Source organism: Diabrotica virgifera, chromosome 1, assembly GCF_917563875.1.
Source record: "Diabrotica virgifera virgifera chromosome 1, PGI_DIABVI_V3a".
Classification (NCBI taxonomy): Eukaryota; Metazoa; Arthropoda; class Insecta; order Coleoptera; family Chrysomelidae; genus Diabrotica; species Diabrotica virgifera.
Genome location: NC_065443.1, coordinates 160,853,883 through 161,142,240, shown reverse-complemented (window position 1 = coordinate 161,142,240; position 288,358 = coordinate 160,853,883). Strand labels below are relative to the sequence as shown.

At 32.5% G+C, this 288,358-nt stretch overlaps 1 protein-coding gene across 2 annotated transcripts; it reads right to left on the bottom strand.

Moving 5' to 3' along the window:
* Window positions 1–68,088: 68,088 nt before the first annotated feature.
* LOC114338630 (cytochrome P450 4C1-like) lies at window positions 68,089–266,222 on the bottom strand. 2 transcript variants are annotated; one of them, XM_050645596.1, is made up of 10 exons: window positions 266,055–266,222; window positions 236,978–237,147; window positions 221,211–221,411; window positions 208,381–208,566; window positions 171,613–171,983; window positions 166,833–166,901; window positions 166,609–166,698; window positions 97,735–97,906; window positions 95,127–95,300; window positions 68,089–68,325 (listed from the first exon to the last, which is right to left on the bottom strand). In XM_050645596.1, exons 2-10 carry the CDS (start codon window positions 237,132–237,134, stop codon window positions 68,165–68,167), a joined length of 1,581 nt encoding a protein of 526 aa, XP_050501553.1. In that variant the 5' UTR covers window positions 237,135–237,147; window positions 266,055–266,222; the 3' UTR covers window positions 68,089–68,164. The 2 variants fall into 2 exon arrangements, with proteins under 2 accessions (XP_050501553.1, XP_050501561.1); XM_050645604.1 differs by lacking the exon at window positions 166,609–166,698.
* Between the last annotated feature and the right edge of the window lie 22,136 nt (window positions 266,223–288,358).

The window sequence follows — 288,358 nt, the reverse complement described above, 5'->3', positions numbered from 1 at the left end:
CAATCTACATACTAAAGATGCTTAAACATGAATCTGAGGAAGGCGGTTTAAAAATGAATTTAAATAAAACAAAAGTGATGACAAATCAAAATATCAGAATCGACTTAGTTGGAAGTGAGATCGAAAGTGTCGAAGAGTCACATGATCAAACTAGACAATCAAAATCAAACGGACGAGATAGCTATAAGAATCTGAATTACTTGGGCAGCAGTTGCAAGACTCAGTGATGTGTTGAAAAACAAAAAGATACCAATAAATCTAGAAAAAAGGGTACTCAACAGTTGTATTCTACCAGATAAGACTTATGGAGTGGAGACCGTGACACTTACAGGGTTATCAGCCAATATATTAAGAACAACACAGAGGGCCATCGAACGAGCCATCTTAAGAGTATCTCTGAGAGAACATATTCGAAATGGGACGTACGAAACAGGACGAAGGTGGAATATGTTATTGGAAGAATTGCGCAAATGAAATGGAGCTGGATAGGACAGTACACGTGCCACGGCAAAACAACGAAAGGTGGACGAGAAACATTTTACATTGGAGACCACGCGAGCATAGTCGTAGCAGAGGAAGACCACAAAGACGATGGCTAGATGACTTCAAAGCAAAAGTGGGGAGAAACTGGTACCAAATAGCACAAAACAGAGAAGAGTGGAGAACTCATGGGAGGCCTTTGTATAGGAGTGGATGCAACCAGGCTAAAGAAGAAGTTATTGTTTTCTTTAGGGACATTCACTTAACAAGCTACATGTTTTTATGGATTCGGCTGCCTCTAGAGATGTATATTCTCGGGATGAATACAGTCACTTAACTTCCACAATATTATTGTCACTTACTGACCCGTCCGGACAAGGTCGTAAAAACCCATAACCTTTTTCAAACACAGAAACAATCCACACTGCTTTACTATATTTTTTATTTTGATAGCAATTTCTGGCTGTTCTTCGTTTCTTATCAGATAAAACAATTGTTCCAGATATCGTTATCGCGTTTCCTCTTTTTACTTCTTTATCGATGATTATTCTGCCGCGCCGTTTTCATTTTCTAATATTCCATAATCTTTATATTCCTGCTCTTAAAGAAACTGTTTATTAGATTTTTTTCTTTCTCATTTAATTTATACCGATCCAGATTAGCTCCATATAACAGTTTTAAGTTCTACTTCCATCAGACTAATCAATACGTTTATTTAACATACATATTATTTAGTGACAACACATTTTTCTTTTGTCTTATTTATTTCTGTTGTTTTCGTACAGAGAAGAAATCAATATAGATGTAAGATTTTTAAAATTGATTGTTACCTATTATTCCTTGTATATTGATCCTTTTTTATTTTTAATATGAAGGTGAAAATATTTTTAACCTCTCCTCAATTAATTTTAGAAGTGGTTATTTACTGCTCTTACTCCATATCTATTTACATATCGTCCAATTGTTTTCCCTTAAATTTAGCTCACCACAAATGCAAAAAGTAATGGACAATGAAAATTTTAAAGATAAAGTAATAATTTCAATTAAAATCTTTAATAAACATAAAAGTGCGACAAAAGAGAAATACCATGGATGGTATTATTAGAAACACTATGTGACAAATGAAGACTATGCTCCAATTCCAATTCAAAATATAGTCAAATACAAAGCTTCAGAGATACATGAAAAAATGCAAATAAAAAAAGACAACTTTATGGTACTTAAAAACATTAAAATGCCAATTGCCAACTAGGGTTTATATATCAAAATCTAATACGGCCAAGGGGACTGAAAATATTTCAACAAAAGTAGTTAAATTAATTTCAGAAGGTCACGTTGATGCGTTATAAATAGACGTTATAGTAGTAGGCTTATATTACCTACTAACATTAAAACATTTTGTTGTACAAAGTAATTGATATGGCAACGCTGTTAGGATAAAGTTCTGTGTGACGCGATTGAAGCAGAAGGCACTGCTATCTATCGAACATAAATATTACCGATGGTGTAGATGGCGCAATGTCATGGCGGCACAAATTCTTAGCGGCAATTCAAGATATAATTCTTGTTTAACGAGATTTTTCATATGTTTAGGAAAAAATATTCAACATTTTATTGGAAATATTTTCCATTGTTACAGTTTTATATATGTTGTTATTGAAATTTTATCCAATTTCTTACCGGTAGCTTTATTATAAGCCGAAACATATTATTTTTTCCTACTGTGGCAAAACTGTACATTCAAAAATTTTAAAAAAATTCATAAGTATTTCCTAGGATTATATCTTTATGCTGTAAGAAAATTAACAAAATTGTATGTTTAGTTTTCCCGCTTTATACTTGAAAAAAATGAGTTTTTTTGAGTTTTTTCGAAAACGAAAACATGAAGTTTGCTCAAAATTTGTCAAAATACTTCTAGTGATCACATATACCTTCTCAATTTTTTTCAAATTTTTTGAATATGTAGTTTATTTTTGGGGGGGTTCAGATCAACCTTAATACGTTTGTATAATACCTACCATTTATTTCGTAAGAATTATTTATTGTTTAAAAATTACATAATGGAGATTCCTAATCGTATTTCGGTATTCACATTATACAAGAGTCTCAAGTCTCAAGTAGGTACTCAACTATAAACAATTTTTTAGCTGATGATGGTTGGAATATCGATTTCAAGCAGATCACATACTTTTATGTAAATATTATCATCACATGCACCATTTCACCAGTCTTTGAAATATTTATTAATCTAAATAACTATTCTCAAAATTGTTTCATAAAAGCTGATGTGACACTTTCGTCCAGTTCTCTATTAATAAATAAAAGTTGAATTATGGTTGTTTAGGTTAATTACTTCGCATTTATTATTTATAATATTATATGATTAAGATCGAAAATATATAGAAATTTCTTAATTTTTCTCTAAATTAATTTTTTTCCACAGGCAACTTATTCGGTTTTTCAATGGTTATTACTTTAAAAAGAAAAAAACTGGTTATAACCGGGACAAAAAAACAACCGGTAAAACCGGTTGTTTCGAATTAAAAAAACTGGGTTTAGGTTATAACCGGTAGGTTTTTTCCATCCCTTAGTCGATTAATTTAGTTTGCAGTCAATACTAACAAAGTTATTCAAATTGTTTATAAGCCAAAAATGACTCTACTTTACTAAAATATCTTCGGAATGATAAAAATGAGTTTTTATTATTTTTTTAATCACATTGAAAACATAAGTATTCTTCTTTCATGTAGTTTCCACAAAATTGCTGTATCATTATTATTTTATGAAGAAAAGCATGCTTTATCATTGCAAAGAAAAGGATTTTTTATTAAACAAATTGAATAAAATGTAAACTAATTGACGAATCACCTTGAAATTTTTTGTTATATCTGGACTGAACATGGACTGTTTGACCCAATTTTTCATGTAATATCAGTCTTAAGTTTATTTTTGCAAAAGTTTATTTTTGCAACTTCCGAAGCAACAAATAATCGTACCAAAATTCAAAAACTGACATTTTAAACCTTTGTTCATCTACTAAAAATGAATACTCTATCTGATATAAGATATTTAATTACTTATTTTTACCTGTAGCGACTTAAGACTGTAATTTTCAGGGCCGTGCCGTTCTATGATGCGGTGAGGCAGCCGCATCAGGCGGCATCACAAGGGGGCGGCATAATCAGTAAAATCTAATATCTTCTTCTTCTTCAAGTGCCGTCTCCTAATCGGAGGTTGGATATCATCATCACTATCTTTAATCTATCCACCTCTGCTCTAAAGAGTTCTATAGAACTGCATCTAAACCAGTCCCTTAAATTCTTTAACCGTGACATTCTCCTTCTTCCAATGGACACGCGCCAACTCGTAACTCTTAATGACAAACTTTTTCAAATCAAAATGTACACCGGCCAATTCGTAACTTTTTTACTACCTGACCCTCCCAACTTGCAACTTATACAGGTGAATTCGAAACCATTGTTTAATTCTAATTATATTTACACATAAACATTACATCTACTGGTAATGCAGCAGAGTTATGCTCCACGTAACGTAGAGCCACACCCAGAGCTTTAGTGGCATCTGCGTGTGACACTCAATATGACAGGGAAACTTCTTTCTCGCTTTCTTCATCTTCATTAGTCATTAGGATTGCCTTGAGGTTGAACCAAGTCTACAATGTATTCATCCGTAAATTCTTCGCTCCCTTTGTCGTCAGCATCAATCCATTCTGTAATTACACTTTCTTCTTAGTTTTCTGATCCATCTTGTATAGGGGAACGGGGAAAAATGGAGCTTATTCAAATTAGAAATCAAGCCATGGAGTTAACGACTAAGCACAAATGATGACACTGGCTCTGCATCAGTGACATCAATCTGAGATGGGTGGAAGAGGGAGAGAGACAGGCACAGCGACTCAAAATCAACGACAAAGTAAACTTTCAATTATTAGTTAGGCTAACTTTCGGATAATCCGACCTTTTCGGAATCCGAACAGGCTGTCCCCCCAATTAGTTAGGATTTGCGGGGTTTTACTGTATATAGGTACCTACTATAATATCTGCGTTCCAATCGGCTGGTAGTCTGTTTTGTTCATATTTTTTGTTGTATTAGCTGGTTTATTTCCTTATGTAATTCTCTTCCTCTGTATTTTTTTCCACTGTTATTTCATTTTCTTCTGCTGCTTTTCCGTTTTCTATGTTTTTAATATTTGTTTTTGTACGTTTTCTTCTGTGAAAATTTCTACTTCGTTGTGATCTTGTTCTTCTTCATCTGTTTCCTTCATACCGAATAGCATTTTTTCGTAATATTCTTCTCATATTCTGCTGATCTGTTTGTCTTCAAACAGGGTTTCTTTTTTTTTTGTTTTTTAGTACTCTTGTTTTAATGCTGGACGTATTTTTTTATCTGGCTTTTTTGTAAAATTGTTATATTTGATGGTTTTCTGTCTTTTTTAATGTCCTCCAACGAAACCCGTCATTTTTCTTCTTTTTATTTGTTGAGTTTGCTGTGTTTCTCGCTATTTTTTATTCTTCCATGTTTTGTTTTGACGGATTGGTTGTTTATCCACGTCATTCTAGCGTAGTTTTTTAGTTTTCTGCGTTTCGCAGTCTTGATCGTACGTAAATTACACATTTAAAATTGAAAAGGATTTATAGGTTCCAAATTAGCTAAAAGACGGTGTTTCAATCCCTGTTTGTGTATTATCGCTCCAAACCCTTCTTGGCAGTAGCGCATCCAGGGGGGGGGTTTGGGAGTTAAACCCCCTTTCCCCCAGGGCATATGAAAAATATATAAATAATAGCAGGAAATGTAACTTGTCTTTCACAAAATATAGAAAAAAATTTCGACGCCCAAGCCAACCCCCTTCCCCCCAGAGAAAAATGATAGGTGCGCTACTGCTGCTTGGATGTGTCCCGTTTTTTTCAAATTTATGATATGGTCACCCTACAGTAGAAACGCTTCTTAATTCACGAGAGTATTCTACACACTTGTTCTTAATCCAGGATACAGTTTTTTGTGTCAAATTAGAATTTCATAATGGTAGATAATTTTATTTTAATTTTCTAATCTATTTCAACAGTAGGGCCCCCGCATATTGCAGACTTTTTACCTGCCGATAGTTTAGTCGGGTTGGGCAAAATTAAAGATTTTTCTTTTTAAAATATGTAAGAATGTAGTTCGTTTGGTATGGCATGAGTGCTTTAATTTTTTTTAAGTATGTATTCTATTTGTTTTTAATTTTGTAGACTAGCAGACTTAACTACTTTATGTAATGTGAAATTTAAGACTTACTACTATATTTTAAATATTTTTCAAAATATTATTTTCTATATCCTTACATAAAAAAATACATTGAGTGTATGAAATAAGTAAGCAATGTTTTAAACATTTTTATTATTTTCCAGACACCTTTGCACCTATTAGTTGAACAAATTATATTATTAAAAATTTTGTACTTACTTTACTTAAGCCGTCCTCTTGTACCCTACGCTGTCGAGGTAAAAGTTTTGTAATAAAAAATTAAGAATTCAATTTTAACACTTCTATAATATGTTACAATTGAGCAATTAGACCAGCAGATTCGGCAACTGGTTATGATAAATTCATCAATTTTAATGAACGTACTTTTTAATTTTTTATTTTTGCAGTGAAAAAAAAAATACATTGTTAATTATACAAAAAAATATCATTAATATATCACAACAATATTTTTTTCAACATACTACAATAATCAATTATAAAAATATCCGAAGTCTAAATTCCAACATTTGAGATGACAACAGCGCAGTGGAAGCCATGAGGACATAAACTCAAATATACGGAGACCACTACAACCGCAAACTGAATAAATATATATTTGGATGCCATCAAAACCGTTAAAGTGATTTTAGATATACAGCAAGCGAACATGGCGCGCCTGACGGCAATTGCTCCAAGTAATGTGTATATTATTATACAGATAACGTGACTGAGGACGTCCGGCCAATATTTTGTGTAAGCATTGTAGGAAGTGGTACCTTTCATTTGCGATACATTTTAGGGAAAGTCCTCGTGGCAACCGTATATCGGAGTTCACGAAGACCTGGAAGCCACGAGAGACTACGGTTTAACATGGGGGAACGTCATAAGATGCTAAAAATATATATATATATATATATATATATATATATATATATATATATATATATATATATATATTATATAAAATTTATTCTATAAAAAAATAAAAGGTTTGTAAGGAAAGATTGATGATACTTTTGCATAATTAATTATCACTAATAAATGCATTTTTTATTTACTTTTTTTAAACCAAGTTGAAAATATAGCTCATGTTCTTTAATTATGGATTGGTTCTAACATCATTTTTTTTCTGACATGTTATTGCAAAAAATGCTCTCTGGGATAAACAATTTGAATAAAATTTAAACAATTTAATGAATCGCTTTGAAATTTTTGTCACATATTAAGCATTAAAGAACCCTCATTTGAAAATAATTTCAAAGCTGTACATTCATTTTTACAATATTTATGCGAAATTAATTTTTTTGCAATTTTGACCTTTTTCGCAATTATATTAACCTTTGTAATAATCTATTAGTATATCAAACTTTGAGTATCAATTGAGTGTATCAAACTTTGTAATAATCCATTTTAAAGCTTTTTCCATACTCTCGAAGATGTTTGTACTAAAAACCCATAAGTTTCACTGTTTTCAATTAAAAGGAAAAATGCCGTTTTTACAAAAAAAAAAGGAAAAATGCCGTTTTTTGACACTAAATTCTTTATAAATAAAAATGGCCGCCAGATCCTACGCAGGAAATAGTTACAATTTGCTCTTATAGGCATTACTTGTCGAAAAATCGCTTCAGTGTCCTTGCTCTTGAAGTGTCATGGAAAGAACCTTAGGTATTACCCTGGACTATATACATTTATAATACTGGGCGGCTCCACAGAGCTGTAAATTGTCGCTCAATATCGGGAAAAGACGCGTGGTCAAGGTCATGTCGCAGACGGATATTTCAATATCTCTAGATATTATAGTTTTGTCCTTGAATATAAGGGTAAATATATATATATATATATATATATATATATATATATATATATATATATATATTGCATTTGCGTCCCTCGTGGCTTCTGTATAGTTTTGACTCTTCGTGACTTCCGATCAATATACAGCGTGTATATTAACAAGAATTATTTCATACAGTTAGCGCTCGCTTTGGCATCCGTTATACTGGCAACAATGTACTTATGGTATGAAGTAAAATATTTAACCTTGGTCGTGTTTATGTGAGAATTTAGTTGAAGAACCCAGACAAATTCTATTTATAACTTTTGCCAACTAGGTGGTTTTGCTCGGATATACGATAAGGATTTGCTGTAAATTGTTTGTTTTCGTTTTTATACTCTTAAATCAGGTTCGAAAAACTTATTTCTTGGGTGTAGTTATGGATAATGTATTTTCTAAACTTTTAAATTTTCTATTTTATTTCGATGGAAGAAGATTATGGATCTCGGAAGATTCGATGGAATAAGTTATAATGTAATATACCTATATACCCTTGACAAATGTTTATTTTTTAAAGTTAATAGGTAATTGTTTGATGAGCCTTTCGATAGGTTAGGTTTATTATTAAATTTTATTTTTTTATTTTGATAAATAATCGGTATTGTTTCTCTCTCTCTCTCTCTCTCTCTCTCTCTCTCTCTCTCTCTCTCTCTCTCTCTCTCTCTCTCTCTCTCTCCTCAGCGCATCCTTTTCTGTTTTATTCTTTCGAAATTTGCTATACAAGTATTTTCCATTGCTCTCTGTTTCTCGCTCTCTGTTTGACTTCTCTCCATCTCAACGCCAATTCTTTCATGATCTCTTGTTACAGTTCTTCTCCAACTATTATCAGGTCTTCCTCTTCTTCTTCTTTCGTCTGGTTGGTATTCGAGTGCTTGTTTGGTTATATTATTTCGATCCTTCCTCAGAGTATGTATAATCCATTTTCATTTCCTTCTTTTAATCGTGACTGTTATTTTCTCTTGTTTTGTTTTTCTCCGTAGATCTATGTTTTTTATTTTATCTGGCCAGTATATTTTTAGGATTTTCCTCAACTATTTATTTATAAAGGTTTGTAATTTTTTGCTAGTTGTCTCTTCCTCTCTCTAAGATTCTGCGCCATACAACAATATAGTCTTAAAACAGCTGTTAAAGATTTTGATTTTGGTTAATTCTGATATATCGCGTGTGTTCCAGATTTTCCTTAATGCATTATATGATTATATAATGAGTGCATATTGTGCCTTTACTATCCTTTTTTCTACATCTGATCTACTAGCGCCTTTTTTTCCATAATTGATCCCAGATATGTAAAGTTATCTACCTCCCGTATTTGTCTTCCTTTTATTTTAATTTTAGTTTATTGGTTACTGTTTTTTTAAGTTTTGTTTTTTTGTCTTTATCTTCAAGCCCATTATCTTGGAGTATTTTGCAAGCGTGTCGATCTATTTTTGCTTATGGCTGCTATGTTCGGTTAGGGGACAAATGTCATCTGCGAACTACAAATCCTCCAACTAGTTATGCAATTGCCATCTAATACCTGTTTTATTATCGCTTACTTTCTGCATGATCCAGTCCGTTATTATTAGAAATAATGTCGGGGATAGCACACATCCTTGTTTAACTCCGCTTTGTATAGCTATATCTACATACTACCATTTTTCCGGCATGTTCTAATCTGGCTCTATATTTCTTGTAAAGTAGTCTGATTAAGTTGATGTATTTTATCGGTACTCCATATAGTTTTACAATCTTCCACATTTGTTCTCTGTTTATACTATCGAAGACCTTTTCAAACTCAAAGTCAAAGTAAACATGTTTATATTTTTTTGCCATTCACTAGCTTGTTCCAAGATAATTGTAGAGTACAAGAGATACAGCGGTACAGGTACAAGATACAGAGGTACAGATAGAGAACAAATGTGGTCGATAGTGGAGCGTTTTGCGCGAAAACCTTCTTGGTTGTTTCTTAGTCTTAGTTTCTTGTCTAGTTCTGGCTTCAGTCTATTCAATATGATATTTGACATTATTTTGAATGTGGCACTTAGCAGTGTTATTGCTCGCCAATTCTAGCATTTATTTAAATCGCCCTTTTTTGGTATCTTAATGGTTACACCCTCGTTCCATTTCTGTGGGAGCTCCTGGTCGGTCCATATCTTGTTAAAGAGTTTGTGTAATATTTTTACTGATTCGTTTGCGTCCGCCTTTATTAAATCTATCGGTAGGTTGTAGCTTTCAGCGGCTTTGCCATTTTTTAGTTGATTCAGTGTGTTTTGTATTTCTTCTTTCGTAATTTCAACTGTTCTAATGTTTATTTCCTGTATTACATTTTCTTCGTTTATATCTGATGTTTGGAGTATATTTCCTCGCAGTGTTCTTTTCAGCTTTGTATTATTTTATGTTCTGATGTAATTATATTTCCTTGTTTATCTTTGATTTGTTTATTAATGTTTAGTGTTTTTGCACTGTCAAATTTCGGTTGATATTGTACTGTATTTGATATTGTACTGTATTTTCAGGTCGTTTTCTTGCGCAGCTTTTTCTGACGTTTTTACCATATGATTTACATAGTATCTTGTCTTTTCTGGGTCGCTTTTTAACCGCTATATATTTTCTTTGTATTTCCTTTGTACTGCTTTTCCTTCTTCGGTTGCTTCTTTTTGTAACATTTCTTCTTTAAGTTTCTTTCTTTCTTCTCTTAGTTAGTTATAACATTATAACATTACTACTATTACAATATAAATACAACAATGCCCGTCAGAGTTCGGACGAGAATTTTAGTTATTAACAAATAAGGGTCAAATATGACAGTTTTTTCGTTTAAATCGCTACAGGTAAAAATAAGGTAATTAAATATCTTATTTAGATTATTCATCTCTTAGTAGATAAGCAAAGATTTAAAATGGAAGTTTTCAAATTTTGATCCGATTATTTGTTACTTGGGAAATTGCAAAATAAAACTAAATTTCGAAAATAAAAAATTGCTATAACTTTTGCAAAAATGAACTTAAGACTTTGATATTGCATGAAATGTTGAGTCAAATGGTCCACATAATGCACAAAAAATTTCCAGACGATTTGTCAATTAGTTTAAATTTCATTCGATTTGTTTATCACAAAGAGCTTTTTTGCAATGATTGTTGTTCATAAAATAATAATGATACAGCAATTCTGTGAAAACCACAGGAAAGAAGAATACTTATATTTTCAACTTATTTAAAAAATCAATAAGAAGTCATTTTTACCATTCTGAAAACATTTTACGAAAGGAGAATCATTTTTGGCTTATAAACAATTTGAATAACCATATTAACATATTGACTAAATCTGCGTTGGGATTTGAAAAGCTGATATTTTTACACGAATTTTCAAAAAAAACCTTTCGCCTAGGTTAATTACGAGCAAAGTTAGCCACGTTATTTTTAACGATATATTAAACACTATGTTCAAGTTTACTCAAACTTTTACACATAAACTATATACATACCTTGAACTTCAAAATAGCGATAGTTAGGTTACTTAATTGTTATGAACAAACTAGCTGTGAATTAAATAAAAAAAAGTGGCTAACTTTGACCGTAATTAACCAAGGTAAAATTTTTTTTAACTTTTATGTAAAAGTACACATCGAAAACAATGTGATAACTACAGGGGTATTTCCGTTACACCAACAATCAGCAAAATATACCGAAGGATCTTAAAAAACCGAATAGACGACGAATACAAGGAAATGGAAGCAGAAGAACAAGCAGGATTTAGAGCCGGAAGATTTACAATTGATCACCTTTTTGAAATCGCACAAGTCATGGAACAGGAAACAGCGATTAACCAAGAGATTTATTTCGTATATTATATTGATCTGAAAAAGGCATACGACAGTCTACCTTTGTTAAAGTTGTGGGAGGCAATGGTGAATACAAATATTAACATAGAAACGTGAAAAGTGAAAACTACCCATAATTGTAAAAAATTATAAAACAACATTTTAAACTTTAATATTGTCAACATTTGGTTTTTATTAGGTACATAATGATTGTTTTATGCTTTAAGATATACTATCATAATATTTCAACCCTTAAAACCACCCTTCTTGGAGCTATATATAAAAAATTTACTTATCCTAAAAGAATCATTTCGGCTTGCATCGATTTACATAAAAATTTGGGATTAGGCCATCTCACCCTGTACTTCATATTCTATATCATGCTTAAGGACGTTAATTATTTTAGGGGTGTAACCTACCCCTTATTAACAAAAATTATATAAAAACATTGTAAATTTTAATATGGGTAAAATTTGGTTTTGATTGGTTAAATAATTATTGTTTTATACTTTAGAATAAAATATCTTCTTTCTTCTTTCTCATAATCCTTAGTGCCCTTCAGGGCGTCGGATGTCGGGTTCCGCCTTTTATCCACTTCTTCCAATTGCTTCTATTGGTGGCCAGGTTCTTCATATCCCTCATACTGATGTGTCTCCTTTCACCTATATCTTGGATCTGGTCCATCCATGTCTTCCTCGGCCTTCCCTTTTTTCTTTTGTTTCCCATTTTGGCTTCATGTACCTTCTTTGTAAGTCTATTTTGCTCCATTCGTTGTATGTGTCCAAACCAGCTTAATTGTTTGTTTTCGATCTTCCTAATTATCGGTTCTTGTTCCAACTCTCTTCTTATATCTTCATTTCTGAATCTGTCAAACTTCGTAACTCCGGCTATTTTTCTCATGTATTTCATCTCCGTCGCGTTTATCATTGATTCATGTTTCTTTTGGACAATCCATGTTTCCGCCCCATATATCATTATCGGATTTACTATGCTGTTATATACTCTGAGTTTAGTTTTGTTGCTTATTTCTGACTTTCCAAAAATTGTATTATTTAAAGAGTAATACACGCTAGTTGCCTTCTTCAGTTTATTACTTATTGCCAAGTCCGTTTTCCCATCATCTGTTATTATATTTCCCAGATATTCAAAAGTAGATACATGTTCTATTACTTTTTCCCTTACTATTATATTAGTATTCCTTTCTCTTTTCTCATCTTCATTTATTATCATAAGTTTTGTTTTGTTGAGGTTCATTTCCATTTTTAATTTATGTATCTCTTTTTGCCAAATATCTATTAGTTTCTGCATTTTCTCTACTGTGTCTGTGATTAGAACTATATCATCAGCGTATAGAAGGGAGTTGATCTTTATTGCATTTAAGTTTTTATATCCTACTATGTATTGAAGGTTTCTTGTTTGATCTTTGGTATTTTTGATTAAAGTATCCATGACTATTATAAACAAGAGGGGGCTTAGTCCATCTCCTTGTTTAATTCCCTTATCCCATTTAAAAGTGCCTGATCTTTCTCCATTTATTTGTACTTGGCCTTCTACTTCCATATATATAGATTTTATGACTTTTATCATCTTTTTTGGTATATTATAGCTCTCCAATATTTTCCACAATATTTCTCTGTTTATCGTATCAAATGCCGCCTTCAGATCGACGAACATGAGAAATAGTTCATTCCCTTTACGGCATTGTCTCTCTATTATATTTCTTATGATGTAGACGTTATCGTTTGTTTGACGGTTTGATCTGAATGCAGCCTGTTCGTCTTCCAATTCTTTCTCTATCACTGATCTTAGGCGCTTCTCTATAATTCTCGTGTATACCTTGAAGGCGACCGATGACAAGCATATTGCTCTATAATTCTCGCATTCATTATGTTGTCCTTTTTTGTATATTGGTAGAACTATGTTCTTCTTCCAGTCATCTGGGATTTTCTCTGTACTCCATGCTTCCTTGCATATCTGTAATAGCCAGTCCTCTCCTTTTTCACCCATCCATTTTATCATTTCTGGATCTAGTTGGTCCTCTCCTGCCGCTTTTCCAAGTTTAATATTGTTTATAGCTTCTTCCAGTTCTTCCTTCCTTATACTCTCTGGTTCCTCTTCCTCCTCCAGTTCTGGTCTATTTCTTCCTGCTTCATATATTTCTACTTCTTCGTGTTTGAATTTATCTTCGTAGTATTGTTTCCATACTTCTACTATTTCTGTAGTCTCTATTTTCAATTGGTTATTTTTATCTTTGATTCCATACTGTTCCCTACCTTTTTTCCCTCTTAGACCCTTTATACGGTTCCAGAATTTTCTGTTATCTGTTTTGTAATTTGCTTCCAATTCTTTTCCGAATTCTTCCCAGCTCATATTTTTCGCTTTCCTTACTGCTATCTTTGCTCTATTACGTTTCTCCATGTATTCTACTTTGTTATTTTCATTTCTACATTGTTGATATTTTTTCCAGGCTTGCTTCTTTTCCTTTATTATTTTCTTTAGTTCTTGACTCCACCATTCTGTTCTCTTATGATATTTATTTATTGACTTTTTTCCACAAATTTTCTCTGCTGTTTTATATAATGTGTCTTTTAGTATTTTCCATCTTTCTTCCATATCCAATTGCTCTCTTTCCAGCTCCATTCTTTGCAATTCCTCATATATTTCTTGTTTATAGTCACTTTTCTCTTTCTCTGTTTTCAGCTTCTTAATATTTATCTTAGTGTATGACTTATCGACTATATATTGCTTTTTCTTTGTAGTCATTTCGGCTACGAGTAGCTTGTGTTGAGTATTAAGTTCTGCAAATTTTTCTGTTTTTATATTTTTGATAATATTCATTTCTGCAGGAATCACGATGTAATCTATTAGACTTTTGGCATTTCTTTCCTGTGCTTCAAAAGTGTATCTGTCCTCCATATTTTGATACCAGAATGTATTTCCAATTTTTAAGTCGTTATTTACACAAAATTGTATCATCTTCTTCCCATTTCTGTTCTCAGCTTTTTCTCCATACCGCCCAAGGCTTCCAAGTCCCTTGTTGATGTCATTTCCAACTCTAGCATTCCAGTCTCCCATAATAATTATGTTCTCAGTATCTTCTCTCACTTCGTCTAAAGCTGTTTGGAGTTCGCTATAGAATTGAGACATTTTCTGTTCTTCTGTGCCCTCGACTGGTGCATATATTTGTATTATGCTAACTAACTCGTCTAGTTTTATACTTACGGTAATTATTCTAGAGTTTATTGCTTGGTATTTTACAACTCTCCCACTCAGATCATCCGTGATTATAAAACCGACTCCCTCTTTTGCTCTTTCCATTTCTTGTACACCTGAGTAGAAGAGCTTGTAACCATCGCCACATCTCATATTTCCTCTTCCCTTCTTCTTCGTTTCACTCAGACCTAGGATGTCAATGCCGTATGTTTTCATTTCCTCTGTCAATTCGAATTCTTTACCATAAAGACTTGTGATATTCCAAGTACCTATTATTGTTGTTTCCTTTCCATTATTTTCGTTGTCCTTTTCCATTTGCGTTGTCTTTTTTACTAGTATCTTTGCAGTTTTTGGTGCCTGTGTTTTCAGTTTTTTGAGTTATATGCTCCCCCTTCTGCTGTTCTTATTGATTTTGGTATTTGCTGTATTTCGTTTCCTGGGGATCTTTCACTCGCTTTTCTCCCCTTTGTTTTTTGTTCCTCTGCTCCATTTTCAGGTTGAATTTCTCCATTGTTATCATTTTTGTAGCCCAACTGCTCCGGGGTATATATTTCTCCATCTATTTTGAGCCCGTTATAGTTTAGGAACGCTCTGTAACCTTTATCTCTAGCCAATTTCAGTTGGTGGATTAGAAATTTCCTTTTCTGTTGGTATTCTTTTGAGTAGTCTTCCGTAATGAATATTTTGCTGCCCTTGAGTCTGCGTGTTTGGCTTAGTATCTCTATTTTTTTCGACACATGTTTAAGTTCTATTTTAATAGGCCTGCTTTTATTATTTTGGTTTCCTACTCTATAGATATCTTGTATCTCCTCGTTTTCGTCTATTGAAATGTTCATTTTATTAGTTATTTCTTTGAATTTATTTTTTAGGATTGCTCTATTTTCATTTGTTGTTTCGTCTACACCATGTATCACAATGTTTTTCTTTCTTACTTCTTTTTCTAGAGCCTCGATTCTTCTTTCTTGCAATTTCATCTCCTCTTTGATTTCCAGGTTTTCCTTTTTGATCAGTTCATTTTCTAATTTTAGCTTATTGAGTTCGATTGATATAGCATCTATTTTATTTTCTACCCTAATCTCTCTCTCTTCCATTTTATTAAGTTTTTCTATTATTTCTTCCATTATTTTTTCCATGAGGATAAAATATCATAATATTTTTAGCCCTTAAAAACCACCCTTAATAACATCACAATTTTTATAAGTAGATAATTTAATAGAACTGTAGAGAAAAAAAGTAGAATTAAAGAATTACAAAAACATTTATTTACACAAAAATACGAATTTACAAATATGTACAAATACAAATACAAATAGTTTTTTAGTCATCTTCTAGTAGACGAACCGGTTCTGTGGTATTATACATACATTGAAAATGATCCATAAGTGGACTATTCCAATTTTTCAAAAAAATATTGGTTTTCTAGCTCCTTCATTTTTGGCGATAAAAAGTTTTTTCAAAAATAATTTTGTAGGATTTTTAAAGAGTTATAAGACTGTGAAAACTAAATTCTGTAAGAGCCCTTAGTTTTAATTGGGGTGGGTTTAAAAGAATAAGGGGGTGTTTGCTCGAAAATAGAGGTTTTAAATAGCTATAGTATCTCGCTAACTGTTCACTATAATGAAAATCTATGCAGAAGGGAATTTTACTTATTAAATAATAAGCTACAATTTAGTAGTCCATAATTTTTTTCGTATCTCCAGTATTCGTAACTCCAATTTTTCTAAAATTAGGCCTTTTAAATAGGTCAAACTTCTTGGGTGTATTGATAATACGAATATAAAGGGAATGACAGAAAGGTGAAGACCAATTTTTAATTAGTAGGGTAGTTAGGGGGTTGTTTTCACTGATTTTTTCATAGAGAATAGCAGATACCGACTGTTTTCATCATAAGTCGCTTAATTTTCATACTAGAGGAGCTTCATATTATTATTTTTGAAAGGTCTAACAGTGTACTTGAAAAAAGATTATTTAAGTTTAATTTAATTTGTGTTACTAAAAGATACATTTTTGATATCTACAGTTTTTTTGATTAAATGCATATTTTTCGAGGTATTCTCAAAAAACCCTCTAAAAAAGGCGATTTTTTAAAATTTAAAAAACATTTTTTTCTTAGAATTACTTTTTACATCGATTTACATGGTTAAAATGCAATAAAAAATTCCCGTCCCCGAGATAGGGTGGCAACCACCCCAAGTTTTTAGCGTACAGCGGCATGATATAGAAAATGATTCTTGTACTATTCCCTACCTTCTGTGAAAATTTCAAGTAAATCCATGTTGGACGAAAAAATTGCGAGCCAAAATGCTTCACTACCTCGACTATAGAAGGAGGAGAAACAATCAGTAAATGTTACGAATATAAATACCTCGGTATAAAAATCACGAATGATGGAACACTGGACGGAGCCATTAAAGAACGAAATACTCAGGCCAGGAAAGCAATTAGGCTCCTAAACTAAGTACTCTGGGACAAGCAGGTAAACAACCAAAACAAGAAAAAGATCTATAACGCCGTAGTAAAAAGCATTATAACATAGAGCTGAGAAGTATGGCATATGAAGGAAAAATCAAAACGAATGTTAGATGTCACCGAAATGGACTTCTAAAGAAGAGCTGCAGGAAGATCAAGAAGAGAACATGTCACCAATGAACGGATACGAGAAATAATGAAGGTTACACATACAATAAATGACGAAATCAACGAAATACAACTACGATGGTTTGGTCACGTACAAAGAATGCATGAAGACAGAATCACAAAACAAGTGCAAAACTAGAAACCGCAAGATAGAAGAAGAAGAGGTAGAAAGAGGAAAAGTTGACAGGCAGGAATAAACAAAGTCATGGATGAAAGAGGTCTGAAAGTAGATCAATGTGCGGACGGAGAGGAGTGGCGAACGGGTGTCGGAAGACGGAGAACGTTATAAACCGATAATACAATAATAATGTAAAAGTACCAGCCTTTTAAATCCTAAAGTCTAGGGATGGCGGCTGTTGAACAAAAAACCGGTTTTCGGTTATACCGTTTTTTTTACTTACGGCTTAACCTGGCGGTTAAAACCGGTCAAAAACCCGGTGGTTCCAAAAACCGGTTTTCGTTTTTTTCATCAAAAGCAAATACTCAATAGGTTATAATGTTACATTTATATTGCACTTTAGTTTGCTCAATTTTCCTCTCGAAAAATTCCCCAACCAATTCAACCTATAAAAATTTTCCCAGGCGCTTTCAAATTACCCTAAAAATGGGCGAAAGTACCCCAATCTCTGATTCGTCGCTCGTTGTAGACGGCGTCGGCGTATATTGCGTTGTCAATAATTGGGATATTCCCAAAAGTGATGATCCTACCGATCTACCGAAATGTCCCTTGGATCTATCAGGTTTAAAAAATATCCAAATGACATATTTTACTTAAAAATAAATTCGATAAACCAATTTATTATTTACTTCTCTATTGCCATCAAAAAATTTCAGTAGGTAATATTTTTTAATACGTTCGTATAATACCTACCTTTTATATCCTAAGAATTATTTATTGTTTAAAAATTACATAATGGAGGTTCCTAATCGGTTTTCGGTATTCAAATTTCTTACAAACAAGAGTCTCAAGTCTCAAGTACTCAAGTATAAACAATTTTTTAGATGATGGTTGGAATATCAATTTCAAGCAGATCACTTACTTTTTTATGTAAATATATTATCATCTAAATCTAAAAATAACTATTCCCAAAATTGTTTCATAAAAGCTGATGTGACACTTTCGTCCAGTTCTCTATTAGTAAATAAAAGTTGAATTATGGTTGTTTGGGTTAATTACTTCGCATATTATTTATAATGATTGAGATCGAAAATAGATAGAAATTTTTTCATTTTTCTCTAAATAAATTTTTTTTCCACAGGTAACTTTTTCGGTTTTTCACCGGTAATTACTTTAAAAAGAAAAAACCGGTTATAACCGGGACAAAAAACAACCGGTAAAACCGGTTGTTTCGAATTAAAAAAACCGGTTTTAGGTTATAACCGGTAGGTCTTTAGCATCCTTAAGTCGATTAATTTAGTTTGCAGTTAATACTAACAAAGTTATTCAAATTGTTTATAAGCCAAAAATGACTCTATCTTACTAAAATATTTTCGGAATGATAAAAATGACTGTTTATTATTTTTTTAAAAACTTTGAAAACATAAGTATTCTGTTTTCATGTGGTTTCCACAAAATTGCTGTGTCATTATTATTTTATGAAGAAAAGCATGCTTCATCATTGCAAAGAAAAGGCTTTTTTTTATAAACAAATTGAATAAAATGTAAACTAATTGACGAATCGCCTTGAAATTTTTTGTATATTATCTGGACTGGACATGGACTGTTCGACCCAATATTTCATGTAATATCAGTCTTAAGTTTATTTTTGCAAAAGCTATAGCAAATTTTTTATTTTCGAAATTTAAGTTTTATTTTGCAATTACCGAAGCAACAAATAATCGTACGAAAATTCAAAAACTGCCATTTTAAACCTTTGTTCATCTACTAAAAATGAATACTTACTCTATCTGATATAAGATATTTATGCCTGGTTGCACCAACATATCTTAGGCTTAAGCCGAGAATATCATAAGAATTAATGTAATATAATTACAATAAAATATAATAGGAATATCATAATATAATAATAGATATACTTGATAACAAGGTAAGAATCCAAAATTATGGTGCAACGTAAGTGATACTTCCGGTGGTCCTATCTATAAGCAGAGCTTAGCTAAGCTGGAGCTTAAGGTCTGTTGGTGCAACCAGGCATTAATTACTTATTTTTACCTGTAGCGATTTAAACGAAAAATCTGCCATTTTTGACCCTTATTTGTTAATAACTAAAATTATCGTCCGAACTGTAACGGACATTTTTGTAATTATAATGTAATATGTATATAGTGTCCAAAAAATCCATTTGAAACCTGGCCGGTCAAGTGTTCCGAACGTATATTTTTGATATATTTCTCTGGATTACAATGTGTTTCCGGTTATCCATTTCTTTTCTCTTTTTTTCATCCCTATAATTTCGTTTGCAGTTTTTGCATAATGTCCTTGAAGTTCTTCCATATTTCTTCCACTGTTTCCTCATGTTGGGACAGTACTGTTCGGTTTAATTTCAGTCTTTTTGTGAATTCGATTCTTGTGTTTTCTTGTTTAAGAGCTTCGACATTGTATCTTCTTCTTGTGTTTACTTTCCAGTTTTTGTCTTTGACTAATTTCATCTTTATTTTGGCCTTTACTCGCATGTAATATTTAGTATTCGCCATAAGTGTCTCCACTTGACCTTTGTCGAACGCTTTACGATAATCTATAAAGCATATATACAGTGGAATATTGAATTCCCTAGATTTTTCGATTATCTGTCTTATATTCAACAGGTGTTTTCGAGTACCTCTACCTTTGGTAAATCCAGTTTGCTCTTGTGGAATTTCTCTTTGAAAAAATGTTTTTATTCTCTCATTGATTATATGTAGCATTATTTTAATTTTAATGGCATGTGATATAAGAGAAATACTTCTATAATTGTCGCATTTATGGAAGCTGCCTTTTTTATGAATCGTTGTTATTGTAGATTTTGTCCAGTCTTTAAGCCATTGTTTAGAATGCCATATTTGGTTACAGAGTCGATGAAGTAATTTTACGCCAGTTTCTTCTGTGGCTTTGAGTATTTCTGGTGTTATCATATCTGGACCTGGTGCTTTATTATATTTGAGATAAATGATCGCTAGTCTTACTTCATTTTCAAGTATATCAGGTTCTTCTTCTACCTCGTCAAAGATTTGGTTAACAGGTTCTTGGCGTTGATCATCTTTATATAGGTCCCTGCAATACGATCTCCATGTCTCTGCTATATCTTCTCTGATTGTTCTCAGAGTTCCAGTGTTGTCTTCAATGGCCCAAGTTCTGGCTTTGAAGTATCTTGTTAAGATAATAAATAGATCTCTCGGCTGATTATTCTGATCATGTCTCTCAATTTCTTTGCATATATTTTGATAGTAGAGTTTTTTATCTGCCTTGAATCTTCGCTTTACTTCTTTATTGAGGTTTCTTAAACTAGCTTTTTCCCTTTCACTATGCATACCACTTTGACAAAAATTTCTTCTATTCTCAATGATTTGAAAGGTTTCATCTGTTATCCAGTGTTTCCGTTGCACAGGATTATTTATCTTTGGATGATCAATTGGTGTTGTTACACAATGTTTAAAAGTCTACCATATTTCTTGTGATGTTCCGTGACGAATAGAGGGTATTATTTTATGTACTTCCTGGAGAAGGTCGTCCTGCTTTCTTAGTTGTATCTAATGATCTATCTGATTCTATCTATGATGAAGGTGGTGACATCATAATTGATATATTATTATTATAGTATGAGAATAGAAAAATTATATAATTAAAAATATTGTAATAAAGAATTATATCTATATATCTATAAGCGAGGTTCCTATAGCCTCTGCTACTTCTCGCATTTCGACCGCCATCTTTTTCTGTCCATCCACTCGTCTTCTTTGATGGCTCTATCTCTCATGATGTGCTGTACATGTTCTTCCCAGGTAACTCAAGGCTTTCCCTTCTTCTTCTTCTTTGTTGTGGTATATAATTTAAAGCTTTCTTTGGCCATCTATCTTCATTCATTGGTTTGACGTGACTATAACACACTAGTTGTCTCGTTTCAATTCTATCTACTCTGGAATATACAGTTTTTGTCCTCCTAATATCTTCATTCCTGATGCGATCTATTTTGGATATACCACACGCTCTCCTTAGATAATCCATTTCTACTACCTACTTCTATTCTCTTACTATCTTTTTTCGTGATCTGCCAAACTTCTGCCCCATAAGTCATAATAGGCTCTACCAAGGTACTATAGATTGTCGTTTTTTGTCTTATCTTTTTAGACCATAGCTGAGAGCTTAGAATGTTTACCGCTATTTTGCCCTGCTGTGTTCTGTTTTCGATGTCTCTTTTGCCTTCTTTAGATATTATAGATCCGAGATATTTATATTCTTTAAATGTGTTTGTGGTTCTAATTTCTAAATCTGGATTTTCTAATCAAGAATTAAGAACTAAATTCTAACACTTCTATAATATGTTACAATTATGCAATTAGACCACCAGTTTCGGCAACTGGTTATGATAAATTCATCAATTTTAATGAACATACTTTTTAATTTTTTTTATTTTTGTAATAAAAAAATACATTGTTAATTATACAAAGAGAACATCATTAATCTGTCACAACAATAATTGTTTTAACATACTACAATAATCATTTATAAAAAATATCCGAAGTCTAAATACCAACATTTGAGGTGGCAACAGCGTAGTAGAAGCCATGAGGACATAAACTGAAATATACGGATTCCGCGACAACCTTAAACTGAATAAATATATATTTGGACGTCACCAAAACCGTTAAAGTGATTTTAGATATACAGCAAGCGAACGTGGCGCGCCTGATGGCAACTGCTCCAAGTAATGTGTATATTATTATACAGATAACGTGTCTGAGGACATCCGGCCAATATTTTGTTCAGGCATTGTAGGAAGTGGTACCTTTCACCTACGATAAATTTTAGAGAAAATCCTCGTGGCAACCGTATATCGGAGTCCACGAAGACCTGGACGCCACGAGAGACTACAGTTTAACATGGGGGGACGTCATGAGAGGCTAAAAATAAATATATATATATATATATATATATATATATATATATATATATATATATATATATATATATATATATATATATATATATATATATATTTATATATATATACATCCTACTATCAATTTGGCATCGATACATTATGCATTTACCATCGATTTGGCATCGTCTTGCAAAGTGGCATCTGTATATCGATGCCACTTTACACTACCTTAATAACTTTATTCCTGTACTTGCTACCAGAAGTCTGATCAGCTCGGTAGTTAGAGATTTGATTCCTTGATGTTACTTTAATATATCAGCTTTCTTTGTTTACCTCTTACTAAGTTATATAAGTTTATTCCATAAAATGTTTGAGGCCAAAACGATAGTACAGTGAAAATATTATATACATTTAGTTCAGTGTTTTACCGTTTTGTCGCTGCCGTTATATACATGAAAACGTATATCCCACTTTCATTATCAATCATTTTGGCATCAGAAATTTGGCATCACTGTTGAATACAATATTATTCGCAACGAAAAATAGACAATTTGAGAATGTATATATTATTTTCATAAAGAAATCATTCTGGCATCATGTTTTATTTAAAAATAGGGCATATCAGAGATATGCCTTAGGCATCATAAAAGACAATGACACAGAAAAATCAAACAAGCAGTATGTCAAAAGGGCCTTAGTTATGTATCTTCGGTCCTGTTGGTCCAATCGTGATGTATAGCACCTCAAATGATAGGATTTGACAAACAAAATACAATGAGAGAAAAATCAAATACAACAGCATGTCAAAAGGGCCTTAGTCGCGTATCTTCGGTCCTATTAGACCAATCGTGACGTACGGCATCTCAAATAATAGGACTTGACAAATAGAATACAATGACACAGAAAAATCAAATACATGTTTAATGTTTAATGAACATCAATGTTTAATGTTTAATCAATGTTTAATGAACAGAATACAATGATACAGAAAAATCAAATACAGCAATATGTCAAAAGGGCCTTATTTACGTATCTTCGCTCCTATTGGTCCAATCGTGGCGTACAGCACCTAAAATAACTGGAGTTGACTAATATAATACAATGACGTATGAAAATCAATTACAGCAGCATGTCAAAAGGGACTTAGTCTTGTATCTACGGTGCTATTGGTCCAATCGTGACGTACAGCGTCTGAAACGATGGGATTTACCTGGCAGAATAAGAGGGTGTAGACAAATGAAAGTGACGGCATGTAATAACACTTTAAAATTGTAGAAATAAAATGGATTAACGCACATGGTATGACATATTATGTGAGAGTATTTAACAAATAGAATACGATTACATACGTCCAGTTTTTGACAAGCGACTTCTCTACATATGATAAACGCGAAAGGGCCCCAACGTTCACTGCTCGACATAGGCCTCCCGTTCACTGCATATACCCGCTGCTTTCTGACGCTGTGACTTGAGAGGATAGGATTTAACGAATAGAACGACAAAGAAGACTAAACAAGGCAGCTCACGGGAAAAACACAACTGTCCGTTTTATACTCTACAGGGAAGCATCAAATATTCAACGTAAGAATATATTATAGTATAATGGTATGATAAATATTTTTCTTTTTTTTTTCATTTAGTGCATTCCGTACGTTTTTCAAACATAATCAGAAAAAGTTGTTGAATTTCTGAAGTCTATAAAAGAATTTCTTAACAAACCTTTTTTTAATTGTGTTATGGATTATTTTTAAGAATGTGTTTAAAAGGTAGCTCGCAGGCTTATTGTTCAATGGTCTTATCACTTTCAAGCGCCTGTCTTTTTTGTAGAACTATTAATTGTTAATTGTGATTTCAACCATTCTAGCGGGGCAATGCCTTTTCTGTAACTGAAATGAATATTGTTATCCATTTAATTTTTTTCCTCAATTAATTGAATGCCTCCTACTGGTGTTTGGTCTAAGCTTACCGCTTTTCCCCATTTAAGCTAAAGTGCTCGTCAAAAGTTAGGGATATAGAAAATTATGCTCATTTTCATAGCTAATTTTTTCGAGAACACATTAACGGATTCCACTATTTTTTTTAATATTTTAGATTTTTCTTTAGTATTTACACAGTTGTGCAAAGGTTTACACAAACTTCTTTTTTGTACTTATACCGAGTGGTAGGTATAAGTACAGAAAAGAAGTTTGAGTAAACCTCTTGTTAGGTATTAGTTACGTATCTTCACTCCCATTGGTCCAAACGTGTCGTACGGCGGCTCAAATCATTGGAACCAGCCAATAGAATACAATGACTAGGGAGCGGATTTATATGCGATCAATTTTGATGAAATATGCGCATATATATGCGGTAAAAAATTACGAAATATGCGCAAGATATGCACAAAAATTCAAAAAATGCGCATTTCGGGAAACCACAAATTTTCTGTCTTATTTAGCAACCTTATTTATTATCTTTCAAATAAAATCTTTTTTTATAAATGCAATTTATTCACAGTTTTTACAAAAACTGCTACCAATAGTTACCTATTTAAAATGAAACAACAATATCACTATAAATATATCTTCGATTATAATTCACTACAATGTGTTTTTCCAAATTCTTTACGAGGAAACATATTCTTTGATCAGATAAAATATTTTTATAACTTGAAAAACTCCTTTCAACATCAATAATTGGTGCGTATTTAAAATAACTTGTTAATTTCCGTTAGAAAATCGTAAATGTATGGCAAGGTGTAAATTCTCTTAACAATAGAGGATTTAAAAGAATCACCAGAATTATAGCTACCTACTAAATATAACAAAAGTAAATAAAATTCGTATTTCCGGATAAACCATCCTTCGTCATTTTAACATCCTACAATCATTTCATAACGGCGTACTATCCTATAAGTACTTTGTGTAAAGATCGGGTATTTTCTAAGAAAAAGTGAAAGGCAGTGAATGAGCTGTCTCTCTTGGTTCTCGAATTAATAGAGACGACAGCCTGTGCGGGGAAATATTTTATCGAATTAAAAAATTTAAATTTTGTTTTGGACAAATGAAATAAAAAATTTTAGTAGTTCCAAAATGACACAAAATCTAGGCATCGGATAAAGAAGTTTATTTGAAGAAAGTGTATTTTTTTGTTCTTCTTAATGGCGGTACAGGCTCGTTTTTTTAATATTGTATTTAATTACAGAATAATTTTCACATATTAATATATTTTTCAAATTGGGCTCTGTACCGCCATTCTTTATTATATTACGGATACGTGTACCAAATATCTCGAAAAAATATTCAAAATTACAGCCGCAATCTTGGAACGCGTTTTGGCTACCTGTTGATGGCTACTGTATCACCTTAAACAATTTTTTAAACAAATTCACAAAAATAATTTTTTCATTACGAACGATTTTTTTAGATAAGTTGGGTTATTCTGAGCAAGAAAGGTATCTTGTGATTTTTCTCTAAAATTGATTGTTGTCGAGTTATATGGCCATTTTCACATTTTTCAGGTATTAAATCGCGTATAACTCGACAACAATCAATTTTAGAGAAAATTGACAAGAGACCTTTTTTGTTCAGAATGTCCAAAGTTATCTAAAAAATTTGTTCAAAGTGAAAAAATTATTTTTGTGGATTTGTTTAAAAAATTGTTTAAACAATTTACCACGGCACCTTGTGAATATGTTATAAGGACCTCTTTTTGAGTAAGTTTGTGCAAAAAAATCGAATCGGAATAATTTCACTAACGGGGGCGACGATAAACCCGGGACTATAGCGCTAATTATTAATAATTAAAAATAACAGCTTTGTAATAAAATAATGACAAAAATCTCTTCAGGACCTTGAAGCGGGGGTTTGAAACTTGATCTGTTCACTTTTTTAATTTCATAATAATAACTTTTAATCGAGTTATTAAGACATGAAAATGGCCATTTTCGCATTTTTCAAATTTTTAATCGCATATAACTCGACAACAATCAATTTTAGACAAAAATGGCAAGAGACCTTTTTTGCCCAGAATGACACAAGTTATCTAAAAAAAAAAATGCTCGAAATGAAAAAATTATTTTTGTGAATTTGTTTAAAAAAAAATTGTTTAACCAATTTTTCGACCAAGGCACCGCCCGGCACCCTGTGGATATGTTATAAGGACCTCTTTTTGAGTAAGTTTGTGCAAAAAAATCGAATCGGAATAATTTCGCTAGCGGGGGCGACGATACTGCCCGGTCTACTTTTGATGCTGATGGTGATAGAATAGATACTTTTTAAATAACAAAAATAAAACTTTTTTTAAAAACTTTAAAAAATTTGTGGCGGGTTTTCCCCGAAAAGTGCGTTATTTTTTGGATATTTTACGTTGAACTAGTCGATTTGGAATTTGACGAATAAGAACCAACTTTTGATCAGCTCCAACTCTGTTTTTATTGTGTGTCCAGACTTCATACATACATAATTTTTTTTACTGTTTTATAAGCTTTATATTTGCTAAGAATAGTTTTTCGATCAAATACTTACTTATAGATTTATTTGCGAAAAACCATCTAAAAACAAAAGTTACAAGGAATTTAATTAGTTTATCCACTTACGGACTTATTTGGACCTATATTTTTTCACACTCGACAAGGGGGTGGTACTCATCCCCAGAAAAAAGCACACACTGGCACAATATCACTTTTTTCTTTGACATGTTAGCTATGCTTATGCCAAATTTCATGCCAATCCAAGCGATTTTGTAAAATCCAAAAAAAAAAACAGTGAGTAAATTGTCCAATGATATCTTTAAAAAAAGACTAGTGCATTTTACAAAAATTTAGGTCAATAAATACACACACCGGCAAAATTAGCCGAACACCTTAAAAATGGGACATGTTTGATGTCTCGAATTATTATAGATATAGCCTTATTATTTAAGAATATCGTTGTAATAATATTATTCCTAGACAGGTAAATATCATTTTATACAGGGTGTACCAATCATACCGTGTTTTTTTCTTAAAGTTTGGGTCACCCTGTGGAATATTCTAGCATATGGAAAGTATTAATATTAACGCTCAATTGTAGATTTAGGTGTTCTTAACATTTTCCTTTTTGATTCATTTATTTATGTGGGATACTAAAAAAGTTATGTGCGTTAAGATCTATCCATGATTTTCATCAATAAATCCTCATAGTAGTAAGAAGGAGGTATGCTAAATTTGCAGTTACTCGAGCGTGATGGGGACCTATTGCATTGTGAAGAGTATGTAATAAAACCAGAAAAAGGTTTAGTTAAGTTTTCCATAAAGTGGGGGTTTTAATTTAATTTTGCATTTGAAACAATCGCTTTTTTCCGATTATCCATAATTCGAAAAAATGTGTCGAATAAAAGTTGCTTATTTTTACGTAAAGAATTCAAATCTGCAATAAAAATTGGGGGCTCCTATTTAAGATTTTAAATTAAATCCCCCACCCCACCTCCGCGGGGGCTCGTGTTTGGTGCCATTCGATAGATTTTTCAAAAATATTGAATACGTGTATTTTGCAGTTTTTCGATCTGATGTTCATTTCGCGAAATATCGCAGGGTTCGTATTTAAAATTTTTAATTTACCCCTCACCCCTTTCCGTGGGGGTTCGTTTTTGGTATCATTCGATAGACTTAACGAACTCCCCTATATCAAGAACCAATCTCTTCACAATCCAATAGGTCCCCATAACGCTCGAGTAACTGCAAATTTAGCATACCTTCCTCCCTACTATGAGGATTTATTGATGAAAAACATGGCTAGCTGTTAAAGCACATAACTTTTTTATTTTCCAACTTAAGCAAATGTATCAAAAAGGAAAATGTTAAGAAAGCCTAAGTCTATAATTGAGTTTTAATTTTAATATTTTATATATGCTAGAATATTCCACAGGTTGTTCCGAACTTTAAGAAAAAAACACAGTATGATTGATACACCCGGTATAAAATGATATTTACCTGTCTGCAACAATATTATTACAACGATATTCTTAAATAATAAGGCTATAACATACTGAAAGGATCACACAAATTTAACAACAGGTTTAGGAAATTTGAGACATCAAATATGTCCCATTTTTAAGGTGTTCGGCTAATAATTTTGCCGATGTGTGTAATATGAAAACAGCCGAATATGAACCAATGTTGAATGTTTTTACAAAGTATTGTTTATTTTTCGCTACTCGAAGTGAACTATTAAACTGGTTTAACAAAATACATGACCAGCTCGAAAAGCCGACCGATCGTTAAATGATACAATCCGACATTGTAACACAAAAGTTACTTGACCACCTCAACTAATTTAGAATTTTGTTTATATATTTTCTTCAGACATTCCTTAAGGCCGGCCATTGGTAATGTTACAAGTATAGGCGATCCCATCACCTTTATAAAGTACACCACTCATAATCTAGAGCATATATGTATACCGAAAAATGCTTAACCTACTAACAATATATCTCGCTAATTACAGCCATATTTTTGCTACCCTACCTGTTGTGTATTGTTTATAAAAAAATGTGAAAGTTTTGCTTTTTTCTCAATAAATATAAGAGCGTTTATATCTAAATTACTCAAGTATTTAAATGAATTTCATGATAAAAGTCCGTTTAGCACTAGCCTATATGTAACGGAAGGATGTAACGTTAAAAAAATGTGAATTAATAAAGTACTTTTTGCGTGGTGTACTTTTAAAATAAATTTCTGGAATTAATAGAAATTGGCATGTGAAACGTAAATCTTGTACATATAATACACAAAAAGTATAGGAATCTGTAAGAATCTAAGCTCTGTTAATGTAGCAATTATGTATAAGATGGCGCTACGAAAAAAATTAAATAAACATCAAAAATTCAGGAGAATTTGAAATGAACGATGAAACTTTCCTTAGGAAATTTCGGTACTTGACAAATATGAGTTTATTAGGGGTCCGGACAAATAATCCCGGACAAAAAATCCCCACAAATTATCCCCGGACAAAAAATCCAAGGACAAAAAATCCCCACAAATAATCCTCACAAATAATCCCCACAAATAATCCCCGGACAAATAATCCCCACAAAAAAATCCCGGACAGATAATCCCCACAATTTTTTTTTGACAAAATATCCCCGCAAAAAATCCCGGACAAAAAATCCCCAAGAAATATTTTTGCCGAATAAAGTTGTCAAATGAATGCTTATAATCCAAGGATGGTACTAAAGATGAGAAATTTAGACTGTCTGTCCGTCGGTACGTCCGACCGCGCATATAACTACTCCGTCATTATGCCAGGTAGAATGACACATGAGGGGTCGAATGAACGGTTATAATCCAACAATGGTACTACAGATGAGCAATTTGGTCCGTCGGTCTACTTGACCACGAATATAACTCCTCCATCACTGTACCAGGTAGAATGACAAATAAGGTGTCGAATGAAAGCTTATAATCCAAGGATGGTACTAAAGATGAGAAATTAGACCAAGGCTGTCTGTCCATCGGTCCGTCCGACCGCGAATGTAACTACTCCGTCAATATGCCAGGTAGAATGACAAATGAGGTGTCGAATGAATGGTTATAATCCAACGATGGTACTAAAGATGAGAAATTTGATCCGTCGGTGTGCCTGACCGCGAATATAACTCCTCCGTCACTGTACCAGGTAGAATGACAAATGAGGTGTCAAATGAAAGCTTATAATCCAAGGATGGTACTAAAGATGAGAAATTAGACCAAGGCTGTCTGTCCATCGGTCCGTCCGACCGCGAATGTAACTACCCCGTCATTATGCCAGGCAGAATGACAGATGAGGTGACGAGTGTACAGTGAACGGTTATAATCCAACCATGGTACTAAAGATTCACGCACGCATTTCGTTTCCGAAAGTTCCACTTTCACGCACGACGTGCGGGAAAGTAAAATACCTTGTAATACTGCATTATAATATATTATAATACATGCAATAAACTAATATTGAAAGTTTGTTTTTGACAACCTTGTCAAATAATTGATTTGTGTATTTTCACTTCTAAATAAAAATTGATATAACTCTATTTTTTGTGGCTTTTTCCAAACGTACGGCCCTAGAATAAATATTATTCCTAACTCGTGCGGAAAGTGTGTTCCTCGCACTCGAATGCCTGCCCGAACTCCGCTATCGCGTCGTTCGGGTCAACGGCGTCTCGTGCGTGAAATTATCACTTTCCGCAGTAGTTAGGAAAATAACTATTTTATGATGTCGATATTTTCCAAGTTATGGGGGGAAATAGTGACAGTTAGAGGTTAGAGTTAGAGCATAACTATTGAATTGTCTCGTTAATTATGAGTTTTACGACAAAAATGTAGGTACCTATAATACAAAAATAGAACTTAGTAGATAGAATTAACTTTTACATAATTTTGAATTTTGATCTCTTTCATTTTTTTTACGAATATTTAAAATTGTTTCAAATATGATTTCCTACAATTATTTCTTTTTGACAATTTTTTTCGTGCGGTTGATATTTTCCGAGTTAGCGGCAATATAATAAAAAGGGGTGGGGAGCATAATTATTGAATTGAATCTTGTTTCCGAGCTGCCCCAAATTTTATAATTCTAACCTTTAGGGGAGGTCAATAGTGGTGTAAATTTAAAATTGCGACTGAATTCCGCTGAAGGGTTAGCCGTCATATTGATTTTAAAGGAGAACCGTTGATGCTAAATACCTCCACCATTTTCAACTTTTTTGCTCTACTGCTCATTATTTATAATAGTTCCCGCGCTCTATCTGAATCTGCGTTCCATTAGTGTGCAGATTGGTTATAGGTATAGATAGGGCTATTATAGCAATCGCCATTAAACCGGTTTTTGGTACGAAAATAGTGATTAGCAATTAAATTTAAGCATGAATTGTAATTTCGATTACCAAATATCGAATTCCAATTGTGAGTTCTTTCAAAAATCGTGCATGCAGCACTCTGCTTTGAATAACCCTGTTCAAAACATCCTATTTGTGATGATAATTGCTTGTTCTGAAAACGATAATCTTGATTGTAATACAAAAAAACCTATTCATTTTTGTAATTTCAAAAGTATTTGGTCATCATCATCATCAATGGCGTTATAACTCTTCGAGACTCTGCCACATTTTTTATTATTTAAAATCAATACAGCTGCCCACGATGTGAATTTGATACCGTTCACGTTATCAACACCAGTAATAAAAATTTAATGTGTTTCTCGGTCGATGATCGAAATGCCACATCAGCGACTTGTTAATTATTGTGTTTTGACTGGAATAAGAATGTGAATTTTAACCGAATTTTTAACGTGCATACAAATTGCACATACAATTTTTTTTGTTTATGCTTATTTTTTATTATAATAAATATGTTGATTTCTGAGTAATACCAAAAAGTCAAAAATCGTTATAACTGAAAAAACTCGACAGAGTTATGCTCGATAAACTCATAATACTCATAAAGCTAATAAAATATTTTTGATCTTTTCGTTTCACATGATTCACTGAGCGTTGGCTTATTTTTTAATATTTTTCCTTATTTTTTTTTAATTCATTGAATTATAGCGTTGATTGAGATATTAGAGGCCGTCCAATATATCAATCAACGATTATAGTGAATATGCTTATTTAATTTAAAAATAAAATAATTCTATCCTCTTCTTCTTGCTGTGCCTGTCCGTGACGAATGTTGGCGATCACCATGGCATGACATCTTTATTTTATCTGCAGCAATGCAGGAAAGCTTCACATATGTTGAGTTGAACCAGGTTCTGAGGTTCTTTAACCAGGATGTTCTTCTTCTTCCTGGACCTCGCTTTCCAAATATTTTTCCTTGCAGAATGGCTTGTAGGAGGGCATATCTGGATTCATTTCGCATAATGTGTCCAAAGTATTCCAACTTTTGAGATTTGATGGTGGTTAATACTTCTCGGTTTTTCCCCATTCTTCTGTAAGGACCTCCTCATTTGTGACCCGATCAGTCCATGGAATTTTAAGAATTCTATTATAAGTTCAAAAAAAATTCAAAAAAATATGCTTGAAATATTTATTTCAAACTCTAAGCTCACCCCACCTTAAGGATAGCTATGACACGAATTTGATAGGCAAGCCATGCAAGTCGTTTTTGTCTATGTATGAAATTTAATAAAAAAATGTCTCATCCGGAAAGCAGATGGGTGCAGGTCGACCTATATTCGGATCTTAGACTATAACGTATATATAGTTTCGTAGAGTTTTGCTATCAGCCGTTGATGATTTGCTGATGAACGCTACTCGTGTTATTTCTTTCCGTTCATGTTCACAAGAGCATGTGTTAACAAGTAATTGGACTTCGTAAGTCCTAGGTTTTCATCCAAAGTAATCGAAAGTAGAACTGGAAGTCGATATTTTAACTCTTCGTGTAACTTTGCGTCGATTCATATACGATTTTACTAATTTTGGATCATATTCATTTACATTCATATCATACTTTGAGTCACTTTAAAACAGATACTTGCGGTTGCAATTCTAAAACTGAAGTCCGATGTTAAATTACTCATCTTTAATACCATCCTTGTGTTATAATCTTTTATTCGAAACCTCATTATTTGTCATTATATCTGTATTAATACGGAGGAGTTGTATGTAGGAGGACAGACGGAAAGACACTCATGAAACCGGAAGTATATATTTGTTCTCGCCTTGCGAAGGTTCGTCGAATAATATATCACTTTTACTATTCCGGTGACTTTAAAACAGTATTTCCGGTCCCATTTGTAAAACCGGAAGTCCTTGGTCAAATTTCTCACCTTTAGTACCATCCTTGGATTATAAGCTTTCATTCGACACCTCATTTGTCATTCAACCTGGTATAGTGACGGAAGAGTTATATTCGCGGTCGGACGGACCGACGGACAGACAGCCTTGGTCAAATTGCTCATCTTTAGTACCATCCTTGGATTATAAGCTTTCATTCGACACCTCATTTGTCATTCTACCTGGTACAGTAACGGAGGAGTTATATTCGCGATCAGGCAGACCGACGGACCAAATTGCTCATCTTTAGTACCATCGTTAGATTATAATCGTTCATTCGAAACCTCATTTGTCATTTTCCCTGGCATAATGACGGAGAGAAGTTACATTTGCGGTCGGACGGACAGATTGGACAGGCAACCTTGGTAAAATTTCTCATCTTTAGTACCATCCTTGGTTATAAGCTTTCATTCGACACCTTATTGGTCATTCTACCTGGTACAGTGACGGAGGAGTTATATTCGCGGTCAGGCAGACCGACGGACCAAATTGCTCAACTTTAGTACCATCGTTCGATTATAATCGTTCATTTGAAACCTCATTTGTCATTTTCCTTGGCATAATGACGGAGAAGTTACATTCGCGGTCGGACGGACAAATGGACCGACAGCCTTGGTCAAATTTTTCATCTTTAGTACCATCCTCGGTTATAAGCTTTCATTCGAAACCTTATTTGTCATTCTACCTGGTACAGTGACGGAGGAGTTATATTCGCGGTCAGGCAGACCGACGGACCAAATTGCTTATCTTTAGTACCATCGTTGGATTATAACCATTCATTCGACACCTCACTTGTCATTCTACCTGGCATAATGACGGAGTAGTTACATTCGCGGTCGGGCGGACAGATGGACAGACAGCCTTGGTCAAATTTATCAGCTTTAGTACCATCCTTGGATTATAGGCTTTCATTCGACACCTCATTCGCTATTCTACCTGGTACAGTGACGGAGGAGTTATATTCGCGGTCAGGCAGACCGACGGACCAAATTGCTCATCTTTAGTACCATCCTTGGTTATAAGCTTTCATTAAATGTTCTAAACATTAATTACATTTTCATTCTAAATTAGACAATTAGACAAATTTGAGTGATATAATTGTTCTTCCCTGGTATAATTTTATAATATTGGGACATGAGAAGTAGGTAACAAACTATGATGAACCAATATGCGAAATAGATTTTTCCAATACTTTTGGTTTAGATTTTACCACGAGATACGAGCACAGTATTTAACCGAGTAAAATTTTCAGCGAGACCCCGTCCTTAAACCTCCTAGAAAATGAAAAGTTCGCACCTCATATATAAAACGATTTCGAGTCATCTTAGCGAGACCGCACCTGCATACCAATCTGTACTGAAACTAAACTATCAGTTGACTATAAAGTCTGGAGTCAGCGGCTTCGCTTAGATATCTATTGCGTTATTTCTCCGATAGAGGCAGCATCTCTCGGGAAAGAATCTTTTCTCTCTGTTGCACTGCGACTTGGGGACCTCTCTTTCATACAACGGCCGGCCTTAAGCTAACGCTGTCAAGATATTTTTGTTTTATGCTTATTTTTTGTTTAACAATAATAAATATGTTGAATTTTCACCCTTTTTTACAAAACAATTCTTTGTTTAGACTTCTGATTGATATCAAAAAGTCAAAATTAGATAAAACTAAAAAACTCGACAGCGTTACCTCGAGAAACTCATAACCTAATAAAATTTTTTGAATTTTTGGTTTACCATGATCTAACGATGAGTTTTGATGTCCACCGCAAAATTCATTATATTTTGAGGTGTCTTTTACAAATTTGCCGCCGTTGGCTTATTTTTCAGTAGTACCTACTCTTTGGATTTCTTCTTGAGTAATCTACGAATTATACTGAATATGCCTATTTAATTTAGAAATAAAATAAATCTACCATACTTAAAAAAATGGTGTTTGGAATATTGGTTTCAACCCCTTCGGCCCCCTTAAGGATATCTATGACACGATTTTGATAGGCAACCCATGCTAGAAATATTTGTCTATGTATGAAATTTAATAAAAATGTTTCATCCTGCAAGCAGATGAGTACAGGTCGACCTATATTCGGATCCCGTACTACTAGCTCCACATAACATTTGTAGTTCTGCAGTAACTAATCAATATTTTGACACATTAAGTTTTTGTTTTGTCTTCACTACTCGATTTTAAATCATTTATTATAAAAAATATGCAGTATTTCTCTTGTTTTTATACAAAGAAGAAATTTCTAAATTTAAGACGAAATATTTTTAAATTGATTTATTATTACAGACATTTATTTTCCTTACATTTTCTGGCGCTTTTCCTCGCAATTTTTAATTATCCACATGCAGCAATGATTTTTGCACGAGAGTTTAATGAAAGGGTAACAAATAAATTGGAAGTTCTGTCTGACAAAACACATGGAATATTTTCGTAGTCTTCCGTTTCAAAATTTTAACCTGTTCCACAATTAAAACTTCCCCTGTTCCAGTGTTCCCGTACATCAAAGTTTGTCCCACTAGACACCGTTAAGCTATTAACAAATTTTCAGCTTGCTATTAATCAACTTTTTTTTGGTACTATACCAGGTCTATAAGATTTGACTAATTTTGAGTAAGGTTTGCCCAACTTCCAGACAATTTTTTAACCGCATATGACATCAAAACCAGAATTAAAAATTCGGTTTCGACTTCTTAATACACGTAAATTGATCAAATATATTTTTCTGTGACTATGTGTGTCACTTCCGGGTACACCATTTTAACCGGAAGTGGTAAAAAACTAAAAAAAAAAAGTATTTCTTTTTTCTCATTTTTCTAATGCGCGTTAAATTTCTAATCGCTAGTACCATCTATGGGTTATAATCTTTCATTCGACCTCTGTCATTATATCTGACAGACGGACGGAGACAGGCATAAAACCGGAAGTATATATTTGTTCTCGTCTTTCTAAGGCGTGTCGAATAATACATAGTTTGTACTATTTCTGCGAATTTAGAACAATACTTCGGGTTGCAACTCTTTATCCTGAAGTCGGAGGCCAAATTTCTCACCTTTAGTACCATCTTTGGGTTATAAGCTTTCATTCGACGTCTAATTTGTCACGTTTTAACCCGGCATCCGACAGGTGAACTTTTTTGCCACTAACAGACAGGTGGGGTGTGACAAACCCCAGCAATAAAAGAGTTAAAGAATCTCAAAAAATATCTCTACGTTTAGATTAGTTAACAGAAACAGTAAAGATGCAGTAGAAATAAACAAACCAAGACACGTTAAATGATACTAGGAGCACCCCCGAATCATAATTTACAATGTGTAAACTTTGGAAATCATGACTTGGAATTTACAATGTATATACATTGTAAATAATTATGATTCGGAGGTGCTCCTAGTAGCATTTAACGTGTCTTGGTGTGTTTATTTCTACTGCATCTGGATTTTAAATTTAGTATAAATTTCTACGTATTATGCCTGTTTCTTGTTGAAAATAAAGAAAAAACTTTACCAATTATGGTTTCATTTCGAAAACAACATACGTTCACAAACTTTAAAACATAATATCAAAAAAATACGCAACATTTAGACTTTTTTGGTCTTTCAGATAGATGCATTTATAACCCATAATACTTATATAAAATATAGTATTACTATCAGAATCTTTAACTGCTAATGGAAATATTTTTACGTTTCCTGAAAAATTTACACATTGTAACATATAGTGCGTCCATAAAGTAAAGCATAAATTCATTATTTCGTAAACCCTGTATAAATAATTATATTAACGTTTATATTATTGAATAGAGAATTACATACCCTTTCAAATGAGATATTACATGACCCCTAATCTTATTTAAAAAAATCAACGATTACGTCATCACGCCCAGATGGATGACGTCACTAGTATGATATGTATGCCAAAAAATTGTAATTTAAAAATAAAAATCGTCCTGTTTCGGTATTTTTCCTTAAAGTCTCCGGTTTATGAAATAATGAATTTATGCGTTACTTTATGGACGCACTGTATATTGTTTCGCAATGACCCATTCAATTATTATAAATGTAATTAACCATTCACTATGTCATGAAAATGGCAATATAAAATTAATTTTTCAAATGTCAAACTTTAAAATTTGTTTTTGTTAACAAAAAAATAATTTAAATAGCTATTATGAAATTCGTTACAAACAAAATCTGATATATTTCAACTAAATGAAATAAAATGCCAAGTGAATTATTAAACTCGTTCAGGTACCCGTTCAGACCCAAGAGCCTACAATGGTTTTTTACCTGAGTGCGAGTGGAATACTTGTAACGTGAAACGATCGTTATTATGTATCTAACTAGGTACTGACTTTTCCGTAAAAATATATATTGGCAACATCCTGTTGTTACCAAAATGATGTTTAAGCAATGTTTTTGATCTACGGGAGCCAAATTGTCTGTATAGTGTAAGGAATAAAATATATAAATAAATCGGATTACTCAAAATCCGACAACGGTGCCAAGCCTAAAGCAGTGTATTAAGCGAACATTCACGGTTTATATCTAGAAAATGATAGCATTTCTTGGTGATGCCAAATGACTGCAACGTGAAAAGGTGTCAATATGATAGCGGGATGTATATATATATATATATATATATATTTACAAAGTAACACAAAGATAGCAATTATTATTGATTTCAGTTAGCCTATTTGTTGAATACTGTCTATTTATGATTGTAGTTTCCCTGATGATGAAAATAAACATTTTCGAAAGCTTGGAACTATTATAAAGAGTTTTCTTTGAGATTGCTGCTACCCCAATATTTCAGCCTTGTTTCCTAACTGTTCAGCAAATATTATATACCTGCTATATATATATATATATATATATATATATATATATATATATATATATATATATATATATATATATATATATATATATATATATATATAATTATTAATATGTAGTGACTGTTAATAATACAAAAAGAATAATTTTGGGGAATGCAGTCAATGTGTTTTGGGCTGATTAGAAGTGAAACACTTTGAACTTTTGTCGAGCTTTCGGACAATTTATTTCCTTTATCAAGACAATCTAAAAATACAAATGTTTAAATTTAGATGAAAACTAGAAAAATAAAAACTTACTGCTCGTGGTTTACAAAATAACTAACATAATTATAAAAAACATAAAAATTCTTTCTAAAAAATATAAATTGTAAATATATATAAAATATATAATAGATATCAATAATCTAAGCATTATTTATAATAACATTTTGGCTTTGACTAACTAACTTTGACTGTAATTTTTACTAACTTTGACTTTAATTTTGAGATCTGATATTACTAATTTATGCATTTTATAAACAATTTGGTCTTATTAATTTTTAAAATTTCACTAAATAGTATCAAAAGAAAAATATTTATAACATTCTAAATCAACTTGTTTTACATTACTATCAGTTTTTTTTTTACTAATAATTATAACTTCAAATTTACTTACATCTTTATATCATTATTTTATACACTGTTAACTAACTTCTTTCCCAATCTATCGAGTTATTAAAGTAGTCTAACTACATTTGATTAATGTCTTTTTGACATATTTCAAAATTAATTTACGTTTACAATTTATATTTTTTAGAAAGAATTTTTATGTTTTTTATAATTATGTTAGTTATTTTGTAAACCACGAGCAGTAAGTTTTTATTTTTCTAGTTTTCATCTAAATTTAAACATTTGTATTTTTAGATTGTCTTGATAAAGGAAATAAATTGTCCGAAAGCTCGACAAAAGTTCAAAGTGTTTCACTTCTAATCAGCCCAAAACACATTGACTATATATATATATATATATATATATATATATATATGGGTCAAAACGGCAATGTACTTCTCGAGAATGGTACTTCCGTACCATTCTCTCAGGTTGCGCAGCCACGACATTCTGCGTCTCCCTATGCTTCTCTTTCCTTGAATCTGTCTCTGAATAATGAGTTGTAGCAAGTTGTATCTGTCTCCACATGTAATGTATCCGAGTTATTCCAATTTTGTGGTTTTGATTGTATTTAAGACTTCTATTTCTTTATTCACCTTTCTCAGAACTTCTTGGTTTGTTACATGTTCTGTCCATCTGTCTGATATTTTCAGAATTCTTCTATACATCCACAACTCAAATGATTCCAGTTTTTTCATTGATGCAGCATTCAAGGTCCAAGATTCCATTCCGTAAAACAAAGTCGAGAAAACGTAGCACCTAGCCAACCTCACTCTTAGCTCTAACTTCAAATCTCTTGTACAGAGCACTTTCCTCATGTTGTTAAAATTCGCTATAGCCTTTTCTATTCTAATTTTAACCTCCTGGAGGTAATCATTTGTGGAGTTGATTATTGTTCCAAGATATGCTTATTGGTCTTCTCGTTCGACATTGGTTCCGTTTATGAGGAGGTTCTCGTTATTTGATTGCGTTTTAGATATTCTCATAAATTTTGCATTCTTGATGTTCATTGTTAGACCGTATTCTTGTCTATACATCGCTATTCTCTTCACCAGTCTCTGAAGCTGAAGATCTTCAATATTTTCGGTTAAAATGACAGTGTCATCCGCATATCTAATGTTGTTAATCGGAACTGCGTTCACCTTTATTTCAGCTGTTTCACTCTCAAGTCAAGAGCTCTTTTTACGATCTCTTCCGAGTAGACATTAAAAAGAACTGGCGACAATACGCATCCATGTCTCACCTCACGTCTAATTTCAATTTCCTCTGACAGCTGTTCGTTAACACGTACTTTTGCTCGCTACTTATAGTATAACAACGGTATAACTTAGATATGATCCGGAGGTCATTGTAGTCTACTTTCTTTAATTTCAGGACATTCATTAATTATTCATGTCGTACTTTATCAAAATCTTTATTATAGTCAATAAAACAGACATATTATATCTTGACTGACATCTAGGCATGTTTGTATTAGGATATTAAGCGAGAAAAGATCTTCACGCGTTCCTAGGCCTTTGCGAAACCCGAATTGTGTATCATTAATGTCTATGTTTATCTTATGTCTAATCTTATTACTTAATTCTTTTTAAATATGTCGTTAAAACATTTCTATTTTTATCCCAAAATAAATTATATTTTAAAATTTCCATTTCCCATTCCATCGCCATGCGCCAGTGTTATTAGGCCCTGTCGACTGATATTTTTATATAAAAGAAGAATAATAATAATTATTGATGCGCTATTACTGACGGCACTTGTAACACAATTTTCAATTTCAACGTAAAGACTTATGTAATTGAAATATCCGTAGTCTGAGCAAGAGCAATATGAGTGAGAAACCGTGCCCTAAGAAATTGGAATTCGTAATACGATTTTCATTGGCTGATTAATTCCTTTGTCATTTAGGTGCGACAGCTTGTGTTATGATAGTGTGAACTTGTATGAAATTGTCTAATTTTGAAAGGATATTGATGGGAATATCAGCTGGTAATTTACTACTTTTTAAGTGGTTTCGTGTATAATCCAGGGAAATAAGGAAATAATTAGAGCGTGGCACTTGTGGAGCGCCGATAGAATGAATACTCAAGAGAATATATTATATAGCTCAGATTCACAGGCCTCATGGGCCCAAGGCTTCAATGGTTTTCTTCCATTTCTTTCTATGTTGTGCTAGGTTTTTCCAATGTTGTACCCTCAGCGACTTCAGATCTTCTTTTGCAGACTCCAATCATCTTCTTCGGGGGCATCCTCTTTTTCTTTTAGTATCAGCCTCCTTATTTATTAATTCATTAGAAACTCTTCCTTCTTTCATTTTTGCTATATGCCCGAGCCATCTTAACCTTTAAATTTTGTCAAATCTTGTTAGTTTTGGTTGTCCATATATTTGCATTAGTTCTTTATTCATTCTTCTCCGCCAGATATTCCCCTCCTTTAGACCTCCATATATCCTTCTGAGAATATTTAGTTCCCATCTATATAATTTCACGTCCTTGTCTTTATTTAGTGTCTAGGTCTCGCTAGCATATAGTACTGTAGGTCGGATAACTGTTGTATATATCCGTTTTTTTTTTGCTGTTATGGATATTATCTTCGACATCAATATCTTAGTCAGATTCCCAGCACTCTTACTACCTTTGGCCATTCTTTTTGCGATTTCTTGGTTCTCTTCATTCCTATTTGTTAGTGTTCCTCTCAAGTAATCGAACTGGCCGACCATTTCGAAGTTACATATTCTTAACTTGGGCATCCTATCTTAAAGGACTGTCCCAGATGATTTTCATTTTCCTTCATCGCTATATATTTCGTTTTTTCCTCGTTTATTTCTAAACCATATTCTTTGGCTATTCTTTCTTGTCTTTTAAAGATTTCTCTTAATTCTGCAGGTCTCCTTGTTATTAAAGTAATATCATCTGTGTATGCTACACATTGATGACCGTGATGATATATTGTGCCTCTATAGATGTTGCATTCTCGTAAAATCTTCTCTAAAATCAAATTGAAGAATTCTGTTGATAATTGGTCATCTTGTCGCAGGCCTCTATTGGTGAGAAAGCTATCCGAAACCCGAAACCTGTCCTTCGATCGTAACTTTACTTTTAGACCCCGTTCACATGAGAGGCGCTTAACGCGCGTTTTGTTAACGCGCGATTACAACTACATACATTTTACTTGAGACCTTTCACATGCTAACGCGGGTTTTAAGTCATTAAAATGACTTAATGACTTAAAACGCGTGTTAGCATGTGAATGGTCTCAAGTAAAATGTATGTAGTTATAATCGCGCATTATCAATACGCGCGTTAAGCGCTTCTCTTGAGAACGGGGCTTTATTTGAGACCGTTCACATGCTTACGCGCGTTTCAAGTCATTAAAACGCGCGTTGGCAAGTGAACTGTCTTAAATAAAATGTATAGTCGGAAAAATGAAAGAATACCCATGAACGATCGCATCAATCACTTATTTTGTATAAGCTGTCATTTTCTATAACAAACGTTTGTTATTTATAGAAAAAGACAGCAAATACAAAATAAGTGATTGATATGATCGTTCATGGGTATTCTTTCATTTTTCCGGCTGTATGTAGTTGTAATCGCGCGTTATCAAAACGCGCGTTAAGCGCCTGTCATGTGAACGGGCTCTTAGTGTCACTGAGTATGCATTTAGTCAATCTTACTATTTTTGGTGGAAATTCAAAATATCGTCGGCCTCATATGAAAAGTGCCTAGGTCCCAAAATAAGCAAAAATGAGATTTTTGCGCCATCTGATTAATAATTATGGTACGCATGCATAGCAAGACAAAAAAGTTAAAAAAAGTCAGTAGATGTCGCTAGAACCACAAAAAAGTATTCTACCCAACTCCACGGCGTTCCTGAATCACACGAAGCTTGCCAAAGTCCATCATTGTCATTGAGGTTGGATGTACTTTTGCTGCTCTGCTGTGTTATATCTTCAAGAAAAGTATTATAAGCTAACATTATCTTTAAGGAAATAGTCTAAACTTATTGAAGGTAAGTTCAATTTGATCATATTATTATAGATTTTGTGTCAATTACATTTAAGTAGCATTGCTATCCTCCAAACCCTACATTTGTTTTTCTTGTGGGACTTAAGCATTTTTCGAAGATTATTTTTGGAAACCTTTTTATGGAGTTACGCATATTTCTTCATGATTTTCGCTCTTAAATGTGATTGACTCCAAATTTTTTCCTTATTTGCAAAATGAAAGTTGCCTAACTACATTGTTAAAGTAATAATATTTTAAAAATAGATCTATCTTTATGAGGAGGCTGATGGACACTATTCTAAGTAAGTAACTGTGTCAAATAAGATACAATTTTAAGTCAAAATCAGTCTTTAAATAAGTTTTTTCGTCTCCTGTAAAGTTTGCTAATTTGGACTTAGGCACTTTTCATATGAGGCCGACGATATTCTACTGTTTCATATACTTTACTTTTATTTATGTTATCGTATGCCTGTCTAAAATCAATAAATATCATAGTCGATGCTAGATTGAATTCATAAGAGCTAGATAAAATTTGTCTCATTGCAAAAATTTGGTCTATTACCGATCTAGGGGAGGGGGGTATGATGGGGTAGCTAAGGAAAATAACAAAAATACAACATAATTACTACGTTTATTACTATTTCTAATTGATGGCACGTTACGTCATTAATCTAACTATGATTTGGTACAATCTTTGGAAAATCAACCTATCACATTTTTCAACAATTAGCCATTAATAAGAACATTATGAAAAACCATCTTGCCCCATACTATGGGGTATGATGGGGTAATGGAATTGGGCCATGATGGTGATGCTAATTAATTCTCGCAAAACAAACAAAAATGTGTATTTGCTCCAGATCTTCATTGTCCACCCTAGCACAAGCATTGTGAGCTCAACATCCACAGATCTGGCAGCCTATCCAGGGTTCTGACGATGTCACTTTATCTATGGCTGTTTTCATAGCATCTCTCGACCACTCTCCTCTTTTTGTTTTTTTCTTGTAAGTACGTACCATGGTATTATCTAAAATAATAATCCAATGTTATTTATTAAGAAATTTAAATTAACCCAGACTTACCACCAATGTCCCATCATACCCCGCACCCAATACCCCATCTTGCCTCAAAAGATAACTTTGAACAAAAAAAAATTCACTAATTAAATGTTTAACGTATTCACACAAACAATATGCCATTATCAAAATAAGAATACTAGTAAACAACGATAAAAAAGACATTAATGAGGTGATCATAATTACCTTAAAATAACGATGGTTGTCCTTGCACAAAATTAGATCAACGGATCGCTAAAACAGTTTTCCGTTTGTAAACAAAAAACGCGTGCACTCTTATTCACGGTTTCTCTTGCAGGGACCGTTAATTGAATGACTCTTCCTATTGAGTTACTGCATGCTATTCACCAACGTGTAGTTTCTTGTTTGTGTGCGGTACCCCGTCTTACCTCGAGACCCCGTCATGCCCCCCATTCCCCTACTTACCAATCTAATTCCTTTGGCATTTAGGTGCGCCAGCTTGTATTATGATAGTGTGAACTTGTATGAAATTGTCTAATTTTGAATGGATATTGATCGGAATATCAGCAGCTAATTTACTGGTTTTTAAGTGTTTTCGTGTATGTCCACCAACATAACAGATGGGAATAAGTTCATCAAATAAAATGCGATACCTGAATTTTGAGACCAATACTACAATCACAATAAAGATGTACTATACTAAAATCACAATAAAGATGCAGTAGAAATAAACATACAAGTCACTTAAATGTTACGAGGAACCCTCTCGAATCATCTTTATTGTGGTTTTAGTATAATAATTACAAACACCAGAGCAGGTATGTGATTCACGTTTTAGAAATGATGTGATTTTAGAAATGTGACTAGAAGTACTGTTTTAAAGTAACCGGAATAGTACAAGTGTTATATTATTCGACGCGCCTTCGCAATATGAGAACAACTATTTACCTCCGGTTTCATGACTAGAGATGAATCAAGTTAAACTAGTTTGATTTTATTCAACAAACTTGACTTGACTGACTTGATTTCAATATCTTTAGGTTTGACTTGAAATCAAACTTCTTCAAACAGTTTGAAGTTTGAATATCATATTCCGCAACGTGTTTATTTCCAATTCTAATTGAGAGCGTATCGACTTTTGTTTTGACTTATTTGGATAGGTCTGAATCTGCTACTCCGCAAATTAGTTAATATTATTAAGAAGCATATGCTTGGCTTGTTTATTACGTTCGTTTTGAAGTGTGTGCTTTGTGAAATAATATCTGAACCTGAATATTTTTCGGCTAAGAATAAGTACCAGATCAAATTGAGTCTGATTTTGAAGGTATTCCCAGTGCAAAAATTAATAGAAAAAAATCTGCAAACTTTTAATATATAAAAATAAAGAATAGCCTTATAAAATGACAAATAGTGAACTAATTCTTTAAGACGACATTGCAAAGTCGCAAAAAATTCATTAAACCTACTCTATCAAAAATAAAATATTTTGTTGTTCCTTCATACATTTTTGTTAAAGGGGCCGTTCAAGTATTACGAAACGCAATTTTTGAAGCTCTTACAACCTCTTTATCCCATCTGTATCTTTTCATCTTTTGTTGTGAACGAAGGTCCAGCTATTTATTGCAAACACGTGTTACTGTGCTTGATCTGGTTAATACAAATTTTAAGATTTTTTCACTTGAATACTATTATTGTCCTATTGTAACATGAGCGGAGCGTGAGGGCGCAATATAATACAATCCAGGGGTTCTATGTAAAATATAAACGAAAGTTGAAAAGTTGGGAGATTGTGATTCCGTATTATTTTTTAATTTAAGTTAAAAAACAATGTTACGTAACGCGCTGTTCTAAATCCCCTGCCCCCTGTGTAACGCGCCGTAACGTTTTACATGCCCCCCTCCCCCAACTTGCGTTAAGTAATACTTGAAAGCTTCCAAAGTAGATTAAATTACACTTGGTATGATAAAAAAACTATCAAACGAATTCTTTGTTTTAATCTAGTGACACTCATATAAAAAAGTTATATCGATAAAACGGACACTCATTGTATTATTAATTTTCTTATCTTAATTGGCAACTAACATATCAATCTCGACAAAAAAGTATATCTACTAAATAAATTATTCAAACTCTTTCAAACTAGTTTGACAAACAGTTTGAATTTTCAAACCTGTACGATTGACCAGTTTGACTTGACTTGAATTATTTTTCAGAAGGATTGACTTGAGTTTGACTTGAAATTAAGTCAAACTCAAGTCTAGTTCAAACATTCAAGTCAAACTTGTGCAACTCTAAATATACCAATACACGTTTAACATATAAATTAAAAAAGTACTAGTTTATTCATTTAGTGATTACAAGAGGCATGTCGCAATATCTTGTTTTGCATTAATAGACCAAATGACATAAATGGTAGTTGGTCTAGTAATGTATAACAGCTAAACTTCCTAAAATATATTTAAAGCATAAGTAGACCAAGCTACATTTTATTTTATTTCTAGAATGTGGTAGGTGCGATTATATTGAAACTTTGCAACCAAAAAGAGTTATAGATGATCATTCTTCTGTTAAAATTTTGTGCAATTATGTTAATAAATGCATTTTTAAGAAACGAAAAACTTTGAAGCCATTTATCTCAAACCTATGTTTTGGCGCTTGGTCGAGTTATGCATAACGCCGTCCATGTGAAAAGTGCCTAAAACACACCATTTTAACCCCAATTTTTAAAAATTTTCACCCATGTCCCCGGTTTTCCTCCCAACAAAAGTTCATGTCCCCTTCCGAAAATCTGTCCTGGATCCGCCCTTGGTTTGTTCTGTAATGTTGAAGTTTGTTCTAAAAAAATAAAAGAATTATTGAAAAAAATATGTGGCATTTTAACTTTAGATAATCTTGTATGGCCCACTCGAAAACAAAAAATTTCCGGAATATTCAAACAGATAGCCACTTAGGTTTGTTCTACTTCCAGGCGAAAGCGAGTAGGGGAGAGTTGGATAAAACGGGATAGTCGGATAAAACGGGATTCCTAGCCTAGAGACCCACCTAGTGCTGCTTTCAATCGGACAATTACGGAAACTTGTTACCAGTCGTCATTTTAACATTCTCAGTTCATTTTAACTCGAGGCCACCATTTGATGACAGTTGTTGTGGTTAGAATTGACATTAGTCTATTTTTTTGGCTCTTCTTACTTTTAAGTGCGTTGTTTTCTACAATACATTGCCTACATATATAAAGATATAATTCCGGTGACTATTTAATTTAACAACTCATTAACGAATATTCTCATGTGTAGACTACCTAATTGTACATTCACATTTCGGTAGCAGCCATTTTTTATTTTAAAAATCCCCGGGTTGGACAAAACGGGACACTTATAAGTTGGATAAAATGGGATATAGTTTCATTATGTCCCGTTTTATTCACCTACTATTTGTTGGCCTACTAATTTTTTAAATAAATATATGAAGCGTGTTCTCATACGGCAGAAACTGGTGTTTGGTGTCATTGGATAGATTTTTGAAAATGATTGAAGACGTATTTTCAGTTTTTTGATCCGATGTTTAGTTCGCGAAATACTCAACTGTTCCACTACTTTTGGGACACCTAGTATAATGATTTTTTAACATATTTTCCGTAGTAAAAATAAACAAGAATGGAAACCGTTTTGTCCAACTCTCCCCTAATTAGTTTCCCATAACAAAAAAAAGTTATTCAACATAAAATGTGGCCCTCCAATTTCACGTAAAGCCGTACTGCCCCATATAGAATCCAAACGATCAGAGAAAATCTGAATAAACCAGTGCCATAGGCTAGGCACAAGTTAGTGCTAGGTTTGTTCTGCATTTTTACCAAAGCGTGTATTTTGTTCTGCATAAACGAAAAAGATATACAAGATATAATGTGGCGCTCCAAGTTTACGTAAAGCTGTACTGCCCCATATAGAATCCAAACGATTAGAGAAAATCTGAATAAACCACAAGTTAGTGCTAGGTTTGTTCTGCATTTTTGCCAAAGCGTGTAATTTGTTCTGCATAAACAAACAAGTTATACAAGATAAAATGTGGCGCTCCAATTGTGGCAATATAAAATCCAAATGAATGGCGAAAATCTGAATAAATCACAAGTTCGTTCGTGCTAGGTTTGTTCTGCATTTTTGCTAAAGCGTCTAATTTGTTGTACGTAAAAAAAAGTTACACAGCATATTATAATGTGGCCCTAAAACTGTAGTGCCACACATAAAATTTAAACGTTTACGGAAACGAAATGTTTCGGGCTCTTATAGCACTATATAGTCATTTGACGAAAACTTATTAGAAAAAATTATCTATAATCAAGAATAAAACAAAAGATTTGCTTTTACTTTTGTCTTGTTTGACCCCACCGAAGTTTTAAGATCATCGTATAGTCCATTGAAATGTTACATTTAGGGTTGCATTTCTTAAAAGAGTCAGTTTAATTTTTTTAATGTGTAGGGGGGTTCAGTAGAAGCTTAAGTTCAAGTTTTTGGGGTTCCCCGGTCGCCATCTTGGAAAAAGTGGTGCAAAGGGCTTTCGCGCTGTATCTCCTAAACTGGCAACCATACAGAAAATTTAATTATATATAAAATGTAGCAAATTAAATTTTCTACAATTTCATATCTATTAATTTTTATCGTCAAGTGACCAACAAAAAAGTTATAAACAGAAATAAGAGAAAATTTTGTAAGAACTTTTAGTAAGGTTATGACTTTTTTTTCGTTCATTTTACAATAAAATAACATCATAGCGATTTTCTAGAGGATTTTTCAACGAACACTTTTCAATATAAAGCTGTTTAATTTTATTTATTTATCTAGATTTTATAGCGCTCCAAACTTGACCAGATTCTCGAATTCTGATAGGAATACAATAAAAACAAAACCTTGGGCTTACTTTTCTATCTATATATTTATTTATTATGATTTTAACATTCCTATACTATTATTAAACTATTTTTGACCCTTTTCTGGAGAGTCTGGAGGCGCGTTTTTTGTGTGGTATCCCCAATAGGCCTAATCCACGGACAATTTCTAGAAAAAATAATATTATTTATTATTATATGTTGAGAAAGATCTATCGTAGTTATTTTTTTTCATTTTTTTCGAGGGTCCAGGCTGCGAGACGAGATCTGAATCAGTATCCGAGGTGAATTTTACTGGTATAATGAGAGTTAGAGTTGGCTTCATTGTCGGTAATTCATCTTTCATCTACCAATTCATTTTCTTCAATAATTAATTTTGATATGTCCACGATGTTGCTGCAACTTTCACCACCACAATAGAAGCACACTGTTGAACATTTGTGGTCTGCTTTTCGGCAACCACATGCACTTCGAGTTTCCATTGCATCTGCAAAAGATGAATTTAATATCTAAGCTCGGGGGTACCGGATGCTTGGAAGTTTGGACTGGTATCCAAAATTTTCTATGCTTTTTCCAGCCCCAATTTTCTGGAACAAAATGTTTACCGTGCCATGACTGAATCTAGCGATACACTCGGAGTCTGGGGAAACAGGCTGCATCTTGTGTTGGAGGAAGTGAGAAGAGATTAAACGTATTTTTTGTCACTGTTTTAGCGAATCGTTTGTATCTCAGGGTTTCCAGAGAATCGTCTTTATATTCGCCATATAAAGAGACGAAAAACTTTCGCCGACAACAGGGAGTAAACGTCTCCCACTGACAAATAATTTTCTCCAGACGTTTCTTACAAATAAAATAACCACCCCTCATGATGAGCGCTTACAAAAAACACAAAATGCTTATCTGATCACAAAAATATAAATTTTACCCACAAGACTCTCAAAATACTTTTCACAATTTTTAATACGACTGCACGTGGCCAAATAGGTTCCTAGCACAACTGTTAGAATAAGTTAAGTAGACTGACAGCTGTGCCACCTAGAATAAATTATAATAAGAAAAGTAATAGCAGGCAGATATTCAGTCCGGTATGGAAGAAAAATAACGTAACTGCAAATTTTGTTAATTCCTGTTTATTGCTCAATTAGCTTCTAAAATACTATGTAAAGATGATACAAAAAGACCGAACTGTAAAAATGTGCTGAGCCATTATAGGGTAGTTGCATCGTTACTGAAATACGCGCTATGGTAGACCTTGTTTCAGATGCATAATGACGAAACTGTATAGGGTTGAAAATGGGATCATTAAATTAAGATAAAAAAATTCGAAATAATATCGATGAAAATAAAAGCCATCGTTGTCAAAAAACAAACGCCATACCGATGCTCCTGGACGATTACTCTCCATTTAATCACTATTTTAAATATTTAAAAATCGTTTTTTTTTGCCCTTCTGAACAATTTTGCATTTTGCGGTTGCTTCATTCTTCTTCTGGACCGGCAAATTTGTCCTCAAACAACTTCCTTTTTCTTGGGCCTTTTCTATATTTAGGGTTCTAAGTTTTATAGTGGCGAGAAAGGTGAAAAATAGATTAATAATAGCATTAGAATGTTAAAATCATAATAAATTGTATGAATAAAAAATATTAAGTCAGAAAAGTAAGCCTAACGTTTTGTTTTTATTGTATCCCTATGAGCATTCGAGAATCTGGTCAAGTTTGGAGCGCTGTAAAACCTAGATAAATAAATACAATTAAACATTTTTAGAGTGAAAATTGTTCGCTGAAAAACCCTCTACAAAATGGCTATAATATTATTTGTTGTAAAATGAACTGAAAAAAAGTTATAACCTCCAAAAGGAAACTGGTTAAAAAATTTTTACTTATTTTTGTTTATATCTTTTTTGTTGATCACTTGACGATAATAATCTATAGAAACAAAATTGTAGAAAATTTAATTTTCTACATTTTATGTTTATTAGATTTTCCGTAGGGTTGGTAGTTTACGAGATATACCGCGAAACCCCTTTGCACCCCTTTTCCAAGATGGCGGCGGGAAGACAAGGGTGGCGACCCCAAAACTTAAACTTAAGCTTCAACTGATCCACCCTACACATTAAAAAAACAAAATTGACTCCTCTAACAAATGCAAGGTATGGCATATAAAATGTAAGATTTCAGTGAACTAGTAAGTTTCGCATTTATTTTTATTTCGTCGGCAGTGGGAAAAATAATGTCCTTTTGATATTTCGTTTTCAGGAGGAACAAAGTCAACAATGCCTTTAATTTGGCATGTTTTATTTTTTAAGGTAACTGTTGCTGGAATGTCGGTTAACTCGACTAATGTACAATTTCAAGACAAAAACCTGGATGGGAGCAAAAAAATTGCTTGAAAACGTAGCAACATTAATTAATTATTAATGTCTCTTTCACAAACGAAACACATAGAATTGGTTACATTTATTGCATTTTGCAAATTCTGGATTCCATTCCTTGACAAATACTGTGTGTCACAGATAAACTGAATTTTTATTTATGCTGAAAAAAATGCAAGTTTTGCTGCTGAATTTGAAATGTCTTATTATTTCAGTTGTCATTTTGTTATAACACTTATGGAAAAATGTATCTGTATCCAGAAATTTAGTGTTTCAATATAAAATTTATTTTAATAACAGCTGTAAAGCTGAATAAACCCTTGTAAATACTCTACTGTTGTATTAATTATCAGAGTTACCCAAGTTGCCAGGACCGGCTTATTGCCAAGTCAACTGTAGGTACATAATATCATCAGATCAAATAATAATATGTATTATCATTCAAGCGTAATTTCAAAAAACTCTCATTAGTTTAAGTCTCAAAGAAGAAAATGCGCCCAAAATTTATTAAGATCTATTTCTATTTAGTCAAATTGACTGGACCGGCTGTGGAAATTGTGCAAAAAATGGGAGAAACAATTTGAATTTGGAAAGACCGATCAGGCGCATCTTTAGCGTACATTGTAACAATAAAACTCAAAAATTTAGATAGACTTCAACATATATTAGTCAATATACAGGGCGTTTCAAAAGTCAGGTACACTATTTAAACGGATTCTTTGGTTTATTTTACGAAAAAAGTTTATATGAACGTATGTCCAAAACATCTTAAATTTTTAGATACAAGGTAATAACATAAATAAAAGCTACCTAATGTAATTAATATAATAAATAATCATCATCATCATCAATGGTGCTACAGCCCTATATGAAAGAGCCTCGACCTTCCCAAGTCTATTACTATACGTCAGTGAGTCCTATCCGTTGCCAACCGTTGCCAGTTTGCTGCGACTATTTTTCTCCCATCCTCATCTACACCATCCTTCCATCTGAGGTTTGGCCTATTTCTCACAGGTTGTGATATAAGGGCCCTTCTAGGAGGGTTGTTCTGCTGTGATCTTGCTAGATGTCCTGCCCATCTTAGTCTTCCTATTCTTATAAGAGATACTACGTCTTTACCAACAAACTTTTGTTTATATCTGTGGTACACCTCGTAGTTGTACCTCCTACTTCTTTTGAGACCAAAGAGATGTCTTATTGCTCTTTTTTGCAATTTAAAAATATAATCAGATTGAGCAGCTCTACTGGAATCCCGAAAAAGGAAGAGCATACCGAGCAGTTCTCAGAGCCGTAGAATAGCATTTGAAAAATATAGCAGAGCAGTATCCCTATCCTGTATCTTTAGTTCTTTCTGTGCACAAATGTACAAAAATGTACACTTTTTAAACATAAACATAAATTCATTTCAAGGGTAATTCATGCAAGTCTAGCAAAGTCCATAAGCTTTAGTTTTAATGGAACACCCTGTGTATTTTTATGTTTTTAAAAGTTGCTTAATAACTTGATTTCAACGAACTATATCATGTTGCGTGTATTATGAGTAATACAGGGTGAAATTTTGGAATTATTAAGTATGGAAGCCACTTATGAAATAAAATTGTTTATGTCCTTATTTTAGAAAATTATAAAAAATACTAGGACACGTTAACTTTTAAATTCAAATGGCCGCTTTACAAACATAAATTTAAATGACTAAAAGACTAAGTTTTTACTCTAACGGCATATAAAGCAACACAATGTTACTCTACATCCCACCAGACTGAAAACAATGGGAACCTTCTCTGGTTACACCTCCGAGGCTTCTACAATTTGCAAGCCATACCGATGCTGAGACTAAAGAAGATGAGGGAATTTTACAATTTATAATTCACGTCGCATCTGCTCAACGCGGTAAAGTTCCAACGAGAATGGTTCCCTTCGTACTCCAATCGGAGTAAACATATAAATCAAAAATTAATAACCATTTTCAATTTCGTTGAAAAACGAAAATACAGCTGCAACATATTCCAGTCCAATCAGAGAGTGCATCAAGCCTGACTCCCGATCACTCCGTGCCTCCTGATGAGAGACTAATAAGTTTCGAAACCGGTAGAGGTGCTTGATGCACTCTCTGATTGGACTGGAATATGTTGCGGCTGTAATTTCGTTTTGCAACGAAATTGAAAATGGTTATTCATTTTTGATAAATTTAAATATACAGGGCGATTCACGCAAGTACAGCATAGTCTATGATCTCTAGTTTTAATGGATAACCCTGTATATTTTTATGTTCTTAGTAGCTATTTCACAACTTTATCTCAAAAAAGTGTATTATGTCGTGTATACAAGACCTGCAAAGACTCATGAGTAAAATAGTAAGGTGTAGTAGGGAGTACGGACTCTCTTAATATCAAAAAGACGAAGTTTATAGGTCTGGATCCCGCGTATGAAAAAAAAGTTGATTAACAGCATGCTGAAAATTTGTTAATAGCTTAAGGGTGTCTAGTCGGATAAACTTTGATATATGGGAACACTGGAACAGGGGCAGTTTTAATTGTGGAACAGGTTAAAAATTTGGAACGGTCACACCACGAAAACGGCACATTTATTTTGTCCGACAGAACAGACTTAAACTCTCCGAAGAGAGATTAAACTCTCATGCAAAAATCAGACGGCTATTTATCACCAAATGGGCGTTTTAATGAGTGGAACATGTAGAATATGTCAAATGACAGGAATTATGACAGGTGATAAATAGCAGTCTCATTTTTGCATGAGAGTTTAAGCTCTGTTCGGAGAGTTTAAGTCTGTTCTGTCGGACAAAATAAATGTGCCGTTTTCGTGGTGTGACCGTTCCAAATTTTTAACCTGTTCCACAATTAAAATTGCCCCTGTTCCAGTGTTCCCATATATTAAAGTTTATCCGACTAGACACCCTTAAGCTATTAACAAATTTTCAGCTTGCTATTAATCAACTTTTTTTTCATACGCGGGATCCAGACCTATTATAAAAATTAGTAAAAACAACCATAATACTAACGAAATCTTAATAGTAGAGGGCCAACAGATCGAAAGAGTAAAAAAGTACACTTACCTGGGAACCCTTATAACAGAAAATAATGACTACACGGCAGAAATCAAAGTTAGAATCGAAAAAGCACGTTCTAATTTTATGAAAATGAAAAAGGTCCTATGTAGCAAAGATTTAACATTAGCTCTTAAAGTACGCCTAACAAAATGTTACGTATACAGTGTACTATACTATGGAGTGGAATCAAGGACGTTAAATGTAGAGACAATGAGACGACTTAACGCCTTTGAAATGTGGACATATAGAAGAATTATGAGGGTTTCCTGGGTAGATAGAGTTACGAACAACGAAGTACTGAGAAGAATAGGTAAAGAGAAGGAAGTTGAACAATTATAATTATAGAAAGAAAACTACAGTATCTCGGACATGTGATGCGGGGCGAGAAGTATGGCACCCTGCGACTCATAATGTAAGGAAATATAGATGGCAGAGGAAGCATCGGAAGAAGACGAATTTCATGGCTGAAGAACCTGAGAGAATGGTTTGGATGCAGCTTAAAATACTATTTAGAGCTACTGCCTCAAAAAATAAAATAGCTATGATGATTGCCAACCTCCGTAGCAGAGATGGCACCTGAAGAAGAAGAATTATGAATAATACAACATAAAATTTTTAAATTATTTATAAGTTTCGTCAAGACATTAAATTAATAGAAAACCCAATAGATTTATTGGTACTCAGTTTAGAAAATTTATGTCTTTATTGAGCTAATTTAAAAAATATTACCATTATTTAAAGTATGATAAATTATTAATGTCCGACTGGTATATTATTTGACAAACAATGACATTATTTCGAAGTCTGTTAAGTACGATATAACGCCCTGGGCATCGATTTTTGACCCTTCGCTTGGTTATCGAACGTATTCGCTTTGATCCTTTTTCGACACTTCGAAGCGAAGGGTCAAAAATCGAGGCCCTGGGGCGTTATTTTAAAAAATACCGCCCTTGGGCATTAAATTTAAATAACGACTTAGATACTGTCAAGTTGACAAATATCAACCTATGTAAAACTATGGCTACCACAATTACGTTACTACTGTTACTGGTCAATATACTTATTTGAAAACTAATTAATTCAAAATTCATTGAAATTTTTCGCATGTAAAGAATAATTAAGTCGGACATTAAACGTTGCAGGCACCACGGGTATTATAATAATAACGCTTTCGGTCAACGTATATCCCTCGGGCCGAAAGCCCTAGGTAAATACACCATTGACCTCAAGCGTTATTATCCTTGTAAAGCCCTTGGTACCTTAATGACTATTATTTAAAAATTTTATGTAGGTATTTTAATATTTTGAACAAAATTATACATAATTTTAAAATTTCACCTTGTATTATTCATAATAGGCCATACAAATACACTTTTTTGATGTGAGGTTGTTTAGCAGATTTTCAAAAAAAATAAAAAATACAGGGTGTTTCATTAAAAATAAAGATCATGGACTATACTAGACTTGTGTGAATTACTCTGTGCATTTAAATTTATGTTTACACAATCCATATTTGACTTTAGAGTTGACTTATCCTAGCGTTTTTTATAATTCCCTGAAATAAGGACACAAGAAATTTTATTCCATACGTCATTTCCACACACTCTAATTTCAAAATTTCACCCTGTATTATTCATAATACACTATACACGATACGATATGGTTCGTTGAAATCAGTTTGTTAAGTAGCTTTTGAAAATCTATAAATATATAGGGTGTTCTATTAAAAATAAAGCTTATGGACTATGCTAGGCTTGCGTGAATCACCCTGTGCATTCAAATTTAGGTTTAAAAAGCGTATATTTATATTTAAAAATGGACGGGTCTTAGCGTCTTTTAATTTTTTTAAAACAAGGACAGAAACAATTTTATTCCATAAGTGCCTTCCATCCTATATATTTAAATATTATTGATATTAATTTACTGTTTCATTACCTGATATAATAATTTTTGTTTTGTGGCAAACATGAATTTTGTTTTCCTTAGTTTAATCTGATGCCATATGTGTAAAAGTGTTAAAAATTAGTAAAGCATATGTGTAGACAACCTGGTTAATATCTAGATTTCTTTGCATTAACAGAGAAATTCCAAGTAGAGGCTTTTGATAAGTCACAGCAACTAGTTGTGATGACAAGTTGAAACGCTGTTTAGACGCTGCGATTCAATGCGATACCACCTTCAACCCAACTCCAACTTTGATAAGTTGTGCGATGCACCGTTTACACACAATGATAAGTTACAACAACTCGATTTACCTTGATAAGTTGTTTGATTTATCGCTGTGTTTAAACGACAACTTATCAAGGTAAATCGAGTTGTTGCAACTTATCATTGTGTGTAAACGGTGCATCGCACAACTTATCAAAGTTGGAGTTGGGTTGAAGGTGGTATCGCATTGAATCGCAGCGTCTAAACAGCGTTTCAACTTGTCATCACAACTAGTTGCTGTGACTTATCGTTGTGTTTAAACGACGCTTTAGCCAAGTTGTCGCTAATTTCAATATCGAACATTTTTTTAAATCCTATCATGGATAATTATTCCCAGTAACACCTGCAGTGCACATTTCATCAGTGCAATTATTGGCCGGTGTTCTGAGGAATTCTTAGGATTATGCTTCTTAGAAATATGTTTATGAATACCCTTACTAACTATGCTTTTGGTATGGTGCGTGTCCTAAAATAACATTGCACAGATTTACCAAAATTTAAAAGACTCAATTGGGATGTGATCTGGACTCATCGCTTTGCCTCTTTAGTGTTTTTTGGCACTTTTTATTGTTTTAAATTTTTTTTGGCCCATTGAAGAGCTCTATACAATTCTTTGATGTATTCCTATCATCCGTTTAGTTAATGCTTGGTCTCTACCAGAACAAAGTTGACAAATTAGTATGAGATCGTCATCGAAAAGATAAATAAAAAGATTATCATCCCTCGACAGATAAATATGTGGGGCTCATTTTTTTATCTTTATATTTTTTGTATGATACACTCACGGACAAACATATTGCATATTTTGAAATTAACGTGTGAAATAAAAATTTTTGTACTGCCCCCAGTGTCATAGAAATAGAATTTCTTTTCCGAATGCGATGTTTTATTGTATCATATAAATGGTACGCACGGATTTAAATTTAATTTGCGCTATATGGTGGCCAATATAATTTTGAAATTGAATCTGATCAAGGTAAGTAGTCACTATTCTACCGACATGAAGACCTGTGTCATGGTGCATTAATACGAATTTGTTATCCAATATGGCTGGCAAATGGCAGAACATCAACCCAATCACCTCCACAATTTCGGCCTATCCTTTCCAAGAAACACCACTCCATAGCACTATGCCGTAACCACCAAAATTAACATTCTCTATGAGGTAATATCTGGCATACCGTTCAGCATATGGAAGCAAGATTTACAAAACTTCATCTACAGAAGAGTTGGCGAACAGTATGTCAGTTGTTACCTTATACAGAGCGTTAGTTCTGGTGGTGGCGGCATAGTGCTACAAAGCGGCTAAGAACACGCGGAGGTGATTAGGCGAATGCCAACTGACATTATGTACATAGAAAACATTTGAGAAGATCATGTTTTGTCATTTGAAAGCCATATTGGATATGAGATTTTGGTGCTAATGGACGTCTTCATGCCGTTAGCATAGTGAATACTTACCTTGATGAGATTCAATTTATAACTAATGCTGTCCAGCATATAGCCCCGATGAGATTAAAATTCGATTATAGCATTTATGTGATATTTTAAAACATCGTATTCGGAAAATAAATCCTATTCCTATGATACAGGGAGCTAAGGATAGCAGCATAAAAAATTTCATTCCACATACAGTAGGAAAAATGAAAGAATACCCATGAACGAACATATAAACCACGCTGTATTTTCCTGTCACCGTGTCATACAAAAAATTGGTCAGCGCAAGTACATGTAATAATTATTATTACATGTACTTGCGCTGGGCAATTTTCTTTGTGACACGGTGACAGGAAAATACAGCGTGTTTTATATGTTCGTTCATGGGTATTCTTTCATTTTTCCGACTGTATATATACAGGCTATACACTCCGTGCGGAGTTGGAGCCACTCTTATTGAGCTCATTGACTCATTTATTGTGGTAAGTCACTCCACATTCTTTCTTCTCTCAAGTTAACTAGTCTAATCTAGGGTTCCTTTTTGCGTCCTCTGTTATTTTCCTCCATATATCCCGGTCCTGTATGTTCTGTCTCCATCTTGGCACTTCCAATCTTTTTATGTCCTCCAATACCTGGTCTTCCCACCTGCTTTTTGGTCTTCCTTTCGCCCTTGTTATATTTGGGTTCCACATTGTAACTTTTCTTATATCTTTTTCTTCTCCCATTCTTCTTAGGTGTCCATACCACCGTAGTCGCTGGGTTTTTATAGCTTTCACTATGTCCTCACCTCCTAGTATGTCTCTTATTTCTAAATTCAAGAGCCTTTCATAATCTCCGTGCACTGTTTTCTTTGGTCCATAAATTCTTCTTACCATTGTTCTTTCAAATATTTTTAACATTTCTTCTTCCCTCTTTGTTAGGCTCATGGTTTCTGCCCCACATATAACCACTGTTCGACTTGCTGTTCTGTATACTCGGATTTTCGTAACCCTGCTGATTTTTTTGTTTTTTAAAATACTTTTGTACTTATAATATGCTCTATGACCCGCTTGTATTCTGTTGGTAATTTCTATGTTTCTTTCATTTTTGTTGTTAATTGTGACTCCTAGGTATTGAAAATTACTGACTATTTCAAAATTATAATTCCCGATTTTTATATTTCTTTCCTCTGTATCTTTGTTTTTCCTCTCTACTTTCATGTATTTAGTTTTCTCTTCATTTATTGTTAAGCCTCTTTTCACCGCTTCCTTTTCAATTTGTCTGGTTATGTCATCTAAGGTTCTTTTGCCTCTCGCCAGCACCGCTAGGTCATCAGCATATGCTACTATCTGGACTGAATTTTTGCTGATCGTCCCATTGAGTTTGCACGTCTTAATTATGGCGTCTAAAGTTATGTTAAAGAGCGTAGTTGACAGCCCATCTCCTTGTCTTACTCCTGCATTGTATTCGAATTCTTCTGTTGTTCCTTCCTGCGTTAATACGGATGCCTTTGATTCTTTCATCGTCATTTCCACGAGTCTTATCATCTTTCCAGGCACTTCTATATTCCTCATATCGTTTACTACTTCTGGCCTCTTAATACTGCCAAATGCTTGCTTGAAGTCAATAAAGAGGATATGCAGCCACATGTCATATTCATAGAATTTCTCGACTGTCTGAGTCACTATGTGTATGGCATCTACGCTAGATCTTCCTTTCCTAAAACCATTTTGATAATCCCCCATTTTTATATCTGTATGCTCCATCAATCGTTTATTTATCATTGTGGTCAAGATCTTATAAACCACATTTAGAAGAGTAATGCCTCTGTAGTTTTCACAAACTTTTGGGTTTCCTTTTTTAAATATCGGAATAATTAACCCTTTTTCTTATTCATTAGACATTGATTCTTTTATCCAAATCTGTTTAATCAGGTTATACAATCTTTGCTGTATTGCTTTCCCTCCATGTTTAATCAACTCATTAACTAAACAGTCTGTTCCCCCTGCTTTATTTTGTTTTAGTTGGCTTATCACTTCGTTAAATTCTCCTGCCGTTGGTATGTTTTGTTCAGGCTGTTCTTCTTCTGTTATTTCCAAAACTTCATCTTCATTTGCTTGTATGTTTTCTTGCGTTAAGAGATTTTTGAAATAATTTTGCCACTCTTTCTTTTTTATTGTTGCCATATTAAATTTTTGATTTTGCATGTTAATATATTTATACAGCTTGCCGTTGTTTTTTGTGTCTTTTTCCAGTGCATCCATGGTTTCTTCAATCCACCTCACCTTTTTGTGTTTTATTAGTTTTGTGGTATCACCTCTGATTTTTTGGTATATTCTGTAATCATCTGTTCATCCCGTTCTTAACCATTTGAGTCTTGCTGATTTTTTCTTCTTTAATATTTCTTCGCACTCATTGTCGAACCAGTCACTCCTTTTCTCTACATATTTTCTTCCTAGCACTGTATTTGCTGTGTTTTCTATACTTCTTCGTATATTTTCCCAGTCTGTTTCAATGTTTTCATTTTCTACATTTTCCAATAGTTGTTGTTCCATTTCTTGTTGATATTGCCGTTTCTTTGTTTTTAACTCTTCTATTCTCCATATTTTCCTTTCGTTTTCTTTTTTCTCCATATATATCATTCTTAGCTTAAGCTTTGCTATTACAAGAAAGTGATCAGATCCCACATCCGCGCCTCGATATTACCTTACATCTTGGATCATTCTTGTTCTCTTTCTATTTATTAGAAGATGATCAATTTGGTTTCCTGTATTTCTTCCTGGAATAAGCCATGTTATTTTATGCTCTAGCTTATGCCGAAATTTAGTACTTACTACAAACATATTCATATCTGTTGCTAGATTGTCCATTCTTGTCCCATTTTCATTTGTTGTGTCATGTGCTGTTTCTTTTCCTGCTACCGATCTCCAATGTTCCTCTTTACCCATCTTTGCATTGAAGTCTCCTAGAATTATAAGTGTGTCATGATTTTTAATTTCCTCACAGAGCCTTGCTAGAGCTTCACAAAAAACATCCTTCTCTTGATCATCGGCTTGTTCTGTGGGTGCATAGATATTTATAATTGAGATATTAGCAGCTCTATACTTTATCCTTAAATAAGATATTCTTCCATTTACTTTTTTAAATTCTAATACATATTCTCTCCATCTTCTACTTATCATGAAGCCTGTTCCATTTCTACCTTGTGTATTTTCTCCCCCGTAGTACATTGTGTAATTTTGCTTGTCGATCCTGCCTTCTCCCTTCCACCTCAATTCTTGCAATGCTATTATGTCTATCTTATAATCTCTCATTTCTTTTGCTACTTCTTCCATTTTGCCAATGGCTAGCATAGTTTTTATAATCCACGTTTCTATATTTATTAAACCTTTCAATTTTCTATTTCTATTACTTTTCGGTGCTCTCTTATTCGTTTTCCGTATCCACGCCTGGTCATTATCCTGTACATCCATCCTTTGACCATCACTTGCTAGTTTTTTGGGTCTGTTTTAGTAAATTTCCTTTGTTGTTCATTTAGCCGATCACTCTCTGGGGATCGTTCACTTGTAGAGCGTTTGTAGTATTTTTCTTTTTGTTCTTGTTCTTGTTCATTAAAGTTTTCCACTGTATAGCTCTTGTCATTTACAATTAATTTATTTTGTCTGAGATATGCTCGTTTTCCATTTTCTCTTGCTTCTCTGAGATATGGTAGCAGCATTTTTCTTTCTTCTTGTACCTTTTTTGGGAAGTCATCAGATATCCAAATATCGGTGCCTTTTAGCTTTTTAGATTTTTCGAACACATCTCTTTTCTTTGCCCAGTTTTGCAGCTTTATTAGAATTGGTCTGTTTTTGTTTGCTTTGAATACTCCCAGTCTACATATTTCTGTGGTGTCAGTTTTCACATTGACCTCTGCTCCGATGTTGTTGAAAACTTTCTGTACTTTATCTTCCACCTCTCTCTGTGTTTCGTTATTTATGTCTTCTATGCCAACACATACAATATTATTTCTTCTCATTTCTTTCTCTACTATATCTAGCCTTTTTCTTGATTTTTTATTTCTTTTAATTTTTGATTTTCCCTTTTGAGACCTATTATTATTTCCGAATTTTCATCCATTTTTTCCTCCATCGTTGTTAATTTCGCCTGGATTATCGAAAACATGTCTTTAATCTCTTCCATGTTATCCATTTCTTTGTGCTTTATATCGTCTATTAAAATATTTAAACAAGTATTTATGAAAATATATTTATTTTAATACTTAAACTCGTTCACAATGGTCAAAATTAATCACACACCAACTTATAATACTTTTCGCCACGAACTTAGGATAACAATTCAAAATATCTATCGCCTTCCGCTGTATTTATATATCATCACCGCACCACCAGTCTACCCGTATCGACTCTGTCCCATGCTGTTGACCGTATAAGGAAATGAGTGACTCAAAGCGACTACCGAATTAGGTATTGAGTGTGACTTCTGTCCCAAGCTGTTGACCGTATAAGGAAATGAGTGACTCAAGGCGACTACCGAATTAGGTATTCAGTGTGACTGCATTCGACCATCCTGACGTCACGATCGTCCTCGATCGTACCACACCTATTAAAAAAAATAATATGTCCTTTATTATTAAGAATTGCCAATTTATAGAAAGGCTCCATCATTCTGCAGCATGACATAGTCTAAATCAATTCGTTTCAGATAGCTACAGCTATCCAAACAAGCTTATTATTAAACATTTAAACATATGACTGTCATTTTTCAGAATGACAATGTGAATACATAAATTTGTTTCGAATAGCAACGGGTATTCAAACAGACTCATTCAAGACATTAAAATATTTGGATGTCATTTTGCAGAATGATGAACTGAATAAACTTGATTCGAATAGTTACGGTTATTCAAATAAATCCATTCAGAACATTATAACATTTGGGTGTCATTTTTCAGAATGACGAACTGAAAATCCATTCAGAACATTAGAACATTTGAGTGTCATTTTTTTGAATGACGAACTGAAAATCCATTCAGAACATTAGAACATTTGAATGTCATTTTTCAGAATGACGAACTGAAAATCCATTCAGAACATTAGAACATTTGTGTGTCATTTTTCAGAATGACGAACTGAAAATCCATTCAGAACATTAAAACATTTAATTGTCATTTTTCAGAATGACGACCTGAATATCCATTCAGAACATTAAAACACTTCGTTGTCATTTTCCAGAATGACAATTAAAATAAATTTGCTTCAAATAGTCAGAACTACTCAAACAAACCCATCCAGATCATTAAAACACTTTGTTGTCATTTTTCAGAATGACAATTAAAAAAAATTTTTTTTTTTTTAATAGTTCCAGCTATTTAAACAAATTCCTTTTAAACAATAAAATATCTATACGTCATTCTACAGAATGACTATACTATAATGTCACTAACCTGAATAATTTTAAGAACTTTGAATCTTAAATCGCTTGATGTGTTCTCCACCAACAACTCCTTCATAGGAACGCCTTGTTCTTGATGAATGTACATCTTCTTTTACACGATATCTATCATTTGGTAGAACCTCAACAATCCTGAATGGCCCTCTGTACTTTTCTAAAAGCTTCTTACTTTCATTGTTTGCTGGAAAACTTGTAACTTTTGTCAATACTAGTTCACCAACAGCATATTTCACTGGAGAACATCTTTTTTTATTAAATTCGTTATTCTGTTTGATTCTATTTTCTTCTAATCGTTTAGCTACATCCTTTCTCAATGACGTTACATCAATAATGTCCATGTCATTATCATCTATGTATTTGTCTCCATCAACTCTCAATTTGTATCCGAAAAACACTTCACTTGGAGAAGATTTAGTTATTCGGTGTTTTGTCCCGTTCATTCCTTGTTGAATGTTTTTCAAATTCTTATCCCACATATCGGACTCAAATTTTGCACCCATTGTTGCCATGGTATCCAGTAATGTTTTATTTGCCCTCTCTACTTGGCCGTTGCCTCTTGCCATTCCTACTGCAGTTGTAAATACTCTAATTCCTCTCTCTGCCATATAATTCAAAAATTCTTTTGAAACAAAAGCTGATCCTGCATCTGATATCATTCGTTTGGTGTCACCAAATATTTTAAAAATTTCTTCCAAAGCACGAATAACATGTTTACTTGATGTATCTGGGACAGCTTCAACAAAGACAAATTTAGAAAAGGCATCAATCAACACCAAGACGTATTTATTTTGAGATTTCGTTAACACAAATGGTCCTAAATGATCGGCATGGAGTGTATAAAACGGTCTAGCATATTTTGGAATGGAATGTAGATAGCCAGGCTTTTTTCCTCCAGGTTGTTTATGGTATAAACAAGCAAGACAAGCCGCAATGTATTTCTTAATAAATCTTCGCATTTGTGGAAACCAATACCGTTCTTTTATTCTTTCAATTGTTTTATCCAACGCAAAATGTCCAATATCGTCATGATTCATTTTAACAATTTGCCAACGACAATTTTTAGGCACATACCATCTTCTACCGTATTCTGTTATTTTATAAACTTTGTTTCCTCTTAAATCATATTTCTTGAAAGTATCCTTATGATTTTCCTGACCTCCTGACAAAAGAATATCTTTAATTTTTTTTATTTCCGTATCTGTATCCTGTGCTTCTCTTAAATAGTCGTCTTCTTGAATGAGCATCACTTTAATTTCAAGACTTTCCTCTGCTTCAGTTCTTTCAAAGTTCCTACTTAAGGCATCTACATGTTGTAGTTGTACTCCTGATTTATGTTTTATTTCAAAACAAAAATCTTGTAAACACAAAACCCATCTTGCTATTCTTGGGATTATTGTTTGTTTTACTAATGCACTTTTAACGGAATTGCAGTCTGTTATTACAGTAAAAGATCTTCCTGCTAAATAATATCTATACCTTTCTAAGGTTTTGACAATAGCCAAAAGCTCTAGTTCAAAAGAATGATATTTCTTTTCTTCTTTTGTGGTTTGCTTGCTAAAATAGGCAATTGACTTTTCACGACCATCAACAATTTGTGTTATTATGCCTCCAAATCCTTCTCTACTTGCATCCGTGTAAACTATTATTTCATGTTTCGGATTGAATATTGTTAAAATTGGTTCTGAGACTATAACTTTCTTCATTTCTTTAACAATTTTTGTTTCTTCTTCTGTCCATGTCCAATTTACATCCTTTTTTAGTAATTGCGTCAATTTCGCAGTGCGTCTTGCAAAATTTGGTATGAACTTTCGGAAAAATGATATTAATCCAAGAAATTGCCTTAATTGATGCTGATTATTTGGCAAAGGAAATTTTTTTACTGACTCAATCTTATGTTTACTTGGTGAAATTTTATTGAATGAAATTTCATATCCCAAGTAGGTAATTTTTGTCATTAAAAATTTTGATTTTGACATCTTTACAGTTAGACCATAATCTTCTAATACTTGCAATACTTTATTTAACAGTTCCAGGCCTTCCTCAATACTTTTTGAGGGAATTAAGATATCATCCAAATACGGAGTAATACTGTTTTGTTTAAACGGTTCAAAGATTTCGTTCATCATTTCTTGAAATACAGTCGGTGCATTAGATAACCCAAAGGGACAGCGTAAATATTCATAGTGTCCTTGACTAGTAACGAATGCTGTGTATTTGATCGAGTTATCTTCCATAGGAATTTGATGATATCCTGCTGCCAAGTCCAAGGACGTAAAATATTTATAATTATATAAGCTGTCAATTATCTCTTCAATTATCGGCATTGCTGGAGGTATCTTTTTTGAAATTTTATTTACATGCCTATAATCTACCACCAGACGTTTTTGACCATCTTTTTTATCAATAAGAAAAGAAGGGCTTGCGAAAGATGAATTACTCTTTCGAATAATATTTGCATCCAATAATTCTTGTATCGTTCCTTGTAAAATTTCTTTGTCAGCTGCAGGTGTTCTGTAGGGACGAAACTTAACTACATCTGAACTTGTAATATCGATTCTCATAACAACAGAATGCGATTTTTTTAGAGCTTTCAAATTTGTATAAAAACAGTCCTCGTGATTTAGCAAAATATTTTCCAACATCATTTTCTCGTGTCTAGATATATTTCCTGTAATTATTTCTTTATCTAAGTCTTTCTTATATTTAAATGTTAAACTATTATCTATTCTATAATACATAATATTTACATCTTCTGTAAAATTTCTTCCTATTAGAAGGTCATTAACCCAATGTTTATCCATGACATACAACATAATATTTAATTCTACAAAATCGATTTTAATTTTAGCAAATACATAATATTCAACTGATAAAGAATTTCCCAAAAATCCGGAGAGTTTTACATCTTCAGTTAATGATTTTATTTCTAATTTAAACTTATCCGCCAATTCTTTTGAAATTAGCGAACAATCGCTGCCAAAATCAATGAATGCAGTATGCCTGTGCTCATTTAAGAAAATAATTTTATTAAATTTATTTTCGGAAGAATCAAACTGTATTTGTTTAACAGATTTATTTTTTTCTAAATTTTTGTTCGTTTTATTTACTTTTGTCTCTTGACATTCTTTGTTCTTTTTAAAACAGTGTTGTTCAATATGACCTTTAATATTACAAAACCTGCATATTTGGTTCCTGTGATGACAATTTTTTTTTAAGTGACCCTGAATTCCACAGCACATACAAGGTTTATTCTTGTTAAATTTGTTGTTAACAAATTTGTTAGTATGTACAACTTTTGATTTGGATAGAATAACTTGATTTGTTAAATCAGGCAATTTTTCTGGACTTCTGTGATAAAGCTTATTTCTTAAATAAACTGCCAATAAATTGACATCTTTGATTTGAGCAACTTCAATAGCAGATTTAATATTTTCGTCTCCGATAGCACCAATTATTAAAGAAATCTTATCTGATTCGGAAAAATTTACTTTAAGTTTATTAATTTTTGCTAAATGTTCAAAATAAAATTCATATAATGAAGAACCCTCTGTTGGTTTATGATGGGCTAAGTCCATAAAAAGATCATACGTATTTCGTGTACTTTGAAAAGTATTTTCTAACACTGATCTCCATTCTGCCCAAGAAAAGTGAGACCATGCAACTTTATTTTCAATAAAGCTAGCGTACCATGTTTTAGCGGTACCTCTAAGCTTAGAAATCACTTGAAATATAATGTAATTATCAGACCAACTATACGTCTTAGCATTGTGCTCTATTATTTCAATCCATCGATCTATTTCTCCAATTAATGGATCAAATTCAGGAATAAAACTGACGGATTTAATATTTCTACTCGTAAAATTATAAGATGTAGATGGTGAATTTATCTTTGTGGCATTTTCTTTAATTTGAGGCAAAGGCGAAGGCGTATAGGTTCTATTTATTTGTGAATTTTTAGATTTACTTCTTGACTTACGTGTTCTTTTCGTTTTCGTATACCTTGGCTCTCTTTCCGGCGAAGAATCCGTGGATGAACTAGTTGTGGTTTCACTACTTGAACTACTATTTCGCTTGGACTTTTTCCTTTTCGGCATTTTGGTACACTTTCATTCACTTAACACTAAAATAACAGTTCACTAAACTCTACCGTAGGTCCTTTAACACACTTCTGATATCGTCTATTAAAATATTTAAACAAGTATTTATGAAAATATATTTATTTTAATACTTAAACTCGTTCACAATGGTCAAAATTAATCACACACCAACTTATAATATTTTCGCCACGAACTTAGGATAACAATTCAAAATATCTATCGCCTTCCGCTGTATTTATATATCATCACCGCACCACCAGTCTACCCGTATCGACTCTGTCCCATGCTGTTGACCGTATAAGGAAATGAGTGACTCAAAGCGACTACCGAATTAGGTATTGAGTGTGACTTCTGTCCCAAGCTGTTGACCGTATAAGGAAATGAGTGACTCAAGGCGACTACCGAATTAGGTATTCAGTGTGACTGCATTTACAGCTGGCGCCAGAAAAAACACCCTCGGTTCAACCCCGCGGAAGAGTTCTTTCTACCTACTAAACGTTTTGACTATTATTTTGAATTTTTTAAGCCCTGACCTGTTTAGATCTCAAAAATTTTGAAGTGATTATTTCTACTTTTGTACGACGGCTTTTATCTCTATTATTACTAATCACCTTATCTTTTTATGAATAAATTGGAATTTAATGACATGTAATTTGTATTAATTTCTATTTTTCTACTGTTTACGAATTTTAAAATTGAGAAAAAGCATGCAATAACTTACAGATTCTGGCTGTTGTTTTACACACTAATTCACTGCACTTTATATTTTGTTCTATATTAAATTTCATTAATTTACTGTTCGTTTAAACCACTGAATTTTAATTTTTAACAGGAGCTACTTCTAATTGCGTGTTAACTGTCCATTTTCTTCATTCCACATGCATATGCAATATTTTGTCCGTGAGTATGATCAAACTCAGTGTTTAGCGATTATTCTATTTCTCCTCAGGTGGTCAGCTTTTAACATACTCTACTAAATTTATCCTTACGTATTATCCGTACTGCATAATTTTACATTAATGTTTATGTCTTTCGGTAGGTAGAATGAAGAAAAATATTTGTATTAGGTTTTATTTCAACACATTAATTAAAAACATTCTCTAATTTTTATTTTAAAAAGTGAAGTTCACTCATTAGCTTCTTTCTTTAATGGATATTCGAATCCCATTCTTAGAGACTAATATAGTCTGCGGTGCTAGCTGAAGTTCATGAACGGGCGTAGCTGGCATCAATTCAAAATTTCTTAAAATTTTCGATAGCGTACTTTTTACTTCTAGTATTGCAAATTTTTGACCTAAAAACATAAAAAATATGATTTATTTAGGAAAAATATATTATATTTTCTTCAAATTTCTTCAAAATGTCTTTAAATGTTTGATAATGTACTTTTTACTTTTAGTCTGTAGTCATAAATTTAACAAAATTATAGTTTTGTTTTCATTTTTTGGTAAATAGAGTCGAAACCATGCATTGTTTCGGAAAAATTCAAACAAACTTATATTTTTCTAAAACTTTTTTTGTTAGTTCTAAAGTAAAAAGTTCTACTCACAGATTTAGCCGCTAATTGTTTATTCATTGTTTAAACCATAACAATTGTTTTGTATAAATAATTTTAAAAATATCGTTATATTCATCATTTTACTTTGTAAAATGATAAATATAATATTTTCTATTTTGTTGTTGATTATGCTGAATCCGGCATTATACACTATGGTGCAAATGAAAGGAATAAATTCGTTATTTCGTAAACCAACTACTTCAAGAAAAATCCCGAAAGAGATTGATTTTTATTTTTAAATTATGATATTTTAGCATATATGTCATACTAGTGACGTCATCCGTATGGGCGTGATGACTTAATCGATGATTTTTTTAAATAGGAATAAAGGTAATTCAATTCTCTATTCAGCAATATAAACATTTATATAATTGAAAGACTAAGTTTTCACTCTAATGGCATATAACATATCCCACCAGAATGAAAACAATGGGAACCTTCTCTGGTTACACCTCCGAGGCTTCTACAATTTGCAAGCCATACGGATGCTGAGACTAAGGAAGATGAGGGAATTCTACAATTTACAATTCACGTCACATCTGCTCAGCGCGGTAAAGTTCCAACGAGACTGGTTCCATTCATACTCCACACAGAGTAAATGTAAATCAAAAATGAATAACCGTTTTCAATTTCGTTGCAAAACGAAAATACAGCCGAACCATATTCCAATCCAATCAGAGAGTGCTGCAAGCACCTCTACCGGTTTCGAAATTTATTAGTCTCTCATCAGGAGGCACATATGCTGCTCTCCCTGATCCAACCAAAACAAACCCCAGCGTGCAGTCCCGAATTGCAACGAACGAAATGGCATAGATGCCCTAGCGGCAACTGCTAGCAAAAGACTAAGTTTTCACTCTAATGGCATATAACATATCCCACCAGAATGAAAACAATGGGAACCTTCTCTGGTTACACCTCCGAGGCTTCTACAATTTGCAAGCCATACGGATGCTGAGACTAAGGAAGATGAGGGAATTCTACAATTTACAATTCACGTCACATCTGCTCAGCGCGGTAAAGTTCCAACGAGACTGGTTCCATTCATACTCCACACAGAGTAAATGTAAATCAAAAATGAATAACCATTTTCAATTTCGTTGCAAAACGAAAATACAGCCGAACCATATTCCAGTCCAATCAGAGAGTGCTGCAAGCACCTCTACCGGTTTCGAAACTTATTAGTCTCTCATCAGGAGGCACATATGCTGCTCTTCCTGATCCAACCAAAACAAACCCCAGCGTGCAGTCCCGAATTGCAACGAACGAAATGGCATAGATGCCCAGCGACAACTGCTAGCAAAAGACTAAGTTTTCACTCTAATGGCATATAACATATCCCACCAGAATGAAAACAATGGGAACCTTCTCTGGTTACACCTCCGAGGCTTCTACAATTTGCAAGCCATACGGCTTGCAAATTGAATAATGAATATTGCAAATGAATTATTCATATTGCAAAATGAATAACCATTGAAAATGGTTATTCATTTTTGATTTACATTTACTCTGTGTGGAGTATGAATGGAACCAGTCTCGTTGGAACTTTACCGCGCTGAGCAGATGTGACGTGAATTGTAAATTGTAGAATTCCCTCATCTTCCTTCGTCTCAGCATCCGTATGGCTTGCAAATTGTAGAAGCCTCGGAGGTGTAACCAGAGAAGGTTCCCATTGTTTTCATTCTGGTGGGATATGTTATATGCCATTAGAGTGAAAACTTAGTCTTTTGCTAGCAGTTGCCGCTAGGGCATCTATGCCATTTCGTTCGTTGCAATTCGGGACTGCACGCTGGGGTTTGTTTTGGTTGGATCAGGGAGAGCAGCATATGTGCCTCCTGATGAGAGACTAATAAGTTTCGAAACCGGTAGAGGTGCTTGCAGCACTCTCTGATTGGACTGGAATATGGTTCGGCTGTATTTTCGTTTTGCAACGAAATTGAAAATGGTTATTCATTTTTGATTTACATTTACTCTGTGTGGAGTATGAATGGAACCAGTCTCGTTGGAACTTTACCGCGCTGAGCAGATGTGACGTGAATTGTAAATTGTAGAATTCCCTCATCTTCCTTAGTCTCAGCATCCGTATGGCTTGCAAATTGTAGAAGCCTCGGAGGTGTAACCAGAGAAGGTTCCCATTGTTTTCATTCTGGTGGGATATGTTATATGCCATTAGAGTGAAAACTTAGTCTTTTGCTAGCAGTTGCCGCTAGGGCATCTATGCCATTTCGTTCGTTGCAATTCGGGACTGCACGCTGGGGTTTGTTTTGGTTGGATCAGGGAGAGCAGCATATGTGCCTCCTGATGAGAGACTAATAAGTTTCGAAACCGGTAGAGGTGCTTGCAGCACTCTCTGATTGGACTGGAATATGGTTCGGCTGTATTTTCGTTTTGCAACGAAATTGAAAATGGTTATTCATTTTTGATTTATATAATTATTTGTACAAGGTGTCTAAAAAAAATTTTTTTATTAAATTATTTGACAAAAAAAAGAAGTATGCATGTAATTTATTTAACACAAAATACATTTTAATTTTGCCCTTAAACAGAAAAACATGTTTATTTCAGAAATAAACATTGATTTTCGATTAAATTCAATGTTCAAGCCAGCTCCCGCCAGCCAACTGCCTCTTGGAACTTTAAACATTTACTTTAAGCGAAAAGCAACGTTTATTTGTGATAAACATTGTTGTCTGATTTCTGACAGCAGCTAAGTGTATTTTGAATTAAATAAATGACATACATTTTTCTATTTTTTTGGCAAATAATTTAATTTAAAAAACAATTTTGGACACACTGTATAAATAATTATGTAAATAATATATTGAATTAAATATATATAATTGAATATATAATTAAATAAACTTTCAAATGCGCTAGCACATGACCCCTATTCTCATTTAAAAAATCATCGATCACGTCATCACGCCCAGATGGATGAAGTCACTAGTATGACATATATGCCAAAATATCATAATTTAAAAATAAAAATCAAGCTGTTTCGGGATTTCTCCGTAAAGTCGCCGGTTTACGAAATAACGAATTTATTCCTTTCATTTGCCCCATATTACTGTATTATTGTGTATTTATCAATCAAAGATAGAATAAAAACTTTATTAATTTTATTGATAACGCGGGCACATAAATTTGATACACCCTGTATATTGATTTGTAACTATTTATTATAAGGTAGTTTTTAAGAAATGGGTTTATTTTTAATGAGTTTTTTTTCCTGAAAAATAAAAGACATTAGGAAAGAAAGTGATATGAATATACAATAATTGTTCAGGGTATTTGGAGATTATAACGGTGCTTTGTTATGCATTAGGCCAAAAGCCACAGGTAATGATATCTTTAGAAAATATTGTAAAAGAAAGTTTGGAATTTTAATCTGTTTTTGTTTAACCCCGAGTAAATTTTGTAGAATTTCCCGAAAGTAATTATTATGATGGTAGGAATATTTTTGAAAGTATGAGTGGGTTTTTTCGAACGAAAAAAAGAATGGGAAGAAGAGATGTCTCTGATTGGTTTGGCAATTTGGAATGGAAAGAAGAGAAGGTGGAATTTTCAATAGTTTTGAAAAGAGGGATTATTATGTGATCGGCATCGCGGAAGAGCAGTCAATGTTTTCGTGGATAGTTAATCCTTAACCACAGACATCCCAATATTATCACGTAACTACAGACTCCCGGTATTTTTTACCGGTCATTATAAAATAGAGTCAAAATATAAAGTTAATAATAAAAAACAAAAACGTTTTCCATTATGTGTTTTTATGGAGTCTCTAGATAAGGAAAAATGGTAAAATGAGTGATTTTAATAATATAATTCAAGATTGTTGAAGAATAATCTATTAAACCAGAATTTTGGTAACATTTTTGGTCTATTGAAACAAACGGCCAAAAATGCTATGGACAAAAATTTAAACGTTTTTTTAACAAATAAACGTAACATAGAATCACAAAGGAAATATAAAATAGCATCCACAAAAATTTTTACATCCATGAAAAAAAATCTGCAAGGGGTAAAATTGTAAAAAAATTAAATGGCAATTCCATTTTTGCAAAGTGGCCTCAAAATTTTGATCTTCAAATTTAACCTTCATTGAAGGTCCAGGATGTCCAGGAAGATTTTTGATGTGTACCAGAAAAGAAAATATTGACAATACACAATACACGCTTTGACTAGCATTGTTATACAAACTGCCCGAGAGGTACAGAGACACATGAACTTGTAAGTTGTGAGGTTACCACGAAATCCACATTTTGGGAATGCCCGCCGGTAAAAAACACCGGATGTCTGTAGTTAAGGGTTAAAAAGCAAGTACCAGTGTTTGTTTGATAGTGGAGAGTGGAGCTGAAAAGTGGAACGAGAGACATATCAAATTGAGAAGAAATACATCTTTGATTCTGTATTATTGTAAGAAGGAGAGGAGAGAATTTTGGAGTTGTTTGAATCAAGTACTGGTTAAAAGAGGCCTGGCTCGTTGTTTATTTGGAGATTTAGTGCTGGTATGCTGCTGGACTGAAGCTTGAGAACGGAGAGGGCTTTGATGGGTAGCCTAACATAGTCAACAAAGGAGAGCTGTTTGGGTCAAGAGGAGACATCATTGTGAGTGAAGCAAAAGGTAAGTCAATTTATGTGAAAGATATTTTTATGTTCGGAAACTAAAATTCTAAGTAAAAGCATATGAATTAAGATTCCAATATTTCAAAAATTAAATAGGAAGTATAAGTAATTTTGCGAATACCTAAATTTGTTTGTTTAGCTTGTTTTATCAAAGTCATCGGGAACAAACCGATAAATTTTTATTTGAACTAGAATAAATTTAAGTGGTAAAAATTTCAGTCGGACAGCTATGTCCACAGGTTTTAATTGATCGATTTTTAGAGTATTGATTTTGATAATAATAGTATATTACTTTATGAGGCGGAGAAGCATGACTTTTCTTGACGCGCCCGATATTACGCGCCGAACGAAGTGAGGCGCGTAGTAGAGAGCAAGTCAAGAAAAGTCGCTTCTTTGCCGAATAAAGTATACTATTTTTTCTTCAAACGTAGCAATTTTCAGCCATAAATAGTACAATTCATACGCTATTTTTACTCGAAATTAACTGTGACAACTATCAAAGTCGTCTAGATGTTAGAAATTAAAATAATTAAGTCGTCGGTGGGATAAACCCTCATGATTCGCCAACATCGGGAATGATTGCTGAAAGTTGTGCTCGACCATCAGTATCATCAAAAATTACCAATGCGTATCAAGAGTCGGGAACATTTTTGCACGGTTTCAATTTTGAAAATGCCTCATTAACTAATTGTACTTTTAATATTACTATAAATAAAAATGATGTTTAATTGTTGTTAATGACATTTGTATTGTTGCTTTGTGACATGTTTCATATTGTTGCCATGACAACATTTTTCCCTCCGCCGTAAAGAAATGGGAAAAAAATTGCTGCCGGCGGAGACATCAAACTTTGACAGGATCAGGTTAGATAAGTAATGTCATCATTATTTGACGTTTGAAGAAAAAATATATTTCTGTATGCCTATTTTATAGTTCTATTTATTTCCCTTTCCTATTTTTCTTCCGATAAGGACCAACTAAGAGATACTGAAACCACGAGAGAAGATAAGTGTAACATAAGATAATTTAGATATTTTATTGTATTATAAAAAGGCACCCTGAGATTTTTTCTTAATTTTTTGTATGATTTGCGACAATTGGATAATTGATTAAATAATTAATTGGAGTAATCAAATAAAGATTAATGAATATAAAAGTAATAAAAAGTAGATCACATCATGGCGAACCAACGTGAGGCATAAAAGTATCTCTGGTTATGAATTTGAAAGGATAGGAAAGGGAAAAACAGGTGAAGGAAAATTTATTTGCCCGTCAGAAAAAGTTGATATATTTAAAATTTATGAAATATTTTGTTTGAGTTATTTTTATCTCGGTACAGTTTTTACATATTTATTTTATTTTTGATTGATTTGAATTTTGATAAATAAAAAAAATTGTGTGATTAATAATTGATTATATTTGGGGAGAGAAAACTTTCGTCTCTACAGCATACAAGGTATTTTCGAATTTCGTATCAGGCGGGGATGAATTTTAACTACATGTCGATAACCAGAAGCAAAAGCAAAGAAAACAAAAAACAAGAAGAACATTTGGAACAAGAAGAACATATAGAACAAGAAGACATTTTCGAAACAACAATCATGGCATCAGAAAAACAGGAATTATCAGGAACAGATAAATTATTACAACTGATGCAACTCCAGTCACAAAAAATGGATACAATGCAAGAAAATCAGGAAGAAAATCAAAGGGAAACACAACGAAAAATGGATGAAACACAACAAAAAATGTATGAAACACAACAAAAAATGGGTCAAAAAATGGATGAATCACAACAAAAAATGGATCAAAAATGGATGAATCACAACAAAAAATGGATCAAAAAATGGATAAAACACAACAAAAAATGAAACAAGCAATAGAAGAAAATAATATAAAAATTGGAAAGCGTCTGGACAAATATGAAAAGGAAGTAAAAGTTTGTTTGGAAAATGATAGGAAAGAAATGGCGGAACAAGACAAGAAGATAGAAGAAATGGAAGCAAAATTTGAAAATGCTTTACAAGAAGACAGGCGAGAAATAGAGAGAAAAATGGAGGAAATCAGGAATCAACAAAATTCCGGAGAAAGAAGAGAAACGATTATCCATAGTACAGAGGATGTGAAAATAAGATTTGGCGGGGATGTAAAAAAAATTACACCCAGTAATTTTCATAATTAATTTAAAAAATAAAGTACGATACATTGGTAACTTCGAAACAGCCAAAGAAACAATAAGGAACCGTCTTAAAGATGAGGCGAGTTTATGGTTTGATAGCAAAGAAGAAAAATTGGACAATTGGCATAAATTCGAACAAAAGTTCCTGAGTTATTTCTGGGGAAAAATACAACAGATAGAAATAAACAAGGAGTTGCAAAATGGGAGGAACCATGATAGAATGGGTATTTCAGAAAAAACATATGCACTACAATTATACAACAATGCAAAACACCTACAGTACAATTATTCATCCGAACAGTTAGTAGAACTGATAGCCAGACATTTTGAAGATACCTTAGAAGATCACATAACTTTACAAAACTACAAAGATATCGAGAGTTTGTGCCAATTCTTACAAATACGAGAAACAAAAATGAGAGAAAGAGAAATAAGAAGATCGCAAGAAAATTATAGACAACGCGAAAATCAAGACTATAGAGATAGAAGACAAAAGTTTAGGAGAGATTATACAAGAAGAGATAGGAGGGAAAACGAAAATAGAGACAACGGAAGAGGAAACTATGAACAAAGAAATCGGCAATGGAACGAAGACAGATATCGAGAAAACCAGAATAGAAATAGCACCCGCAAATATCAAGAAGACAGAAATGATAATAGAAGGAATGAACAGAAAAATCGTGGAAACCGATACGGGTCCAAAGAGAAAATAGAAGAACAGTAAACAATACGCAAATAGGTGAATATGAGGATGAGAGACAAAGCGACGGAAGAAGAAGCGGAAAAGAACAGCAAGCGTCTTTTCACGAAGGCGCTCACTAGACACAAAAGAACAAACAGGAATTTTTTGTCACCCGAAGGAATTTATTAAAATAGCAGGAAATAATGATAAAAGAAGTGGAGTAAATTTAAAATTTATAGATGGTTTTATCAATGAGAAACCAATTAAAATTATGATTGATACTGGTTCGGAAATTACATTGATTAACAGGAAATTAATAGAAGAGGTTGACTTAACGAATTTAATTTACAAAATTCCCAGGGTAAATTTAGTGGGCGCAAATAAACGGAATTTGGCAACTATAAATGAAGGAATATGAATAAGGGTACGATTGGGTAAGAAATTTTATGCACTACAATGTGTTATAATGCCGAACATGATGCATGATATGATCGTAGGAGTGGATGAATTGTCAGAAAAACATGTGGTGATAGATTTCAAAAATAACACGATGAAAATAACAGAGGAAAAAAAGAAGAACAGGACATTCTGGAAATGGATAAGGAACATGAGAAACGGAAAAAGGATGACTTAAACAAAAAACAAACGGTGAAAATGAATTTGGCGATGAAGCAAGGAGAGAAAAGAAATAGGAGAAAGCAGCATAAGATAGTTAAAGAAAATGAAGCCTGGGATTCCTCAAAAGAAGAGATGAGTCCAGAAGAAGATAAATAAGAAGGAAGATTGACAAGAGAAAATAAAGTATGGGATTCCTCAAAAGAAGAGATGAGCCCAGAAGAAGAAAGAGAAGAAATGAGATTACCAAAAGATGATAAAACTTGGAATTCCTCAAAAGAAGAGATGAGCCCAGAAGAAGAGAAATAAGAAGAAAGATTGACAAGAGAAAATAAAGTATGGGATTCCTCAAAAGAAGAGATGAGCCCAGAAGACGAAGAGATCAGACTAACAAAAGAAGGCGGAAAAGATACAATTGAAACTGTGATATTTGAAGAAGAACTATGCGAAATGGAGGAGGCAGAATACACAATAAACATGTGTAAAGAATCGGAGGAAAAAGAAAGAAAATTGGTATGTGGAGAAAAAAAGGAGAAGGAGCTGCGTGTAATATTGAGGGAATATGAAAATTTAATAAATGAAGAAAACAGAGTAGCCGAAAAGTATGAACATTCATTTGACGTTAAAGACTTAGAAAATTTTCGATCGAAAACTTACCCTCTCCCATATAAGTACCGACAGGAGGCGAAAGAAGAAATCAATAAAATGTTAAAGGATCAAATCATAGAGAGATGTGACTCGCCGTATATCAACCCAATCGTGATTGTAAAAAAAGCAGTGGAGAATTGAGGCTATGTTTGGATGCCCGGAATATAAATCAACACACGATATCTCAATATGAATCACCTCTCAACATCGAGGCTATTTTTGGAAGAATTACGGGATCACATATTTTTTCTAAAATTGATTTAAAACACAGTTTTTGGTTGATACCTTTAGCAGAAAAATGTAGAAACTACACCGCTTTTTCAATCGATGGTATTGTGTACCGATTTAAAGTAGTGCCCTTTGGGTTACAAAGTGCTTGTGTAGCACTGGTAAGAGCTCTCCATAAAATATTAAACAAATATGAAGATTTCATAGTACACTACATCGACGACTTACTAATTTTTTCACCAGATACATCGAGTCATTTGAAACACATAAAAATTATCTTGGAAGAAGAAGAGACTAAGTTTTCACTCTAATGGCATATAACATATCCCACCAGAATGAAAACAATTTTTTTTATCTTGGAAGAGTTGGACAAGCCCGGATTAAAATTGAATATTGAAAAATGTCAATTTTTTCAAAAAGAAGTGATATATTTGGGTTTTAAATGGAAACAAAAACAGTCAGTTTAGCCGAGGACCGGGTGAAACTCATAGATGAATACCCAAGGCCAACGAATTTGAAAACATTGAGAGGTTTTCTCGGGACAATCAACTATTTCAAAAAACTAATTCCTGATTTGAGCCAGAAGGAGATTACATTGATAAAATTACTGAAGAAAGGTGTTAAATGGAATTGGAAAGAAGAACAAGAGAAGGCTTTCCAAATATTAAAAGAAGAATTCTCCAAAGGAAGGAAAGTATATCATCCCATGTACAATTTACCTTTCATACTACGAACTGATGCATCCATACAAAAATTCGCGGGAGTTTTGTCGCAGATACAAGACAACCAAGAAGTGCCAATTTGTTTTATTTCCCGGGTGACAAAAACACACGAAAGAAAATACAGTGTGACTGAATTAGAGTTTGCTAGCGTACTTTTTTGTGTAAACAAGTTAAGGTTTTATCTATTGGGAGCAAAATTCATCATCGAAACAGATCATGCAGCTTTGGTGCATATCATGAAAAATCGATTGGAACAATCGCATACATCGAGGCATTTTGTTACTGCAGGAGTATGATTTTAAGTTTCGATATATAAAAGGAAAAGACAACATTATAGCCGACGCTCTCACACGGGATGAAGAAAATGGAAAAAAGGAAGTTATTGCTTTTCATGTGGGATTAAATATTTTGACACAAGGGGAAGGTGTGTTTTCGTTAAACGAAATAAGAACAAATCAAGAAGATCTGGAGGAAAGAGAAAAAAGAAGAGCGGAGAGGGAAAATGACATTTTCTTCAAAAGAATCGATGGAAAGGAACTATATTTGGTAATACAGACATTGGCAGTGACGATCATACAGAAATTACACGATGACAATGGACATATCGGTACCAGGAAGGTTTGGTTGGTTTTTCGAGAAAACTATATCTGCCGAAAAGATTACCGGATTGCCAAAGAAGTGACCCAAAAATGCGAAATATGTCAAAGATATAAAAGCAGAAATTTCAGAAATGAAAATAGTACTAAAAATATTGTGTCTTGTCAACAATTGGATATTGTCGCAATAGATATGTTAAGTGACCTGATAGTGACCACGCAAAGGAACAAACATATTTTGGTGATGGTCGATATATTTTCAAAATATGTGAAGTTATACAGTTGCCGTACGACAAAAGGGGAAGAAATAATGAGAAAGATTGACAATTCTATAGCCACCGTAGGAACACCCAGAAGAATTCTCTTAGACAATGCGACGTATTTCCGGAGTGAGCGTTTCAAGGGACAGCTTCAAGACAGGGGAATAGGGACAAATTTTGCCAGTATCCGACATCCCCAAAGTAATCCTTCAGAGCGTTTTATAAAGGAGACTACGAAATTCCTTCGCATTGCTGCAAATGGACAACATCGACGATGGGATAGGAAAGTGGCAGAAATAGAAAACTATTTAAACACCATTCCAAGTACGGTGACAAAAGAGACTCCGGAATATATCATGAAGGGTGTTATGCCAGTACGACCATGGGAAGAACCTGAGCAGAGGGAATACCAACTAGTTTTGGAAACTGTGCAGAGGAGGCTGCAGCGCAGTAATGAGAAATATCTCCAAAGACAAAATCATAATAGAAGACGACGACCAGTGACTTTTCAGAAGGGAGAAAAGGTGCTGGTAAGGGCATTACGAGTATCAAATCTCACAGGGGACGTTTGCGCAAAGCTAATGCCTATTTTCGAGGGCCCATACATCGTACACAATGAAAATGGAATAAACAGTTATGTCCTGAGGCATGTGGACTCAGAAAAGATACGAGGAGTTTACAATATCCATGATGTGTATAAGTACCACGAATAAAGACAAATGCGTAAATTTAAGGTAGGGTAAGAAAATTAGGTTAAAAAAAATTTTTGATAACAAGGGAAAAGTTGTTGTCGAGAGAAAATAATTTTTTGTTGTATTTAAGAAAAAACGATTTTATCTCAAAACAAGGCGGGAATGTTATTGTGTATCAATTTATCAATCAAATATAGAATAAAAACTTTATTAATTTTAATGATAACGCGGGCACATAAATTTGATACACCCTGTATATTGATTTGTAACTATTTATTATAAGGTAGTTTTTAAGAAATAAGTTTATTTTTAATGAGTTTTTTTCCTGAAAATAAAAGACATTAGGAAAGAAAGTGATATGAATATACAATAATTGTTCAGGGTATTTGGAGATTATAACGGTGCTTTGTTATGCACGAGGCCAAAAGCCACAGGTAATGATATCTTTAGAAAATAATGTAAAAAAAAAGTTTGGAATTTTAATCTCTTTTTGTTTAACCCCGAGTAAATTTTGTAGAATTTCCCGAAAGTAATTATTATGATGGTAGGAATATTTTTGAAAGTATGAGTGGGTTTTTTTTCGAATGAAAAAAAGAATGGGGAAGAAGAAATGTCTCTGATTGGTTTGGCAATTTGGAATGGGAAGGAGAGAAGGTGGATTTTTCAAGAGTTTTGGAAAGAGGGATTATTATGTAATCGGCATCGCGAAAGAGCAGTCAATGTTTTCGTGGATAGTTAAAAGCAAGTACCAGTGGTTATTTGATAGTGGAGAGTGGAGCTGAAAAGTGGAACGAGAGACAGATCAAATTGAGAAGAAATACCTCTTTGATTCTGTATTATTGTGAGAAGGAGAGGAGAGAATTTTGGAAGTGTTTGAATCGAGTACTGGTTAAAAGAGGCCTGGCTCGTTGTTTATTTGGAGAATTAGTGCTGGTATGCTGCTGGATTGAAGCTTGAGAACGGAGAGGGCTTTGATGGGTAGCCTAACATAGTCAACAAGGGAGAGCTGTTTGGGTCAAGAGGAGACATCATTGTGAGTGAAGCAAAAGGTCAGTCAATTTATGTGAAAGATATTTTTATGTTCGGAAACTAAAATTCTGAGAAAAAGCATATGAATTAAGATTCCAATATTTCAAAAATTAAATAGGAAGTATAAGTAATTTTGCGAATACCTAAATTTGTTTGTTTAGCTTGTTTTATCAAAGTCATCGGGAACAAACCGATAAATTTTTATTTGAACTAGAATAAAGGGCCTAGCCGGGTAAGATGATGAAAAGTGCCTCCAACTCGATTCGAGTTCCATATAGATCACCGTTTAGCATATATAGTGAAACTAATTTTCTGAAATTTTTAGCCCCCTAGGTGGTCATGTGACCCACCTAAAACCTAATTAGGGATTTTATGTTTTTATTTTTTATCTCAGCCGCATCGAGCACTAGCGAAAAACTTTAAATAAAAAAGTTGTTAGCTTTAATTTTTTTTTATTTTTGGCGGGAAATTTAAATTTTAGAACGATTTTAAAATTTTAAATAAGTATTAAAAAATTACTAAGACATTCGTTTTCACGAAAAAAATATATAACGTGTATTTTTGCACAACGTTTTACCCTGAATTTTTTAAAAATTTTAAAATTGGTGAAACGCACCTTTACAAATAAAAAACCGCATCTTTTCGGTTTTATAGAAACTTAGCTTAGTTATTTTATTATACTCATTTAAAATTTTAAAATCGTTCTAAAATTTAAATTTCCCGCCAAAAATTAACAAAAATTTTTATTCGGACAGAACTTTTTAAAGCTTACAACTTTTTTATTTAAAGTTTTTTGCTAGTTGTCGATGCGGCTGAGATAAAAAATAAAAGCCCAAAAACCCTAATTAGGCTCTAGGTGGGTCACATTACCACCTAGGGGACTAAAAATTTCAGAAAGTTAGTTTCACTATATAAGCTAAACGGTGACCTATATGGAATTCGAATCGAGTTGGGGGCACTTTTCATCATGTTACCCGGCTTGGCCCTTTGATTTTAAAGTTTTATGTTTAATTATTTAAATAAATAGGGGTCAAATTTAACTTAGTAAGTCTTATGTGAAAGACTTACCATTTAACTTTGCAAAAAACAGTCCCAGAGACCTTCATTAGTAACTGAATGACCTCAGAAGTTAAAAAAGTTATTTTTTTTGCAAAAATGACCCCTTTTTAATTATTTAAAAAAATGATTCCCTTGTATGATTTGGATACTTTCTTGAAAATATCTTTTTTGCCCACCTAAACTTTAATATAAAATTTGTTTTAACCTGTACGAATTTACATTTTGATTAAGTATATTCAAATGGGAAATAAGCCACAATTTTACCTACAAATGATTTTATTAACGTTTCGACGCCCAAGTCGGGTGTCGTTGTCAAAATACAAAATAATACTATTTATTTATTTATTTAATCAGTTAAGCCCATTCGTACCTTTCGGTGTTGGGCTGTTTACAACTAGTTCAATATCTACATTTCAATACATTTTAATAATTATACAAAACTTTTATTTTAACAATACAATTTTAATAAATATAAATTACTTATTTGACCCATTTTTCTGTCCATATGTTTTAATCTTGTGGTGCTTCTTTGATACTTCTTTTCCATGCTGTTCTATTTTGAGCCAATTGTTTTACCATACTCCATTGCAGTCCTCTCTTCTCTGCTTCTTGTCTAACTTGTTCTTCCCATCTCATTCTTGGGCGACCTACTTTATTTTTCCCTTGTACTCTGACTTCATATACTTTTTTCGTTATTGTTTATAGTATTATAAATTGTCCCTGCTTTTCCTATTTTATTGTTTATTTCTTTGTCTATTTTACCATCTTCTTCAATAATTGTACCTAAGTAGTTGTAGCTGTTTACTTGTTCCAAAACTTGTCCTTCTACCTTAATTTTTATCACTTTTTTTGTAGTTGCCATAACCATTGTTTTACTTTTATCTATGTTTATTTCCATGTTCATTTTTCTTAGTTCTTTTATATAAATGTTTATTATTTGTTGCAGTTTCTCTTCCGTGTCAGCTAACAATACCATATCATCTGCAAATAGTAATTCTTGTATTTGTACATTGTTCATTTTCCATTTTCCCAATATCATGTCTTTAGATTTCTCCTTGCATTGCTTTATTGCGTCATCTAGTACCATTGAGAAAAGTAATGGACTTAGTACACAGCCTTGTTTTAGTCCTATCTTTGCCTGGAATTCATCCAAAATAATATTTTGCCCATTGCCAAAATAATACTAAATAAAAAAAATGTTGTTGCTTAGTAAAAAATTCTTCTAATAATTTATTTAATCTGACTCATTTATATCGGCAATTCAGACACGTATTATACATTTTAAAGTAGACGACTTTAAAATGATATTGCCAATATTGATGAGGTGCGTTCCTGGGACGACTTTACTAAAAGATAGTTCATTCGATTACATGAAATCAATCCCAACTCAAGAATATCCGCCACAAAAAATCATAGCATGTGATCTGTCTTTAAAAAGACAACCAAATGCAACGGTGGCACTGAAATTCTCGCTTTAGAGATTCCATAGTAAATCACGAGGGAAAACCAGGAAAAACCTCGTGATACTATCCCGACATCGTAAGTATTTGGGTTTACATTTAGTTTACTCTCAAAAATTTATTTTTGAGATTATATAATAAAAATTTACTTTTCCCTCGTGATTTACTATGGAATCTATAACGCGAGAATTTCAGTGCCACCGTTGCATTTGGTTGTCTTTTTAAAGACAGATCACATGCTATGATTTTTTGTGGCGGATATTCTTGAGTTGGGATTGATTTCATGTAATCGAATGAACTATCTTTTAGTAAAGTCGTCCCAGGAACGCACCTCATCAATATTGGCAATATCATTTTAAAGTCGTCTACTTTAAAATGTATAATACGTGTCTAAATTGCCGATATAAATGAGTCAGATTAAATAAATTATTAGAAGAATTTTTTACTAAGCAACAACATTTTTGTTTATTTAGTATTATTTTGTATTTTGACAACGACACCCGACTTGGGCGTCGAAACGTTAATAAAATCATTTTTAGGTAAAATTGTGGCTTATTTCCCATTTGAATATACTTGATTATAAAAATGCCACAAGAAAATAGCTTCAGAACTACATTTTGATTTACATGTAGTGTAATTTAATAGAATTAACAATCGTTTTTGAATTTCTCGTTCAATTTGTGACAAAAAACCTATCTTCCTATTTTTTCATACGACGCGCCATTTTTATTCAAAAAATAAAACACTTAACCCTTACAAAGTATTCGAACTTCTAGTAGTTTCTACATCTGTTACATAAACTCGTACATCCATTATAAAATCTAATTCGAATAGTTTGGAAGCGTTAAGATATTTTATTTTTTGCAGCAAAACGGCGCATCGTATGAAAAAAATGAGAAGATAGTTTTTTTATAGAAAATTGAACGAGGAATTCAAAAATGATTTTTAATTTGAAATATGTCAGTGGCGTACTATCTTTTTTTCTTTGAAAATTTCAAACCATTACCCCTATGCGCGCCTATGATGAATATCAAATCCTTAATTGTATGTCAAAACATGCAAAATAACTGCCTCTTAAAACCCGTTAACTTTTACTACAAGGTTGCCAGTAGTTTCGGCAAAATCGTAAAAAATGTGTAAAATTTTGTTTTCTTCAACGCCCTGTATCTTGAAAATGGATGGCGATACAAAAAATTTTTATTAAGCAAACCTCAATTATTTTTCAGTTCTTTACACATTTTAGTGACGGTGTTAGCTTTTTAAAAAATATGTATAAAATTGTATCAAAAAACGAAAAAAAGCGAAAAAATGCGGTTTTTTATTTGTAAAGGTGCGTTTCACCAATTTTAAAAATTTGAAAAAATTCAGGGTGAAACATTGTGTAAAAATACACGTTATATATTTTTTTCGTGAAAACGAATGTCTTAGTTATTTTATTATACTCATTTAAAATTTTAAAATCGTTCTAAAATTTAAATTTCCCGGCAAAAATTAACAAAAAATTTTTTTCGGACAGAACTTCTTAAAGTTTACAACTTTTTATTTAAATTTTTTTGCTAGTTCTCGTTGCGGCTGAGATAAAAAATAAAAGCCTAAAAACCCTAATTAGGCTCTAGGTGGGTCACATTACCACCTAGGGCACTAAAAATTTCAGAAAGTTAGTTTCACTATATATGCTAAACGGTGACCTATATGGAATTCGAATCGAGTTGGGGGCACTTTTCATCATCTTACCCGGCTACGCCCTTTAATTGGTAAAAATCTCATTCGGACAGCTATGTCCACAGGTTTGAATTGATCGATTTTTAAAGTATTGAATTTGATAATAAAAGATATTTCTGTATGCTTATTTTATATTTCTATTTATTTCCCTTTCCCATTTTTCTTCCGATAAGAACCAACTAAGAGATACTGAAACCACGAGAGAAGATAAGTATAACATAAGATAATTTAGATATTATATTTTTGTATTATAAAAAGGCACCTTGAGATTTTTTCTTAATTTTTTGTATGATTTGCGACAATTGGATAATTGATTAAATAATTAATTGGAGTAATCAAATAAAGACTAATTGATATAAAAGTAATAAAAAGTAGATCACAACAGTATATATGGTATTACAATTTGAAAATTCAAAAAATTTCTTATACCGTATGTCTGCGTAACAATGAACCATAGGGGACTCTGTTTTATTATCAATTTTACGAAACAAAATGTATTTTTTATAAAATGCTCTGCGTATTCTAAAATCTAAAACTCAACCATCAGACATAAAATTTTATTAATTATAATATACGAGTTATGTCAAAAATATGAATTTCGTTAAGAGTAAAATAGCTTTATATGTCAGGATATCAAAGATTGTTATTATAAAAAGTTGTTTGGAATTAAAAACTATGTTTTAATATGCAATTACATCTTTCTAATTGAAAAAAAAAAATTGCAAATTTTTCTCAAATTTCGGATACACAACATCATTTTTTTACAATTAAGATACCTAACTATTTTATTATCAATTTTAAGAAAAAAAGTTATTCCCTGTAAAATACTAGGTATACCTGGTCTAAAATCTAAGATATGACTATCAGATATTAAACTTTTCAATTGTATACGAGATATGTAAAAAATTTGAATTTCGCTTAACAGTTAAATAGTTTTATAGTTCACAATATTTCAATTAGAAATATGTAATTGAATATTGAAACATAGTTTTTAGTTATAAACATCTTTTCTTTTGACATACCTCGTATAAAATTAATAAAATTTGATATCTGATATCTCAGATTATATACGATGTAGAGCATTGTATAAAGAATACCTTTTTTTTCGTATAAGTGAAAATAAAAAAATTATGAATAGTTTCCCAGTTACGCAGACATACTGTATAAGAGCTCCTCAAAATTTTTTTTTAGTTTATTATTTTTTAAGCTTGTTATTAAATGTACTTTAGGTAAGTTGTTCAAAAAAAGTTTTGATAACTTTGGACAAACATTTTTTTAACTGATATTTTTCAGTTTTTGTCTTGTTTTATGTTTCTTGATTTGTTCAAAAAGAAGTTATTTATTTCATGCCTAAGGTAAAATAATTTAGTGCATCTTAAAGATTACATCTTAATCTTTAAAGAAACACATATAAAATTGTATATCTGTTTAAACGTGTATAATATCCTCTTAACCTTTTCACTGCGGCTAGTTATAAAAGTAGTATGGTCTCTGGTACGGCTGTTTCATGCCTGTGCTGATCAACCCGGTTGCCGCAGTCAGTCGACGTAGTACTATGAAGTATACATACGGTTCGCGCAGTGTATCAATACAGTGTATTCAGGACTGTATTTGCAATTTTGTAGAAGTAACTGTTAATCTGTTGCTGTTAGATTCTTGAAAATTAATAATTTGTGGACATAATACACCTTATACAAGACAACTGATGTAATCTATTGAACAAGACAACTAATGAAATTTTGTTTTTGAAGATTTTTCCGACTTTTATTAGGAGTGGCAAAACTGGATATAATATGTTCTGCAATTTTTGGCCCTCATTTGCAATCATTTTGATGCTAAATGCTACACACACAAAATCTTGAAAATGCAACCCAAAAATCTCAGATTATTTACTATTATTTTTGTATTTATCAAATTACCGATCATAACGCTCTTGTATTTTTCAAAGTCAATAATAGGTTTATCAGCAGCTGTAATTCGCACAATTGAATTCCTAAACTAAAATTAAATAAGTTGATAAACACTATCCTGCATAAATATAGCGAAAGGGAATCCTAATAAACTGCTCGTCAAAAGTTAGGGATATAGAAAATTATGTTGATTTTGATAGTTGATTTTTTCGCGAACAGACGGATTCCGCTATTTTTTTTTTATTTTAGATTTTTCTTTAATATTTACACAATTGAGAAAAGGTTTACTCAAACTTATTTTTTTAACTTATACCGGGTAGAAGAAAAGAAATTTTTTCTTATGTTAAGTTTGAGACACCGTGTAGGGAGAACGAGGTACAAATGTGAGTATACATCAGAATCGTATTGTAGTCTTATGTTTTGTGAACATGTTGTTGTTTGAATGTCCCTTATATCTTTAGAAACAAAAAAAATGGACGGTTTTGTAACTTAACATGTGTTTTAACCGAAACAAATGTTTGAGACACCTTGTAGGGAGAAAAAGGCACAGAGGTGAGTACACCTCGATATTATGTTTTAATCTCGTATTTTGTGAATATTTTGTTTTTTTAATTTCTCTGATATCTTTAATTACAAAGAAACTAGACGGTATTACTCTTTAATATGTGTTTGTTTCTATGTTTCACATGTGTGATGTGATGCATGTCGTCAGTTAACACACATATTAAAGAGTAATACCGTCTAGTTTCTTTATTATTAAAGATATTAGAGAAATTAAAAAAATAAAATATTCACAAAATATGAGACTACAACATAAAATCGAGGTATACTCACCTTTGTGCCTTTTTCTCCCTACAAGGTGTCTCAAACTTTTGTTTCGGTTAAAACACATGTTAAATTACAAAACCGTCTATTTTTTTGTTTCTAAAGATATCAGGGACATTCAAGAAACAAAATGTCACAAAACATGAGACTACGATATGATTTCGATGTATACTCACATTTGACGATGTATACCTCGTCCTCCCTACAGGGCGTCTCAAACTTAACATAAGAAAAACATTTCTTTTCTTCCACCCGGTATAAGTACAAAAAAAAAGTTTGAGTAAACCTTTGCATAACTGTGTAAATACTAACGAAAAATCTAAAATAATAAAAAAAATGGCGGAATCCGTTAATCTGTTCACGAAAAAATCTACTATGAAAATTCAGCAGAATTTTCTATATCCCTAACTTTTGACGAGCAGTTTATTTTACAAGTAAATCCTCCAGAGTGTGTGCCTGTATAAAAAGGTGCGGATTTATACGGCTCCCGCAGTAAAGTATAAAATTTTTAAAAGTATTGTAAATTTTGATGTAATATGTCTAACTCTCTTCTATAGGCAACATACAATACGCAAACAATATCTGATTCATACGGTTGCCGCAGCGAATGCCGAAAAAGGTTACGCGTATTTATCCGCTTCCCGTTATACGGGCACGAAATCATTTTATGTATAGATCCGGTTCCCGCAGTGAAAAGGTTAAAGTGTTAGTAATTATGTAATACAACGAAGTTTACAAAAATTACATTTTTTGAGACGTCGTCGTATCATTTGAATGATACTTTTGAGATTTTTTATTAAAGCTAATATCATTTTCGCTATTTTCTGCTATTTTCGACACTGGCGTCAGCCGGTAAAATAAATAAATATTATGTATGCATGCATTTAGTAAGATGTTTGAAAGATGAGGTGTGCAAATTTGAGAGCTATATAAATAAAATTGTATTAGTTACACATTTTTAAATCATTTTTAAACAAAATTCATATATAACTCTCAGTTTCCGCTCGCACCGTACATGCTCATATATTTTATTTCCTTTTATTATAATCGTAAGATAGCTTAGTTTATTGTTCTTCTTTTATTTCCAATTTGTAAAATTTAATTTGACCAATTATTTAAAGAATTATATTAAAATAACTCAACCGTGCGCTTCGTTGAACGCTACAATACAGTGCACCAATGTTTGCGAGAAGAATGATTTTATAATCAAAAATCATAGAAGTTATAGATTTAATTTTAGAAAAATATTTATATAAGGTTTTTTGTGGAAAATTTTCTGAAATGATCAATGTTAAATCAGTTTTTTAAGATTTATATTTTCGTAGGTATTTAAAAAAACCACTAATTTCGCAGTTCATTTGTTTAATAAAAAATGAAGCACTTACTTCTGGAGTAATGAAATTACAAATAGTTCTACCTTGTTTGATTTTTTCCGTAAGAAAAAGCTTTATTGACTCACGTAAAATAAATTGTTTGTAAACTAGATGTCACCTGGTCCATCCTAGCTTTTTTTGACATGAAATTCCCACTTCTTTATTGTGGCTACACAGCACAGCACTGACTCTGCTTTTTACTAACTGCTCACGTCTTTGTTGTGGCTACAATGCACAGCACTAACTAAGCGTTGCACAACTTTACAGATTACACAAGCTCGAACGGCTTAGTCCTCTTGAGCCTTCGCATCCGGTATATTGTGATTGCGCGCAGCGGTCAAATACCTCCTGGGGTACTCTACACTCTAAAGTCGACTTTACATTACATGATTTATCATGTGATTTGTCATATGATTTGGTCATGGAGTGAAATTTACATGTTTACACTGTGTGATTTGTCATATGATTTTGCATTGTTTATACGGCTCGTTTTGTCATAAGCATTGTCATGCGGCTCGTCATGGGAAAAATCATATGACAAATCACATCGCACCTTGAAAACAAAAGTGGCACTATACTGAAAACATCAATTTTTAGTTATAGCGACATCTGCATTACTTTTGACTAAACGCTCCTTTTGCAGAGACTCCTGTTCTAATAGCTCGCATAGTTTCTCCTAGAAGTCGCTAGTGTCACTTTTGACTTTTAGGTGTTTTGTCAAAGTGGTAATTTAAAAAGTGGCACTCTATCTGTTTCCGGCGGATTGTTAAGGGAGAAGCACGTCGTGGTAAGTAAAAAAGTGACATTTTTTCTTTAGTGCCAGTTTTTACGTAAATTATGTAGTTATTCTGCCTAGTTAATGAATGAAAAACTGACATTTTAAGTATAGTGTCGGTTTTTGAATAACCTAAATGACTAAGTTCTTATATCAACGAATTAAATAATAGCATTTTTCGTTAAGTGCCATTTTTCTAAGAAGTGGAATGAGATTATACTGTTTTTTGTAACTCGATAAATGTCAAATTTAGTTTAATGTCAGTCTTTTAGTAAAAATAATAGGACAATCATGCTGTATTTTAATAAATAAAAGATAAATAAAAGATATTAATTGCAGTTTCTCGTGTGTAGTGGTTTTATAATAATGAAATATAAATAACTGTGATTATTTCTTGAAAAAGAACATGATTTTAACGTTAGATACACCATCAAAATATTGCTAAGTGCATAGACTTTTTTTGTTTAAGGGGTTATAATCATGGACAATTCACACAGTAGAAGTAGAAGAATATTACAATTAGTAGCTCAAAATAAAGGTAGTCAAAATCCAGTACCTGAAAAAATGGAAGAAAGATGCCAAAGTTTAGGTTTTACAGAAACTAAATCCAACCATTTACAAACATCCAGCAACGACTTCGGTTCGTTTAACAACGAAAACTTATCCAGTGATGACAGTGGTGACTTTTCACCCGTTTCAGACGATGACAGAACCTACGCACCCCCCAAAAAAAGATGCCGAAAATCCAGCTCTTCATCTACTTCCAGATCTTCATCTTCTTCCAGCTCGTGCTCCTGTTCTACAAGATCCTCTACATGTTCTTCAAGTTCTTCCTCACATTCTTTCACTAAATGTGCAGCTTACGTAGATGAAAAAAATTCAGAACTTTCTAATGAAAACGAAATAATCATACATGAAGAAGTAGTAAGTAAAAATAGTGGTGATTTGACGACAATTATAAATGAGAATAATTCAAATTCTTTTAACGAGGATTTTAATGAACATGTTATATCTAACGATATTGGTGATGAGTTGCTAACTATAACAGATAATGAAAATGTTCGGATTGCAAATAATAATGTCATGGAGGATATTCCATCTGCTATTTTAAATGGGATCGACAAACCTAGGAAACAAAAAAAAAATGAACGATATGCCAAAACTGCTAAGTCTTTAAAAGACTCTGGACAAGAATATGTTTCGAGTTCTAGATCAAAAAAAGTGATCCAAGCTAAAACTATAAAAAGTTCTTGTGGATTAAGTTGTCGCCTGAAATGCCCAGAAAAAATTAATGAGGAATCAAGAAAACGATTATTCCATGATTATTGGGGAATGGCTTCGCTGATCAGGCAAAGAGAATATATCTCGCGTAATATAGAAGAGATTCATCCAAAGTATCAATACAAGAAAGCAGATTCGACTAGAAAGTTAAAAAGTGCGTTCTATTTTGATGTCAATGGTACTAGAAGCAAAATATGTAAAACATTTTTTAAAAATACATTAAATATAACAGATAGATGTATCAGAACAGTTATTGAGAAGAAAAATAATATGACTGGTATACTAGAAGGTGAACAAAGAGGTAAACATGGAAAACATCGAAAAGTGCCAATTGACTTGACAGAAGGAGTAAAACGTCACATCAATAGTATACCTCGAATTGAAAGTCATTATTTGCGGAAACAAACAACGAAGGAATATATAGATGGCGGAAAAACCTTAACAGATATTTATTTTGATTACAAAGAAGACTGTATACAACAAAGATCACCCTATGTAATGATACACACATATCGAAAAATATTTAACGAGGAGTTTAATATTGGGTTCTTTGCACCAAAGAAGGATCAATGTGAGCAATGTACTAAATACAAGATTGCTGAAGGTTGTGAAAAAGATGCACAAAAAGAAAATTATGAGCGACATTTGGCTGAAAAAGAAAAGAGTCGCGAGGAAAAGGCTAATGATAAAGAGAACGTGTCGCACAGTTTTATTGTGGCATGTTATGACTTGCAAGCAGTAATGCCAGTTCCAAATGGTGAGGTATCAACTTTCTATTACAAGTCTAAAGTAAATTGCTTAAATTTTACTATCTCTGAACTCAAACAGGACAAAACTGAATGCTTCTTTTGGGATGAAACACAAGGAAATCGCGGAGCTAATGAGATAGCTAGTTGTGTTTTAAAGTATCTGCAGAAAAAGTCTCTAACTGCTGATGAAAAATTGAATGTCATCTTTTATTCTGATAACTGTTGTGGACAGCAAAAAAACCAGTTCATTATTGGGATGTACATACATGCTGTCCTAAATTTAAAAATAAAATCTATTACCCACAAATTTTTAATACGTGGTCATACTCAGAACGAAGGGGACGCTGTACATTCTTTGATTGAAAAACAAGTCAAAAGATGTCTTAAGTCAGGACCAATATACGTACCTTCGCAATATGTTTGTGCTATTCGAAGCGCAAAAAAAAGAGGGACACCTTTCGCTGTAAATGAAATGAGCTATGGCGATTTCTTGGATATAAAACAATTACCGGTTCCGAGGCTGAATAAGAGCGTAGATGGCCAAGTTGTAAAACTGTCTGATTTAAAAGTAATCAAAGTTGAGAAAAACGAACATGAAGAGATAAAAATTAGCTACAAAACATCTTACTTTGATGATTTTAAAGAGCTTGACTTAAATAAAAGAACCAATAGAAATAGTCGTCCTTCAGAAATCAAACCTCTGTATCAGCGTAAATTGGATATATCACAGAGAAAGAAAGATGATGTAAGAAGTCTTATTGATGCTGGCTTAATTCCCAATTATTACAGATCCTATTATCAAAGTATGTTTGAATAATATTTAAGTTTTTTAATTATTTTAATTTCGAGAAAATGTGAAGTTTCATTAAGTATTAATAATAGTTTGTTTACTTTTACCAAATAAACGATTGTTCTTTTTAATATGCGACAATTTCGTTTTATTTTTCTGTTTTTTTATCATAAGGTAAATATTAACTTGACTTTTTATTCTAATAATCAGAACTTTTAGGTAAAACAAAAGTGGCACTATAAGGAATTTTTTTTAAAGATTTTTTTTTAAATTAGTAGTTACATTATTAATTTGCCTTCTTCGGTAGAAGCTAACTGTGCTTTAATCAAACTGTTGAATAACATTAATTATAGTATGTAATTCGGTTATTTTAGTTCAATATCCATTACAGAACTCTTCGAAAAACTTTAAACGGTCATACTGAAATATTTAGTTTTTGGGATAATGCCACTTTTGTTTTCAAGGTGCGACATGATAAATCATGTAGTATAAAGTCGACTTAATACCCGAAAGTGAGGTTTGGACCGAAGGGTTAGGTCTTCCTCCTTTGAAAATTGTACTGTATAATATATAATATATTAATTTTTTAATTAATTAATTATTTAAAATTAGCAAAATTTCCGTTCAAAACGAATAAGAAGTAAATAAAATTTAGACACCCTGTTGAGAACCCTGACCGCTGCGCGCAATTGCAGTCTGCCATTCGCATCTGAGGTTGATTGACAAAAAGCTGAAGTACATTATGCTTGGCATGCTTATGGAGCCTCTCTTCATGTCTCCTGCCGACTTTCTTAATTTCAATTAGAATAGATGTGACTTAAAGGTTTCTACGTAAATCACCATTCCGAATATACCAAGGAGCACCTACAATATTCCTTAGTATTCGGTTCTGGAGCGTTTATAAAATTTATATTAATTGTAGGCCATAGGTCCACAGCGGTTTCAATATCTGTTTATGAATCAGTACTTTGTTCTGGATGGAAAGCTGAGAGTACCTACCTATCAGCCAATACATATTTTTGTAAGATGAAGTTTTCGATCCTAATAGCATTATTAATAATATTTAGAAAATATTAAAATATTACTAAAAGATTTTTAAATTGAAAACTTATTGGTCCATTTCCTTGGTAACACCTCCAAGGCTTCTAAAATTTGCAAGCCAAATGGATGCTGAAGCGAAGAAGATAAGAGGGAATTCAAAAACTTACAATTCACGACCCCGTCTGTTCAGCTGGTAAATTCCAACAGAAAATGGACCTAGTTACTCGAAGGAGTAAAGACCAATTGGGGTATGGAGAACAAGCCTACGTTCTCTCCGATGAGTCTCCAATAAGGGCCGAAAATCGCCATTCAGAGGACTGGACTGCGCTCCGTATTCTAATTGAAAAGTAAGATTGTTTTGCCTTCGTATTGCAGCTGAATTAAAAATAAAATTTTTATTTTATTTTTATATTGGTCTTTACTCCTTCGAGTAACTAGGTCAATTTTCTGTTGGAATTTACCAGCTGAACAGACGGGGTCGTGAATTGTAAGTTTTTTGAATTCCCTCTTGTCTTCTTCGCTTCAGCATCCATTTGGCTTGCAAATTTTAGAAGCCTTGGAGGTGTTACCAAGGAAATGGACCAATAAGTTTTCAATTTAAAAATCTTTTAGTAATATTTTAATATTTTCTAAATATTATTAATAATGCTATTAGGATCAAAAACTTCATCTTTTAATTGCCAGATGACGCTAGTCACCTAATATTTTCACTTCAGTTGCAATGGGTGGAAAACCTCTCAGTGCTGATCAATTGGGGTATGGAGAACAAGCCTACGTTCTCTCCGATGAGGCTCCAATAAGAGCCGAAAATCGTAATTCAGACGACTGGACTGCGCTCCGTATTCTAATTGAAAAGTAAGATTGTTTTGCCTTCGCATTGCAGCTGAATTAAAAATAAAAAATTTTATTTTATTTTTACATATTTTTGTACTTTATCTTTAACTGTTTAGTTTTATTTTTAACATGCTCCCTCCATTTGAGTTTGATGTCCGCATTTAAACTCAGATATTTCGCTGTTTTTTTTTTATTAGTAACAAAGTTGTCGATTACATAATTGGAAGATTGTTGATTTTCTTGTTAGTAAAGTTAATATAAACTGATTTCTGTGCATTAAGCGTCTGAGCTATATAAAGAAATAATATATAGATACCAATATAAAATATAGATAGAACTATTCATGTATAGCTTTATATTTTATTTCTGGACAAGAGGTGCAAGTCTCCTTGCATCCCGCTGCCGGTACTCATGAACCTTAGTTTAGGTAGGTATAAAAATTACCTATGCAATTTCTAGGACCAGCACTGAAAGGAGTGTATACGTATGGATTTGTTAATTTTGCATCTTCAAACCTTTCTGGAATAAACTTAAGAGGTTCTGGAAAATACTCTTTACATCGATGCATAGCAAACGTGGACAGCAAGATATTCATACCCTTTGGAAGTAGATGTCCATCTAAAAGTAAAGAAGAAATAATTAATAATTGCAAAATGAAACGATATACCTAAATAAATAAGAAACCAGAAATTGGACTTCGTAAGACCTACGTTTTCACTCAACTTGGCCGGAAGTAGAACCGGAAGTCGATATTTGAAATTTTCGTGTAATTTTGCGTCGATTGATATACGATTTCACCAAGTTTGAATCATTTTTGACAAAACTTTTTAACCGAAAACGACATCAGACCCGGAACTCAATATTTGAAATCGATTCTTCGAAAATTAATCCATTCTTTTGCAATGAAACTTTAAATATAGACCTAAATTACTTATAGTTGAAGGGTTAAAAGAAGAATTTTAACTCTTTTTTTTTATGTTGAGTCGACTGCTAAGCGGTCAGTGCACTCATAATGTGAGCAGTCTAGTGCGTTCATGGATCAACTCCAGGTGTGGTACAAATCATTTATTGTAATGTAGTAATAGAAAAGCCAAAATAGATCTGCGACACAAATAGGAGGATGGTGATACATTGGGTCGACTTGTATTGGCTCACATTTTTGACAGAATGCACCTTAATATGAAGAGAACTAATGAAAGAAGTACTTTTATAAATTGTGTAGTGTAACTCTTCCATGATAAAACACACGATTTATTGGTAAGCTGATAGATGTGTTTGGACAAGCGACAGTTAGAATTGCTAAGACTGAATAGTCTACCTTAAGTGACGTGATGACTTTGCCAATCACTACCTTTATTAACTTCAGACAAACAAGATAAATGCGATGTATCCAGGTAACACTTTGTCAAAAATATAGTACTTTATCAACAATATAACTCATATTTGTATCATGAAACGCATGCCGTCCTTATACCTTAAATTACATTGTATGTTTTTTGCAGGTATACTTCTTTAGGCACGAGGGTGAATTTTTATTTTGCCGGGCGCATGCGCACACCGACAGTATCTTCACGTATGGTATTAGTCGCTCAAACGTTATAAGGGATCTGATTGTGTGTTAAAATCATCTGTCAAAATTGTTCAATAATATGGAGATTATGGATAAACAAATGTTGTGTATATTAGAGAGAGAGAGAATATATGTTTATTGTCTAAGAAAAAATCTTGTTGACAAACACTGTTTAAGAGTTTTAAATAAATGAATTAAATTAAAATATGACTAAATATAAAATATAACACATAACACATTTACATTATATAACAACTACAAAATATGTAGTATTGTCAAAAATAAAAAACAAACAAACTACAAGCTGTAAAACTAAATCACAAACAATAATGACAAACAAACAGACAAACAAATTGACAAAAAAAAAATACACAAGATCACAATTACATCAGCTCCAATGGTCCTCAAAAAATTCTGTCAGATCATAATAGGCCCTCTTAGCGAGCAGTCTATCTAATGAATTTCTAAACTTTCTAATAGTTTCCAAATTTTTTATTTCACTAGGTAGTTTATTAAAAATTTTGATGCCGTTAAAAATAAATGAGTCTTTGACTAGTGTGCTTCTAGGTGTAATCAAAGTGTATTAGTTTTTATTGTTGTGAGGACAGCGACAAAAAGCAAGAAGCAAGTTTATAATTGTAGTGACTTTTTAATAGTTTTTAAAAGCAACAGGTACGTACCTTATTGTAAATGTTTCAGTACTGTAATAAAAAATTACAAATTACGTACCTATTTGGAAAATGCAACTACCTAGCTAGTAGGTATTAATGCTTTGATTTACATAATTTGATATTTTGTCGTATTTTAATTCCACAATAATTAAACTTATTTGATTAAACTAAGAGAATAAGCAACTGTCAAAAATTTTTTAAAACGTTTAATTGCTATATCTTCCCAGTTCATTCACATGTCTCGGTAGTTAAGTTCTGCGTGGGGTGAGTTCAAAATAATCTAACAACCTGATAGACGCAGGTTCAATTCCCAATGCAAATTTTAATTTTTTTTTATTTTTTTATACATTTTATGATTGTAGGTATATTTATTATATATTTTTTCAGAAAATACGTATTTAGTTAAAAATTTTCTCAAAAATTATTGTTCAGAAATCATTTCTTTGTTTCATTTTTCAATGTGTTTGCGTGTGTTTTATTCTTTTATTATTTTAATTTTTGGTATACCTAGTTTTAATAAAAATTTTTGGAAAGTAGTAAGTATGAAAATTAGTTTAATATTTAAATAAAATATAAATAAACTGTTTAAAGTATATTGATTTCGTTGAAATAATATAATAGAACAGTATAACTTCTTACGTGCGTACAAAGTACACACACATTATTTTTCTTATGTCGGATTTAAGATTTCACCACAGGCATTGTCAAACCCTAAAAGTTAAGCAAAAATTGTAAAATAAGGATTCATTTATCCCTCTGGTTTTTAACTTTAATAACAAGTTTGCATTTGCAAAACAATACTATGTATTACCGTATTCCATATCTTCTGGTAATCGTCTTCCTAATACAGGTACTGAAGGATACAACCTTAGAGTTTCTTTTATTACCAGGTCTAAATATTTCATATCCTGAAACTGAGACACAGTGGGTTTAGCATCTGAAAAGTTACCAAACATTTCCTTTTGTTCCATAAATGCTTTTTCCTAAAAAAGAAATATATCTTATAAAATTATTTTCCCATCTTACATAATGATAATGACTATCAGATGTCGTGTTAGTAGGAAATAGTAAAAGAGACTTGGAACAAAAACTGGAACAGTGGAGACAAGCTTTGGAGGAAAAAGGTTTAAAATTTAGTAGGACAAAAACAGAGTATTTGTGTTAGAATATACAATATTGAAAGTGGATATTGCTCTATGGTAGCCACTATGTATTTGACAGTATTGATAATATAGAAGTTGTAATGTCAAGAAATTATAAAATATAATGTCAGTCAAGTTTCCTATTGTCCTGTAATTAAGAATAAATTTATAATCGTTGATGGTCATTTAGTTAGCTAGTTAGCTCACCTAACTCATTTTATAACAGGTTATGGGCCCAGTTCACCTGAACTGTGAACAGGTGAAAAAATATGGCGACCAGCAATAACGATTATAAAATTCAAGTCGATAAACTTGAGGGTCCTAAAGACTGGGCAAAATGGAAATGGCACGTTTCGATGTTATTACGAGCGTATGCACTTGAAGACATTGTGAACAGTACGTGTAAGTGTCCCGAGGTTGCTGGAAATTCAACTTTATTTGAATTAGAGAAGCATCAAGAATGGTTAAAATACGATGCAAAAGCGGCAAGTTTGTTAGCAGGTACGCTAGGAAAAACTGTTGCCGAGCTCGTGTTGACATGTACTCACGCTAGTGAAATATGGGACAAATTACGTGCGCCATTTGAACGTAGCAGTACGCAATGGTTAAACATGTTAATTGAAGCCTTTTTTAGAGTCCAACGTGATGAAAAAGAAGATATTAGCACACATGTTGCAAAGTTGCAGAAACTGTTTGTAGATTTGAATGATGAATTGCAAAAGCATGATGAAAATGTTTTATCCGAAAGAATGTTAAATGGTCGGATCTTATCAACTTTGGGTAAGGACTTTGATAATTTCAAAGATTTGTGGGACACGATACCATCAAAGAATCAAACTTTGAATTTATTGATTGAGAAATTGTGTGCCATTGAATTACATGACCAAAGTACCACAGAATCTTTTGCGTTTGTTGCACGCAATAGCCCGACAGAAAAATACAAACAGAGCCAAAGTACAACTACTACAAAGTCAAAGAAAAATGTACATCGTGCAAAAGAAAAATTTTCTTGTCACAGATGCAAGAAATTAGGCCATTGGGCGAGAGAGTGTTCATTGAAAAAATCTGCTGAGAATTTAGATAAGAATAAAATTAATGATACTGCTTTTTTGTCCGTTGTTTTAAGTGCCTCATCTAACAATTGTGTTGAAGCTGGAAAATGGTATTGTGACAGTGGAGCCACAAATCATATCACTGCAGATAAGCAATATTTCTTATCTTATACAGAATTTTCTGAACCCGAAAGTATATCACTTGGTAAGAAGGGTGTATGTATGTTAGCCCAAGGACAAGGAACGGTGAAAATTCAAACGCGTCTGAATAATAAATGGAAAGATGCTGAATTGAAGAATGTTTTTTATGTTCCTGAAGCAAGCGCTCATTTGTTTTCTGTGAAAGCTGCTGCACAAAGAGGGTTCGTTACAGTACTCGATGATAAAGGTGTAAATATACATGATAAAATACTCTTGAATCTGTAATGACTGTGTACTTCAGTAATGGCCTGTATGCACTTGATATACGTGTTATGAAACCGACCAATCCCATTCAAGCAAACTTAGTAGAGTCAATAGATATGTTACAAGTGTATCATGAAAGATTTGGTCATCAGCATAAGCAACACGTAAAGAAGGTCTTGAAGAAAATGAATATAGACATTGATGGGTGCAAAGAAAGCTTTTGCGATAGATGTGCAATTTGAAAAATTCATAGATTGCCATTTAAGACTAGGATCAATCGGCCAAAAGTCACTGGTAAGCAGATCCAGCAGATGTGAATGGACCCATGTCTATAGAATCCCTGGGAAGAGCACGTTATTACGTATGTTTTAAAGATAACTTTAGTAAGTTTCGGAAAGTTTTCTTTATGAAACACAAAAGTGAGGTATGTACCTTCTTAGAAAATTTCTTAAATGAAGCAAACACAAATGGCCATGTAGTAAAGCAACTGAGATGTGATGGAGGGAGAGAGCTTGACAATAGAAAGGTATCTGAACTTCTTGCGAGTAGAGGTATAGAGCATTGTATTACTCCACCCTATACACCTCAGCAGAATGGTGTTGCTGAAAGGGAAAACCGTATCATTGTAGAGTGTGCTCGTTCCATGTTAAACCCATGAAAGTTGTCCAAAGAATTGTGGGCAGAAGCATGTAATACTGCAGTGTATCTTCTGAATCGCACAGAAAAATCATCAATTGAGAATAAAAGTCCCTATGAATTGTGGTATGGAAAGCCAGTTGGGAGTTTGAAACATTTAAGGATATTTGGCACTGAATGTTATGTTCACGTAAACAAGTATTTACGCAGTAAATTTGATGACAAGGAGATACGTGGTTATTTAGTTGGTTACGTGAATGACAGGGATGGTTTTAGAATATGGATTCCATCTAAAAGAAGAATCGTATCGAGCCACGACGTACGATTTAAACCTGAGGTTACATGCAATTTGCGAATTTTTGAAGTTATAGCCGAATCAGTGAACCAGAATCAGTCGGAATGTTTTGGTGTACATGAAAACTCCGAAGAAGTTAAAACTGGTATGAATGAAATTGTGCAATCTGAGAATACTGAAAGTGTAGAAAGTGCGAGTGAAAATCAAGAAGTGAATAGAGAAGAAAGAAATAGTGATAGTGTTGAAGAATTTAGGTGTTACCCTACGCGTGTTAGAAACATACTAAAATTGTTTAATGATTTTTTGTTAGATAAAAACCTGGAAAATACACCTGATCTTGCCATGCTTACTATGTCAAATGAATTTGAGCCTAGAAGCCTTTCTGAGGCACTGTTAAGTAGTTACAGCCATGAATGGAAATTAGCCATTCAGAATGAATTGACAGCTCTCAGAATGAATAATGCTTGGGAATTGGTTGATAAACCTGCAAATACAAATATTTTTCAGAATAAATGGGTGTTTAAAATAAAGAAAAATGAAAACGGTGAAGTAGTATGGTACAAGGCAAGGTTAGTAGCAAAGGGTTTTACCCAAAAATATGGGGTTGACTATCCAGAAACGTATTCTCCAGTCATTCGTTTTAGTAATTTTAGGCTTTTGTTAGCGATGGCTGTTGAATTAAATCTACAGGTCCAGCGATATTTAAACGGATCATAGCCAATACATGTATTTCGGCTCTAGGCGGTTGGCCAACAAAATATTTTCAAATAATTATTGTATTATACAAGTACAATACCTCAGTCGACTACTGGATTCTGAACTAAGCTACGTAAATGCAAAAGCCCGCCTACATTTACCATTTCATTCTGTTTTAAATCAACCGAACGAGTCTAGAGGTGGGCTAATTTACGATAGTGATATTTTATTCATTGTGATTTTTGTCTGTAACTGAATCAGTCATTGTGAAAACAATACATGTTACAATGTGTAAACTTTTAAGGAAACGTAAAAATATTTTCATTAATAGTTGGATATTCCGAGATAATACAATATTTTAAAAGTGAGCACGTAAAGGTTGGAATAAATTCATTTTCTCGAGAATGGACGATTTTGGTAAAAAATCCCAAAACAGGTCCATTTTTATTTTCAAATTGCGACTTTTTGACATATGTATCATACTGGTGACGTCACCCATCTGTACGTGATGACGTCATCTATAATTTTTTTAAATGAGAATAGGGGTCGTGTGATAGCTTATTTGCAAGGTAATTTAATTCTCTATTCAGTAATATAAACATTAACTAATTATTTATACAGGGTGTCCAAAAATTTTTTTTTGAATTATGTAAATTTATTGACAAAAAGAAGAATTTGTGTAATATATTTAACTTAAAATACATTTTACTGCTGTCAGAAAAACAGGAAATAATGTTTATTTAACAAATAAATATTGTTTTTTGAATAAACTCAATATTACAGCCGCCACCCACCTTCCTCTTAATAGTTTGAACATTTGATTTAAGCGAAAAGGAATGATTATTTTCCAAATAAACATTTTTTCTGTTTTCTGAGAACAGTAAAATGTATTTTGAACTAAATAAATTACATTCATCCTTCTTTTTATGTCAATAAATTTAATTGAAAACAATTTCTTTTGGACACCCTATATAAATAATTATGTAAATGTTTATATTACTGCATAGAGAATTAAATTATCTTTCAAATGAGCTATCACACGACCCCTATTCCCATTTAAAAAATAATCGATGACGTCATCACGCCCAGATGGGTGACGTCACTAGTATGATATATATGACAAAAAGTCGTAATTTAAAAATTAAAATTGACCTCTTTCGGGATTTTTTTCCAAAATTGTCCATTCTCGAGAAAATTAATTTATTCCAACCTTTACGTGCTCTCTGTATAAGTATTATGGATTATAAATGAATCTTTCTGAAAGGCACAAGTTTAAATGTTTATGTATATATTTATATGTAAATTTAATGGCGTTGAAAAGCGTCGTCATTTTACCCAAAATATGGTCTTAGATTGTTTTCGCAATGACCAATTCAATTGTGATTTAACAGAGCAACGAAATATTCGTATATTAAACTCCTAATAAAAAGTGTTACCACTGTGGACCATCGTAAAATTCTACACGTATTATTATTTTGTTTAGGTCACTATTACAAAATTGGGTTTGCTATTAGAACGCATACCATGCCATTAGTGCCAAACAAAAATAGAAAAATTTAGTAGTTTATGGAACGTTTTTATATAAGTGGATGATAATTATGCATCATGCAATATTTGTAAGATAAAGCTGTCTTATCAAACTTCGAGAAGGTAGAAAACAAAATTTTAATACATTATTGTTTTCTATAATGCACAAAATGTTAAAGGTGGTACAAAATGATGTGAAAATGAAACAATTTGGATGGTTTGCACACACAATAAATAAACTTTATTGTGAACGATGGCTTAAAGGATTAGGAAATCAGCCACAATGTAACTTAAAAAAATGATTTTATTGACGTTTCAACTTCTACCTCAGATGTTGTTATCAAAAGTGATATAAGAAAATCATTAAAAATTTAACCAAAATAAAAAATACCATTAGCCACTTTAAAAAGAGTTCTACAAGCAACTGCTAAACTTTTAGATTTTGAAAAAATCCAGGAAACGGGAATCCTCTCAAATTACTGCAAGATGTTTCCACATGTTGTAATTCGACATTTTATATGTTGGAAAGATTTATTCAGCTAGAAGAAATTGTTAAGGCTATTATAAGCATAACAAATATGTACGTAAACACTAGTTCAACAATGTATGAGTATTTTATTAAACTGTCGATAACTGTCGATTTCAACTTTTCTTGGCAGAATAAGGTTTCGACTAATTCCTTTTAAGGATCCAACAAATGCGGAAATAGCACAGAAAATAGAATCGCTCTTATTGCAGAAAAACTTGGAATGGAACAAAAATATAAAGGATTTACGACTCAAATTTTATTAGAACATGAGAAAACATCTGCAGATCCGGATGATATTATGGGATCGCAGGATCAGCCACGAGGCACTACGACAAGCAGGGCAATAATAGAAATGCAAAGATTTAGGGAATGCGATCGGTTGCCGCGAAATGAAGATTCGTTAAAATGGCGGAGAGAAAATAAATATAATTTTCCTTATCATGCACAAGTAGCTCAAGAACGAATTAGTGTCATTGGAACATCAGTGCCTTGCGAACGGTTATTTCCAAAGCTGGTCTAATTAGGTCTGTTCGTACAGGAATCAGAAACTATCACTGACTATCAGCAACTGCACGACGCATGCGTGTTTCAATATTAGCGTTCGCACAATTGAAACACGCATGCGTCGTGCAGTTGCTGATAGTCAGTGATTCCTGTACGAACAGACCTATTATTTCTGATTGAAGAACTCGAGTTAATTATAAAAAGGCTAAAAGGCTGCTATTCTGAAATTTTAATTTAAAAGTACCAAATAGTAACTAATAAGTATTTGTAGCAAATACTGGTATTTAAAGTTTACTTTGTATTTCGTTTTTAAGAGGGTAGGCGCAAAATTTCGGGACAATGCTATTTAAATGCATTTATTTCTTTCGAAACCTAAGAAAACTAGTAAGTATTTTTGAAAAATTTAAAAGCAGAATAAAAAATTACATAATTACCAAGTGCTAAAAGTCCCTGAAAACTTCTATAATGTGTATTTTAATAAGTTACAGCGGTAAAAAGAAGAGAAAATTGAGAGTGATTTTTAATTTCAAATATCTCATTTAAATGACACTTTTTTATTCTAATGGACTTTCGGCCCTCGATAATAATGTAACCTTTCATTCCGCGTTTATATTTTTCAAAAATACTTATTATTTTCTTAAAATTCGAAAAAAATGAATGCATTGAGAAAGCATTGGCCCGAAATTTGGCGCCTATGCTCTTGTTAGATTTTCTAATAACAATTAAGACAATGAAAAAAACATGAAATTATTTATTAATGCAATATTATTTTCATTACAAAAACTACCTTTTGAATAAAATTGTTTCCTACCTAGACAAAATAATAACACCTGTTGAATTTTTTTGAACATTTTTAATTAGGAGTTTAAAATACGACTATTTTGTTGCTCTGTTAAATCACAGGTAAAAATTACGATGGGTTACCGTTACATGATTGCAAATACTTCTAGCCCACCCAGGCCCGATTCTATAAATGGGCACGCTGGGCACGTGCCCAGGGGCGCACGAGCCCGGGGGCGCCAAGAGGGCGCAAGAAAAAAAATAATAAAAAAAATAAAAATTTTAATAATAGTTTAAAATAAACAAATATTTTCTGGAGATCGCGGCAAATTGTAAACAAAAACTACGAATAGCGATTTAATCATTGGGAGGGTATCAGCGTAAAATACACCACCACAACCCGACCTCAACGCCGCGCCCGCGCCGGTCCTAGACGACGGAACAAAGCGGAAGCGCGCCGCTCTACATGTGTCTATTTTTAGCCCGCCCGCCTCCCCCCACCATCCTCACCACAACATCCCTTTTGTCTCTTGACTCCACAGTCAGGTATTAGACACTGGACAGTCTATTGTGGCGTGGTCTTTCCACGGTTGCGCTGTTTGTTTACGTGCATCAGTTCTTTCAGTCGAGCGCTTCGCTGCTTCTTTTTTGATGTGATTGGTGACTAGTGAGTGTAGTAGGCTACTATGAGTGAGAAAAAGAAACCTAGTGGCGCTGAATTCCGTAAACGTGCAAATCAGAGAATAGCGCAAGAGGCGATCTTCCTAAAAAAGGTTCCTAGAATAAGTAATTTCTTTAACGTTGTATCTGATGTTCATACGAGTCAACATAATTCTAATGACAAAAATGTTGACACTCAAAAAAGCTTGCCTCAAAATGAAGCTTCTGCCTCATCATGTTCAGATAACATAAATCCAGCTTCAAATGATCAGAATTTTTGTTCAGCTTCTGAACTATCCTTACCATCCACCACATCTCGTACACATCATTCGCCTAGTAGGCCTAAGCAGGTTACCGTAGAACCACTAAACCCATATTCTAGAAATAGTTTTGATTTTACACTAGATGATCCGGCCACTTGGGACACAAAAAACGATGAACAAGTTCTTCAAATAATCAATTCAAATGTCAAGCAAGATTTGCAAGCAGATTTTTCAAAGTCAGAACGGTACTATAAAAATGATGTTAAAAAAAACCGTAAGCTTTCAGTAAATTTGTTTTCAGGCGAAATCCCGAACGGAGAACGTTTTAGAAGAGATTGGCTTTTGTATTCAAAATCCACTGGTTGTGTATTTTGCATTCCATGTCTTCTCTTTCAACCAGAAAATAAAAGAACTTCTTTTTGTGAAGGTTTCTGTGACTGGAAACATTCATTAACTTTAGCCAAGTCACACGAACAATCAAATGACCACAGGATTAATGTCCTTAAATTAATTTCAAGACAAAAGTCTCTTTCCGTAGAGTCCTTGGTCTCTTCACAGCATCAACAAGAGGTGAAGTATTGGAGAGACGTTCTAACTAGAATAGTGACAGTTGTAAAATTTTTGGCATCTAGAGGACTTCCGTTTCGAGGTGACAATCAAGAATTAGGTTCAACTTCCAATGGCCTTTATTTAGGATGCCTTGAGCTAATTAGTGAGTTTGATCCATTCTTAGCACAACATTTCACTAAATACGGCAATAAGGGTAAAGGAAATGTATCATACTTGTCATCAGACGTATGCAATGAATTTATTACCGTCATGAGCAACGAGGTGCTTCGTACAATAATTGATGAGATTAATCAAGCACGATATTTTGCCCTGGTTGTTGATTCGACACCTGATGCGTCACATAGTGACCAGCTGGCGGTAGTTTTACGGTATGTGTCCCTAAAAGATGCTTGTGCCACAGAGCGGCTTGTAAAACTCTTGCCACGTATATCGCACAAGTCTGAAGGTCTTGAAGAGGCAATCCTTTTGTCTCTTCAAGATCTGAAACTGGACATTCGAAATTGTCGTGGCCAAAGTTATGACAATGCATCAAACATGTCGGGCCCTTACAGTGGATTACAGTCAAGGATTAAACGAATAAACCACCTTGCAGATTATGTTCCGTGCGTCGCACATTCCCTTAATCTTGTAGGCAGCTATGCGGCCGAAAAGGCTTGTGTGGAGGTTGTAATCTTTTTCAACTTTGTTCAAAACCTCTTCAATTTTTTTTCAGCATCTACGCATAGATGGAATGTCCTAAAAGCATTAATAGGGAAGAGCAATGATGGAAAACCACAAAAAGAAAAGAAAACTCTGATGTTAAAATCCATGAGTGACACTAGGTGGTCAGCCAGGTCCGACGCACTACTTGCTTTGGTTACCAGCCATAAAGAAATCAAAGCTGCCCTTGAAGATTTGATTAAGGATAAAACACAAACACCAGACACACGGCTGACAGCAGAAGGGTTTGTTAAAACCTTGGAGAATTTCCAAACAGTTCTTTTAATTGTAATTTGGAATGATATCTTGCAAAGAGTGGACAAAGTTAGCAAAACGTTGCAAACAGAAGAATTAGACCTACTTGGTGCTACAAAAGAGCTTGAGTCTTTATCGTTGTTCTTAAACGAGAAAAGTGAAAAATTTGATGACTTTGAAGCTGAAGCTTTGAAAATGGCTAATTTAAGTACCCCTTCTTATGACAGAGCAAGAAAACGTACCATGTTTTTTGATGAACAAAGGGATGAACAGTTTGAGAAAATGGATCCTAGAACAAGATATAGAACTGGAGTTTTCAAACCCATTTTCGACCATCTAGTAGTGCAGCTCAGTAGCCGGAAAAATAGTTACGAAAATCTAAGTAAAAGATTTGAAATATTCAGTCAACTTCACGAGAAGAAGTATGAAGATCTAGTGGAACAAGCTAAAAAGGTTGCTCAGTACTACTCCAATGACATTTGCGAAAATGACTTCGTACAAGAGTGTCATCACTTTCAAATGTACATGAAGGCTGAGAAACTGAAGAGAATAAGAGACTGCTACTCATACATCAAAGAAAATAGTTTAACAAGCACATTTCCGAATTTGGAAGTAGCCATTAGGGTGTATTTGACTCTGCCAGTTACTAACTGTTCGGCAGAGAGGAGTTTTTCGGCCTTGAAGAAAATCAAGTCAGAAAATAGAAGTACAATTGCAGATGAAAAGCTAAACAGCTTGATGTTACTGTGCACTCAAAGTGACATAACCTTGAAACTTGACTGTGATAAACTGATTTCCACATTTTCAAACTTGAAAATGCGGAAGAAACCAATGTAAATAGAAACCGATGAACTGATGAACTTACAACAAAGATAATATAACATGAGAGTGTGATGTTATTATTAATATTGAACTAGTATATCAAGATGTAATGTTATAAAGGCAGAGTACAGTGTATATAGTAGAATAATAATTACAATTATAATAATAAGGGTGGGAGGGTGGTCCGTGATACCGTAGTAACAAAACCTATTGATTATTATGCTAATCTGTTATTGTTTAAGCGTCAATAACGGTTTTGTTTTGTTTTACGGTTGCCGGTTGCCAGTCCGGGACACGGCGGGTCCATAGGTGGTGTATAATGGAATATTCTCTATTTGTAAAGAGAATAGGGGTTAGATCCTCCCCGAACCAAAACTGGCAAATAAGAAAAAAAGTACAAGAAAAAGCGGAAATCTATTTCGAAATATGGCGCTAGTGGCCGGGTTGTGTTGGCGTATATTTGGTGGTTGGGAGGGGGGGGGGGCGCTTGTCAAAATGGTGCCCATAGCGCCAAAGACCCTAAAAACGGGCCTGAGCCCACCTCTAGGTCAGAATCAGGTATAAGACTTATACGACCGGTTCCTATTTAAGGGTCCGCCTCGCGATCGCGCCAAGGAATATAACCGAACCGACCGGCGACCTGACTAGATGCAGAAGGCGATTGCAGAATTTGCAGATCCTTCTAGCTTTTTGTGCATACGCGGTACGAATAGATTATTTTATTTTTATAAGTTTAAGTTTATGGATACGTCCCTATTTAAAACATATTTTTTCACCTAAAATATTGTCTGAAGCTATTTCTTTGTGGCGTTTATGTAATTTATTATTCTAAATACGAAATAAGCCACAATTTAACTTAAAAAATTATTTTGTTAACTTTTATTTCGAACTTCATTGTCAAAATACAAAATATTAATAATTTAAACAAAAATGTTGTTGCTTAGTAAAAAAAATCTTCTAATAATTGCCGATATGAATGAGTTAGAATAAATTATATTATTAGAAGAAATTTTTTTTACTAAGCAACAACATTTTTGTTTAATTTATTAATACTGTGTATTTTGACAACGACGTCCGAAGTGGAGGTCGAAACGTTAACAAAATCATTTTTTAAGTTAAATTGTGGCTTATTTCCCATTTAGAAAAATAAATTACACAAACGCCACAAAAAATAGCTTTAGAACAATATACATAATATTATGTATAATGCCAATCATCATTATCCATAAATGGATACACATGAAATATTTAAAACCATATATATGGCTCAACCTGAAGGTTTTAATGAACCAGACTCGGAAAATAAAGTCTGCTTGCTCAGGAGAGCTATACATATATGGTCTCAAACAGTCTTCGAGACTGTGGTATATAAAGGCATACCAAAAAAGCAATGTGAAATTGAACCATGTATTTTTGTTAAAAATAGTGAGAATTCAATCTTATTGTAGCATTTTATGTAGATGATTTTTTTGTTTTTTACAATAATCGTGATGAGGTTAAAGTTTTGACAACGTATTAAGGATTTGGGTCCAATTACACATTATTTGGGTATGAAGATAGAGAGAAGTAGGTCAGAGTTTGAATTGAAATTAAGTCAAGAACAGTATATTGATAAAGTACTTAACGATATAAAATGACTAATTGTAGCATTGTAAATAGTCCTTTAGAACCGAATGTTAAGCTTTCGAATGAAGGAATTTTTTATGAATGTCCTTATCAGGAATTGATTGGCTCGTTAATGTATTTAGCAGTTTGTTCAAGGCCTGACATAGCTTTCTCTTTTACTTATCTTAGCCAGTTTAATAAGAATCATACGAAAGAATATTGGTTAGCAGCCAAGCGTGTTTTAAGATACCTGAAAGGAACAAGAACTGTGGGAATTAATTACAGAAAGTCGAATGTTTCTTTAAGTGGCTTTGTTGACTCAGATTGGGCCAATAACAGTTCAGATAGAAAGTCGGTTTATGGATTTATTTTTTCGTTGGCTAGTGGTCCTATTTCATGGGAATGTCAAAAGCAAAGAACCGTGGCTTTAAGTTCAACTAAAGCTGAATATATTGGCATAACTGAGGCAGCAAAAGAACCGTTATATTTAACGTATTTATGTAGAGAAATATTTGAAAACAATGTGAATTGTAAGTTTTTGTTTGAAGGTTTTCCGATGGTTATATTTAATGATAATCAAGGTGCCATAAAGTTATCGGAAAATCAAGTATACCATAAGAGAACTAAACATATTCATGTCAAATTTCATTTTATTCGTGAAAAAGTAGCTAACAATGATATTAAATTAAAATATAGGTCGACGAATGAAATGGTGGCTGATATGTTGACCAAGTCGTTAAATTCAAAGAAATTGCAGTTAATTTGTCAGCATTTGAATTTAGAATAATATTTGTTTTATTACGGTCTAATGTTTAGCTTATCTACTTTCCATATTGAGGGAGAGTGTTTTTTTTTAAAAAGATAACAACTAAAAGGTATTAAGTAACACTAAGCTTAACATCTAAAACAACTAACTACCAAAGGTATTAATTAAAAATGTTTCAAGGGAATTAGAATGATAATTTGCTGTCTTTTAAAAAGTTAATTAAAGAGTTGTATACATCTACAGAACCAAGTGATAATAAATATAGTATATTCCAAGGAGTTGCTACTTTACATTTTAATAAATCATTTATTAATTTAGATGAGTAAATTGTATTTTTAGAACAACCAAAAAATATATGATCTAAATCACTTTCCTCTTCACAATGCTCACATTTATCATTATCCAAAACCTGTATTTTAAAGAAATGCTTTGGATAACATGCGTGCCCGAATCGTACTCTAATAATAGAAGTTATGTACTTTCTAGAAGCTCTACAAGACTTGTACCAAGGAAATTTGGGAATATCGGGCTGAATTAACGAGTATCTATTTTGATTCACAAAAGAGTATTCCTTCCACTGGTAGCTCCACTCCCGATGCAGTGTTGACTTGAAAGAGATTATACTATCAGTCAGTGTTATTTTATGTAGAATACTGGTATCGGATGAAACGCTTTCTTTGGCTAATAAGTCGACATACTCATTATGTTCAAATCCTGCGTGTGCTTTAATCCAGATAAAATGTACATTGATTCCTTTGGTTAAAAGATTTTGTTTAATATGTTTAATTTCATAAATGTATGGGCAGTCTTGGATGTTTGGGGGTCCATATTTATCAAGAGATTTCAATACTGCTAAGGAGTCAGACAAAATTATAATATGGGCGAAATCAAATTCAGCTACATATAGTAAAGCTTCATATATTGCAATAGCCTCTGCTGTATAAATTGAAGTCTCCGGTTTCAGTTTGAATTTCTTTTCTATATGTCCCGATGGTATAAAAAAGGCGCATCCAGTTCCATCTGCAGATTTAGACGCATCTGTATATAGAGCTATTGACTCATTGTAATTGTTCGTTATGGATGAAAGAATATTTTTATTTAAATATATGTTTTCACTATAATTTGGTACAATAATATCTGTAGGAGAAAAGAAAGAAGAGTACGCGTAGTTTTTGAATAAGTCGTTCGTTTTATCTATATTTTTTAAGAGTACTATATTTTGATTATAAGCTTCACACAGTAAGGGTGATTTCTTTTTTTGCCAATATTTATTGGTTAGATCATGGCAACTCAAAGTCACTATTTTTTGGTATAGAAGTGGGTTAAGTAAGTATACTTTCATTAAATATTTTTTAGACAAAAAACTTCGTCTTAGATTTAAAGGAGGTTCCAAGGCTTTGAAACCTCTATACTCTGGGTATAGAGATTTTTAAAGAAAAAGAAGAACTGACGAAATATGGGGAAAAATAAATGATAAGAGATTTAAGACGACAAGAAGAGGGGCTTAGCTCAGAAGGACAAATTAAATGGGCAGAGAGACACTAAATCTCAAGTGGGTATTTGGGCTAGCTTCTATACACCGAATATTGGCTTTGGAGATATGAGAAAAAAAATTGATAATGAAATGATAGTAACTAGAAAGAAAATGAGACCTGCAAACACAAAAATGGAAGAAAAATAGATCAGAATGCTAGAGATAAAATAATATCGAGATACAACAAAGAAAGAAGAAGAACAAAGGGCGCCAACTCGAACGAACAACTCAGCTCTCAGAACCAAGAAGTTGGACAGGTTCGAGATTTTGAAGTAACGAACAACAGGAACTCTATGACACTGGTTACAACCACCTGAAATACAAAATACTAAATACTAACCGTGTCTTGCTATATTATATACTGGTAATACAGACTGAAATAAAACATCAACCTTTCTAATAACAAATATATTAACAATAACTCTATTATACATATATTGACAATGTAATATATAAATCAAAACACAATAACAGTGGTAGTGGGTGGTGAAACGGTCAAACAGGACCAAACAGCCACTAACTTACAATTAACCACTACACACTGCGCTAAGTAAATGTATTAGTAGAAAATCCAAAAGCAAAAGTCCGTGTGAATAGCACAAAGTTCTTACAACTAAAAGTTAGTAATATTTCCTAAATTGAACTCGTCTAATGAGATACGTACACGACAAGAACGCTACGGTTACCAAAAATTAAGTATCTCATCTAGCAAAAATACTAATTATTATACAATTGACTTATATAAATGAGCTGGTCAGACTCTTAATATACAATGTAAAAACCCACTAGACATATTCCCTATTTTAAAAGCTCGACAAAATTTTACCCCCGATTCCCTATCAAATTTTAAGCTACAATTATTTATGATTATTATTAAACAAGACTTACTTAATTAGAAAAAACTACTATTTATAATATGGAACAAAACAAAGACCTGAAAACCCTATCTGTCACGAAAATATGTACCTAGTTCCACTCGATTGTATGCATACAAACAGTTTACAGTGCAAGCAACTATAGAGTACCCAAAATATATAAATAATAAAAGTAAACAAACTTATCTTTCACCACAGTTCCTATTTAAGAATTCAAGATGAAGTCCATAGGAGAGTCCTTTTGGCACGATAAACTGGTTGGATGCTGTGGTGGGCAAGTCCTACTGAAAAATCCTAAATGTTGTGAAGTCAGGTACTGGTTTTCTCCAACGAAACAGCGAGCTCTATGGGTAAACCATGGCAAAGTTGCTAACAGTTACTGGTACATACTTCAAGTGACATAAATTATGCAAAGGAATGCAAAGTGACTAAGTTACGACGTAACTAAGTGACTAAGTCACTAAGTGTCTAAGTGGCGGAATCTACAATAAAGTTTATTAAATTTAGTTATTTATGTATTACAATAACAGTAGCAGTACATATTGAACAGGCCCAAACAAAAACATCAAATATTAGGTAGGTTAGGTATCCATATGTCATGTCAAAATTTCTGAAGTTTACTTCAATTCAGACATGACAGGGACGTGCGCATTAGATGGGCGTGACAGATAGACTGTATAGATACTCGTTAAAACTTTTTATAAATCACAGATAAAAAACTTAAGTAAAAACGTCACGATAAGGTATAAAAGATATTAGAATTTAGGTTTGGACACTAGAAAAACTTGACCTTTAATGTTCTTTTCAAATATTTAAAGGATAATATGATCTACAATTTGGAATTTAAATTTAACACTAAAACCCTGTGGCCTTGATTGATTGTTCCTTTGTAAATGGAAATGAATATCATTATTATAATATGGATTATATATGAACTTAACTACAATGATGCATTACCACGAAAAATAATGAGAAATATATCAACAGTTTACTTACTTGGACAGACGAAACACGCTGGCCTTAACTTCTTTTATGTAAAAAAAACCAAAGATAAATTGAGTTTTGATATTATCGCTATTCCAAAAAAGATGGTCTTAATGTTCCTTCATTTTAGTGATATATCTGCTCCATTTTTATTCCAAATCTCGTCCAAATCCGCCACTTAAGAAAAAAAACACAGCGTGTTCGCCCTGAGTCTTGACCAAAACTGAAGTCCCGATGGCCGGATCGACAAAATCGACCGCCCAGGTTTTCGCGCGTGAGCAGAGAGATATCGTTCTTAAGTCGATCGACGGCGTCGCACACGGAATTTATTTAGGGGTATTTGATGAAATTTTATTGGGATTTATTTAGTTAATAGCGTAACTGCTACATTCTCCCTCATCTCCAGCAAAAAAAAAGGAAAACTCCCAAAGGATTCCTTTTTTTTTAAGTTTTCCTGAGCGAACTAACGCTAGGGCGAACCCGAGGATGGACACAGTAAAGGAGAAACGTGGTGGTATAAAACCATAATTATGGTAGGCTCAACAGCCATACTATTTGCTGAGGAGGCGGAACAAAAATCAGGAACGAAGTCATACAGACAGTATAAAGGCCACGCGAGATATATTTAATCATATTTGCAGAAAGTATAAAACATAGAAGGGATATGTAACTAACCGACATAGGTAACTGACCGACATAAGTTATTCAACGCGATAATTTTAATTTAGTAAAACCAAAGATTGAAGAAAAAAAACAAACAATTACGCGTTAATCGCTTACATTCTAAATATAATTATACAACCTTATAGAGTAAGTTAACTCTTAACACTACTTACTATCTACATTCTCATGTGTTAACAAACCATCATTAAAACTAAATTACGGGCGTTTATTAACAACCCCTAACACAATATTACCAGAACCATTCACAACAATCAAACTAAAACAAATCCTATTAACTTTACCCAACATTGACACTAGAGCGAACAAATTCTATTAATCACCCGAGAGTTCAATGAGGGACTAATTCATCAGGACTAGTTGAAACTACATCGCTACAAAGCTAAACCTATATGATATGGTTCCGGATATCAACAACAACTAAAAAATCAAGGTAAAAGATAATCCATAACGTCTACTTGCTTTCGTAGCGATAGGAAGACACAATCTAGGTAAAGATACTAGCAAGCCCACTATACTTATGGTATAGGGTATGCTAAAAGGTAAAAGGTAATAAAAATCCTAACTGTAATACCTAAACTGTACTATCGACGTGGTCCAATTCTTTACTCACGACAAGCACAGAGAAGGACAGATTCTTAGGACTTTATAATAATCAAGATAACGAATTCAATCAAGATATAGATAAGAGATAAACTCATCAAGGTAAAGGTATGACATAAACTCAAGGTAAAGATAAAGATAAATGCATCAAGGTAAAGGTACTAGATAAACTCAAACTAAAGGTAAAGATAAACTCACTTCAGGTAAAGGTAAATATAAACTCACATCTACCTTTTCATATTTAAGGTAGAAGAACATCTACTAACATAATGCTCAGTAGGGAGACAAATAAGGTAACTCACATACTCACATCCACTAATCCAAGCAAGTGGTAGAGACAGGTAACCAAACTTAAAGTAATAAGATATGTTAAAACTCAAATCATTTAAAAGATATCAGCATAGGAGATGACAACCAAGCCAAACAGACTTACTTACAGCTGAATATCAGAACGATCCAATTCTATATGACACATTCTAATTTCAACCTAAGAGACACTCTAGGAACAACTTATAGATATTAATAGATTTCTGAGCCAAGTGCAATGCACAAGCCCAGGGTGATCAGTCCTGAACCCACGCTAAACCCTGACACAGTTAAGTGAATACATAAGCTTTATGGGCATGGTCCGCGCGCTTGAACCATGCAAAGCCATAACTCAAAGAAAATGTTTTAACAGTATTTTCTAAGTATCCCTATAAATACTCATTTAACCCAGAATTCAAGATGGGGAAAATTCCCATTTTCCATCCTGTACTCCTATGATATGCTTTCTAAAAAAAATATATTGCCAACAAGAAAATGAACAAGTTCATAAACTAAGATATTAACCAACATTAAGATAAGATAAAATAAGAAAAAAAAGCACAACAAACAGAAATTAACCAGGTAAACAAAATAGATAAACAGATTATAAATAACAAACTGGCCCTCACAATTTAATCTTCATCTGAAGATGAACCATCAGAATTATCAGACAAGTTATGTGGACCTACAGTCTTATCCTCAAGTAAATCTTTGACATGAAACCTGCCTAGTTTCCTGCCAGTGGAGGTTTCCTTCAACTCATAGATCAAAGGAGAGATAACCTTAATAACAGTGCAAGGTATGTATTTTTGACACAGCTTGGCAGATTGGAAATTCACTTTATCTGATTTGACAAAATTTTTCTTCAAAACGGAATCTCCAACTCTGAACGATAAGGCTCGCTTTCTCAGATCATAACGGCACTTATTTCTATCATAAGATGCCTTTAAACGTTTGCGAACATCCACATAGATATCAGGAAGATGCTGAAGATCTTCTAAACGGTGTAGCTTATCTGATATTGCAGGAAAATTAGTGGCATTATCGGAAATCTTACCAAAGTAATCACCAGAAAGAGGAACATGACGACCAAACATTAAGTACGATGGAGGACATTTGGTTATTTCGTGAGAAGAAGTCCTGATAGCTTGTACTATAGAGTGGATATGAGTATCCCAAGCTCTCTGATCAGGAAAAGAATACGATCTTAAAGCAGTCACGATTGATTTGTTTACTCTTTCAGTATGATTAATTTGAGGATGATAGTTAGCATTGTACCAGATCTTTTGTACGTTGTATTTAGACATGAGATCACGAAAAGCCTTGGCTGTGAACTGGGGCCCATTGTCGCATGACACGATCTGTGGAACACCATAGATTAAGAAAACTTCATTCTCCAGATACTTGATAATTGCTGAAGTAGTTGCTTTAGACATCGTATGAACCAAAGGAAATTTTGTAAAGTAATCAACAACTACTAAGGCATATTGAGCACCTTTATACGACCTAGGATAAGGACCAATCAGATCTAAAGATATAAGCTGGAATGGAAAATCAATCCGTCGATAATTACCCATTAAACCTGGTTGGGGAAGATTTGTCGACTTACACGTAGCACAAATTTTGCATCGAGCGAGATAACTACGAATAGTCTGACGCATCTTGGGCCAGTAATACAGTTCAGATATACGACAGAAAGTTTTGTAGAAGCCAAAATGCGCTGCAGTAGGATGGTCATGAAAAGTGGCCAAAACCTCTGCTCTGTTTGGGGTTGGAACTACTATCTTCCACTCAGACATTCCCGTGAGGGCATCCATAGAACTTAAAACATGTTTATATAAAACACCATGCTCAACTTTAAAATCAGGAAATTTACCTGGAACATTCTGAACATCATACAACATTTTTCGATACCAATCATCTGGTTGTAAAGTAGATAAATCTAACAAATTAATATCAAAAGTTCTAGATAGTGCATCAGCGACTACTACACCTGCAGCTTTACGATGAACAATTTTATAATCATATTGTGCCAATTTTAAAATCCACCTAGCCAAACGAGGAGATGGGTTCTTCATACTCTGTAGCCACACCAAACTACTATGGTCAGTTATGACCGTAAACGAACGACCTTCAAGAAAATATCTGAAATGCTCAATACCCGTAATTATGGCTAACAACTCTTTTTCAGTTGTCGTATAATTTTTCTGGGCTTTATTTAATTTCCTGCTGGTGTAGGCTATAGGGTGTTCTTCTCCATCAACAATTTGATAGAGTACACCACCAGATGCTGTGTTTGAACAATCAGTCATTAAATAGAAAGGCTTAGTGAAATCTGGGGCTACCATAACTGGGGAGTTGGTGAGAGCCTCCTTGATTTTAATGAAAGCTTCATTAGCTTCAGGAGTCCACACAATATTTTGTCCCTTTTTCCTATTTTGAAGTAAGTCAGTAATAGGGGACAACAAGGTAGAATAAGACTTAACAAACTTTTTATAGTAACCCACCATTCCTAACAATCGACGAACCTGGGTGGTATTCTTAGGCACAGGAAAATCACGAATAGCTGACACTTTGTCAGGGTCAGTATGTAGGCCGTGAGAATCAACAACATATCCTAAAAACTTAATAGAGTCACGACAAAAGCTGCTTTTATCTAAGTTAATAGTCAAATTTGCATCTTTGAGACGCTGAAACAACTGTTGCAATACAGAGATATGAGTGTCGAAATCAGGAGTAATGACTAGAATATCATCAAGGTAATATTGACAATAGGGATCTAAAGCAGGACCTATTACCAAATCCATTAATCTACACATAGTCTGGGGAGCAGACACCAGACCAAAAGGCATTGTAGTAAACTGGTACAATCCTTTGCCACTTACTGCAAAGGCAGTAAGCTTCTTACTCTCTTCGCTTAATGGAATCTGTAGGAATGCCTTCTTTAGGTCGATGGATGAAATGTATTTAGCATTTTGTAGCTTAGTGAGGATGATATCTATACGAGGTATAGGATAGGCATCCCTATTCATCGTAATGCTGTTAAGTTTACGTCCGTCAAAACAGACACGAAAAGTCCCATCCTTCTTCTTTGTCATCCATAAGGGACTACAAAAGCTAGATGAGCTCCGCTCGATAATACCAAGCTTAAGCATTTCATCCACCTCCTTAACTAAGCTTTCATGCCAGGCTTGAGGCAATGGATACTGGTATTGTCTGAAGGGCTTAGACGAACCCACATCAATATGATGTTCAATGAGATGAGTTCTGCCTAACTGATTCTTCGAAGAGATAGAAGAGAAGGATTTGATGACATTATTCAACTGCTCTAACTCCTGAGCATTGAGTCTACTCATATCTTTAACTGCATCAACACAAGAGATATTAAAAGAAGAGACAGATAAAGAAAATTCAGAAAAATTTAATTCACTATTAAAAGTTTTCAGAAAATCCATCCCTAGGATAACTGAATTCTTAACAGAAGGTATAACAAAAAATGTAATCATCCTTTTACATGAACTAACAGAAATCTCAGTGGTAAACTGACCTAAAATTGGTTGGACTTGACCATCAGCTGTAGTCACTTGCAAACTCTCATCCATTCCTATCTTAACATTAGAATTCTGGAGAAATTCCAGACCTAGAGAACCTAAAATAGAGATATTGGACCCTGTGTCCAGTAAAGCTAAACAAGAATGTCCTAAGATAGATATTTCAAGGTATGGACGATTATCCTTGTTTTTTCGAACTAATAATGAATTAATGTCAACATCAATAAAAGAAGATAAGGTACTACTTGGAGAAACTACAGAAGAATCACAAAGGACATGATCGACTAACGTCCTCTTTTCGGTTGGTATCTGCCGTTCTGTGGTCTTTTGTCTTTCGGTGGGGGTTGGGATATTTGAGTGGTTTGGGCATGGACCTCCTGACTCGAGAAACTGATTTCTAGGTCTTGAGGATTTTCTAGAGTGTTCCCTGTATTTTGATGAGGAGTGGGAGTCACCCCTTCTGTCATTTCCCGAACAGAATTCACATTCACTCTTACGTACACCTTGACATCCACACCCATAACAAAACAGACGTCTAGGTTCAGAACATTCAAAATACCGATGTTTGGACCGAAGACAATTCCAACAGGTAATCTTCGAATTAAAAGTAGAGATATTACCAGACCGAGAATAATTTTGCCTATCAGAAAAGGTTGATTCCTGATTTCTGAAATTTGACCGACTTGGGACACTAGATATAGGTTCAGAAGACCATGACAAAACTTCTTCTAACCTCTTACATTTTTCTGTAAGATCAGCAATCGAGAGAATGTCAGTGAGTGCCAGACTCGGATGATAAGACGGCAACAAATTTTTCCTAATAATTCTTACTATATGGGACTCAGAAAGAGGAACTTCCAGACGGTTACACAAACTAACAACTTCATTGATAAAGATGGTGACTTTCTCCTGGGGAGCCTGTTTACGAGATTTAATTTCGTCCAGTAAGTTGTCGTCATAGTTATAAGGAAGAAAATCTGATTTCAGTTTGGCAACTAACTGTTGCCATGAAGTAAAACTACCTCGGTTATTGAGGTACCAAGTAAGCGCTGAATCCTTAAACAGATCACCAGCTGATGAAAAGCACTCATCTTCACTGTTCCCACGAGCTAGACGCAGACATTCTATTTTCTCCAAGAAACTAACAACATTTTCATTTGAACCACCAGAAAACTGTACACCCCATTTATAAATAGGAGCCGACTTAAAGAAAGGGAAGGAATTTACTAAAACACTAGGGTTATGAAGAGTGGAGTGAGCCTGTGGAACTACTTTATACTCAAGTTCGCCTTCCAGATTAAGTATCTTGAAGTTGAGAGACTTCTTAATGGCATCCTCTTCCTCATTTACTGACTCTAACAAATGAACCCTACCTGAAACATGACCTAAACGGGAAGTCAAGCGACCATATACGACATCACTATCGGAGCCAACAAAAGAACTAATTTGAGCCTTTAGATCTGCAATAGTGACTTCTATTTCACGGACCTCATCAACAAAATTAAGATGAGAAGCTGACAGAACAGCATAACTCCTATTTGCTGAAGCTTGTTTCAACGCACCTCTCAACACGACCATCTTAGCATCATCCGAAGTTAAAGATGGATCAGTCAACTGACGAATCCCCAATTCATAGTCTAATTCAGGAGTTAACAGATATTCCACCTTAAACGATGCCATTATAAACAACTGGGAAGTAAACACGAGAATGAGATAAAATGTAAGTAGGTAAAGTGTAACTTACTCTCTGTCCTCAAGTTAATGTTGTGAGTGGATACCTATACCAGTAATGTTTATTTGTTTGGTCCAGTCGTGAAATCCGTTGAAATGTACTGCTACAACTTCCGATAAACCTAAAATCGAAAAAAACTTTTAATTCAAGGTAGTGATTCACTTTTAATGCTACTCCGGACTTGTAAAAATATGTGAAATCTTTAAATTCAAGATATTTAAATTTTTAATTTAAATTTAATTTATTATTAATCCAAAATAAATATTTAACCAATCAAAACAAATAAATTTATTCAGTCAACACAGTATACTATAGCAAAACAAGTTTATTCAAGATATAGATATAAGACACGTCCAAAAAAAATTTGAAGTACCAAAGTGAACATTCGAATCAAAATCTAAAAACACAATCACTGAAACCACCAAGATAAAACCAAAAGTAAAATGAGATATTTTCAAAGCCAAAAATGTAAAAGAAGCCCCACGTTGGGCGCCAATTGAAACCTCTATACTCTGGGTATAGAGATTTTTAAAGAAAAAGAAGAACTGACGAAATATGGGGAAAAATAAATGATAAGAGATTTAAGACGACAAGAAGAGGGGCTTAGCTCAGAAGGACAAATTAAATGGGCAGAGAGACACTAAATCTCAAGTGGGTATTTGGGCTAGCTTCTATACACCGAATATTGGCTTTGGAGATATGAGAAAAAAAATTGATAATGAAATGATAGTAACTAGAAAGAAAATGAGACCTGCAAACACAAAAATGGAAGAAAAATAGATCAGAATGCTAGAGATAAAATAATATCGAGATACAACAAAGAAAGAAGAAGAACAAAGGGCGCCAACTCGAACGAACAACTCAGCTCTCAGAACCAAGAAGTTGGACAGGTTCGAGATTTTGAAGTAACGAACAACAGGAACTCTATGACACTGGTTACAACCACCTGAAATACAAAATACTAAATACTAACCGTGTCTTGCTATATTATATACTGGTAATACAGACTGAAATAAAACATCAACCTTTCTAATAACAAATATATTAACAATAACTCTATTATACATATATTGACAATGTAATATATAAATCAAAACACAATAACAGTGGTAGTGGGTGGTGAAACGGTCAAACAGGACCAAACAGCCACTAACTTACAATTAACCACTACACACTGCGCTAAGTAAATGTATTAGTAGAAAATCCAAAAGCAAAAGTCCGTGTGAATAGCACAAAGTTCTTACAACTAAAAGTTAGTAATATTTCCTAAATTGAACTCGTCTAATGAGATACGTACACGACAAGAACGCTACGGTTACCAAAAATTAAGTATCTCATCTAGCAAAAATACTAATTATTATACAATTGACTTATATAAATGAGCTGGTCAGACTCTTAATATACAATGTAAAAACCCACTAGACATATTCCCTATTTTAAAAGCTCGACAAAATTTTACCCCCGATTCCCTATCAAATTTTAAGCTACAATTATTTATGATTATTATTAAACAAGACTTACTTAATTAGAAAAAACTACTATTTATAATATGGAACAAAACAAAGACCTGAAAACCCTATCTGTCACGAAAATATGTACCTAGTTCCACTCGATTGTATGCATACAAACAGTTTACAGTGCAAGCAACTATAGAGTACCCAAAATATATAAATAATAAAAGTAAACAAACTTATCTTTCACCACAGTTCCTATTTAAGAATTCAAGATGAAGTCCATAGGAGAGTCCTTTTGGCACGATAAACTGGTTGGATGCTGTGGTGGGCAAGTCCTACTGAAAAATCCTAAATGTTGTGAAGTCAGGTACTGGTTTTCTCCAACGAAACAGCGAGCTCTATGGGTAAACCATGGCAAAGTTGCTAACAGTTACTGGTACATACTTCAAGTGACATAAATTATGCAAAGGAATGCAAAGTGACTAAGTTACGACGTAACTAAGTGACTAAGTCACTAAGTGTCTAAGTGGCGGAATCTACAATAAAGTTTATTAAATTTAGTTATTTATGTATTACAATAACAGTAGCAGTACATATTGAACAGGCCCAAACAAAAACATCAAATATTAGGTAGGTTAGGTATCCATATGTCATGTCAAAATTTCTGAAGTTTACTTCAATTCAGACATGACAGGGACGTGCGCATTAGATGGGCGTGACAGATAGACTGTATAGATACTCGTTAAAACTTTTTATAAATCACAGATAAAAAACTTAAGTAAAAACGTCACGATAAGGTATAAAAGATATTAGAATTTAGGTTTGGACACTAGAAAAACTTGACCTTTAATGTTCTTTTCAAATATTTAAAGGATAATATGATCTACAATTTGGAATTTAAATTTAACACTAAAACCCTGTGGCCTTGATTGATTGTTCCTTTGTAAATGGAAATGAATATCATTATTATAATATGGATTATATATGAACTTAACTACAATGATGCATTACCACGAAAAATAATGAGAAATATATCAACAGTTTACTTACTTGGACAGACGAAACACGCTGGCCTTAACTTCTTTTATGTAAAAAAAACCAAAGATAAATTGAGTTTTGATATTATCGCTATTCCAAAAAAGATGGTCTTAATGTTCCTTCATTTTAGTGATATATCTGCTCCATTTTTATTCCAAATCTCGTCCAAATCCGCCACTTAAGAAAAAAAACACAGCGTGTTCGCCCTGAGTCTTGACCAAAACTGAAGTCCCGATGGCCGGATCGACAAAATCGACCGCCCAGGTTTTCGCGCGTGAGCAGAGAGATATCGTTCTTAAGTCGATCGACGGCGTCGCACACGGAATTTATTTAGGGGTATTTGATGAAATTTTATTGGGATTTATTTAGTTAATAGCGTAACTGCTACAGCTTCCAAATATAAAGCTTGTACTGGAGTGGATCTCATAGCTCCTAGACATACTCGTAAGGCTGAATTCTGTAAAACGTTGATTTTGTTTAGTAGTGCATTACTTGCTGATCCATACAAAACACTACCGTAATCAAAAATAGATCGTATGTAAGCTTTATAAAATAATAAACTTACTTCAACATCCGATCCCCACCAAGTTCTATTAATTGATTTAAGAAAGTTTATTCCCTTATTACACCTGTTTAACATGTCGTCAATATGTAACTTCCAGGTCAATTTTTGGTCGAGTATCATTCCAAGATATTTTATTTTATTTTTAAAAGAAAATTTATGCCCACCTAAGGTGATTGTGCTAATATTAGGAAAGTTATGTCTGGTAAATAAACAAACTTGTGATTTATTGCATGATAATTCAAAGCCATTTTCAATAAACCATTTTTTATGGAGACCATAGACACTATTCAAGTTTTCAATGGATTGCTGATATTTCTTGTGTTCTGTGTACAAACAGAAATCGTCAGCATATTGTACAATATTAAATGCAATATTGTTAATAGTGATGTTGTGTAGATCTGCTGTGTAAATGTTAAATAAAATAGGGCTCAAAACGAAGCCCTGAGGTAATCCTTTATTATTAAGTCTAGGGCCTATAAGAGTATGATTATTTTTTAAATAAATTATTCTATTTTTTACAGGTTTACAATATTAGAAGCAAACTGTGATGGAATATTAAAAAATGTAATCATTTTTTCTTGGAGAATTGAAAGAGAGACAGAGTCATAAGCACCTTCGATGTCTAAAAATAAAGCGGGCACATAGGACCACGTTATGTAATAACGGATTAACCGCCAAAAGTCCAAAATCGAGATAATAGTGCCATATTGCAGCTAGGGTGCAAATCTATGTATAAAAATAGGTTTTTTGTAAAAAAATTTAAAAAAAAGCTGTTTTTAAATGCCTGTATTAAGCGACATTTTTTATTTTATTAAAAAAATCTCACACTAGGATTTGTAATATCGAACTAAACGCTAATAATGGTACATAATCCATTGTCATAAACAAAAATCCGCATATTTGTAAGTGTAATAACGAATCAAGCGCCACAAATAGTCGGTTAATTCTTTATTACAAAACATAACATATTTACTAACGTTTAAGATATCGAATTAAAAGACACCCTTTGTTAGGAAACATCAGATCAAGCGCCAAATATGTCTCCGGTATTCGGATCTTAACTCATGCATATCTTAAAAAATCATTAACGAATTAAGCGACATTTGATCGAATAACTTTTAAAATATAAATTATTTTTAAAAAATTTTAAACACATGTAAAAATCTATTTACATTTGCATTAATATATTAAATATGAAATATGTCAGTACTATATTTTAGAAATAGTACCAAAAACAAATTTAAAATCTTTAAACCGATTTATCTCAAAACTACATTTTGGCGCTTAATCCGCTATTACATAACGCGGTCCATACTGTTCCTGGAAAAACTGTTCTGAATGTCTAAAACAAGAGTTGTTAAGGAATCTAAAGTTCCATAATCTTTTTTAAAACCATGTTGGTTAGCGGGTAAAGGATTTTGATCCCTTAGCCACCAATCCAACCTAATCTTAACCATCCGTTCGAGAGTCTTCAATATACATGATAATAATGATATCGGTCGGTAAGCTTCAGCTAATTTAGGGTCTTTCCCCGGTTTGGGAATAGGAACGACTATAATACGCTTAAAATCTATTATGCTGTTGCCTTCAATAATTATCTGGTCAAATATATTTAAAAGTAATTGTTTTGCGTTATCTGGTAAATGTTGTAACATAGGATATTTGATTGCATCGTATCCTGGTGAGGTACTAACGCGATTATCAAGGGCAAATTCTAATTAAGCTCTCGAAAAAGTGTAAGGAGAAAATGATTCTGATCAGATGGAAGCGTTTTAGAATTAATAACATCTAACTGGTTATTAACTTTTCTACTAACTAAGTCATCTATAAAAATTAACTTTTTTCCTATTAATTTTTCTTGCTTGATTCCAAATAAGACTAGACGGTGTTTGTTTATTTAATTTTGAACACCATTCAACCCAACTTTGTTTGGCCTTTAATTTCAGGAATTTTTTGACACGAGCATTTACTTCTTTGGATTTACAAAAATTTTCAGGAGAAGAATTGTTTTTATAGTTTATTAATGCCTTCTTTCTTTCTGCAACGGATTGATCACATTCCGAATCCCACCACGGAGGGGGAGTCCGTTTGCATTTAAATGGTTTATATTCAGAAATATATTGTTTAGAAGCTTCATTAATACAGTCAATAAGGAAATTATATTTTTCTTGGGTATTTAAGGATGTGTGAGGTTTTTCGTTTAATAAGGTATCAACAAGCTGAGAGTATAATGACCAATTTGCTTTTTTAATGTTCCACTTACTACTGGGATAAATGGTTTTAGCATTAGTTCCCAAGACATCGATGACAACCTTTATAACGAAATGATTTGATCCCAAGGTATCAAGATCTACAGACCACGAAGTTTTATCAAAAAGGGATGGTGAGCAAAACGTGACATCAATCATGGAATCTGAGTTTCCTGGACTCGTTTGGCAAGTTGGGTGTCCATTATTCATTACCACATAATCTAAATTCTGAATTGTCTCCACAATTTGATGGCTTATATTATCATTTTTATATGAGCCCCACAGAGAATTATGTGCATTCATATCTCCTCCAATGATACAAGGGTGTTTTAGTTGAGAAAATAACTTATCCCAATCTTCGGTTTTGGTTTAACTTTTTGGGCACCTATATACAGAGAGTAAACTTAAATAACTTTTAAGTCGGTTAACAGAATCATGACTCTCGGTCGAAATTTATTTTTATTTATTTTGTCATTCCCCGTTAGAGGACAGTTCAACCACACTCTGCTGCAGATATTTTAATATATGCAGTTCTTCTTCGTTTCGAGTTGATTCAATTCAGTCTACTTGCATAGCCTCTTTGATAAGGGGTAGAGACCCCGAAACACGGTGTCAGAGGATGGCAAGAGACTCGAATTGAATCAAAACGAAAACGATTATTTTCTTTTCTTTTTCATACCTTACTCGGTTTAGAGTACAAAATGACCACGTTTCGTTAAAGTATTCTGAAACGCATTGTTGGAGTGCTCCTCCTAGCGGCGCCGCTTGGTACTATCGTATCTCGGTTAACAGAATCCTGACTCGTGGTCGAAATTTATTTTTATTTATTTTGTCATTCCCCGTTAGAGGACAGTCTAACCACACTCTGCTGCAGATATTTTAATATATGCAGTTCTTCTTCGTTTCGAGTTGATTCAATTCAGTCTACTTGCATAGCCTCTTTGATAAGGGGTAGAGACCCCGAAACACGGTGTCAGAGGATGGCAAGAGACTCGAATTGAATCAAAACGAAAACGATTATTTTCTTTCCTTTTTCATACCTTACTCGGTTTAGAGTACAAAATGACCAGGTTTCGTTAAAGTATTCTGAGACGCATTGTTGGAGTGCTCCTCCTAGCGGCGCCGCTTGGTACTATCGTATCTCGGTTAACAGAATCCTGACTCGTGGTCGAAATTTATTTTTATTTATTAAATAACTTTGTTTATAGTTGATTTTAATACTATAAGCAAGCAAGTCTTGAATATAATTTTTTTTAATTGTTATGCGCTCAAAAGGATTACCAGTTTTAATTAAAATAGCAACTCCAGAATAGCCGTCATCGCGATCTACACGTATCACATTATAACCTCTATAAATATATACAACATCCCGTTTAAACCAAGTTTCACTTATTAAAGCTATGTCAATATCTTCGATTATTAAAAAGTTAATAAGACTGTTTTTGTTAGCAACAGCTGATCGAGCATTCCATTGTATTATTTTGAGTTTAGATTTGTTTGTCATTAGATGAGTTATTTTTTAAAATATTATCTAGAACAGCGGTTTTCAACCTTTTTGAGTGATGTACCACCTACAGTTAATTTTATTATTTTTGGTACCACCTATATTTTTAAATTGTATTATCAATACTTACTAAGTACTACTATTTTAATTTTTTCTGTGTTTTGTGTACCACCGCCAATAATGATATGTACCACCAGTGGTGCATGTACCACAGATTGAGAACCTCTGATCTAGAACATTATTAATACCTTTGGCTAACAAATTCATGTCAAGTGATTTTGCCTCTTCTAAACAATTAATATTTTGAATAAAACTTGAGAAAAGAAGTACTAAGGAATCTACTAACTTATTTTTATCATTGTCTGTATTAGAAAAACTTTTCTTGTTTAAGGGAGGTAAAGGTTGAGACGGTCCCAATCTGAAAAGGATGAGATATGGTGTAGGATCTTCGGAAGTTGGAGATGATAATTTTCTTTTTTTATTTGCACTATACTCAGTGCTTGATTTACTACAGCTTGGTTGGCTAAAATTTTTGGGTTTCTGTAGATGAGGTCTCAATGGCTTGAAATAATGAGATGTACTAACTTCAGAGGAGTTAGTTAATTTTGGAAATTCTTTGTCTGAATTTGACAATATTTCAAACCTGTTATTAGAAATAAGACCAGAAAATGATGAGTCGCTCAAATTTTTTGCCTCCAAATATGAGATTTTACGTTCAATCATGATATTTTTTATTTTTTTTTAATGTTCGAAAAAATGACAGTTTTTAGAGATCGATATATGCTTATCAGTTTTACAGTGTATGCAATATTTTTTGTTTCATCACATGTATGTATGTCATTTTTAATTTGTCCACATTGTATACAGTATTCCAGTGTACCTTTACACTGTCTAGAAATATGTCCATATTTGAGGCATTTATAACATTGCGTCACTTTACCCAACAATTTTTCCACTTGGAAAAATACATAATTTATCACAACATAGTTTGGCAAACAATTGCCTTCAAAAGTAATTATAACATTACGTCTAGGGACGTATTCTGTATTTCCATCCTTTTCTACTTTCCTGTGCATTCTTTTAATATCAATAATTGGTGAACTAGAGCTCATATATTTTTTCAAATAGTCAATATTATATTTGGTATCAACATCGCGTATCAGTCCTTTGATTTCCAAGAGGTGATTTGGAATGTACGCTTTTAAATTATCGTTCTTTAAGTGACTATTATTGACTAAATTATTTGCATCCAAAATAGATTTGAGGATTACTTTAACACGGTTTCTTCCTATACTTTTAATTTGCTTAATATTATTAATCTTTAATTTTTGATGTAAAATATCTGCAACAACCATTGGATGCAAACGGGAAATATTCTGATCATTGGTCTTCTCAACATAAACACAACAATTTTGAAAGTCGTAACTATTACAATTAATATTAAAAAGTTTTACCTCCCTTGTAGCAGAAGAATTTGTGGTGATAGTTCCTGTATCCATGTCTTGATTACTAACACTAATAACTTCAGCAGTATTTAGTTCGCACACTGGCGTCTTTTTTATATTCTCCCCCATCTGGGGAAAATATTTTCACTTTTGTGTCACTATTCTACAATATGTAAATGTTTTTACCCACGATGAAATTTAAATGTTTTAATTGTCACAAAAACTGCAAGCTGAATGTCAATAATTAGGTACGTTTAACCGTGGCCAAATTTTAAACTGTTCACACAAAAGTTAAACACCGTGAAAATAAGCCTAGGCTGTTCAACCCATAGGACTGAGACTTCTGATCAGTGATAATTAAAACCACTATAAAATTAATTTAAGTTAAACTACTAAAAAATTAATTTTTTCGGGAGCTATTTTAGATGCAACCGTATTTGACGTTTATTAATGTCAAACTGGAGGGAGAGTGTTAGAATATACAATATTGAAAGTGGATATTGCTCTATGTTTGCCACTTTATGTATTTGACAGTATTGATAATATAGAAGTTGTAATGTCAAGAAATTATAAAATATAATGTCAGTCAAGTTTCCTATTGTCCTGCAATTAAGAATAAATTTACAATCGTTGATGGTCATTTAGTTAGCTAGTTAGCTCACCTAACTCATTTTATAATAATTTGGAATGTTCATTTAAAGATGGAGCTACTACAAATAAAATGGTATCTTTGGATGGTGAAATGATTGTGAAAAGCAATAGTTTTAAGTACCTAGGATCGGTATTACAGAGTAATGGAGAAATAGATGGAGATGCATGCAGTAGAATTAGGGCTGGAAGGATGAAGTGGAAAGAAGCGAGTGGTGTGTTGTGTGACAGAAAAATTCCAATGAAGCTGAAGGGAAAATTCTATAAAACAGCCATAAGACCGGCTATGATGTACGGAACTGAATGTTATGCAGTGAAAAAGAAAGAGGAACAACGAATGCATGTGCCGGAAATGAGAATGCTTAGATGGATGAGTGGAGTTACAAAGAAGGATAAAATTAGAAATGAGTATAATAGGGGAATTCTAGGTGTGGCACCAATTGATGCCAAAATGAGAGAGCATAGGTTAAGATGATTTGGTCATGTTCAACGTCGAGACGGTAATCACCCAATACGAAGAATAGCTGAAGTGCAGATTCCTGGAAGGAGTAGGAGAGGAAGACCAAAGAAGACCTGGGGGAAGACGATAAGGCAGGACATGTTGGTAAAGGGGATTAACATTGATATGAGCCAAGATAGAATTGTGTGGAGAAATGCAATTAGGGAAGCCGACCCCGCATAGGGATAAGGCAAAGAGAATGATGACATAATGACTATCAGACTAATTACCCAGATAATAAACACCATGTGGGAACTGCAATTGTAATACATACTGTAAAATATTATGAACTGGAAAGCTATTAGAAGGAACATGCAAGCTGCCTCAGTAGCACTGGAAAGCAATTTAGGCACATTGATAACGTCCGCAGAAGATTGTCCACCTTTAAAAAATGAATACGAATACTATATCCGCTTGGAAATTAGAGAGATATTGTAGAGCCACTTTTGCCTTTGCTGTATTACATCCATTGACATATGAAGCCTAGACTCGGCATAAAGACAAAGATATCTAGACCACTCAATCCTATGTCGACGTTACACCCCGTTGCATTGAGTGGCATATACTTAGCCAAGTATATCCTTTTTACATGTCTGATTACAGCACGCGTTATTTTGACAGTAGAGCAAGCGCAGTTGTGATATTTGGCTTACGCTGCGTTATTGGAAATACGGCCTGTCGTTATTAGGGGGCCAGTTCATTGACATATTAAGCGTAGACTCGGCATACTCACCAAAAAATCGTAACGCGGAAACAGCATGGAAACAGTTGATCGGTGGTCTATCTATCTCTTTTAACCAAACGATCCCGCGCATGTGACTGACAAAGATGGCTAGACCAGGGGTCGGCAACCTGCGGCTCGCGAGCATGCGGCTCTTTAGTTCCACACGCAAATATTATTTATTTTACCAAAATAAATAAATACCAAAATATCGCAATAAAACCAGTGCAACTGTTGACACGAATTACTTCAACACAGTTACAAAAAAAAATTAAAGATGAATTTGCTGGCAGATTTGAACAACTCAAAACCAACAAAACCACTCTATTAGCATTCATATTAAATCCTCTCAACACAAATAGTAACGAAATACATGTTGAGCCATTTGGAATAATTGATACTGGATATTTAGAAATTCAATAGGGCTTTTCATTCACAGTCATTTGTTTCGAGCTTCTGTCAGGTGGCATGTAATATTAAGATATCTACGCCATACGTCTTTGATTTGTATCATTGGTATATACTATAACAAAGATACGAAAGCCTATGCATTATTTTGTTGTCTTTAAAACTTGCCCGTCTAGTGGCGCGCCTAGCTTAAATTTGTTGGAACTAGCCTTAGAGGGAAGTGTAAAATTCTCCCTACTCAAGGAACTAGCCAAGAACTCGCGGTTATTTTACGTGGCCCGTATTCAAAATTTTAACGCAGCAGTCACTATCATATTAATCTGTATTAATTTGTTTTTGTTTTTGTTTCTACAAAAATGTTGAAAATATAAATTGACTATAGAGTTTTTTCACTAGTCTTGACCTCACAAGTAAATACTTTTCGAGTTATTTGCGAGTGAATATATACATTTCCCAAAAAATAGTACAATTTTAGACGGATTTTCGGAAATAACTTAAAAAGGAAGTATTTCACCAAAAAAACATTGATAGCAAAAATACAGCTTATCAAAAAGTGAAAAAAATGTTTTATATAAATATGACATATGAAGTCGTAGACCCAGTAAAAGCAGAGTTGTAGCTAATGAAAAGTAGGTTCTTATTATTTGTCAAATTCAAAATTGAATATTTCTACATGAAATAACCAAAAAATTAAGAACTTTTCGGGGAAAACTCATCATAATTTTTTAAAAAGTATAAAAACAGCTTTATTTTCTTTTGAGTTTCTAGTATCAGAAGTAAACAAGTTGCGCACAAAATAAAGTTGATCCCTTTTTTTTTCTAAAAAAAAAAAACTAAAAATCACCTCCTAATTAGCATCTCAAATGAAATTAATCAGTAGCGCTTCATAAGTTACTTTATGTATGTATGCCTATAGAGGATCTGTAAGTTTCATCGGTTCAAAGTGCTTATTTTTGAAAGGCTGTAGTTAAAAAGGCTTCAATGAGTCACTAGTCACCAGTATATGCAAATTCGGAACAGCCATATCTTAACCAATTTTTGTGTTACAGAAAAACAAAATATTCAGAAAAGCAAAACCTTTACACTTTGGAATATTTTGTATCACTGATAATTAGAAAGTTATTTTAAAAAAGGCATTTTTTTTTCAAAATAAAAAAAATACTGTAAAACTAAATTTACGATGAAACTTACAGATCATATTATAAACAATGCATAAGTAAAGTCACTTGTAAAGCGGTAACAATAATTTGATTTTATTCGTCTTGAGGGGCCAAACGAAAAACACAAACAACTTTTTTTCTTTTTAAATCGTGTTCTGTTGTGATTTATAACAAATTTATAGCATCTCTTTCGAAATAAAAATTTTATGCAAGTTCCCTCTTAGAAGGTGATTTTCACGCTTTTTTAAAACTATCTTTTACAAAAAAGGACCAACTTTATTTTCAGCGTAACGTGCTTACTTTAATGCTAGAAACTTTTTTAAAAACAAAAACAAAGGTTTTTTAAACACCTTAAAAAAGTTGCGATGAGTTTTCCCAGAAATGTGCTTCATTTTTTGGTTATTTCACGTTGAAATATTCGATTTGGAATTTGACGAATAAGAACTTACTTTTCATTAGCTACAACTCTGCTTCTACTTTATACAGACTTTAGAGACTCTAGTATAAAGACTTTATACAGACATTTCATTTTTAAAAATTTTTATAAACTATATTTTTATTGAATACTTTTTTCGATAAAATACTTATTTATTGTGTTATTTGCGTAAAAACGTCTAAAGACGTGTTTGTTTTTGTTAAAAAACGAACATATTCACTCGCAAATAACTCGAAGAAAAGTATTAGCTTAGTGAAAAAACTCAATAGAACAAAACTTGCTGCAATTAATCAGTTTATCCACTTGATAGATACTAGATAGTATTAGACGTATTGATATTATAGCTACCTAGCCTTATACAAAGTGGATTTAGAAAGTCCACATCTACATTAGACAACCTAGTGGATATTGAATCAGTAATTGATGGGTCATTTGGATGTGATCAAGTATGTTTGGCTTATGGCTATCTTTTATTAGATTTTATAACGCGTGCCATTTGGGGATTAGGTAAGAATTCTATTAAGTTGATCAATTCCAGGAAATATAAAGTAATTTCCTATATAGACGAAACATATTCAAATAGATAACGTTCTTTTAGACTCAAAAATCCAATTAAACGACATTCCTCAATGGTCTACTCGTTGCACTTTTCCTTATTGCCATTAATGACATCGCTAAATCACTTAACCCACTAGTCATTTAGAAATTAGAGAATTGGTCGAACACTACTGGCCTAGAATTTTCTCCCACTAAAACGAAAACAATAATCTTCAGTAAATCTCCAAAGAAGCACATTATACTACCCAAAATCTACCTAAAGAATTGCTTCTTCTACTTTTTCTTTTATATAGGCAGTGCTGCCTGTTTTCTTCAACGGTGCCTTTCATTCTGTCCCTAAATTGTCATTCCATCTTTTCCTTTGGCGTCCTATACTTCTTCGGCCTAACGGTGACTTATCCCTGGCTATCCTTACTATCCTTGATTCAGACATCCTGCTTATGTGTTGATTCTACTCTTCTTTTCTATTCTTTACTTAGGTCTACTATTATTGTCTACCCCACATATGCATCTTATTTCCTCACTTCTTACCCTGTCCCGTAGTCCTTTTCTAGCAATCCTTCTTAAGATCTTCATTTCGTTGGTCTCCAGACGTCTTTGTATTTTGCTTGCATCTGGTCTTGTTTCGGCAGTGTAAGTCATAACTGGTCTAATAACTTCTGTCAAATGACTTACTCGTATATATTCCAAAAAAGACTAAATGCATGGTTATAACAGCAGATCTAATGAGGTGTAAATTAGAGCTGGAGGGTCAAATAATAGAACAAGTCATGGGGTTTAAATATCTAGGCATCACACTATGCAGCTACGGAAAGCTCGAAACAGAAGTGGAAGATCAGGTGAATAAAGCAAACAGAGCCGCAGGTTGCCTGAATGAAACAATATGGAGAAATAAAAACATCGGAAAAGAAGTGAAAGGCAGAATTTACAAAACAGTCATCAGACCAATAATGACATTCGCGGCAGAAACACGACCTGATACAGAAAGGACAAAAATAATGCTAGAAACAGCAGAGATGAAAACATTGCGAAAAATCGATGGTAAGACGCTGTGGGATAGAGCTAGAAGTGCAGATATACGAAGGAGATGCAAGGTAGACAACATTAATAACTGGGTGAAAAGCAGAAGAGTAGAATAAAACGACCACATAAGCCGAATTACAACAAATAGACTAGTAAGGACGGCGAGAGACGGTTCCCCGAGAGGAAGACGATCAGTGGGAAGACCACGAAAAAGATGGAATGACAACTTACTGGAGGCACATTGAAAAACAGACAGGGTAATGTCTATATAGAAAGAAAAAGAAGAAGATAAACAATGGGAAGTCGACTTCCAAACTCTTATGACTGTTCACTGAAAGTTGGGTTTCAACCTGGGATACAATACGCTAAAGTGTTACGTTTGGCTTGTTCTCTTGTAAGGAATGAAAGCATGGATAATAAAGGCCAGCTCCACTAACAAACTTGAAGTCTTTGAAATGAGGTGCCTGCACCGAATGCTTAAAATATCATGGACATACTTAGGGACATACTGCGAGGAGAACGATATACTTGTCGGCAACTGGAACTCGAAGAAAACATAGAGGGTAAGAGAGGTCTAGAAAAATATGTCATGGCTGGGTAATACTCTCCAAATTATATTAATGAAATTACTCTTAATAGAATAATGTAATCGTGACTAGCTGATATCTCACCTGACAATGCAATGCACGGTGGACGCCTACGCAGAAATACACGGCACCTTTAAGAAATAAAGTTATTAATAAATAATTCAATAATTATACTTAGTCACTATTTTCCCCCTAACTCGGAAAATATCGACCGCACGAAAAAACTTGTAGGAAATCGCGATTGCAACAATTTACGAGTCCTTACCATTTTTCTCTCGAAGAGTTTAAAGTGGCCGAGCGGGTGACTAAGTCAATTTCATTTAAGTAAATACGGTTGGAATATCTCCAAACAAAATATACAATCATCAGAAGATACTGTAATTAACGAAAATAACTACCTAATTTTTTATCGAAATTATGAGGCAAATAAGAAATGTACAATATCTAAAATCACCCAGTGAGTATTTTTCTCGTTAAATAAATTTTTTATTAAATAAATTATATTATTATATACCTATATATTATATAAAATTATTAAATAAACTTTAGAATATTCAATGATTTGTTTCAAGAATTCAAATTAAAAGACAAATTACAACTACAATTATTCTTGCTAATTTAAAAACGAGTTTAGAAAGTAATACATAGGTACACTCCAATAATTTTAAAGATTGCCATTGTTATCGTTGAATGAGAACTCAAATTTAAATACATCAAAAGAAATAAATAATGTTTATTATAATCCGGTCGACCCGACCGACCACAAATTCCAATAACCAAAGCTACCTGAATACGTCTCATCGTTGTCTCAGGTAAATTCAATCTCGTACCTAGAAAGCTGCTAACGCCATCTATTTCTAAAACCACTGGTGTCGTACATAAACGCTCATTTAGTTTCGTATCTTCCAGTATATTTATCAGTCAACGCTATAACGTATGAGGTAGATATATATATATTAATATTAGATGGCACATGACAGAAGCTCGAAGCAAATGACAATCGATGAAAAGCCCTATTGATCGATTTAAAAAGTAAAGCTTTTTGGAGTGGAAAATTTACAGAATTGAAAAGCAAGTTGGAAGAGTTGGAGGTCCAGAAATGTATGTACGTAACGCAATAAAAGTGGACAGCGTTGAAAGAAATGCCGCGAATTGAGGGACTTATATTCGACGCATGGAATAGTCTTCCAGATTGCTAGTGCTACAGTGAGGTAAAGAAGTTGGCATTTGGAGTGCTAACTATCTTTTGATTGACACATTCTTGCGAGAAAGCGTTCTCTTGCATGAATATAACTAAAAGTAAACTAAAAAGCCAACTAACAAATGAAAATTTAGAGACATGTTTGAAACTTAAAACAACAAGTTATGAACAGGTAGACACAAAATCAGGGTGATTAAATAGTGTGAAAAATCTTAGAGTAGATCCGCTATATAATAGATAGCAATAAAAGTTAATAAAAAAAATTGTAGGTAACTTTACGCTTCACATTACAAAATTAGTCAGAATGTTACAGGGTGTTCGATAACATAGTGGCAGACCAAACTTTTGTTTTTTTAAATAGAACACCCCATATTTTATTTTATATTCGAAATCTTCTTAACTTTCCCATTACAAAAATATAAAGGTTTGTTATGTTATACAGGGTATTTACAAAGTTTTAACCAATGTTCTATGAAAATCGTTCAGCTCCCTGTATAAATAAAAATAAGCACAACAGCAATGGTTTATTGGTGCTATATTTTTTGTTGATTGTGAAAATTTATAAAAATGGTTGATATTGCTAATTTTCTTTATATCGAATACAGGGTGAGTCAAAACGCGAGTACATTATTTTCACAGGAATTTTAAATACAACACCCTAATTATTAACTTGCTCTGAAAAATGAAAATATCTCGAAAACTGACAAATTTAGGCATAGGGAATATTATACAAAAATTAAAGTACAGTAATGATATTTTTCGATAGTAATATAAAATACAGGGTGTTCTATTTAAAATTTCTGAGAAAAGAATATACTTGCGTTTTGACTCACCCTGTATTCGATATAAGGAAAATTAGCCATATCAGCAATTCTTAAAAATGTTCACAATCAACAAAACAATATGGCACCAATAAACCATCGCTGTTTTGCTTTTTTTTATTTATACAGAGAGCTGAACTTGTTACGATTTTTATTAAAAAATTGGTTATAACTTCATAAAAGCCCTATATAACATAACAAACTTTTATATTTTTGTGATGGGAAAGTTAGGAGGATTTCGAATATAAAATAAAATATAGGATGTTCCGTTTAAAAAAACATAAGTTTGGTCTGCCACTATGTTATCGAAAACCCTGTAACAATCTAACTAATTTCGTAATGTGAAGCTGAAAGTGGGCCACAATTTTTATTATTAAATTTTATTGCTATCTATTACTATAGCGGATCTACTGAGCTTTATCACACTCATCAATCACCCTGTATACTGAATTTAAATTATTTTAGAACGAAAATTTTTTTGTCATTACTTTTTAAACCACAGAAATATCTGGCCATTACAGTTCATATTTCTAATAATGTTTAAAAAGTAATGACAAAAAATTTTTTCGTATTACAATAATTTTAAATTCGATATGTTTACCTCTACAAGTGTGCTGCGCAGTAATGAACACAACCTGTATCAGTAGCCAGATGGCCGGTACGGTGTTCGAGGAAGCATAGGTAACAATATATGAAAGAATCAGCCGTCTTAAAATGATTTTTTTTCCGACGTTGGTTGGTCCAATTCGTTTAGATTCTATATGGGGCAGTACAGCTTTACGTAAAATTGGAGCTCCACATTATCTTGTATAACTTTTTTGTTTATGCAGAACAAATTACAAGCTTTGGCAACAGTGCAGAACAAACCTAGCACTAACTTGTGGTTTTTTCAGATTTTCTCCGATCGTTTAGATTCTATCTGAGGCAGTACAGCTTTATGTAAACTTGGAACGCCGCATTATATCTTGTATATTTTTTTGTTTATGCAGAACAAATTTTACAAGCTGTGGCAAGAATGCAGAACAAACCTACCACTAACTTGTGGTTTATTCAGATTTCCTCTAATCGTTTGGATTCTATATGGGGCAATACAGATTTACGTAAAATTGGAGCGCCACACATGGTATGTTGAATAACTTTTTTTGTTTATGGGAAATTACTCGCTTTCGAATGAAGGTAGAACAAACTAAGCACTAAGTGGCTATCTATTTAAATATTTCGGAAAGTATTTGTTTTCGTGTGGGTCGTACAAGTTTATGTAAAGTTAAAATGCCACATTTTTTTTTCAATAATTCTTTTATTTTTTTAGAACAAACTTTAACAGTACAAAACAAACTAGAACAAACCTAGCACTAACTGCTACATTTGTGAAAAAATATATTAGGAACTGGAGCAATACAGGTTTGCAGAGATCGGCATTAAATAGTGACGTTAATAGAGAGTCGCCCTGTCGTACTCCAGTTGGTATTTCTATATGTTTGGAGATGACGTCATCTGTTATTATTGCTGTCGTGGATCCTTCCGTTGTCATTTTGTTAAGCTTTATAAGTTTCATTGGGATATCTAGGTCTCTCATGACTTCTATTAGGTCGGGTCTTATTAAGGGTAAACAGTAGCGCGTCATCAATATTTTTATTTTTCGAAAGTTCTGCGAACTTTCAACAGTGAAGCAACAGTGCGTCGGCAATACGACAGTGACAGTGACATCATACTATCAAACAAAATAATTATTATACTCATAGGCGCGCTAAATGTTGCCAGGTCAATCACGTTCGATATCTTATTATAGAAAATCGATTTTTAGTAGATCCAATATGACATAAAATCTAAGCATGGGATACAAGAGTTTATTTGAAGAAAGTCTATTTTTCTGTTCTTCTTAATGGCGGTGTTGGAGAACTGTATTCTCCACCCAAAATAAATTCTATTTCACCAACAACAAATTTCCGCGCCGCCTCTGTAACAACCATAAATAATTTCATTACGCAGTGCCCGAAGAAAACTTCCAAGAATGTTAATCTCCGCCCTCTCTTTTACCCAAAGCACCCAACGGAAATATTTGTTAACGGGATGAAAGAGCGGGGTGCAACAGTCAGTCAACTATCAAGACTCATTAAGAACGTACGCAAAAACCTCTTTTCATTTACGCTTTTTCGAAGAGAATTCTTCACGCCGCAATTAGCAAAAAGCCGGTACAAAGTGTAAATATATGTGTAGTGGAGTCTTTCACGGATAAGTTGTTAACTCAATTGTTCACATGTAAAATTCTATTTCTTGCCCTTTTCAACTTCATTACAGTCATAGCAAAATAGAAAGTGTTTTATTTACATTAACAATTCAACAGGCCAGAATTACAGCATCTTACGGTTCATTAAAAGTTCTCTTCTTAGCTATCGAAGGCTTAGCGACACATTGAACTTACTGCAAGTTCAAAACGCTGGAAAGAGACATTGGAACTACTCCAAACTCTCCATGGAGGAATGTTGAACACCGGCGTCCCTCCATTTTGTTCCTCCGAGACCGGATTTTATTTCTAAGAGCCGAATTTGGCCCTTAGAGCCACATTTGATCCATCGACCGAACTTTTCTGGCCAAAAAACACTCAATTCAAGTTTCTATCTAATTCTATTATTTTGTTAAAAAACATTTCTGGCTAATGCCAACTCTTTCTAAAAGACATTATAAGTGTCGCGTTTTTCGGATATTCTCGTCGAATAGACAATAATTCCAAGAGACAAAGTGATTGCGTTATTTATTCTACGGACAAATAAACATTCTGTGAACAAAAACAGTGATAATAGTTTACTTCAAGAAGTGGTGTTCAAGGACTAGCTGATTCCAGGAAAAGCAGCCCACATTCAAGAACCAAGAGCCCAGGGGTGACGTACAAAATAAACTTTTCTATATATGTAAATTCAAAAAGTTAATTTTCAAAGATCTCTTGCGAAATGTTACTCTAATAAAGTTAAACACTATTTAAAGAACTATTCAGGGTTGAATTTTTGGTTTAATATTGCATGCTTGTTAAAATTCAAAAATAAATAATAATTTCATTCAAAAATAAACAAATTAAAGTTATTACAATGAGCAAAAAAGGTTTAAGTAAATTATTAAACAAAAAGCATTCCATTCTAGATTCTGTTAATAGAATTCAAACGTGGCTACAAGCAAACCATGACTCGGAAAAAGATGTTTTCTCATTCAAAACAAGAGAAGGTCGATTACAAGACCTGTTCTCTGATTACAATAACGTACAGGATGAAATTGAATTCCTGGACGATTCTCAAAAATGTGATCGTGCCATATTTGAAGAAAATTATTTTGCGGTTCTGTCAAAAATACAAAGTTCGATTAGAGCATTGGATATTACCAATACAGGGAGCGTCGCTGCCGCTAAGCAAGTGGCCGTAAAGCTCCCGGAAATAAGCATATGCAAATATTCCGGGCAAATAGGGGACTTCGAAAGTTTTTTTGAGCTCTTCGACACACTGATAATACAAAATCAGTCCCTTTCTGACATCCAAAGGTTTCTTTATTTGAAAAGTTACCTACAGGGTGATTCTCTTAAGTTGGTGGATTCTTTGAAAGTCACAAATGAAAATTTTTCGATTGCTTTAGATATTCTAAAGAACCGCTATCAGAATAAGGTCACAATCATAAATTCTTACTTAACAGAAATTATAGACATTCCTACACTGAGAAACAGCTCACCGCAAGCCCTCAGAAATTTTCTAACTACCGTAACAAAAAATATGCAATTGCTAAAAAATTTGCAATTTTCAAGTACAGAGCTCGTTGATATAATTTTAGTTTTCCTGCTAGAAAGCAAATTAGATTTTTCAACAAGGAGACTTTTTGAAACTGAGCGAAATCATTCAGATGTACCAAAATTGGATGTTCTTCTTAAATTTCTTGAAAAAAGGTGCATTGTTCTGGAAAGCCTGGAAAATACAAATCCTAGGCAAGCCAAAAACGTAAAAGTTTCACATCATGCATCCAGTAATAACACATCAGAGGATTCAGATAAAAATAATACGTCAAATAATTTAGTTTCTGATTTTTATTGCATTTTCTGCAAAAAGCAAGGTCATAAAATTTACAAATGTCACTTTTTCAAAAACATTCAGCATGATGACAAAATAAAATTCGTGAATTCAAAAGGTCTCTGCGTAAATTGCCTAGGTAGGCATAATTCTAAAGATTGTTCATCAAAACATGTATGTAACGTTTGTAAAAGGCGCCATAATACAAATTTGCACATTCTGGCACCAAATAATAATTCGGGTAAACATAATACTTTTTCTACGACCCATAAAAATGAAAGTCCGTCCACTTCTACAAATTCAAACAATTACGAACGCGAACATTCGTCAAATTCAAACTTTCAAGGTCCTTCGTTTCAAGGGCAAGAACCTTTTACAAATTCCTTTTCTGCCTTGTCCGTAAAAAATTTAAACATACTTCTAGCTACGGCCAAAGTAACCATTTTCGACAAAAACGGGAAACCTTTAACGGCCCGATTGTTACTCGATACGGGAAGTCAAAATAGCTTTTGTACCCAGTGTCTCGCTGATAGGCTGGGCTACAAGCCATATGACATATCTCTAAACATTTCTGGCATAGGCCAAAGTAATTCGGTTTCAAAAAAGATGGTCAACATAAAAATGCATTCTAACTATAATAAAAAGTCTTTCAAAATTTCATGTGCCATCTTAGAAAATATTACTTGCAATCTTCCACAGTTCCGCATTCTTACAAAAAAATTACCAATTCCAAGGGACGTTTTTCTCGCCGACGATTCATATCACAAACCTAGTCAGGTAGACATCTTGGTTGGGGCTGATTTGTACTACGACTTAATTCTTCCTGACATAATTCCTCTGGGCCCTAGGCTTCCAGTATTGCAGGCTTCTCATCTGGGGTACCTAATAGCCGGCGTGATTGCTCCTCACTTGACGGCACCTACAGTAGCAAACAATGCTTCTGGAGATGTTGCTCTACTTTCTACGTGTAGCACGGACGAGCTGCTCACGAAATTCTGGAACATGGAAGAACTTTCTCAAAAACCTATTCTGTCGGAAGCTGACGAGCTGGCCGAACAAATATTTCAAACTACAACAAAGATCCTTGAAAATGGACGCTTTGAAGTAGATATTCCATTAAAAAGTGCACAAGAACACCAATTACTGGGTGATTCATTTTCTATAGCCAAACGGCGTTTTCTTTCACTCGAAAATAAATTCCAAAAAGATAAAAAATTATTTTTCGAGTACAAAAATTTCATTGACACATATATTTCTTTAGGGCATGCTGAATATGTACCTCTTTCGTTCGTAAATGAAAATTCGGACAAAAAATATTTTATTCCACATTTATGTGTCATCAACGAACAAAATAAAAGTACAACTTTGCGTGTCGTCATGGACGCTAGTTGTAAAAGCTCTACAGGAAAAAGTCTGAACGACATTTCATTAAAAGGGTATCAGGTTCAACCCGATTTATTCGACATTCTGGTTCGTTTCAGGCAATACAAATTCATATTTTCCTGTGACATTCAAAAAATGTTTCGACAGACGTGGATCAACAAAGATCAATGCTTTCTACAAAATTTTCTATGGAGGGACGATACCCACGATTCTATAAAATGTATTCAATTAAATACTATCACATACGGGACGAATAGCGCCCCGTTTCTTGCGACGAGAATCTTGCAAGAAATTTCAAATAAAAATAAAGTTCAATTCCCATTGGCCTCGCATTTTCTCGAAAACCGATTCTACGTAGATTATGGTTTATGTGGGTCAAATAATATTCAAGAATTGCTCGAAATACTTCAGCAATTAAATTCTGTTCTAAACCGCCATGGGTTTACTTTACATAAATTCCATTCAAATTCATCCATATTCCTACAACAAATCAACCCAGAACATTCAAAAAATACTACTCAGGAATATGACCTAAATTTCGATTCCACTTCCAGTAAGGTTCTAGGCCTAAAATGGGACCCTGCGGAAGACCAAATAACAATTTCCGTCCCCGAAAATAATTTCTGCCCACCAATAACAAAAAGAAAAATCCTATCTGCGTTAGCGCAATGTTTCGACCCTCTGGGACTCATCAATCCGTTTATTGTTAAAGGCAAAATGCTTATGCAGAAACTCTATCTGCAAAAAATTCACTGGGACACAGAAATTTCGGACAAAACTATTCTAAACGATTGGAACAACTTTCTACAGGACTTGTCACAATTAAAACAATTAAAAATTCCTCGTCTCTATTTTTCTGAAAAAATAATTCTGAAGGTTGAGCTTCATGGATTTGCAGACAGCAGCATGGCAGCTTATGGCGCATGCGTATACCTAAGAACTTTCTATTCGGATGAGACCATCTCTTGTGCATTAGTTTCTTCCAAATCAAGGATAACTCCGTTAAAGACGGTAACACTTCCAAGGCTTGAGCTGTGCGCAATGGTTCTTCTTTCAAAACTTGTTGCAAAAATAATTTCTATCTTTGAAAATCAATCTATAAAATTTCATTCAGTCAGCCTCTGGTCAGACTCCCAAGTAGCTCTGTCGTGGTGTAAAAGTCATCCAAGTCGGTGGTCGGTTTTCGTGGCTCACCGGGTAGCTCTTGTCCAAGAGTTGACTCAAAACTTTACATGGCTTCACATAAAGTCTGCGCAAAATGCAGCAGACCTTCTTTCTCGAGGAATGTCTGGTTCTGAAATTCTCAATAGCGACTTCTGGTGGCAAGGTCCCAAATGCTTGCGAGATAAAAATTTCAATGTTTCCAATCTAGTAAATGACAAAGTTCTCGAAAACCTACCCGAGGAAAGAAAAATAAGCCTCGTGGTAAATTCTAATGTGGAAAATTTCTGGATAAAAATTTTCTCACGTTTCTCAAATATTTCATGCTTAAAACGTACAGTAGCGTACGTATTTCGTTTTATTTCTAATTGTAAAAAACAAAAAATTTCTGAACCTCTTTCTGTTGCGGAGTTAAATTATGCAATGGATTTCATCATCAAGAAAATACAGGGTGATGCATTTTCAAAAGAAATTTCGGCGCTTAAAAATAACAAATTTATTTCGATTAAAAACTTCATGTCACTAGAACCATTTTTAGATTCTTCTAATTTTCTCAGAGTTGGAGGCAGACTTACGAACTGTCCCGACATAGACTATTTGCAAAAACATCCGATACTGCTCCCCTCCAATAATCCTATCGTCAATCTTATCATCAAAAATGAACATCTCAGATTCGGACATGCTGGTGCGCAAACAGTTCTCTCAAATCTTCGTTTGAAATTCTGGGCTCTCAATGGTCTAAAGGAAGCAAAACGAATCATTCGCAACTGCACCATATGTTTCCGATTTTCGTGTGCTCCTGCACAACAGCTTATGGGTAATTTACCTGAAGATAGGTTGTCCATTACAACAAGACCCTTTCAAAAAGTGGGTGTAGATTATGGTGGACCCTTTCTGTTAAAATCTTCTTCACTCCGAAAAGCGCCAAAAATCAAGGCATACATAGCCATTTTCGTGTGCATGGTGACCAAAGCTGTGCACATTGAGGTTGTTTCTGATCTAACAACTTCTTCCTTTCTATTAACACTTAAGAGATTCATTTCCCGACGTGGTAACCCAACCGTCATTTACAGTGACAATGCCACATGTTTTTCTGGTGCAAAAAACCAACTCTATGACTTATACAAATTTTTTCAAAATAAGTCTAATTCTCAAACCATTATGGAATACATTTCTGAAAATCAAACCTCATGGAAGTTTATCCCCCCTAGATCTCCTCATTGGGCTGGGCTCTGGGAAGCTTCAGTAAAAAGCGCAAAATATCATATGCGTAGGCTAATAGGCTGTTCTTCTTTCACTTTCGAACAGTTTTACACTGTCATGGTTCAAATTGAAGCTGTGATGAATTCAAGGCCTATCTGTTCCATGTCCAGCGACCCTTCAGATTACACCTTTCTCAGTCCTGGGCATTTTATAATTGGCTCCAGCCTGTCAGCGCATCCTGAGCAAAACTTACAAAAAATTCCGGAAAATAAACTATCTATGTTTCAGCAAATTGCAAAAATACAACAAAGTTTCTGGAAAAAGTGGTCTGTTGATTACTTGAACCGGTTACAAAATTCTCCAAAATGGTCCCGACCAAGGGAAAACGTAAAAGTCAATGACTTAGTTCTTCTGAGAGAGGATAATGTACCTCCTCTAAAATGGCCTTTAGCACGGGTAGTTGATACAATGCCCGGGCAAGATGGCAAAGTCAGAGTGGTCAAGTTGAAGACCATCGATGGTCAATTCACAAGGGCAATCTCTAAAATTTCGGTTCTCCCTAATCAAGGTAAAGAAGAGTAGGTTAGACCACAAGGCTCTAACGCCGGGGGGAATGTTGGAGAACTGTATTCTCCACCCAAAATAAATTCTATTTCACCAACAACAAATTTCCGCGCCGCCTCTGTAACAACCATAAATAATTTCATTACGCAGTGCCCGAAGAAAACTTCCAAGAATGTTAATCTCCGCCCTCTCTTTTACCCAAAGCACCCAACGGAAATATTTGTTAACGGGATGAAAGAGCGGGGTGCAACAGTCAGTCAACTATCAACACTCATTAAGAACGTACGCAAAAACCTCTTTTCATTTACGCTTTTTCGAAGAGAATTCTTCACGCCGCAATTAGCAAAAAGCCGGTACAAAGTGTAAATATATGTGTAGTGGCGTCTTTCACGGATAAGTTGTTAACTCAATTGTTCACATGTAAAATTCTATTTCTTGCCCTTTTCAACTTCATTACAGTCATAGCAAAATAGAAAGTGTTTTATTTACATTAACAATTCAACAGGCCAGAATTACAGCATCTTACGGTTCATTAAAAATTCTCCTCTTAGCTATCGAAGGCTTAGCGACACATTGAACTTACTGCAAGTGCAAAACGCTGGAAAGAGACATTGGAACTACTCCAAACTCTCCATGGAGGAATGTTGAACACCGGCGTCCCTCCAGGCGGTACAGGCTACTTTTTGAAACATTTTATTTAGATATAGTTTAATTTCCACATAATAACATATTCCTCAAAATGGACTCTGTACCGCCATTTTTTATTATTCGTTGGCCTAGAAGCAATTCCTCGAAAGTACCAAAAATTCAAAATCACACTTTTGGTGCCGCAATAGTAATACAAATCTTTCTACCAATCACCAAAAGTATAAAGGCGTAAGCAATTAATACCGTACTTTTGATCACGTGGTAATACCTCGCCCAAAATATTTTGCGTGCATTACCTTGTGTGTGCTTATTTTGGTATGGTAATTAATGGCGATAATAACGTAAAAAATTGTTTTGCAAGTTTATATTATAAAGTTTACCAATCTTGCGATTGGCAGAAAAGGTTTATCAGTATTACGGCGCCAAAAGTGTAATTTTTGAATTTATTTTTGGTACTTAAAAAGTATTGCTTTTAGGCGATCAATACAAAGTTTTTTGTTAAAAACCACACATTTTAACAGATGCACTTACGAGGTATTGCTTCTATGCCATCCATATTACGAATATGTGTGCCAAATATCTCGAGAAAATATTCAAAATTACAGCCGCAATCTTGGACCGCGTTTTAAGCGCGATACTGTTACCTCTTCAAACAAGCTGTCAAATGCTTGTTTAAAATATATGAAAAAATATGTCGATATACACTTGTCAATTGACTACATGACTATTATTTGTGTATTGCGTCTCTTGTTGAGCTTCCCTCTCTAAATCTATACTGGTAGTCTCCATTTTAGTTTAAATAAACTACTCGTCAAAAGTTAGGGATATAGAAAATTATGCTCATTTTCATAGTTGATTTTTTCGTGAATAGATTAACGGATTCCGCTATTTTTTTTTATTTTATACTTTTCTTGGAGTTTACACAGTCGTGCAAAGGTTAACTCAAACTTATTTTTTGTACTTATGCAGGTTGGAAGAAAAGAAATATTTTCTTATATTAAATTTGAGACACCGTGTAGGAAGAACGAGGTACAAATGTGAGTATACATCAAAATCGTATTGTAGTCTTAATGTTTTTTGAACATTTTGTTTTTTGAATGTCTCTGGTACCTTTATAAACAAATAAAATAGACGGTTTTGTAGTTTAACAATGTGTTTTAACCGAAACGAAAGTTTGAGACACTTTGTAGGGAAAAAAAGGCACAAAGATGGGTATACATCGATACTATGTTGTAGGCCCATATTTTGCGAATATCTAGTTTTTTTAATTTCTCGGATATCTTTCGGAACAATAAAACTAGACAGTTTTACTCTTTAATATGTGTTTTAACTTACTACATATAGTGCGAAAGGAACAGAGTGTTAAAAGAAAAAAATATGTGTTACGTACCTCTCACTATTTAAAGAGCCTCCACGTAAACACCTAATCCGTATTTAATCTCAAGGAAATTCCACCCCAAAACGTCCCACAGCCTCCATTAAATAATTTCGTCTCTCTTATGTTGCGCTGTGCATACCGCTTACCTGGTCGACAAATAACTCTTACAGGTGTCAAAAAGAACTGTTCACCTTATGTGCCTGTCTGTTTTTAAAGTTTTGTTGACTGTTATTTTTTATTGTTAATTTAGTTTCGCTTCAGTTAAAACGCATGTTAACGAGTAAAACCACATAGCTTCTTTGTTTCTAAAGACAATATCAGGTACATTCAGAAAACAAAATGTTCACAAGATATAAGACTAAAATATTATTCCGATGTATACTAACATTTGTACATCGTCCTCCCTGCAGGGTGTCACAAAGTTAACATAAGAAAAACATTTCTGTTCTTCCACCCGGTATGCATCTAAACATTCCGTATATTATGTATTTGGAACCTAGGAGTTTTCAATTGGTTCTTTGAAGCACGCGGTCATATTTTAACCAATAGGCGGCGAGGTTCCAAACGCATATACGGAAGGTTATTCGTTGCCAAATTTTTCGATTTTTCGAAAAATGCGATTTTTCGTAAAACAAAACATTGTTTTGTATTTTTTGTGTCATTCTAAGCAAAAAATATTTTTACAAGTTTTTTCGTAGGATGCATAGTTTTCGACATAAACGCGGTTAAACTTTCAAAAAATCGAAAAATTGCAATTTTTGAACCCGAATAACTTTTGATTGAAAAATAAAATAGCAATTCTGCATACCGCATTTGAAAGTTCAAGTCACAATTTATCGGTTTTGATTACTTTCATTGCTAAAAATTAATTTTTGCACGATTGATCATTTTTGACTGTTTACCGTGACAGATTTTACGTCAGTAGGTGACATTTACTAGCAACTCGACGGTAAGTAATCCAACTCGACGGTAAGTACTCCAACTCGACGGTAAGTAATTCACTTACCGTCGAGTTAAAAAATCTCTTAATTTTAATTTATTTTTTGAAAGAATAAAGAAAACTAACGAATTATTTATTAATATTGAAACTTATGGTACAATTTGTTAAGTTATTTAATGAAATCCCACTTGTTTGGGCTGTGGTTTCACTTCTAACAGAAACTCCTGCATAATCGCATACATTAGTAGTATTACTAGTATTAGAATAATTGCGGAACACCCTTCTTCCCAAGCCCGTTCAATTTCTTCAAATTCACTTTCGCTCATATTTTAATTTTTAATAATCAAAATTGTACTTAAAATTATTGACAACTAAATAAAAACTCAATTCTCCATTGTTTTTATGCACCCTAGTTACTACCTAACAACCAAAGTATCTATCTTGATAAAATGAATGAAACTAGTCAATATGACGAAAATGTTAAATTTTATAATTTATAATGGTATCAATCGTGCAAAAAACGTTATAAGTAGACTTAGGCAAATTGCATATTTTGCATATAGTGCATAAAAATGCAAAAATGTCAAATATTGCCTATTTCTATAAAAGTGAGCATAAAGCGCATATACTTAATTTGAAAATTTGGTGTTAACCATATATTTTTATATTCAAATTTACAGATAGCATGAAAATGCCAATATTTAATTTTGTTTTATAATCACTTGGTATTCAAATTCTTGGTATAGTAACTAATAAAAGACAGCGGTTTTAGTTTTGTCCTGGAATTAAAGGTTTGTGTTTGCCAGTTTATGTCTCTAGGTAAAAAAATTTGACGGTCAGTTTCACTTGGTTTCACTTTTGTTGTAAAATTGGAGTCGTAAACAACGTGTATTTCTAATTGTGAATAATTATTGTGCTTTGAAAATGCCGAAAATAAGCAATGTTTCAACTAGGATAAAACCTTACAAAGAGCTATCCATGGATATGGATAAAGTTTATTGCTCATGTTGTGGCAAAACCGTAAGTACATACGCATTATTATACGAGATTATGTTTAAGAAAAGTACCGACACAAGGCTGGTTCGCAATAAATAGATGTATTTTTTCTTTTTTCAAGCATTTTTTAAACTCCTTGCGGTAAAAAATAAGATACATATTTTAAATTCAAATCATGCAATAGTCTACTGAAAGGTCGCTAACATTTTTTTTCTAACAATAGCATAGTTTGCTTTAATTTTTCTAATAACAAAGACATATCATATAGGTATTGGACTTAATTAAATAAGTGCTTTTAATTTATGCTCACAGTATTTTTTCTTTAAATCAAACAGAAAAGACCAAATGTAAATATTTGGGGGATCTTCCTTCTTGCACAGTCATTTCGTGACATTTTCAAGATTACTACGCCGATTTTTATTTGATTTAATTTAAATATTTTAATTGTTATGGAAAAACGGTTCATTTTTAGTTTATTTCTACAATCTTAGATTTTAAAAATGGGCACAACTATAGAATATTTATACTCTTTTTTTGATTTCGTCTGAAAAAAAAATTTCAAATAGATCAGCATGTCAGAACCGCGAAACATTTAGCTAAAAAAGTAAAAAGCACATCCGGTAAAAAATATCAACCTTCAGTGTCCAAGTGCTTTCAGTCAAGTTCCAAAAAACAAACCGAACAAGAAACTTTTAACGAAGACTTGTGTCGTGCACTAGTATCTTCTAATATACCGCTTTCAAAATTATCTAATGAAAACTTTAGTTTTTTTAAAAAAAATATTGCAAACAAAACATTCCCAGTGAACGAACTCTAAAGAGAAATAATGTCAATTTGTTATACTCCTCAGTTATCCACAACATAAAAGCCGAAATAGGTAATAATTACTTTTACATGTGTGGACGAGACCACTGACTCGTCAGAAAGATACATTGTGCACTTATTGATTGGTGTACTTAGCGATGAAACCTTTCCAAAATCGTATTTAATTTCCTGTAAGCAAGTGGAAAAAACCAACGCTTTAACAATGTCACGGTTTCTACAAGACACATTAGCAAACTTTTTTCTTCCTGATGCTGTGCGTAATGATAAATTATTGCTTATTTTATCTGATGCCGCACCATATATGGTGAAAGCAGGAAAAATTTAAAAATATTTTATCCAAACTTAATGCATGTCACTTGTTTAGCGTATGGAATAAACAGAGTTGCGGAGGAAGTAAGAAAAAAATGTCCACTAGTTAACAGTTTAATAGCGAGCGTCAAAAAGGTATTCCTGAAATGGCCTGTAAGAATACAATGTTACAGAGATATGCTTCCTGCTGTTCCACTGCCACCGCAACCCATTTTAACACGTTGGGGAACGTGGTTGGAAGCAGCTAATTTCTATGCTGATCATTTTGTTGATTTAAAAAAAAAATAATTAACCTTTTAACGGATGATAGTTGGCAATCTTTATTGGAAGCTAAACAAGCCTTCCAAAATAACATCCTCCAACAGCAAGTGTCATTCATAAAATCAAATTTTAGTTCTGTCCAGAAAACTATAAGTCAATTAGAATCGTCCAAATTATCATTGTTAGAGAGTACAGTTTTAATAAAAGAGTTTGAGTCATTGTGTCAAAACGTTAAAGGTACTATTGGAAAGGAAATTTTTCAAAAATTTAAAGTAACCATGGAAAAAAATAGTGGTTATCAGGTTCTTTCTGAAGTGGTTCAAGTACTAGCTGGGACTTTTTCCGAACCACTTAATTTAGAACCATCTATTATAGTAAATTTGAAAAATGCCCCAGTTACATCAGTTGATGTCGAAAGAAGATTTTCTATTTACAAATATACAGTACAGTATAAATTAAAGAAATATGGAACATAGCTTTTTAAGACACAGTGTTTGAACTGCATTTGAGGTAGTGGACCAATATAAAAGTTCCAGACATTAAAACCAGAAATCATAGCAACATTAACATTGGCATGTAGAAAATATCTTTGAACTAGAACCTCCTACTTCTATCTCTCTTTTTGGGAGTTTACTAAAATAGCGAGCCCAGCCGAATGAGCCGAAAGTAGATAATCGAAATTAAGGGTCCGCACCGCGCCAAGGAATAGAACCGAACCGAACCCACTACCTACATGCACAGACAAGGCGATTGCAGATACGCGGTACGAATGGGTTATTATTTTTATAAGTTTTTGGATATGTATTTAAAACATATAATTTAACCTAAAATATTTATTTTAATATTTATAGTGCTAAATATTTCATGTGTATCTATTTTATATTATGTATATTGTTCTAAAGCTATTTTTTGTGGCGTTTGTGTAATTTATTTTTCTAAGTGGGAAATAAGCCACAATTTAACTTAAAAAATGATTTTGTTAACGTTTCGACCCCACTTCGGACGTCGTTGTCAAAATACACAGTATTAATAAATTAAACAAAAATGTTGTTGCTTAGTAAAAAAAATTTCTTCTAATAATATAATTTATTCTAACTCATTCATATCGGCAATTATTAGAAGATTTTTTTTACTAAGCAACAACATTTTTGTTTAAATTATTAATATTTTGTATTTTGACAACGACGTTCGAAATAAAAGTTAAAAAAATAATTTTTTAAGTTAAATTGTGGCTTATTTCGTATTTAGAATAATAAATTACATAAACGCCACAAAGAAATAGCTTCAGACAATATTTTAGGTGAAAAAATATGTTTTAAATAGATACGTATCCATAAACTGAAACTTATAAAAATAAAATAATCTATTCGTACGGCGTATGCACAAAAAGCTAGAAGGATCTGCAAATTCTGCAATCGCCTTCTGCATGTAGTCAGGTCGCCGGTCGGTTCGGTTCTATTCCTTGGCGCGATCCGCGATCGCGAGGCGGACCCTTAAATAGGAACCGGTCGGGCATTCTTATACCTGATTCTGACCTAGAGGTGGGCTAGAAGTATTTGCAATCATGTAACCGTAACCCATCGTAATTTTTATCTGTGATTGTGATTTAACAGAGTAACAAAATAGTCGTATTTTAAACTCCTAATTAAAAATGGTCAAAAAAATTCAACAGGTGTTATTATTTTGTCTAGGTATGATTATAAAATTAGGTCTGTTAGAATGAGAAACAATTTTATTCAAAAAGTAGTTTTTGTAATGAAAATAATATTGCATTAATAAATAATTTCATGTTTTTTTCATTGTCTTAATTGTTATTAGAAAATCTAACAAGAGCATAGGCGCCAAATTTCGGGCCAATGCTTTCTCAATGCATTCATTTTTTTCGAATTTTAAGAAAATAATAAGTATTTTTGAAAAATATAAACGCGGAATGAAAGATTACATTATTATCGAGGGCCGAAAGTCCTTTAGAATAAAAAAAGTGTCATTTTAATGAGATATTTGAAATTAAAAATCACACTCAATTTTCTCTTCTTGTTACCGCTGTAACTTATTAAAATACACATTATAGAAGTTTTCAGGGACTTTTAGCACTCCGTAATTATGTAATTTTTTATTCTGCTTTTAAATTTTTCAAAAATACTTACTAGTTATCTTAGGATTCGAAAGAAATAAATGCATTTAAATAGCATTGTCCCGAAATTTTGCGCCTACCCTCTTAAAAACGAAATACAAAGTAAACTTTAAATACCAGTATTTGCTACAAATACTTATTAGTTACTATTTGGTACTTTTAAACTAAAATTTCAGAATAGCAGCCTTTTAACCTTTTTATAATTAACTCGAGTTCTTCAATCAGAAATAATTAGACCAGCTTTGGAAATAACCGTTCGCAAGGCACTGATGTTCCAATGACACTAATTCGTTCTTGAGCTACTTGTGCATGATAAGGAAAAATATATTTATTTTCTCTCCGCCATTTTAACGAATCTTCATTTCGCGGCAACCGATCGCATTCCCTAAATCTTTGCATTTCTATTATTGTCCTGCTTGTCGTAGTGCCTCGTGGCTGATCCTGCGATCCCATAATATCATCCGGATCTGCAGATGTTTTCTCATGTTCTAATAAAATTTGAGTCGTAAATCCTTTATCTTTTTGTTCCATTCCAAGTTTTTCTGCAATAAGAGCGATTCTATTTTCTGTGCTATTTCCGCATTTGTTGGATCCTTAAAAGGAATTAGTCGAAACCTTATTCTGCCAAGAAAAGTTGAAATAGACAGTTTATCGACAGTTTAATAAAATACTCATACATTGTTGAACTAGTGTTTACGTACATATTTGTTATGCTTATAATAGCCTTAACAATTTCTTCTGGCTGAATAAATCTTTCCAACATATAAAATGTCGAATTACAACATGTGGAAACATAATAATAACACGTGCAGAATTTTACGATGGTCCACAGTGGTAACACTTTTTATTAGGAGTTTAATATACGAATATTTCGTTGCTCTGTTAAATCACAATTGAATCGGTCATTGCGAAAACAATCTAAGACCATATTTTGAGTAAAATGACGACGCTTTTCAACGCCATTAAATTTACATATAAATATATACATAAACATTTAAACTTGTTTTGCCTTTCAGAAAGATTCATTTATAACCCATAATACTTATACAGAGAGCACGTAAAGGTTGGAATAAATTAATTTTCTCGAGAATGGACAATTTTGGAAAAAAATCCCGAAAGAGGTCAATTTTTATTTTTAAATTACGACTTTTTGTCATATATATCATACTAGTGACGTCACCCATCTGGGCGTGATGACGTCATCGATTATTTTTTTTAAATGGGAATAGGGGTCGTGTGATAGCTCATTTGAAAGGTAATTTAATTCTCTATGCAGCAATATAAACGTTTACATAATTATTTATATAGGGTGTCCAAAAGAAATTGTTTTGAATTAAATTTATTGACATAAAAAGAAGGATGAATGTAATTTATTTAGTTCAAAATACATTTTACTGTTCTCAGAAAACAGAAAAAATGTTTATTTGGAAAATAATCATTCCTTTTCGCTTAAATCAAATGTTCAAACTGTTAAGAGGAAGGTGGGTGGCGGCTTTAATATTGAGTTTATGCAAAAAACAATATTTATTTGTCAAATAAACATTATTTCCTGTTTTTTCTGACAGCAGTAAAATGTATTTTAAGTTAAATATATTACACAAATTCTTCTTTTTGTCAATAAATTTAATTCAAAAAATTTTTTTTTGGACACTCTGTATAAATAATTAGTTAATGTTTATATTACTGAATAGAGAATTGAATTACCTTGCAAATAAGCTATCACACGACCCCTATTCTCATTTAAAAAAATTATAAATGACGTCATCACGTACAGATGGGTGACGTCACTAGTATGATACATATGTCAAAAAGTCGCAATTTGAAAATAAAAATTGACCTGTTTTGGTATTTTTTACCAAAATCGTCCATTCTCGAGAAAATGAATTTATTCCAACCTTTACGTGCTCACTGTATAAAATATTGTATTATCTCGGAATATCCAACTATTAATGAAAATATTTTTACGTTTCCTTAAAAGTTTACACATTGTAACATGTATTGTTTTCACAATGACTGATTCAGTTACAGACAAAAATCACAATGAATAAAATATCACTATCGTAAATTAGCCCACCTCTAGACCCGTTCGGTTGATTTAAAACAGAATGAAATGGTAAATGTAGGCGGGCTTTTGCATTTACGTAGCTTAGTTCAGAATCCAGCAGTCGACTGAGGTATTGTACTTGTATAATATAATAATTATTTGAAAATATTTTGTTGGCCAACCGCCTAGAGCCGAAATACATGTATTGGCTATGATCCGTTTAAATATCGCTGGACCTGTATGTATTCAGATAGAAGCCATAAGTTTTTATTAGAAAATTTTGAACATCGTTTGATAATCTATTGTTACCACAATTCAAAATAATATTTATATTGTTAAAATAATTGTATATGTTATGTATTTATAATATTGTAAGTATTTTTGTAAATAAAAAAATATTGTAAATTTTTTTATTACATTCATATTTTCTAGATAAATTTGCATATTTTGCATAAAATACTGCATATTTTTTCATAAAATACTGCATATTTATGCGCATATTTCATACTTTTTTATTTGCATATTTGCCTACGTCTAGTTATAAGCATGTCGTACGTTAGGGGTAACCGATCTCAGACAATAATTGGAGTCGTCGCCCCGCTCCTCCTTCAAACAATTGTCTTCGATCGGTATAAAACCCTTAGCGTTCTCCATACTTAATATACTATTTTTTATTGTTAAACAAAGCTGTAATCACATAGTGATTGAATGATATTTTAAATGCATTTCCCATTTGAAATCGAACGAGTAGACGCACATACAGACAATTTCTACGTAGATTACGTACATTAAATCGCATGCATTTGGCACGGGAAACACTATGTGTTCATGGCTTTGTTTAACAAATAAAAACTTAATTTTTAGCAATGCAAATAATCAAAACCGATACAATTTGATTTGAGCTTTCAAATGCAGTAAGCAGAATTGCTATTTTATTTTTTAATCAAAAGTTATTCGGGTTCAAAAATTGCACTTTTCCGATTTTTTCAAAGTTCAACCGCGTTTATCTCTAAAACTATGCATCCTACGAAAAAACTTGTAAGATCAATTTTTGCTGAGAATCACCCAAAAAATACAAAAAAATGTTTTGTTTTGCAAAAAATCGCTGTTATATAATTCCTCAAGTTATTTGTTTATAACACACTTATCGACATCCGGATCAACCGTTACCCAAAAAATTCGTGTTCTACCGGTCAAAATACATAAAAGAAACTTGGGTAAGTCCATCTGAATTAAGGAGGCCGTTGTACCCCCCTGGCGACAGGACTAATATATATATATATATATATATATATATATATATATATATATATATATATATATAATTGTTAATATGTAATGACTGTTGGAATGTAATAAAAATTTTATTGGGGAATGCAGTCAATAAATATTTGGGCTATTCAGTGAAACACTTTGAACTTATTAGTCGAGCTTTCGAAAATTTTATTTTCTTTATCAAGACTATCTACAAATAAAAATGTTTAAATTTAGATAAAACTCAAAACAAAACTTAACTTACTGCTCGTGGTTACAAATTAATAATTATACAACTTATATAAAAACATGAAAATTTCTTAAAAGTAATATGTAAACGTAAAAATTTTGATAGTATGTCAATTCGACATCACTCAAAAAAATGTCGTTGGACTACTATAATAATTCGATAGGTTATATATATATTATATTAACTTATATATATATATATATATATATATATATATATATATATATATATATATATTCAACCTTGTTTGTTATATATATATATATATATATATATATTTATATATATATATATATATATATATATATATATATATTTATATATATATATATATATATATATATATATATATATATATATATATATATATATATTTAAAACAAAAGATGAGAAGTTATTGGTTTAACGACCACCCGTACGATATCAATCAAATGAAATAGAGAATGTGGAGAAATCCCCTTACGAATAATTCACACATCCACCATTTTGGGTTGGGAAAATTTTTTGAATAGAATTAAAAATCCTAACACTAGTTCTTAGAAATGTGTTTCGCCCTCTTCAACCTCTCTGGGCTCATCGGTAAGGATGAGAGGTTGAATATCCTTAGACACATTCCAATCAAAAACAACATTCGTGACCAAGACATAGCAGAAGCGTAGATCTACGCCAAATCTGAAAATGACAGTCTCAAGTTTTAATTCCCTAATTACTTGAAGTAAAACATATGTTTAAAACAAAAGATGAGAAGTTATTGGTTTAACGACCACCCGTACGATATCAATCAAATGAAATAGAGAATGTGGAGAAATCCCCTTACGAATAATTCACACATCCACCATTTTGGGTTGGGAAAATTTTTTGAATAGAATTAAAAATCCTAACACTAGTTCTTAGAAATATAATTATATATATATATATATATATATATATATATATATATATATATATATATATATATAATTCTATATATATATATATATATATATATATATATATATATATATATATATATATATATATATATATATATATATGGAAGGATATATTTAGAAATTGAATTAATGATGTCATGCTATTATATATATAATGTATAGTAGCGTAACATCGTTAATTCAATTTCTAAATATACTCTTCTATATATTTATTTTTCTTAATATGTATGCGAGTTGGGGTGTTATGAATAGTATCGTATCCAACTTGGTGTCTATGCATTTTGACGTTGCGACCCTGACAGAAATTGTGGGGACATCTGGTGACTGTCTCAATTTGAATCAAACAAATTTTCCTATTGGGCTCACCAACTATCTCCCTATATAAACAATGCTATTGCTCTCCCCTGCTAAGCTGCGCAGGTTCCTTTTTATAGTTTGTACAAATCGTTCTGCTTGACCGTACCTTGCTTGGTGATATGGAGCAATAGTTCTATGGGTGATACCGCAATTGGAAAAAAAATTGTTAAATTCTGCTGAAACAAATTGTCGGCCGTTGTCAGATGCCAGCGCATGTGGATTTCCGAACGTGGCAAATATTTGTCTTAAGGCGCATTTAAATCAAAGCGAACACGAACGAACGAACGAAGGAACGAATTCGCAGGTGTTCGCTTGGTCATTCGTTCGCTACAAAGTAGGGCCATTTACATTGAAGCGAACGTTCGTATTCGTTGATGATCGGGAGTGCATATTGCCCGCAGATGTTTTTAAGATGGGCCAATGCCAGTCACACATTGTGTTTAAGTTTATTGTCGTGTTTCTTGCTGGGTAAATTTTAATACAATAATAGCTTACAAAAATACAATGTGTGTTCTGTAAGAAAAAAAAAATATCTCATACTCATATAAGTATAAATTTGATATGACTTCAATAATTTCATTTTGTCCTGTTTCTATTCTATAATTTTTTTCGTTTAAAAAAAAATTGATTTTAATAAATAAAATAAAATAGAAATTATTTCCAGACTCAAAAATAATTTATCCAGGTATTTTTTATTTTGTTGAAAATTTTGATGATAAGTTTTATTTATTAATATTTTATTTAAATCTGCCATTATCAACTAAGGTTTGAGATAAATAAAACGTCCAAAAATGTCTAGCAATTATTAATTCATATTTCTTCTTCTTCTTAAGATGCCGTGATTTATAAAATATTACTGTTTTTAGCAGCATTGCAAAGCATTTCATAACCGTGGATTCTTGTCCACTGGCGGTGGCGATTACGCAGCCATGACATCTTTCTCCCAAACCCCTCTTACCCTCTATATTTCTGTCGAGTATGTTGCTGAACAGTTTATCGTTCCCCTCGTAATATGTGCCCAAAGTATGCAGTCTTCTTACTTTTAACATAATTAAAAAGTTCCCTTTCCTGTAAACCCGCTCGTCTTAGTACTTAATCATTTCTGACTCTGTCTGTCCATGATATTCAAAGCATTCAACGTAGGCGCCACATTTCAAACACTTCAAATTTGTTGATTAAACTGGCCTTTAATGTCCGTGCTTCCACACAAAAGTACAGTTCAAACGTAACACTTTTTAGCATATAAATTACTAATAAAATATTTGTATTCATATTTCTAATAATGACAAAAGTAATGACAAATAAATTATCTTCTTAAAATAATTTTGAATTCATTAGGTAGGTACCTGTAATGTGCTTCGAACGAATGAACGCAATCTGTATTAGCAGCCAGGTAGCAGGTATTATACATTGTTTGAGGGAGCTTAGAGAATAACATAATAAAGAACCAGCTTTCTTAAAATGATTCCTCTAAAAAGTTACTTGCTCTTGATATTATGACTATATTATGTTCAAATAATAAATTGTAAATAATTTTAGCAATTAATTTGATTTGGTTACCTCATTAGTGTTTCTGGGTGGAAATTTATCCAATAAAAACATTAAGCTTTTAAAACCAAACCACTTCGAACCCTCTTTTTGTCTTTCTCGTCTAAATGACGCCAGAAGCTAATTCATTTTTTTAGTTCAGAGACATCACAACCCATTCCTATAGAAATGTTAAAACAATCATCAGTTTTTCTGTTTATTATTTTATATAGCTTCGATTTTGGGTTTCATAGGCATATTCCATGTTGCAAAGTTATGTTTTCACGACTACATAATAAACAACCCTCTCAAACTAATGTTTGTAAATAAATTAAATCAGTACTTCTAAACGAATTCGTTCGCTACCGTCTATCCACTGTCCACATTGAACAACGATTTCCTTTGATGATTCGCTAACTTACCGACATCGGTTGGAACATGTGCGAATGCGAACGAATTCGTTCGGTCGTGCTCGATTCGCTGTACAAATACAATAAAGTTAACGAACGAATTCGTTCATTCGTTCGTGTTCGCTTTGATTTAAATGCGCTTTTAGCGTTTGTATACACCACGAGCTAGTTGTTACCTTTGTAGATATAATTTCCACCCATTTTGTATATGCATCTACCACAATGAATAGTTGAGAACCAGAAATTGGTCCAGCGAAGTCAATATGGATTCTTTGCCAGGGACCTGTGGGCTCTTCCCAGTGATGTAAATGTGTCTTTGCTAGTTCATTTTGTTCTAAACAGCATGATCTACATGCTTTCACTTTTCCTTCAATATCTTTATCAATATTATTCCAGTAGACATGACTGCGTGCTGGTTGTTTCATCTTTAATATACCAATATGTCCCGCGTGCAGTTCGTTTAGAATAAATTTACGAAATTTATGTGGTATTACGACCCTTGTTCCTCTTAAAATAAATCTTGTAAAGTAAATTCATTGTCTTTGTATCCATATTGTTTCAGAGATTGACCTGTTCTTAGTGCTTTAATTATTTTCTGTAATTCGATATCATTTTCTGTCTCCTTAGCGATTATATCTGGGTTAATTTCTAATATCTGAATTTATTGTATTTGGTATAAGCCATGTTGATCTACTTCATATGTATTTGTGTTCTCAACAGGAAACCGCGACAAAAAGTCTGCGTTAGCATTCTTTGTGCTTGTTCTGTACTGTGTATCATAATCAAATCTAGATAAAAAATTAGCATAATAAAAAAGTCTCATGGTACTCAGTTCTGGTAGTTTATAGTGGGGATGAAAGATTGATGTTAACGGTGTAATCAGAGTAAATTTTCGTCCATAGCAAAAATGAAAAAAAAAATTATACCCCAGTATATCGCAGTCGCTTCCTTACCAATCTGACTGTATTTCTTTCCGGCATTGGTTAAAGTTCTTGACGCAAAAGCTATCGGTCTTTCTGAGCCGTCTTCAACTATGTGTGAAAGGACTGCTCCAAGTCCTGTTGGTGAAGCATCCGTGGCTATGATTAGAGGTTTTCTCGGATCGAAATGTGTTAATACGTTTTCACTTGAAATTTCCGTTTTAATTCTGTTAAAACTTTTTTCGCATTTTACAGTCCAGGTAAACTTGTTATCTTTATTCAAGAGTTGATTTAGAGGATTTGATATAGACGCAAGATTAGCAATAAATTTGTTGTAGTAATTAGCCATACCCAGAAAAGTTCGCAATTTGTTTATATTAGAAGGCCGTTCCACACCTATTATAGCTTTAATTTTTTTCTTTGTTCTTATGGAGCCCATCTTTATCAATTGTATGTCCTAAATAGTTTATGTTCTTTTTAAAACACTGGCATTTTTCTTTATTCACCCGTAGGTTATTTTCTTTTAGCTTGGTAAGTACCTCTCTTAATCTTAGTAATTGCTGGTCTTCTGTTGATCCTTGAATTATTATATCATCAAAAAAGCATTGTACGCCTTCTAAAGCTTTAAGTAAATTATCCATAAATCTTTGCCATAAACTGGGAGCCACTTTTACACCAAACATCAGTCTGTTTACTTTGTATGTTCCCATATGGATACTTAAAGTTTGTATTTGGGCGCTGTCTTCGTCCATCTCCATATTAAGGTAAGCTTGCTTAATATCTAATGTGCAAAATAATTTACCCCCATTCATTTGAGAAAAAATATCTTCTATGATAGGTATCGGGTATTTTTTGTCTTTAATAACTCTATTTAAAGTTATTTTGTAATCGGCACATAGTCTTATACTCCCATTACGTTTAACAATTGGTACAATGGGTGTATCCCAATTACTATGGTCGATTTTTGTTATAATACCTTCAGAACTTAGCCATTCTATTTCTGCTTCTGCTTTCGATTTTAGAGCGTATGGAATTCTTCTAGACTTCATATGAAAATTGGTTGTGTATTTTCCTGTAAGTTCAAACGAGCTTTGAAATTTGGTATTTTTCCTAGGTCTGACCTAAATACTGATGTTGCAAATTCTTCAAGAATTTGGTCTAATTTGGGTATTTCTAGTCTTCGCACATCTGCCAATTTAATATTTATTTCTTTCATCCAGTTACGTCCGCATAAAGGATCAACGTCTTTAGCTATAATGTATAATTTGCTGAAGAAGGTTTGGTTCTTGTAGTTACATTTAACATAAAACTCCAGTAGGTTTGATTACTTCTCCTGTGTAAGTTCTTAATATTAAGTCTGTTTTAAAAATTTTCTTTGGAATGTTTCATTGTTTGTACAATTTTAGTGATATAAGAGATAGTGTTTCCCCTGTATCAAATTCCATAGCAACTGGCTTATTTTCAACACTGATTGTAATTGTATATTTTTCAGATCGTTCATACTTAACAAGGTTTATTTCGCCGATAGATTCTTCACTTGTATTAGTGGTACCATCATTAATCTGGAGTGTACTGTTTCTTTTTAAACAAACTTTTGCTAAGTGTCCTCTATTTGACATTTGTTGCAAGTTCTTTTAATGCCCCAACATTCGTTGGATCTATGATCTGATTGTCCTCATCTGAAACATTCTCCCTTTAAATTGTTTAATGTTATATTTTCATGTTTTTTCTTGTAAGTACATGATCTTTGAGGGTTTTTTACAGATGTCGACAATTTGTTCACCGTTTCAATTTCATTACGTATGTCTGCAGATATTTTATTGTTTTCTATTTTTCCCATTTAAATTGATGTAGCTATCTGAACTAATTTTAAATATGTGTGTGTTTTTCTGTCTTGAAGAATTGTTATTCGAATTTCGCTGTCATGCAATCCTCTGATGAACTGTAACGATAAAAGTCTATCTATTGTGGACTTACAACAATTCTGGCATTTTAATTCACACTTAGAAGCAAGTTTCTTGAGTTCTGCAGCGTATGTTGCAACAGTTTCATTTTGTCGTAAATGTGTAACAAATTTATGTTGTTGGGCCCACAAACTAGGTTTAGGATCAATAAAGTCATCAAGTAGTGTAATTAATTCTTCAAAGCTTTTATTTAATGGATCCTCCGGAGAACAAATATTATGTAAAGTATCATAAAGTTGTGGAGAGATCGTAGATAATAGAAAGTAAATTTTACTTTGCTCATCTGTAATGTTATTTAATAAGAAAAATACCGTCAATCTCCTCGTAAAGTTATTAATTGTTTCTGTTTTTTGTAATGGTTGAAAATTAACTTTTGGTAATTGTATTTTATGGTCTATGTTTTGAATTTTCGTACTACATATACAGTCCCTGCTCAATTTATTAGACTCACCCTAGAAATATGAGTTTTTTTTTTAAATTCAAGCACATTAAAAGTATATTCAAAATGATACGGAACTGCTAAATTGGTTAAAATAACAATTACTTAATAATCGTGCTACATAATTAAGTAAAAAATAGTAACATTTTTGTATTGAATTTTGAAAACTTGATAGGTGGTAATAGAATGTGCTAAAAGTGGGCAAATATTTGATTTTTTTCAACTTTAGTTTTTTAGTGTAATTAGTGATTGGCGTTCAATTTTCGTAAAATTTGCAGTGGCAAATGTTAATATTGTTCCATGTTAATGTTAGTTTTTAATTTGTTATAATTTATTTTAAGATATTAATTTAAATATGTTGAACATGTAAATTTCTAAGAGATGAATATCTTCGATTGAATATCTTCTCTTCTGTTACTGCTTTATTAGAAAAAACCACATGTCGTCAAAGAGAAATAGCCAAAAAGTGTGGTGTATCTTACGTCACTTCGAAGGTTGAGTCAAAGACTTAAAGATAAACATCCTGTTACATCGATTTGGAGGGGTCGGTATGGCAGAAAAATTTTAGTCCTCACCGAAGGGCAACGAATTTTAAAGAATTTGACTGTGAAACACCACTGTGTGAGTTATCCATAGCGATATGAGGAATAAATTGGAAGAATAAGTGTTCAGTATCTGAGTCCACTGCACGCCGAAATTTGTACAATATGGGATTCAAATGTTATAGGCTAGTTAAGGAACCAACCAAACAACCGACTATCACCACAAATGCTCAAATAACGCTTAGTTTGACTCTGTAGTCATATAATTTTTATGCAAATTGGCCGAAATTAAGCGTCTCCTGAGCATTTGTGGTAATGGTTTTGGCCTAGGATTAAGACTTTAACTGGTCTAGGATATTTGAATCCCATACTCTACAAATTTCGGCGTGCAGTGGACTCAGACACTGAACACTCTCATTCTTACAATTTATTCCTTATATCGCTATGGATGACTCTTCTGTGTCTCACAGCCAAATTCTTTCAAATTCGTTGCCCACCGGGGGTGACTGAAATCTTTGTGCCATAACAACCCCTCTAAATCGATGTATCAGGATGTTTCTCTTTAAGTTCTTGACTCAACCTTCCAACTGACGATTAAGATACACCACATTTTTGGCTATTTCTCTTTTATTACATGTGGTTTTTTCTAATAGAACAGTAACAGAAGTGATTTGCTCAACAGAAAGATTTTTACCATCACCCATATGGAAAAATTTCAATGGAAGATATTCATGTTTTAGAAATTAATATATTTAAATTAATATCTTAAAATCAATTAAACAAAATAAAAACTAACCTTAACATGGAACAATATTAACATTTAACACTATAAATTTTACGAAAATTGAACGCCAATCACTAATTTCACTAAAAAACTAAAGTTGAAAAAAATCGACTCATTGCCTACTTTATAGCACATTCTATTACTGTCAGTTTTCTGTCAAGTTTTCAAAATTCAATATAAAAATTGCACCATTTTTAACGTAATAGTTAGATTGGCAAGATTATTAAAAATAGCAAGATTATTAAATAATTGTTATTTAACCCATTTAGCAGCCCCGTATCACTTTGAAGATACTTTTAAGGTGCTTGAAATTAAAAAAAAAACTCATATTTCTAGGGTGAGTCTAATAAATTGAGCAGGGACTGTAACATCCTGGTCGTATGATCCGTTTCTCTTTCGCAAAATTACGAGTTTGGTCTTTATCATTGTATATTTTTCTTCAAATTCAAATCTTTCTTGTGTTTCTCGTTCTATATCTGCCTCTTCAGTTTCTTGTTCGATATCATATTGTATATTTTTAAATTTCTTTATGGTTTCGTCTAACGTCTGTAATCTGGATTCAATTCCTTCGTTTGTGATTTCTCGTTCATGTAAACAGTTTTCAGTTTTTGTCAGAGCGCCTCGTAAACAGGCTCGTACTTTTTTAGCTTTTTAATGCCCATTCTACTAACCTCGTCGCCAATATTATATACAAGAAATGTGCATGTTAACAGTATTTATTCATTTATAATTAATGACAGTGACCACATTATATTAATCTAGAAACATAAAATCATTAGTAACTAAGGTAGACATTAGTAGCCTTAGATCTTAACTATTAAATATATAACAATAATTATATGCAAGTTGTATACACGATTTTTTCTATGATCATTCACAAAAAAAATATATTCGAATTTATTAATTATCTTGTAACGAAAACAAATCAAGTAGTTTGTCAGTCTGACAGTTTGTTTACATATTGAGAACTGTCAAAGCGTATGTGTTTGATGACTCGCCATTGGTTACTGCGCGTGTGCCACCTTTTTTCGCGAATCTCATATCGCGATTCTATTGGTTAAAAATCTGTATCTTAATGAAAATCTGTATCATAATGAACTTTATTATGATACAGGTAGTGGCATCATAATTGATATTTTATAGTATGAAAATAGAAAAATTATTGTTAATGTATTATTAAAGATCCACAAGGAAAAAGGTTTTCCTGTAGTTGGCTGTATACCATATACTCGTAATACAAAAAACGAATAAAGTCCTTTATAAAATGTCTATATTATTTAAAATCCCTAAAAAGGGCTACACCACAGAACTAGTTTTCGATTGGTTGACCAATCATCATCAGTGCTTTCCTAAAATGAATATAACCTTATAAAATGCTGCAAAGGTATTAAAATTTTGACTACGGTTTAAAAAAGTTGTAGGTTATACTCACGTGGTCTTATATGCTAACCACCAAAATATTTGTAATTATGTAATATATGTAAAGGAAATTTGTAATATTATATTTTGGTGGTTAGCATGGTCAGGTCACGTGAGTATAACCTGCAGCTTTTTCTAACCGTAGTCAAAATTTTAAAACCTTTGCATCATTTTATCGGGTTATATTCATTTTAGGAATGTACTGATGATGATTGGTCAACCAATCGAAAACTGGTTCTGTGATGTAGCACTTTTTAAGAACTTTAAATATATACCTTTTATAAAGGACTTCATTCGTTTTTTTGTATTGTTAAAGAATTAAACATACTAAACAACACGTGCTAGTCATTAAAAATTCAGAGAAAGCGAAAGCTTAGTCAAATAAAGAAATATATCTCTCAAATCTATACCATCCCATTTATGAATTTCGCACCAAATAACATTCCATATAGGTAATCGTTGTTTTATTTTTCTTTAATAATACATTAACAAAATAGGTATATTAAAATCAGTCTTCTTTAACTGACTAATAAAAAGTCTTATTTCTTGGTCTACTAATATTTAACATTCCGCATATGAATTTACACCAAATAACATTCCAAATACTATAATTGTTTTATTTTTATTTAATAATGCAGTAACAAGTATTTTAAAATTAATCTTCTTTTAACAGACTCCAATAAAAACTTATCTTTTTCGGTGTACGAATATTTAACATTCTGTATATGAATTTGGCACCGAATAACATTCCGTATACGCGTTTGGAAACTCGCCGCCTATTGGTTAAAATATAACCGCGTGCTGCAAAGAACCAATAGAAAACTCCTAGGTGCCAAATATTTATACGGAGTGTTTAGATGCACCCGGTATAAGTACAAAAACAAAATTTGAGGAAGTCTTTGCACAACTGTGTAAGTACTAAAGAAAATTCTAAAATAATAAAAAAACTAGCGGAATCCGTTAATATGTTCACTAAAAAATCAACTATGAAAATGAGCATAATTTTCTATAATATCCCTTACTTTTGACGAGCAGTTTATATTTTGAGCACCTTGATGCACCTTCGGATCACAACCCATTTATTACTAAATTCAAATTCAAACTAAAAATTACACATTAAACCCAAAAAAAAAGACAAGCGCAAATATTGAGAAGGTTTGATCCAATAATTATATAAACGAAATAACTAAAAAGAATATCAACACAAACCTGATTTTCAGACAAAATGAAGATGCCGTTGAATATAAACTGAAGATAAAATAGAACAACTGTGGAATGTTTTGGAAAGATCTTCGATCCCTGCAAAGAAATAATGTCAACAACTAACATGAAAAACATTTTCGGTATTGTTCGATGTATTGCAGAAGTAAATGACAGTGGATCGTTTGCTATATAAAAATAAATATAAATAATATATAGTTTGTCCTTCCTACCTGAACTTCAGGATGATTGGCCAAAGCAAATATTGCAAAACTTATGGCAGACGAGGTTGTATCGTGGCCCTATAAAAAAATATTAATTATTTTATATTTTTATTCGTGTTACTTTTACTACTATATTAACCTATAACCTAATCTTTTCACTAACTATGTATTCAGTGATTTTAGTAATTTATATGTACAACAAAAACTAATACTCAATCGAGAAAAGAGGAAAAGTGCTAAAGTGATTTCTTAATAATATATTGTTACTAAGGAACGCTTACAATTTTGAACATCTTTAACAAGAAAATACTTGGATCACAGAATATATTATTATCCTGATGTATTCTCTGCTTGGATCTTCTAACTTTTTATTAAGTTCACGTCTTAAATCAATTATTTATCAAATACACTATAATATCAATATTATTTAATCAACAACTTAAAATATTCCCGATGCCATGTCAAATATTTAAAATTGTCACTGATTGTCAATGTCTGACTGACAATATTCTATTCGACTGAGTGCGTTGTAAGACGAAGATAGATCTGGAAAATATTTCCACGGACATTGTATTCATTTTTTTCGAATCCTGAAAAAAACCAATAAATATTTTTGAAAAATTTAAACGCAGAATGAAAGAATAAATTATTACCGAGAGCCGAAAGTCCCTTAGAATAATTAAAAAAATTATTTTGAACGAGATATTTGAAATTAAAAATAACACTAAATTTTCTCTTAGATTTTCACCCCTGTAACTTATTAAAATAAACATTACAGAATTTCTCAGGGACTTTTGGCCCTCGCTAATAAAGCAATCTTTCATTCAGCGTTTAAATTTTTCAATAATATTTATTAGTTTTCTTAGGATTCGAAGCCCATTTGAACAGCATTGCAGCCGAAAATACGTACCCATCCTCTTAAGCTACAGTCGGAAAAATGAAAGAATACTCATAAACGATCACATCCATCACATATCTTGTATTTGCTGATTTTTTTTCCATAAATAAAAAACGAGAGAGATAGATTATTAATAATCTAAATCATATGTGATTGATGTGATCGTTCATGGGTCTTCTTTCATTTTTCCGACTGTAAATGAACCTTTAATAATTATTTTAACCTGAAATGCAGTTGAACTCAAAACGTCAAATAAATTTAATTTCTAACTTATATTCTGGCTTATTTTCAGTCAAAATAGTAAATTTAAATAAATACTATAAATTAAAACCACCATTTATTTTGTTACAATTTTTTTGTTTTTAAAAAAACGCCGTACTTAGATGTGTTATTTTAGCAACAATTATTATATTATTTACATAAAGTTTTTTTTTTTTTATTTTACAAAATAGTCGCATCAACCTCGGAGGTTATTAGCGACATATACATATACATAAGGTAATTTATTTACAGATGTTAGATTTTGTTAAATACATTGATATCTTTAAGGAATTTTACCAAGTGTTCAATTTTACAATTTTCTCCTAAGATTTCACTTGTTGATCCGATGATGTGGTTGTTCTGTCTCTGCAACTGGTCTTTTGGACACTCTGCAAGTACATGCTTAACACTTAGTGGGATATTACAGTTTTCACATAAAGTGGGATTAGTGTGACCAATTATGTGTCCGTGGGTAAGTCGGGTATGTCCTAGACGAAGGCGAGTAACAATGTCATGGTGAGTTCTGTTGTGAATTTGAGATTTCCACGGTTTTACAAACGTTTTCACTTCGCGAAGTTTTGAAGTTGAACTGTCCCACTGGTTTTGCCACAGATTTTTGACTTTCACTTTAATAAATGATTTTAAATCATTAAGAACTACATCTCTCACTTCACTCGCGGTTTCACTGTCCCTGGCTTGTTGGGCTGTCCGATCCGCCGCTTCATTTCCTTGGAGGCCAATGTGTGAAGGAACCCATAGGAATTGTACAATATGGTTGTTGTTTTGAATGGTAGCTAGTTCTTTTTTAATTAGGAAAGCAATTGGATGCTTCGTGTACAGTTGGTTAATGGTATGGATGGAACTGAGGGAATCGGTAATTATAAGAGCATTGGATATATTACTGGAGTTAATATGAACGAGAGATTGATAGATGGCGTATAGCTCGCCAGTATGTATACAGCTTAAGGATGGTAGTTTATACTCAAGTGTACTATTTGGAGTAATGACAGCTGCCCCAACTCCAGTAGATGTTTTAGAAGCGTCTGTATATATATGATAGGATTTAGAAAATTTTGTTAGTTTGTTGAATGTTATAGTTATAATTATTGAATGTTCAGCTCCTGGGATAATTCAGTCGATGTATCCGTGTCAGGTTCTTCATCCTCGTAGTTGTCTTTTGTGAGCTGTCTCGTAATTTTTTTGTTAAGCTTTGTACATTTCAATTTTAATGAGCGTTCGGATGTATATGAATGAATTTTGGTAATGAGTTTTTTAAATCCTAGAATGTCTACTGTATATTTATTTACAACGCTGATAACATCTTTTGTTCCATGAGCGTTTTCAAATAAATCAACTGTTTCCTCAAAAGTTAATATTTGCTTTTCGGAATTGAATAATTCTTTAATTGGTTGCATTAGCGTTTCTAATGGTATTGTTGATATTTTTGTTTTTATTCTTTTTTGTTTCTGAGTTGGCTTTGAAAATACATCGTCACTAGCTGATGTCTCAATCGGGGGTGATATTGCTTCAGATACAGTTCGTTTGGAGGATGATTTAGATGTATTTTCTTCGTTGGATACTCTAAATTCTTTTGGTGCTGGATTCTCTTTATTTTCATTAACCGAGCAAGAATTATTGCTTAGACTGGAAGATGAAGGCTGGTTAGTTATGACTATGTGAGGTGAGGGGGCTGATGAGGTGGATATATTTGGTTTAGATATCACTGGCATTGTATTATCTGTAGTTGATGTATCAAGAGGTGTTAGGTTGGTTGTAGATAGTATTTTTGTTAGTGGCGTTGAATTATTTGATATGTTTGTAGAAGTGCATGTTGTTGAAGGTGTAATAGCAGTCGTTTCTGTTGAAGTTACTGTACTAGGTTCGTTTCTGTTTGAAAGTGTAGCAGTTGGGACAGCTGTTTCTGAGTGATTTACATTTACTGAGCAACTACTGGAAATATGGCCATGTTGTTTGCAAATGAAACATAAGTTGTCTAATGTCAAAAAAATTCAATTTGTAGTATCTTCATGAGTTATTAAAATGGTATCGGGAATTGGACCTGTGGGTGGAGATACGTAAATATGTCGACGGAAACTGAGTACATGTTTGTATTCAGGATTGTTGGTTCCTATTCGCAAAAATGACATTGATGAAGTTGGTTTTAGCCCTAAGAGCAGTAGTTCGTTTTCTATTACCTTATGCGGGATAGTGGGAGAAACATTGGATATTAGGAGTCTTTCACTTGGAGTAATTAGTCTACGGACTTGAATTTGTGTATTGTTTACAGTGATGAAACCTCTACTGTTTGAAAAAAATTCATCTACGACTTGTTTGGTTGAGAAATAGATACAGATACGATTGTTGGTGATTCTTGATGAAAAAATAATGTGTTTTGGACTAACTAAAGCTCCTACCGCTAACAAGTATTCTTCTAATTTAACATCGTTGAGAGAATTAAAAACTACTGCTTGTAGCTTGGATGGATAGATTGTTTCTTTTTGTCTACTAGCTGCAGCAGAGTAAGATAAAGGTTTTTGTGATGTGGATTGCGATAATGATTCATCGCTATTATTAGTGACGTCGAATTCCATTTCTCAACACCATTTGATTTTCCTAAGTACGGACCTGTTCCGCTTCGGATTTTGGTAATTGTCTTTAAAGACAAAAAATTGGTGTCGATTAATGACTGGTGTTGTTTATTGACGGTTTTATAAAATTCTTTGGTTATGAAATACTTATTAATAGAAAAATATGTACTCACAGAAAATGTTTTTCTATACACACTTAACTAACACTATTATACTTGATGTTAACGTAGTGTAAGAATACTATGATTGGTTTTTGTAAGTTAAATTTACTATTTGTCAGGATCGATCAAAAAGCATGTGTGCTTATTCGATATCAGTGCCGGACTCCCATTTACATAAAGTGATTAGCGCGCTAATAACTTGCAAAAAATCGCAAAAGTTGGAAAATATAATACATTGTGAAGTAAAATGAGATGAAACTAGTAAAGGTGGAAATTATCGATATAAACGTATAAATTAGCATTACATTACATAGTTTCCCATCTTTAGACGTATTGGAGGAGAATGACAACTGTCACTGTGACAGAAGAAGTTTATAAAATATTTTTGTCACAGATTTTTGTCTAAAGGTGGGAAACTATGTACTGTTCTGTTAGTTTATACCTTTATATCGATAATTTTCATCTCTACTAGTTTCATCTCTTTTTATTTCACTATCTATATTTTATTATGTTTTCCATTTTTTGCATTATTTTGCCGGTTATTAGCGCGCTCATCACTGTATAGAATGTTGAGATTAAATACCAACGAAAATCCGTCCAACACAATCAAATATGCTTGCTTTTCTTGCTTTATCATCATAAAAGCGTTGAATAGTGCTAAAAAAGCAACTGCTTAAAGTATAGTAGTTTACTTTTAGTCGTCAATTTTGAAACATCATTTTGGAATACTAACGTTACTGCCGACTTAGGTTTATTATTTTAGCAGTTCTTATTTGTTACAGATTATGGAGATATACGATATGCCATTTATTATAAGTTTAATGACTATTTCATCAATAAAGTAATATTCGTAAACCAATACACTGCCAAATTTCACTCACCTCAAACATAAATGTATCAACTTCCTCCCTAATGTCGGTCCTTAATAAAGGTTCCCCATCCATTGTATAATCTAGGAGCAAATCTAAGAAGGCCTGTTTTTTCTTTATACCAATGTTGGTGTTTTTATCAACTAAAATTTCTGTTTTTTTCTTTTTTTCAGATATTTTTTTGTCGATAACACTATCGGTATAAGCATGAAGTACTTTTAAAGCTATCTTTTCACGGTAATAGTTTAGAGTTAGAGGATACAATGAAGGGTCTAGAGGAGATAAAATTCGTTCTACAATTATGGAGCACATCGATCTGGTACTTCTTACATATGGAGAAGTTGAATCGGTTTGTGCATTTAACTTTATCCCCATGGCTGCCTCTGGAAAATAAGTTTGTGTTTAGAATATTCATAAAAGATTTTTACGTTTTATAATTCATAAACAATGATCATATTAACTAAACAATTTTTTCTTTTTTATTTCTTCTTAATACTTAGAGAGGATCTGCCTTTTTATCTGACCAGCAAAACTTCTCAAAATAAAATAAACCCGACAAAATTTTTCTAGTCAAAGCAGCTATGATTTTTTATTCAATATTAAATAATTCCTTGAATTATCTATTATAATAAAATAATAGAAAGAAAGAAATATAAGAAATATTACACTATTATAGACAAATACTTAGCCTCTCCACCCGATGGCGTCATTATCGCAAGAGGAATCTACTCTCGTATAATACATTCTTGTAGATGGCCGATATCAAAATCTCAGCCGAATTAGGGAAACCAACGATCTGTCAAACTATTCCAATATATCTGGCGGCTGGCATGCAATACATTGAAGGCATATGATAGTAGGTATAGTGTTATTTTAGTATTTTAAAGTAATTTTCGTATTTTATGTCCGTGTAAGTATTGCTAAATACTTCTGTGACATAGTAAAAAATATTGCTTACGCCAATAAACTTTAATAAGTAGTTAAAAAGTTTTAACTAAGTAATTTAGAAGATTGAAGAAAGCTAGGTTAACACATTCACAGACACGCTGTCATTTTATACACGTATTCTTATGGAGTAAATGACTTCATATGCAGTCATGACCGCGAATGTGTTAACAAATTTTATGTTTTATAAGTTTAATAAAAAATAATATTGAGCATCCCTAAAATAGATTTTAGGTAAAATCATCGGGGTAATATATATTTTATTATTTTAGGTACCTAGTAATACCACATTGTATCTTAAATTTGAAATTTTAATTTAAAGAAAGTATCCAATAAAATCGCTTGTGTGCAGTGTTGCCAGAGAAATTTTTGTAAATGCACCGGAATGACTGGAATAGTGACACAAAGTACAAAAACTTAAAAAAAAATACGTTTAATATTCTTTGAAGCAAATTTCTTATGTCACAAAATTTTAGGTTTTTACTTTAGGAGACTTTAGTATCAAAAGTTTGGTTGTTAATTGTATCAAATTTGTACAATTGTAACAACCCTGGCAACGCTGAATTGCCTGCCATACGTCCTGTCATTAAAAATCACGTGGTTTGGATTGCCTAATTGGACTAGTACCGGTAGTTTTGTTTTGACCGCGTGTGTAAAGTGTAAGCAGGCCGCACATCAAAGAAACATGAAACGTAAATTACGTTTCATGGAAATAAACCACTGCTAAACAAATATACGTCCGGTCATTTATGAAACTCTCCGAAAATAAAAATGTGTCATGAGCATGAATCACACTCGTTTCATTGGTAGGCGGAGTTTGAGATTTGTTTAGCAGAGTTTTCTTTTCATGAAACATGTTTTTCGTTTCATGTTTCATGTTTTTCGTTTCATGTTTCTTTGGTGTGCGGCTTGCCTAAGGGAATAGTCCTGGATTCCGCGTATCAAACAAAAGGTTATTGAAGCAAGCTGAAAATTTGTTCATAGCTTAACGGTGTCGAGTCAACAAATTTTGATGTATGGACAAGTTTGTGATTTTGAAAAACAGCAGGTTGTTTTTAAGTTTATTAAATAGCCAACGTTATATTTTTTATAATATATGAAAAATGTTTGACCTACAAAAATGTAGGTCATTTTAAGCAGTCCGACACGTAGAACATGTCAAGTGACTGGAACTATGTTGGTTATAATAATAGCAGTCCGATTTTGGCATGAGAGTTTAATGAATGGTAAAGAGAAGTGTTCGTAGTGAGAAGTTCGTAACTATCTATATCTTATAGGTTAAAACGTCGGACTGTGAAAACTTCCCATGAATTTTGTCGGACAGAACTTAAAATTGATTTTTTACCCTTGCATTAAACTCTCATGCAAAAATCAGACTGCTTTTATCACCAACATAACTAATGTTATCTGACATACTCTACGTGTCCAACTGGATAAAACACCCAACATTTTTGTCGGACAAACAATTTTTCATATATTGACGTTGGCTATTGAAGTTGACGTTCAGAGAAATAAGGAAAAAAAATATCCTGTTGGTGACACAACCCCCTCCAGGCCGAAACCAAATTTTTTGAGTAGTATGGATATCTATATTGATAACCTATATGTTTCCTGTAGCCGATTTTGCTGATATACATAGTTATAAACAAATGAAGATCAAAAAACGGTCAATTTTCGCTTTTTTCGTCTATAACCAAAAAGTTAAGTATTTTCAACAAATTTGAGAGCAAGGAACTCATAAACCGTATAAAAAACTTTAATATGGCGTTCGCTGAATATGTCTATCCTTATTGGTTGCTTAGAAAATTGCAAAATAAATCATAAATTTTGAGTCTTTATAAATATTCATAACTTATGTAAAAATTAACTTAGAACTTTCTTATTACACGGAATGTTGAGACTTCTGGTGCTTAAATCATACCCAAAATTTCAAAGCAATTGGTCAAATAGTTTAAAAGGTATTTAATTTGTTTATCCCAAATTAATTTTTTTTGCAACGGTATAAATCAGAAAATGATGAAGTTATACTAATAATTTGCATAGTTTATGAAAGCAGAAGATATATACTATTAATTTAATTACAAAAAAAAAAAAATACAAAAAACAATTTTAAATACTGCAAAATTATTTTGCAAAAACATGTGAATTTAAAAAAGGGGGGGCTAACTTCGTCCCTAATTGTCCTAGGACAATTGTTTTTCTTTTTGAATGTGTATAAAAATTCAGTCTTTTCAAATATGAAAAAATAATTTTTCTACGGGTAACGGTTAAAAAGTTATTCTGATTGTTTATAAGTAAGCAAATAATCAACGTGTTTTTGCAACATAATTTTACACTGTTTAACCTTTAACTACACGCGCTGGCGTATTATGTACGCCAGATATAAGAATTCTACTGCAAATATATTTAAAAATTTAATTTTTGACGTTGTTTATCTCTCTAACCTATCACTGGAATGTTCTTTACAATTTTGTTTTAGTTTGGTTATAATCGGCTTTCTGGGAAGATCGTAATTTACGGTTTATTATTTGTTGTTTCCGGTGGTGGACAATATACGGCACGATTATATTATGGCACAAAATATATTTTTCTTTATAAACAATACTTTTTCTCCTGTAAAAAATTACATTTCAAAAAAATTTTATTAGTAATTTTATTTATCATGGAATCCAGTTATTCCATGATTCCAGTTATAAATCCTAATTGGCTTACTGAGAAGGAACTCCAAGTATTCACTGATGCCAAATAAGGTTTATACAAACAACTAAGTGTATTTAAAAAAAAAAAAAAAATCAAGTCCGCTGCTTTTAAGTGTATTTTCTTGTGGCGTATAAAGTGGCGTTGTTATAACTTGATGCGCGGGTAGTTTAAGGTTAAAATTACTTTTTGTCATTTTTTTTAATTAAGTCAATATTATAAATGTTCTTCCATAATCTGTCAGAAGTCTTAGTGTAACCTCATAATTTTGTGACTTATAGTGTTGCAAAAAAATGAATTTGGGATAAACAAATTAAATAACTTTTAAACTATTTGACCAATTGTTTTGAAATTTAAAATATAATTTAAGCGCCAGAAGTCTCAGCAATTCGTGTAATAAGAAGGTTCTAAGTTTATTTTTACATAAGTTATGAATATTTATAAAAACTCAAAATTTATGATTTATTTTGCAATTTTCTAAGCAACCAATAAGGATAGACATATTCAGTGAACGCCATTTTGAATTTTTTAGACTATTTATGAGTTTCTTACTCTCAAATTTGTTTAAAATGCTTAACTTTTTGGTTATATACGAAAAAAGCGAAAATTTACCGTTTTTTGATCTTCATTTGTTTATAACTATGTATATCATCAAAATCGGCTGCAGGAAACATATAGGTTATTAATATAGATGTCCATACTACTCAAAAAATTTGGTTTCGGCCTGGAGGGGATGTGTTACGAGAAAAATCTTATTTCTCTGGACTATAAATTTAAAAGCAGCCTGCTACTCTTTTTTAAAATCATAAACTTGTCCGGGTGACACGTTTATCATGTTTTCCAGTTAAAGATTCCCGTGTTCCAGTATCGAGGATACATCAAAGTTTGTGCGACTCGACACCGTTAAGCAATGAACAAATTTTCAGCTTGCTATTAATAACCTTTTATTTGGTACGCGGGATCCAGGACTAGAACGTGTGTGGGTATTTTAGGAAAATAAAAAAAGCAATATCGGCGGGTGATTTCGACCCTTTGCGGGAAATACCGCAGCAAAATCAAAGAGCGCTTGGATACCGTACATGGTAACTTTTCTCGTTATGCATATATGCCGACTGCCAAAAATTGGTTTAACGAGTTTCAACGTGGTTGCACGTCAGTTTTTGATAAGTCACGCCCAGGTACCTCTAAAACGGCTACCACGGAGGATAACGTGACATACATATCCACGATCTCGTAATGGAAGACCGCCGCTGAAGGTGCGCGAGATAGCTGAGACAGTAGCCATCTAAAAAAATTGTGGTGGTTATATTAATGCATGACATTTTGGACATAAGAAAGCTGTCCAGCATTTGCTCACTACCGACAATAATCGCAACCATGAGACCACTTCAGAGCAGTGTCTGAGGCTGTTTAAGCGTCATCTAAGGAGTTTTTAAATATTTTGTTTCATAATCGTCGACGAAACGTGGTTCCATTGGTACAAACCAGAGACTAAGGAAAAGCCAATACAGTGGACATCAACCAATGAATGTACCCTGAAGTGAGTGAAGACTATGCAATCGGCTGGAAAGGTGAAGGAAACCAATTTCTGGGATTCACAAGGTATGGTTTACATCAACTTCCTGGAAAACGACAAAACAGTCACACTGCCGTGCTAAGCCCAAAGGCGGTATCTAACATTTGATAAAATGGTGGCAAAATCGATTTCAAAATTGAGTGATAAAATTTTGGCCCGTTAGGGATTTATGGACTAGCTAATAGTTTTTATGCATAGATATATGTGTCAGTTTATTAAGGGAACCATTAATTATATTTTAAAACAAAGTTTTATAGAAAAAAAGGTAGATACCGCTAAAACGTCTTATCAAAAATTACTATAAAACTAAGCCTATTAGCGGTATGTGGTTTACAGTTCTGATTGATATGAAATAAAAAGCTTTTCTGTCTATTAAAGTTTATTAAATTGAAACAATTAAATATAATATACGTCCGTTGTTCTCATCATTGTCTGATTCATCATTTACTACCGGAATTGTTGACCAAAACTCTAGTCTATTTCCAGGAATTATTTTATTGGTATTATAGCCATAGTTTCAAAAGTTATACATTACTTAAAATTATGCTAAATTTAAAAGAATTATAAAAGAAACGAAATAACAACACAAGTATAATTAAATGTTATTATTTGTTGAGCCACAATATGACAACAAATTGACAATCTTTTTTAATTCTCGTTATTTCTGTTTTCTTTCAAGAGTCAATAAATACATGTAGACCTGAATCCCGCGTACCAAAAAAAGTTGATTAATAGCCAACTGAAAATTTGTTAATAGTTTACGATGTCTAGTCGGACAAACTTTGATGTATGGGAACACTGGAACAGGGGAAGTTTTAATTGTAGAACAGGTTAAAAATTTGGAGCGTCAGACTACGAAAAATGTCCATGTATTTTGTCGGACAGAACTTATAATTAATTTGATACCATTTCATTAAACGCTCACGCAAAAATCAGACTGGTTTTTATCACTCACTGGGCATTTTAATGAGTGTAACACGAAGAACATGTCAAATGAGAGGAGTTATAATGGTGATTAATAGCAATCGAATTTTTGCATGAGAGTTTAATGAAACGGTAACAAATCAGTTCTGTACAACAAGTCGTAATCTGACGTTCCAAATTTTTAAACTGTTACACAATAATTAAAACTTCCCCTGTTCCAGTGTTCCCGTGCGTCAAACTTTGTCAGACTAGACACCGTTGAGCTAATAACAGATATTCAGCTTGCTTTTAATCACCTTTTTTTTTGGTATGCTGGATCCAAGCCTAATATTGGTTCATTAATAATAATGTTCTATTTGTGATAAAATATAGACAATTAAATTAAATAGACAACCAAACAACATACCTTGTGTCTGGTACATACAGAAAAAATATTTAGTATTAGAATGGTATTACCTCATAATTAACATTTTTTATAAAATCTTTTATAGTGCGTCTAATAATTTAGCCAGAAACTGTATACTACGGACTACGGAAAAAAACAGAATCTAGTCAGATTTTTATCAGCTGGTAAACATCTGAGGTTAGGCGTTTTAAATAATTTTATTGTTAAAGGCAAGCGTCCACAGACCCGCATCGTACGCATCGGACGCATCGTACGCAACGGATTTTAGTTTGCCTTGTACAGAAACTTATGTAACCGCGTCCACTGATCCGCATCGTACGGATCGCATTATCGATTGTCAAACTAAAATCCGTTGCGTACGATGCGTACGATGCGGGTCTGTGGACGCTTGACTTAAACAAACTGGAACATGAAGTAAAATCCCCTTTTTAGTTTATTGTTAAACTCACTTTCATTTTTTTTATAACACAGCTTGATCATTTTACGACACCATATTTTTCGTCCAAGTTTTGTAAATTTAAACTATACTTTTCACTTTCTCTTCTCATCTATTATAATTTGTCAGCGACAAAGGTTTAATATTTTACGATAATTTATAGAGCTTTAAAAACTTTATGATAGCCGATATCGGCCCAACTATTATTATTGTGCACTGTGCAGGTTATAATCTCATTTTAGATAAGAAGGATAAGCAATAAAATAGTATTTGTTATTTCGCAGATTATGTTTGGTAAAATACCATTAGTTACAGTAATCAGAGCAAATTTTAACATTTGAGTAGTTGTATTGTACAAACTAGTTAAATTATATTATGATTAAAATATGATCACATTGTCTTTCAGACCAAAAGATACCTAATTATGAGATATATGTATAAAATTTTTTAAATATTCAAACTGCTCTACTAAAAAGTTACTTAAAATGACATAGTGTAGTTTATCTTCGAGGTCCAGAAATATTCTCAACAAAGCTCTGATTTAAAAACAAATTTAATCGAACTGATTCATAGTTTTGAATACCATCATTAATTTTTGAACAAATAGTATCATTAATCAGGTACCTAGAAAATTTATAAAGGAATAAAACCAGTTAGTAGTCCTGTATCCCACGTACCAAAAAAAAGTTGATTAATAGCAAGCTGAAAATTTGTTAATAGCTTAACGGTGTCTAGCCGGACAAACTTTGATGTACAGGAATACTGGAACAGAGAAAGTTTTAATAGTGGAACAATTTAACAATTTGGCACGTCAGATTACGAAAACACCCCATGTATTTTGTAAGACAGAACTTCCAGTTGATTTGTTACTGTTTTATTAAACTCTCATGCAAAAATTAGACTGCTATTTATCACCAATATAATTCCTGTCATTTGACATGTTCTTCGTGTTGGACTTATTAAAATGCCCAATTGGTGATAAATACCAGTCTGATTTTTGCTAAAGAGTTTAACTAAATGGTAATAAATCAGTTGGAAGTTCTGTCCGACAAAATACATGGAACGTTTTCGTAATCTGACGTTCAAAATATTTAACCTGTTCCAAAATTATTAAAACTTCCCCTGTTCCAGTGTTCCCATACATCAAAAGTTTGTCTAACTAGACAGATAGAAGCTATTAAAACATTTTTAACTTGATATTAATCAACTTTTTTTGGTACGCGGGATCCAGGCCTACAGCATTTTTGTATAAAACTTACGTAAAGGATTCTCAAAAGATTACTTAAAGATGTCCCAAATCTACAATGCCGTGGAGAGAAATCCTGAGATAGGTAGATTTTTATTTTTAAATTATGACTAATTGTCAAAATAACTGTCAAAGTTTAAATACATAATTCAAAGTTTCTCTTCGAATTTTGTGATTTAACCACAGATTATTTAACGTAGATAAAATTTGTTCAGTCCATTCTTGTATCGACATATCGAAGTAATTTAGTACAGCAAAAAAACACCCTGTTCGGGACTGTGACAAGCCCAGTCCAGGAAAACTAATACACAGGTACGCAAATAATGATAAATATATTTTTCAAAATATGTTTCCATCCGGGATAAATACAGAGTTTAGTAATAATTCAATAACCAACCCACAAATGTATCAACAAGTCAACACACAAGGGCAACTAGCCATGAATGTACAAACCACGCCATATCTAATATCGATGTCGCAACCAGCACCAACTAAACCAATGCCACCTAACTTGTACCCTCCACTACCACAGACACAAATTCCATTAGTGCCGATCACATATCATAGTTCTGCTTCAAATTATCAATTACAACGATTGCCATCCGCCAGTGAAGAAGAGGAAGAAAACAACGAACCAGCTAGCAGCAACGATTGGCAAGAAATTAGAAGTTCAAAAAGAAGAAAAATCAGAAAAACAACAGACAATGCAAACAGTACAAATATTATTGTAACAGAAAATAGATTTGAAGCGCTAGAAAATGAAGTAGTCCCTCCCAAGCAGAACAACACAGCAAACCCTCCACCAATTTTCATACACGGTGTACAAGACTATCAAAAAATGGTACAAAAAATTAAGGATGTAGCAGAAAGGGAAGAATATCATACAAAAAGTTTAAATAACAATGTCGTAAAATTAAGTTGTGGCACGCCAGATACATATTGAAAAATGGTTAGATATTTTAATGAACATAACATTTATCACCATACATATCAGTTAAAACAGGATCGAGCCTATAGAGTTGTAATAAAATACCTTCACCACTCTACTAACACCGAGGATATAAAAAACGAACTCCTAAAACTGGGTCATAAAGTTCGAAATATTATAAATGCACAACACAGAATTACTAAAGAGCCACTTAATTTGTTCTTCGTGGATCTCGAACCGGCAGCAAATAACAAAGATATTTATAACTTAAGGGGGCTACAGAATAGAGTTATTGAAATTGAACCTCCCCGAACAACCAAAAATCGCAGAATACAATGCATGAGATGCCAATCGTACGGTCACTCCAAGTCATATTGCAATAAACCATTTGTATGCGTTAAATGCGGAGGAGCCCACAATACCACAACTTGTAAGAAGACTAGAGAAACTCCAGCAAAATGTGCATTATGTGGTGGGGATCACCCCGCAAATTATAAAGGATGTGAACATTACCAAAAAATTTATAATATTAATAACAGGTATCATAACAGAGGAAACGTATTAAATCCAGCAATAAATCAAATACATACACAACCCAGAATATATACACAACCCAGGATTCAGAATCAGTATGAAAGTTACGCTCAAGCAGCAGCAAATAATCAGAACAATAACGAAGATACAGCGAGTATACTTACCAAATTTCTAGAAGAGTTTAAAAATTTATTTAACCAGCTAATGCAACAAAACAGTATGGTGCTCAACATGATTTCCATGCTAGTAAATAAAGTAAACTAACAATGTCTAAGTTCATAAGAATTGCCCAATGGAATGCCAATGGTCTTCCTAATCATAAAGAAGATATAAAACTATTTCTGGAACAAAATTTCATTGACATACTACTAGTAAGTGAAACCCATTTTACAGACAGAACCTACTTCAAGATACCTAAGTATAAATTATATTACACAAATCAACCAGATGGTACAGCCCACGGAGGTTCAGCCATATTGATAAGAGAAGCTATAAAACATTATGAAATGCTAAAATACGAAACAAATCACATTCAAGCAACATCGATAAAAATACAAACTCTTCCATATGATATAACTGTCACAGCAATTTATTGTCCGCCCAGGCATAGACTTACAAAAGAAGATCTTCTATCCTTTTTCGAAACTCTAGGGCCAAAATTTATAGCAGGTGGAGATTACAACTGTAAACATACGCTATGGGGTTCACGCCTAACAACCACCAAAGGCAGAGAGCTAGCAAAAGTTATCCAGGATAAAAGCTACTCATTCCTATCGACGGGCTCACCGACATATTGGCCAACCGATCCAAATAAAACACCAGACCTATTGGATTTCTTTATTACAAACGGAATATCTCAATCATATACAGATGTAGTACCAAGTTTTGATTTATCATCAGATCATAGTCCCATAATTGCCACAATTAGCACAACGGTGATAATCAAAAAACCAACACCTCGACTGCATAACTTCAAAACAAACTGGGACACATACCGGCTAATCATAGAACAGGAAGTAAATCTACTAGTGAGATTGCAAACTCCCGAACAAATAGAAACAGAAACTAATCATCTAATCAACTTACTTCAAAATGCTGCCAAACAGTCTACCCCTCAACCTACACAAAAAAAATTTTCAACCAACATTCCTCTTGAAATAAAAAGACTAGTAGCAGAAAAACGAAAAGCTAGATCAATTTGGCAAAGAACTCACAGACCAGACGACAGGACAATTTATAATAACAAAACAAGAAACTTAAAAACAGCTCTAGAACAGATGAGAAACAACTCATTTGAAAACTATGTATCAAACCTTTCGCGTCAAGATAACTCTATCTGGAAACCAATCAAAAACAAAAATAAACCAATAAATACTTCACCTCCAATTCGGAAAAACTCATTACCACCAGGACCATGGGCAAAAAGCAACAAAGAAAAAGCTGATTTATTTGCTGAACATCTAACTGAAGTCTTCAAGCCACACGACAATGACCAAGTACAAGAAGTAGAGCAGGAACTAGCCTTACCAATTAATCAACGAGAGCGACTAACTTTAATTACACCGAAGGAGATCAAAGATGAAATTAATCATTTGAATGAAAAGAAGGCACCAGGCACTGATCTCATAACAGCAACAATGCTAAAACAACTTCCTAAAAAAGGTATAATGAAGTTATTGTACATATTAAATGCAATCTTAAGACTAAATTATTGGCCTATATCACTAAAAATTGCCCAAGTAATTATGATAGCGAAACCTGGTAAAGCTTTAACGGATGTTTCATCATACCGCCCAATAAGTCTACTGCCAATAATGTCAAAACTTCTTGAAAAGCTGTTACTTAAAAGAATTATGAGCGACCTAGAATTCCAAAACTGGATCCCAGAACACCAATTTGGATTCCGGCAAGGTCATTCTACAGTGCAACAATGTCATCGCATATCAAATGTAATTAATAGAGCTTTGGACAATAAACAGTATTGCACAGCAGCCTTTCTGGACATCAGCCAAGCATTTGATAAGGTATGGCACCCAGGATTACTTTATAAAATCAAAAAATCCCTACCCAACAAATACTTTGACTTATTAAAATCATATCTAAATCACAGAGAATTTGAAACTAAAGTGGAGGATGAACTATCAAACCGTAACAAAATTCAATCAGGAGTCCCACAAGGTAGTATATTGGGTCCACTTCTTTATGTACTGTACACATCCGATTTAACAACCTCTCCACAAACCACCATTGGAACTTTCGCTGATGACACAGCAATATTTGCAACTGAAGAGGATCCAAGAGCTGCAGTATTAAAACTTCAAGAACACCTAGACCAAATTGGACAGTGGTTAAAGAAATGGAAGATAAAAGGTAACGAAACTAAGTCAACACATATAACTTTCACACTAAGGAAAGACCAATGCCCAAATATTAGCCTTAATCAAGTCAACATACCACAACAGAACATCGTCAAATACCTGGGGCTTCATCTTGATTCTAAATTAAACTGGAAACAACACATTTTAAAGAAGAAGAAACAAATTGAGTTGAGAGTGAAAGAAATTAATTGGCTTATAGGTAGAAAATCTCGACTCTCAATTGAGAACAAACTGCTGATTTATAAAACAGTCATCAAGCCTATATGGACGTACGGTATAGAACTATGGAGTTGTGCCAGCAAATCAAACACAAAAATTATCCAAAGAACTCAATCAAAAATTCTACGCACCATCGCAAATGCCCCGTGGTACATTTCCAACCAAACCCTTCATACAGACCTAAACATCCCGTTAGTCAGCACAGTAATTCAAGAAAGAGCCAACAGACATCACGAGAAATTGGAAGACCGCCCCAACCAATTAATATTACCATTACTACAGCCACTAAACAACAGAAGATTGCGAAGATTATGGCCCATAGATCTTCGCTGAAACTGAGGTGAAACCGCTGGGTGATGTACCTCATAACGCCATTTTAGTGTACAATAATACATTGATATGTGTTATTGTACTTGTTATCAAATTAGCTTATAGAATATGTAATTCTGATTGTTAATAAATGCTTACAAAAAAAAATATGACTTTCTTGCATATACATCATACTAGTGACGTCATCCATCTGAGCGTGATGACGTAATCGATGATTTTTTTAATGAGAGTAGGGGTTGTGTGGTAGCTCGTTTGAAAGGTAATTTAATTCTGTATTCACTAATATAAACATTAACATAGATGTTTATACAGGGTGTCCAAAAAATGGTTTTTATTAAATTAATTTACACAAAAAGAAGAATGTAAGCAATTTATTTAATGCAAAATATATTTTACTACTGTCAGATTAACGGATAATAATGTTTATTTCACAAATATAAATATTGCGTGTAGCTTAAATTCAATATTCAAACTGCTGAGATGGGTGGGTGACAGTTTTAACAATGCGAAAACAATTTAAGCGAAAAACAATGTTTATTTGTCAAATAAATATTTCTTTCTGTTTTATGGCAGCACTTTAAATGTATTTTGAAACAAATGGATTTACATACATCCTTCTTTTTGTCTCAATGTACTTTAATTCAAAAAACAAATTTTTGGACACCTGTATAAATAATTATGTTAACGTTTACATTACTGAATAGATAATTAAATAATATTTCAAATGAGCTATCACGCGACCATTACTCTCATTTAAAAAAATCATCGATTATGCTATCACGCCCAGATGGATGATGCAACTAGTATGATATATGCCAAAAAGTCATAATTCAAAAACAAAAGTCGACCTGTCTCAGGATTTCTCTCCAAATTCCTCCTTCTCGAGATTATGAATTTATTCCTACTCAAACGTCTTCACTGTATATAAAGACTTTAAAACTCAATTAAAAAAAAAAGAAATATTTTTTAACTATGAAAAGCTCTTACCCCCTAATTCAAGACATAAATTATCCACTTGGCCCAGAGTCATAATATCATCCAGGACAACATAATCATAATTGGTTAGTTCTTGAAATACTATAAACAAAAATAAAAATAAGTTTCAATAGATATAATAATCTCGAAAAGTTCCCTCGCTAATTACTTCTCCAATAGGCTGTCTTGTACTTAATAACTGGGCATCAATATTATTAGAATTATCTGGCACCTCTAATTGACATTGCGAACCACTAGTTGTTAACTTTTTAGAACTTTGTTCAACTTTATTTTGTTGAAATTCATTACCTAATGAATTATTTTGCAAAATATTTTCTACGGTGTTTTCACTAGCGGAATAATCCTGGCTTTTATATAGCAATAAAGCCCGTTTTAAAATGTTTCTCGATCTACTCGACATTGCTAGGAAGGCACAAACGTAATAAAAAATTAATTATTTTCTGTTCAAACAAAATCACTTTTTAACTCGCCAAAACACACCAAAACGAACTCTGCGAACAACTCTTTTAACTAACACAATAAATATAACTCTGTAAAGTTAGTCCGAATTTACTTTGTAAAGAGGAAAACTGACAGAGCGTGTTGCGACATTATGAGTGAAATAAAAAAATGTAACAGAAAAAGATAAAAACTGAAGACGGAATTCAACCCAACGTGAAAAAGATTAAACGTAAGAAGAGATAGAGAAATTTCTGTCAAAATTTGGTATTTATGACCCTTAAAATAACACCAAATTCTAAAATTTATTAGCCTGTAGATAGTGTGGATGTCTCGTCAGCCGAGGGTATGATCAGTGGCGTGGAAATTTTATGGTCAAACTACGTTTTGTTCTAATTTTTATCATTGTGAGAATTAAAAAAACCAACTAATATTTTTATCTCCACCACTGAGAGCGGTCAACTTTTTGGTTGCCTGTATTCTTCGGGACATATTCGGGACATTTTATCACAAAGTGTAAATATTACTAATTTTACCGTCTTGTAGGGTATCTGCGTTCTCTTTCTTTTCCACTTTTATATATATTATATCTCTCTTTGCCGACGTTTAAATTAGGACCCACTTGAATCTCGCTTCAACACGCGCCTCGACCTCGTCGTGAGAATTCTCCATAATACTGACGATTTGGCGGTTTCTAACTGTAGGCGTGGCGTTTTTGAAAGTTTATTAGGGGTAAGTGCAATATGCTAAGGTATTTGGGCGGAAACTGTAGCAGATACCTACAAAACTCCATAGTATTTAACATTTGCCGCCAAATGGCTTAGTATTTTAACCGAAAAGTGTAGGATACCGCTAACAAAATTACAATTTTATTTAAAATATAATGCTTCTACAACTCAAAAAACTTTGTAAATATATTATAAATACTCTCTCTTAACTAAAAATACCAAAATCTCATTTTCGATAAAAAATCAGTTACTAGCACGGCAGCACAGTGATTTACTGTGCCACATTACTCGATGCCGAATTTCAGAAAAATATAGCCGCAATTGTTTGTCCTTCAACAAAGAGTATGCAAGAGAAACATAATGTCCATTTTCACAGTCTAAGATTTTTAAAACATTTCAATTATTAGAGTCGACTGAAATATTTGTGGACTTTGAAAAAGCAATTTCTTGTATTTTATTGGATATGTGGCCCAATGTGAAAATTAGCAGATGCCGTTTTCAATTACATCAAAATTGGTTTAAAAAAGTACGACCTTTGGGTTTGGTACAAAGATATAACGATACAATTCAGAATTTGGAAAATGGATAAAGCAAAATATTTGCCTTAACTTATTTAAATCCAGTTGAAGTTAACAGTCGTGTGCTAGCATCGATAGTGTACACATCGTTAAGTGATCATTAATAGGTTCTTCAAAAAAGTTGTTTCGATAGTTAAAACTACTAAACAAAGGTAGCATTGTTCTTTGTATCATCCGATAAATGCCCGTATTTTGTATTGGTTGAATTTATCGATTTAAAAATTATCACCAGTTTGAGTAGGACATTCTCTATTCATTACTAGCGTTTTCAAAAATGATGTTATTGACATTAAATTGGTACTCAGAAACAAAGTTAAAGTTATTTTTAAAACTATACTCCAGGCTGTGGGTGAAAATGGGTCGATTTCAGGATATAATTCAGGAATTTTTAAAACCTATCAGGTGTTGTAAAGGACGGTGCCAGTAATAACTTCTACTAAAATGTGACCAAAAATGTTGTGAGCTTTTTTTGTTATTGCGATTTTCATTTATTAAATTTGCAATTTTTAAAGATTTTTAATTTTGCAGCTTAGGATATTGATTCTAGGGAAAAACATTTTAATAAAAAGTTGTAGTAAATTAAAAAACCTACAATTTGAGCTATGGTAAGTTTAATTTAGTTTATTGGTTATTGCAACACAGCCTGCGAAAGGTCCAAAATGGCCGGTTTTTACAATTGCGTTATTTATTGTACAAATAATTTTTTGTTATTTTTTAAAGCTTTAAAATGAAGATCTTTCAATTCCAAACATAAAAAAATTGTAAGGCCGGATTAACGAATTTGTTGCTTAGATATTATAAATTGTTTATCCCAAGAGGTCAAATGTCGAAGGCTATAAATTTTAAAAGAAAATCGTAGAGAGTTGGTGAAACATCCAATCTCCTTCTAAAGAGTTATATTTTCATATTCTGATGTAAATAAATGCGTAAAACATTTTTAAACTTCTAATTTTTGGGTTTGAAAATAAGGGGGCAAATTTCGTTATAAACATTTAGAGCTGAAGCGGCCCTGTACATCCTATGAGTTTTTAACTTACATATTATTGTTGCTAAAAACGAAACGAAGATTTATAAAAAAAATTAAAAATTTCTACGACTAACTCAAGCCGAGCTAAATGTTGGGCTTGAAAATAAGGGGGCAATTTTCGTTAAAAACATTTAGAGCTGAAGCGGCCCTGTACATCCTATGAGTTTCTAACTTACAGATTATTGTTGCTGAAGACAAATCGAAGATTTGTAAAAAAATAAAAATTTTCTACAACTAACTGAAGCCGAGATAATTGTTTCTTTTTTCTTAAATCGTAGTGCCTTTATTTACAACAATTAAGAAATTATTTTACAGTCATTGACTAAAAAAAGACTTATATTATCTTAAATTAAAAATAATTATAAAATATAGTTACATTTAATTATTAAAAATTATTTTTAAAATCGGTGCTTTTGCGAGCGTCCGAATTTTGCAAATCGCCCGGCTCGCTTCAAATCCGCGCGCTCGGAAAATTTTTGCGTAACTTGTATTAAATTTTGACCGAAAACAATTTAATAATATTACCATTATAATATACAGTCTATTTACCACTGTATTTGTTTTTCTTGATAAACTTTTATATGTGAAATCTCATTTCTGAAGAAATAATATTACAAAAATGATACATATAAATGAAATATATAACTATATTTTTAATTTTTCATTGTTATATAAATATAATAATAATAATGTTACTTCTTATTATACAATATAAAACTTTTTCTTCTTGTAGTGACTATCCGTTTTGGATGTTGGCGACCATCATGGCAATCTGTACTTGCACACTAAATCGGTACTGCTGCTCTAAAAAGATTTGTAGTTGTTGTGTTGAACGACGTACGTAAATTTTCTAGCAAGGTAATCCTTCGCCTTCCTGGTTCTCAGTTTCCAAATGGGGCTTGCCAAATTGCCATGATGGTCGCCAACATCCAAAACGGATAGTCACTACAAGAAGAAAAAGTTTTATATTGTATAATAAGAAGTAACATTATTATTATTATATTTATACAGGGTGTAACGAAAATACAGGTCATAAATTTAATCACATATTCTGGGACCAAAAATAGTTCGATTGAACTTAACTTACCTTAGTACAAATTTACACATAAAAAAAGTTACAGCCCTTTGAAATTACAAAATGAAAATCGATTTTTTCGAATATATCGAAAACTATTAGAGATTTTTTATTGAAAATGGACATGTGGAATTTTTATGGCATTAGTATCTTAAGAAAAAATTATAGTGAAATTTAGACACCCCATAAAATTTTTATGGGGGTTTTGTTCCTTTAAACCCCCCCAAACTTTTGTGTACGTTCCAATTTAATTATTATTGTAGTACTATTAGTTAAAAACACTGTTTTAAAAACTTTTTGCCTCTTAGTACTTTTTCAAAAAGTCAGTTTTTATCGAGATATTTTGAATATTTGTCAAATCCACCACATATTTGTATATGGTTAAGTACGATGATGGAGACTTAGTAATAATAGGAAAATTTATTTATGATTTACATTTTTAGGTATATTTTGAACCATATCAAAAAAGAAGCCACATCTCGATAAAAGGTGCCTTGTCGAAAAAATACAAAGAAGCAAAAAAGTTTTATAAACACTGTGTTTAACTAATGGTATCGCAGTAATAGTTTAATTGGAACGGACACAACCATTTGGAGGGTTTAAAGGAACAACACCCCCATAAAATTTTTATGTAAACATATTAAAAAAGTAGCCGCAACTCGATAAAAACTACCTTATCGAAAAAATACCAAGAGTCAAAAAAGTTTTAAAAATATTTAGTTTAACTAATGATATCACAATAATAATTTAATTGGAACGTACACAAAAGTTTGGGGGGTTTAAGGGAACAAAACCCCCTTAAAATTTTTATGGGATGCACAAATTTCACTATAAAATTTTTTTAAGATACTCCTGCTATAAGAATGCCACATGTCTATTTTCAATAAAAAATCTCTAAGAGTTTTTGATATATTCGAAAAAATCGATTTTCATTTTGTAACTTCAAAGGGCTGTAACTTTTTTTATGTGCATATTTGTACTAAGGTAAGTTAGGTTCGTTCAAGCTATTTTTGGTCCTAGAATATGGGGTTTAATTTATGACCTGTATTTTTGTTACAACCTGTATAACAATGCAAAAATTAAAAATATATGTATCATTTTTGTAATATTATTTCTTCAGAAATGAGATTTCACATATAAAAGTTTATCCAGAAAAAACAAATACAGTGGTAAATACACTGTATATTTTAATGGTAATATTATTAAATTGTTTTCGGTCAAAATTTAATACAAGTTACGTAAAAATTTTCCGAGCGCGCGGATTTGAAGCGAGCCGGGCGATTTGCAAAATTCGGCCGCTCGCAAGAGCACCGATTTTAAAAATAATTTTTAATAATTAAATGTAATTATATATAGACCGGTCACTCTAGTTAGAGTATAGGTCGCTCAGGTTCATGAGCTCTTTTAATCCATTTCATGCGGTGGATTGGTCCGCATAATTCCTCTTCATTATCCTTTATAGATTTTCGTGGTTTTTTGCTTTTTCTGTAATCTGTTTCCATTCTTTCCTATTCTGTATTTTTTCTCTCCAGCCTGTAATTTCCATATTGGATATATCCTCTCGCAGTTGGTCTTCCCATCTTATTTTCGGTCTTCCTCTAGGTCTGTTTATTACTGGGGTCCAATTTGTTATCTGCCTAATTAGTGCATCTGCTTCTCTTCGTTGGATGTGGCCAAACCATTTTAGCCTTTGTGCTTTAATGAATCTCACTATATCTTCTCCTTCCATTAGATTTCTTATTTCGTGATTCATCAGAATTCGTATTTCTCCTTGATCTGTTTTGATTGGGCCATGTATTCTTCTAATAATTTTTCGTTCTATTATTCTCAGTTTTTCTTCATCTTTTTTTGTAAGGCACATTGCTTCTGCTCCATAAGTGATGACTGGTCTAATTGCCGCTCTATATATCTTTGTCTTTGTTTTCTTGCTTAGGTTTTTATCTTTAAGTAACTTGTGGTATTTCCAGAATGCGCTATTCCCTGCTTTAACTCTTTCATTTATCTCTATGCTTCTTCTGTTTTGACCATCTACTATCACTCCTAAGTATTTAAAGCAGTCAACCCTTTGGAATACATTATCACTTATTCTTATCTCTTTTATTCTATTTACTTGGTCTTGATTTCTCGTACTTATTAAGTATTTTGTTTTTTTTCTGATTAATTATTAACCCCCTGATTTTTGCCTCTCTTGTCAATGTTAGCAGTGCATCTTCTAGACTTCTCTTGTCACGGTCTATCAACCCTAGGTCGTCTGCATACCCTATTATTTGTGTAGAACTTTGGATTATTGTCTTTTTTGTTAGCCCTGTGTTTCTAATTACTCCCTCCAAGGCTATATTAAAGAGCGTTGTCGATAGGCTGTCACCTTGTCTTACCCCGTGTTCTATGTTGATATTCTTCGTTTCACCATCCACTGTTTTGTCTGATCAATCTTATTAATTTTGCAGGTATATTCATATTATTCATTTCTTTTAATAGCTGTTTTCTGTAGATACTGTCGAAAGCCTGCTGGAAATCAATAAACAATATGTGCAATTCTATGCCATGTTCGTAACTTTTTTCGATTGTTTGCGTTAAAACGTGGATTGCATCAATTGTTGATCTCCCTTTTCTAAATCCCTGTTGATATGGTCCTAAGTTTTTTTCTGTGTATCTGGTTAGCCGATTTCTTATAATTGTTGTCATGATCTTATATGTTGTATTTAATAATTGCTGCAAAGCATTGGGTCTCCTTTTTTAAAAACTGGTATAATGAGTCCTCTCTTCCATTCTTCAGGCATGTATTCCTTTTCCCATATACTGACCATTAATTTATATATACGGTTTAGAAGGTCATCTCCTCCATTTGCAATAAGTTCATTGTTAATCTCATCTGGTCCTGGAGTTTTGTCAGATTTTAGTTGTTTTACTACTTCTATAAATTCTTGGTAGGTAGGTGCACATTCTTCTTCATCTCGGTTATCTGTTATATCTTCTTTTTCTGTGTCGATTGCTTGGTTGCTTGTATTTATATCTTTAAAGTGAGTTTCCCAATCTTTTTTGCTTATTTTGCTGGTCACTTTGTTACCATTATATTGTTGTTTTATATATTCAAACAATTTTTTGTTTTCTCTATTATTTGTTTCAATCTCTTCCATCTGATCTGAGATCCATGTCTCTTTCTTTCTTCTATAAAGTTTGGCCGCTTCTCTCTTTTCTTTCTGGTATTATTCTCTTTCCTCTTGTCCGCTATTTTCAAGCCATTTGTTTCGTGCCAGCGTTTTCAGTTGACTTTGGTATCGACATTCTTCGTCAAACCATTCTTTAGTTTTTTTATTTTCTTGAGGTCCTATGGTTTGCTCCGCAGCCTCTATGATGCTCATTTTTATATTTTTCCATTCCTCTTCCACGTTCGTGCCATCGTACCTCTTTAGTTTTTGTACTAATTCCTCTGAATACTCTTGTTTTGTTTGTTGCACTTTTAATTTGGTTAAGTTCCACTTCCTTCTTTTTCGTAATTTGTTATTAGCTTTGATGATTTTCATCTTCATTTTGGCTATTAAGAGTATGTGGTCAGTGTCAGCGTTTGCTCCTCTAAAGGATCTCACATCTTGTATTATCTTTGTCCATTTTTTCGAAATCAAAACATGATCTATTTGGTTGCCATCTGATCTCCCTGGTTACATCCAGGTTATCTTGTGTTTCATTTTATGAATAAATTTCGTACTGACGATGTAGGTATTTGTTGCTGCTGCCAGATTGCAAACTTTTGTCCCGTTATCGTTTGTGACATTGTGGATCGTTTCTTTACTTGCTACATTTTGGTTGTAGCTCTCTTTTCCCACTTGCGCGTTAAAATCTCCCAGTATTATTAAGATATCGTTCCTAGGAATATTTTCGCAGGTTTCTTCTAAAAGTTCATAGAATTCCATTTTATCTTGTTGGTCTGCTTCCTCGGCAGGTGCGTAGCAGTTAACTAAAGATATATTGGCTTGTTTATTTTCGATTCTGATGTAGGAGATTCTTCCATTAATAGCTTTGAAATGTATAACTTTTTCTCTCATTCTTTTGCTCACCATAAAAGCTGTTCCATTGTTCCCGTGTTTGTCTTCTCCTGAGTAATACATAGTAAAGTTTTTCTTCTTAACTGTTCCTTCATTTTTCCATCGTATCTCCTGTAGTGCTAGTATTTCTAGTTCGTATTTTTCCATTTCTAAAGCAATTTCCTGCATTTTCCCTACTTTTAGCATTGACTGGATATTCCATGATCCAATTTTAATGGGTTTAGCTCTTTTGTTCATGTTAATTTTATTCCTCTATTTATTGTACATTGTTTTATTATTATCATTATCCATTTCCTTAGCCGGGTCTATTTCCACTATCCTTCGGTTTGATTCTTTCAGTTTTTTGGATTTTCTCTGTTGTTTCCAGTACACTTCAGTTTTAAGTATTTTATTATGTTATTCCATTCCCAAAGTTGATCGTCTATCCATAATTTTTTGAAGCCCATCTTCACTTTCTTCCCTGCTTCCTTTTCCACCTCTGCTCTTTTTTTTACTTGCCTGTGTATTCTTCGTTCTTCATTAAATGATTAAATGTAATTATAGTTAATATTATATAGTTAATTATTATTAATTAAATGTAATTATATTTTATAATAATTTTTATTTTAAGATAACATAAGTCTTTCTTTAGTCAATGACTGTAAATTTAATTAAGAAATTAATAATTTCTTAATTGTTATAAATAAAGGCACTACGATTTAAGAAAAAATAAACAATTATCTCGGCTTCAGTTGGTTGTAAATTTTTTTATTTTTTTATAAATCTTCGTTTTGTCTTTAGCAACAATAATCTGTAAGTTAGAAACTCAGAGGATGCACAGGGCCGCTTCAGCTCTAAATGTTTATAACGAAATTTGCCCCCTTATTTTCAAACCCAAAAATTAGAGGTTTAAAAATGCTTTACGCATTTATTCACATCAGAATATGAAAACATAACTCCTTAGAAGGAGACTGGATGTTACAACAACTGTCTACGATTTTTCTTCAAAAAGTTATAGCCTTCGACATTTGACCTCTTGGGATAAACAATTTATAATATCTAAGCAACAAATTCTTAAATCCAGCCTTGCAATTTTTTTTATGTTTGGAATTGAAAGATCTTCATTTTAAAGCTTTAAAAAAATAAAAAAAAATTATTTGTACAATAAATAACGCAATTGTAAAAAACGGCCATTTTGGATTTTTCGCATGCTGTTTTGCAATAGCCAATAAACTAAATTAAACTTACCATAGCTCAAATTGTACGTTTTATAATTTACTACAGCTTTCTATCAAAAAGTTTTTCTCTAAAATCAATATCCTAATCTGCAAAATTAAAAATATTTAAAAATTGCAAATTTAACAAATGAAAACCGCAATTAAAAAAAAAACTCACAATATTTTTGGTTACATTTTAGTAGAAGTTATTCCCGGCATCGTCCTTTACAACACCTGATAGGTTTCAAAAATTCCTGAATTATATCACGTTTTTTCACCCACAGCCTGGGGTACTAACACTTGTGCCAATAATCTAGTTAATCACGATATAATTACTTCTAATAAATTTATTGTGTGTATTCCAAATTTCTTTAATCACAGGAAAAGCATCGTAAGGCAGGTTGACATGTTCTTCGACGAAAAATATATGATCGATAATATTATTTGTGACCAAAAACTTACCGAGGTAAGACATATAAAAAGAAAAATTATCGATTCAGATAATGAGGTTGTTTTTATCCCTAGACAAATGGTAATTTAAACATTCGAAGGAAATATCACTTCTCAATATATTACAAAACAGTGTTTAAATTGTTTTAATTTTGGCCATACTATTGGGCAATGTAAGACGACATCCATCTTATGCAAACATTGTGGCAAAGATCACAAAGAAAGCTCTAGCTGTAGTAATCCTAAATATTGTCTACACTGTAAAACAAACGATCACACGTCTTTTAACGAAACAATGCCCAGCGTATCAACATCAATATAATATTAAAAAAATTATGGCGATTGAGAATACCACTTTTAAAAAAGCTGAGTTTATAACAAAAAACCCATCTAATGCCAAAATTACGACAAAACGACACACAATGAATTCAAAGTGCTTAGCAATTTAAATAATTTTCCTCAACTCCCGACTGTCGCAAAACCTAAAAAAAGTATTAATCTTCCTAAAAGAAAAGCCATATCTCCCATTTAATGTAACACTTCTTTACAATTTCCTTCATCTTCTCAACAAAAAAAAACCAGTACCACTCCCTATAATTCCTAACCCATATCGGAATGAATTTATGGCATATAAAGAAAAATTACAGTTACAAATTCTTCAAGAAATCTCTTTTGAGTTAGAAAGAATAATTAAACAAATTGACTCCAAACTAGTCTCGTCTGAATTACAAAATGTCACTCAAAAATTAAATCAAAAACATACTACCTTGTTTATCAGATAACGATAGTGATGGGGAATCATATAACAATTATTAATATTCAGCAGTGGAATTATTATTATTATTATTATTATTTTTTATTATTATTTAATTATTATTCAATCTATTATAAGGCAAAATAATAATTTGCTTAATTTTCTAGAAAGTCATACAATTGATATCATTCTTCTTAATGAAACTTGGTTGTCACAAGATAAAAACTTATAACCATGAAATCCTTTATAAAAGGTATATTTGTTAAAATCCCTATACAGGGCTACATCACAGAACAAACAGAACTAGTTTTCAATCGGTTGACCGATCATCATCAATGTTTTCTTGAATCTAACATGCTAACCACCAAATAAAAAATATTTGGGTAAAAACCCTTTATAATTAATCCGTCATAGGAACATGGAAAAATGATGTGAATTTAAACATGGATGTTTAAAATATCCAATGTTTCATGCTCGAGGTACCATTGAGCTCAGTTTGACTTGTTCACATCATGGCTGTATGGAAGCAAGTGACTTGACTTGCTTCCATACAGCCATGATGTATGTATATGTATACAAGAATAAAAAACCGCTAAACGCCGTAAAAATGAGTGGCGCATACAATATTCCAGCTACAAAAGATCTGATAAGTTTGAAACGTATTGACAATTAGTATCTGATGCATTCAAGATCAGGTATAATAACTGAACGTATTACAGGAATTATTGAGCTTGAAAAACCGTTTTTCCCATAAGAAATAGATTTGATCATATTTATGAAGCCTATAACTTTAAAATTTCGAATTTTTCCAGATATGAGATATACACTGTTAGACGTGTCCTGAGTTCTCCTACAAACGCTCAGTTATTGGCGCAATTCGTAGGTTGAAATTTTGAGTAATTGTCAAAAAACCAAAATTTTCAAAGTTTACTTTTTCAGTTTTTTGGCTATGGTGAGCAGTGTGTATGTCTCAGCTTGATCGATTAGGCACCATTTGAGAGCTTGAATCAACCCTATTGATTTGGTGTATTTGTAATTTTCCTGTCCCTCCTTGAACCTAAGATATATACGTCCAAAAATATGTTATTCTGTATTTTCCTAGCCCTCTAGCTGGCTTACGGGTAGTCAGAAGTAAAAAATTACACCGGTTCTGAATCAGCCTTCACACCCTCTTGAAACACAGAAAAAAAATTCAAATCGGTTTAACTTTCAAACACACATACATACATACATACATACATACATACATACATATCCACAAACATTTTCCCATTTTTAAATAAAAATTGAGTAATAATTCTGAGCTCGGTAACTTTTGAATGGTATAACCGATTTTTAAAATTAAACATGCGTTGGAAAGGTAATGATCTGTGCTATCGGAAGCCGCAAAGATCGGGCTTAAGCTTTTGAAATTTTTGGGAATTTTGGGGACCAGAACAAAAAACAGACTCTAAAAGGGCCGTAAAATCCACACCCTTGAACCAAAATGGAGATGTAACATATGGATGGACGAGTCTTTTCCTATACTTTAAGATGGGATTTGGTCCAATTTTCAATTCAGTCAGGTTTAGAAAATCGAAAATTTCGTGTATATATAGTGTCGCTTGTAGGGGTGTTGTGCGCCACTGGTGAGAACTGCCGTTCTCTGTGGATAAGCTGTACACTCCCGTGGAAGTTATAACTGTTTTTCACTTTAATGATCCGTTAAGACATTGGAGATCAGTCCACTTTTCTTCTAATCTGTCTCCTCAAAGTTTCTGGTGTGTCTTCGTTTCCGTCACTGCTTTTCTCCACTCATTTCGGTTCTCAGTCTTTTTTTCCAGTTTCGAATTACCATAACTCTTAAGTCGTTTTCGACTTGCTGTTTCCATCTTGCTTTTTGTCTGCCTCGTGCTCTTGTCTCAGGGGTATCCAGTTGGTAATAACTTTAATGGGATCATCTTCACTTTTCTACTTATATGACCATACCACCTTATTCTTCGTGCTTTTGCTTCTCTCACTATGTTTTCTCCTTCTATCCATTGTTCTATTTCGTGGTTCATCCAGGGTCTTCTTTCGTTTTCATTTATTACTTTTGGTCCCATAATGTTGCGCATTATTTTTCTTTCAAATACTTTCAGCTGTTCTTCTTCTTTTAACGTTAGGGTGTTGGTTTCTATGGCACACATTACCACTGGCCTTATGGTAGTCTTACATATTTGCGTCTTTGTATTTCTGCTTAATTTTTTATCATTTATTATTTTTTATTTTTGTGGTAAGCTCTATTTCCTGCTTGTAGTTTCTGTTTCAGGTCTATTCTTTCATTATCTCTACTAATCATCGTTCCCAAGTATTTGAATGTAGCTACTTCCTCAAATCTGTAATTATCTATTATCGTTTGTGTTAGTCTTGTTTTCTTGAATCTGCTTGCGTTCATGTACTTTGTTTTTTCCATATTTATGTCTAGTCCTCTTCTTTTCACATCCTTTTTGAATGTTTTAAAAATAAAGCGTTTTCAGATATATTTTCTGAAAACCTTGTAAAAAGTAATGTGCAACTTACAGTAAACATACCCCATCTTCTTTCACTCAATCAGAAATCAATATTTGAACTCGTATGTAATCGTCGATACGCTTCTTCTTCTTTTTAAAGTTCCCTCTCCTATCGGAGGTTAAATATCATAATGGCTATGGTCACTTTGTTAGCTGCTGCTCTGAATAGTTGTAATGAACTACAGTTAAATCATTCTCTAAGGTTCCTCAGTCAGGAGATGCGTCTTCTTCCTATGCTTCTTTTTCCTTGGATCCTTCCTTGCATAATAATTCTCAGCAACTCATATTTTTCTGCTCTGGTAATGTGACCCAAATATTCCAGTTTTCTAGTTTTTATACTTTTCATAATTTCTAAGTCCTTATTTAAACGTCGTAGCACTTCAACATTGGTAATCCTTTGAACCCACTGAATTTTCAATATTCTTCTGTAACACCACATTTCGAACGCTTCTATTCTTCTTATGTGTTGTCTCTTCAATGTCCAAGCTTCCATTCCGTATAGCAATATAGAAAATATGTAGCATCTTAGAGCCCTCAATCTGAGAGGCAACTGAAGGTCTTTGTTTGTAAGCAGTGTCTTCATTTTTATAAATGCTTGCCTTGCAGTTTCAATTCGGACTTTAATTTCTTTGCTTTGGTCATTTTTGTTATCAACCCAGGTTCCCAGATATTTGTATGTCTTAAATTTTTCTATTTGTGTTTACTCTATCATTAACCTTTCATTTCCATGTTCTGTTTTTGAGAAAATCATAAATTTAATTTCTTTCTTGTTTATTTTTAGTCCGTATCGAATGCAATAATCGTTAATTATATTTAGCAATTCTTGTAGCGATTCCAGGGTGTCTGCCATTATAACGGTGTCATCAGCGAATCTTGTGTTATTTACTATTCTTCCGTTTATAGAGAGTCCATCACTTAGCTCCGCTATCGCTTCCTGAAATATGGCTTCACTGTACAGGTTAAACAGTAGCGGCGACAGAACACAACCCTGTCTTACTCCTCTTTTTATATCAATATTCTCGGATTCTTGTTGTTATATCTTTATATTGGCCTTTTGATTCCAATACAGATTGATGATAATTCGTAAATCTCGTCTGTCTATATCTCTGTTTTTTAATAATTCTATTAGTTTCTCATGTCGGACCCTGTCGAACGCATTTTCGGAGTCGATGAAACAGGAATAAATATCCAGGTTCATATCTAAGCATCTTTGAGAGAGGACATTAAACGCAAACAATGCCTCTCTGGTTCCAAGTCCTTTGCGGAACCCAAATTGGTTATCATCCATATCATATTATTCTAGCTTTCTGTATAATCTTCCATGAATCACCTTTAGAAATATTTTGAGGGTATGGCTTATTAGTGATATTGTCCTATAGTCCGAACAATCTTTGGCGTATATTGTTTTTGGTATTGTTACAAAGGTGGACACCAACCATTTCTGAGGGCTTTTTCCGGTTTTATATACTTCATTAAACAGATCCAGTAGTACCGGTAGAGTTTCATCGTCTAGACATTTCAGTAATTCCGCAGGTATTTCGTCTGGACCTACAGTTATTCCATTTTTTGCGTTTCGTATTGCTTGTTCGATTTCCTCCATTATGATCTCTGGTCCCGTTTCGCTGTCGATTTCTTCCGGTCCTTGTCTATTATCCTCAAACAGATCTGTTATGTATGTCTTTCACTTTTTAATTTCTCTTCGACTTCTACAATAATTTTTCCATTTATGTCTTTAAGAAGGCCATATTTCTTTTTTCGCTGTGTATTTGTGATTTCCTTTATTTTCTTGTGCATGTTAAAGCTATCATCCTTTTTAAAATATTCTTCTATTTCACTACATTGATTTGCCAGCCAGGTGGATTTGGCCTCTTTTATTTTCTTTCCTATTAATCTCTGGATTTCCTTGTATTTTGCCTTACTCCTGCCTTTATGTTTCCTTTTTTCCTCCATTAGCTCTAGGATTTCTGAAGTCATCCATCTCTGTTTTTTTTATTATTTTTGTGGGTAATATCTTCTTTCCTGCCTCTACTAACGTTTCTTGTATCACGTTCCATTTGTCATTTACATCTGTTGTTTTTATCACATCTTGTTTGATTTTCTTAAAGTTATCATTTATTTCTGCTTTTAGCCTCTGACGTACAGGTTGTTCTTTTATATTTGAGATATCAAATCGTGGTTTATTTGTTTGTTTTTGGATCTTTTTCAGTTTTATCTTCATTACGCCTAGTAATGGATTATGATCTGAATTTATGTCAGCTCCGGGTTATGTTCTCACAGACTTTATAGTGTTTTTATAATTTGATTAAAATGTAATCTATACGCTTCCGGATATATAATTTAGATTTGTAACAGTCAAGTTTCAATTCCTAAATATACCACAATTAATATAACTTAAAATAATGATAATATAAACATGCAAACGTCTGTGGCAAATGGACTAGTTTCTATGCCAAAACATCACCATCACCACCACCAGTTGAAGTTAAAGAATAGTTCCACCACAGATATGGTCTAATCAGAATCCCTCTATGTATAAATAAATAATCAATCCCGCTAAATAATCAATATTTGGAGAAAAAGGTGAACAAACTGCGATCCCAACAAATACATAATAGGTTAGATTTTTTTTATTTAGCTAATGCCTCGACAACTAATGGCCATTGGCATGGTAGGTACGGTAAACTTTTGCAGTTAGGTACCTAGTGTCATGTGTGTGTTGAGTAAGTGTCTTGTTACTTTGCAAAGTCGACGTCATTGTCTTTGCAAAGAGATGCTAATTGTATCCGAACGTCTGCGGTCCCTTCGGTGAGTACCGATCCGATAAGGACAGAAACTATTTTAATTTATTAATTAATAATAAACGAAAAATTTCTTACAATGGTGAGATCCGAATTCACGACCATTCGGACCATTCGATCCAAAGGTAGGCGCTCTTACAGGTTAGATTTTATAAAATCTATATCGTATCATTTATATAAAACAAAAATTACTAATTGTATTTGTATATTATATTCAGATATTACTACTATTCTAAAGAAATAAAATGAAATTTATATTATTTTTTAAAAAAATTACTAAATTAATTATTAATTACAGTATTTTATTTATTGCGCACTTACTATTGCGTATTTATTACAGTTTTTTATATATTTATTTATTTATATATTTATTTGGTGTCGAATATACCTGTAAAATAAAAACGGGAATTAGGGCTGGTGTCGAAAATTCTCATTAAATTTTAGTTGCTACCTGCTTAGTGTCGAAATTTCCTACGCCCGCAAATGTGGTCAATGGTGGAACGTAACGTTTGGCACGGAAGCCTGCTTGGTTGCTTCTTAGGTTTTTATCTAGTTCCGGCTTCAATCTTTCGAATATGATTTTGGTCAACATTTTGAATGTGGCGCTTAGTAGTATTATTGCACGCCAATGGCAGCTAATCTGAAAAGCGCAACGTAGGTGGCGCTTTTGTAGTTGGAGTTCACCTCAACTTACGTCAACACATCAATCTATTTCTAAGTAAATATTGCATATTTGTTTCGCTGTGTGAATTAAACTTAAGAGCATAAAATCCCTCAATGTGTGCTGTGCATTTGTGCTCATCAAGAACATCAGGACACAGATTTCCCAAAGATATTCTGATGAGAAAAAGGTGGATTGTAGCAATAAGAAGCGATAAATATGTGCTGAAAATAAATGCACGTATCGGCAATAAAAAATTTGTTGAAACAGATTACGTATTGCCCCTAGATTCGACTGTAAAAAACAGAATACTTCACTATAAAATTCAGACCAAAATTTATTATAAACGCATGGATTAAGATATGCAATTTTATATACATTCACATCACACTGTTGCGACATCTAAAATCGCTTTTTATGAAGTGACAATATAAAAAAAATTATATTTGAAATAATAATATAGAAAAATATGAAATAATAATTTGAAATAATTCTCAAGTTCTTAATATTTTTTAGTGACTAAAACATATCCTGACCAAACCTAACCTAGCGTCATCGAAAATAATATAAACAAGTTAATAACTGAAAATTTAAGTAACATATTATCTTTAAAATATCCTTTAAAATGACTAAAACATAACCTGATCAAACCTAACCTAATCAAAAATAATATAAACAATTTACTAACTGAAAATTAAAGTGTTGTTCTGAAGCTATAATTTTCTTGTGGCATTTTTACAATTTTAACTATTTATAATGGGAAATAAGCCACAATATTATTAAAAAATGATTTTTATTAACGTTTCGATGCCCAAATCGGGTGCCGTTGTCAAAATACAAAATACTACTAACATAAACAAAAATGTCGTTGCTTAGTAAAAAAAATTCTTCTAATAATTTATTTAATTTGACTCATTTATATTGGCAATTCAGATACATATGATACATTTTAAAGTAGAAGACTTTAAAATGATATTGCCAATATTTATGAGTTGCGTTCCTGGGACGACTTTACTGAAAGATAGTTCGGGTAATGTATGTAGATAAGGACACACCATTAAACTTGATAAAAATAATAAATATGACTGATTCTGACCACCCTATTAGTCGTAAGGACTTCTCAATCATTGGTCATGCAAGTTCTCCAACGGAACTCAGCATCAAGGAGGCATTATCCATATTTCTTTTGAAGCCACCCTTAAACACGCAACAGGACATGGCGTGTTTGAAATTATTGACTTAACCCAATGATTGCCAATGTCATTTTTACGTTTTCATTAATTATTATTGTTTGTTCCTTTAAAATTATTTTAAAGCATCCGCTCAAGAAACTTATTATTCTGACGATGATTAAAGTAATAATTGAAACGTCACCATGAATTTTAATTTAGTTATGGGTTTTATCTTTAAGTTTATTATTTTTATCAAATAAGATAGTTCATTCGATTACATGAAATCAACCCCAACTCAAGAATATCCGTCACAAAAAAATCATAGTATGTGATCTCTCTTTAAAAAGACAACCACATGCAACGGTGACATTAAAATTCTCGCGTTAGAGATCTCATAGTAAATCACGAGGGAAAACCAGCAAAAACCTCGTGATACTATCCCGACCTCGTAAGTATTTGGTCTTACATTTAATTTACTTTCAAAATTAATACCAAATTCTGACTTTACTATAATTTTGTTTAAAATATAAATAATATCAATAATACATGGATATATAAGTAATACTAAAATATAAAATATGTACTAACTCGACTATTGACTTACTAATTGTGGTATTTTCTTTCTATTGACTTCCTCTTTCAGTATGGGTATCCACATCCTACTGCATTCCACCGAGGAATTTGTGACACAATTGGTTTCGTTTAGCATAATTAGAGCAGCTTCTTTGATTTTTCTCTTTTTACTATCTGTTTCTTTCAGGACTATACTTGAATCTCTCCACTGAACTCTATGTTCATTATCCCATGCGTGTTGACATATTTGAGATATATCAAATTCTCTATTTTTAATATAAGATTGATGTTCACTTATTCTAACGTTTAATGGTCTTGATGTTTCACCTATATAAAACTGTTCGCATTCACAAGGTATTTTATAAATACAATTCTTTGTCCTTTCTTGTTCATTGTTAGGTTTAGTTTTAGATAGAATAGATCTCAATGTGTTGGTTGTTTTGAATGTTGTTGAAATGTTGAATTTATTTCCTATTGTTTTAAGTCTCTCGGATAGTCCTTTTATGTATGGTATTGATATTTTCCTCGTATTATTTCTTGTGAATGTTGTAGGATCCCGTTCTATGTTGTTCTGTTCTATTCAATCCAATCTTGACAATTGCTTATTTATAAACGAAAAAGGATAATCATTTTTTAATAAAACAGATGTTATCTTCTAAAAATGAATTTTCGTTAGAACAAGTAATTTTAGCTGTACCATAATCATGTGTGATTATGATATTTATCATGAATAATATATTAATAAAATAATATTTTTCTACATCCGTGTTAAAAATGCAATTTTTAGCACTCCATACGTGCGTTAAAAATGTTACTTTAAGGCACTAGTGCTTTAAAATATTTTTAAGGCACTGCAGTTCGTATTGACCGTATAGACAATTTTGATGTAATGTCAAAAAAATATAGAAATGGAATGTCAGTCACGTTCAAGTAAAAGTTTTTGTAGATATTGTCCTGTAATAACGTTTGTAGAAAAAATATTGTACGATATGCGTGTTAAAAAGTTCATTTTTAAGGCACTCATGTGATTTGCAGAACTCGCTATCGCTCATTCTGCAAACTTTCACATGCGTGCCTTAAACGTGTAATTTTAACACTTATATCATAAATAACTATTATCATATAAAGTGGATGTGTGAGTTATTCGTAAGGGGATTTTTCCACATTCTCTATTTCATTTGTTTGATATTGTTATGATTGGTCGGTAAACCAACTTTGGATCTTTTGATCACTGAGTGTGTTCAAAGATTTACATCTTTTGTTTTTTGTTTTTTAAACATATATTTTACTTTAAGTAATTAGGGAATTAAAACTTGAGACTGTCATTGTCAGATTAGGCGTAGATTTACGCTCCTGCTATGTCTATGTCTCGAATGTTGTTTTTTGATGGAATGTGTCTGAAGATATTCAACCTCTCATCTTTACTGATGATCCCAGAGAGGTTGAAGAGGGCGAAACACATTTCTAAGAACTGGTGTTTGGATCTTTGATTCTATTCGAAAAATTTTTCCCAGCCCGAAATAGTGGATGTGTAAGTTATTCGTAAGGGGATTTTTCCACTTTCTCTATTTCATTTGTTTGATTTTGTTACGATTGGTCGGTAAACCAACTTTGGATCTTTTGATCACTGAGTGTGTTGAAAGGATCTACATCTTATGTTTTTAAACATATATTTTACTTACTTTAAGTAATTAGGGAATTAAAACTTGAGACTGTCATTGTCAGATTAGGCGTAGATTTACGTTCCTGCTATGTCTATGTCTCGAATGTTGTTTTTTGATGGAATGTGTCTGAAGATATTCAACCTCTCATCTTAACTGATGAGCCCAGAGAGGTTGAAGAGGGCGAAACACATTTCTAAGAACTGGTGTTTGGATTTTTGATTCTATTCGAAAAAATTTTCTCAGCCCCAAATAGTATGTGTGAGTTATTCGTAAGGGGATTTTTCCACATTCTCTATTTCATTTGTTTGACTAATAATATATCACATTTATCATGAATCATAAAATCCTTATATGATAGAGTCAAAATTACTTGTTCTAACGAAAATTCATTTTTAGAAGAAAAACAATTATTAACATCTGTTTTATTAAAAAATGATATTGTCAAGATTGGATTGAATAGAACAGAACAACATAAAACGGGATCCTACAACATTCACAAGAAATAATACAAGGAAAATATCAATACCATACATAAAAGGACTTTCCGAGAAACTTAAAACAATAGGAAATAAATTCAACATTTCAACAACATTCAAAACAACCAACACATTGAGACCTATTCTATCTAAAACTAAACCTAACAATGAACAAGAAAGGACAAAGAATTGTATTTATAAAATACCTTGTGAATGCGAACATATAGGTGAAACATCAAGACCATTAAACATTAGAATAAGTGAACATCAATCTTATATTAAAAATAGAGAATTTGATAGATCTCAAATATGTCAACACGCATGGGATAATGAACATAGAGTTCAGTGGAGAGATTCAAGTATAGTCCTGAAAGAAACAGGTAGTAAAAAGAGAAAAATCAAAGAAGCGGCTCTAATTATGCTAAACGAATCCAATTGGGTCGCAAATTCCTCGGTGGAATGCAGTAGGATGTGGATACCCATACTGAAAGAGGAAGTCAATAGAAAGAAAATACCACAATTAGTAAGTCAATAGTCGAGTTAGTACATACTTATATATCCATGCTTTATTGATATTATTTATAATTTAAACAAAATTATAGTAAAGTCAGAATTTGGTATTAATTTCGAGAGTAAATTGAATGCAACACCAAATACTTACGATGTCGTGATAGTACCACGAGGTTTTTCCTGGTTTTCCCTCGTGATTTACTATGAGATCTCTAACGCGAGAATTTTAATGTCACCGTTGCATGTGGTTGCCTTTTTAAAGACAGATCACATACTATGATTTTTTTGTGACGGATATTCTTGAGTTGGGGTTGATTTCATGTAATCGAATGAACTATCTTTCGGTAAAGTCGTCCCAGGAACGCAACTCATAAATATTGGCAATATCATTTTAAAGTCTTCTACTTTAAAATGGATCATATTATGTATCTGAATTGCCGATATAAATGAGTCAAATTAAATAAATTATTAGAAGAATTTTTTTACTAAGCAATGACATTTTTGTTTATGTTAGTAGTATTTTGTATTTTGACAACGGCACCCAATTTGGGCGTCGAAACGTTAATAAAAATCATTTTTAGTGTGATATTGTGGCTTATTTCCCATTATAAATAGTTAGAATTGAAAATTAAAGTGATCTAGTACCATTCAAATATTCTTTAATGACTAAAACCTGATCAAACCTAACCCTAAATTTTTCTAATTTCTCCTTAAATTTAAGGTCGCCTTTCATCTAGACGAACACCCAAATAATTACACTTAATTAAATTAACACATTCTATATTTCTATAAGGAATTATATATTTTTTTTTAATAAGGCAACATTGCAGAATCGACTGCGCTCAACCCATGCTTAAACCAAATTTACCCCAAATGCGCAACTGCCATGACGGCCATATTTTGAAAATATCAAATTTTTAAATGAGACAGACACAAAAATTAATGCTGAGCCCACTTATTTGGGAATTTTAAATTAATAAAAAAGTAAGGCAGATATCATATACACACTAGACTCGTAGGGGAGTGAGTCAATACCAAATAAATACCCTCAGATCTATGCCCTCTGAGCTATAGAAATCAAACAGTGAAACGATGATTAATATAGTTTATGATTCGATAAGGGCTTCCTTTTTTCCAGTAACTCTCGTATTCCTTCTCCTCAATTCGTTTTCAACGCACAAACAGCCCAAGATCCGTATTTTCCGGCCATAATTTATTATGTATTTATTAAATCGTAATCAAAAACACCATATACAAACTTCACGAATTGTCAAAACGTTGACCTCCAACTACACTAGCGCTGCCAAGCGGGATTAAATGCGTACATAGCTGCCATTGTTGCATCTACTCAACTCTCCTTTTTTTGGGTATTTTTATTACCAATCCATCCTTCCACTCCTTTGTTAATTCTTCAATTCATATTTCTTTCAAAAGTTTATGTAACAGTTTAATTGATTGCTCAATATCTGCTTTTATTAGGCCAATGGATATATTGTCGATTCCTACGACTTTGCAATTTTTAGAAGTTTTAGTGCGTTTCCAATGTCTTGCCTTGTAATTTCTCCAATATTCACTTCTAGCTTCGGTGATATTTCTTCGAAGTAGCCCTTTCTTCTTTGTATTATGTATCTCTCAATTCTTATTCTGCTTCCTTGTTTATCTATGTACTACCAAATATTTGCTTATAATACGTAATACGAATAATTCTTATTTGTGGCATATTATATTTATCTATCTTTTGGTGCCTATTCGTTTCGAATATTAGCGATCATTCTGGCTATATATATTTTATAAATTATTGTTCTAAATACTAGTTGTTGTGGAGAACCATTTTCACAGGTTTCTTAACCATATTCTTCTTCTCCCTGCTCCTAACTTTCCGGATAGGTACGTTACTTTGAAGGATTATTTTCAGTGATCTGTATTTAGTGTCGTTTCTCATTATGTCTCCGAGGTATTCTAACTTTCTCCTTTTAATGTTATACATCACTTCTTTTTCTTCCTGTATTCTTCGTAGTACAGTCTCATTGGTGTTCTCGTCCGTCCATGATATCCTTAAGATTCGCCTGTATAGCGACATCTCAAAGTTTTTTCTCCATTGCTTCAGTAAGTGTCATGGATTCAGCTCCGTAGTATAATATTGAGAAGATATAACATCGTAGGATCCTCACTTTTATCTCCAGATTAAGGTTTTGACTTTTAAGGAGTTTGGCCATGTTAAATGCACTCCTAGCCTTCTCTATTTTACATTTTACTTCTCGTGAGTGTTCATAATTGTGATATACTTTTACAGTAAAAAAATGAAGAATTGAGTGGAATTCAAAAAGTATTTTAGACGATATTAAAATGAAATTAAATTATTTTTAAAAAACCGTTTTTTTGCTTTTCCTTTAATTGATCCTTGAATCATTAAAACATTAAATATTTCAGGGAGTTCTAGTAGCATTATATTGAAAAATAAATCATAATATAGTATATTATATGTACGTACCACATATAACATCCAGCGTGTAAAGAGATACTGGTTCGCTGATTTCGACAGTCTTTTTCCCTACTTCTCGTCGAAGTTTTTGTATAAATATATCTCCAACGCTGTCAAAGACTTCAAGAAAGTTTTCTAAAATGGAAAAATGAAAAGCTGGAGTCAGCATGCGCCTTCGCTTTTTCCACTTTGCCCCTAAAATAGGATAAAGGTGAGTATAAGAAACAAAGAAGAAACTTGTAAAAAAAATTTCACGCAGTGTGTCTCTAATTAGTAGGTCCAGGTTATTGAGTATCTATTATTGAGAAATCAGTTACGGCATTTTGACATTGAATTAACTAACGAATTCTGGTTTTGTTTTATTATTTTTGTATGAAAACGACGTATTTTCGCTGAATGTTGTCTTGACCTTGGAAACCTTAATTTTCATTGAAAAATCATCTCTAGCGATGAGGCACATTTTTGGATGAATGGATACAGATGGGATTCAAAGCACCACGAAAAATTCAATGTTTGGTATGATGTAGTGGCGTCATTTATTCACATTTCTTTGAGAGCGATGGCGAGGCCATCACCGTCAACATCGAGCGCTAAAGTCTACGCTTAAAAATTGCCTTATTCTGAAAATTATTTGTGTCTGTTTAGAAAAGTTATTCATAATTTTCAAAAGGTCGACGTTTGAAGCAATTTTTGCAAAGATTAAGCAATAAATTAACAAAAATAACTTAATAAATTAACAGAAATTTTCATTATAGAGTATTTTCGATGATCTGCAATAAAATTGTGTCACTTTCCACATAATTTACTGCTCTTCTCCTTCAGTATGCAGCTGTTACATACCTGTACTCTATCAAAAAGTTTTTTGAAAATATTGTTTCTGCCCTGTATAAACAGTAGATAATTACGTTTTTAAATTAGAATATTATGAAAATATTTATTTTAAGTTAAGCTCTTACTGCTCTAATAGAAGCAGTAGGTAACGTTCATGGTTACAGAATGGGGAACGAGGAAGTCAAAATATTATGTTATGCATACAACACGCCGCAATTATCGCCGAGATAGAAAACGATCTACAAAAGTTTAACATGCATTTTCAAGACAACAGCCAAGAGACACATAGTATAAGAGCTGTGAGACATTTTTGAGTAGGTATTTTAGGCAACCTGAAAATTTTTCAGGTGACTTCCATGATAGCCTAATACAAAAATGCCGGTCTGGCTGGAGGGTAGCGGTTATTTTCCCCAAAAATCCCCCCCAAAGTTAAAAAAAGGGTAAAAATTGTTATTACAAAAAATATCATTGACGTGACTTTAAAGTAAATTTAAATATTCAAATATAAAGAAAATAAACAGGCCAGGCGATTTGACAGCGATTTTAACTCTGCAAGATACTTGCATGGGCGCCCCAGCATTATTTTCAGGGGATGCATCTGAACTTCAGAAGATTTCATCTGAATCTGTACATACTATTAACGAGTATAAAATATACAACTATACATGCAAAGCTATGTACATTCCTTCAGGACAGGGAAGTACAATTATTATTTTGACAGGGTATTTTTTAATATTAAAAATAAATATTCTACAAAGACAGGTTTTTTTTGGTGAAATTTTCCAACTGCCATGTGATCGAACAAATTACGCGTGCATATAAATGAAAAGCGCTGTAGGTAAACAGGAGTGTGAGAAAGAACGTATACCGATAGCTGTTTGCGTCCTCTGTTGTACCTGAGCGAGTCCGTTCGCTCGAGAAAAATCACGTGACCTGGCGATCCCATGTTGTTGTGCCTCGAAACGTCAGAGTATTTCTTTTGCCTTTTTCATCTTTCTTGATGTTTCCGTGTTTGTTACGTGTTGTGTTCATGATATTTTTTACATTATTCAATGACAGCACATCTCAACAATGGCAAATCTTTCTTCAGATGCGCCCGTGATTGTCCAGGCTTCGACTCCGTATAAAAGGACAGAAAATACGTAGTAATTCAATTAAATTATCGCTAATTAATTTTTAATTAATTCTAAATACATATTACAACTATTTACAGATCATGTAGAAGAGGAATCTGAGTCTCGAGGGGAGTTTGACGAAGAAGAAGACAGTGGATATTTAAGCTCAAATGAGGAGTTTGAAGAAGAAGTACAAGATTCGGACACAGAATTAATTTAGTTTATACTTTTATACTTTTCTACCTATATATTTATAATAATAAATCTGTCTTTTTCTATCATATTTGCAAAATCTATTGTAAAGTACGTATTATTTTCCTTTAATTAAGAAAAAGTTACTTAAAAAACTATAATATATAATAATTGCTCTAACGTTTCGAGACACAACAACATGGGATCGCCAGGTCACGTGATTTTTCTAGAGCGAATGGACTCGCTCAGGTACAACAGAGAACGCAAACAGCTATCGGTATACGCTCTTTCTCCCACTGCTGCTTACCTATAGCGCTTTTCATTTATATGTACGCGTAATTTGTTTGATCACATGGCAGTTGGAAAATTTCACCAAAAAAAATTCTGTCTTTTTTAGAATATTTATTTTTGATATTAAAAAATACCCTGTCAAAATAATAATTGTACTTCCCTGTCCGGAAGGAATGTGCATAGCTTTGCATGTATAGTTGTATATTTTATACTCGTTAATAGTATGTACAGATTTAGATGAAATCTTCTGAAGTTCAGATGCATCCCCTGAAAATAATCCTGGGGCACCCATGCAAGTATCTTGCAGAGTTAAAATCGCCGTCAAATCGCCTGGCCTGTTTATTTTCTTTATATTTTTAAATTTACTTTAAAGTCACGTCAATGATATTTTTTGTAATAACAATTTTTACCCTTTTTTTAACTTTGGGGGGATTTTTGGGGAAAATAACCGCTACCCTCCAGCCAGACCGGCATTTTTGTATTAGGCTATCATGGAAGAGTCACCTGAAAAATTTTCAGGTTGCCTAAAATACCTACTCAAAAATGTCTCACAGCTCTTGGACCAACAATATGATAATATGTCAGCACAAAAACCAAATATATGACAACATCTAAATACCCACTACGATGTAAATTCGAAATTGATGGGAAAATCATAAAGCAGGAAGCAAAGCTTAGATATTTGGGAATAAATATAACCAGTTATGGAGATGTTGAAGAGGAAGAACGTCAACAAAGCTCAAAGCTTATGAAAGCAAGTAATAGGCCAGGGTAATAAGACAAAAATATACCCTGTTCGTGACACTCGAGCAGCCAGGGTACTGAAGCGTTTTTTCGACAGGTAATACATATGAGAACAAATTGTAACTATTTCCTGCGTACGATCTGGCTACCATTTTTATTTATAAACAATTTAATGTCGAAAAACGGCATTTTTTCCGTTTTTTCTCAAATCAATGGAAAACAGTGTACCTTGTGGTTTACAAACATCTTCGTGAGCATGGAAAAATCTTTAAAATGATGTATTACACAGATTGATAAACTTATTTATTGTTAATATAATTGAGAAAAAAGGTCTAAATTGCAAAAAAATTAATTTTGCAATAACTATTGTAAAAATTAGTGTACAGCTTTGAAATTTTTGTCAAATGAGGGTTCTGTAGTGCGTAATATGTGACAAAAATTTCGAAGCGATTTATTCAATTGTTTATATTTTATTCAAATTGTTTATCCCAGAGAGCTTTTTTTTGCAATAAAATAAGTCAGAAAAACAGAATGTTAGAACCATTCTGCAGGTGGCAAATAAAAGATCATAAGCTAAACTTTCAAACTTGTTTAAAAAAAGTTAATAAAAAGTGCATTTATTAGTAATAAATAATTATGCAAAAGTCTCGTCAATTTTTCCTTATAAACAATTTGAATAGCTTTTTTGTTATGGTCGGCACAAACATTTTTTTACATATTCTACAAGATGGTATTTTTACACGAACTTTAAAAAAAATAATTTAGCCTAGGTCAATTAGGGCCAAAGTTAGCAACATTTTTTTAAAAATTTACAGCTAATTTGTTTATAAAAAATAAGGATCGAAAATAGCGCTTTTTCACTTTTAAAGACATGAAGTGTTCATAAAAATTGTTTTGCTCTATTTGCTTTTCAAGGAAGTCGTCAATAAAGCTTTAGAAATGAAGTATGTAAATCCATGCGACCTAAAATTGAAATATTAACTTCAAAATCCTACAGCTTTTTGTATCTTGGGAACCAACCAATGGATTTTAATGTTTTTTTAATTTGTATGTACGTTTAGCGTACTTTACAAGTATGGAGTCAGTTGATATAAATTATAATAACCAATTTAATTTATTTAAACAAAAAAAAAACAATTTATTTAATTTTTTACCGTGTTTTAGGTGCACTACTACCAAGTAATGTTATGTATATAATAATTGATAAAAAATTGTTATGAATATATTATAATATATACAGGGAGGGGCTAAATTATGGAAAAAAATTATTTTCTCTAAAATGGAGGATTGTGAACAAATCCCGAAACAGGTCGATTTTTATTTTTAAATTACAATGTTTTTTCATATATTTCATATTAGTGACGTCATCCACCAGAGCGTGATGACGTAATCTATGGTTTTTTTTTACTAGGAATAGGGGTCGTGTGACACCCCATTTGAAAGGGTGTTCAATTCTCTATTCAGTAATATAAACATTAATATCATTATTTATACAGGGTAGCCAAAAAAATAACTTTTGAGTTAAATTAATTGACGAAAAAAGAAGAATGTATACAGTTTATTTATCTCAAAATACTTTCTGTCGCTGTCAGAAAATTGAAAAAAATGTTTAGTTGGCAAATAAACATTGATTTTCGCTCAAATTAAATGTTAAAACTGCAAAGAGGTTGTCTGTTTAATTTAAGCGAAAAGAAATGTTTATTTGTGAAATAATTTTTTTTATTTACTGGCAGCAGTACAATGTATTTTGAGTTAAATAAATTACATACATTCTTCTTTTTGCGTCAATTAATTTAATCCAAAAATTATTATTTTGGTCACCCTGTATAAATAAGGATATAATTGTTTATATTACTGAATAGACAATTGAACACCCTTTCAAATGAGGTGTCACATGACCCCTATTCCCATTTAAAAAAATCATCGATTACGTCATCAAGCTCAGATGGATGACGACACTAGTATAAAATATATGCCAAAAAAATTGTAATTTAAAAATAAAAATCGACCTCTTTCGGGATTTTTCTTCAAAGTCGTCGATTTTAGAGAAAATGAATTTATTCCATAATTTAGCCCTCTCTGTATATATTATTATAATAAAAGAAAAATTTCTATAAAAGTGTGACTTTTACTCTATAAGTTTGCTTACAGTTGCAGTAATTTTTTTGATTCATTGTTTATCAAATCATTGTTATGTCTTAGATTTTATATTTATATGAATAAAAAATAATATTACCTGGGGAATAGTCCGATATTCCTCTACCAAGGCCATAACTGTACCAAATTTTCTGGAGTCCTGGGATAACGGCGAATAGCTCTTTTTAATTCATCCCATAAATGCTTAACAGGATTGAGATCTGGGCTGCATGCGGGCCATTCTAATCATCAATCCAACCTCTATTTTATGAGTCAATCAGTGTTTTTATTTACAAAAAATGGTACAGCTCTTACACGAAAAGAGATATTCGGATAATTCAAAAAACAAAATTTTAGTGATGTCTCTGGGATAATATGACAGGACTATGACACAAAATGAGCCCTTCCGTTTTTCCACAGAATTTTTTAAAGTTAGTAGAAAATACAACGCTTCCATTCACCCCTGTATAATGCCACGCAAGCAAATTTTTTTGTTACCGGAAAAATACGAAACGATATCAATATATGTATCTACAAATTGGTGCAAGAATCTTAAAAATCGGAGCACAAATAATAAAGTTATAAACTATTAAACTTAATCAAAAATTTTGGGTGGCCGAATTTTGTGCCGGTGAGTGTAGTAATAATATATTTATTACAATTTTTTATCAATTATTACATACATAACATTGTAGTTGTTCACCTAAAATACGGTAAAAAAATTTTTTTTGAAAAAAAATTTTTTAAACAAATTAAATTGTTTATTAAATAATTTATAAATCAACTGACTCCATATTTGTAAAGTACGCTAAAAGTACATACAAATTAAAAAAAACATTAAAATCCATTGGTTGGTTCCCAAGTTACAAAAAATTGTAGGATTTTGAAGTTGATATTTCAATTTTAAGTCGCACGGATTTTATGCTTCTACTTCATTTTTGAAGCTTTATTGACGACTCCCTTAAAGAGCAAATAAATCCAAAATTTTTTCTGAATACTTCGTGTCTTTAAAAGTGGAAAAGCGCTATTTTCGATTCTTATTTATCATAAACAAATTAGCTGTGGATTTTTAAAAAAATGTTGCTAACTTTGGCCCTAATTGACCTAGGCTAACTTATTTTTTCCTAAGCTCGTATAAAAATGCCATCTTTTAGAATGTGCAAAAAAAATGTTTGTACCGGCCATAACAAGAAAGTTATTCAAATTGTTTTTAAGGAAAAATTAACGAGAATTTTTCATAATTATTTATTACTAATAAGTGCACTCTTTATTAACATTTTTTAAACAGGTTTGAAAGTTTAGCTTATGCTCTTTCATTTGACACCTGCAGAGTGGTTCTAACATTCTGTTTTTCTGACTTATGTTATTGCAAAAAAAAGCTCTCTGGGATAAACAATTTGAATAAAATATAAACAATTAAATGAATCGCTTTGAAATTTTTGTCACGTGTTAAGCACTAATTAACCCTCATTTGACAAAAAATTCAAAGTTGTACACTAATTTTTACAATAGTTATTGCAAAATTAATTTTTTTGAAATTTAGACCTTTTTTCTCAATTATATTAACAATAAATAAGTGTATCAACCTTTGTAATACGTCATTTTAAAGGTTTTTCTATGCTCTCGAAGATTTTTGTTCTAATGTAACCAGAAGGTGCACTGTTTTCCATTGATTTGAAAAAAATCGGAAAAAATGCCGTTTTTCGACATTAAATTGTTTATAAATAAAAATGGCCGCCAGATCCTTCGCAGGAAATAGTCACAATTTGTTCTCATAGGTATTACCTGTCGAAAAAACGCTTCAGTACCCTGGCTGCTCAACTGTCATGGAAAAAACCTTATTACCCTGGACTATAAAGCGGCGGGATATCTTAATGACACCATCTGGAAAATCAAACGCCTCTACACCGAGAGAACAATTTCTTTTCTCTTAAAACACTGATTTCTTTGAACCATCTTAAAATTTAACATATCATATTAACATTAATCATACCGGTACACGTATAAAGAAACGAGTTTTTTAAACAGAACTTAATAATTTCTTACAGATAATCTCTTCAATACTAAGAAATGCATTAATCGTTACATTTTTATTTTCTTAATCCTTAAATTTTTTTTTCTTAAATTGATAACTACAAATATTTTTCAGTATAAGAAATATATATTAAATTAATATATATTTATGTTTGTGAACAAGAATTTTTGAAGTTATACTTCTTTACGATCGAGAGTGAAATTTTATAATGCCGGGCGCATGCGCACACAGACAGTATATATTTCGTTGCTAATCTTTCAAAGATATTTATGTATCATATAAAAGGATATTAGTGTTCTTAGTAAATGTATTATTTATTATAATTTTTGTGTATTTGAATTTGTCTTCCTCGGGAATTAGAAATTTTTTAATAATAGTAAGTATATTTAAATATTTTTGTATACCACTTGGTCTATTAAATTTGTCAGTATTTATGAGAAATCTTGTAACCTGTCAAAGCAAAAGGGGTATAGCTTAGTGGTAGAGCGTGTGACCGGAGATCAAGAGGTCCCGGGTTCAAATCCCGGAAGATTCATATTCTTTTTTTTTTATATTTTTGGTATCGTTTTAATAAAAATTTTTTAAAAGTGGTAGGTAAAGAAAGTTAGTTTAATATTTAAATAAAATACAAATAACCTGTTAAGTCTATTAATTCCTTTGAGATCATAATGATAGAAGTATAACTTCTTACGTGCGTACAAAGTACACACACATCCTTTTTTTTTGCAATCAAATAAATATTTTAAACCACAAGAAATAATTCTTCAGGAATACCCTCTGTAGTAACTGTGGTTATGAAATAAAAACTTTATCATTAAGCGGAAATGTTACTTGCAAAGAGATTTTCTTCCACAAAAGAATTGCGCAGATTAACTATTTATGATTTAATCGTCAGTGTTTGTCAGGATGGCGTGATATTAGTTTATGTTCATATAGATGGATTTTGGATTTGTTGGTGTTCTTTAAAAATTAACGGATATTTTGAAGGTACGTACATATTAAATAGGTATTAAATAAAAGTAAATTGAGTAATTTAAGATGTGATAATAATATTGTTGCGCGTATATCCGAATGGTTATAAAAGAAACATAATAAAGAGTGTCTTTATAATATGCTTATTAGGTATAATGATAAACAACTCTAAAAGAAAGGAGCTTATTATTCTAACTGGGAAATAAGCCACAATTTAAAGCTGGGTTAGAATGATATAATATATAGCTTCAGAACAATATTAAGAAAGGAGCTATTAACGAATTGCGGGGCCTTCCAGAAATGGCAGAACTTTATACATGTAAGTACCTTTTTAAACATGTGTATACTTATGTATCAACTATAATAGGTTTCTTGAATGCATCGTCTTCTATAAAAATATACAATACAAAGCTATATCAAACATGGCGGGTGCAACCCTGAAAATGTTTCCTGTTCATTTATTTGTGATAAAAAAATCAGTTAGCATAAAAGAAATATTTTAATGGTTAAGAAATTTTATTGCCGAAAACTGTGAATTAGTTAATATGTATTAAATGGCTTAAGATGTAAACTAAAAATACTTTCCCGTAATAAAATTTCTTGATGATTAGGTATGCTGTCTCTTTTAAATTATAAAAATAAAGAAAATTACATATTATGTCTGCTTAAATGCTTTACGTTGGTTGTATTTTCCCTCCTGTTTTAGCTAAACAATGTTTATTGTGTGACTTAATATTATACAGATAAATAATTAATATTTCATTATTAAAAAGAAAAAAATATAAAAAGATGTGTATAGGTTAAATAATGCCATGTTTGAACTAAATATAATTGAATATTATTAGTATTAATAGTACTTATGTGGGTCCGTGTATTTGTTTTTTTTTTGTATTTCCTTAATTTGTAAAAATAATTATCTACATCTTTATAAAAAAAATTGTTAAAATAAGTTTACTCTTTCTACATAACAATTTTGTTTTAGTGAATTGCTGATATACAAAGTGCTATTAACAAAAGAAAGAAAAATTGAGGAAGTTGGTTTGCCTCTCCGTCCTTTTACAGTTATGTAGAAGCCAGTTGTTTAAGAGTGGAAAAAATATTTGTCTGTAATAATAACGTTTCATACCTTGTTTTTATTAATAACTAATTATTTTACCTTAACACAACGATTTATTTTGCCGGATGTAATATCACTTTATTTTCAAGAAATATTAACATAATTCTAAATGTAGGATTATATCTGCGAAATCTATTTCTTAGCATTAAATACATTAATTATAATCGTAAGGTTAATATTGCTTAATATTGCTTACTAAGAAATATTATTGCTCAGAAATGATAGTTTTGTAATGGCAAGAAAATATATTCTTATGGCTAATAAAATCAATGAACATCAAGTGTAATTTCTTTTTGATAAATGGGTTTGAAGTTTGCCATAAAGTGATAGTTCAATCATGTTTAAACTATGTTTCTTTGGCTATAGTAAAATTTATTTGAAATATTTTAGAAAATTATATACCTACATATTACAGACAAACAAATATTTCTTAGGCAATATGCCAAGTCGATCTTTCTTAAATATAAATAAAGTTTCTTTATGTCAAGAATTTTCTTCTCTCGTTGTAAGACAAGACACAAAAGCAAGAATATATAAAGCAGCAATTAGACCTATAGTATACTGACATACATGGCGGAGACACGACCTGACACATCTGAAACATCAAAAATATCAGGTAAAAGTCTGTTTGATAGGGAGAGAAGAGAAAACATAAGAAGATTATGCAATGTAGAAGATATAAATGGATGGGTGACAAAACGGAAACAGGAGTGGAACGAACACATTAGTAGAATAGCAGAGGACAGGATAGTACGAATAACACGAGATAAGCCATCAAATGGACGAAGAACTATTGGCAGACCAAGAAAAAGATGGTGCGATAATTTAAACAATTTAGGAGGCCAATATTGAAGAAGACACATGCTTTAAGCCTACATACAAGAAGAAAGAAGAAGAAGAAGAGTTAAGCTCTTAAAATTCTTATCTAACAACGACGATTTCTTATCCTTGATTTTAGTAATGTGTACCTATCAAATATATAGTATTTATACCAATATCAATCACGTCTCGTTCAAAACTGTATTGACTCAAAAAAATTCATTTTTGCTTTTATCTCACCAACAAAATGCATTATGCATTATCTTTTTCCCCAGAAACAGTCAATGTAAATCTAAAACTTCGGAAGAAATCAAACAAGCTTAGATTTTCCAAAATCTGTTCTATTGGTTTATAATACCTATGTTAGAGTAAAAAGCTATACTTCACAGATTTGGCCGCTAATTGTTTAATAATTGTTTAAACAATAAATGCTGTTTAGTATAATCAATTTTAAAAATACCTGTGAATGCATCCTTTTACCTTGATTAAAAATGTTTCTATTTTGTTATTGATTATGCTTCATTTGAGTCTGACGTTTCACTTGGAAAATAAAAAAAATAAGCATTTATTATCAATTTTACGAAAAAAGTTATTCTTCATAAAATGAGCTGTATGGTCTAAAATTTAAGATGAAACCATTAGATGTGAAATTTCAGGTATATTATACGACATATGTCAAAAAATATGAATTTCGTTCAAGAGTAAAGTAACTTTATCTTTCACAATATCGAAAATTGATATTATGAAAAGTTGTGTATAATTCAAAACTATGTTTGATATGCACCTACATGCTTATAACTAAAAAATTTGCACTTTTTTTAAATTAGGGATACCCAACTACATTATTTGATTTCAATTATGATAACGATTTTATTATTAATTTTCCGAAAAAGTTATCGTTTATAAAAAGCTCTGCAAGGTCGAAAATCTAAGACGCAATCATAATATATAAACTTTTATCAATTTTGTACCAGGCATGTTCAAAAATATAAACCTAGCTCAACAGTAAAGTATCCTTATAGTTCACAATATTTCAACTAGAAAGTTGTAATATCATGTTCAATTGCAGTAACAATTTTCATATTTTTTATTACCACAATTTTCGATATTGTCAAATATAAAGGTAATTTACTCTTGAGCGAAATTCATATTCTCTGATATAACTCGTATAAAATTGTTAACATTTGATATCTCATAATTGCATCTTAGGTAAGAGCATTTTATGGAGAATAAGTTTTTTTCGTAAAATTGATAATAAAAAGAGTTTCCAATCGGTTGCAAGCTACGCAGATAGGTGCTGTATAAGAGCTTACAAAAAAATTTCTAACTACTTATTATTTTTTAAGCTTGTTTTGAAGACTTTGTATAAAGATTTTTTTAACTGATATATTTCGGTTGTTGCATTGTATTTTTTTATCTTTCTTAATTTTCTCAAAAAGAAGTTGCTTATTTTATCTTTAAAGTAAAATAATTTCGTGCATTTTAAAGACTAGGAGGACGTCCTAAGTTAAATAAAAACACTTGTAAAATTGTAATATATCTGTATAAACTTGAGTAATATTCTCTTTAAGTGGTAATAATTCTGTAAAACTACGACGTTTTTAAAAAATACATTTTGTGACACATCGCGTCGTATCATTTGAATTAAATTTTTGATTTTTTTTAATGAAACATCGTTTACTACAATGTTTGAGAAGTAAGTTGTGTAAATTTGAGAGGTATTTAAATTTTATAGGTAAAGTTTTATTAGTAACACATTTTTAAACAAAATTCATGTATGTCCCACTTTCCGCGTACACTGTATGTCCATATTTTTGTTTCCTTGTATCATAATAATAATTAATAATAATTATAATATTGACACAACCGCGCCCTACGACGAACGATGCCATACAGTCCGCCAATGTTTGCGAGAGGGGTGACTTGAGCGTTATAAATAAAAGATTATAGAAGCTATATAATATGTAATTTTAGAAAAATCTTTTTCTAAAATTTATATTTTTGTAAATATTTAAAAAAACAACAAATTTCGCGGTTCATTTGTTAAAAAAATTAAGCATCCACTTTTGGACTAGAGATTTTTGATATGTACTTTATTATAATATATTTCTTAATGAAATTCTAAAAAACTATCTCTTGTTTGATTTTTTCCGTAAGTAAAAAATCGGCTCCACTAGTAATATCGCAACCTTAAAAATATTTCAGTACTATATATAATATGTCATAATTTAACCAAAGCCCATGGTCCGATAAAAATGTATCATTTGAACTTGCCAAGAAGATGCTCCAGTTCCTGATGAAAACTTATTAAAAAAGTATTAATTCAAAAAGCGACAAAAAAATAACGTTTATTTCGGCCAAGTGTGTCGTATTTTTTATTTTTAGGGAAACTGTATTGTTGAGAAGCAAAATGTCGTTTTTTAGTTATTATTTTCTTTTATCAAATATTTGCCTGTGACTCTAGCCTAATTATAGCAGGTAACATATAGGTACAAAAATTAAATGTATACTTTCGCTCTCCTATAAAATTTTAATATTTTGAGTTGCTACGGTCTAGAACGGGATGTGGGATATATTATCGTGTTACCTGTACTAGTTAATAATCCCTCTCCTAACCATCCTTTCATGTAATCATATTGGTCAGCTTTATCAATATATTTTGTAGAACTTAATATATGCTCCACGAATTTTTCATCTGTAGCAATCATTGCCATACTAAATGGTCCATCATAGACCTTGACTAATTTACCATAATCACGTATAAACCCTAAAAAGACGTCTAAATACTCTGAAAAAAAAAGGAAAATAATTATCTATAGGAGCAGAGGTGCCTCCGTAAGTTTTAATACCGTCAAGTGTAGAACAATATGTATCCTGAAGACTAGACATGCTACTTTTCAAAAGAAAAACAAACGCGATTACGCGCGATTAAAAAATCGAAGAAGAATTCTCCGTCTTCTTCTTAGTTCAGGCGAGACACTCTAGTCTCTGGCACTTGGTCATAACACAAACCAAATCAAACAGTTTTCTTATTGGTATTTTGAAGATCTATTCTGGGTAAATCCTCAGTTGACCAGTAAATTCCTGCCTCGCATCACTTAGCACGTTGCGATTGTATAGGATATGTACATACGCCACTCTCTTCTTACATTTCATATTTTATGATCCATATTTTATTTACCTTACCTATTTGGTATAAGTGATTTCTTAAACGACAATGCCCTATTACCATTTCGGTGATTGTCTTAATCTTTTGTTTATGGGGGTTGAACAAAGGACCCCGCAACACTCCTTATGAAAAAGTGGTCCCGGTCAAATTTAACGAAATGTTGGTCAATGATAGTTCTCAGTAAGTAGATTAAAAAAGTCCATGGCACCTGGGTCTGAAAAACTATTATTTTCGAGCTACAGCCTTCTGAAGTTCTTAAATTCAGGTACTCGGTTCACGTTAAGTGCACTAATTCACGGTCAAGTGAATGAAAATATCTATTATTGAAAGATAGTTGAAAGACTGATAAGTTTGTACACACTTGAATGAATAGAGGAAATAAAAAATGTAGTATATCAAAGTGTGTAAATAATTTATTTCTTTAGCTGAGCGCTTTCGACATAAACGTCATCATCGGAGCTAATGCTAAAATAAAAAAAGAGGTCTTGTAAGAAAAAGAAGTACAAAACTCTTCTTTTAACTTACGTCAATTGTTAAAAAAGTACCGCTACAAAATTGAGGTGTTAACATTTGCATCTTGTGAAAATAAATTTTGGTTCGATATGCTATGTCCTCCGTACAACCCCAAACAGTAAAAACAGAAAAACGGCAACATTACACGTTACACAAACACAAAAAACTTTTTTCATGGTATAGGTATCACCCATCCATTGTTGGCCTAGTGTAAGTTAAAAAAGAGTTTTGTACTTCTTTTCCTTACAAGACCTCTTTTTTATTTTAGCATTAGCTCCGATGATGACGTTTATGTCGAAAGCGCTCAGCTAAAGAAATAAATTATTTACACACTTTGACATTTTTGTCATTTTTGACTACATTTTGACTACATTTTTTATTTCCTCTATTATTGAAAGAACAGAGACTCATTTTCTTCATGCATATTTGCGTGTTGCATATAAATTCGTGATTAAAAATAGATGCATCGCATTTTAATCTTGGGAAGACCTCCGAAAACTACTCAGAAAACTGAAGAAGTGTGATAGAAAATGTGTTGCTACAGCGACATAGGAATTATCATGTTTTCATGAATGCTTCACACACTTATCTTATACCAGCATAGCTGCAGTTCCAACTTTTCTTTAAAAAACTACTGAGCAGTGGCGGATTTAGGGGGGAATAGGGAATTGCCCCCGTAACACGGCCCAGAATTAAAGAAAAAATTGTTGAAACATAATTATTACACGTTAAAATATGTTAACTTATATGCAACTTACTACAGACACACGAATTCAACCCAATTAACTCGACAGTTAATAAAATAAAGGGAACTTATTGCACATGTTATTACCTATATCTTTTAGGTACTTTAGTTTTATCTATTTTATAGATATTTTTGAGTTGGTGTTTTATTGGAAGTCGCCTCCCTCCTCCAAGGCAAATGTTCCGCCATTGATACTAAAGTATCCTGATAGGTCGTTATTTAACACGACATATGATGCATCTAACCGAAATCAGCAAAATCTTAACGTACAAATAGTCGAAGATGACATAAATCCGATTTTCCCATAGAAGATTGTAATTAATATTTCTCGATTACCTACTACCATGTATGTACTTTATTTTTTCTTTTCGTATTGAGATCAAGTCCATTTTCTCTACTCACATCTGATCTGGAGATTATTCTTTGCAAATCATCTAAACTATTTGCAAAAACTACTGCTTCGTAGGCATAGCTAATAGATGCACTCTATTCTGCATAATAGAATAGAGGCACATGCAGAATAGGGGCACTCTATTCTGCATGCGTGAAAACTTGAGATGCCTTTTTCTGTTCTAGCAGCTTTTATTGGGATGCTCTCTTTGCCTTGAACGTTCTAACACAGAGATGCCTAGATGTTAACCAAGAGGTACACGCCTGCTTTGTAGACTTTGAAAAGGCCTTTGACAAAGTACGCCACATTAAACTCAAAGAAATCCTGGAAAGTAAGAACATTGACACCAGAGACATACAAATAATATTAAATCTGTACTGGAATCAGCAAGCTAATATAAAAATAGAAGAACAAACATCGGACGAAATAGAAATACGTAGAGGAGTACGACAGGGTTGTATATTGTCACCGCTCTTATTTAATATCTACAGCGAACAAATATGCCAAGAAGCTCTCTCATATGCAAACGAAGGGATAATAGTCAATGGAGAAGTTATCAATAACATTCGATATGCTGACGATACTGTGATAATGGCAAGAACAGCGGAAGATCTACAACATTTAGTTGAAACTATGAATGAGATATGTAATTGTGATGTATGTAAATAGGTAGTATTCGGAACGCACTCAAGTTGGTAATATTGTAAGAGTGACGTGACAGTGACAAGGACAGTGAAACGGAAATAAAACCATTCTGAATCTAGACACGATAGATACAAGTTGTTTCATTATAACCTATCCTCCAAAGTTAACCTAGGAACCCTACCACGTGTTACATTATAACATTACATGGTGCCGAACAAGATCGAATACGTTAAGAAAAGATATAAGTGCAATGGAATTCAAGGCAGCTATAAACTCGATGCAAATGTCAGGTAACTTGTATGAAAATTGGAAATTCTTCATACAAAGATTCAAAAACTATTTACAAGCTACAGAATTAACAAAGAAACCTGAAATAACCCAGTGTGCACAGCTATTACAGTTAATAGGGGACGAAGGGTTCAAAATATATAACACGTTTAAGTTCTCAACAGAAGAAAAAGACAAGTTAGAACTGTTAATAAAAAAATTTGAAGCACATTTCAAGCCAAAAAGCAACGTGTCAAATGCAAGGTATTGCCTGTTCACCAGAAAACAAGAAGAAGGTGAGTCAGTAGACAAATTTATAACAGATATTATAAACAAGGCAAAAAATTGTGAGCTAGAGAATTTGGAGGACAGTCTGATTAAGACTTGCATAACTTGTGGGGTAGCAGATGAAACGATGAGACAGAGACTATTAGAAGAAGATGAGATGAGCTTGGAAAAAGCAATCAATCTGTGTAAAAGTATAGAAAGTTCGAAAATCCAGTCTGAAAAAATGAAGTCAGAGGAGGTGCACTACATAAAGAAAAGAAACTTCAATAAGAAATATGTAAATACAGAACAGTGGGAAGACAGAAGAGTGAATCCAACTCATTCAAAGTCCCAAGACGGCCAGTTCAATGGTAAATCTGGAAGCAGTTCAGGGTGCAGTAGGTGCGGAATGGAGCACAGAGGCCAACCATGCAAAGCATATAAAGCTAAGTGTAATTTATGTAATAAAATAGGGCATTATGCAAAAAAATGTTTTCAAAAACAAATTAAGTATGTAGATGTAGATGATTCAGAATCAGATGATTTGTTTATAGGCTTGGTAAATACTAAAAATAGCAGTTTTGATGATGATTTCATGATATATTTTGAAGTTAACAAGCGTAAATTAAGCTGTAGATTAGATACAGGGGCAATGGCAAACGTAATATCAATAAATAAGTTAAATTCTCTAGAAGTTAATGTTGAACTACAGAAAACAAACTGCAGGTTAACGACATTTTCGGATGAAACACTTAGGGTCATTGGAAAATGTAGTTTAGAATGCAAGTATAAAGATAACATGTACAACATAATGTTTTATGTGGTAGAAATTAATTCACCAACGGTATTAGGTCTTCCTACATGTAAAGCTTTAAATATATTAAAAAGAATCAATACTATAGAAAAAAGTGAAAATAATTTGAATTCTAGAGAAGTTACATTTAAAAATGATTACTCTGATGTGAAAAAAATATTTAAAGAAGTTTTTTCAGGTATAGGCTGCTTGGATGAGCCATACAAAATCATGCTAAATGAAACTGCACAACCAGTTATACATCCTCCAAGAAAGATTCCACTACAATTAAAGGAGAAACTAAAACTTGAATTAGCTGAAATGGAGAAAAATGGAATAATTGAGAAGGTTGATGAACCTACAGATTGGGTCAACTCGATAGTCTTGGTAAGAAAACCAAAAAGTAATTCCATAAGAGTTTGTATAGCTCCTAGAGACTTGAATAAAGCTATCAAAAGAGAGCACTTTCAACTCCCTACGATTGATGAAATAGCTGCAAATTTAAAAGGTAACGTTTATTTCAGCAAGCTTGATGCCTCAAAAGCATTTTGGAGCATAAAGCTTGATGAAGAAAGTAGTAAATTATGTACTTTTAACACTTGCTATGGTAGATATACATTTTTAAGACTGCCTTATGGCATTAGTTCAGCAAGTGAAGTGTTTCACAAAAGATTCAGTAAAATATTTAATATGGAGGGTGTAGAAACATATATTGATGATTTAATTGTTTATGGCTCATCAAAACAACAACATGATAAATGTTTATATCAAGTTTTAGAAAGAGCTAGGATAAATAATGTCAAATTTAATTATGAAAAATGTAGTTTTGGTGTAAAAATGTAAAATTTTTAGGATTTAATTACAATAAAGATGGTCAAAGTGTTGATAGTGATAAAATTAAAGCCATTCAAGATATGAAAAAGCCAGAAAATAAAAAAGGCATACAGAGATTATTAGGAATGATAACGTATTTGTCTAAACACATAAAAAATTTGTCAGACTTAACCGCACCTCTTAGGGAATTAATTAAAGAAAATGTAGAATGGCATTGGTCACATAAACATGATGAATGTTTTAGTAAAATTAAGGAAATAATTTCAAAAAGCCCAGTATTAAGACATTTTGATATAAATGAAAAGTGTTTAATATCGGTTGACTGTTCAAAAGACTCAATAGGAGCTGTACTCTTACAAAAAGGTCAACCAGTAGCTTACATATCAAAGGCTTTAACTTTAACACAACAAAATTATGCACAAATTGAAAAAGAACTTCTTGGAGTTCTGGTGGCATGTGAGAAATTTCATAATTATATATATGCTTCCAAGTTTGATATAGAAACTGATCACAAACCATTGATATCCATAGTAAAGAAACCCTTAATGAATGCGCCACCACGACTTCAAAGAATGTTATTTAAATTGCAGAGGTATGACTATAATCTGATGTATAAAAGAGGTAAAGAACTATATATAGCTGATACGCTATCGAGATGTTGTTCGGAATTGCCTGTAATAAAGAATGATTTAGATATTGAACTAGAATCACAAATTTGTTTAGTAAGATTAAACATTAATGTTTCAAACAATCAACTGCAAAAAATCAAAGAAGAGACTAGCAAAAACAAAACTTTAATTGATCTAAAGACTTTCATAAAAAAAGGTTGGCCAAAAGAATTAAATAATGTACATAAAGATTTAAAAGCATTTTTTAAGATTAAAGGTGAAATAACCTTCTTTGATAGTTTGTTGATGAGGAATAGTCAAATTATAATTCCTCATGTAATGAGAAAAGAAATGTTAAAAAGAATTCACTATGGCCATCAAGGAATAAATAAATGTAAAATGTTAGCTAGACAATCATTATATTGGCCTTCCATGACAGTTGACATTGAGAATGAAGTTAAAGGTTGTCCAATTTGCCCACAATTTGAAAATGCAAAGAGAGAACCTTTGACTTCACACAATATCCCAGAACTCCCCTGGGAGGAAGTTGGCTCTGATATATTTTACATAGGTCAAAAAAGTTATTTAATGGTGGTAGATTATTACAGTAAATATCCAGAAATTTGTCTGTTGAACGATACAACCAGTTCAACTATAATTACACATTTAAAATCGATATTTGCTCGTCATGGAATACCAAAAATATTTTACTCTGATGGTGGACCACAATACACAGCCAATGAATTTGTTAAATTTTGTCAAGAATGGGAATTTAAAAGCATAAAGTTAAGCCCAGAAAATCATAGATCTAATGGTCTAAGTGAAAGATATATTCAAACCTACAAAAAAGCGCTAAGAAAATCTCTTAGAGATGGTAAAGATACATATTTAACATTGCTACAACTTAGAAATACACCAATTGATTCAAATTTACCATCACCATCTCAACTTTTAATGTCACGAGTACTTAGAACTCAGATTCCCACCACTGACAAAATTCTAAAACCAAAATTATGTAATTCTAAAATAGTAATCAGCGATTTTCAGAAAAGACAAAACAGTCAAAAAGCTTATTATGATAGAGGGACAATAAATTTAAAACCGCTTAAAAATAATGAAAAAGTTTATATTAAAGATAAAAACAAATTGAGAGAAGGTCTTATCACACATAAATTAAGAGATAAAACCTACTCGATTAAATTAAGAGATTCTGGGTCAGAAATTGCAAGAAATAGACAATTTTTAGTTCGCATTCCTGCAAGTTCTGACGATGAACATTCAGATAACGAATCTGAAACTAGTGAGTCACAAAATTTTGAAAGTGTCTCTGATAACCATTCTGATCATCACTCTCCAATAAACTTACCTCCACAAACCTCTTCAGGTCGAATTGTTAAAAAACCTGATAGACTAGATTTATAAGTAATTTTATTATAAAATAAAAGGGGGTAAAGGGTGAATGAAACAATTGTGGAAATTTATAAATGTTTATTTAAAGATTTGTTAAAGAAAGTTATGTTTATTTTGTCATTATAAAAAGAGGGGGATGTGATGTATGTAAATAGGTAGTATTCGGAACGCACTCAAGTTGGTAATATTGTAAGAGTGACGTGACAGTGACAAGGACAGTGAAACGGAAATAAAACCATTCTGAATCTAGACACGATAGATACAAGTTGTTTCATTATAACCTATCCTCCAAAGTTAACCTAGGAACCCTACCACGTGTTACATTATAACATTACAGTAATAACTACGGCATAAGGATGAACGTCAAAAAAACCAAATATATGACCTTCAGTAAGAATCCAATAAATGACACTAGTATCACAATAAACGGTACCCAACTTGAAAAAGTAAACGGATACAAATACTTGGGAACCCTTATCAATGAAACAGGTGACCAAAATCACGAGATAAAAAGACGTATTGAAATTGCCAGGTCTACTTTTATAAAAATGAAAAAATTATTTTGTAATCGTGATATTAGTATTCATCTACGAACTAGAATGTTAAAATGCTATGTATTCAGTACTTTGCTCTACGGTGTGGAGTCATGGACTCTTAAACAGAGGAATATTAAAAATCTTGAAAGCTTTGAGATGTGGTGCTACCGCCGTATACTACCAATAAGTTGGGTGGATAAAATTACAAATGAAGAAGTAATACGCAGAATAAATAACGAGCCAGAAGTTCTACGGAATATAAAAAAGAGAAAACTTGAATACTTAGGCCACCTGATGAGAGGACAAAAGTACACATTCCTACAAAATATAATGCAAGGAAAAATCCAAGGACGAAGAAATCCAGGCCGTAGAAGAATGTCCTGGATGAGAAATTTGAGAGAGTGGTTTGGCTGTACCACTAACGAATTGTTCAAAACAGCAGTAAATAAAATTAGAATCGCCCTAATGATATCCAATCTCCGATAGGAGAGGCACTCAAAGAAGAAGAAGCTTTTATTGTGGTTTTTTCTCAATTTTCTGAAGACGCTTCAGTAGCAGTGGCGGAAAATTTACCTTGGGAGAGGGGGCAACATCCAATAAAACATCAACTCCTAAATACATAAAATAGATAATAGACAAGGCGAAAACGGCGGGTTCGAAGGGAAACATATTCCCATGAGATTTTTTTGCATAATCACATTTGTGAGACATCCCAGAAAAAGGTTCAAGAAGTCGCCCAAGTGAAAAGTGGGCCAATTTTTTTTTAACAATTTTTTTTTAATCAAATTGCAAGAATCAATATTTTTGGCCCGAACAATTTTTTCTTTAATTTTTTGGACCATTCTGGACAAAAAAGGTCTCTTATAATTTTTCTCTAAAATTGATCGTTTTCGACTTATAAGCAATTTAAAATTGAAAAAAACGAAAAATGGCGATTTTCAAGGCTTAATAACTCGGTTAAAAGTTATTATTATGAAAGTCAATATATGACTAAATCAAAGTTTGAAGCCCCCCCTACAAGATCCTGAAGAAATTTTTGTCATTATTTTATTACTAAGCTGTTAATTTTAAGTAAAAATAATAAGCGCCATGCACGTGTGCGGGGCTGTAAATGCTGAGTGCGAGAGAGAAGCTATTCCAGCAGTCCAATTTTGCATCTTACTCGCACTCACATTTACAGCAGCGTCAATACGATACAACCACTCATTGTTATTAATTAAAAATAACAGCTTAGTAGTAAATTAATTACACAGATTTCTTCAGGATCATGTAACGGCGACTTTAAACTTTGATTTAGTCACTTTCTGACTTTCAAAATAATAATTTTTGACTGAGTTATTATTATTAAGCCTTAAAAATGGCCATTTTCGCGTTTTTCAAATTTTAACTTGCTTATAACTCGAAAATGATCAACTTTAGAGAAAAATTATAAGAGATCTTTTTTGTCCAGAATGGTCCAAAAAACCTATAAAAAATTAGTCCGGGCCAAAATATTGATTTTTCCAATTTGATTAAAAAAAATTGTTAAAAAAAAATTGGCCCACGCGACTTCTTGAACCTTATTCTGGGATGTCTCACGAATGTAATTATGCAAAAATATCTCATGGGAATATTTTTCCCAACGAACCCGCCGTTTCCGCCTTGTCTATAAACCCAAACTACAAGACATAGATAGTAACATGTGCAATAAGTTCCCTTAATTTTCCTAACTGTCGAGTTCATTGGGTTGAATTTGTCTGTTTGTCGTAAGTATCATGTCAGCTAATATATTGTTTAGGTTCAACAATTTTTTCTTTAAGTCTGGACCGTCTTACGGGGGAATTGCCCTATTCCCCCTAGATCCGCCTCTGTTCAGTAGTTTTCTAAAAATAAGGCGGAACTGCAGCTATGCTAGTATTGGATAAGTCTGAATCATTCATGAAAACATGATAATTCGTATGTCGCTGTAGCAACACATTTTCTATCGCACTTCTTCAGTTTTCTGAGTAGTTTTTGGAGGTCTTCTCAAGACTAAAATACAATGCATTTATTTTTAACCACGAGTTCATATGCAACACGCAATTATGCATGAAGAAAATGAGTCTATCTTCTTTCAATAATAGATATTTTCATTCACTTGACCGTGAAATATAGTTAGCTCTGATTGGGTATTCCAACGACATTATCAAAAATTATCCAATATGGCGGCTGCGGTGAAAGCATGGTTAAAGATTGTCTGGTCATTTTTATTATTATGATTATGATTGTTAAGTTGTATTTTAAAAGTTGTGTGAACAGGGACAAAAGTGAGTTTATAGTTGTACTGACTTTTTAAATATAATTTATATATATTTTTGGACTTATTAATATAGAAAAAAAGTGTTTGTGTACTTGTACACACGTTCGAAGTTATATTTCTATTGAATTTGTGTAGAAAACATAAGGTTTTTTTTTTTATTTTCTACGATTCCTCAAGGGAAAAGCAACTTCTGGGATGCTCCAGTTCGTTAAAGAATAATTATTTATCGAGAATTTGCTATTTATAATTATTTTAAAATCTGACGAAAATACAAGGGTATAGCGGATAGCCCACGGAAAATTATGTTATAAATCTTATGTCAAAAAACGACGTTTTTTAGAGTTTATACGATTCCTCACGAGAAAAGCAATTGCGAAGACGACGCTTCAGTTTATAAAAAATGATGTATTAACGTTATTTTCAATTTTTGGTATTATTTTAATATTTAATATTTAATATTTAATAACAATACAATTAAAATGTTTTACATATATTTGTTTCGTTGAAATCATAAAAATAGAAGTATAATTTCTTACGTGGGCACAAAGTACACACACTCTTTTTTTATCAATATTCTTTATTATTTTTCGAGGTTGGCTGTGCTACTGAGATAAATCTCTATTTGCTCGTTCATTCCAATGCACTCCTTCTTGTCCCAATATAGTTGATGTCATGTGAAGCCAGGGTCAACCTGGAAATATGTTACCTTAACATTTTAAAAGAACTCAAAGGTTTTTACTCGTACATTTTGATGGCTTAAAGAATGTAAACCTGTAAGCATAATTATCTACTAACTTTTTTACCTTAGTCAAAATTTAATCTCACGTTTGCTTTACTTACAGAGTTTCTACTTATTTTAAGTGATAACACTGATGATGGAATATTGATTCCTAAAACGTTTTGTTATGATATAGGTAACCCTTTTTAAAGATTTAGAGATTTAAAAATAAGGTTTTTACGGTTTTTGTGATTTATGGTATGCAACCAGTTACAGGAATTTTTCCTTGTGATATTAAAAAAAAACAATGTTTTAGAATAAAAAGTGCCAGAAACTCTTATAGGGAGCTGCTACAAGAAGGTTTGAACTTGAATCTAGATAGTCATTTCAATAATCATTTTTTTTTCTTGCATTTTTGAACCATGAAATTTTTTTTTCAATTTTAATTTCTTTATAACTCGGAAGCGATTTAGTTCAGAGAAATAAGGAAAAAAATACCCTGTTCGTGACAAACGAACCAGGCCGAAACCAAATTTTTTCAGTAGTATGGACATCTATATTAATAACCTATATGTTTCCTGCAGCCGATTTTGATGATATACATAGTTATAAACACATGAAGATCAAAAAACGGTAAATTATCGCTTTTTTCGTCTATTGCCAAAAAGTTAAGCACTTTAAAGAAATTTGAGAGTGAAAAACTCATAAATCGTATAAAAAACTTCAATATGGCGTTTGCTGAATATGTCTATCCTTCTTGATTGCTTAGAAAATTGCAAAATAAATCATAAATTTTGAGTTTATATAAATATTCATAACTTATGTAAAAAATAACTTAGAACGTTCTTATTACACGAAATGCTGAGATTTCTGGTGCTTAAAGCTTACCCTAAATTTCAAATAGTTTAAAAGGTGTTTAATTTTTTTTTGCAACGGTATAACTCAGAAAATGATGAAGTTACACTAATACTTTGGAAGCTTATGAAAGAAGAAGATTTATACTAGTAATCTAATTAAAAAAAATGACAAAAAATAATTCTAAATACTGCCAAATTATTTGCAAAAACATGTGAATTAAAAAAGGGGGGCTAACTTCGTCCCTAATTGTCCCAGGACAATTGTTTTTCTTTCTAAATGTGTATAAAAATTCAGTCTTTACAAATATGAAAAAATAATTTTTCTACGGGTAACGGTTAAAAAGTTATTCTAATTGTTTATAAGTAAGCAAAAAATCGCCGTGTTTTTGCAAAATAATTTTACACTGTTTAAAATTACTTTTTGTCATTTTTTTAATTAAGTCAATAGTATAAATATTCTTCTTCCATAAACTGTCAGAAGCCTTACTGTAACATCATAATTTTCTGACTTATAGTGTTGCAAAAAATGAATTTGGGATAAACAAATTAAATAACTTTTAAACTATTTTACCAATTGCTTTGAAATTTAGGGTCTGATTTAAGCACCAGAAGTCTCAGCATTCCGTGTAATAAGAAGATTCTAAGTTAATTTTTACATAAGTTATGAATATTTATAAAAACGCAAAATTTATGATTTATTTTGCAATTTTCTAAGCAACCAATAAGGATAGACATATTCAGCGAACGCAATATTGAAATTTTTTAGACGATTTATGAGTTTCTTACTTTCAAATGTGTTTAAAATGCTTAACTTTTTGGTTATAGACGAAAAAAGCGAAAATTTGCCGTTTTTTGATTTTCATTTGTTTATAGCTATGTATATCATCAAAATCGGCTGCAGGAACCATAAAGGTTATTAATATAGATGTCCATACTACTGAAAAAATTTGGTTTCGGCCTGGAGTGGGATGTGTCACGAGAAAAATCTTATTTCTCTGGACTAATTAACTACAGGAAAATTACAAATGGTTTTTACAAAATTTTTGTTCCTAATGTCCCAAAAAGAACTTAAAAATGTCTACCGGGCCGAAAAAATTTATGTTAACAGCAATAGCTCCGAAATTGTGGCATTTAGGTATTAGTCTAGGCGCCAGAGGGGTCACCGTGTCCTTTTCAATTCTGATGGACAATCTCAACGGTTTCTCATGGATTTTTGGCTGCTTATTACGGATTTCGAGGGTGGATATCGATCCGAGTGGTCAAAAAATTGTTATAAACAATTTAATTGTTTATAAATTGTTTATAAGGCTCTGGCTCATAAACTAAAAGAGATAAAAAATAATGTTTCAAATAAAATTTCTTCGTTGATAAAAAACGAAGAAAAAAACGTTTACTTAACTTAAATCCAACAGTTATAACTCAAGATATTGTAAAATTAGTGCACAATGCAAATTGCAAATTGCAAAATAAGTATTTTTCGAAGCTTTATGGATCGTAACTTGGCTTTTACGCATGCAAATGTGCCTTGGAAGGCCTTATTTTAAAGCTTCATTAATAGGCTTCCAAACAAAGTTCGTTAAATTAGTTTATCTTCATTTGTTTTAAAGTTATACCCGTTGGAAGTTATAATGTTCTTAAAAAAATTGTACATTAATTTGTTTATAAGGGTTTCAAGCAAATTTGGGCTGTAAACATTTATACTTTAATTAACAAAAATGATAGAAGAACTCAAAAGGAATAATTTGAGCTTAAGAAAATATTCGTAGTTTTATTTTTGGTCAAGATATCGATATTTTAATTTCGCGCTATGTCAATCAGTCAAGTGTTTTTCGACGCTTTATCGATCGTAACTCGGCTTCTACGCATGCAAATGAGCCAATGTGGTATCCATATAAAAATGGATTAAGTTTTTTTGCAGCATCATCATTGCATATAAAACGAGCATTTATGTTGTGGCGGCATACACACAATTGACGTGCCTTGATGATGCTGCAAAAGAACTAGATCCACTTTATATGGATACTATACACTATCCACTGGATATCTATATGATATAGACCATATCTATATCATATAGATAATTAGACCCTGAAGCCTTAGAAAGTTTTAGTTTTATTGCCTACAAAAGCAGACTTAGTACCACCATGTAACTGTAAAAATTGCTGTAAGAACTTATGCAGATGTCAAAAAGCTGGGATTCCCTGTATATCTCGATTTAGATACATGAAACAAAAAGTTAGTAAAAATAGTATTAATAAATAGTATCAACTTACTTTTGTGTTCTATTTCTGAAATATTAGTTTTTATTGTTTTTTTTTTCTCATTAGTACAAAAAATAGAAGACAAAGTAAATGGAATGAACGGTAATACGAGGTACAGTATGATGATATAATTATAAGAATTATATGATAGAATTTTATCAGGATCTTCAAAAATGAAAAACGGAGATAACGTATATATACATAGAAATTATAATTTGCATCGAGAAGTTAGCGCGTGAACCTTTACACGGTGAGCCGATCTTGCGCCTCAGAGCGCACTATTAAAATATCGATATCTTGGCCAAAAATAAACTTACAAACATTTTCGTAAGCTCAAAATGTTCCTTTTGAGTTCTTTTATCATTATTGTTAATTAAAGTATAAATGTTTATAGCTTAAATTTACTTGAAATCCTTATAAACAAATTAATATACAATTTTTATAAGAAAATTATACCTTCAAACGGGTATAACTTTAAAACAATAGAAGATCAAGTAATTTAACAAACCCTGGTTGGAAGCCTATTAATAAATCTTAAAAATTAGATCTTCTAAGGCTTATTTGCGTGCGCAGAAGCCGAGGTAGGATCGATAAAGCTTCGAAAAATATTTATTTTGCTTTTTGCAATTTGAATTGTGCACTAATTTTACAATATCTTGAGTTCTAATTGTTGGATTTACGTTTAGTAAACGTTTTTTCTTTGTTTTTTATCAGCGAACAAATTTTATTTGAAACATTCTTTTTTATCTCTTTTCGTTTATGAGCCAGAGCCTTATAAACAATTTATAAACAATTAAATTGTTTATAACAATTTTTTGACCACTCGGATCGAAATCTACCCTCGAAATTCGTAATCAGCAGCTAAAAATCCATAAGAAACCGTTAAGTTTGTCCATCAGAATTGAAAAGGACACGGTGACCCCTATTTGGCGCCTAGACTATATAGGGTATATTACATGAACAATAATCCGTATTTCTTAAGGACTTCAAGACGTATAAAATATACAGGGTGTTCCATTTGAAATAAGAAAGTTCATTAGATTTCCAGAACAACGGAAGACTTTGAGAACACAACAGTGTGATTACCACTATAATATCGGCCACATTAGAAGAACCTTACCCACCCAAAATCTATAAAAATCGTTCTAGCGATTTCCGAGAAATTACCGTGTTTCCATGTTTTTTTGCTACCCTGTACAGTGCAAGGTGCAAGGATTGCGTAGTATTTTGAGTCACGATAAGTTCTGTTTAATACTCCAAGTTTATAAATTACTGGGTTGCGACGAATTTCATCTGAAAGGGCGTTTCAGTGGTCTCACATCTTGGTAGATATTCGTTGAAGATCGACATGCTTAATGCTCAATGCAGTCTTTTACCTCCTCGGAACAGTATCGTAGAAATCCAAGATGTCGATGTCGCCTGTAATAAGGGTAACAAAACTCCTCCACATCTTCTCTCTTTAAGTCCAGAAATAGCCTATCCAAAGTGATGTCTTAAATGTCATTTATTTGTTTAGAACAAGCAGGTTACGTGATTTTGTTGGGAACTTGTTATTATTTATAAGGCCATAAGCTTTTTAAAGACTTAGATTCTAAGATTCTCTGAAATCAAAATTGGATTTAGTGAAGCTGACTCTTCTGATTCTTCTGAAACTCGGCTATCACTATGCTGTAGTGTAGACATAGGGGATGATGAAAGGAATATGCTTAAGATGGTCTAAATATCGTAATTAGTTTACCAGTTTTATTGGAAATACTCCGCAATAAAATTGATCATTTTTATTCCCAATATAAATTGTAAATAATTGTATTAAGTTGTTACAAGCAAATAGCTTCAAAATAATATCAAAAGCTGTAAAAATTTAAAAAATAAAAATTTAGATTCGAAATTAAAAAAAAACATAGAAAAAAATAAAGGACAAACCGAGTTGTACAATAGACTATTACGACAAATTATTACACCAGAGAGCTAAAAACTGAATAGACACATTAATCAAACCGCTGTAGGGATAATTTTTTTATCATTTATTTAATGTTACATACTTAATAATATAATAACTTACTGTGTGTTGGTATAAAAGCAAATTCCAATAAATTTCCAAAAAATATATTCGGCTTGGGTCCTGGAACATTTCGCATGTATTTTGTGTTTCTACGTGATTGCTGATAGAAGTAAAACGCAATAAATAGAACAACAATGATGATTCCAAGTCCAATCATTGTTGACAGTAATCTAAAAAGAATTTTCCATATTAAAAAAAAAATAGAAAAACTAATAATATGTATAATTAATATATGTATGTATAAATAATATCATGAATTAATCGGCGATTGCATTTCACTTAATTCTTAATACCATCGGTACCCTATACGTATTTCTTCTTCATATCAAAGACTCATCAGGAGCACCTAGATGAGTGTTCAGGAGCATCGTTTAATAAACTAAACCGACTTCAGTACGCTAGATACGACATCTTTATGAAATAAATAAAAGGACTTCCCTCGTATAGACAGAAATACCTGCAGTAGCGAGCGACGAACGTGAACTGTGAACTTCAAAGCTTTTATAAAAGAAATGAAAACGATGTAAAAAAGCCTTTGTCCCACAAATACAAAACGACGTTATTTTCCACGCATTCGTCAAGTACGGAGAAACCGTAATATGAAAGAATCGGCGATTGCATTTCACTTGATTTAGATCACCATCGGTACCCTACACGTGTATCATTGCTTTAATAAAAGCTTTCAAATTCACAATTCACGTTCGCCGTTCGCTACTGTATACTCAAAATGTCACATGAGTTGAACCAGATTCCTTTTTACTAAAAATCGCATTTTCTTTATTTTTGCAACTTTACCAAGGTAAACATTTTCACTACCTGCCGTTATGCCGACTGCCGAGCTATTAACATTATATCGTTATGTCATGATTAACACCCTTATGGTAACAGTAACCCTTATACCCAAATTTTTTAAAATATACTCAATACCCCTCTATGGATTTGTAAAATGGCATAAGGGAGAATATCATCACAGCACATGCGATTTTTTCATACATTTTACTATTCTTGATTTCATCTTTCACTGGATGATGAATATATGGTGTACAACTATGGGATACAGCTGCAAACCCAAACATAGAAATATTGGAACGTTTCCAGTCGAAGGTACTAAGGACCGTAACGAATGCACCTTGATGGTAAATTAATACAGCAGTTGCTATTTGCTAAAATTGGAAAACCACCCAAACAATCTTGCACTAAACCTGCTAGTTATTAGTGAACAGACTCGGAGACTGAAGAGGCACAAACCATTGGAGCCATATAGGTTCTAAGCGGCAGTGAAGTAAAGTGAAGTGCAGTGAAGTACCTATCCTTACAGGCACATTTCAATATTCTAGGAGACTAGTGGAGTCTTTGTTATCAATGGATAACAAATCCAAAATTATACGAAGTAGTTTTCATAGTCCTGTCGCCAGGGGGGGTACAACGGCCTCGTTAATTCAGATGGACTTACTCAAGTTTTTTTTATGTATTTTGACCCGTAGAACACGAATTTTTTGGGTAACAGTTGATCCGGATGTCGATAAGATTGTTATAGACCAAGAACTTGAGGAATCAAATAACAGCGATTTTTGGCAAAACAAAACAATATTTTGTATTTTTTGGGCCATTTTAAGTAAAAAATATTTCTACAAGTTTTTTCGTAGGATGCACAGTTTTCGAGATAAACGCGGTTGAACTTTAAAAAAATCGAAAAATTGCAATTTTTGAACCCGAATAACTTTTGATTAAAAAATAAAATAGCAAGTCTGCTTACCGCATTTGAAAGCTTAAGTCAAATTATATCGGTTTTGATTATTTGCATTGGTAAAAATTTATTTTTTTATTGTTTAACAAAGCTATAAACACGTAGGGTTTCCCGTGCTTTTACATGCGTTTTAACGCATGTAACGTAGAAATAGTCTTGATTGCACTAGTACCTATTCTACCTACTCGTTCGATTTTAAATGAGAAATCATAGAAACATCACTCACGCACTAGTTGTTTGTAGCTTTGTTTAACAGTAACACAATAAATTTTTAGCAATGCAAATAATCAAAACCGACATAATTTGACTTGAACTTTCAAAGGCGCTAAGCAGAATTGCTATTTTACTTTTTAATCAAAAGTTATTCGGGTTTAAAAATTGCAGTTTTTCCATTTTTTGAAAGTTCAACCGCGTTTATCTCGAAAACTGTGCATCCTACTAAAAAACTTGTAGAAATATTTTTTGCTTAAAATGACCCAAAAAATACAAAATATTGTTTTGTTTTGCCAAAAATCGCTGTTATTTGATTCCTCAAGTTCTTGGTCTATAACAATCTTATCGACATCCGGATCAACTGTTACCCAAAAAATTCGTGTTCTACGGGTCAAAATACATAAAAAAAACTTGGGTAAGTCCATCTGAATTAACGAGGCCGTTGTACCCCCCCTGGCGACAGGACTATCAAGCCTAATAGCAATATTAATAATATCTAAAAATATTAAAACATTACTAAAACATTTTTAAATTGAACACTTATTGGTCCATTTTCTTGGTAACACCTCCATGGCTTCTAAAATTTGCAAGCCAGATGGATGCTGAAGCGAAGAAGACAAGAGGGAATTCAAAAACTTACAATTCACGACCCCGTATGTTCAGATGGTAAATTCCAACAGAAAATGGTCCTAGTTACTCAAAGAAATAACGACCAATATACAAAATAAAATAAAAATTCCATTTTTATTCAGTTACAATGCGAAGGCAAAACAATCTTATTTTTCAATTAGAATACGGAGCGCAGTCCATCCCTCTGAATCGACGATTTTCGACTCCTCTTGGAGTCTCATCGGAGAGACCGTAGGCCTGCTACTCCATACTCCAATTGACCAACACCGAGAGTTTATCCCCCACACCACAACTGACGTGAATGGACTAGGTGGCTAGCGTCATCTGGCAATTGAAAGATGAAGTAGTTTTCAATCCTAATAGCAATATTAATAATATTTAAGAATATTGAAACATTACTAAAAGATTTTTAAATTGACAACTTATTGATCCATTTTCTTGGTAACACCTCCATGGCTTCTAAAATTTGCAAGCCAGATGGATGCTGAAGCGAAGAAGACAAGAGGGAATTCAAAAACTTAAAATTCACGACCCCGTCTGTTCAGCTGGTAAATTCCAACAGAAAATGGACCTGGTCACTCAAAGAAGTAACGACCAATATAAAAATAAAATAAAAATTCCATTTTTATTCAGTTGCAATGCGAAGGCAAAACAATCCTATTTTCCAATTAATTTTGACTCCTGTTGGAGTCTCATCGGAGAGAACGTAGGCCTGCTAATCCATACTCCAATTGACCAACACCGAGACTTTGTCCCCCACACCGCAAGTGACGTGAATGGATTAGGTGACTAGCGTCATCTGGCAATTGAAAGATTAACTAGTTTTTAATTCTAATAGCTATTGCTTCTTAATAGCTATAGCTTCTTTCAATTGCTAGATGACGCTAGTCATCTAGTCCATTCACATCAGTTGCGATGTGGGGGATAAACTCTCGGTGTTGGTCACTTAGACTATGGAGTAGCAGGCTTACGTTTTCTCCGATGAGACTCCAACAAGAGTCGAAAATCGTCGATTCAAAGTGCTGGATTGCGCTCCGTATTCTAAGTAAAAAATAAGATTGTTTTGCATTCGCATTGCAACTGAATAAAAATGGAATTTTTATTTTATTCCAAAATTATACATACACCCTTTTGAACAAACAAAAAACATGCGTACCTATAATTATTATTTATGCATTGCATGTAGTAAATAGCCTATAATAAAAAAAACTTCTATTGAAATCCGACAGTCTATTATTCCCCCATTGTACACAAAGTAGTAGGAAGTCATAAAGTCTTAAAAAACAAGAAATATGTCCCGTTAATTTTTTTGAAGTTCATTTTATTTCTTATTCTTCTTACTTAAGTGGCGTCTCCTAATCGGACATTGGATATCATCACTATCTTTACTCTATCTACCGCTGCTCTGAAGAGTTCTATTGAACTACACTTAAACCAGTCATGCTCACTTAATTCTTCAACCATGACACCCTCCTTCTTCCTATACTCTTTCCTCCTCTTATCTTTCCCTGTATGATCAGCCTTAGTAGTTTATATCGTTGTCCCCTGATTACGTGTCCTAGATATTGTAACTTTCTTATTTCTATCGTGTTTATAATTTCGTATTGTGTGTTCATTTCTCGCAATACTTCCGTGTTAGTTTTTTTCTGTGTCCATGCTATTCTAAGCAACCTCTTGTAATACCACATTTCAAAGGACTGCAGTTTATTTATGTGTTCTTGCTTCAATGTCCAGCTTTCAAGTCCATATTGCAGTATTGAAAACACGTATAGCATCTCAAAGCTCTTACTCTTAGTTCTAATCTAAGGTATTTGTTGCAGATAATTGCTGTTTTATATATATATATATATATATATATATATATATATATATATATATATATATACGGGGTGTCATATCGGCTGACGCCGCATCCCCACACCTAACCGCCATCTATTTCTATCCTGGGCATCTTCCTCTTCCAAATCTCGGTGTTCCATGGCCTTCCTTATCGTGTCATTCCAGGATAGTCTTGATCTTCCCCTTTTCTTCCTTCCTGGGGGTTTCCATTTCAGGAGTTTCTTTGGCCATCGTTTGTCGTCCATTCTAAGTAAGTGACCGAACCATTTTAGGCTTCTTCTCTCGAGCCTGTCTACCGCTGTATCGTGGGCCTGCATCCTTCTTCTTATTTCTTCGTTACGTATTCTGTCCAATCGGGAGATTCCAGCACTTCTACATATGTAGTCCATTTCCACAGCATTGATCCTTCTTCTGGACTCTGCTGTTAATGTCCAGACTTCGCTTCCATACATGAGTACCGATTCCACAAATGTCTTCCCTATTCTTAATTTTGTAGTTCTGGATATATTTTTATCCCACCACACGGAATTCAAGCAACCTATTACCTTCCTACTTTGTTCAACTCGCCTTTGAATTTCTTTGTTGCCTAGGCCTTCTCTGTTTACTACAGCTCCCAGATATTTGAATTCTTCAACCTGTTTAATTGATGTGTTCTCTGTTATTAGGATTTCAAAGTGGGCGTCAGAATTCACGACTAGATATTCTGTTTTTTCTATATTTATATTTAATCCCCATTTTTTGTAGGTTGAATACAGGCGGGTTAACATGAATTCCATGTCATACGAATCTTGTGCCAGTACTGCTTGATCGTCAGCAAAGTGGATGTTAAACAGGCAGTCATCTCTGATCATGATTCCCATTAGTCCACAACTTCTTTTCCATTCTTTTAAAGCGACTTCCAAGTATATGTTAAATAGCAACGGTGATAAGCTACACCCTTGCTTCAGTCCTTTTTCTATTTTTATTCCTTCAGATAGTTGTGTGCCAATCTTGACATATCCCACATTATCGCTGTACAATAATTTGATAATATGTATAATAGCCGGACTAACTTTCATTTCAACAAGGGCATGCCACAACTTGTTTCTAGGGACGGAGTCATATGCCTTTTCCAAGTCTATGAAGGCAATGTGGGTTTCTTCATTTACGCTCGTCCTTTTCTCTATAAGTTGTTGGATGACGAAAAGGTTGTCCACACATGAGCGTCCCGCAGTAAAACCACTTTGATCTTCACATAATTGCTGTTTTCATTTTTCCAAATGCATTTCTTGCTATTTCTATCCTAGCCCTTATTTTCGTTGTTTGCTCATTATTGTCTGAAATCGATTGGTACATTCCCCAAATGTATGTTTGTTTGTATATTTGTTTTCTTTGTTATTAGCATGTATTTGGTTTTTTTGTATTCATTTTTAGTCCATATTTTTCACAGAAACAGTTTGTTTTGTTTAGCAGTAATTGGAGTTATTCATCAGAGCTTGTCGTTATCGAGGTGTCATCTGTATATCTTATGTTGTTAATAGATCTTCGGTTAATTATTATTCCGTCACTTTGAGATAGTAGTGGTTCATAAAGAATGGCTTCACTATATACATTAAATAGTAAGGGAGACATAATACATCCCACCTTACTCCTCTCCTGCATTCAATTTCTGAACTGGGTTCGTTATCTACTACAATTTGTGCTCTTTGAATCCAGTAATCCCTTTTGTCTATGTTTTTTGTCTTTAGAATTTGGACTAATTTTTCATGTCTTACTTTGTCAAATGCTTTTTTAAAATAAACGCAACAAGCATGCACTGTATCCTCTTCTACTTCTATTTCCATCTGCTCTATTCTATTGTCTTTGAACAGTTCGTCTATGTATTCTGTCCATCTCTTTAAATTGTAGTTAGTATTCAACACAAATTTCCCATTTGTTTCCCGGTTTTCTTGTTATATTTATGTGAGTTAATTCTTCAATGTTTTTATGTGTGTTAATACTATCGTGTTAATACTATCGTCGTCTTTTCTGATATTCTTCTATTTCTGCGCATTGTTCATTTAACCATTGTTCTTTCGCCTGCTTAATTCTGTGTTTTATTTGTTTATCTACGATTCTGTACATCTGGTTATCTTTGTTTTTATGTTGACGTCTTTCTTCTATTAAATCTAAAATTCCTTCCGTCATCCTTCTTTTTGTATCTAGTATTTCTTATTAGTCCTAGTCTAACCATAAGATTTTAAAGAACCGCATAGCTAACATGTCAAAGAAAAAAGTGACATTGTGCTGATATGTGCTTTTGTCCTGGGGGTGAGTTTCACCCCTTCTCGGGTCTGGAAGTGGATAAACTGACTAATTCTAAGTAACTTCTGTGGCCACTAAGTCAATACCATATAGCCACTAAAAAACATGTTATTAGACGTTTTCGAAAATAACTTAAAAAGTAAATAGGTTTACTAGGTTGTTCAATAAGTTTTGCGGTTCAATAAGAGAGGGCGTTGCTACTAGCCTAATTTTTTTTGTTATATTGGTACACTCTTCATATCAACGTATCTGAAGTTTTATTTCAATCTGCCAATTCATTATTTTTTTAGAAGCCATTTAGTATCGATGTATCACAGTATTTTTTACAATTAGTCTGGGCAGATTATCGGTGAATTTTTGGGAAAAGTTATTTACCAGCAATTTTATTGCTGGAATCGAATCTTATGATTCTATATATTAATAATATATAGTGCAAAGTCCGCAGTGAAAATCGTGTTTTTTTCAATTTTTGCTCTATAACTCCAAAGATTTTAACTTTACACCAAAAACGTCCAAATAAAATACACCGTAATTAAATTCTGCATAGAAATGTGTTTTTTCCCGATTTACTTCGACGAAAATTTTCCCCGGAAAATGCGGGTTTTCCCAACAAAATCTTTAATTTTCAACTAAAATTTTAAATAAGTAATTGTTTATCAATAATTAAATAACTTGGTAATATAAAAGCTCTTTTCGCATAGATTATAATTCCAGAAGCCGATGGAAATTGAAGAAACAGTTTCGCAACAATTGAATTGTTAATTAAAAATTTACGATCGCCATAATAACCACAATATTAGGATACATAAAAATAACTATGATTTTTGTATAAAAAGACACTGTACCTATCTAATGTAATTTACAGAATTGAAATTGGACTATTTAAACGGCCTCAGGAATATTTTAAAATTATAAACCATTTTTTGGCTTATAAACAAATAGAATATCTCGGGAAATATTAAATTTAATTAAAGCATCATAACGGTATTGGAAAAAACCCAAGTAGCAATTTTTCGACGCATTGGTTGTCAGTACAAACAAATGCACTGTATACAACGTTGCCTGAGAGCATTTTCAGTTGTTTCGGCCAACGTCCCCTACCCCGACTGACATTACGATGTTACAACCTTTAGTTATACGGGCAACTAATTTATTACCATTGTGTCACAATGATTCTGACAACTACATAATATCACAGTTCAGTGTGGTTCAGTTTTTTCAACAATCGCAACGAGTTAAAAATGTTATAATGCTAAACTAATTTACGCCCTGGCCGACTCTGTAGTTGTAGTTGAGTAGTTATCTGTCACGTCACGACCCTTGTGTTGTTCTAGAGGTGTGTGACACGTTTGCGGCAACTAGGAGAAAAAGAATTTACTTTATAACCTTATTTTTTTCTTATTATTATATATTTTGTTTTGATGGAAATTTTCGATTTATTTAACAACCTGTTTATTTGTTTTTTTAATAGCTGGTTTCCATTCCATTGTTTTATCAGTAGATTTGAGATTTGATAATCTTTGTATCAGCTTTCGTAGACAGGGTTGCCAGGTCAGTTTTTACTCTTTCAGTAGTTTTGTTTTCACAAAATCAGTAGATTCTTTTTAGGCCATGTAAATATACAGTAATACAGTGATATGCACATCCGTCCTAAATGTCCCAAGAGGAATTCCACAAAATTGGAAACCTAATTATTCCAAACCACCAACTGGTAATTACCATTTTTTAGCTAAAATCTACTAAATCAAAAACTAAAATATACTTAAGGATTTTTGAGATACCTATATTTGAGATTTTTATAATAAAAACAACAGCTAACTTAAATGTTTTCATTTTTTGCGAATCCTTAGAAAACTAATAGGTATTTTTGAAAAATTTAAACGCACAAAGAAATGATTACGTTATTACCGAGGACCGAAAGTCCCTGAAAACTTCTATAATGTTTATTTTAATAAGTTATAGGGGTGAAAAAAAGAAAAAATTTAGTGTGACTTTTAATTCCAAATATCTCGTTCAAAAGAAACGTCTTGGTTTTTCTAAATAATGCGTTTTTTTTTATTTATTTTTTTTTTCTTTCATTCTGCGTTTAAATTTTTCAAAAATACTTATTATAGTTTCCTCATGATTCGAAAAAAATGGATCAAATTCTGTTGAAATATACCAAAAATCTACTAAAAAATATTGCCTACTAATGGTTTGTTTTTAACCAAGAGGAGTGATTCAAATTTACCGCGCTGTAATGCTTGTTTGTAATTGGTCCAACTGCAGGCAAGTTTACTGCACTCTTATAAAATTTTGACACTAATGACATTTATCAAATTTTGACCCTAGTGGAATTTCATAGGTTAGTTAAGATATACCGGCGATTTTTTGTGTTATCTGTGTTATTCCTTTAATTTTTAGATTGTTAGTCTGCTTTTATATAAAAAGCAGTCGTTTTTAGAACTCTTTAGCGACGTATTAATATAATATAATATTCATGGATTACCGTTGAGGGCCGACATAATCAACCAAAAAAGAAGATGTATTTGGTTATTATTCTAGTGACTTTCTTAGGCGTGAATCTGCTTTAAGTTTACTCCTCCTGGTTAAAAAATAAACTATAGAATTTTTTAAAAAAATATCAAAAATCTACCAAAAAAGTAGAAATCTACTAAATGTGGCAACGCTGTTAATGAGAATGATACACTTTTGACACTGGTCACATGACCTCTGTCACCCAATAAGAGGGTGCGTTCTAAAATGGTTTTGATAGTCGGCGCAGCCGGGTTTGGTTGGCGATTGGACTTCTAAGTTGTCTTATCCGTCTAAGGTTGGTGATAAGGTATTTTTTTAGTAATATTGGTAATATTGTTTAATGCGCCATTTTGGTTTTACTTGAGATTTTTGGGATGTAAAGAAAATGAAAACACAGAATATAAAAAATGCAGGCATTTTCTGATATCTTTAAAACTACCATAAATACATTAAATTTATACAGAACATCTTTAACATAAATTTTGACTTTTATATTAAAATTTGATTTTTTAAATTTGCATATTTTTTGTCAAAAATGTCATAAAAAAAAGGAGCGCGTGTGTTTTTTAAAGGTGAAATATCCATATTTGACGGTAATTTGAGATGCGTTTATAAATTTCACATCAGGTAATAAGTCTTTTATGTATTTATATAAATTTAAATACCGAAGACGATGTCAAAACAGTTTACTTTTTGGTTTTCGCATTCACCATACAGGTGTTAAAAATATAGGTAAAAAAACATAACTAGTCTGACTCCTTGAGCAACCATTGCACGCGCAGGTGCTTTTTATAGTCGCTTCAGTTGTCTTATGCAACGCGTATGAAACGATGTTGCTTAAACAGGAGGTTGCCTAGGCAACGTTAAGACAACTCAAAAATCGTCCACCAAATCAGTGCAGAATAGGGTCGTCTTCTAGGCAATAACAACGTTGTGAGAAAACGTTGCCACGCGGTAGATAACGTTGTCGCGTCGACAAATTGCTACTTTGAAACGGCAGGACGCTTCTTTTAAAAGAAAAAACGTTAAATTTTGATAAGCGGTTCCAGAGATACAACCGGTCAAAGTTGAAAGATATAAACAATAGGATCATAATTTTCAAACTATCACCTTTTTATTTTTGTCCTATTTCTCCACACCGATTTTCATATCTTAGGTTAGGAATTATCTTAGGTTAGGTAATTAGGTTCTGAGACCAAATACCAGAAAATATATGAACAGTTAATTAGTAAAAGAAATAAATGTTGTCAACACACTACATAACGAAATAATAAATATTCGGTGAGAGTCGTCCACCTACTTACCTACAAGACTTATTCTGCGAGATATTTTTCCTGGTCGAAGATAATATAGTGATAAGTTATGTTACTTGGCAAATATTTAGAGGTAATCTCTTATCAGGAAATTTATTAGGAGTAGATAAATAAAAATCGTGAAATAACCAAAACAATATATTGAACAAATGGTTCACCAGAAGGGTGAATCCCAAAAAAAAAACAACAAGAAATAAAGAGTAAACTATATACACAAATAAAAACTGCACCAACAATTAATGTGTGGTTGTGTACGGTCAGAAATAAACAATAAATATTATGAAAGAAATGCAAGTATCATATGGTAAAATCATGCACAATTAAAAACGCAGTAAAGAGAACCTGGTTATGAATTAAAAAAATCAAATGAAGTATATATCATGAAAAACCTCTCTTTATTATTTTAGGGCTTATCTCGAGATAACTGATATGGTAAATTTAATAATGGCTAGAAAATATCAAGAAAAAATATATAATAAAATGGAAGGCAAAACGTACAAAGTTAACAAAAGTTTAGAGTTCAACATTCAATAACCACCGCGCACTCGGTTTTTATAAAACAATAGCCAATCGCACAGCTTTTAACCTTCGGATGACCAAGCGGGGAAATTGTGACCCCAGCGTATGTTTTTCTTTAATAAATTCAAAAGTATTTTCAATTTCTAACTCATTATTTTTTTATTTGACTTTAATAATATCATTCTAGATATCGTCATATTTTGAAATAAAAAGAAATCCCTATATTTTACGAATAAAAAATACATTCTGAAGTTGATGTTTAGTAAAATACCGTCTATTATGTGTAATTCCAAGTAGTTTTACGCTAATGACGTCGACTTTACAAAGTAACAAGACACTTACCCAACATACACACTACACATGACACTAATACTCATGTTGTGACTAGCTGAATGACATAAGTCCATGCCATAAAAAAAATTAAAACAAAAAAAAACTTCATTTTTTTGTTGTCATTTTTGACATTTTTGACCTGGGGTCGTTTTCCCCCCTGGTCATCCGTGGAACAAAAAAAGGTTGGTCATAGGAAGGTTAATTAAATGTTTAATGTTTGTAATTAATGTTTGACAATGAAAAGTTCTGTAATGAAACGACCCTATTTTGGTTACGCCAATGTCTTTATTTTACTAATCATCACAAAAATAATAATTCAGCTTTTCCCAACATCATTTAAATTAAACATTACTAATATTAAAGAATAAACAATAACCAATTTCCTTTGTTCAGGAAATATAATCACTTTAGATTTCATCAGAAAATTACAGTCAAAATATTATTGTTTAATTACATTGTTTAATTGCAACTAATTTCTCTAATTTATTGTTTAAACTTTAACCCTTAAGATCCTGAATTAATTTATTTAGAAAATTTTATTTCTTTTTTGATTTTTATGTATTCAGGAGAAGGTTTTAAAACAAAATACATATATATTGTTTATTAATTATTTTTGATTTTTTAGAAAATTGCCGTTACATATACGTAACGCTAGGACGATATAGGAGCAAACATATTTAAAATATTTCCGATTATAAATTTCAAAATAACAAACAAATACAAAACTAGATAAATGAAAAATCATAATTAAGTTATTGTAGATTAAAACCTATGTTGCACTTGATGCACACTCCCACATTGCACTCGCAACCCGTGGTACGCACATATGAACTACAGCATTCATCTGCAAAACGTCTCCTTTTCTTATCAGGAATGTAAGTCAGGAGATGATCAATCTTATCATATCTTATATCTACTACTACTTTGGACGAAGATGGCCTGCCTGCATCTTTTGGTTTGGTACCATATTTCGTAAGACACGATGTTACTAGATAAATTCGAAATTCTAGTTGTGGCATAGGATAATAGGATCTATTATGTCCAGTTATGTCCAACATCAATGTAAATAGACCATTATGTCTGTAGTTATGTCCAGCATCAATGTAAATAGACACTACCATCATTTTTAAGAGTAAATTCCTACTTGGTATCTAGCTACATTCTGGTCCATAAGATCAACTTCAACTTTCCTTTCACTAGTATTTTAGCTTTTACTAATGATCTGGAAGGCTGAGCCTCGTCAATATGATCATATATTTCTAAATCTCTTTCATTATTTTTAAAACAATTTCAACAGCTCTTAGAATTCTCTCGGACAGCCTGTTAAAATCATTATATTCCTCATCACCAAACTCCTCATCTGTAAGCACATTCATTTCTGGGGTTTCAGTACCTATATAGAGCATCAACGTCTAGTTTCAACGGCATCAATTATCTCCAGCGCCTTTTGAAGAGAAAACCCTTTTCTGGAACGAACAATAGGTTACAATTACAAAAGTTCCGATTTTTGCTCCCATATGTTCCTAGCGTTACATATATGTAACAGCAAAAATTAAAGGAATTTTTTACAAAACCAGGATAAAATTTCTAAAAATTTATATTATCAATAAGAAAAGACACTAATTTATTCTCTCAATTGAAAACAAATTAAACAAAATATGATAACAAAAAAATAGCAAAAATAAAGTTATTCAAACTTGAGATCCATTTTTACCATAAGAATAAACACCGTCACATAAAACACGCAACTAAATATAAACAGGTTAGATCAAATTCTCGAAACAACTGCTGAAAATTAGTAAACAAGTGTCCCTTGAAAGTTTTGCATCATCATCTAGTTAAAATTAGGATTTCTTCCCGAATTTAAGGCTTAAGAATTTAGCGGTTTCTGCGTTACATATATGTAACCCTAGGAGCTTAAGGGTTAATAAGAAAAGCAAATAAACCTTTGGGCTCTTTCTGAATCTTTCTGAACTTTGCTCATTTAAATAATAGAAATATGAATTTTGGTAGTAACGCTAATGATCGAAAAAATAATATGAAATACTTTTAATCCTAGAAAGGGGTATTATTCGCCCTCAGTTCTTGATAGATAGTCAAGTGCAATAGATCATTTCCGCCACTAGACCATATCGGATCGTAACGAGTTTCATAGCATCTTCTCTCTCCAAAGTAGAAATGTAAAGTCAGTAATAAACAAACAGTGAAAATTCGTCGAAGTGTTTTAGTGTTGCAAATCCTTCCCGATCCATTACAAAAATTGTTTGGTGTCAGAAGTGGGATACAAGGTCAAAAATACTGAAAAAGAAGAGTATACCTTAGAGTTTCCTTAAAGGTCCGGAAGAAGCCACCACTAATCCAGAACATCTAAAAATCAGAGCATCCAGAACATCTAGAAATCAGAGCATCCAGAACATCTAGAAATCAGAGCATCCAGAACATCTAGAAATCAGAGCATCCAGAACATCTAGAAATCAGAGCATCCAGAACATCTAGAAATCAGAGCATCCAGAACATCTAGAAATCAGAGCATCCAGAACATCTAGAAATCAGAGCACCGAGAACATCTACATCTACAGGAAGAATTAAAACTCTCCTCCTACTGTAAGTCGAAATTATTTGTTATTGAACTGTACGTATTGTGTCTTTTAACTCTTAACTCGATTTTGGTTACCATATAATTCTCATATTTTCTTGTAATTTTCTTTTAAATTTTTTCTTTCTTTCACTACTTCTATTCATACACTTACTACATCTATATATATTTTATTTTCCAATTCAAATTAAAAAAAAATGTCTAATCCAGTAGACACAACTAATAATTATATCTCATTAGAGATGGCAGAAAAAATGCTAATAAAATTCGATGGTAATCGAAACAAAGATCATGAATTCATTGATAATTGCACTATGGCTTTGTCTTTAGTAAACCAAAGCAACAAGAATCTTTTATTTATAATAATAAAATCTAAAATATGCGGTAAATCAAGAATGCTAATCAAAAATAGAGATTTCCAGAATTGGTCTAGCTTAAAGAGTCATGTAGACAAAACCAAACTGAATCGGTTATGGCATTTGCAAATCGAGTAGAAGACTGCTATGTTAAGCTACTCAGTACCATTACCGAACTAGATGAAGTAAAACGAACGGTACATACAGAAATTCTGCAAAATCAGGCGCTCAATGTATTCCTATTAGGACTTAACAAAGAAATAGCGCTAGTAGTAAAAGCCAGAAAACCAACTACGTTAGAAAACGCAATTAGTATTGCTCTAACAGAAGAACAGGAATTGAAATCGAAATCAGAAATCTCCAAATACCAGAACGTAGGTAATTCTAATCCCAGGTACTGTCACAATTGCCACAAAAACGGGCATAATTCTCAAAATTGTAGATTAAAAACCCAATTTTCTAGTTCCAGTTCCAACAATGACAATCAATATCAAAATAAATATTCTTTCCGGTCTCAGCCCAGTACTTCATTTCAAAGCCAAAATTTCCAGAAACAAAGTATTCGTCGTACAGACTATACTCCTAATACCAAAATCTGCAATTACTGTAAAAAATTTGGCCACCTAATTCATGAATGTCGTAAAAGACAATATAATAGCCAAGCTAGGCAGAACAGTCAACCACGAGACACTAATTCAACTGACAAACGTATCCCAAAAAACTTTTCAGTTCCTTGTCAAGAAACGGCCACAACAAAGAACACCAATCTAATTTAGGCACGTATCTCTACCCTAAATTTTCAGGGTATCACGACATATTTATTCCTCGACATACCAGAACTAAAATCTAAATGCAAATTCTTGTTAGACACAGGTGCCACTATTTCTTTAATTAAACTGGAAAATTTAAAACCCGATACTTCTTGTTATGAAGATAAACCCAGAACACTTAAAGGGATTGATTGCAATTCTTCTAGTGACATTAAAACTATCTGCTATTCTCATTTTACATTACCTTTTCTTCAAAACCAAATGTTTACTTTTCATGCGGTTCCTAATGACTTTCCTATAACCTTCGATGGAATAATTGGCAACGACTTTCTTAGAACATTTTCTAAAAGTCTTAGTTACGAGGAAGATTATTTGATCTTGACTAATGATTTTAGAATACCTCTTTATCATATCTACTCTTCTACCACTAACCAACCATTTGAAAGTAATTCCGATCTTAATACAACTTACCGTAATAACCTAGATGATTTAAAGGCTAATCCTAAATGGCCTATTTCTCAGTTTCCCGTAATTGTATCCCCGAGATGCGAAAAAGTTATTAAAATTAACGTCATTAACACCCCGAAGACTCGACAAGGTATTATTCCCAAATTATAAATATTGGAAGGAGTTTATCTCTGCGAAAGTTTAGTTTCCGTAGACAATCATAATCAAGTTTTAACGTCTATTTTAAATACTACCGAGAAATCTCAGATAAATCCAGCTCTAATTTTCAGAGTATAGCGATATGCTCTTCTGAATCTTCTAACTGTAATTCTAATCGACTTAAGCTACTTACCCAAAACCTCAAAACAGACCATCTAAATTCTGAAGAAAAAACATCTCTTATCGAAGTATGTTCCGAATATAACAACATTTTCTTTCTAGAAGGAGATACACTAACATGTACTGACGCTATCACGCATCAAATTCCTACTACTTCCAATGTCCCTATTAATGTCAAAACTTATAGGTATCCCGAGATACATAAGGCTGAAGTCAACAAACAAATTAAATCAATGCTTAATCACGATATTATCGAATCTAGTACGTCCCCGTGGAATTCCAATGTGTGGCTGGTCCCAAAGAAAATGTCTGCCTCCGTAGAAAAAAAATGGCGACTGGTAATAGACTACAGAAAATTGAATGAAATTAGCGTAGGAGACTCGTACCCTATTCCCAATATACTTGATATTTTAGATCAGTTAGGACATTCAAAGTATTTTTCAACCCTAGGTCTAGCATCAGGTTTCCGTCAGATTAAAATGGACCCTGATGATGCTCCAAAAACAGGATTTTCCGTCCATTCAGGACATCATCAATTTAAGAGACTTCCATTTGGTCTTAAAAATTCCCCTGCTACTTTTCAAAGGCTAATGAACACGGTTCTCGCTGGTATCCAAAACTATCGTTGTTTTGTGTACCTTGATGATATAGTCATACATGTGGGAGATTTGGAGACACATAATCGACGATTACGTGAGGTTTTTAAAAGACTCTGTGAGTTTAACCTGAAACTCCAACCGGAAAAATGTGAATTCCTTCGGAAAGAAGTTATGTATTTAGGTCATTCTATAATGATAGACGGTGTTAAACCAGACCCTGGAAAAATTAGTGCTGTAATAAACTACCCCACTCCTAAGAACGTGAAAGATATCCGTTCTTTCCTTGGATTTGTTGGCTATTACTGCCGATTCATTCCAAATTTTAGCAAAATATCTCAACCTCTAACAAATTTACTAAAAAATAATACGATTTTTAATTGGACCAGTTCACAATAAGATGCTTTCGAGAAATTAAAATTGCCACTAACCTCGAAGCCTATACTTCAATATCCTGATTTCGAAAAACCTTTCATCTTAACAACAGACGCAAGCAACTATGCTATCGGAGCAGTTCTTTATCAAGGTAATCCTAAAGAGGATAAACCAATTTCTTTTCTAGTAGAACTCTAAATAGGGCCGAATCAAACTACAGCACCACAGAAAAGGAATGTTTGGCAATAATATGGGCCGTTAAATATTTTCGGACATATCTGTATGGAAAAAAATTCAAAATTTATACTGATCATCGTCCCCTAACATGGCTTTTTAACGCTAAAGATCCAAGCTCTCGTCTTGTCCGATGGCGATTACTTTTAGAGGAATACGATTATGAGATCATGTACACAACGGGTAAGTCTAAGAAGGTAGCAGATGCCCTTAGTCGAATTAAACCACCTGAAGAAATTACTGACATTCACATAATAAAAAACGATCCAGAGCCTTCGCAAACTTATAGCGACTTTTTGCACGCTTTTCAGTCTAGTCTAATTCTTAATAACAATCTATATGAACATAGCACGTCCTTCTTAGATAGAGGTACCACTAATAATCACGTAATTCTTCTATCCCGTGATCTAGAATTTACAGGTAAACCTCTGTTGAACTTACAAAAATCTTTCAATCCCAAACCAAATCTCTTAAAATCTAACTTGCAAATAGGAGATATAAAAATAATGGAAACCAATAATCAGAAAGTTTTCTATCTAATTCATAAATAATTCCATTGGGAAAAGGCTGACTATGAGATGACCTTTAACAACTTACTGATGAAATTAAAGGATATTCTAATTAACGACAACATCAAATCCTTTAATATACCAAGAAGCAGTTCAAGTTTTGACCAATTAAACTTCAAAAAATTAAGGACGATGTTAAGATTCATTTTTAAAGAAACATTAATCGAAATACATATACACCATGACGTCTTGATTAGACCGAAGACTGATACCATGCCAACAATACTCCAGGAATACCATGCAAATCCTACCTCAGGTCACACAGGATTTCACAAAACATACAGTCGGATAAAACAAACTTACAAATGGGAGAAGATGAAGGAAGATATAAAAACTTATATAAAAAATTGTGAATCATGTCAGAAAAATAAGCTTATCCGCAAAAAAAATAAAGAGCCTATGCGAATTACAACTACCTCAGAAAAACCATTCGAACGCATATCCTTAGATATCGTGGGTCCTTTTCCTATGTCTATCTCAGGCAATAGATTTATTTCTAACCTTACAAGATGACCTTACAATATTCTCTCAGATCTATCCTATTCCGAATCACGAAGCCTTGACCATAGCTAATACACTTGTCCATCGATTTATTTGTAATTTCGGAATTCCAGAAGCTATACTGACTGATCAAGGACGCGATTTCACATCTCAACTATTCCACGAGGTATCTAAGATATTTAAAATAAAAAATCTCACTACCACAGCTTATCACCCTCAAACCAACGGAGCTTTAGAAAGATCACATGCTACTCTAGCAGATTATTTAAAACATTACGTCAATCAGGATCAAACCGATTGGGATGATTGGCTAGATTTCGCAACATTGTCGTATAATCCTTCTACTCATACCTCTACAAAGTTCTCTCCTTACGAATTAGTTTTCGGAACTAAACCCAATATTCCTTCGGAATTTAATAAAAATCCAGAATTCAAGTACTCATACGATGATTACCTAGACGACTTAAGAATAAAATTGCAGAGAAGTAACCAAATTGCTCGAGAAAATTTAATTAAATCAAAGGAAGTTAACAATTCCTACTATGATAGGAAATGTAAAAATGTAACCTTTCAAGTAAATGACATGGTTTACTTAGAAAACAACAGATCTTACACAAACCGTTCCAAGAAATTATCACAACGATATACAGGGCCTTATAAAATAATTGAAATAAATTCTCCAGTAAATTCTACGTTGCTCATAAAAAACAAGAGAATAAAAGTAAACAATGACAGAATAAAACCTGCTCATTTCAACTGAACCAATCAAACTATCTTTGTTTTAGGATTTCATACCTAATTCATGTGAGCAATGGAAACAATGAGTTTCATACAATACATATCAAAGAAGTAGAACCATCACCTGGAATATATTATGACCACGTAGCTCCTTTAAAATTTTACGAATCATCTTGGAAATTGGTAACTTATTTAAACCTAGATTCTTTTAAGAATAAGCTAAAATTAATTGATAGTAATTTAAGAAAAACTAAGGAAATATGTGTGCATAACTCCCTTAATTCACTTTCTTTATGTTACACATCGCTCTTAGTTATTGAACAACTTGTACCTGCTATTCATGAGAAAGACAAAGTTTTTCAAGACTTAGCCCATACCACGCGAGTCAAAAGAGGCATCATCGATGGCACTGGAACTGTTTTAAAACCTTATTCGGTACCCTAGACCATAACGATGCTGAATATTACGATGCTGCCATTAACAAAGTAGAATCAAATGACAAACACTTGATTACTCTCCTCAAAAACCAAATTCAAATCGTACAAACCACGATTTCTAACTTTAATTCTTCTATTACGAACGTTGAACGTAATAATAACATCTTTGACAAAAATTTCAAAACAATCCAGAAGCTTGCGCAAAATAACTCTAAAAATATCTTTCAATTAAACCTAAAACAGGTGATTGACGAACATTTATTATCCCTAATCACTCTCCTAATTAGTGAAGTCAATAACGAATATAGCAACATCATTAACGCTATTTTTTCTCTAAGACAAACCAACTTCATCCTATTATCTTAAGTCCTAAGCAATATTTATTAGAATTAACCAAGACTTTACCTCACATACCTCTTTCTACATCTTACCCTTTACCGCTAGAAAAGCAGAATATCTTAGAACTCTTAAGCTTAGTCGATCTTCAACATTACTTTTCCGATACGAAGGTAATTTTTATTGTAAAAATGCCTCTTGTGAGCCAACTACCTTTCGAACTTTTTAAACTCATTCCACTTCCTACAATTAATAGTGCACTACAACATGTATTAACCAAGACTTTACCTCACATACCTCCTTCTACATCTTACCCTTTACCGCTAGAAAAGCAGAATATCTTAGAACTCTTAAGCTTAGTCGATCTTCAACATTACTTTTCCGATACGAAGGTAATTTTTATTGTAAAAATGCCTCTTGTGAGCCAACTACCTTTCGAACTTTTTAAACTCATTCCACTTCCTACAATTAATAGTGCACTACAACATGTATTCATCCTACCTCGATTTAATTATCTCGCAATATCAGAATCAAAATCTACATACTCTAATCTAGACGACCTTGATGCTTGTAAAAAGCTCTCCACTGGAGATCTCATATGCATTCATCGTTACCCTATAATATTCTACCTATTCAAGAGCCTCTTGTGAAACAGATATATTATTTTCACCAACAAAAATTCCCTATTCATGCGACATCCGAATATCCCAATTCTACACGGACACTTGGTATCCTCTCTTGAAAAGAAATACTTGGTTATTTATTTTACCCAAACCAATCTCAGTAACCGTTCAGTGCAAAAATAATAGACCGGAAGATCACATATCTCGTACTGGCATACTAACTCTTAATGCAGACTGCAAAGTCTACACAAGCTCCACAATACTATCTTCTTATAAGTCAACTTCCTTTCAAAGCGTCACAAAATCAATTCTACCAACTATAAATATACTACAAGACGACTGTTTAACAGTAGTATAAAGTTCAACTTATCCACTTTATATGTAAGCCCCAGCCACATATTCACTTTAGATAGAGAAAACCTTAATATAGCAAGCCACAAATTAAATGTTTTAAAAAACACAATTAACGAAGTAGAGCAAGAAGCAAATAGTCCTATACAAATCCTTCATAATTCATACTTTTTAATAGTCTTACTAATGGTAATAAAAGTTTTCGGTATATACTTATTATACAGACTATACAGATATTGCAAGAAGCATCGCAAACATAGTCATGACACTGGATGCATATCAAATTGCATAACTTTTAACTATTGTAAAGAAACTAATAATTCTAGACAAAAATCCTTACCTATATCTTTTGAATTAGCTTCAAACCCAGGCACAAGCAATAACGGTACTATTACAATCTCACCTAAGTTACGAAGAAGCAATAAAATCGCCTCGCTAAAAACTAACATGGATTGACAATTTTCCGCTGGAAAAATCCTATATATATTCACTTATGTAAACATGTTAATATAGTATAAACACTTTTATGTATTATGCATTGTATTATCGTCTTCACAATTATAAATTGTATTATTTTGTATATTTTCGATACTTGAAAAAATTTTAAGAAAATTTTTGTTAAACGGGGGAGGTGTAATGAAACGACCCTATTTCGGTTACGCCAATGTCTTTATTTTACTAATCATCACAAAAATAATAATGCAACTTTTCCCAACATCATTTAAATTAAACATTACTAATATTAAAGAATAAACAATAACCAATTTCCTTTGTTCAGGAAATATAATCACTTTAGATTTCATCAGAAAATTACAGTCAAAATATTTTTGCTCAACTACATTGTTTAATTGCAACTAATTTCTCTAATTTATTGTTTAAACTTTAATAAGAAAAGTAAATAAACTTTTGGACTCTTTCTGAATCTTTCTGAACTTTGCTCATTTAAATAATAGAAATATGAATTTTGGTAGTAACGCTAATGATCGAACAAATAATATGAAATACTGTTAATCGAAGAAAGGGGGATTATTCGCCCTCAGTTCTTGATAAATAGTCAAGTGCACTAGATAATTTCCGCCACTAGACCATATCGGATCGTAACGAGTTTCATAGCACCTTCTCTCTCCAAAGTAGAAATGTAAAGTCAGTAATAAACAAACAGTGAAAATTCGTCGAAGTGTTTTAGTGTTGCAAATCCTTCCCGATGCATTACAGTTCTTATTTAATGAATAAAAAGTTCTATTATTTAAATCGCTGCCCTTTAGTGAACGAGATATATCGGTGGTTGTGGTTAGCCTTAATTACAGATGAGAAAGGGTTGACGTAGATAGAGACCGTAGATTAGCTCTACTTTACAAGATCGTAATTTGATGTATGTTTAATTCAGACACTTACAGTAACTCTGAAGATGTTGCTTCTTAAATTGCACTGAATCAAGGTTTTTGAAACTATATCGGTAGAGTTTTTATTACTCTAGTTCCTAACGTTATAAAAACGGGACTAGTTTTATGATGAGAATACTAGTAGTTTAAATTTGTCTTTATGCAGAAAAATGTAACAATACTAGTTTATTAGGGTCTCTATAAGCTATTTGCGTTTGTCCTACTGACAACGAAATATTATGCCAGTATAAACTTATACTGGCATATTATTATACTTATACTGGCTTATTATTTTACCTCTAGTTCCTACCGTTATGATAATAAAATTAGCCAAGGGTAGTTATTTACGGAAACGGTCATAGGCGTACCCGTAATGAGTGCTAGTGGGCTTAAAATTTAATTCAACAGGTATATTAACTATTTACTAATCCTATTATATATTTATGTATATAAAAAATGTTACAATCTTGTAAAAACTACAACGTTATTTTTTACCAAACGTTCTAAGAGAAAAAATTAAAACGTTACGGTTAAAAAATCAATACTTTATATTTTTTTGAAAAAAAAAGGAAAAATCCAATTGGAAGCATAATAACGTAAGTTATTAGTCATTGGCCTTATTCATTCTTCTTTATTTATGTATTATTAATAGATTCATAGTCTAAGAGCTAGTGAACTCTCCGACTAACGGTCGTCCTGTAAGGCTAGAAATTTTTCTAGTGATAATTCATAGCACACCAAGGCTAAAAACCATGACCTGGCAGGCATCAGCGGTGCACGTGTATCTACCAGGTGAATCGAAAAGTGCAAATTTAGGGGGTAAAATAAACTTTCTCCTGTAAGGTTTAAATTTAAGTATGTGTTTGAGTAAGTCATTTAGAAGAAATGTGTACAATGACAGGCGATTCTGAAGAGCATAAGACCAGGCGAGGGGAAAGATTATGGGGTTTTCCTAAAATTTTATTTTTTTGCATCGAACAATTTCTTTTTTTTAAGTTTTTTGCATCATTCCAAACAGAAAAGGTCTTTAGTGATTTTTCTCTTAAGTTAATAGTTTTTGTTATATAAGCGATTGAAAATTTTGAAAATTGCGAAATCGGCCATTTTTAACCCTAAATTGGACATTTATTTAAAAATTTCAAAGTTGCCAAGGTAGGTAGATATTCTTTAAACATTGATTGATGAAATCCCAAAGAGTCTTTTGCAATACGATATGGAAACCCCTTTGTTTTTTAATTGCTAATCAAGCGGGCGCGACACTGTAGTATAAGTGAGGACGTTTGAGTTGGCATAAATTCATTATCTCGAGAATGGGCAAATTTCAAGAGAAATCCTCAGACACGTCGATTTTTATTTGTAAGTTAGGACTTTTTGGAATATATATAATACTAGTGACGTCATCCATCTGAGCGTGATGACGTAATCGATGATTTTTTTTAAATAAGAGTAGGGGTTGTGTGATAGCTCATTTGAAAGGTTATTTAATTCTCTATTCACTAATATAAACATTAACATAATTATTTGTACAGGGTGTACACAAAATTTTTTTTATTAAATTAACTTTGATTAAATTTGACAAATAGAAAAAAAAATTTTGGTACACCCTGTATAAATAATTATGTTAATGTTTATATTACTGAATAGAAAATCAATTAACCTTTCAAATGAGCATCACACAACCCCTACTATTATTTAAAAAAATCATCGACTACGTCATCACGCCCAGATGGATGACGTCAATAGTATTATATATATATGCCAAAAAGTCTTAATTCAAAAATAAAAATCGACCTGTCTGAGGATTTCTCTTGAAATTTGCCCATTCTCGAGATAATGAATTTATGCCAACTCAAACGTCCTCACTTATACTATAGTGTCGCGCCCGCTTGATTAGCAATTAAAAAACAAAGAGGTTTCCGATATCGTATTGCAAAAAACTCTTTGGAATTTCATCAATCAATGTTTAAAGAATATCTACCTACCTTGGCAACTTGGAAATTTTTAGATAAATGTCCGATTTATGGTTAAAAATGGCCGATTTCGCAATTTTCAAAATTTTCAATCGCTTATATAACAAAAACTATTAACTTAAGAGAAAAATCACTAAAGACGTTTTCTGTTTGGAATGATGCAAAAAACTTAAAAAAAAATTTGTTCGATGCAAAAAAAATAATTTTAGGAATACCCCCTAATCTTTCCCATCGCCTGGCAAGGTCTTATGCTCTTCAGAATCGCCTGTCATTGTACACATTTCTTCTAATTGACTTACTCAAACACATACTTAAATTTAAACCTTACAGGAGAAAGTTTATTTTACCCCCTAAATTTGCACTTTTCGATTCACCTGGTAGATACACGTGCATCGCTGATGCCTGCCAGGTCATGATTTTTAGCCTTGGCGTGCTATGAACTATCACTAGACAAATTTCTAGCCTTACAGGACGACCGTTAGTCGGAGGGTTCACTAGCTCTTAGACTATCAAGAAGTTTGACCGGTGCATTTGGTAAAAAATGGCATTTTCTTCAGAATTGAAAGATTAGCATCAGAGATACGAAAAAATGTTTAAATATAAAATTGTAGGTTATTTAGTTCTCTAGAAAATGGTATAAAAAATTTTTTCTACGGCGAAAAATGAATGAATCCTAAGTAAGTGTATTATATCGAAAAACATTGATTTTTTCGATATAAAACAACACTTTATACAGCGAATAAATCGAAAACTATTAATTTTATCAAAACAATGTATACAACATTTTTTGCTTAGAATGAACGTTTTTATAAACTTTTGCGGTCAAAATATAATTAAAAATTTCCACCCCCTAGATTGGATGGCAACCACCTCCATGGTAAAAGCGCCTTTCAGCATGATATAAATTTTGATCCTTCGACTATCCACTACTTATTCTCAAATTTTCAAGCAAATCGATCCATTCTGTAAAAATTGCGAGGTGAAAAGCTTCGGTTCCTGGACTATTATTGATAAATGAATATTCACTCACAATATCTCGAAAAGTATTAGCTTTGATCGCGCAGTACGTCCTGGGTATACCCAGAGGGAGAACGCCTGCGCATTAAAAAATTGGGCGTTCGCGGAGTCCAAATCTTTCCCTCTGAACACCCTCCGGATTTTTAATTCGGTGTTCGCGCAGTACAGAAAAAAGATCCTGAACGTGTCCGGGATACGCTCTCGACGTTCGAGGATTTTGTTTCGGATTTTAAGTTCGCACAGGCGCACAAAATATTTGGGAAGAATTTCTTGACATTCTGTTCTTACTCCTTCCAATTCTTAACCTAAAAGATTGTTTTGTTAAACAGCTTGTAGATGTAGATTCTGGTTTTTAAAGTTTTGAAATTATGTAAAGTGTTGTATCATTTAAATATTTTTCAAACAAATTTTAATATTTTTATATTAAAGCTTTTTTAGTTGTTTTTGTCAATGTTTTCCATTTAGTATGTTTATAAATAAGTAGGTATTACCTTTTCTAGTATTATTTTCATTCGATATTCGATAATTATCTATTACGGTAGTATGTATTACAATAAATTGTAAATACTCTGTTTTTACTTAATTTCTTCTATCTAAATGAGCTTATAAGTACCTACATATTCTTGTGGTTTATTTTTCAGTTTAATTTATTAGTTAAATTAGTCTCTTATTGAATATAATGAAACATAATACATCAAACTTATTCTGAAACTATTTATTGTGTCTTGTTATATTTCATTATTTTTGTGGTGTAATAAACCACAACACAATGCCACAACCCATTAAATTCAATACATAGATATCAAAATTGGAAATGATTGTTTTACTAAATTAATCCTTCCTTCAGATAATGTTCAACCCCCAGGAAGTTAAAGGTAATTTTTATATCTAAATATCAACAATCTTTTACTCTCTACAAAAATGTAAGCTGGATTTCAGAGTGGAAATAACCACATTATATTGTGGAAATAATAAAGAAAGACTCTAATCAAATTTCTACCTTCTAAGAAAGGCATTGAATTATTGAATAGAAAGTTAATCCTTTGCCTGTTGCCTTTATTCTCTTTTCTCTTTCTCTTTGTTGACATACAAATTTGTTGCATTTGCATTTTTTTGACATTTATTTCGAAATAAGAAAGAGACAACAAAAGGCTTCCTTCTCTAACCTTAATGTATGCAACCCGTCATTACATTGCGAATCCGAAAATTGTTCGCGGAGCGAAAAATCCTGAGCATGTCCAGGATAAGTTTACGTTGACGCCTGCGCATTGGAAACTAATCCCGAACTTACTCTGGGTATGCTCGATTTGTACTGCGCGAACACTACTATTGACTTCTATGAGCACGTAGGTAGAGGGGATAAATAAAAATTCGCGAGCGCCAATAGTAACAAGTCACAAGTCTGTAAGCTTTTACTGGAAATGTGATATAAATGTCAAAGTGATTAAGTTAAAACATTGAAATTAAAAACATTAATAGGAAATAATATTGGTTGGTCAAAGCTGTGGTTTATATTTTTACTTAAATATACTTACGTTTTAAATACTGAATTTAGGTTTTTTTAAATATTTCCTAATATGTAATTATAAATTAATCTAAGCGCCATCTACACGATAATTAATTGTGAAAGTATCCGAAGTAAGAAATTAATATTTCATTAATAGAACCTTAAAATGATTAGCAAAATCTTTAAAAAATCGATTACAATTTAATTACTTTTTTGCGTTGTAAATATTAAGAGATAACAATTAAATAAAAAATTTAAAAATTACCGGTGACAGTTGCATTAGTAATCCGCTAGGAGCGTCACCAGCGAAGCTCAGAGCGTATAGAAAAAATTCTATAGAACATGAACAAAATAAAATGACAAAAATAGTAACTAAACATACCTACAGTTAAGTCCCTGAAACTTTACCCGTGCGTTATCATTTAAAGCATACGAAATAAGTTGATGATAATTGTATGGGAGCCCAAGCGGGGATTTTTGCAATTACTCGAGCGGGTCAGATTATCATATGGGGAGAAACCTGGTACCCTGAAGATGTACCTCTTCCATATATTGGCTCTTAACACAGGGGAATTCGTTAAGGGGGACCCGAAAAAAAAAATCTATCCTTAAAAAAACTCGAAATTGTCAGATCTTAATCTTAAGGTAAGTTAAGTACATGCAAGAGAGTGTATATTTCAAAAATCTGACCAATTTTGCCAGGCGTAAGGAAATGGGTGAGTCCCAAAGTTTCACAAGAAAAAAGCGAATATTTCGCGAAATGAATGACAGATCAAAAAACTAAAAAATATGTGACCAATATTTCTTAAAAATCTATCGAATCATACCAAACACGACTTCTCACGGAGAGGGGGGGGGGGGGTGTAAATTTAATATTTTAAATACTAATCCCGCGATATTTCGCGAAATGAACATCAAATTGAAAAACTGTAAATTACGCTTATTCAATATTTTTAAAAAATCTACCAAATGGCACCAAACATGACCCCCACGTGGGTGATGTGGAAAGTTACTTTAAAATCTTAAATAGGAACCCCCATTTTTTATTGCAGATTTGAATTCCTAACGTAAAAATAAGTAACTTTTATTCGAAAATTTTTTTCGAAATATGGATAGATGGCGTTGTAATCGGAAAAAACGATTGTTGGGAATGGAAAATTAAATTAAAAGATGGCAAGCGCCCACTAAAATGGAAAACTTTACTTAACTTTTTTTGGTTTTAGGACCTACTCTTTACAACCCAATAGGTCCCCATAACGCTCATGCGACTGCAAATTTAGCATACTTTGCACCCCTCCTATAAGTCGGAAATTGAAATTTACTAAACGCAGCAGCAAGTGACAGTAAGTGACTTGCTGTTGCGTTTAGTAAATTTCAATTTCCGACTTATCATCGACTCCTTTTTTCGTATGCTTTAAATGATGACGCACGGGTAAAGATTCAGGGACTCACTTGTATATATCTGTTTTTTTTTTCAAATCCGTGGGAAAAAGTTTTGTCTCAATAAATGGGAAATATAATAGGAACTGCATTTTTTACCGGAACGTAGGTACATTATACAGTTCATTCCACAAGTGCGGAAACGGTATAATTATCTCATGACTTAATTATTTTCAGAGTCAAAGCACTGACAGCTCGATTTTTATTTTTTAAATATGACTTTTTGACGTATACCTATCCCATGACGTCATCGATTTGGGCGTGATGGCGTCATCGATGATTTTTTTAAATGGGAATAGGGTTCGTGTGTTGCTCATTTGGTGATCATTTGGTGTCGTGCTCATTTGAAAGGCGATTAAATTATTTCTTTAGTATTATAAACATTAACATAATTATTTATACCGGGTGGCCCAAAAAATTTACTTTTGGATTAAATTAATTGCTGCAAAAAAAAGAATACATGTAATTTATTTAACTCAAAATACATTTTACTGCTGTCAGAAAAGAAAAAAAATGTTTATTTGACAAATAAATATTGCTTTTCGCTTAAATTAAATTTTCAAACTATCAAGAGGCAGGTGTGTGGCTGTTTGACATTTAATTTAAGCGAAAAGCAATGTTTATTTATGAATTAAACATTTTTTTTATTATATGTGGCATTAGTAAAATGTATTTTGAGTTAAATAACTTACATACATCCTTCTTTTTGCGTCAATTATTTTAAATTAAAAAATAATTTTTTTTCACCTTGTCTAAATAATGATATTAATGTTTATATTACTGAATAGAGAATTGAATCACTTTTCAAATGAGCTACCACACGACCCCTATTCCCTTTAAAAAATCATCGATGACGTCATTACGCCCAAATCGATGACGTCACTATTATGTACTGTACCGTCAAAAAATCATAATTTAAAAATAAAAATCGACCTCTCAGAGCTTTAACTAGACCTAAGTCAGACCTAATTTAAAATAATTAAGTCATGAGATAATAGACCGTTTCCACACTTTACGAATGCACTATATTAATGTCTGCATGCATTTGTTTTTAATTGGAGAATTTGTTATATGTTTAAAAATAAATTTCATTACATACCTGATATTATTATATAATATACCAAATTATCTTTTTCGTACACAATAAAATATTTTAAAATTTTTAGTGATAATTAATAACACTTTAACACCTTGAGGAGAGTTTGATATTTATTGTTAATAAAACTTTTCGGAGTGAATCAGTTCAAATATACCTAATTAACTTGATTGTCTAGTCTCAAAGACATGCAAGTTGTGCAATATAAATACTATTTTAGAATTAATATTTTTTATATTGTAGACAACGTCAACACGCAATAAAAAATTTAGTAGACATAAGAAGTTCATTAACATAACTTGAATTTTAAAATTGAGATCATAATAATTTTTATTTCTTGATTGCTTAAACCCTAAATTTAATTATCTTTTTATTTTTACTTTTAATACTATTAGTCCAGGAACCAAAGCTTTTCACCTCGCAATTTTTACAGAATGGATCGATTTGCTTGAAAATTTGAGAATAAGTAGTAGTAAGTCCAAGGATCAAAATCTATATGATGCCAAAAGGTGCTTTTACCATGGGGGTGGTTGCCACTCCATCTCGGGGGTGGAATTTTTTAATTATATTTTGACCGAAAAAGTTAGTAAAAACGTTCATTCTAAGCAAAAAATGTTGTATACATTTTTTTGATAAAATTAATAGCTTTCGATTTATTCGCTATCGAAAGTGTTAGTTTTATATCGAAAAAATCGATGTTTTTCGATATACTTATTTACGTTTCACTCAATTTTTGCCGTAGAAAAAATTTTTTCAAACCAAATTCTTGGGAATTAAATAATATACAATTTCATATTTAAACATTTTTTCGTATTTCTGATGCTAATCTTTCTATTATGACGAAAATGACATTTTTTACCAAACTACAAAAATTCGTTATTCGCTTTGTGATTTTAATGAAGAGACCAATGACTCAGTCACATTTGAACAACTTTTGAACATCCAGCAAGAGGAAGAGGAAGAAGATGAAATCGAAGAAGACTTGACTGTTGAAGTAGACTTTCAAGAATATGAATCTGATTAAAATATCTAAAGAAATCAAAACAATAGTTAACCTAATAATCAATAGCAATATCAATAATCAATATCAATAATAAGGTAATATCTAGAACTTGACCGGTATTGTTTCCTTAAATTATCCTAAAATTGTCAAAACAGTTAGTGGAGTAGGCCTACAGGGGAAACCACGGTAAAAAAAACTCGCCGAGTACACTACCTCACAGGTGGTGTGGAAACGTGTACATATCATGTATAATGTGACTTTTTGAATCGCGATATCTCAGGAATGGCAACTCTTAGGAAAAAAATTGTAAGGACTATTTTTGTAGAGAATTTTAAGATCTACAACTTTGGTTTAAGGTATTTTTTTGATAAAACTTACCGTTTTCGAAAAAAATCCAAAAAATCTCAAATTTTGACCTTTGACCCCGAATAACTTTTGACGCACACATGGGATCGATGGGGACTTTTTAAACTTTATTTGTTATGGTATACCCTAGCTCTCCACAAAAATTTGGCTCTCCGGCAATTTTTGATATTTGAAATGTCTATATAGACCGGGTTATATATACTGAATAAAAATGGAAAATATTTCAAAGAACAACCACATTGCGTACATCTAACGTCATTTCTATAAAGTTAAAAAATCTAATTCTCCATATGTATCTCGACAAAATATTATGTTCTCTTGAATTGACTCACATCGCACGTGCAATAAAACCATCTCCTATTAATAACATCCTCTATTCTGATGGAATATCTCTAGGAATATCCGTTGTGGACGTTGGCTATCATCATAGCAATTTTAATTTTGTTTGCGGCGTTTTTGAATAACTCGATCGATGCCAGTCCAAACCATTGACGTAAGTTTTGAAGCCATGAGTGTCTTCTTCTTCCGGGTCCCCGTTTGATTTATATTTTACCCTGTATTATCAGTTGGAGTATATGATATTTATCATGTCTCATAATATGACCGAGCTATTCAAGTTTCCGTTTCTTAATTGTGAAAGAGATTTCTTTTTGTTTTTCGATTCGGCGCAATACCTCTACGTTGTGGTGTGAGTCGTCCAAGATATTTTGAGGATACGTCGGTACACCCACATTTCGAATGCCTCCAGCTTCCTCATTAACGTTTCCGTTATTGTCCAGGCCTCTGCGCCATACAGCAAGACTGGAAATATATTTTAATGCATGCATTTTCATTTTACCAGCCGCATTTTTAGTGGGAGAGGTATGTCGCAATGGGTGAATATATTTCTCATGTTGTTTAATGTTGCTCTGACCTTTTCGATTCTACATCGTATTTCGGTTATTTGATCCCATTTCGAGTTGACGACTGTTCCAAGGTATATAATATACGAGTCAAGCTGTTAAATTAACTGGTGTTTTATTTTCAGTTTTCTGTCAGCTTTTGAGTTTTTCTGACCAGCATCCATTTTGTTTTATTTATGTTGAAGTTAAGTCCTCTTTGTTCACTCGCTCTTTGTACCCTGTCCATAAGATTCTCAAGTTCATCGATACTACTTGCAAGTACGACTGTATCGTCCGCATATCGGATATTATTTGTCAATTCTCCAATGATTTTTATGTCTTCGTTTGCTTCATCCAGTGCTTTTTTAAAAATTTGTTCGGAGTAAATATTAAAAAGGAGAGAGGGAGAGAGAACATCCCTATCGCACACCTTTTCTGATCTCATTTCTCTCTGTGGACACATTGCCAACTTTCACCCTGGCTGTCTCATTCCAGTGGAGATTTGACACAATTGCGATGTCCTTATCATCAATTCCTATGCTTTGTAGAATTTCAATAAGTTGGTCATGTCATGTCAGATTATCACATGTGGAGAAACCTTGTACCCTGTAAATATACCTCTACTATATATGTATTGGCTCTTAATACAGGGGAGTTCGTTAAGGAGAGGCCGAAAAAAAATCTATCCTTAGAAAAAGCCGAAATCGTGAGATTAAGATAAGGTAAAGTTAAGGGCCAGTTGTTCAATCAGTAGTTAACTCATGGATTAACCTTTGTCGAGCGGTATAATTTCACATCGGTAACAGACGGCATAGGTATAATTGTACCTGTTATACATTTTCTTAAAAAATCCTTAATATAAATGGAAATATTTGTTCGTTTTAAGATAATATTATTTTATACTAGCATAACGGATTAAAAAAGTTTTCGCTATTGCAATAAATAAATAATATTATTTAATTAACAATAATAATAATAAAGGTAATTTGTTCTTGTACGGATTTACAAACAAAGATTAGAAGCCGTTTTTAAGTGGGGCATAGGTAAATTGACTCCCATATACCTGAATTAAGAAGGGTCAAAATATTTAGATGGTCGAATTGAGTCCCGGGCATCGTAATCCTTCTAATTACCTTTTAATAGCTTTCTAATTTGTAAGTACTTTCTAATTTCTACATATTTAGAAATATTGCATATTTAGAAATATTGTTATTACCTGGAATAACAATAGAGGAATGAAATGATTTTATTGGTTATGCATTTTTGGTAATCAAATATAAAAAAGCAATATCCTACAAAATATTTAGTATGGTCGTATGGTGCGATCTATCTGTATACGATACGGTGTTAAGTTGATTGCCAAAATGAGTTCAGTGAAAATTTTTCTTAGTGAAAAAGGAAAACAATTGATTGTGTTAAATGGCTTCAAATATCGTTTTCACAAATCTTTAAAGAATAACGACAAGCGTTGGATGTGTTGTGCGCAGACGATAGAAAAATGTAAAGCATTTTTAAAAACCCAAGGTGACAACGTAGTGACGGAAATTCGGGATGAACACAACCATAGCGAATTAAACGAAGATGCACTTAACCGTCAAATGTTAAGTAACTCCTTAAAACGAAAGGCCGTAGAAGACATCGGTGAAAGACCTATGAAAATTTTGCAAAAGGAATTACGAAATGGAGATATTAGTACCTTGACTACCAAAGACGTGGAATTGGTTCGAAAAAATATGTATAACGCCCGACGATCTCTTCTGCCTAAATTACCAAAAAGTATGGAGGAAACTCATGATATATTAAAACATTTCCAGTGAAAACCAACAAAAACGAGTATTTTGTATTTTGACAACGAAACCCGATTTGGGCTTCGAAACGTTAATAAATTCATTTTTTAGTAAAATTGTGGCTTATTTCCCATAAAAAATACGTAATTATAAAAATGCCACAAGGAAATAGCTTCAGAACAACAACAAAAACGAGGATTTTCTAATGGTGAACGACATAGAAAACCAAATTATTATGTTTTCCTGTAGCAGCAATTTAGAATTTTTAGCAGATTTGGACACCATTTATATAGATGGAACTTTTGAGTATTGCCCAAAGTTTTTTAAGCAAATATTCCCCATCCATGGGCGGAGGTAAATTCCTCACCAACCATTAAAAACATATAATCCGACAGGTATTTTCCTCACCAAATTTAAAGGTTCATATTAATCCGGCAGGTATTTTCCTCACCAACTCACTCAGGTAATAAAATAAAAAGTTAGATGTAATTTAAGAATATTTATTACGTAAGAATCCGAAATCCGAATATAAAGTCGTTAATTTCCTTACATTATAATAATAGTTTATAATATAATGGGCAAAACGTATAATAGAGGAGTCAATGGAGTTTTTGCTTATGGAAAAATCAAATAAGATAGAACTTTTTATAATTTCATTAAGAAATGTTAAATAAACAACATATCAAAAAGTAGTAGGTACTCCAAAAGTGGGTGCTTCACTTTTTATTAAACAAATGAAATTAATTGTTTTTTTAAATGCCGACGAAAATTATAAATTTTAGAAAAAAGCTGACTTAAAAATTCTACGTAAAGAACCGAATACAAAGATTTGTCTAATATTAAATCTACAGCTTCTATAATTTTTTTATTTAGAACGCTCCAGTTACCCTTCTCACAAACATTGGCGCACTTTATAGAAGCGTTCAACGCTGCGCGCGTTTGAATTAATTTATTATAAAAATCCACAAGGAAAAAGCTTTCCTGTAGGCTGTATACCATATAATACAAAAAACGAATAAAATCCTTTATAAAAGGTATATTTAAAAATCCCTAAAAAGGGCTATATCACAGAACTAGTTTTCGATTGGTTGACCAATCATTTTAGATAAGCGCTGAAGATGTGTGCTTACAAAATACCTTTTATAAAGGATTCTATTGGTTTTTTTAATTTATTATAATTTCTTAACTAACTGATCAAACTAAATTTTACAAATCGGAAACGAAAGAAGATAATTAAAGCTCTTAAGTTGAAATAAACAGAAAAATATGGGCAAACGTACGGTGTGGGCGGAAAGTGAGAAGTACATGAATTATAATCAAAAATGGTTTAAAAATGTGTAACTAATACAATTTTACCTATAGGACTCTAAAATCTTACTAAACAACTTACTTATTAAATATCTTACTAAACGATGTTTTACTAAAAAAAAAATCAACTTAACGTTTTTAAGTAAATTAGAAGCAATTATTTAGGTTGATGGAACTTTTAAATACTGCACAAAATTTTTTACTTAACTATTTACAATTCATGGACTTAATAATGGACACTTTGTGCCGTTATTCTTTTGCTTTCAAATAAGTTAGCAATTTCATATGTGATTGAGTTAAATTGTGTCAAAAATTAAACCTTTTTAATCCCAAGATTGTGTATTCAGATTTCGAAAAAGAGATCCATGCAGCCGTAAGTGAAGTGTTTCTCTCTGCGAAAATAAAATGATGTAGATTTCATCTCGGACAATCATGGTGTAGAAAAATTCAAAAAGTTGGATTTTCCTAGATCCCTTAGACGCACGTGAATGTTTTGCTATAGACTTTAGTTAGATTTGCTGATTACTTAGTGAACAAGGAAAACAGTTCATTACTTGAGCGTACAACCATTGCCTGTGAAAGCCTGCTTAATCATTGAAGCGAACCAGTATGTATACAGTTTTCGGATCGAAAACTATTATTTTTATACTTTATTATATTAACAGGGATTTTTGAACTCGCGAGCTAACTAGTGTGCTCCGTACTCAAGTTTAAACGGATATATTACAATTTTATAGGTGTTTTTTAAAGCTTAAGATATAGTCTTTAAAGTGCACTAAATTATTTTACTTCAAAAATGTAATAAACAACTTCTTTTTGAGAAAATTAAGAAAGGTAAAAAATGTAATACAAAATCCGAAAATTATCAGTTAAAAAAATGTTTACAGAAAGTCATCAAAATTTTTTCTGTACAACTTACTTACCTAAAATACACTTAACAAGCTTAAACAATATTAAATGTTCAAAAAAATTTTTTGCGCTCTTATACAGTATGTCTGCGCAACTTGGAACCTATGGAAAACTTCTTTATTATAAATTTTACGAAAAAAAGTTATTCTTCATAAAATGCTCTGCATCGTATAGAATATAGAATCTAAAATGCATCAAATATCAAATATATTCTACCTTTGTATTTGAAAATATGAATTTCGCTCAAGGGTAACGTACCTTAGTATTTGAAAATATCGAAAATTGTTATTAAGAAAATATCTGATAGTTGAATCTTAGGTTCTAGACCATGCAGAACTTTTTATGAAAAATAACTTTTTTTCGTAAAATTTATAATAAAAAAGTTTTATATGATTCCAACCTACAGGGACATATTGTATATTTACTCCCCTATAAATTATTATTTAATATTTACTATAATAAGAGACACACTTTACAAAATCCAGTCTAGTCATTAGATTTGACTGATATCTTATTAATAAATTTTCTACATTTTTCAATTTTAGTTTAACTTTTTTATCTTTGATTGGTTTTCCAATATGCAAACTTTGAATTTTAACATACGTATCTACCTGAAATTCTTTAATTTTTTCTAAGAAAATGTATATGGATGGATGCATATTATAAAAAGATGAATTAAAATGCGAATGAAAAGATTCGCAAGCATTCGTGGTACGAATAACAGAAGAATTTGCCTTTGCCCATAAATATGGGGAGAATATGGCATTTTCGTCTATATATGTTTCAACTAAATAATCAACATATCTATCTAAAATTTCATTTTCTGGTTTGCATAACATTAAATCAAACACAAGACAATCTGATACGTCTTCTGGTTTTATATATGTAAGGCCAAAAGTATGTTTGAGCCACTTGCCTACTTCACAATCATTCGTATATTCTGATTCTGATGTTAAATCAAGAGACAGAATTTTTCTATACCACATACTAGAAGCTTGCAGTAGGTGAAATCTACAACCATATATTTCAGTGTTCGGACATATTTGAATGATTTCATTATGTATAGCTTTTTCAAAATCTATAAAAATTTTACTAGGATTAAACTTAATTTTGAGAGCTATAAGAATTTCTGATTTTAACAAATAAAAAAGATTTTTGTAAGTTTATGTTTTTTTTTGTTTGGCAGTAAACAGTATAATAAAGAATTACAATGCCCATTAAACAGCCCGTGAATAGTGAATGATTGCAAATAATATCTGGTACAGAAGAAAATGTGCCATCTATATAATATGTAAAATTCAATGTGGCTAAAAGTCTTACATTTGTTTCACTATTATCTTAGTTTTGACACAGTTTATAGAGAGAATATTTTTCCCCTTATTGAACTTTAGCAATATTGGAAGGAAGTCGACCAGGCATCATTTTTTGTCGATAATTTTATATTTTGTCTTATGTAACTTATAACGAATATTTAACGTATATATTTAACGTATATTTATTATTAACGTATATTTTTTCTTATATCAATCGTAGAATTGTTTCAGGCAAATTAGCTGCAAGCTCTTGGCGTATAATTTTTGCTGGTTTTTCAGTAATATTCTCTTCGGCTGAACGTTTACAAGAGTTAGAAACAATTTTCCGATCTATCTACTGACGATCTGGTACATGATTATGTTGTAGGGTACTTCTTGAAATTGTAAAATTTGCACCAATAGTAAACAATTTCGCACTACAAATTGAAGCCCTTGGCGTGAAAAGGTTATATGCCACATACAATTAGTTTTGAGAAATCCCCTTTAGAAAGTCATTTTAAATCCAGGAAATCCAATTTCAATACAAAATTTAATTGACTTTTGGTACAATAGGTAAATAAGGTTGCCTAATATTTTAGCAATAATAATAACTAAAAAAAATCACAACTTTTTTTTTAATAATTTATTTACAAAAAAAATGTGGCTTGTACCCTTCTACATGAAAGAATAAACTAAACACTTAAAAAAACAAAATGAATACATAAACATTAGTCCTCATCACTTAACGGCAAATCTTCGTCCAAATATTCGACTTCCATTGGTTGTGTGGCCTATGTTTCTTCTTGGCGAACACAATTTTTAGTGCCAATGTTCATATAAAATTTGGTGATTGACTTCAGGAATATAAGGAAGTAAAAGCGATAAATTATTTATCTTTTTTTGGTTTAGTTTTATTGGGTCCAAATATTTCTGTTTGAGACATTCTGTCAAAGAAATTCTTCTCATACCCTTTTTCCCAATATTCACGTTCTTAAAACTTTCATTTAAATAATGTTTTATTTTGAGTATGTTCGGGTTTTCATTTTCTAATCTGATGATGATAATTTTGCTGAACGCGACGTTTTCTTCTTCATCTGTAACCTTTTTTTACTTAGATTCTCCTCCAACACTTTAAAGGATAAGAAGTCTTCTCTCTTTAGTACTGTCACGTGAAATGGATTGTTCCTTTTACACTTTTTTACTGCCTCACACCAATCTACTGGTCCATATACCACCTTAATTTTCTTCTTATATTTCTCTATAATAGCAAAATCCCTGTCTGACGGAAGATGTGTATGTCCAACTACTAAAAACCTATGTTCTATGGATTCAAATACAGCCTCTATGACCAACTGCTTCCACAACCCAATCAAGACCCAGTTTTGTGTTCTGTCCTTCGCAGTTGTCCGTATATATAAACGGTTAGGTTTTTGGGGAGGTGTTCTTGTTCTTTAAAGTGTTTCAAGAGCATACTTGCAATCCCATCACTGCCTCTTTTCCCAGTGTTCTCAGACTACATATACATATAGCCCTTGTTATTTACGCAGTCATGAATTCCCAAATTATACACCCATGCTTTCCTCAAATAAAAAGCTGGACCAGTTGTTAAAGAGGGCACAGGAAGTGCTTACTAAAGGTCAAATGATAACACGTATGTATCTTTTGAAGCTGACATGCCTATCTCATTTTTAACGTATCTTGCATTGCTTCAGCTCGCCTTAAATGCAACTCCTTTTCTGTCTTAAATTTCTTTAAAATATCTTCATTTTCTTTGGAATTCTCAATCCTTACCTCTAGTTCATCACATATTTTACAGGTATCGCTTCGAGGTATCGTGAAACCTATGTTAAATTCTGAACAAAATATCCTTCTATATTTATCTTGACTAATGGGTAACCAGGGATTTCTTTCAGCACACCAAGGTTTGTAATACTCGTGATATAAAGTATATATTTAGATCATGATAAATGTATGTTTTATGAGGGTTTTTTTCTGCTATAATGACTAATGTATTTTGAATGCTATTAATATGATCCCGAGCCGACTGGCACGCCTCTTCCGATATTTTATTATGACGCTCCAAGAATTTTCCTCTTTGATCTGATTTAGGTGTTGTTAAGCCTGCAACCATTTGTTTCTGCAGCAGTTGTAAGCGCTTTGGAGAAGTCAAACCATAGATGGACATAAATTCTTTTTTGCTTTACTTTCACATCAAAACCATTGACTTTCACAAAGTAATAAAAACTAAAATTTCGGGAAGATTCAACTTTCTTTGTTTTCTTAGGATATGAACGTTTGCCGCTTCATGCTATGAAATAAGTATAAGTTCTGTTTGTTATAATCTGCAATATTCCAAAATCCGTGAAAAATTTGGTTTTCTGTACCTTGAAGCAGCATCCTACAGTTTTTTTTGCATCCACAAGGCGGACCCAAGACTCTCGCTGAAACATTTTTACCTTTCTTGCTTGTATAGGATGAACCAAGATTTCGGCGCGTCTTTCTAAAAGTGTATTTATCTACATTTTTCCTTCGCCACCTAATTTTTGTTTCTTTTTCAGGGGTAGGAAGTTCGTCACGGCTCTTTTTTCTTGGGGTTTCCTGAAAAAAAATGCGTTGTTAATGGCAGTTGGTATTCTAAACATATTTTGAATGGTAAAAAATATCTTAATAGTTTTATTGGTTACGCATGTGTAGCATCATAAACTTTATAAAACATCACATTATGTCACAAACTACTAAAATAGATATAAAAAAAATCAGAAAAAGGATATATGCCACAAAATAAGCCACATGACTTGCAAGAATATATCCACAAAAATTACAGTAAAAGGGTGTATGCCACAAAACCTAAAAAACGTACCTGTTGCTGCTCGGAGGGCGATGAACTATCTTCATTTTCACTTTCAACATAATCCTTGTCTTTTGTGTTATCATCTGAGTCCCAATCACTGTTACTTTTTTCACTTGAATCACTTGAAAACTGATAAAAATCACGAGAACATCCGCACGTGGCTCACTTATGATGGTGGCTTGTAACCTTTTCTTGAAAATGACCGATGTGCTGCAGAAATTGTAAAAATGACACTTCACCACACTAGCGCCATCTGTTAGAGAATCGTTAAAATAAATTTTGTATGGCTAGTACCCTTATTCCCGAATGATGTAAATAGAAAATATCGATTTTTACAGTTTTGTGGCTTGTACCCTTTTCACGCCAAGGGCTTCAATTGTTTTATTACACCTCCAGTACACTTCTTCACTTTTTAAAACTTTCACTTTATAAAACTTTCACTTAATAAAAAATAAAATTTTCAAATAGCAGTAAAGGTTTGTCGCGATTACTTTCTATTAAATATGCCAAAATTGCAATTGTGACTAAAAATAAAATACCATAATTATTAACTCGTTAATTATTATAGGTACCTACTGTAATCTTAGAGCAGGTAGATAAATAATTCCCTTGAATGCCTTTTTGTAAACTCTACCTGAAATAATCACTTCGATTTTGGTGAGGAAAATACCTGTGGGATTATGGCATACCCTTCCAAACGCAGGTAAAAGATTATTTTGGTGAGGAAATTACACCCACCGCCATCCATGGTCTAAAAGAAATCATTATATACCTTTGGTTTTCTTCTTATTGCCAAATAAACAAAAACATACATATACACTGGCACTTAAATACCTAACAAAAAAAGTTGAGAAATGAAATAAAAAACTCGCTTTAAGAACGATATTTGCCGATTTTGAAGAAGCAATTCAGCAAAGTGTCACTGAAGTTTGGACTAATGTTTCATTGAAGGGCTGCCGATTCCATTTAGGACAATCCTGGTAAGTAGTTATATTTGAATCCTTTTTTGAATGATGATGATGTGTATGTGTGCTTTTTGTTTTTTGGTTTTTTTGTACTGATTTACCATATGCCACGCTGTTGTAATTTTCCTGGTCCTGATAAGTAGTCATATTTGACATATTTGAATCTTTTTTTTGATGATGATGATGATGATGATGATGATGTGTATGTAACCTTTTTGTTTTTTGGTGTTTTTTACTGATTTCCCATATGCCAAGTTGTTGTAATTTTCCTGGTCCTGATAAGTAGTCATATTTAACATACGAGTATTTGAATTGTATTTTTGATGATGATGATGTGTATATATGCTTTTTGTTTTCCGGTGTTTTTTACTTATTTTCCATATGTCATACTGTTGTAATTCTAATGTTTTTTTTTTCTTTTTTCAGGTGGCGCAAAATTCAGGCACTAGGTTTAACATCCTTATACAAAGACAAAGAGAGTGATGTAGGAAAATATTTAACATACTGCTTTGGAATGCCATTTCCCAACCCAGAAGATGTAGGAGATTGTTTTGTTGAAGCTTTATCATCAATAAAGCCACAAAATCATAGAATAGTAGAATTTGCGGACTATCTGGTCGATAATTATATCTCAGAATCGGCTAAGTTTCCGCCAGAAATATGAGCGGAGATGTCAAGCAGTTTACAACGGACGACGAACGCGTGTGAGAGTTTTCATTCCAGGTTTAACTCGTAATTTTATTTTGCTCATCCTCATAATTTTTAACAGTTTTAATAGACTTTCAAAGTAAAACGTATGTTAAAATTAGAAGTATACAAAAAAAAATAAAAAAAAATATTCTGCACAAACCCTTACATCAAAAAAATTTGTAGATGAACAAATTTTAAAATTAAATAACAGATTAATATCAAAATTTGATTACCTCAAAAATGTAGGTGAAAAATTTAGAATAGTTAAATAAATGAATTAGCATGTAATTCTAGCTTATTATATTGCTTTTTCTAAATATTGTAGGTATACATTTTTGTAATAAAATTATATGCTCTAAAATAAATTATTGTTTTCTAATTCCTAGAAATCATTACGTACACCGACTAAGCCCCAGGTAGACACGGGACTCAATTTACCCATCTTCGGGACTCAACTCGGCTATTAGAAATACGGATTATAAATTCTGGGACTCAACTAGTTTACTCCGTTTAAGTGACCTTCTTATCTATCGTAAATTATTTAAATTTCTGTAACAATAAATCCGGAAATAGTGGTCGTAAACAAATTCTAGGAAGAGTAGCATTGTATTGTATTTCAGTTGGAAGATTTCATTCACATTAAGTTCTTTGGTGCTTGCCAATACGTGTATACCTGAAGATAGTCATGAGTTATAATGATTCTACATTTAATTTGCCGACAAAAGATGTATACATAGAATCAACAAAGAAAATTTGTATGAGATATGAAATATGGAGTCTCTGCCACCAATACGTGCAGCAATGCAGAGGTGTAACCAGGATGATCCTAAGGAGGGGTGTTACAACTACTTGATGGTCTCTGGGGGGTATGGAATAGTAATGTTGTTAAACGTATAGAGCTCAAAGTACATCCAAATGGGGGGGGGGTATAAGCCCCAAAACCGCCCCCTAGTTACACCTATGCAGCAATGTCTCGTGATCGTTTCAAGACCATGCTAAAATTTATAAGATTTGACAACGAAAATACCCGCCAATAACGCAAAAGAGCCGATAAGGCTGCACTTATACGAGATATCTTGACAATGCTGAATAAAACTGCAACAAGTCTACAAACCATTCCAATGCATAACCATAGATGAACAATAATTGTTTCTATTTAGAGGCCGCAGAAAATTTACACAATATATATCTTCCAAACCCACTAAACATGGTATTTTGGGTTTGTAATGCATTAAATACCTTATCCCATACAAATCCATTAAAGTAAGTTAGAAAAGAGCTACATATTTTTTCCACAAATCTTACATACAATCATGGTGCTATTGTATGATCTTATTTGCTAAAGAAAAACAAAGCAGTAGTGTTACTCTCTTCCATGAATATAACAGGACAAGTAGACGGAAATGATTGAGATGACTGAAATGATTGACAATCCATTACAAAAAAAAGGACCAACGCAAGAAGTTTTTGAAGGATCTTTCTAAAGATCTTTGTCTTGCTGTAGATACTCCTCCTCAAGTATCTCACAGCATTCGTGGATCTACTCCAGTAACCGGAAGTTGGCATGTTTGTCAAAAGGAAAGGAAAAAATAACCTAAAACGAGAAACAGTTTTGTAGTATGTTTTCTACCTTTGTGTGACGAAAATTCTTTTTCCGACATCTATGTATTGCAAAACTCCACACTACCATTCATTTTTGTATTTCGATTCAAATAAACTATCACTTAAATAAAACATGTATTGATTTTTTATAACATTTATTAAAAAAACAAGGTACAAATGTACCTATGCCGTCATTTATGGGGGTAGGAATAATTTAAGCCCCCTGCTGCGAACTGAATAAAGTTTTCTTTGTTATATTTGGCTCACATAATCTATTGGATAAATGTAGAGATGTCACAAATGTTCAAGTCTCTATCTCGTTAACAAAAAAAGTTATCACAATTTTGAAAACTCAAAAGTTACAATTGTACCTATGTCGCCCGACGAAGGTTAAGTAAATCATGTTTAAATTTAATTCAAAGATTATTTCTTGAAGTTGTTCAATATTGGTTAACTTTCGGATTTATTAAACCCGAGTACTGAAGCGGTGACAATGTTGTCAGTCATTAATCAACGGCTTGGAATAAATTTTATCATGAAAATTGTACTTAAAAATGTGTTCTGTGGTATAAAGTTAATGATTTTTGACATATGGTGTTTAAATTAATTTTCTTCTAAAATTCTTGTGCATTTTTGTTATGTTAATTTGTTTCAGTGATTATTTTAATTTAACACATTCACGGACACGCTGTTATTGTACACACATTATTCTTATGGAGTAAATGACTTCATATGCAGCCATGACCGTGAATGTGTTAATTTACACAACTAAACATAATTAAAATGGAAGAAAGTAATAAAAGAAGGAGAACTGCTATCTTTACGTCAAAAAACACATGTTTAATGTAATGTTAATTTTTAGCTTTTAACATTAAAAATTCTATATCATTCCTTCCCAAAAAAATTCATAAAAATTTTTTCCAATTTGTTTTTACCTGATTTTTACACATAATGAAAGGCAAGTGAAACTTATGGACATATGTATTTACTTATAAATAATAATTATAATAAATAAATTTGTAGAAAGTATAAGTACTGACCTATTAAGATATACATGTATATTTGCTGGTTCGGTTTAGGATTTATTAATGGATTTGGATTACTTTCACATATTTATTTTTAATTAAAAGTACAACCAACTGACATCTTATACTATCTGACATGAAGGGGCCTCGCTTGTCAACCCATAGGACATGACAGGAGTACATAGACACAGAACTATCACTAGACTGACTAGTTACCCTGACATCCCCTTTTCTTAATAAAGCTAAAACAGAATTTACAATTACAGATCCTCCTACCAGGGGCAGAAGTTTTTCATTTATTATAAATTAATAAATGAAAAATAGTTTCTGTCCTTGTGGGATCGGTACTCACCGGAGGGACCGCAGAAGTTCGGAAACAATTAGCGTCTCTTTGCAAAGACAATGACGTCGACTTTGCAAAGTAACAAGACTCTTACTCAACACACACACTACACATTACTCCCCTGACTTAGTGATAAGTTATACAATTACGTGGCTAAAGGTTCTAGTTCTAAACCAAAGCCAGAATCAGAGAAAAAAAAATTACAGATCCAACCTCTGAGGACATTTAATTTTCCTTTCATAGGAATTAACCAAATGACTTGTACCAGTTTCATAAACTAAACTGTTATCTTCAGAGCCTGTATCGGTTTCATGATTTATACTATGATCTATTTCAATTTCTACATTGTTACTCTTTTCTCCGAAATCTAAATTTATAATTTTACCGTCACGTAAATTACTACTCTTATCTTTTTCAGAAATGACACTATCACTTTGCGTTTCTTCATCACTTTCCTCCACTTTCTCACTATTTATATTTTCAAGTTCTTGACCTACTTCTTCACTTATATTCTCTAAACTTATATAAACTTTCTTATGACTACTTTCTCCTTCCTCTTTTAAATTTCTTAAATCTTTGTATGGTGATGATGGAAGATGGTTTTCTTTTTTGTCAAATGGTTTAATAAATTTCCTGTTACGATAGAGTAATGAACCATTTTCCATTCTCACCTTATAGGTTCTATCCCTAACTCTTTCTATTATTTTAGCGGGTAACCAATTGCCTTTTGGCTTTAACTGTACAAAAGCATTTTGACCTATGTTTAATGGTTTTAAACTTTTTACCCCTTTTTTCTCATTATAGTATTTTTTATATGAATTTTGTCTATCCTTATCGAATTTATTATACTTAAAGTTATTAAAAGTTTTAGATTTTAATTGTTTGTCTGTACATGGCAAAGTTGACCTAAGTCTTCTAGACATTAAAAGTTCTGCTTGAGAATACATTCCACCAACTGGCATGTTTCTGTACAAGAGCAATGCCAAATATATGTCTTTTTGATCTTCAGTGACTTTTCTAAAAATGTTTTTAGCAGTTTGAACATTTTTCTCTGCCATACCATTGGACTGTGCATTAGTTGGTGAAGTTATAATGTGATTAAATTCCCATTTAATTGCAAAGTTTCTAAACTCGTCTGAATTAAATTGTGGACCCCCATCAGAGACAACTGTTAAAGGGATTCCATGACGTGAAAATATTGACTTTAGTATTTCAATAATACGAGAACTTGTTGTATTATTTCCAAGTTTCTCAATTTCAATATACTTTGAAAAATAATCGACAATTAAAAAATATTTTTGCCCATTGAGTTCAAAAAGATCTCATCCAACTTTGTTCCACGGTATTTCTGGGATTGAATGTGTCTCTAGAGGTTCTATGCACTGTGACCTTGAGTATTTATAACAAATTTGACACTCTAGTATAAATTGTTTTATATCATTTAACATCATTGGCCAAAATAATGTATCCTGAGCTAACTTAATACACTTACTAAAACTCATATGATTATAGTGAATTCTATCTAACATTTCTCTGCGTAGTGGTTTAGGCACTACTATGGCATTTCCTTTAAAAATAAGATCCTCTACTACTGTCAACTCATTTCTGTATTTATAATAAATTTGAACTTTTTCCTCTACTTTATTACTATTTTTAGGCCACCCCTCTATGATATATTTTTTTAAAGCTTGTAATTCTGAATCATTTTTAGTTTTATCCTTAAACTCTTGCAATTTGCTTTCTGTTACATTGATTTCTGACATTATTAAACATACTTGTGCATTTATCTCACTGTCAAAATTATCAATTACTTTTTCTTCACTACAATATGCTCTAGACAAAGCATCTGCTAGCAAAAGATCCTTACCTGGTTTATATCTCACTAAAATATCATACTTTTGGATTTGTAAAAGCATTATTTGTAACCTAGCTGGACATTTGTATACTGGTTTTTTGAATATTGATATTAATGGTAAATGATCTGTTTCTACTATGACTTTTTTGCAAAGACAAATTCATGAAATCTTTCTAACCCAAACTGTATAGCAAGTAATTCTTTTTCAATTTAAGCATACCTCGTTTGAGCATCTGACATTGCTCTCGATGCATTATGCACAAGGAAGATTATTTTGTAGAAGCACAGCACCTAACCCGTTTTGCGATGCGTCTGCTGAAACTACTGTCTCTAATTCAATATCATAAAATTGTAATACAGGTTTATTAATTAGAACTTGTCTTAACTTTTCAAAAGAAATTTCATGTTCATCTTCCCAAATGAATTCATTATTTTTTTTAAGTAATTGACGTAATGGATATGTTATGTCTGAGAAATTACCAATAAATTTACTTACATAAGTCAGCATACCTAACAGTCTCTGAACATCCTTTTTATTTTCTGGTCTACGAAGTTGAGTAATTGCTTGTATTTTGGATTTATCTGGACTTATACCTTTGCCTGAAATTATATGACCCAAATAACAAATTACAGTTTTACCTAACTTACATTTTGACAAATTAAATTTAACATTGTTTCTCTTAGCAATTTTGAAAACTTCTTTGAGCTTGACATCATGCTCTTCTTTATCTTTTCCCCAAACAATTATATCATCAATGTATGTGTCGGCACCATCCATTTTGAAAATTTCCTTGAATTTACTGTGAAACACTTCTGGAGCCGATACTAAGCCATAGGGCATTCTAAGAAATTTATATGTCCCGAAAGGAGTACCAAATGTGCAAAGATTACTACTTTCTGCTGTTAATGGAATTTGATAAAACCCTTGTGTTGCGTCTAATGTACTGAACACAGTTGCATTGCGTAATTTACTCGTTATTTGATCTAAAGTTGGAATTTGACAGTGTTCTCTTCTAACAACCTTCTTGAGTTCAAAAGGATCTAAACAAATTCTCAATTTATTATCTGGCTTTCTTACAAATATCAAAGGATTCACCCATTCTGAAGGACCTACAATTTTTTCAATAATTTTTTGCTTTTCAAGAGTGTTTAGACTTTCTTCTAAATTTTTAAGTAAAGGTAAAGCTACTTTTCTTGTTGGGTGTATCACTGGTTTTGCATTATTATCAATTTTTATATCATAACTTTTATTAATGCATCCTATGCCTGAAAAAATATCTTTAAATTGTTCAATTAAAATATTATATTCTTCAAAATCAGTACCTACACTATTTACTTTAGATATTAAATTTAATTGAATACTAGAATTTAAGCCTAAAATTGCTTCAGTTTTAGAATTTACAATATAAAAGTCTAAATCATGTTCAACTTTATTTCTTTCACAGTGTAATGTGCATTTACCTACCACATTAAGGTTATTTCCAGTGTAAGATTGTAGTTTTGTATTTGTTTTCATGATTACCCTGTTGGAAAATCCTAAAGTTTCAAAAATACTCATTGGTAATACATTTGCCATTGCACCTGAATCTATTTTGAAAGTAATTTTATGTTTATTTATATTTAAATCTGCAAACCATGCTGTATTTGTGAAATTATTTTCCCCTGCATTAACTTCTAGTACATTGCCTCTGAACAAATCATTACAACTACTTGTTATATTTGTGAAATTATTTTCCCCTGCATTAACTTCTAGTACATTGTCTGCGAACAAATCATTACAACTACTTGTTACATTTGGACTTTTAGTTACAGTATTTATTTCATTAAATTTTTTGTTTTGAAATTTTTTCTTTCTACATACTGTTGCAAAATGATTTGGTAATTTACAAAAGTTACATACTTTACCAAAGGCTGGACAATTATTTATCCGATGCGACCTTTGACCACATTTATTACAATTTTGTATATTCTGACTCACTTCCTGATGCTTCTCCTTCTCACCACCTTGGTAACGATTACCTGATTTGTTGACTGCTTCCACTTCTATTACATTACTCGAGGCTCCTACTCTCATAATTTCACTTCTGGCTCTGGATGACTCAATTACCTGGCAAAGTTCGATTGCTTTCTCCAGTGTAAGACCATCTTCTTGTAATAGTCTTTCTCGTATTTCATTGTTCTTAATGCCACATATAATCATTGTTACAATAAGACTATCTTGAAGCTTTTCCAATTGACATTTATCTGCCCTTTTCTTCAACTCGGTTATGAAATTATTGGTTGGTTGTCCTGGGTCTTGTTTGTAAGTAAAGAATTTATACCTTTCATATGCAATATTTTCTTTTCCTTGGAAGTGTACTTCAAACTTTTCCAATAAACATTTTAACTTATTTTTTTTGTCCTCTGCAAACGCAAATGTGGTGTATATTTTAAAGCCTTCCTCACCTATATAATGAAGTAGCTGGGCACACTGTGTCTCTTCGCTTTTCTTATTTATTTCCGAAGCAATTTAGTAATTTTCAAATCTCGCTCTCCACGTTTTCCAGTTTTCTGCTAAATTTCCGGTAGTACACAACTGTGTAATGCCTCTATTATCACCCATTTTCTTCTGTAATTTGTAATTTATTATAAAACCATTTGTTTCTACCAGACGTGTCTTGGAATTTTTAGGTTATGGACCATACATCTTTGAAATTTTTAATTGTATTTATATCTCATCCATATCATTCAGTATAAGAATTTAATTGTACCAACTACTGAATGCGCCATGTATATTTGCTGGTTCGGTTTAGGATTTATTAATGGATTTGGATTACTTTCACATATTTATTTTTAATTAAAAGTACAATCAACTGACATCTTATACTATCTGACATGAAGTAGCCTCGCTTGTCAACCCATAGGACATGAAAGGAGTACATAGACACAGAACTATCACTAGACTGACTAGTTACCCTGACAATACACTGAGAAATCTAATTTATTTTTGTACTGCCTATGTGCATATGTTATGGGTTATAATAATATAAATTATTTAACAAGTATATTTTTTGAATAAAAAAAAATTATATTAACAACAGCTAAGAAATCTTCGTCTTCTGTGATATGTCATATTTTATCATCAATATCAAAAACACCAATATTAGAAATAGCCATTATTATTATTAGAGACACGAAATTATAATAGATTAGGTTTGTTCTAGCAAACAGTCAAACTAGTCAAAAACCGTCAGCCAACAGTTGGTCAGTGAGAAAATTTGTAGAAAGAACAATTCAATATTTATATCTAACTTAGTGCAATGTGCAATAACTATGGTTGTTTCAATGTGAAATTTTATTGAAAATATTTAATTTAAAAACAGAAAGTAATGTTACAAACCTATAGTTAACACTGTTAATGCTTCGTTTCTGAGTGATTAAGATAATCTCTGGTTAATAGATGGTAAGTGTTAAACTTGCATTGAACAACGGAATATTAAGTTTAATTGAAGATTATTTTTAATCTGAAGATAATCTCTAATTGAACAATCGGCCCTAAGTATGTTAAGTTAAGTTAAGGTAATCTGACGATTTGAGCAGGGCGTAATAAAATTCAGATCGAAAAATTAAAAAGTATGTGTTCAATATTTTTCAAAAATCTATAGAGTGATACCAAACACGACCCCCACGGAGAGGGGTGACGGGTAAGTTTAAAATTTTAAATACGAAGCCCGCGATATTTCGCGAAATGAACATCAGATCGAAAAACCCAAAAATACACGTATTCAGTATTTTTTAAAAATCTATCGATTGGCACCAGGCACAACCCCAGCGGAGGTGGGGTGGAGGGTTATTTTAAAATCCTAAATAGGAGCCTTCATTTTTTTTATTGCAGATTTGGATTCGTTGTTAAAAATAAGTAACTCTTATTCTACACATTTTTCGAATTATGGATAGATGGCGCTGTAATGGGAGAAAGCGATTGTTGGAAATAGAAAATTAAATTAAAAAACGGACAGTCCCCCACTTTATGGAAAATTTAACTTTTTTTGGTTATATGGCCTTCTCTACACAACCCAAAAGGTCCTCATAACGTTCGAGTACCTACCTAATTACAAATTTAGCATAATTCATACTTTCCTCTCCTACTACTAAGTATGGCTCCCTGTTGATCGTATACACGGTTTTATTCGTTTAAATTCGACTATCCTTTTAATACGTGGCAATATTTGGAAGGCGAGATACAGAAAGAAGAAGAATATCCTTGTTAAAGAACCTGGTTTGCTTCTTTTCGCATTTCTATTCTTTTCCTATATGGTACAACTTTTAAGATTCACCTTATTCTTAATCTCGTTGTACGTTTCACTTTATATGTATATTGGATGCAAGTAATTTGTACTTCCCCATTTTAGTCTTCCCGGAATTTCAAACAAAAATTTACTTGCTTTCGAGAGATTCTATTGCAAGCGAAATCTTCATTTCTGTATATTTTTTGAAATTTTGGAAAAGGTAATTTACTTAATAGGCCTGAAAATTTTTCTTGTATTATTAAATACATGCCTTTTATATCAGTAATTACCTAAGCACGATTGTTTCAACATACTATTAGTGCAATCAAAGTACAATATTACTCAACATCTATTTACATGTTCCCATACAACCCAGGATCCCTACTGTAAGGATTGCTATGTCACTCAGGTTACATTGTTACCCATATCCTGCCACTAAAAGGCACGTACCTGAGATCGAGTATATACAAGCAATCTTTAGATAGAGAGAGATGTATTGTGCACCAGAAAGTTTGAATAGCTGTCTTATGCAAAGTTACAAATTTTTTTGGATAGATATATGAATTGATGATGCTCAATCAGATGCATACTGAAACTACTGGGGCGATCTTATAGTCCTTAGCCTACAAAAGACCAAACCAAAATTTTAGAAAAGTGGCGATTTATTTCTCAACATAGCCTTTTAACTCGATACACTTGATCCAGCGATACTTTAACTTCTTTCACGCGTGGTGATGATTACCTCCGTGGCGATGAAGACCTCCATGTTGTCCAGTGGTGGGTACCACAAGATCCATGTTCCTTTGGCGGTTACAAATCGACCGAGACGTAAAAACTCCTTCAGATATCACACTTACTTTACTCACTTAGTGCTAAGCCTTTTTACCTTTAGGGGTAAAGCTGGTGGAGTTGAGTTTGGCATTGTAGTCTCCATGCTATCCGATCTTGCGTTAGGTTTCTTGCACTTTCCAATGTCAATCCCTTCTTCTCGACTTCTTTTCTGAGTTCATCTACCCACATAACTCTTGGTCTTCCTCTTTTGTTTTTCCCCTGCACTTCCGTTTCGAACACTCGTTTTGTTAGCCTCTCATTCGACATTCTACACTCGTGCCCGAACCATCTTAGTTGTCCCTCCACTATTTTTTCATTGATTGGTTCTAGT

What these genes read in the sequence shown, in the direction of transcription:
- LOC114338630 (XM_050645596.1), bottom strand. Translation starts at nt 237,134, where the DNA reads ATGATTGGACTTGGAATCATCATTGTTGTTCTATTTATTGCGTTTTAC. An exon ending in TGCTTTTATACCAACACACA is followed by an intron (nt 221,412 to 236,977) that starts GTAAGTTATTAT and finishes TTTTTTTTTCAG; the next exon opens with AGTATTTAGACGTCTTTTTA. An exon ending in TCATTTTGTCTGAAAATCAG is followed by an intron (nt 97,907 to 166,608) that starts GTTTGTGTTGAT and finishes TTTCTTTTTTAG; the next exon opens with GAAAAAGCATTTATGGAACA.